This window comes from Carcharhinus amblyrhynchos, chromosome 7 (assembly GCF_965287045.1).
Source record: "Carcharhinus amblyrhynchos chromosome 7, sCarAmb.v2.hapA, whole genome shotgun sequence".
Classification (NCBI taxonomy): Eukaryota; Metazoa; Chordata; class Chondrichthyes; order Carcharhiniformes; family Carcharhinidae; genus Carcharhinus; species Carcharhinus amblyrhynchos.
In genome coordinates, this window is record NC_137330.1 from 74,832,942 (window position 1) to 75,109,009 (window position 276,068).

Genomic DNA, 276,068 nt, shown 5'->3' on the forward strand with positions numbered 1-276,068 from the left:
AATCAATATCATAAATAGATCACCAATTATTATCGTGCTGCTGCTTGTAGGAACTTGTTGCCCACAGTTTAGCTGCTGTGTTCCCTATATTACAACCATGGCAACACTTCAAAAGTGCTGCATAAGTTGTAAGGCACTTTAAGTTGTCCAATGGTCATGACAGGCACTATAAAAATGCAACTCTTTTGTTTTCTATGTAACAACAAATAATTTCTATTAATGTAACAATTTGACCCCACACTTGGTGACAGCTAACTTAGGCTAAATCAATGTAGTAATAGCAATATTGAAAACTAAATTTGGCAGATTTATGTGGGTTAATTTAGGTTGCATCACATTTTTCCCTTTTCTTAATTTATGTATAGCCTCCTAGCCACCATGCTGTCTATGCATCAAAGTGATCAGGGTAACATGTGTCTGTGTTTTCTAATGAACTGTAAATCAATGTCACTATGTTATTAATGCACAATATTAGAAGAGTAATTTAATTTTACCCATTTTCCTTTCTGTTCTGTACTGGAATACCATACTGCTCTCTAGTGGCAGGATGAGATAGCTCAAGTTTGGCACATATATTTCCAGCACAAATAATCTAAAAACCTAAATTTGTAATTCTTAGGAAGTAAATTAAGTACTCAAAGATTTGAACTACAAGGTTGTTTCAAAGGTTACTTAAGTCTTCAAGGAGCAACTTTTATTTTTCAGCAGGTTAACAGTTGAGCTTAATGTTGGCTATTTCACTTCAAGAGTCAGAAATAATGGTTTTACTCATCTCTTTAGATTTTGAACTTTATCTATTCTCAGACATTAATGCAATACTGAAACAGAATTGTTGTATTTTTGGAGATATAGATAAAATATGCCCATGCTTGGTCAAGGACCACAAAACATCCCATGACACTATAGAAAGAGCAAGACATTTTCCCCAGTAATCTGGCCAACAATCCTTCTACAGCAAACATCACCAAAACAAATTAAATTGTTTACTTATCTTCTTGCTGTTTGTGGAAACTAGATTGTGAAAATTGATTGGTGTTTGCCCACATAACGAACAATATCCACTCTTAAAAAGCGCTTTGAGATGAAAAGACAATGTACAAAGGGCTACATAAATGCAGGCTATTTCATTCCTCGATGCACATTGACCCATATACATTATCTATAAATATTGAGGTCAGTGTTTCTATAACACTGACATATTTAACTTTATCTCACCACAACTTATCTACAATTCAGTGGCTTGTAGGACATAAAATCCACAATGAGCCATTACATCCTCCAGCTTAACATGAGCAAAGCTGATGTCCACCAGCTCACGCCACATATTCCATGAATTAACCTCCATTTCCATCCTCCTCCCTAAGTGTTCACTCGGAATGAATACAATATTCTACTTGATTCAGACCTAAGCTTGGTGCCCTACACCAATCCCAAATTGGAAACCAAGATCAGAAAGAAACAATAATTTGCATTTATATAGTCACCTTTAAGAACATCCCAAAGTGCTTCAGTTAATTTTGTAAGGTATTACTACTGGAGTTCACTCACATATACGTTGACAAACATAGCAGTTATTTATCATACAGTAAACTCTCTCAGACAATAATTAAATAAATGGCAAATCAATTTCCAAACTCAAGTCTTAAAGCCACAAAAAGCAGGCAAACCAAGCCATGGTTTAATATTTGATCTTTAAGGCAGCAACTCTGACAATGTAACTCACATAACATCACACTGATTTATCTGCCTAAATTATGTTCTTAATTTCTGAAATAAGACTTAGACCCACAGTTTTCTGATTGAGACAATAAAGCTACGAACTCAAACTGATGTAAGAATAATAACTCTCATTATAACTGTAATAAATAGTCCTTTGGTACTACAGAACTTGAGTATTGCTGAAAAATAAACACTTTTTTGCCAAAGCTTTTTGTCCTGCACTCATGGGGATAATGTGCAAGAATGCCAAATGTAAAGAGAGCAACAATTTATAGCGTATGACTCTCTTCTTCCTTTTCATTTAGTATTCCTGTGAATTATGCTGATGAATGCAACATGAAAAATTTTTGACAAAAAAGATTTATCTTTTTCAGCCATGTAAATATAACTCATGTCAGACAGAAAAAGTTTATAAATTCTTAAAACCACTTAAAGAGCTGAAATGGTCTTGATATGTGTAGGAATGTTAAGTTGGTTTTCAAATGACGGACATCCCTTCTTAATTACAGCTCAGATAACAAAGACACTTGAAGGCTAGTACTCTGGTTAAAGACATTTTCTTTGTTTACATAAGAACATAAGAAAATAAGAAATAGGAGCAGGAGTAGGCCATCTAGCCCCTCGAGCCTGCCCCACCATTCAATAAGATCATGGCTGATCTGTCGTGTCTCAGTTCCACATTCCCGCCCTCTCCCCATAACCCTTAATCCCCTTGCCTATCAAAAACCTATCAACCCGCGTCTTAAATATATTTAGCGAGGCAGCCTCCACCACTTCAATGGGCAGAGAATTCCAGAGATTCACCACCCTTTGAGTGAAGAAGTTCCTCCTCAACTCTGTTCTAAACCACCCACCCCTTTATCTTGAGGCTGTGCCCTCTAGTCCTACTGTCCTTTCTGAGCGGGAAGAGCCTCTCCACCTCTATCCTATCCATCCCATCCATTATCTTATATGTCTCAATGAGATCTCCCCTCATTCTTCTAAACTCTAACCAGTACAAGCCTAGTTTATTCAGCCTCTCCTCATAGTTCAACCCCCGCAACTCTGGTATCAGCCTAGTAAACCTCCTCTGCACTCCCTCCAAGGCCAAAATATCCTTGCGTAAGTGCGGCGACCAAGCCTGCACACAGTACTCCAGCTGCGGCCTCACCAGTGCCCTGTACAGTTGCAGCAAGACCTCCCTACTTTTATATTCAATCCCCCTCGCTATTTCCCAAGCTTGGTTCAACGTATGAGGGAGAGAGATTTGGGGCAGTTCCAATCATTCTGAAATTACACCATTCTTAGTTTTACAATTATACAATTTTCAAAAGCCACTTGCCCACCCTTTGCTCATCCCAGGTATGAGCAATCTTCATTAGTATTGATTATTTACCTTGACCAATAACATTTACCCTCTGAGAGCATGGGACTCAGGCGGAAAAAGAGGAAGAAGAAGAGTAGTCATGGTCCCCCGGCCTCCCCAGTGGCCCCCCAAGATTCATCGACAGGGGCACAAAATGATAGGCAGGAGGGCCAGAATGACTTAGAGGGACAGAAGGGGGCTGGCAAGGTGATAGTGGTAGGGGATGGGAGGGTCCAAGGCATTGACAGGAGGTTCTGTGGGCAGAGGCGTGACTCCAGGATGGTGGTCTGCCTCCCTGGAGCAGGGGTAAAGGATGTAACAGAAAGGGTAGAAGGAATTTTGAAAGGGGAGGGGACCCAGGCAGAGGTAATAGTACACATAGGGGAGGGGGACATAGGAAGGAGGAGTAGGGTAGATGTCTGTAGGCAATTTAGGGAGTTGGGGTCCAAACTAAAGAGCAGGACCTCCAGGGTGGCACTCTCTGGGTTGCTGCCTAGTACCAGCAGGGCAAAGAATGATGAGATCGTGCAGCTGAATGCATGGTTGAGGGATTGGTGTAGGGTAGAGGGCTTTACTTTTGTGGATCACTGGGAGGTATTTATGAGAGAAGGGCAACTGTACAGGAGGGGTGGAGAGAATTTGAATGGGAGGGGAACTAGTGTCTTAGCAGGGAGGTTAGCTGGGGTGTTCAGGAATGGTTTAAACTAATAGGGAGGGGGGGTGGGGATGTGGCTGGGAGAGAGTTGGGCAAAAGGAAAATTATTAGGGAGAAGGAGGTTCCGAGGGACACTCGTGGGTTGAACTGTGTCTGTTTCAATGCAAGGAGTGTGACAGGAAAAACGGATGAGCTTAGGGCCTTGATGTTTGTGAGGAAGTTAGATGTGGTGGCTGTAACGGAGACGTGGTTACGTGAAGGGCAGGACTGGCAGCTGAATGTTCCTGGGTATAAGTGTTTTAGGTGTGACAGAGGAGGGTTGAAGAGAGGTGGAGGGGTGGCACTGTTAGCAAAGGAGAACATCACAGTAGTGCAGAGGGAGGACAATATGGAAGAGATAGGGATTGAGTCACTGTGGGTGGAGTTGAGGAATAAAAAGGGAGAGATTACGATGCTAGGGGTATACTATAGGCCACCCAACAGCCCGAGGTCAGTGGAGGAAGGCATTTGCAGGGGCATTTTGGATAGGTGCAGGAAGAATAGGGTGGTTGTAGTGGGTGACTTTAATCTTCCTGGAGTGGATTGGAGGGGGCCTAGAGCTGGGGGTACGGAGGGAGAGGAGTTTGTAAAATGTGTTTTGGAAGGGTCTCTAGAGCAGTATGTAACTAGCCCGACTAGGGAAGGGGCTATACTGGATTTAGTGTTGGGTAATGAGCCGGGGCAGGTGGTTGACGTTGAGGTAGGCGAACATGTGGCTAACAGCGACCACAAGTCCGTCTACTTTAGGATAAAAATGGAAAGGGATGAGTGCCGGCCAAACGGGGGAGTGCTGAACTGGGGAAAGGCGAGCTATAGCCGGATTAGGAGGGAGCTGCAGGACACTGATTGGGAGGGACTGTTAGCTGGCAAGTCCACGGTTGGCAAGTGGGAGGCTTTTAAAGGCAAAATGAAAATGTTGCAGGAAAGGTATGTTCCGGTTAAGCGGAAGGATGGGAAAGGTAGGATTAGAGAGCCGTGGATTACAGGGGTATCGAAGACTCGGTCAGGAAGAAGAGGGATGCGTATGTTAAGTCGAAACAACTGGGTATGGAGAGTGCGCTGGAGGAATATAGAGAGAGTAGGAGGGAGCTAAAAAGGGGAGTTAGAAGGGCGAAGAGAGGGCATGAAATGGCTTTGGCTGGTAGGATTAAGGAAAATCCAAAGACATTTTATTCCTATATTAGGAGCAAGAGAGTAGTTAGAGGGAAAATTGGTCCTCTTAGGGACAAAAGTGGGGAGTTATGTATTGAGTCGGAGGGAATGGGGGAGCTCCTGAATGAATACTTTGCGTCGGTATTCACAAAGGAGAGGGGTTCAGTGTCGTGCGGTGTCTTGGAGGGAGCTGTGGATCAGTGGCAGGAAATATCTATTACGAGGGAGGAAGTGCTAGGGCTTTTAGGTAGCGTAAGGACGGATAAAGCTCCAGGGCCTGATGGTATTTATCCCAGGCTGCTTAGGGAGGTGAAAGATGAAATTGCTGGGCCTCTGGCGCAAATCTTTGTCTCTTCTTTGGACACAGGTGAGGTCCCAGAAGGCTGGAGGGTAGCAAATGTGGTACCGCTGTTTAAAAAAGGTAGTAGGGATAACCCTGGAAATTATAGACCAGTGAGTTTGACATCGGTGGTAGGGAAATTAATGGAAAAAGTACTTAGGGGTAGGATGTATGAGCATTTGGAGCATTGCGATCTGATTAGGGATACGCAACATGGCTTTGTTAGAGGGAGGTCTTGCCTTACGAATCTGGTAGAATTCTTTGAGGAGGTGACAAAACGGTTGACAATGGGAGAGCCGTTGATGTCATCTATATGGATTTCAGTAAGGCGTTTGACAAAGTCCCTCATGGTAGGCTGGTAGAAAAGGTTGAGGCGCATGGGATACGAGGTCAGGTAGCTAGGTGGATTGAGAACTGGCTGGGCAATAGGAGACAGAGGGTAGTTGTTGAGGGGACCTTTTCGGGCTGGAGGCCAGTGACCAGTGGTGTGCCGCAGGGCTCAGTACTGGGACCTCTCCTCTTTGTAGTATACATAAACGATTTGGAAGAGAGCGTAAGTGGTGTGATCAGCAAGTTTGCGGATGACACCAAGATGGCAGGGTTGGCAGATACTGAAATGGAATGTCAGGTGATACAACAGGATATAGATAGGTTGGTACATTGGGCAGATAGGTGGCAGATGGAATTTAATCCTGACAAATGTGAGGTGATGCATTTTGGAAGGAATAATGCAGAGAGGAGCTACGTGATAAAAGGTAGACCGATTAGGAGTATAGAAATACAGAGGGACCTGGGAGTACAGGTTCACAAGTCTATGAAGGTTGCGACACAAGTAGAGAAGGTTGTGAGGAAAGCTTATGGAATGCTAGCCTTTATAGGAAGGGGTATAGAGTATAAGAGCTGCCGTCTAATGCTTCAGCTGTACAGAACATTGGTTAGACCGCATTTGGAGTACTGCGTCCAGTTCCGGTCACCTTACTACCGGAAGGACGTGGAGACTCTGGAGAAGGTGCAGAGGAGGTTTACCAGGATGTTGCCTGGCATGGAGGGACTGAGTTACAAGGAAAGGTTGGAGAAACTGGGACTTTTCTCCTTGGAAAGATGGAGATTGAGGGGAGACATGATAGAGGTATATAAGATACTGAAGGGAATAGATAGAGTCAATAGTGAGAGGCTGCTCCCTAGACTGGGTACAAATACGAGAGGTCATGATCTAAGGGTGAGGGGGGAGAAGTATAATTTGGATGTGAGAGGAAGGTTCTTCACGCAGAGGGTCGTGGGGGTATGGAACGTGCTACCGAGTAGGGTGGTGGAGGCAGGAATGTTGGACTCGTTTAAGGTTCACTTAGATAGACACATGAGTGAAACGAGGATGGAGGGTTATAGTAGGGGGTATTAAATAAGGTCAGAGCCTCGGGAGACACTGGAAATGCAGACTTATATGTTAACGTTTTTGTTTTTTTATTCCGCAGGTGGAGGTCCACCTTGTTGTCAAACGAGGGGCATGCACACGGTGGGTCGTGCGTGGGCTGCTCTTGGAAGTTCCGGGAGTGGCCTAGTACTTCATGTCAGTGTGTGTGTGCTTGATCCTGGACCGGTAGACGGGGGCTGCAACAGCTCAGTGACTAGCACTGCTAGCTGTGCAGATACATGGATTTGGGCCTGTGTCTGTGGGAGTTTGCGCATTCTCCCCGTGGTTGCGTGGGTTTCCTCCGGGCGCTCCGGTTTCCTCCCACATCCCAAAGATGTGCTCTTAGGCTGATTGGTTTACCAAATTGACACTATTCTCCCCTGAATCTGGCTAAGTTAGGGGTTCCATTCGTAGACGTGCAGGGTAGAATAGGTGTAGGATGATGCGGCGGCGGGGGCTCGTTGGGCCGAAGGGCCTGTTTCCCGTGCTGGGTTGTTCTTTGTTCTTTGTTCTTTGACTACATGAGTTCATAGATTTTGAAAGTCTTTCTCATAGTCACCCGACACTTTTCCCAGACCTCCTTACCTGGTGTAATATATGTCCTATTCGTTTAACTGTCTGAGACCTCTGGCATTCTCCTTGACTAGTGAATATTCTATTCATTAGGGCCGTCTAAAGACACTGACAAGAGTTACTTTTCCCTTCACTCAGTAGCTGCATTGTTCCGAGAAATGTGGTTCTTTTTACTTGACTACATCCCATCATGCCTTAGAGCATTGTGCCATAGTCAAGGTGTATGCTTTTAATACAGAATATAATGTGTTTTCAAAAATATATGTCTAAATTCTCTAACAGTGGTTATTTCTCTATGCAAACAATACTTTGTAAACTATATTCCAGGCACTTTGCGCCTTTTCTATACTCTATTCACTCTGATCTAATCCACCCTGATCTTTTCTATACTCTATTCACTCTGATCTAATCCACCCTGATCTGTTAATCTTTAATCACAAATTATTCTATAATTAAATTACTAGACTCCCTCTTACGTATCCGCCCCTCTTGGTCCTATGCTAGCCCAAGATTAGGCAACTAATTGGTTGTTTTCAAGGAAGTATTGTTGGATTTAGGAGGGTTATTTGGCATCAGGGATAGTCCTTTCTCCACAAGAATTACTATCATTGTTGCTGCACCCTGTGTGGACTTGACTGCTCGTGTACACAGCAGCATTTGAACATTTTCATAATTACAAGATACGCTCAGATAATAATAATGCTAATAATCCCAAATTATTCTAAACTCCCTCTTACTGTATGGTACTGTATTTCGATGAAATTTCTGCTTCAATCCTTTTGGTGTTTTTACTAACGTGTGTGTGAATAATTATTTTAGATGATAAATATAGATGGTTGTTTTGAAATAACAGACAGGATTTTACGGCTTCGCTCAGGTGAGACTGGAAATTCCTGCCCGAGGTCAATGGAGATTTCTGTTGTCGGACCCTCGCCCATGCCAATTCTGTGGCAAGTGAGGTGGTAGAGTTCCAGCCCACATGTGAATTCAATCCACACTTGCAGCTTGCATTTACAAAATTGGCCCTATTCCCTTGGCTTTAACAGGTCTCTTTACTCTCTATAAATAAATTACCAAAGGGGTACAAATATGCAGTTGATTTTTTTAAATTCTGCCCAAGTGGATTAAGTATGTATTTTTTGCGGCAGTTCAAATGTTCATTTCTCATAAATGGTGTCATTTGTAAGTACAAATTCATTCAAGTTTGCCCCACTGAGACAGAAAAAAAAAGTTCTGATGGCAAACTGAGTACCCGGAAATGGTTTGTCTGGAAAATGAAATATTTGCAGTAACAGACTCTATATAATGTTAGTCTTCGTTACAAAGAGACATTTTGGCAGCAATCCTGGAGTCCAGTTTGAGTTTTGGTTGATTTCTTTCTGCTTTTCCAGAAGGTTATGATGGAGTAATTGCAATAACTAGACCTAAACAGCTGGATAAACATCTACAGATGGCTCATGGATTCATACAACAGCATTCTCATGGCAACAACCCAGTATCAAACTTTAACACTGACATTTGCAATGAATCATTAATTTTAGTTGAGAAGCAAACTGGATGACGAAGATCACAAAACAAACATTGAGAATCTCGTAATTTTCCAACATAATTTGTTGATGTTTCTCCCATTGCTCTGTTAATAGTGAGATAAAGACAGAAACATTATAATGCTATAAATAAGGGTCCCTTATACAACCAATACAACAATAACAAAAACAATAGGTCATCACATTGTGGGTTGTTCCCTGGCACAGATGGATGCGTGTCTTTGCTTAAACAAACACTTAGAGAAATAATAAACGTGTAAAGCAACTGACAATAATTATGTAAATGGATTTTAGTTTCTTTCTGTAATAACGTCTCTGTTTTTTTTCCCAGTTCCATTGTTTTTTTCATGTGTTTTATAATATGTGCAATTGAGAGAGAAACTGAGATGTTCAGGGTTAATGCCAAGGAGTGAAAGGGTGGGAGGTCTGTGTAGAATCAATGTCTGGAAAGATACCAGCAGAGGCAGTGGGTGACCTGGAGTAAGGCTAGGGTTTGGGAGAGGAGCTGGAGGACTGGATTTAGGCAGCACTGAGGGAGGTTGGGGGGAGAAAATTAAGAGAGTTTCAATATTCATTTTGTGACCTTCATCATCTATGTTTGCTTCCCAAGTAAAGTGAATGACAGGGGATAAACAAAGGAGAGATGGAGCCTCAAGGTATCTGATGGAGGACGCAGGGACTTGTAGCTTTTGAGGAAAGAGTCAGGCATCACTGTTGGAAAGTGAGGTTTGGCACTACTCGGATGTGAAGCTTGGATTTGACATCACATGGAATAGATAAGGGCCAGAATTCTCTGACCTCACCCACGGCTAGGGTTTTCCAGTCCCATTGCAGTGAATGGAGTTTTGGCTTTGTGGCAAATTCTCCATTCTTGCTGGCAGCAGTGGTGGAGCACACGAGATCAGATAATCCCAACCAGGGTCCTGTCGAGCAAGAGATCAAGTCAGAGGGCCCGATTTTACCAACATGTTGTGCACATCTTCAGGGTGAAAACTTAGTAAAGTCAGGCATGAGGCGAATAGCGTGATCTGCACCTGCCTCTATGCCTGCTCCCCCTTTATCAAGCGGCTAAAATGGCTGCAATTGGCATCACACCTGAAACGGGCACGATGTCAATGTAAATACATTTTCATGTATTTAAAATGACTTAATGGGCTGCACGCCCAAACTTACCTGCATTTCCTCCTTTACCATCGCATTCGCCCATCTAGATTTGGCACGAAACGCACATGACCTACAAAGGTCTGTTTTGGATGCTCCAGCTTCTGAGGAGGTAAATTCAAAACTTCGAGCGGCTGTCAGATTGGTGGTGGGGGGAGAAGTGAGGCGGGTCAGATTGTTCTCTGATGCGAGGGGGGAGGAGGAAGGAGGCAGGTCAGTTGGATCTCTGGTGGTGGGGGAGGAGGAGGGAGGTGGGCCAGATCATTCTCTGGTAGGGGGAAGGAGGGAGGCAGGTCTGATCGCTCTCTGGTGAGAAGGGTAGGAGGAGGAGGCGGGTCAGATGGACTTCTAGTGGGAGGGGGAGGGGGGTCTGCTGCCACTCTGCAGGTGATCGGTGGGGGGGAAGTGGGGCAGGGGCCGCGATCAATCTGGGTAGTGGGGGGGGATGGGTGGAAAAGGGGGACAGTTATGTTGTGGGGTGGAGCAATATCTGTGGGGGCCATCGCTCCTGGGCTGCTTTATGCACCCCGGGACTGATGTGGCAGGGGAGCATTTTTCAAATTTTGTTTCACTGTGCATGCGCAGTTGAAGGCTACGATCGGAGCCGCGATGTTTTGGACAAGATAAGCCCCACCCACAGGCTTCTGCAGCATGATTCAGAATCGCTGCTTTTTTTTCAAGCAGAGTGCATATTGGGGTGCCTGAGAACAGACTTACGTTGGATCTCGATCACTCCTCGATTCAGCACTTAGAATCAAAACAGTGAAATCGGGACCCATGCTGCCCATGCTTGATTTCAATAGAGTCTGGTTCCAGGGTGCAATGGCAGAATCTAGAATACACCATCATAATTAATCTGAATTAGTAAGGGAAACAAAAAAAAAGCAAAACAGAAGATCAAGCAAAGCCAAGTTTCAGGAACTACTTGCCTGTGAGTTAATGATGAGCAGGAATCAGCAGAGAAATGTGCAGCCTGACAGAAAGAGTATATTATGAGCTGCTTAGATGCAAGGAAGCATTGCTGTTCCAGACAGAGGCATCTCAAAGGAGACATCAAGAAGCAAAGTGTACTCACAGCGACCTGACAAAATTCATGAACAAGCAAGCTAAGCTAACTCAAATCCCAGGTTCAACACAAAGCAATGTGGAAAAGATTTATAAGAATCTACAAGCAAGTTAATGGGCTGCATTTTATGTGCCCCCACTGGGCATGTTTTCAGCAGGGAGACACATAGAGTTGGTGTCCACACCTCCCCATCCACCACTTTCCTGCCCATCCCTGAAATCACCCTCACAATACGGTGGGGTGGACAAAGGCCAAAATCAACAGCACTAATGCCATTTTTAAATAAATAATCAAAGGTTAATTTGGCTTGTTAACAAGCCAATTAACCCTGGTACTATGCTGCCTCATTATGAAACAGTAGACGTGGGCAATCAGGTAAGAGCGGGCAAGCCAGTTTTGAAAAATAATTTTCAAAGGCGGGGAGGAGAGGTGGGTTACTACCTCTGGGAAGTGCCCTTTGTGGATCTCGGACAACCCTCCTAAGATAGTACCATTCTATTAAACACAGCATCCCCAGCCCACCCTCCCTAAATTGACCAAACCCTCCCCAGCCAAGATCTCCACCTTGCCTTATTTCGGGATCCATAGCCCTTTGATTTGCAGTCCCGGCAGTGCCCACTAATGTTCTCTTGGCACTGCCAGCCTGATGGAATTGTCAGCTGATTGGATTGGCTGGTAGCTCCTGAAGGAGGGTCTTTCTTTCCAGTGAGGGATTACATCCCACATTGGGGGGGTTGGTTGAGGGAAGCTTTGTTTCCAGGTGGGGGTTGGAGAGGTGGTGGTGATCCATGCACCCTTCCCTTCTGATAATATTCTGCCCCATTATTTAAATTTACAGTTGCCAAGTTAGGAGACATAATATATTTCATGGAGACTGCCCAAACAAATTGGGCAAAAATATGCTTGTGAGCAGAAAAAGGCATATGAAATTCAGCAACATTGAAAATAGGAGCCAAAGTAGGCCATTCGGCCCTTCAAGACTGTTTCCACAATTTATTATGATCATGGCTGATCATCCAACTCAATTGCCTGATCCTGCCTTCCCCCTATTTTCTTTGATCCCCTTCACCTCTAACTCTTTCTTAAAAACATTTGATGTTTTAGCCCCAATTGTGTTCTGTGGTAGCGAATTTCACAGACTTACCAGTCTCTGGGTAAAGAAATTTCTCCTCATCTCAGCCGTAAAAGGTTTACCCTGCATCTTTCGACTATTACCCCTGGTTCTGGGCTCCTCCTCCACCAGGAACACCCTTTCTGCTTCTTCCCTGTCTTGTCATGTTATAATTTTATAGGTTCCAATGAGATCCCCCTCATTCTTCTGACCTACAGCGAATATAGTCCTAACCAACTCAATCTCTCCCCATATGTCAGCCCTGCCATCCCAGGAATCAGTCTGTTAAACATTCTCTGCACTCCCTCATAGCAAGGACATCCTTCCTCAGATATGGAAAGAAAAAGTCCATACAATATTCAACAAACCCTGTATAATTGCAGCAAGACATCACTGTTCCGTACTTGAATCCTCTCGCTATGAAGGCCTTTCTTCACCACCTGCTGCACCTGCATACTTACCTTCAGCGTTTGGTGTACGAGGACACCAGGTCTTGTTGCACATTCCTCTCTCTTAATCTATAACCATTCAGAGAATAATCTGTCTTTTTGTTGTTGTTATCAGAGTGGACAACCTGACATTCAGCTGCAAAATACTGTGTCTGCCATGCTTTTGCCCACTCACTCAGCTTGTCCAAATCATGCTGAAGGATCACTGCACCCTCCTCACAGCTCACCCGACCACACTAATTTATGTCATCTGCAAATCTGGCGATATTACATTTAGTTTCCTCATCTAAATCGTTAATATACATTCTGAATTGCTGGGGTCCTAGCACAGATCCCTGCAGTACCCCACGTCACAGCTTGCCATTCAGAAAATGGCCTGTTTATTCCTACTCTTTGTTGCCTGTCTGCCAACTTGTTTTCTGTCCGTCTCAGCACAAGATTCCCAATCCCATGTGCTTTAATTTTACACGCTAAAATCTTATGTGGTACTTTGTCAAAAGCCTTCTGAAAGTCCAAATAAACCATATTCACTGGATCCCCCTCGTCAAGTCTATTAGTTACATCCCCAAAGAATTCCAGTAGATTTATCAAGAATGACTTTGCTTTTGTAAATCCATGCTGACTCTGTTCAATTCTATCATTGTTTACCAAGTGCTCTGCCTGAAAATTGTTGATAATGGTCTCTAGAATTTTCCCCACTATCAACATCAGGCTGACTAGTCTATAATTCCCTGTTTTCTCTCTATCTCCCTTTTTAAATAGTGGGGTTATATTAATAAAAAATCTGTTAAGTACTAGATGTAGAAAGGAAAATAGTTGACACTAAGTTTGAAGTTAAAATTATCTTAGAGATTTCGTAGACTTGGCTTCAATACGTCCCAACAATGCAGAGCAACAATCAAATAAACTGTTAGAATCTCAAACCATGTGCTCAAACAGTAGAATATGAGTCAGAGAAGGAATGTTCAATGTGGTTTCAAGTCACATTAAGTGTTGTGGCCAGTTCCAATCATTGAGACACAAGGTAAACATGGAAGAGAACAGTCATGAGGCTAACTGGGGGAACACAGAATTGCAGGACCATAGTGTGAGAGCAGAGTGTTGGAAGAAGTTGCAATGATAGGAAAGTGCAAAGCTGTTAAGGGATTTGAACACAAGGACCATAGGAAAATGGGAAATGGGAACAGGTGTGGGCCATTCAGCTTCTGCATTCTGGCACTCTGCCATTCAACGAAATTGAAAGTTTACAGCACAGAAACAGATCAATTGGACCATCGTGTCTGCCCCTAACCAAAAAAAACGAGCTATCCAGCCTCACCCCACTTTTGACCATTTGATCCAAAGCCAAAGCCAAAGCCACAAAGTCTGCAGTCCGGACTGCAATTTTTGAAAATAAAATTCCTCACATGAAAAATGCCACGCCCACGGCACAAACTGTCTGATTTGTCTACTCAGGGAGTTATCAGCACACTTCATCAACCAGCTCTGCAGCACTTGTTCACAGTCAAACCAATAGGAGGTAGCCAAGAAGCCAGCTCCATAATTCAACGAGGGAGCCCTCACAAGAATGTTGGATGTCATGGAAAAGAGAAGGGCAACCATCTGCCCTCAGGCGGGAGAGCCTCCAGGGAGATCACAAACACTACCTGGAAGACGATGACTGTGCTGGTGAATGCCAGAACCATCCTCAGGAAGACAGGGGTGCAATGCCGAGAATAAATGAATGGCCTACATGGGTCTGCCAGGGTAAGTGCTTCTTGTTTTCTCTCAACACTCCCCCTTTCAGTGACCCCCTCCCCACTTGGACCCCGCTTGCAGTCACCTAACAGCGCCCCAACACTCAATCTCCCACAAGCTTCCTCATACCACCAGTACTTCTCACAATTCATTTCTGCTCACGCGCTGCGCCTACACCTACCAGGTATCATCACTATCTCACCCAGCAGGCGGCCTGCTAACATCATCCTCATTTGTTTCCCTGCGGGATTAGCATGCTCACAAACGTCTCGAGTGAGCGAAAACAGTTGCTGGTATGGCAGAGCTGAGGATCCTGACTCCACTTAAGCAGCGAGGCCTAGAGCTTGCAGGTGAAGTGCAGAAGTGTGCCTGTGTGACAGAGAAGTGGGCCTACCGGAGAAAAGTGAGGATCGTCTGCACTTTCATCCAGCTTCCCGAACTTACATGAGTTCCATTGTTACAATCCCAGTTGATATTATAACTGGATTGGAAAATCCCAGAATGGAACGCTGCTCAAAAGACCGCAAATTGTATTTTCTATATCATACATGGAGGAACAGTCATAGGACCACTAATTAGTTTTAACAACAAAGAAAAACATTTATTAAACAAGGAAAATTGGATTATAATACTCTAATCCCCCTTAGCTCAATAAATCCACATATGTTCTAAGATTAACAGGGATGACAAAGTACATTTAAAACTACAATGGAGTCATTAACATACAAAGTCCCTTTTTAGAGCACATAGATTGGCTGTGGGCAAATAAACAGTGCTCTCTGAACCCATGTTAGAGTGGATTTTTCCTCAGAACCCCCTCCCCCCGCAAATAGAAACATAGAAACTAGAAGCAGGAGTAGGTTATTTGGCCCTTTGAACCTGCTCCGCCATTCATTTTGTTCATGGTTGATCATTGAATTCAATATCCTGATTCTCCTGCCCTTCTCTCCAAATCCCTAGATCCTTTTAGTTCCAAGAGCTATATCTAATTTCTTCTTGAAATCTGACGTTTTGGCCTCAACTACTTTCTTTGGGAGTGCATTTCACACATTCACCACCCTCTGGATGAAGAAATTTCTCCTTATCTCAGTTTTGAAAGGTTTAATGCTTATCCTCAAACTATGACCCCTGGTTCTGGACATCCCCAACATTGGGAACATTCTTTCTGAATCTACTGTGTCTAACCCTGTTAGAATTTTATAAGTTTCTATGAGAGTCCCTTTCACTGTTCTAAACTCCAGTGAATATAATCCTAACCGATTTAGTCTCTCCTCATATGACAGACCTACCATTCCAGGAATCAAGCTGGTAAGCCTTCGCTATACTTCCTCTATAGCAAGGGCATCCTTCCTCAGACAAGGATGCTAAAACTGCACACAGTACTCCAGGTGTGGCCTCACCAATGCCCTATACAATTACAGCAAAACTTTACTATCCCTATACTCAAATTCTATGAAGACCAACATACCATTTGCCTTCTTCACTGCCTGCTGTACTTGTGCGCTTACTTTCAGCGAGTGATGCACAAGGACACCAAGGTCTCATTAAGTGTCCACCTCTCAATTTACACCCATTCAAATAATAATCTGTCTTCCAATTATTGCTACCAAAATGGATAACCTCGCATTTATCCACATTAAACTGCATCTGCCATGCACATGCCCACACACTCAGCCTGTCCAAATCACACTGAAACATCTCTGCATCCTCATCACAGCTCACCCTCTCACCCAACTTTGTATCATCTGCAAATTTAGAGATAATGCATTTAGTTCCCTCTTCCAAGTCATCAATATATAATGTGAACAGTTGAGGTCCTAGCACAGATCCCTGCAGAACCCCACTATTCACTGACTGCTAGTCAGGAAAAGACCCATTTATGCTAACCCTTTGCTTCCAATCTGCTAACCAGCTTTCTCGCCATTATCTGCAATCCCATGTGCTTTGACTTTACATAGTAGTCTGTTATGTGAGACCTTGTTGAAAGCCTTTTGAAAGTCTAAATAAACTACATCCATTGGTTCTTCTCGGTCAACTCTACTAGCTACATCCTCAAAGGACTAGTTACAAGAACTGTCATAAAAGAGTTTTCAATCTCCACTCACAAAACACCTTTAAAATGTTCTCTCATAGTAATACTTTCACTTATTGGTTAGCATTCCAAAATCAATTCCGGCCAGTGTGGGTTCCTTCTAGATGCTTCAGTTTCCTCTAACAGTCGAAAGATATGCAGGTTAGATTGATTGGCTTTGCTAAATTGCCCCTTAGTGTGCCACAATGTGTGGATAAGGGGAACTTGCAGAAGTTATTTCCTCTGGTTGGGTTGGATTGGGGTCAGTCTAAAAAATAGAGTCAAATTTTCCAGGATTGAAATTATGAAAAACTTTGTCACAAAAAGGGTGGTAAAAGCTGATGTTAGGTCAATAGTTAATTTCAATACTGATTGATAAGTTTCTGACAACCAGAAGTCTTAAAGGACTTTCATGGGATGTGGTTATCACTGGCTAGGCCAGCATTTATGCCCATCCCTAACTGACTTTGGGAAAGTGGAGGTGAGCTCAGTTGGCCAGATGGCTGGTTAGTGATGCAGACCAACACCAATAGCGTGGGTTCAATTCCTATATTGGCTAAAGGTATTCATAAAGGCCTTGTCTTCTCAATCTTACCCCTCACCTGAAGTGTGGTGACCCTCAGGTTAAATCACCACCGGTCAGCTCTCTCTCAAAAAGGAAAGCAGCCTATTATCTTCTGGGACAGGGGCACCATTTCATTTCATTTCTTTATCCTCATCTTCTTCTTTATCTCTCTCTGCAGCAATTAGATATTTTAAACTTGATTTTTAGCTAATCTAGAATGCTTTAAAATTAAACTATGAGTGGGATGAGAGGACTTCAGTTCAAACTAATCAATGCTAATTCTAAGATTAGTATCAGGTGTCTCTGTACATAGATTGATCAATAAATCAGCCGTATTTTAAAAATATTCATTCACAGAATTTGAGAATCTCTGAGAAGGCCAGCATTTGTCGCTCCTTCCTAATTGCCATTCAGAAAGTGGTGGGTGAATAGATTACAGGAGTCCTTGCAGGCAGTGCTGTTTCCACGTGTTTGCTGCTGTTGTCCTTCCAGATGGTAGAGATCGCATGTTTGGAACGTTCTGTCAAAGGAGCTTTGCTGAGTCGCTGCACAGGATCTTGTAGATGGTACTATGCTGCCACTTTGCATTGGTAGTGGAGAGAGTGAATGATTAAGGTGGTGGATGAGATGCCAAACAAGTAGGCTGCTGTGTTTTGAATTGTGTTGAGCTTTTTGAATGTCATTGGAGCTGCACTCAGCCAGGCAATTTTATATTTTATCATATCTTGACTTGACTTTAGAGATGATAGACAGGCTTTACAAAGTCAGAAGAACATGATAACATCAGAAATAAGATTAGGTATAGACAATCTGGCCCCTCAAGTCTGCCATGCTATTCAATAAATTCATGGCTAATATGATTGTGACCTGAACTCCATTTTCCAGTCTACCCCCAATGCTGTTAACTCTCTTGTTGATCAAAAATTTAACTCATCCTTGAATATAATCAATAACTTAGGCTTCCATGCTCTCCAGGTAGAGAATTCCAAAGATGACTGGTTTTAACTACCAACTAGTGTTTTTGTGATTGGTGTACAAGTATACTCTCTGTAATGCAGCATTCTTAAGTCTTTCTCTATTTAAATCATATTCTGCTTTTCCAATTTTCCAACCGAAGTGGACAACCTCATATTTTCCACATTGTATCCCATTTGCCAATTTTTTTCCCATTCACTTAACCTATGTAAGTCACTTTGTCCTCCTCATAACTCACTTTCCTACCTATATAAAATACTGATTCGTCTTCATCGGGAGTATTGTGCCCTGTTTTGGGCACCAGTTTAGAAAGAGTGCAAAGGCATTAAAGAGGGCGCTGAAAAGACACAAGGGAATGGTTCCAGTGATGAGGAACTTCAGTTATGTAGAAAGATTAGAGAAATTGGAACTTTTTTCCTTAAAGAAGGTTAAGATTTGTCAGAGGCATTCAAAATCACAAGGGGTCTGGGCAGAATAGATAGGGAGAAACTGTTTCTGTTGTGGAAGGATCAAGGACCAGAGGGCACAGGTTTAAGGGAACTGTCAAAAGAAATAATGGAGACATGTGGAAAACTGTTTTCATGCAATGCATGTTTAGGACCTGGAATGCATATTCTGAGATTGTGGTGGAGGCAGCTTTAATTGAATCTTTCAATTGGGAATTGCAGTATTATTTGAAAATGAAAAATTTGCAGGAATACAGGAAAAAGGAGGTTGTGGAATGGCATTTGGTGAATTGTTCCTTCAAGGGGCCAACATGGATATAATGGGCTGAATGACTTCCTTCTGTGCTGTAACCATGTAATGATTTTATCTTTGTGTTAGAAAATTTGGCTCTACGGATTGCAAATAGGTAATGCTTGAGCACTAATCCTGTAGCATCCCACTACTTACAGTGTGTGAGTTTGAAAATGACCCATTTATCTACACTCTCTATTTCCTTCTGGTTATCCAATCATCTATCCATGCCAATTCTACACCAAGATCTCATCTACTGTAGTAACCTCCTCTATGGAACCTTATTGAATGCCGATTGGAAATTCAAATACTCTACACCTAGTGGTTCCCCTTTATTCACACCTGCTTGTATAAACTTTAATTAATTTATCAAACATGATTTTCCTTTCATAAAACCATGTTGACTCTACCTGATTATTCAGGAAACTACTGCTTCCTTAATAGTGGATTCCAGCAATTTTCCAATGACAGATGTTAGGCTAACTGCCCTATATATTCCTACTTTCTTTTTTTAATTCATTCATGGGGCATAAGCATTGTTGGCTGACCAGCATTCATTGCCCATTCCTAGTTGCCCATGAGAAGGTAGCGGTGAGTTGCCTTACATAAGAACACAAGAAATAGGAGCAGGAGTAGGCCATCCAGCCCCTCAAGCCTGCTCCGCCATTCAATAAGATCATGGTTGATCTGATAGTGGATTCAGTTCCACTTACCCGCCTGCTCCTCATAACCCTTAATCCCCTTATTGGTTAAAAATCTATCTGCCTGTGACATAAATACATTTAACGAGGTAGCCTCTACTGCTTCATTGGGCAAAGAATTCCAAAGATTCACTACCGTCCGGGAGAAGAAGTTCCTCCTCAGCTATGTTCTAAATTTACTCCCCTGTATTTTGAGGCTATGTCCCCTAGTTCTTGTTTCCATTGTAAGTGGAAATAACCACGTTGCTTCTACCCTGTCTAGTCCCTTCATTATCTTATATGTCTCTATAAGATCTCCCCTCAACCTTCTAAACTTCAATGAGTACAGGCCCAATCTACTCAATCTCTCCTCATAAACTAACCCCCTCATCTCCAGAATCAACCTGGTGAACCTTCTCTGCACCCCTTCCAAAGCTAATATATCCTTTCTTAAATAAGGGGACTAAATTATACACAGTACTCTAGGTGTGGCCTCACCAGTACCCTGTACAATTGCAGCACGACCTCCCTGCTTTTATACTCCATCCCGCTCGCAATAAAGGTCAACATTCCATTTGCCTTCTTGATTACCTGCTGCACCTGCTGCAAACTGAGTTTTTGTGATTCATGCACAAGAACCCCCAGGTCCCGCTGCACAGTAGTATGTTGTAATTTTTTGCCGTTTAAATAATAGTCCATTTTACTATTTTTCCTTCCAAAGTGGATAACCTTATGCTTATACTCCATCTGCCAGATCCTTGCCCAAAGTGTGAAAAGGACACTTAAAGTCTGCAGAGGGATATAGACAGTTTAAGTGAGTGGGCAAGGGTCTCGTAGATGGAGTGCAATGTTGGTAAATGTGAGGTCATTCATTTTGGTAGGAATAACAGCAAATTGGACTATTACTTAAATAGTAAAAAATTGCAGCATGCTGCTGTGCAGAGGAACTTGGGTGTCCTTGTGCATGAAATGCAAAAAGTTGGTTTGTAGGTGCAGTAAGTAATTAAGAAGGCAAATGGTATTTTGTCCTTCATTGCTAGAGGGATGGAGTTTAAAAACAGGAAGGTTATGCTGCAGCTGTATAAAGTGCTGGTGAGGCCACATCTGGAGTATTTGGTTTTGGTCTCCTTACTTGAGAAAGGATGTACTGGCACTGGAGGGGGTGCAGAGGAGATTCAGTAAGTTGATTTCAGAGTTGAGAGGGTTGGCTTATGAGGAGGGATTGAATAGATTGGGACTATACTCATTGGAATTTAGAAGAATCTTATAGAAACATATAAAATTATGAAGGGGATAGGATGAAACTAGAACTGGGGGCATAGCCTCAAAACAAAGGGGAGCAGATTTAGGAATGAGATGAGGAACCTCTTCACCTAAAGGGTTGTGAATCTGTGGAATTTCCTGCCCAGTGAAGCAGTTGAGGCTGCTTCGTTCAATGTTTTTAAAGCAAAGATAGATAGATTTTTGAACAGTAAAGGAATTAAGGATTGTTGTGAGCGGGTGGGTAAGTGAGCTGAGTCCACGAAAAGATCAGACGTGATCTTATTGAATGGCTAAATTGTCCCTTAGTGTCCCAAGATGTTAAAGTTAAGGGAATTAGTGGGGTAAATATGTGGGAATAGGACCTGGGTGGGATGTTCTGTCAGGGTGGGTTGGTTGATGTGGATCTGATGGGCCAAGTGGCCACTTTCTGCACTGTGGGGATTCTATGATTCAGAAAGCCCACCAACACCTCTACTTTCTAAGAAAACTAAGGAAACTGGGCACGTCAGCTACGACTCTCACCAATTTTTACAGATGCACCATCAAAAGCATTCTTTCTGGTTGTATCACAGTTTGGAATGGCTTCTGCTCTGCCCAAGAAACTACAAAAGTTTGTGAATGAAGCCCAGTCCTTTATGCAAACCAGCCGCCCATCCATTGACTCTATGCTTCCTGCTGCCTCGGAAAAGCAGCCAGCATAATTAAGGACCTCAAGCACCCCGGACCTACTCTCTTCCACTTTCTTCTGTCAGGAAAAAGACACAAAAGTCTGAGGTCACGTACCAAGCCACTCACTCTCTCCTTTCCTTCCCTATGAACAATATGTTTTGTCTGTATAGCGTGCAAGAAACAACACTTTTCACTGTATACCAACACACGTGATAATAATAAATCAAAATCATGCAGGGAATCACCAACAATCAATGATGTTTTCTCCAAAAGAGAATTTTTTAAAAATTTTAAGATTGGAAAATCTGTAAGGAGAGAAAAGAGCTGACATTTCGAGTCTAGATACTCAGGTGCCAGACCTGCTGAGATTTTCCAGCATTTTCTCTTTTGGTTTCAGATTCCAGCACGCACTGTAATTCGCTTTTATATAATGTTTATTCCTCTGATTTGTGAGCATCAGGCTCTACAATGAAAAACTGCCAACTGAAATCTGATGCACCAACATCACTCCCACACCCACACCCATTCCCATACCCACATCCACTCCCATACCCCTACACACACTCCCATGCCCATTCCCACATCTGCCCTTCTCTCCCAGCCTTTCTGAAATTGAAGCGTCCCCAGTTATGCGCATGCGCATCCTCCCTCCTTCCCCCAATTATCCCATGGTGCACTGGAAATTTCAAATAAACAGACTGAGCGCGAGAAGCGGCTGGAGCCGGTGAGAGAGACAAAGCGCGAGGGAGGGAGTAACGGCCCATGGGTAACCTGGGGGAGGGAGGCGGACGGCCCACCCATCAGTTACCCGTAGGGAGGAGCGAGATGGCCCATCGGTTACCGGCGGGCGGGGCGTGGTAACGGCCCATCGGTTATCGGGGGGAGCGGTAACGGCGCTTTGTTTACTAGGGAAGGGGGCGGGTGGGTAATGGCCCATCGTTCACTGAGGAGGGGGTTGATGACCCATTGGTTCCCAGGGAGGAGGTAAAAGCTCATCACTTACTGGGGGAAGGGGGTAATGGTCCATTGGTTGTGGGCAGAGAGGGGGTTAACAGGCGGGTAATGGGGGGAATACCGCTGACAGTCTCAGTACTTCTGGTGGAGTCTAACAACAACATAAATTAATTACAAAGTCGCATTAGTTTTGTTTTGTAACTACCCACTACTTTTTAGTGAGTTTTCTGCATGGGCTTCTGAATCTCTTCCTGCATAGATTTTGGCTTCCCACCGTTCAGAAAAAGACTCAGAGTCTTAGATCTTTGCTGGGTCCCAGCCTCTCCCTTACGTTGAATTTCATGAATCCACCATAATTTTGCCCACTTTGACCCCTCTCAGAACTTCACGGGTAAGCATTTGCAGGGCAGTTGTCCAGAAATGCAAACTTCCTTTGTATAATTGCCCTGTACTGAGAACCATCTAAAAATGTGATTTAAGTCGCAAACTTTGGATAGTTCAGACAGGGTTGCACAAATAGCCACTGCGAAAAGTAAGTAAATGTAAGAATATCTGCTTTAGGCTGGAGAGGAACTCTTAATGGGAGGGGGAGGATAGTCTTATCTATGTTCAGCATGGTAGCAACATGTTAGCACTGCTAACTCAGTGCCAGGGCCCCAGGTTTAATTCAACCTTGATTGACTGTGTGGAGTTTACGCATTAAACCATGTCTGCGTAGGATTCCTCCAGGTACGCTGGTTTCCTCCAACAGTCTAAAGGTGTGTAGGTTAGGTGGATTGGCTATGCTAAATTGTCCCTAGTGCCAGGGGGATTAGCAGGGTAAATATATGGGGTCATGGGGATGAGGCCTGGGTGGGATAATTGTTGGTACAGACTTGATGGGCCGAATAGCTGCCTCCTGCACTGCAGGATTCTATGATTCAATGAAAAGTCTGGAAGAATTAAACATAGGCACGGAAGTATTTTAAGTTATTGGCCATGAGTGTATTTGGATACTGATTGATACTCCGAGTGCTCCCAGTTTTGTTTAGTAATTAATAACATATCTTTCAATAAACCCCACTTTCCTGTCTACCCCTCAAACCACATGACTCCTTTGTAAGTCAAAAATCTACCAATCTCAGCCTTGTATGTAATGGTGCAGCCTCTAACTGTTCTCTAGGCTGGATAATTCCAAAAAATAACGGATGTGAAAGAAACTCCTTGTTTCCATTTTATTTTGCAATCCTGTAAGCCCGTTGGCCCCATCATTCATCAAGACTTCAGGTGCCTTGTTGCTTTCCTGTTTTCAGATTACAAAAGGTAAAAAGAAGCAGAGGTGGAGAGTGCAGTAACAAATCTCAGCAGCATACCGAGTTCAGCAGATTCTGGGTTGCCATTAGAAACTTCAAACATTGACCAACAAACAGCCTTCTAAATTGTTACTAATGCTTTTCTCTTTGCAGTTTTTGAAAGGCATACTTTCTTGGTGAAGTCTTTAGTTTGAAATACAAAATATGGATGGAGCTTGCCCTTTCAAATCTCCTTGCCAGAAGGAAAACAAAAAGAAACAATTAGGTAAGTACAACTGACTACCAGAAGTGTTTACTGTGAAACAAATTTTCTCTCTGGTTCTGGAGACTTTCTGAGTAGAAAAAAATTGACAAAACCATGTAAATCTTCTGTCTTGAAATTGTGTCACTGTGGCTGAGAGTTTCATTCTGCAATTTGAGCACAAAAACCTAAGCCAACAGTCAGTGCTGCATCATTGGTGGTGCCAAGTTTTGGATGGGTTGCTTAAGCAATGTCCCATCTGCCCTCTTGGATGTGGAAGGTCTCTGTTTTAAAGAGAAGCAAGGAGGTTAACCATGCTGTAGTAGCTAATATTCACCCTCAATATCATAAAATATTATCTGATCACATTGCTATTTGTGGGAGCAAATTGGCTATTGCATGGTGATCACACATGAGAACAGCCAGTGGGTGCTAAAGTGAACTGAAGTTGTGAAAGATGTTACATAAATGCAAGATTTTTCTTTTTATAACAGTAATTTTTGAGTTCCAAATTTGAGAAAATCATTCAAGGGATGTGGACTTCACTGGCTAGACTAGCATTTATTGCCTATCCCTAAATGCCTTTGAGAGGAAGTGGTGGTGAGCTGCTTTCTTGAACCATTCCAGTATGGTGCAGGGTACACCAACTGTGCTATTAGGGAGGGAGTTCTCGGATCTTAATGCTTACAGAGAAATGACATATTTCCTGGTCAAGATGGTGAGTGGCTTGGAGAGGAATTTCCCAGGTGGTAGTGCTCCTATGTATCTTTATCCTTCTATATGGTAGTCGTGGGTTTGGAAGGTGCTCTCTAAAGCACCTCGGTGAGTAATTGTATTACATCTTGTAGATGGTACACACTGCTGCTACTGTGTCGGTGGTGGATGGACTGAATTTTTGTGGATTGGATGCCAATCAAGTGGGCTGCTTTGTGCTGGATGCTACGCTCATCCAGGCAAGGAGAGAGTATTCCAGCACACTTGTGAATTATGCCTTGTAAATTGTGGACAGGCTCTGGGGTGTCTGGAGGTGAGTTACTTGCCACAGGATTGTCTTTTGAGGATAGGTTCGAGAGGTTATGTTTGTGTCCACTAGAGTTTAGATGAGTAAGAGGTGACTTGATGTTCACATATGTTTGAATAATGTTATATATTTGAATAATTTTAATATACTTTGATATTCTGCAGGGTGTTAATGGAGTGGATTTGGGATATTTCCTCTTGTGGGAGAATCTAGAACTAGGGATCCTTGTTTAAAAATAAGTGGTTGCTCATATGTTCTTATGTTCTTAGATAAAAATTTATTTTGCTGAGGGTCTTCCTCAAATGGCAGTGGAAGCAGTCTTCGAATATTTTTGAGGCTGAACTAGATAGATTCTTGATTAATAAGTGGTGAAAGGTTACCAGGGATTGGTAAGATTGTGGGGTTGTAGTTACAAACAGATCAGCCATTATTTTGTTGAATGGCAGAGCAGGCTGTAGGAGCCAAATGGCTCACTCCTAATTCACATTTCTATGCATGTTTCCTCTGACCTGTGTTTATATGGCTAGTCCAGTTGAGTTACTGGTCAATGGTAATGGCGTGATGTTGATAGTGGGATATTCAGGGATGGTAATGCCATTGAATGTCAAGGGGCGATGGTTAGAATTTTTCTTGTCAGCCCAAGCCTGGATATTGTCTAGGTCTTGCTGCATTTGGACACTAATTGTTTCTGTATCTGGGAATCAGAAAGGGTGCTGAAAATTATGCAATTATCAATATTCCCAATTTTGAAATTCAGTGGAAGGAGCGCCATCGATGAAGCAGCTGTACATGGTTGGGCCATCACACCACCCTGAAAAATTGCTGCAGTGATGTCATAAGAACATAAGAAATAGGAGCAGGAGTAGGCCATCCAGCCCTTCGAGCCTGCCCCGCCATTCAATAAGATCATGGCTGATCTGTCGCTGCTCAGTTCCACTTTCCCGCCCTCTCCCCATAACCCTTAATCCCCTCTCCTATCAAAAACCCATCAACCCGCGTCTTAAAAATATTTAGCGAGGCAGCCTCCACCACTTCAACGGGCAGAGAATTCCAGAGATTCACCACCCTTTGAGTGAAGAAGTTCCTCCTCAACTCCGTTCTAAACCGCCCCCCTTTTATCTTGAGGCTGTGTCCCCTAGTCCTATTGTCTTTTTTGAGTGGGAAGAGTCTTTCCACCTCTATCCTATCCATCCCATTCATCATCTTATACGTCTCAATGAGATCTCCTCTCATTCTTCTAAACTCTAACGAGTACAAGCCCAGTTTATTCAGCCTCTCCTCATAGCTCAACCCCCTCAACTCCGGTATCAGCCTAGTAAACCTCCTCTGCACTCCCTCCAAGGCCAAAATATCTTTGCGCAGGTGCGGCACCCAAAAATGCACACAGTACTCCAGTTGCGGCCTCACCAATGCCCTATACAGCTGCAGCAAGACCTCCCTACTTTTATATTCAATCCCCTTCGCTATGAAGGCCAGCATCCCATTCGCCTTCCTGACCATCTGCTGCACCTGCAAGCTGGGTTTTTGCGACTCATGCACAAGGACCCCGAGGTCCCTCTGCACCGTCGCCTGCTGCAGTTTTTCGCCTCGTAAGTAATAGTCCTTCCTACCATTTTTCCTACCAAAGTGGACCACCTCACACTTGCCAACATTAAATTCCATTTGCCATTTTCTGGCCCATTCGCCCAGCCTATCTAGATCCTTCTGCAGACTCTCCACACCCTCCGCACAATTTGCCGTTCCCCCAATCTTGGTGTCATCAGCAAATTTCGACACTCTACACTCGGTTCCCTCCTCCAGATCATCTATATAAATGGTAAAAAGCTGAGGTCCCAGCACCGACCCCTGGGGCACTCCACTAGTCACCATCCGCCAATCCGAATAGCACCCGTTGACCCCCACTCTCTGCCTCCTATTTGACAACCAATCCTCTATCCACGCTAACACCCTACCCCCAACTCCATGTCCCTCGACCTTCTGCAATAACCTCTTGTGAGGCACTTTGTCAAACGCTTTCTGAAAATCTAGAAAGACCACATCCACCGGCTCTCCTCTATCCACCGCCCTAGACACATCCTCATAGAACTCCAGTAAATTTGTCAGACACGACTTCCCTTTAATGAAACCGTGCTGCGTCTGCTCTATCAAGCAATTCCCTTCAAGATGCCTTGCAATTTCCTCCTTAATGACAGATTCTAACATTTTACCTACCACAGATGTTAAACTAACCGGCCTATAATTCCCCGCCTTTTGCCTGGCACCCTTCTTAAACAACGGCGTAACATTAGCCGTTTTCCAATCATCCGGCACTTCCCCGGAATCCAGCGACGTTTGGAAAATAACCACCAAGGCATCCACTATCACCTCCGCCATTTCTTTCAGAACCCTCGGATGCATTCCATCCGGTCCTGGGGACTTGTCCACAATCAGCCCCTCCAGTCTGTCGAGCACCGCCTTTCTAGTAACAGTAATGTCATTAAGACCCTCCAGTCCTACCACCTTTCTATGTCCTGGAGCTAAGATGACTGACATCTAACAACTATATTCTTTTGTGCCATGTGTGACTTCATTCAGTGGAGAGTTTTCTCCCTGATTCCCATTGACCCCAGTTTTGCTACAGCTCCTTCATCTCACACTTGGCCAAATGTCTCACAACACCACGTTACTTACCTGATGAAGGAACAGTGCTTTGAAAGCTTGTGCTACCAAATAAACATGTTGTCTTTAACCTGATGGTGTGAGACTTCTTAATGCGCCTACCCTAGTGCAACACCAGCATCTCCACATCTTGGCCAAATGTGACCTTGATGCCAAGGCAGTCACTCTCAGCTCACAAACCTGAGCAAGTTTTAGTTTTTGCCCTAGTGTGGCTTAAGTCTGCTCTTGTGTTTAAACACAGTAAAGAGTCTGACAACACCAGGTTTTAGTCCAACCGATTTATTTGATAATACTCACAAGCTTTCGAGGGGACTGCCTCTCCATTCACCTGACGAAGAGGTAGTCCCCTCGAAAGCTTGTGAGTATTATCAAATAAATCGGTTGGACTAAAACCTGGTGTTGTCAGACTTTTTACTGTGTTTACGCCAGTCCAACGCCGGCATTCCCACATCATGACTACTTGTGTTTAAAAACAGTTGCCTTATTAAGTAGAGAAATGTTTGTGATTATTTGTCATCTAGTGAATTGTTGTTTTCGGTGCAGTTATAGCACTGGCCATTAGTTCCAGAATCTATATCATACTACCGCTGCCACATTGTTTGTTGCAATAAAGTATTTTGTATGCAAGTAAAGGACTCTTGCAATTAAATCTGCCATTTTGGTGGTGTACTAATGCAGAATTAATTTGAGTATAAGGTACACACGGGAAGTACTGTTTTATAATCTAACTCCTAATTATTGGCAGGTTCTTGGAATGAGAATCATACAACTTTGATTCTTCCTGCTTCTCCCTTCATGAAGAAACTAGGCTATGGTACTGGAGTTAATGTTTACCTTATGAAAAGGTTAGTAATTGGAAAGTGTTTGGAAATCCTCTAAATTCAATTGAATGATTTTTTTCTGATTTCAGTCTCAAGCTTGTCCAGTGGAAGTTTATTCTTAGATGTTATGTAACTTACAATTTTACGATAGATTCGTACAACCTGGTTTCTTGTAGAGTCAAACTTGACCTTTGTAGATTTTCTGATCTTAAGAAGGGTTGTTTCTTAATATTTTTATACCCTTTCTTTGAGTTCTGTCACACGCATATGTTACATGAATATTGAATAGATTCCTCCTCTCTCAAGTTCCAAACTTGAGAAATTAGCTATCTTGGTTGTTTACTAGTCAATATTACAAATAGAACAGAATGACCTAAGCTATCTCACAGGTGGTGATACAGATTGGGTGCCCCCCAGTGGGATTTGCAAGCAAACACTGAATGCTATGCAAATAAAAACATTGGTGATAAAATATTTCTTATGTTTCAAAGAATGGCAGCATCTATATGTTATTGTTCAAGCCTTAATTTCTCACTTCATGCGAGTGGTCCATTCTTCAAAGTTTTGGATTTTATGCGTCATGATCCATATAGTACATTTGATATAATCACTACAGGGAAGAATTGTCATGTCAAACAAAACACTATAGATGGGTTGTGGGGGTTAAAATAATTTATGGTGCCTTTCAGTAAAGCTTCCAACGTAAACATTACAAAATAGCACTATTGATAATATCTCAGTGGTGATTTTTTAAAAATATATGCTTAACGCTTTGATCCCAATCTTGGTACAGGATTGCCAACCCATATCAAATAGAGCCCATCCACTTGCCTAGACCCCTTTGTGTATTATCATTCTCTCATTATTTATGTGGCCACATGCTTGTTGTCCTTTGCAAATTTTATCCTTTTCCACTTTGTTTAATGATTAGCTGAAACGAGGAATTCTGACCCTTGCAAAATATTACCAGTTGTTGTACTCTGTTATGGAGCATTGTTTGTTGATCATAATCCATTTTCTATAAATATTGTGAAGAAACAAAATTTGTCCCTGGAAAACTTCCAGTATTGTGGCTGAACTGGAGTAAGATTTGGAACGTAAGATTGTGGTATTTGTGGTCATATTGCTTTCAAAAACTATTTTGTGTTTAGATCCCCTACAGGTAAATCATGTTCTCCATGGGCTGTGAAAAAGATTAATGCTAAGTGTAATGTGAGACAGCAAAGTGTTTATCTGAAGCGACTTCAGGAAGAAGCCAAACGCCTGAAAGATATTGAGCATCCAAACATTGTTGGTAGGTATGTTTATTGTTGAATAATCAGGAAAAGGACATTTTGAGCTTGAGTAAATGGTTTACTCAAACTGAACGTTTATTCACTAGCATTGATATTGTAAAAGGTTTCTTGCAAATATACCCTCATAACTATTACTTAATCTGTGGGATTTTGCTGGCCAATGCATTTGCCAACGTGATGGTAACTGCACATGAAAAATATAATGAATGTGGTACCTTTTCAATGTTCTAACTGCTAAATGAATTCAGACAATAGTCCTTTCTGGTACCTTGTGAATGAACATTTCCATGCCTCATTTTTAAACATCTTTTTATCTGCATTATAGCGAAAGAACTATTACACATAGTGAATTGTAGATATAAACTTTGTAGTTTCATCTTTTATAAATTTTATGACACTTCTAACAGCTTTCATCTCTTTATATTTTCTCTGGAAATTTGTCCACAGGATACAGAGCTTTTGCTAAAACGAATGATGGAACTCCATGTCTGGCTATGGAGTTTGGAGGAGAAAAGTCTCTGAATGATCTGATTGAAGAAAGGAGTGAAAATGGCAAAGGACCTTTTCCTGCCTCTACCATCCTTAAAGTAGCTTTGCATGTGGCTAATGGATTGAAGGTAGTTTTTTTAAATATTCATTCATGTGATATGGGTGTTGGTGGCAAATGCCAGCATTTGTTTTCCCATCCCCAACTGTCCTGGAAATTTTTTAAAAATCTATTTGATTTGATTTATTATTGTCACATGCATTAACATACAGTGAAAAGTATTGTTTCATGCACGCTGTACTGACAAAACATACTGTTCATAGAGAAGGAAAGGAGAGAGTGCAGAGTGTAGTGTCACAGTCATAGCGAGGGTGTAGAGAAAGATCAACTTAATGCAAGGTAAGTTTGTTCAAAAGCAGCAGGGAAGAAGTGGTTCTTGAGTCAGTTGGTACGTGACCTCAGACTTTTGTATCTTTTTCCCGGGTGTGTGGGGTACTTAATTATGCTGGCTGCTTTGCCGAGGCAGCGGGAAGTGTAGACAGATTCAGTGGATGGGAGGCTGGTTTGCGTGATGGATTGGTTACTTTCTTGACCTTTTATAGTTCCTTGTGATCTTGGGCAGAGTAGGAGCATTCCAAGCTGTGATGCAACCAGAAAGAATGCTTTCTGTGGTGCATCTGTATAAGTTAGTGAGACTCATAGCTGACATGCCAAATTTCTTTAGTCTTCTAAGAAAGTAGAGGCTTTGGTAGGCTTTCTTAACTATAATGTTGACATTGAGGGACCTGGACAGGTTATTGGTGATCTAGACATCTAAAAACTTGAAGCTCTCAATCTTCTACTTCATCCCCATTGATGTAGACATAGGAATGTTCTATATGCTTCCTGAAGTCGATGACAATTTTCTTTGTTTTGTTGACACTGAGGGAGAGATTATTGTTTCTGCAGTAGTTCACCAGATTCTCGATCTCATTCCTGTACTCTGTCTCATCATTGTTTGAGATCTGACCCACTATGGTGGTGTTGTCAGCAAACACGAAAATTGAATTGAAGGGGAATTTGGCTACACAGTCGCAGTCATAATCAGTGAGGATAAATTGTCCCTGGAGGCAAAGGATTGGTAGCCAGAAAAGAGACAAGATACAGCACAAGGAACTGACAGGGTAGACAATGGGGCTATTTCCCCGGCTGAGAAATCTATCACGGGGGCACAATCTCCAGAGTAAAGAGTTGAATTTAGGACTGAGATGAGATATTTCTTCACTTGGAGTTGCAAATCTTTGGAATTCTCCACTTCAAACTGTTGTAGATACTATATATATACTGGGTAAGACTAGCACATGCTCAACAGCAAACAGCCATTATTGATCTAACTTTATGTCCACTTCTCCTGATAGATGGGACAATGTAACAACTTGCAACATACTAACAGCTGAGATAAACATTGGTATCACGAAGTCTGAGGACATGGGCTGCAGTTGGGGAAGCAAAGTTAACTGAACATGAGCCATGATTTCATTGAGCCTGTTGCATCATTCAATGAGCCATATGCGCTATGACTTCTATTACTTTTTCTTGTGAAAACATTCAGGCTATTGTGCATTTGCCAGCTCTTTGAAAGAGTTATGACATTAGCTTTTTGGATTTTGCACTCCCCTGACCTACTTCAAGTTTATTTTGCTATTCAATAAGATCATGCAATTTAACTTCATGTACTTGCCTTTCCCCCAATTCCCCCCGCATCCCTTAATTCCTTTGATCCCCTACTTTTACTCCAGAGCGCCGTAGTTTTCTTTCCTATTTGAGTATTTACGTAATTTCCTTTGGAAATTTACTTTTTAGTCTGCTTCCACCATCATTTTGGGCTGTACATTTCAGATTATGCCATTTCTCACTCATAACACCTATTCCTTAAATGTGTGTCTTCTGTTTATTGATCCTCTGCCACCAGCGACATTTTCTCCTCATTTTCTGTATCAAAAAAAACCATGGTTTTGAACACTTCCACTTAAATGAGTGCTTGCAGAACAACCCCAAAATAATTTTTTCATACTTCATACTATTCTGTTAAATCTCTGGGCTGGGATTCGCCCGAAAAAAATTCTAAGTGCTGAATTCATATAAAAACTAGAGTAACTCCCACTATTTTTTTGAGTGGGACTTTCAAAAGGAATCTCCCACACTCTTGAACACTGCAGAGTGCCCTAGCAAGATGCACATTGAAATGCTGGGGCTAGGGCTTATTCCCACTGAAGAGGCTGGCAACATAATGTCAAGTGTGTCACTGCATGTGCCATTCTGTCATAGCGGAGATCAGTGCATACCCAGTAGCCCCTATTGCTGGCCTCCTGATCACTGGGCAGCCCTGCAATGCTGCCTTTCTGACGCACACACACACACACACACACACACACAGCCCACCGCCACTGGTAGCCCTGACTTCCCCCATCAGGCTGATTTTCCCTCCATTTCAATGGCCAGCCAAAATGGCTGACCGCCCTCTCTCTGCCACTGATTCCAAATGCAGAGTGGCAGCGGGCCCGCCATCCTTGGGCAGTGCCATGGGACCAGGATGGCAATGCCCATGGAGCATCCCTTACCTCTGACCTCCTGGGGGGCCTTCATGACCTCCCTTACTCCAGCAGAGTCAGACTGCCAGCTCCCTGTTACTAGGGAGTTGTAAACCCCGCTGGAATGAACCCTCCTGGCGGGGGTTGAGTGGGCAAGGCAGGGTGCATGAGAATGAGGCTAGTGAGCCTGCAGATTTCAGTCGTGGGCCCATTAATGAGATTAAAATTTAGATTTAAATATATAAAGCAACTTCGCACTAATTGATGCTGCCGGAAATCCAGGGCCTGGAGACGCACGGAGGCCGTGGCTTCCAATAGGAAGCCCGTTAAATGGTCTTTGCTTCTCTCCCAGCCTCCTGCGCTGCAAGAATCACCTCTCTAATTTCTGAAGCCTTGACGTGTTTACTAAAATGTGGTTCCCTGAATTGGCCTGACTGCATTAAAATAATTTAATGTCAATTCCTAACTGAAGTCTTATCAGTGCGTTTTAACATAAAGCTGTAGCACATGTTCCTTCTTTTGTGCTCTACCTCTGTAAAGCCAAGGATCCCATATATTGCTTTGGCAGCCTTTTCAACTTGGCTTGCTGCCTTCAGTGGTTGGGTATGTGTTTCTGCCCCCCTTTAAAATTGTATCATTTATATTGCCTCTCCTCATGTTTCCTACTTAAATTAATCACTTCAAACTTCTCAGCATTAAGTTTCATCTAAGAACATAAGAAATAGGAGCAGGAGTAGGCCATCTAGCCCTTCGAGCCTGCCCCGCCATTCAATAAGATCATGGCTGATCTGTTGTGGCTCAGTTCCACATTCCCCCCCCTCTCCCCATAACCCTTAATCCCCTCTCTTATCAAAAACCCATCAACCCGCGTCTTTAAAATATTTAGCGAGGCAGCCTCCACCACTTCAACGGGCAGAGAATTCCAGAGATTCACCACCCTTTGAGTGAAGAAATTCCTCAACTCCGTTCTAAACCGCCCCCCTTTATCTTGAGGCTGTGCCCCCTAGTCCTACTGTCCTTTCTGAGCGGGAGGAGTCTCTCCACCTCTATCCTATCCATCCCATTCATCATCTTATATGTCTCAATGAGATCTCCCCTCATTCTTCTAAACTCTAATGAGTACAAGCCTAGTTTATTCAGCCTCTCCTCATAGCTCAACCCCCTCAACTCCGGTATCAGCCTAGTAAACCTCCTCTGCACTCCCTCCAAGGCCAAAATATCCTTGCGTAAGTGCGGTGACCAAAACTGCACACAGTACTCCAGCTGCGGCCTCACCAATGCCCTGTACAGCTGCAGCAAGACCTCCCTACTTTTATATTCAATCCCCCTCGCTATGATTGCATTTTCAAAATAACAATGGTGTTCCTGTTTAAGTAGGATACAAGTGAAATTGGAGCAGCTAGAACGGAGTGTTCTCAATTTGGGCCTGTTTTTATTGTCCCAGGAACATGTTGTTTAAATATTGGATTTTTTCACTGACAGTTGATTGCATTTTTGCAGAATTGTGACTTTTGAGAACTTAAATATTTATTTACTTTTGAAACTTCCAGTATCTGCACAATGAGAAAAATCTCTTGCATGGAGACATCAAATCTTGCAATATCGTCATTAAAGAAGATTTTGAGACCATTAAGATCTGTGATGTGGGTGTGTCACTGAAATTAGATGAGAACATGCAAGGTATGTTTGTTCTTGCAATTCATCAGGAGTCGTAGGCTATTGGTAAATGTGATATTGAGTAGTGGTAAACTTGAATGTGTTTTGCTATATTGCAAAATGTATATGTTTCCAAAATCTTTCTTAAAATTTATTCAGTTACATCTTTATTTATTCTCAATACAATTGCATATTTTATGAAACCATTGTATGTATGTATATACATTCGCACATATATTTAAACCATTTTAACTGTATGGTACTTGCAGGAGCAGTGCACTGATGTATTCAAACTGTCGTGTTTTTTATAGTGTGAAATTACTTTGTTTCCTTGGTGCATTACCAGTAATGACCAATGCATTATCTGAACAGTTTTTGGATTTGAGGAATTGGAGAAAACTCTCCACTTGTCTGAATTATACCTAGCACAAAGGAAAATGGTTATAGTTGTTGGAGATCAATCACCTCAGTCCCAGGACATTGTTACTGGAGTTCCTAGCTTCCTTAATCCAATCATCTTTAGTTGCTTCATCAATACCCTTTCCTGCAGCAAGAGGTCAGAAGTGGAGCTGGTCATTGAAGAATGTTTAGAACCATTCGAGACTTAGACATTGAAGCAGTCCAGGCTCCTAAGCAACAAGGTCTAGACAATATTCAGGTTTGGAAGTGACAGGTAACACAACACTTGAGCCAGGTAATGACCATCTCAAAACAAAAAGAATCTAACCATCTCCTCATGACATGCAATGGGCTTACCATCACTGAACCCCCCACTATCAAAATCGTGAGGAATGGACGGAGGTGGGGATGTTCAGTTGACCAGAAACAGAATTAGGCCAGTCTGCTGTAGCTACAAGAGCAGGTCAGAGGTTAGCAGTAAATAACTCGCCTCCTGATTCCCCAAAGCTTGTTGACCATCTATGAGGCACAAGTCAGGAATGTAATGGAATATTCTCCATTTGCCTGGATGACTGCACTCCCAACAACATTCAAGAAGCTCAACACTCCAGGACAAAGCAGCCCACTTAATTGGTAGCCCATTCAATACCTTAAACATTCACTCCATCCATCGATATACAGTGGCAGCAGTTTGCTACGTAAGGTACATAACTGATATTCCAAGCCCCACACTATGATTTGAAATTATACAGCTGTTCGTTCACTGTCACTGGGAAGTACTGTGGATGGATCCATCCCACTTAGACTGTGGCAAAGCAGCAGTTCACCACCATCTTCCCAAGGGCAATTAGCAATGGACTGGCTTTGCCAACAACATCTACATCTGTGAATAAATAAAAAAATTCTTAGCACTATTTACAATAAATTTTAAAAATTATTAATGGAAATTAAAAAGAAAAATTAGCTAATATGTTGTGGATTTCATGTTTAACATTAATTGCATTTGTCTGAAATTTTGAAGAATTTTTGAAAAAATTGCTATGTACGCAACCTTTCAATTTATTTTTCTTCGGTCTAAGAATAAAACCCTAGGGATCAATAAAAAAATTGTAGCGATTTGGCATCTTTTGTGAGTGTTAGTTATCAGCAGAATTCCTGTGCAGGATTTGTTTTGAACATGATTTTGCTCCACAGTTACCACTGGTTTCAAAATACATTGACTTGGTAGAAAGGAATGTTCAGACATCTGGTATTGTTTTAATTCTGTGGGTGTTTATTTTATTAGCTGGCCTAAAGACAAATGCATATCCAGTTGACAGTTCATCTAAAAGTGGCTATGTGCTAAAATGTTGTATTTACTCCAGCGTTACCATGAAAACACACTAAAAGAAGAAAAAGAGCACATGGCCTGTCAAAGTTCATTTTGGGGAAGACAATACTACAGTTCACTATTCACCAATTGGATAATTCAACTGTCTCTTAAATCTTTCCCAAGAGCTTTCTGTGCTTTACCCAAGGGTTTGTTCTACATTCTGATCGAGTGAATTATTGCGCCTGTGAAATTTGCATTTTCAAACCAAATGATTTTGATTTGCTTTTTGGTTTCCATGTCACAGATGTAAATTGGAAGTAAATTTGATTCCATCAAGACTAACATTCTTCCCAGTTTGACCTTTGTCTCTTCTTTAATCAGCATTTTTTCCCACCTAGTTCTTTCTTGCATTGCTGTAGCTTTACGTTTAATTAGGACTTTACCGTGTGAATTTTTGTCAAAGAATCCCTGGGAAGTTGCTCAGTTTGTATATTAATGTTCCATTTTTGTTCTGTGGTTTTGTTTCCTTTTGATATCTGTCTCAGGGCTGTTGGCATATCATTGCATGACTTGGATAAAGGATTATATGTAAAACATTAACTATTTCTCTTTCAGATAGAGCCATAGAGGTTTGCATCATGGAAACAGGCTCTTCGACCCAACTTGTTCATGCCACCCTTTCTTTAAACCCCAAAGCTAGTCCCAATTGCCCGCATTTGGCCTATATCCCTTTATACCCATCTAACTGTTTAAATGCTTTTTAAAAGACAAAATTGTACCCACCTCTGGCAGCTTGTTCCAGACACTCACCACCCTCTGTGTGAAAAAATTGCCCCTCTGGACACTTTTGTATCTCTCCCCTCTCAGCTTCAACTAATGCCCTCTAGTTTTAGACTCCCCTACCTTTGGGAAAAGATATTGACTATCTAGTTGATCTGTGCCCCTTATTATTTTATAGACCTCTATAAGATCACCCCTCAGCCTCCTATGTTCCAGAGGGAAAACGTCCCAGTCTATCCAGCCTTTCCTTATAACTCAATCCACCAAGTCCCAGTAGCATCCTAGTAAATCTTTTCTGCACTCCATTCTAGTTTAATAATATCTTTTCTGTAATAGGGTGACCAGAACTACACAGTATTCCAAGTGTGGCCTTACCAGTGTCTTGTACAACTTCAACAAGACATCCCAATTCCTGTATTCAGTGTTCTGACCAATGAAACCAAGCATGCTCAATGCCTTCTTCACCACTCTGTTCACCTGTGACTCCACTTCCAACGAGTTACGAACACGTACCCCTAGATCTCTTTGTTCTGTAACTCTGCCCAATGCCCTACCATTAACTGAGTAAGTCCCGCCCTGGTTCAGTCTACCAAAATGCATCATCGTGCATTTATCTAAATTAAACTCCATCTGCCATTCGTCAACCCACAGGCCTAATTGATCAACATCCCCTTGTAATTGGAGATAACTTTCTTCCCTGTCCACTATGCCATCAATCTTGGTGTCATTTGCAAACTTACTAACCATGCTTCCTATATTTTCATCCAAATCATGAATATAAATGACAAATAACAGTGGACCCAGCACTGAATCCTGAGGCACACTGTTGCTCACAGGCCTCCAGTTTGGAAAAAGCCCTCTACAAACACCCACTGGTTCTGTCATCAGGCCAATTTTGTATCCAGTTAGCTATCTCACTCTGGATCCTGTGAGATTTAACCTTATGCAACAACCTGCCATATGGTACCTTGTCAAAGGCCTTGCTAAACTCCATGTAGACAACATCAACTGCGCTATCCTCATCTACCTTATTGGTTACCCCTTCAAAAAACTCAGTCAAATTTGTGAGGCATGATTTTCCAGTCACAAAGCCATCCCTAATCAGTCCTTGTGTCTCTAAATACTTGTAGATCCTGTCTCAAAATACCTTCCAACAACTTACCCATCACAGATGTGAGGCTCACTGGCCTGTAGTTCACAGGCTTTTCTCTGCAGCCGTCTTTAAACAAAGGCACAACATTTGCCACCCTCCAATCTTCAGGCACCTCACTTGTGATTATTGATTATCCAAATATCTCTGCTAGGGCACCCACAATGTCCAGGGATACACTTCATCAGGTCCTGGGGATTTATCTACCTTGATGCACTTTTAAGACTTTCAGCACCTCCTTCTCTGTAATATGTACACTCCTTAAGACATCACTATTTATTTCCCCAAGTTCCCTAACATCTGTGCTTTTCTCAACAGTAAATACTGATTGAGAAATATTCATTTATGATCTCACCCATCACTTGTATCTAGCTGATCTATGCTCCTTTATTTTATAGACCTCTATAAGATCATCCCTCAATCTTCTACACTCTAGAGAAAAAAGTCCCAGTCTATCCAGCCTGTCCTTATAACTCAAACCATCAAGTCCCAATAGCATCCTAATAAATTTCTTCTCCACTCATTCTAGTTTAATAATGTCCTTTCTAAAATGGGATGACCAGAACTGTACACAGTATTCCAAGTGTGACCGTACCAATGTCCTTTACAACTTCAACAAGACGTCCCAACCACTGTATTCAATGTTCTGACCAATGAAACCAAGCATGCTGAATACCATCTTCACCAGTCTGTCCATCTGTGACTCCACTTGCAAGGAGCTATGAACCTGTGTCCCTAGATCTTTGTTTTGTAACTCTCCACCATTAACTGAGTAAGTCCTGCCCTGGTTTGATCTACCAAAATGCATTACCTCGCATTTATCTAAATTAAACTCCATCTGCCATTTGTCAGTCCACTGGCCCAGTTGATCAAGATCTCGTTGCAATCCGAGATAACCTTTTTCACTAGTCCACTATGCCATCAAACTTGCTGTCATCTCCAAACTTACTAACCATGCCTCCTGCTGGCTGACCTGTACCTTTCCACTGTTTCTTAAATTTCTGATGGTACGATGGTATCCAATTTTAGCTTTGACCTTTTAGGTACTGAGATTGGAATCTTGGGCATTATCTATTTAAATGCTATCCATTTCAACTTAGTCATTTATACAGTAATTGTCAATGTTCTGAGTATATTTTTATTATTCCTTTATAGTAAGTGATCCGACCGTGATATACATTGGGACTGAGCCTTGGAAACCAAAAGAGGCTCTGGAGGAAAATGGTGTAATTACAGACAAATCAGACATTTTTGCCTATGGCCTCACATTGTGGGAAATGATGACCCTTTCTATGCCTCATGTAAATATTTCTGAAGGTAAGCTAACAATTGTGCATTGCAGGTCTGCCTGGTTTTCCAAAGCAATGATTTGATTGTTTTAGCAAAAGGATCTAGGTAAATTAAACATGTCAAGTCTATGGTTTTCCATTTACTGATAAAAGTGAATAGACAGAAAATCAGACTGTGTATATTCTTTCCTGCAATCCATTACAGAATCACCACATCAATATCACATTGCTTCAGTTGTGTGACTATCGCTGTTGTATGTGATCCAGAAAATTGTACATTTAACTCCACTGAAATTGAACATTTAAGCTTTCTGATACTCTAGTGCAATACTGAGCGAATGATGCATTACATCAAGGCTTTGTCTGCCTAAGGTGCATGTTAATGGCACAGTTGTCCTGGCCAATATTCTACCTTCAACTAACCAACAACTGACAAACAAAATCAAACTTTTCGTTTGAGAATGATGATTAATTAAACAGTAGGAGGCGGGGTTCTTCTAACATTCCCATTGACGATGATGGAGTCCAAGTTTGGTGCAAAAAATAGTTGTGATACTGAGCAGATGATCTAAATCTACCTCCTCTTGAGATTTCCAGCATCATGGATGCCAGTCTTAGCCAATTTAATTCACATTATGTAATGAAACAACTGAACATAAGGGCCTTGGGGCTTATCAGCATCCTGGATATAGTACTTGAGACCTGTGCTCCAGAACTAACCACACCCTTACCCAAGTTGTTCTACTACAGCCAAAACACAGGCATCTACTCACAATGTTGAAAATTGCCCAGGTACGTTCTGTCCACAAACAACAGTAGTCATGATGTGGGTATGCCGGCGTTGGACTGGCGTAAACACAGTAAAAAGTCTGACAACACCAGGTTTTATTATCAAATAAATAGGTTGGACTAAAACCTGGTGTTGTCAGACTTTTTACTGCACAAACAACAGGACAGATGCATTCCAGCCAGTTATAATCGCATCAATCTACTCAATTATCAACCAAGTGTGTGTTTTTTCATCAGCCATCGGCAGCATGATGGCACAGTGGGTTAGCATTGCTGCCTCTCAACACCAGGGACCCAGGTTCGATTCTAAGCTTGGGTTACAGTCTGTGTGAAGTTTGCACATTCTACCTGTGTCTGTATGGGTTTCCTTCCACAATTCAAAGATGTGCAGGTTAGGTGGATTGGCTGTGCTAAATTGCCCTTTAGCGTCAGGGACTAGCTAGGGTGAATGTGTAGGGATAGGACTTGAGTGGGATTGTGGTCGGTGCAGACTCGATGGTTTGGTATAGCCTGCTTTTGCACTGTAGGATTCTATGATTCTCAGTGATTAAATGCATTGTTAACTCTATCAAGTGACACTGAGCAAAAGCCTGCTTACTGGTATCCAGTTTGGGTCCCAACTGGAACTTGGGTTCCAGTTCAACCAAATGTGGGCAAAAGAGCTGAATTCAAAAAGTTTAATATTGAGAATGGCTCTGAATACTTTAATTTTTTGAAAAATCACCTTTTACTGTCATTTCAAGATTAATTCAATTTTCTTTATATGGATTTTTTTTTCTATTGCATGAGCTTCTGTATGAATTAGAGGTTTAATCATAGGACATTTTGCTTATCTTTGACTGGTAGCTGAATATTGAAACTATTTGCCACAATCCAATTGGAAGATTCCTGACGTACTCTAAATAAATAGTTTCATTCTTGTATTTATGCTGTAGACTCTCTTGATAGTTTGGATGATGACGAAGACTGTTTTGATGAGGATGCTTATTATGCAGCTTTGGGAACAAGACCAGCACTCAACATGGAAGAACTAGATGATTCCTACAGCAAGGCAATTGAGCTGTTCTTTGTTTGTACAAATGAAGATCCTAAAAAACGTCCCTCTGCCGCACAGATAGTGGAGGAATTGGAGACAATAACCACAAAGAAATGAAGTTCATTGTATAATGTATTGTTCAACCTTTTTGATCTGTTTAATTTTTATGTACATTTTGTACTAAGCTAACCAGCTATTAAATTCTAATGTTTTCTTCAATATATATTTAGTTTGTAAGTGATTTGTAAAATGAGCATTGAGTTACATATCTATAGACTGTGACCTATTCAAGTAGTCCTTTCATTCCACAAATAGGTTCAAGCTGACTGAAGTACTCTATAGCATTTGGGCTTGTTAGCGCGAGTGGGTGAAACGACTACTATGGACTCAGGGTGAAGTCCAATAATGGCACAGCTTTATTTTCTTTTACGTCGACGGAGAAGCGCAGTCAGGACGTACAATCAGACTGTCCCAAAAGCGCTCTAACGATCCCTCGCAGAGGGCTATAGTTACACCTGAACTTTGCTGTACAGGTGTTTGTTTACAGTATTTAACCTTAGCCATCCTGTCTCGATGTTTTCAAGTGTTGGGGAAATTGTTTTAAATGTGTGCTAATCATTTTGTCTGATTGGTTATTAATGGTCTAGAATCTCTGGGGTTTGAACCATAGGTGTGTCATTGATCTCAAAAGAGGTTTGAGGGGCCAGGGATGTTTTCTTAGCCGTGGTAATTTTAGGTGTCTCCATGGGTTGTTTGACTGTTTTAGAAGTGCTGATTTTGATGGGGTGGGGATGCGTTTTTTAATTTAGTTCCTGTAGGTGCCATCCTGTCCAGCTTCCCTTGTGTGCTAGCCCTCATTTGCATTCTAAAAGCATGCTCTTGCCTGCTAGTCTGTGTCTGTTACTTTGTGATTTTTAGTGGAGGCTCTGAGTGTAACTTTAGTCTGCTTCCATTTTGTGTGCCCAATTTCATAAAGTTTGTTGTCCGATAACAGGCTTAGCTAGGATCGTATAGGACGACTTTTGTTGAGATGATGGCCAAATAACACCAAGCACAATATCTTAATATTGATTTTTAACTTTACTATTAAGTGTGTGATAAAACTTGAATAATATAAAGCAGAATCAATCAATCAATATCCTGTGATTTCAAGAGGGTTGGTTTCATTCTTAAGGTTTTTTCATGCAAGTTCAAAAATGAACCTGCATTAAGTTAAACATTACTGAAAGCCTCTTGGAGTTTCACAGTTTGTGAAGTATAAAACGCCAGGCTACAACCATTGCAGAGTGGTCTGGCTTCAACACAAGGTAATTTCTATTTAATATTTAAGGATTGTATGTCAGATCACAGAATCTGCAGGGCTACTACCCTTTAGGCACAATCTATTCTGCTTTCTTGGAGCCTTTAGCCCTCTTAATTACAGCACAAAAACCAGAATATTGCACAAGGGATTTGTTGCCAAAAAACACCCACCATAAATCAAGGTCAGCTTTCATCATCAATACTTGCCCTTGAGTTGTTACATTTAGAAGATAATGTTTGGCAACTTCTGAGCATAGCCACCCCATGTTAAGATCCAGCGATGATCCTGTAACAGTTAAATATTTTTATTTCGCAATGTGAAACTTATTGGCAAGAGGCATCTTTCACATCGTTTAAAAACCAACTGTCTTGCACAGCAAGATCCCATATGCATATTTGGATTTGGAAGATATTTTGGCCTTGGAGGGAGTGCAGAGGAGGTTTACTAGGCTGATACCGGAGTTGAGCTATGAGGAGAGGCTGAATAAACTAGGCTTGTACTCGTTAGAGTTTAGAAGAATGAGGGGAGATCTCATTGAGACGTATAAGATGATGAATGGGATGGATAGGATAGAGGTGGAGAGACTCTTCCCGCTCAAAAAAGACAGTAGGACTAGGGGGCATAGCCTCAAGATAAAAGGGGGGTGGTTTAGAACAGAGTTGAGGAGGAACTTCTTCACTCAAAGAGTGGTGAATCTCTGGAATTCTCTGCCCGTTGAAGTGGTGGAGGCTGCCTCGCTAAATATTTTAAAGACGCGGGTTGATGGGTTTTTGATAAGAGAGGGGATTAAGGGTTATGGGGAGAGGGCGGGAAGGTGGAACTGAGCTGCGACAGATCAGCCATGATCTTATTGAATGGTGGGGCAGGCTCGAAGGGCTAGATGGCCTACTCCTGCTCCTATTTCTTATGTTCTTAAGACTTGCTTCCCAATCCAAAATGGTGTAATTTGCCTATCAGTCACTTTTCATGGCTGTCCAAACCTCACTGACACCCAGAGCTCAACTTGAGCTTGCGCTGGTCATTGCAAGTAATTTGATAAGCCACCTGCACCACATGATCAGCTATGTAGAATTGCTGCAGATAAAGTAGGAATGTAGAATGAAATGTATAGTCAGCCAATTATTCTGACACAATGCATTTGCTCTTATTGGAAAGAGACATCTTTTCTTGTCCTTGGAGTGTGTATTTCAGCTCAACAAGCTTTCATGAGTTTAAAACAAAGGTTACATATTCTTAGATTTCTGCCAAACTAATGTGGTTTCACACACTTAGTCTCATGAACACATACACAAGTATAAGCAGTTAATTCTTTGATTTCTTGTTTCTTGAATGGATTTGTTTTAAAATGATTTTCAACTTCAGTTGAAGGATCTTGTAAAGTGAATTGGTCATGGCAAGATGCAAGATTTCTCAGTCAAATATCTAGAAAATTGGTTTTAAGGTAAACTTTAAAAACTAAATTAGGTTAAGTTATGGTTGATATGGTCTAAGTATTTCGGCTGTTTGACTTCCGGCTAGTTTGAGTCTGGTTGACAACTGACAGATCTGTTGGGTCCTGAACTAATAAGGGTGCAATCCCTGAAAGTTTTGATCAGATGACTGCTGGGTGAACACTTGAGGCTCATCCAATTCAGCTTGGATGGGGGAACACTATCATGATAGAATGGAAAGTTGAGTGTGGCCATTAAATTTTGATCTTTCCTTTTTTCAGTATGAAACACAGGCAGGCACTCTGGAAATTCCATAGACCAGCTGTCTATCCTCAGAGAGCAAGAGGCAGACAACAATTTTCAGCCAGTTTCCTTGTGTTGAAGCCAAACCACTCTAATAGTTGTAGCCTGGCGCTTCATACGTCACAAATTGTGAAACTCCAAGAGGCTTTGAGTGGGTCTATCTATACAGTCACCTTTTCAATATTCAGAACTTTGCATTTGACTTTATCACTGTTGAGACATATTAAAATCTCAATTATAGGAAATGTCTCTTCATGTTCTTGACAGTGATTTATTTTTGATCTTTCACTTTGTAAGCTGGCCTTGCATTTTTAAGTACTTTGTTCTGTTTCATTTTAAATCACAATTTTGTCAATTGAAAAATTACATTTTCAAAAAAGGGGCATAGCCTTGTGAATCAAAACACAATAGGAAATAAAAATTATGTGAATACTTTATTAAAGATTTTATTGTTGGATTGGACAAAAATGTTAATTTTTGATCAAACAAGCAGAAAATCTAACAAGTAATTTTTACTAATACAAACGTTACCTTGAGGATTGTATTGAATTACTGAAGGGCTAAAAGGTCTTAAAATATGCACAATGAGATATGCTCAACGTTCAGAAATTCACCAACAGTAGCATGGTGTTTCAGTCTCTTCAAAACTAAGTTTAAATTGTGAAACTTGCACTTGAGCAGCCTGTACTATAAGCAGTTACTTTAATAGAGAGAAAGGGGAATAACAAAAACCAAGGTCTCTCTGTACATTTCCTGATCAATCCTTTCCATTTAGCATCTTAAAACAGTTCCACAAATTCAGTTGAACATGACATAATTAACATTTAGGAACCCTTAACATTGTAAAACCTCACAAAAATATAATCTAAAAGCACATTGCAAACAGTGCAAAGTATGTCAAAAGACCAATACATGTTCCTAGAATCAAATATTCAGATTTAGTCTACATTATAAAAAGTCAGATTGAGTTGTTTTTCCAATAAACGCCACCTATAAACATAAACTGCTGAGGCAAATAAGAATTTATAAGATAAATGGTTACTGAAAGTCAAATTTTAGTTTTGCAGGTTAACCAATGAAGTTATAAACCAGGAAATTTGGGGTTTGGCAGTATTTCATTGCAAAAAGCTTGCCAGATGGTGTTGGATCAGAGAAGGCAATTTCACTCTTGTTCAGGCAGGTTCCATACATGAATGTATTCCTGAAAGAGATGGAAGTATGTTAAATTCAAGTATGCAAAATTCAAAATACATTTTAAAAACAAGAATATAATATATAAAGAAAGGCATTCATTTGCAACATTGCTTCAAAAAAGTTCATTCTCTAGTTGGTTACCAAGAAAGGACGAACAAGTCGAGTTTCTTTCGAAACAAGACTGACAATCTGACAAAATGATGTAAGGTTTTGATCAAATAGAGGAATTGTTTTCACTTGTAGTGGAGAGTAAAATAAGATGGTTACTAAGAAACAATCGTTTGACCCAGAAAATGGAAATCTCTTCCACAAGTTGTTGAGTGAAGTTAGTAATTACACAAAATGAGATGCAGAAGAATGAGAAGAAGCATTAACACCAATGTTGAGTGGTTGTATACCCTATATATGTGGGCATCATTAGCTACCCTGAGAAAGTGATGCTGTAATGATTTTGAGATAACTTGAACAGCTTGGCAGGTCAATTTAGAGGTCACTTAAACATCAACTACTTAGATGTGGACAGGAGTCACATTTAGTCTTAAGTCAGCTTAGGATGTGAAGTTTTCTTCCCTGAACAATATTATTGGCCTTTACAACAATCTAATGGCTTCATAGTAAATATTTCCTCTAAGTTTTTAAAAATGGAATTCCAATTCTCAAAATAGCATGGTTGGAGCTGGACTCTTCTCTCTGAATTATTTGTCGAGGCCTCTGTAATACTAGGCCTGTAACATGGTACAGATGTAATGGGCACCCAATTGTCAGAACTTATTAATTAATTTGCAAATGTATTTGCTGCATGTACTGAGTTATTGGCATAGTGAACCAATTTATTTCTGCAACTAAAATTGGCAGTGTGTGTTTGGGAAATGTGTTTCTTTCCAGAAAGAACTTAAGTCAGATTGGGAAAATCCAATTGATTTAAAAAATGCTGTAACCGCACTTGGCAGAGAATATTGCGTTGTTTCCTCACAATTCAGACTTCAAATATTAGCAAAGGCTTTCAGCAGTCCTGATCATCACCATTTTATACTGTCACTCCTTGTGCAAATCTACCAATTAAAATCTATTCCCATTTGGTACACTTTAAATGTATCAATTACTGTTTCCCCAGTGAGAGGATTAAGTCAGGTAGTTTGTTGCTGGTTGTCAATGGGTTCCATTTAGAATTGAAGTGGCTCTTGGCCCTGTATGCTTGTTCAGAGGGAACTGTCTAGTCCAGCAACTTCAGTGCAAAAGCAGGCCATTCCGCCTATTGAGTCTGCACCTAGTCTCCAACAGCAACTTAACTAGGCCCACCATCCTATCCCCGTAACCCCATGCATTTACTTCACTAATCCACCTAACCTGAACATCTTTGGACTACGGGAGGAAACTGGAGCATCCAGACAAAGTCCACACAGACACAGAAAATGTGCAAGCTCCTCACAGTCACCCAAGGTCAGAATTGAACACAGTCCCTGCTGCTGTGAACCTTCCCTTATATGGCATCTTTAACACAGTAAAACTCTCCACAACACTTCACAACTATTAGCAGGCAAAATTTGTTAACATATATTATGACAGGTGAATAAAAGCATAGAGGCAGATTTTAAGGAGCGATTTAAAGTAGGAAAGAGACATAGAAGAGTTTGGAGGTAGGGCAGGTGACAGCAGAATTCCAGAGCTTAAGTGCTTCTACCATCAACTATTAGAAAAGTCAGATGTGGCCTCAGCAACTTCATTCATGCTTTTTTGGTTAAGCATTTCCAGTTCTATGCTGGGGTGCGTGTCTCTGGGCAATGAGATTTATAAAGTCTTGTATAATGGCTTGTGTTAAAGTCTGAAAAAAGACTGTTGTACATTAAATCAAGGACAGCAATCTTGACATGACAAAAATGGTGATTGGTCTTCGGATGATCAACTCTCTCAAGACATGCCAACTTCACAAAATGAAAACAATACACAAATGCAGATTCAACGGTAACTGATGTTCATGTTCTTATGCTATGTTATGTTCTTATGTTCATTTAGATATTCAGCATAATTTGTGTTCAGTTTAGTTGACGTTCCTGTAATATACACGATTTGACAGTATGGGGTTAATTTTCCAAAAAGTGAGCTGCCAATAAAGGACTATTCCTATTGGAAAATCATAAAGTTCCTTGCTGGTGGTACATGATTGAAAATTTGGATATTAGTAGTGCTCTTTGCATAGCCTTTCTAAAGCAGATTGGTGACATTTGCAGGATATCATGATTTCAAAACATATATAAATACAAATATTTTAATATTTATACTTATAGTACTATAAACACAGTGATGCTTACCGGACAATGTCAACCATTCTGCTGGCAATTTCTTTTCTTCGCATCAAACTGAAAACCCAGATTCGGCTTATGCCACAGATAGCCTCTTCTGGCTTTGTAGAACATCTCCAGGCACGATGATATTCAAATAGTTCATGATTCTCAGATTTTTGCTGATTGGTAGGCTCAGATAACACCCGAAAGGCCTTTGGAGATACCATCAGAAAATTGAAAGCAAATTGACTCAAAATAACAGTGAATCCCTACAAACAGTATTCTTCTGTCTCAACTATAGAAATTTACAACAGGACTTCCTGTGCCTAAAAAATGTTTACTGTTCAATTCTGGATGGCATGTTAAAAGGTAAATCTCATTCCAATAAGCAGCAAAAGTAGCAAAGTCATGACAACACAAATTTTTTTTTAGAAAAAGATAAATGTATCTACCCAGCCTTGATGGATAATATAATGTGTTGGTAATTATTTGTGTTAATTTCATCGATCAGGTACACAAATTATTTACAGTAGTGGTGACCAGTAGGGACAGAGGACGCAAAGAGAACTTGCCACTTCACTTTTAAAGATTTTCTTGTCCAGGGAGACAAAAAAATTCCATGCTACTTCTGCTTTAATTGGGATGTATGCCATACCGCATTTCCTCTCTCTCCCACTCTATCATTGTTTCACTCCTCATCTAACAGTCGTGTAGCCCACAACCACAGTCACAATATACAGGTGTACTTAGTTTTGGGAGAAGCTTGCCCAGGACTAGTGTATGTGGCACACCCAAATAAAAAAGTGCAGCCTCCTTTGAAAGCAAGCAAATATCAGAGGCAGAAAGAAAGCACAAGGAGAGAAATCCTTTGCAATTCACCCAAAACTCTAACGTTTATGGTATTCTGTCCAACAGTATTTGTAGTAGAACCTTCCAGGCTGATTGGCCCACTTCCTCCAACACTGGCACATAATGGCAGCCGTGTGTATTAACTCCAAGATGCACTGCAGCAATTTACCTAAGCTCCTTAGCACCTTCTGAATCCACAACCACTGCCGTCTAGGAGGACAAGAGCAGCAGATTCATGAGAATATGACCACCTGGAAGTTCCCTTCCAAGCAACTCACCATCTTGACTTGGAAGTTTACTGCTGTTCCTTCACTGTCAGAGGCAAAATCCTGGACCTCAAGAAGGCAGCTTACCACCACCATGTCCAGGGTAAGCAGAGGTGACCAACCCTGGACTATGACCAGGCACGAGGAGTGGGAATGAAAGTTGAGTCTACAATTTGGAGTCAGGGAAGACTCTGAGGATATCTGGGCTGTAACTGTACCCATGAGATATGAATGAATCGTGGAAGTGATTGTGCTGCAGCTATGAGGTTTGAGAGCACAGGAGAACAGTTCAATTTATTTAAATATATATTTGTACCTGAGATTTGGCAATTGCTGGAAAGATCAGCATTTACTCCACTTTTTAGCAGAAAAAGTATTGGAAATTAAGTTATATTGGTATATCAGTGTGGGTTTCCTACAGCTCTAAGCATGTAGCTTGGATAAGCCAAGTAATTTCTCTTTAATCTAACCTTTCTAGAAGCTGGTTTAATTTGTACATCTCTTAATGAAAATACAAATAATAGATTTTACTTCATGGTCCAGTCTCACCAACAGTCTTCTTGACTGTACATCACAGTTGTATATGTACAGATGCATATGTGTACACAAGCTTTACCTGTTTTATATGTTCTGCGATAAGACAGCCAACAATCTTCTTCTCATTAGAAACAAACATGTAGGTTTTGCTTCGTCCTGGGCAGCTTAATGTGGCTTGCTGAAACCCCAACTCATTATCGACCAACTCTCGTACTTCTTCTACCTAATTAAAAAAAATGCTCATCTCAATCCTCATTCTCTTAAATAACAAGGAAGTAAACTTGATCTTACCGTCAGCCCAGTGATCAAACAAAATATTTGGTTTGATCATATTAAGCTTCTCACTCCCAAATTCTCAAACTGCCAACAGTTCCAATGATCATCCTGCAGAATAAAAACATTTGGTCCCTTGAACTACCTCCTGAAACCTTATTTTTCTTCTATCCCCTCCAATACCAAAAGTGATATTGATTTACTTAAATAAAAGAAACCATTCATGCACCTACTTATGTTGGAAACTGGGTGTCCTTATACACTAATCCCTAAAAGAAAGCATGCAGGTACAGCAAGCCATTAAGAAGGTAAATGGTCAGTTGGCCAAGAAGATGAGTATAGGAGCAAGGATGTCTTACTGCAGCTCTACAGAGCCTTGATGAGGTCAAACCTGGAGGATGTGTGCAGTCTTGTTCACCTTACCCATAGGGGGAGTGGACCGAAAGTTCACCAGACTGGCTCCTGGGATGGCAGGATTGTCAATGAGGAGATTAGGTCGACTGGCCCTCACTGGAGTTTAGAGGAATGGGGGGTGGGGGATGTCATTGAAACGTATAAAATTCTGACAACTGGATAGACTAGATGTGGGGATGATGTTCCCTGACTGGGGGGTAGGTTCTAGAACAAGGGATCATAGTCTCAGAGTACACCGTAGGCCATTTAGGGCTGAGATGAGAAGAAACGTCTTCACTCAAGAGAGTGGTAAAGCGGAATTTGCTACCACAAAAGACTTGGATGCCAAATCATTGAATATGTTTAAGAAGCAAACAGGTATAGTTCTAGACTCTAAATGTGTCAAACGGTATGGAGAGCATGGGAGTACTGGGTTGAGATAAAAGATCTGCCATCATACTGAATGGCAGAGCATGCTCAAAGGGCCGAATGACCTACTCTTGCTCCTATTTTCTGTTTCTAAGCTTCCCCCCTCCAAGACTTAACTTTCCCTACCCTTGTGGTGATGTAGGCAGTAATCCACAAAACTGAAGTGTCAGCCAAATTATTGAATTATCCAAAAATCTAAATTAAGTTGTAATATATTAAACTAGGAACTCAGAACTTATGAAATTAAATTATCAGCAAATCTGAACAAAATTACTTGGAATTAATAAGAAATATATTGCGTAGTGTAATTCTATTCCAAGTGGAATCAAGCAATTTTGGTGAAAATTTAATCAATCACCAAAATACTACAGGCTTTAGGAGAAAGTCCATCAATATTGTGCCTTTTTTTTTACCTTTTTAAGAGCATACTTAGGGTCTTCTGGCAGAATCAATATAATCTTTCCATCCAGATATTCTGCCACCACACGCTCTTTCTTCCATCCCTGTCGTATTGAATAAAAAATGTTTTTTATTAAAATTGCAGTTTCAAGATTCAACAATTCAAAAAATGAATATTATAGGTAAGTGAAAAATATGGTCCTTTCTTCATTCTGCTGAAGATTTTTTCACCTTTCCTTGCGGAGAGGAATTCATGTTTATTTATCTGACCAGTCTGAGCCAGCATTCTAATATGTCAGCCAATGGTACTACTTCATGGTTGTTCAGTTAATATTTGACTGTAGGAACAGTACAACTAATCTAATCATATTTTCATCTATAATTAACCATATTACATTGGTTACAACTGCCAGGGAATCCAAAGGCTAAATTTTAAGTTTGCCCACTCATCATCTTGGGGGGTCAGGCAAAGGAGGGAGAAGAGGACCACAGTAACCATAAAATCCAGCCCCAAATTTCAGAAGCTCATCAATAACAGTCAGAAATAATTATGAAGACATTATTTAAATAACTCTAAAAATCAATGCTCCTGTCTTAAAAAGACAGATCAAGTCAGTCACCAGTATAAGGAGATTTGTTGAGAACTATGCATAAAATATTTTACTATTGATAGAAGAAGAGGATGACAAATTTACACTGGTAGTTTCAATTATAAACATGTACACAGGAATTTATAGGATTTAATAACAAAGCGTGTGACTTTAAACAGAGGACTTGAGGCCTGCAAGCCTTGGTCCAATTATTTTAATTGCATTTAACCTAACCAACACTCATTCTTAATTCTTGGGGTCCAACCCACATGAGATCAACTAGTAGAATTTTAAATTTTGGATATAGTTTAGGAAAAAAAAAATCAAAACTTTGATTTTGGACAAAGTTGCATATCAAAAAGATTATACTTAAGAAAAAAATTTCATACCACGTAACGGAGCCCTTCTAGAAATCTTTGGTGATGCTGAATATGTTGTGCTTCATCCTCAGGGTTGGCTGCTGTATAAATCATTCCACAGGACTTGCACATCACAGCTCCAAAATGTTTCTGACCTGCATCCTGCAAAATGGCCATGAGAAAAAAACAATAAGGATACCAAATCTACATGTGGCCATCAGTATTATTAGAACCTCAAAGTTAATTAAAATACTCCTAGCTTTAAAGTTATTTTCTTACAGACTCTTTTTTCTGGATAATTTCCTAAAATTGCTGAAATAATTTCAAGATTCTTAAAAGATTTTGTGCATTTATCCAACATTCACCCCCTGAGGATATTCCAAGCACCCTTCAAAGTATTTCACTGGTAGTAGTGTAATCATTATTTGTTTACAGGCAGAATGGCAGTCAGTCCACAAACATCATGATCACAGAAACAGCATCAAGTTGGAAATATAAAAAAAAAGGAGCAGGAGTAGGCCACTTAGCTCCTCAAGCCTGCCCCACCATTCATTCTGATCATGGCAGATCATCCAACCAGTAACCTGTTCTCTCTTTCCCTTATATCTCTTTGATCCCCTTAGCATCAAGAGCTATATCTAACTCCTTCTTGAAAGCATTCAATATTTTGACTTTAACTGCTTTCTGTGGAAGTCAATTCCACAGGTTCACAATTTTCTGGTTGAAAAAATTTCTCCTCATCCAGTCCTAAATGGTTTACGCCACAGACTGTGACCCCTGGTTCTGGATTCCCCCATCATCAGAAACATCCTTCCCGCATCTACCCCAACTGTCCTGTTAGAATTGTGAAGGCATCTGAGATTCCTCCCTCTTTCTTCTAAACTCCAGCAAATATAATCTTAACTGATTCAATCTCTGCTCATTCATCAGTCCTGACATTCCAGTAATCAGTCTCATAAACCTATGCTGCACTCCCTCTATAGCAAGTGCACCCTTCCTTAGATAGGGAGACCAAAACTGCACACAATATTCCAGGATTGGTCTCACCAAGGCCCTGTTTAATTACAGCAAGACATTCTGTTTCTGTACTTGAATCCTCTCACTACGAAAGCCCAACATAGAAACTCAGGTCTTGCTGTACATTCATCTCTCTCAATCTATAATCATTCAGATAATCTGCCTTCCTGTTTTTTGCTAGTGGATAACCTCATTACTTCTCCACATTATACTGCACCAGCCATGCATTTGCCCACTCATTCCACTTGGCCAAATTCTTAAAACTCTGATCAATTCTCTGACCTACTTCTAATCTTTCTAGATTTGTATTGTTTCTTTCAACTTAATGCCACCCTCGACTTCCTTATTTAGCCACGGATGATGCATCCTTCCCAAACATCCTTTATTTCTCACTCGGATAAATTTTTGCTTGGAGTTACTAAATATCTCCTTAGACCCTAGCATGCAGGCCATCTGGAAATGGGGACTTGTCAGCCTTTAAGTCTAATGGTTTGCCTAGCATCTTTTCACTGGTGACAGTGATAAATTCCTCCTCCCCATCACCTCTTCTTGATGTGAATGAAAATACAGCGATTTACTCAAGATCTTAAGCAGGAGCAGTGTTTATTTTTGTAATTTAAGACTAAGATGAGGAGAAATTTCTTCATTCACAGGATTTTTGGATTCTCTACCTACATGCTCAGTTGTTGAGTGTATTCAAGACGCAGCTGGTTAGATTTTTGGGTACTAAATTAAAGGACATGGAGATAGCACGGAAAGGCGAAATTCAGGTTGACCTTACAACAACATACCTTGTCAAAGGCGTTGCTAAAATCATGTAGACAACACTGACTGCATCTAACTTCTTGGTTACCCCTTCAAAAAACTCAAATTCATGAGGCATGGTTTCATTTTTTCCTGGTTTTGCAAATTGCTATTGGATGATGCATCCCATGTATTATAAATCAAAGCATGTTGAATTTGTAAGCTTAAAAAGAATGTTCTTACATTGGTTTCAACTGGCCTAGATACAAAGCTGACAGATATCAGAAATCAGGTCCGCTGCATCAGAAACTGAGGTCAGATCAACGATTAACACTAAAAAGCTTCCAATCTGAGAAAGTTAAAGCACATATCAAAGAGCTCAAACTGGAGGTCACCTGTGAAATCTGCAAGAATGGATTTCTGTGAATACACTCGTGCAGAATTAATTTTTTTAATCCTAATATATATTTTATTCTTGTAAATTTCACACAATGCAGCACCGTTTTCAGTTACACCGTGACGCAAAAGTCAGATGAGCAAAGTATTTAGGGTTAATCACTAACTTAATAATATGACACTGGAACTGACTGCAGAGGAGGGAAGAAATCATAACTTCTTGCGGGAATGTTAGTTCACTCCCCGCCTCCAAATTTGCTGTTGAGTAGAGGGATGGAATTAAACTCCATTTGAAGTTGCAGATGTACAACTTAAATTATTTGCATCATGTAATAAATTCATTTTATATTTTAAATTTCATAGGAGGCTTTCCATGAAACTTTATTATTTGGACAATGGATAATAATCCTTCAGATTTTAGGATAATGCAGTAGTTTAAAGCAGATAGCAAACAAGGTTTGCTATTCATCTACCAAAGTACAGTTCCGGAATCACTTAAGGGCAACGACAGATACTGAAAAATATGAGTGCTTGTGATTTACCTTCTGATTGATTAATGAAGTTAATTTAAATATGAAGGGACTCAAAATAATTGTTGTTCTAAAGATTAAATCTATACACAAGTACTACTTGCCTACTTAGCATCATGCGTCCCATCATTATGCCACCAAGCAAAATGTCAGATGAAAGGATGGAAATATTTACATCAATTACACCATGGTTCATTATTCTGTTATGCTCAACTAGTACTCACAGACAGCTGAGGTGCAGAACTAATGAGGGACAATATATTGAGCCAACCTTTTACATAGTAAGCATTATGTATATATTTGTCAGAATAATTTTAGGCATAGCCAAAGGGGTTTGACAACACACAACACCTCAAAGAGTTGTTAGAATATTGGTTGAAAGATAGGGCAAGGTTACCCTGAGTTTACGCCATCTTGTCACCTATTCGCTAGTGAAAATCATCATTCAGTTTTCCCTATTTTTAATTACAAAGACCTTTCCTTAATCTTGAGTTCCAAAAATTTCAGAACCAGAACAACAGATATTGAAAAATATGAGCGCTTGTGATTTATCCTCAGATTGATTAATAAAGTAATCTTAATTTAAATATGAAGGGACTCAAAATGATTGTTGTTCTAAAGATTAAAGACAATGGCCCAAATCGTGCCATTTCCAGACAGTCAAAGAACAGGCATATCCTCACAATGCATTATAGGGCCTTTCAAAAATCCCAAAGAAATTATTTTATAAGAATTGCCTGGGAATTTTGAACTTCCTATGGGCAGATCCCTACTCCCACGAGCCACAAATGTTTCCAACCATGAGTAAGAGTTGTAGATTTCAGACTGTTTCAAATTACTTACTTGGATAGTTACTCAGGAATAATCCTGGGCTAACTCTTGGGTAATTATACAACTGACAACTCACATTCAATGGGAGATCTCCCAACTTCCTCTTAGTCCAACCTAACTACACAACTTCACTCTCACCCCTTGACTCAACCTGGCATGACCTCAACCTCAATCCATCCCTTCATCCAACTAACCACAAAGTCCTGACCTGACTCAACCTCACCATCCATCTCCCTCGACAACACTCCATAACCCAACCCAACCTCATTCCTCAGCCTGATGTAACCACCCTACCTAGCCTGTACCCTACCCCTTATCTTCCTACCCCTTTCACTACTTACCTTCTCTCCATAGCTTTTGAAATGGTTTGGGACATTTAAACTCTACCTACCAGAATACAGCAGCTAATGCCATTGAAAGATGGCACGGCTTCTGCACAAATTTCCTCGACTGATGTCTTTGTGGTTTCCTGCACTGAGTGCACTTAGAAGATCCTTGATTGGAAGATCATCCAGAAAAATAAGTGGTCGGTAATTGTGTATTTTTTTGTCTGATCAGGTTGCAACCAAGGGTTCAGAATATTGGGCCAAGATATAATTCACCAGATTTTTCAAAATTATTCTACTCTAAATCAATTGAGGGTGACATAATGTTTTAATTAGATAAAATCTATTTAACTAAACCAGGTAATCCAATCACAAGTACATAATACAAAACAAATTTTCAGTAAATTGGATTAGAATCTGAACAGATAAGAGCTTATACTTTGTCTTTGTTAGAACCTTAATCCAATCACTAATTATGCTATTTTAATTCATTTAAAAAAAAATACTTCTTCACTCTTTACATCAGGTTAATTCAGGCTTACTATAATAAGCTGGTCATTGAATATTTTGTCAAAATCTTTTCTTTTATTCTTCTGTAGAGGTGCAATGCAGGACATCCCAGGGATGGTGGCAAAAGGGTCATTGGATCCAACAGATGTAGTCTCGTCTTTCAACAGCTCATGTCTAAACAATGAAAATAAATTATGATGAGATACTTAACTTCAGAAATAGTTCTTACCTTCATGGTGCAATCAATGTAATCAATAGGGGAAAGTAGGAAAGGCTCTTCTTCACAAATAGTGATCTCTTGTGCTGTCCTCCTCCCCACTGCACTGTCCAATTGTACCTCATGCATGGACTTTATTTTAAATGCTAACTTTTTTTTAATGCTTTCACTTTCCTTCACTAAGCTGCCGCTAATCTACTCCAGTCCCTTGCTATTCTTCCAACTATCACAAAACTTGTTCGTTAACCTAGAATGTGCTCATTCAATCTCATCCAATTTCATCACCAAGGTTGCTCCCAAACACCCAATTTTCCCTCCTTAACTACACGCTCATGACCATCAACTTGCCCCTATTCTCACTTCTCAGTTAAGGTCAAGTGTGGCAACTGTTTGATCCAAGTTGCAAGTCTTCTGGCTTCTTTTCATTCTTGGGTGGATCTCATTACTGGCTTTGGCCGAACATCCCAACAATAACTGGGGTCCCCTTTGACTGATGAATTTTCATGCTTGCTCATTGATTGATCTTCATGCTTGTTTAAGCCTAATGTCAATACAGTGAAGATTCAACATTGAGCTATGGATAGAATCAACGCCCGAGCTTCAACTCATGGGTGTATAACACTGTCAAGGCAAGAGTCAAGATAATGGAAGAAGGCATGTAGATGGACTGCACCTTTTTCATGGAGAATTTTATTTCACAGCGGTGGATTTCCAACCACCAAGTACTTCTGCGTGCAAGATTTCCCCAGTAACAGATATTTCAGATTAATTTCAAAAACAATGCAAGATACTCAAAACTTCTGCAGGCTTAAGGAAAACAGAAATGAGACATTGTTGATGCCAGTTGTAAAGATGCTATTTACTTCATCATCACAACAACATTGTAATGTGACATGCTATCTGTATGATCCCCATATTCCTCTCATGGATGTGCTCATGTTCCTGTCCAGGTACATGATGTGTGGGGGATGTGATGGGGAACATCAGCGAGGTTTGTGACCTGTGCAGGATTTGGACCAGCAAGTGGCAGATCAAAGTAATCTTGAAAGTGGATATGAAGGGAGCCATCCTCCTTCCAGCTTTGCTACTGGAAAAAACTGATGTTACTTGTTCTATACAGGACTGCCCAGAGCTTGTCACCCCCCGAGGCAGTTGATGGCCAACTGCAAATTCATCGTCTGCAAACAGGAAGCGCACCAGACAAAGGTCTGCAAGTGGAGTAGATTTGACAACCTGTGTGTGAGGCAAGCCACTCAAAGGCCTGGCCAAAACAGTGTCATCTATTCATAGACAGGTCCTAGTATATAGAAACATAGAAAATAGAAGGAATAGGCCATTCTGTCCTTCGAGCCTGCTCCGGCATTCATTTTGATCATAGCTGATCATCAAAATCAATATCCTGATCCCACCTTCCCCCATATTCCTTTATCCCTTTAGCCCCAAGAGCTATACCTAATTTCTTCTTAAAATCACACAATGTTTTGGCCTCAACTATTTTCTGGGGTAACGAATTCCGGTACACCACTGAATGTATTTCTCATCACCTCAGTCCTAAAAGGTTTAGCTCTTCAAATTATGACTCCTAGTTCTGGACTCCCCCATCATCGGGAACATTCCTTCTGAATTTATCCTGGCTACTCCTGTTGAATTTTATATATTTCTATGAGATCCCCTCTTACTCTTCTAAACTCCAATGAGTACAATCCCAACTGACTTAGGAACTCTTCACATGACAGGCCTGTCATCCCAGGAATTAGCCTAGTAAGCTTTCACTGCAATCCTCCTATAACAAGGACATCCTTCCTCAGATAAGGACACCAAAATGGCACACAATACTCCAGGTATGGCCTCACCAATGCCCTGTACAATTGCAGTAAACATCTCTATTCATATACTCAAATCCTCTTGCTATGAAGGCCAACATACCATTTGCCTTCTTTATTGCCTGCTGTACCTGCATGCTTACCTTCAGCGACTGATGCACAAGGACACCAAGGTCTCGCTGAGTATCCTCCTCTCTCAATTTACACTCGTTCAACTAATAATCTACCTTCCTATTTTTGCTACCAAAGTGGATAACCACACATTTATCCACATTATACTGAATCGGCCATTCATATGCCCACTCATTCAGCATGTCCAAATCATGCTGCAACATCTCTGCAACCTCCTCACAGCTCACCCTCCCACCTAACAGTGTATCATCTGCAAGTTTGGAGATAATACATTCAGTTCCCTCTTCCAAATCATTAATATATAGTGTGAACAGTTGAGATCCTAGCACAGATCCCTGCAGTACCTGGCTAGTCATTACCTGCCCATCGGACAAATACCCATTTGTCAACATTTTGCTTCCTATCCATCTCAAAACACTATCCACAATCCTATGTGCTTTAACTTTACATAGTATTCTGCTATGTCAGACCTTATCAAAAGATTCCAGAAAGTCTAAATAAACCACAGCCACTAGTTTTCCTTGGCAAAGTCTAAGAAACATCCTCAAAGAATTTCAATAGATTTGTCAAGTTTGATATCCCCTTTGTAAATTGATGTTGACTTCGTCTAATCAAACCACTGCTTTCCAAATGCTGAGCTATCAAAACCTTGCTTATAGAGTCTAGCAACTTCCCCAGCACCGACCTCAGGCTCATTGGTCTACAAGTTCCCCCTTTTTCTTTCTACCATCCTTTTTGAATAGTGGACTTACATTAGCTACCCTCCAATCTGTAGGAACCAGCCTAGAGCCCAAAGCATTTTGGAACATTACCACCAATGAGTCTATTATTTCCAGGATAACTACCTTAAATACTTTGAGATGAAGATTAGCAGGCCTTGGATTTATCCACATTAAATTCCATCAATTTCCCTAAAACCATTTCTCTACAAATATTGATTTCCTTTAGCTCCTCACCAGAACTTGTTTTTCTTAGAACCTCTGATACATTATTCATGTCTTCCTTCATGAAGACAGAAGCAAAGTATAAATTTAGTTTCTCAATCTTCTTTTGTTTCTATTATGATTTCTACCATTTTTGACTGTAAAGGGCCTATAATAGTTTTTGTCAATTTTTTTCTCTTTACATGCCTGTGGAAATTTTTACAGTCAGTTTTTATGTTCCCCGCTAGTTTACTTCCATATTCGATTTTTCCCTTCTTAATCAATCCCTTGTGTCTTTGCTGAATTTTAAATTGCTCCCAATTCTCAGGTCTAAGCTTTTTCTTGACAATTTATATGCTTCTTCTTTGAATCTAATACTGTCTCTAATTTCCTTGCAAGCCATAGTTTGGCCACAGTTCCCTTATCATCCTTGTACCAAATTGGAATAAAAAATTCTACAGTTCACATATTTGTTCCTTAAATGCCTGTCACTACCCTCCCTTTCAGTAATGTTTCCCAGTCCATCATAGGCAATTAATGTCTCATACAATCCTAGTTACCTTTATTGAGATTCAGGACCCCGGCCTCAGAATAAACTACATCAGTATCCATCTTGATAAAGAATTCTATCATATTATAATCACTCATCCTCAAGGGTTCTCTCAACTAGGTTGCCAACTAATTCTCTCATTGCACAGCACCTAATCCAGGATGGCCTGTTCCCTTGTTGGTTCCTCAGCATATTGGTCTAGAGAACCAGATTAAAATCACCCATAATCACAGACGTTCCTTTAACACATGCATCTCTGCTTTCCTGTCTAAATGCCATTCCCAACATTAGCACTATAGTTTGGTGATCTGTAAACCATCCACACAATTTCTTTTTACCCCTTGATGTTTCTTTACTTGACCCATACAGATTTCACATCATCTCAATATTGCATCAGTATCTTCTTTAATCAACAATGCAACTCCACCATCTTTTCCTTTCTGTCTGGCCTCCCTAAACACTAAATAGCCCTCAATGTTTAATTCCCATCCTTGGTCACCTTGGAGCCATGTCTTCATAATGCTAATAATATCATACCCCTTTACATCTATCTACGCAATTAATTTTCATCCATTTTGTTTCAAATGCTCTGAACATGAGCAGCTTTCATTAGGAATGTCTCTCTCTCTAGCTCTCTTTCTGTGTCAGCCAGACTCCTACCACTCTTCCCCTAAATATCCCAGGTCTTACCAATGTGTTCGGGCACATAACTGGGCACCAGGAGTTGGGTCAGGGAAAGTGAGAGGTAGCCAGCAGGTTCTAGAAGAGACGACTCAGCAATACTAAGATCCTGGAGAAGATGCAGCTAGTATACTAAGCCCTCCCCATCCATTTTTCATCCACCAAATCAATCCCCATCTTCATTCCTATCTGCAGCTCCAACTTCCATCCTTCACTTTTATCATTATACTCAATCCCAACCCACTCCCCATTCTTAACCTCACCCTACGCCCAATCCCATCTGCATTCTTACCGCATTCTCCTCCCATCCTGCACCACCAAGTCCAACCCCACCTCAGCCCACCATTCCCCATCCCCATTCCCCTCCTGCAGTTCAATATTGGCTGACAGAAAACTGGCTGGCATGGTGTTATATCAGCATGAACAGCTTTCATCAAGGCCAGTGATATCCCAGATATTAACCCGTGTTTCTCTCTGAAACAGATTCAAGACTGTGTGGCTAATATTCCTAATCCTTGGACTTGAAGCACTCTTACACTGGAATTTCTTCATGTCAGCTTTTGGGGATGAATCTCATCTCAACATTAACAATAAAATTATAGCTCTTCCTCGATACATCTCACTCTGACGCCAAAGTGAGCCCTAACCCTGATCCTAACGTTATCCTAAACATTCACTATGACCCTAACCATTAGCCTGACTCTCACTATGACCCTAATCATAAACCTGACTCTTACTATATACCTAACCATAAGCCCAACTCTAACCCTCAATAAAACCTTAATCATAACCCCTAACTCAAACTCTACCTCTAAAACTAACCCAATCCCCACCATCCCCAATGACCTCAGGCACTAATTCGCCTTCCAACCCCGATCCACTCCAAATGGTGTGAAGTTGATATGTAGGTCTAACAAGTGATTAAGAGGACCAGTAGAATGTTGGCGTTTATTGCAAGAGGAATGGAATATAAAATTAAGGAAGTTTGCTGTAACTGTACAGAGACTAGGTAAGGCCACATCTGGAATATTGTTAGTTTTAGTTGTCTTATTTGAAAAATGATAAACTGCATTAGAAGCAATTGCAAAGGACGTTTGTTCCAGGATGAAGGATTTATCTTGTGAAGGAAGGTCAAACAAGTTTAGGCCACTACCCATTGGGAATTTAGAAGAATGAATGGTGACTTTAAAGAAACATACAAGATCCTGAGGAGACATGATAGTGTGGACACTTGTAGGATGCTTCCTCTTGTGCAGGAGACTAGAACTAAGGGACACAGTTCAAGAGTAAGAAGTGTTTTTTTTAAGATTAAGATGATGAATCTTTTCCTCTCAAGAGGGCTGTTGGTCTGTACAATTCTCTTCTCTAAAAACAGTGGATGCTGAATCGCTGAACTTTGATCTTCCAAATAGCAGAGCAGGCTCGAAGGGTCATTCCTGCTCCTAAATCCAATGCTCCTAGCAAGAACAAGGACGTCCACCACAAGGAACAAATCACCAACTAATAGGTGAGGCAGTGTGAGAAAGCTGCTTTGAACAAAAAAGTTGCAAAAAAAAAGAGGTGGTAATGGAGAAGACCATCTTGCTTCAAAACATTGGAAGCAGTGAAGAGCAAAGTACACATCAACCTCAGGAAACCAAATGCAGCAACATCTTCTATGAGGGAAGAGAGCACCAATTGAGACATGAGCTTCTGGATCACAAGCCCCCTCCACAAAACCCTATGTCATCCCAGAACAACAACCCACCAGCAGGGAACAGGAGTGGTACCTCAGCACACTGGTTTGAACACTGTGCAGGATCGTACTCTTGGGAACATACCCAAGGGTATAGATGAGCATAGATGGACAATCGGTCTGACGAACTCCACACATTAGTCTAAAAAGTGTCTCAATTCTGTGTCAAGGCCACCACATAGAATGTGCTACGACATTGGAGCACCTCACCAAAAGTTAACTTGCTGTATTTGCAGGTGTGTGAACTACCAGATTTTAGCACCTACGGCCAATGGTCATAACAATGGTTCCACAGGTCACGGGGTAAAGATTGCCATTCCTGCGGCCTGTGTATTCTGCTATGGGGAGACAACTGCACCTCCAACAAAGTTAAGGTGCTGGCAAACAGCAGCCTCCAGGTAGCAGTTGTTCTAAAGAACCAGCGACTAGCCAATTTCCAGAAGCTCCTACTACTGCTGGCAAGATCCAGGCTGATCATTCTAGGCAGTGTCTAGAAGGCCTGCAGGCCACATTCATTGCCATGCCTTCAAGATCATCAATACCAAAGCCTGCTCAGTTCAGCAAGGAGGGATGTGCTCACGTTTTTACCTCCAAAAGTTAGAGAAAAAACTCCATGATTAGCCGTCTGAGGGATTTAAATAGCTTGGTTATATCATCACAACTTTACACACTAAAGATCAGAGAACTTTTTTATATCAGGTTGTACAACATGAAGCACAGCATAACTTCTTAGTCCTTCCTATCCCTTATCACAGATTTTAGAAGCCAGCAAGCAGGAGAATGTGGACAAACTGCTAACACTGGACGAGCTGACAAAGCAGTCAGGTCCTTCGAGATAAGTAAAACTGTCAGAGTGATGTTACTGGTTGTACCCTGTGAGACTGGATTTCCCCAGCCCTGCTGGAAAGACATTACTATCTATAAAAAGTTAAAAGAGGGAGAAATGAGAAATTTGTGGTCCATTTCACTGTTTATTTTGAGCTACAAATTCTGTCCCAACTTATTGGCAATTAGATCACTTTGCTCTGGAATCAGTGGGTAGCCCTGATCAGACTGGTGCTAGACCTGGTAGGATGATCACTGGTAACCTTGCACTGGTACTGTCAGACTTTTTACTGTGTTCAACCTTGCACTACTGAGGGATACTACTGAAGGATATGTAGAAAATAGGATAGACATCTAACCCATAAACTTGGATAAGAAGGCAACCTTTAACAAAATATTGCAAGCCTATATGATGGCTGTGCTTTTCAAAACAAGCTCTGGGAAGGAATCTGCAATTGGATCCAAATGCTCTACAAACATCAGTGGAGGTTTCAATCAATGGGTGGGAATTGGAAAACTTCCCAGTCAAACTGGAGTCAGGCAAGGTTGCCCTCCTTCCTGTTTCGCTTATGCTGTTCTGAAATGTTTGCCAAATCTATTAGGAAGGATGTGGGCAGAAGAGAGGTTATGGTCACAGGCAACAGAGGTTTTCAAATCAAAGCCTCCCTATCCATTGATGGCATCACTGTCTTCTGCATAGATTTAGTGTTGCTTCAGACTAATGCATCTGCAATCAATTTGAACAAGTCTTGCGAGCCAAAGCAAATTGTGGCAAGAATTAGAACATGTTCCGTGGGAACATGTGGAACTGGGTTGATTAATTATTTGTTCTGCACAGTCAAGTCAGATTACCTGTAGGTATTGGGGATATAATTTGAAGGAACTAGGACATCTGCCAAAATTGGGATGAATGTATAGTAGGTTTCCAATTCTAGCTGAACGTACACATCAGAAATCACATTATAAAAAGCTGTCAAGTATGGCATGAGAGGGTGAAATCAGAAAAGGCCTATAACACTAAGTGGGAGGGAATGAACTTGTGTCTCTTAAATTCCACAGAGCATGAACAACTCCTCCCCTGTGAGTTGCTCTCAGGGGACGGAAAACCACAGACACCACTGTCTGCCCCGTTGCCACCATTCAACACTAATTAATAACACTAATTAATCACTATACCAGCATCCAGCCAGTCTCTGCCAAACTTAAGCTTTGGCTCTGCAGCTCGAGTGGGCATAGTCACAACTGATTGGAGCTCTAATCACATGTTCTGTAGACCATTAGGATACTTCCTTCGAGTGGCCTCCACTGAGTCAGGCTTTTCTATAGGTGGGGAAATAGGGATGGTCTGGAATGTGACTGGCTGGTAGCCACTGTTGTTGGAAACCGATGTGCTCCTGGAATGTATTTATTTGGCCACCAGGAGATTAAGGCCGATTCTAGGGGACTCTTTGGCCATTCCGTGAGGATTGACAACCGTAGTATATAGTCGAAGTGTAACAGAAGCGGGTTGTATGTTGTGGAAGTGAACCTCCACTCCATTGCAGGTAAAAACCCGATCAACAAGTACAAGGGGCACTCGTTGTTGTATGTGGCACAGGCTGCCCCGTACCCTGCTCCTGTTCTGCAATTGTCTTTTACTTCATCTGCAGAGATCATGTCCACAGTGTTACAACGTACAACTCTTTTTGGGATGGCATAAACCCCTCAGTATGCAAACATCCAAGTATTACTACATGCGGAGGTTCTATTATGTCCTTATTTTGTGAAGGATCCATGTTACTGTGGAATGCTCATTCAGTTGGACTGTTCCAATACACCTGGAAAACTTTGAGCAGAAAAATACCTTTGACCACAAATTCATCAAGCAATGATCGACATGCAACACCTTCCAGTCCTTGCAAGAAAAGGTGACAGAGGATCTTGTCGGATGGCTCCCTGACTGTCAATCACTTGCAGAATACTTCATCGCCAAAGCTTTCAACGAGCACCAAGTAGCTTGGCTGGTGGTGAGAAAGGCCCTCCCCATCAAATTCTTCAAGCACACCTGAAGACTTTGCATCACCACTCTCTACCCCCGGGCAGCTGTGGTGGGATAGCAACTACTACAACTCTCCTCCTGAAATGTGTCTTTGCAAAGACACTGCAGAAAGAAATGCAGTAATTTATGTTGATGTACAGCCTGAGTAAACAGAAACTTACTCTACAGGCTGTTCCCAGAGATGCACAACAAGGCAAACAAATGTCTGGAGGATTGTGAACATGATGAAAGATCCTCTTTGGTCTGCCAGGAACCTGCCACCCTTAAAGTGCTAAGACCTATTCAAGTTAAAGACCAGCACGTTCAAAAGGTCCAAGGCTATGTGCTGAGGGACTAAACACCAGAAAGGTCAATGGGAAAGGGCCTAAGGGTGCTGGCTTCCCACCAAGTACACCAAGGGGATAGAATCAATGTGAAAGCCCTTGATCTGTATGTACTAGAGAATGCTCAACATTAAATATATGTTGCAAATATGACCTGAATTTCTAAGTGAGGTGAGGCACCTCAAAGTGCCACCTTGAGAGAAGGTGTGCTGCATCTACGTAATGTCAATTTGAACTGTTCTATACGTACTTCCATAAATTTCATGCATTAAGCTTTTCTTCAACATAAAAATTATTCCTATACCCAGTGTAATATTTATAACCAAAGTCATTATCCCATCAACCCCCCCAACCTTCAGATTCTCTGAAATTCTGGAATTTGTCACTGCTGTGTGTTCCCTTCTACCAGTTCTTGTTTCAAAATCCTCCAATCAGGTTTCTTTCCTGCAAATCTCTGATGACTATTTTCAATCAAACACTTCAACCCAATGGATTCTTACACTTGTAGGGGGCGATTCTCCCAAAAAAGTTCTAAATGCTGAACTCATGGGAAAACTGGTGTAAATCACCAGTTTTGGTGATTGTTTTTTCAGTGGGAGTTCAGACAAGAATCTCCCACACTCTGTGCACTGCAAAGGGCACAATTCGTGAACATCATTAAAAGCTTTTTGGGGGGCCGGGGGTGGGAAGCTTACTCACACCACAATCTGACTGTTCTGGGCCCCAAATTGTCAGCCTACACTTTACTGGCCAGCTCAATCACTGGCCAGCCCGGCACCCTCTCAGTGCTGCTGCCACCACCCCCCACCTCCCCAGTCCCCAAGTATTCCCGGCAAGCCTCAATCACCACAACCCCCACTCTGCCCAAAGTCCAGGAGCGCCCCGATCTTCAGCTCCCCGTTCCCCAGCAGTGATGATCCCACTTTTTATGGGAGGCAGACACCCCCGGCAGACCATCCCTCCCAATCGCCTGCCTCCCTCCAGTCCCAAATGATTGCAATGGCAGCGGAACTCCCCACCACCCCCCCCCATCGCCCCTAAGCCCTGCCCCCAGTGGGCAGTGCCAAAGTGTCCCCTGGGCATGGGCACTTTGCCCTGTGTGTAGTGCCAGGCGGAACAGGCTGGCACTGCCAGGGTACCCATACCCAGGGGGCTCTACCTCGCTGTTACCTGACCCCGGGGAGCCTCCATTGTCACCTTCACTTCAGCGGGGTCTCCCGCTAGTTCCCTGGTAAGTGGGGAGCTAGTCTGAACCCCGGAATGAAATTGTACTGACGAGGTGGAAGACGCTATCAGACCCGGAGACTTCATAATGACATTTAAATAACATTAAAATGATTTACCTGCTGGTCTCACCAGTTTCCAGCATTTTCCCGACCACGCTCGGAGATGCGTGCGCATCGGGAACCCATGCAGATCCCACAAATCGGCCCACACACAATTCTCCCAGCCTGACGCACTAAAAAAATTAATGCTTTGGGATGGGAGAATTGTCCTCATAGACTTCAATTACACAAGGGCAAAAATAACTAACTTTGTTCCAAATTCACTATGCACTATTTAAAATGGAGTATGAAACATAAAAAGCAAACACTCAAGTATAGAGATACATACAGATGTGGAAAAATAGTAAATTAGCTTTTTTTTTTAAACAAGCTGTAGATACAATTTTATCAGCAATACTAATACTGGACTGTGGCTGGATTTCTGCTAGCCTGCAACTTTCGTAGCACTTCTTGCTTTTATATAGTTAATCATTGTCAACTTGCTTGATTGTAATTATTAATCAACATTAAATAAAAACAGAACATAAACAATTCATAACGTTATTACATGGGAATAAATATGTAGACAATTAGAAGCTTCAGTTCAGTAATATTGCAGCAATAATTTAAACAAATCTTGATATTGTCTTTGAATAGGCACCCACAAAGAAAAACTAGTTTCTGTCTTGAAGGCTGAAATTTTAGGAATGAAAAAAAAAATCCATGCAAACTGAACAGGGCCAATTTTATTTTTGGTATTGTTCATAATCAGCTAATCAGTGCATTGCAATAAGACAATGTCAAACTTCCTGGCTCTTGGAAATCCATGATAGTTAATGTTTGCTTCTAATACCTTGTTAACCTACCATTATTGATCTGTCCATCATTACTGTTAGTGAGCTGTGTGTCTGTATCTCCAGTTGCTCTATGCCAAATAGACATTCATTACCTCGCACTATTTACATTGATTAAATCCAGAAAGAACATTGCCTAAAATTGCACGATAGAATACTAGCTTTTGGTCTGCAGTTCTGAAACTTTAGCAGAGATAATAACCTGCTGAAACAAATGCTTCTCAAAAACACTAGCGTCAGGAATTACGAGAACCATGTATATCTTGGTATATCATACATGAACCTCATGCATATGATAAAAACTCAGTACCGCACACTCATATCTCAAGTTTGTACCTTTTACTGCCAGTACAAGGAGTACTAAAGATGGGATAGATAGCACCAGCTGAGGATGAGCCTAAAAAAGGATAGAAACATGCACATTACATTAATAAAGCAGTGCGTAACTGAAGAAAAATAGCACTATCACAAAGCCAAACATTTTATTTTAATTGTCACTATAATATATATACTAAACATTTGTTTGTATATTTACAACACATTAGCCTGGACTTTTCAACCAGCAATGAAACAAAGGCATAAAATCAAATTACTGTGATGCTGAAATCTGAAATGAACCAAAAGAGAAAATGCTGGAAAATCTCAGCAGGTCGGGTAGCATCTGCAAGGAGACAAAAGGCCTGACATACAAATGTAGAAAAATAGTAAACTAGCTGTTTTTTTTTTAAACAAGCTGTAGATACAATTTTATCAGCAATACTAATCCTGGACTGTGGCTGGATTTCTGCTAGCCTGCAACTTTCGTAGCACTTCTTGCTTTTACATAGTTAATCATCGTCAACTTGCGTTGAGTCCAAATGACCCTTTATCAAAACTGAAAGGCATAGAAAATGGTAGATATTTATACTGCAGGATGAGGGAATGAAAGACGAGTCAGAGCAACAGAAACCAGGGGAAAAGATTACTAATAGCTGTCCACAAGAGAGAATAAAGGGTGTGAGTGGCCAAACGGCAAAAAAGCTGAAATGAAGATGTTGAGGGATGGGAGGGAAGGAAAATGGATGGGACAGGGGTAAGGTTTAGAAAAGGAAAAGCAAAGGGGGAAGAAAAGGTAAAGGAGATAAAGTAAGGGGAAAGACTGGGGAGGAGAAAAATGAAGAAAGAAAATAAAGAAATAAAAGGTTGAGAATAGTAAAAATTAAATAAAATAGAATGAAAACAAAGGGGTTGAGGTGGGGTAGAGCAAATCATGTTGAATTCAATGTTGAGACCGGAAAACTATAAAATGCCTAGCCAGAAGATGAGATGCTATTCCTCCAGTTTGCGTTGCGCTTCACTGAAATATTGCAGCAAGCCAAGGACAGACATGTGGGTATGAGAGCAGGATTGTGTGTTAAAATGAAAAGAAACAGGAAAAGTTTTTTGTTAAGACGTTGAATGGTGTGGAAGATGAAATTGAGGACAAAAAGTGAATGATAGTCTATAACTTCTGGAATTCCATCTTAATCTTTCCATGCACTCATCCTGAATTTTTCCATCAGTTTTCAGCAGGCTAATGACAGTGAATGCTTACAGGTCACAAAAAAAAAGCCCCAAGTACTTTAACTGGTCAATGGGAGAAAAGAAAGTTCCTGAGCAAAAGTTTACTTGTTCTATTTAAGAATAAGATGCCAATCTTTTCCAGCTCTCAAAATAGAGTTAAATGCAGTCTGTAAGATATTTTGTCCATCTAATATTTTTTCAGTGCACTGATATAATCTTTGACATCACCCAACAGCTTTATAAGAATTGTGCAAATCATTCTGCCCATTAACCCTGTTCCTACGAATGAAATATCTTGTTTCTCATCCCATTTTCTTTTCATTCTGCATAATCTTACTGAACTGTTTACTTTCACTATCTCAAGTTCCTATAAATACATATCTTTTCTCTTTACAGATGCTGAACAACTTGCCTTGAGTTTCCAGTAGTTTTACTTATTACTCCAAGAGCTGTATAATGTTTTTTACATTTATTTTGCCTGTTTAGTTTGTAAGTGCAACTATAATGCTGAAATGTTTTCTAAGATTAAAGCTGAAAGCATACCCTCTTACTATATCACTTTTGATTGTGAATCTATCATTTTCAGTTGTACTTTGAATACCCAACATAGTAAGTTAAGAGGGGCAGTTTCATCTATTCCACCTATCTACTTTATCATCACCTTTCTTAAAGGCACTGACTCACGTTATTCTTTGTTATCTCTTTTAAATGGACATTGTTTGAGAAGTTGGGGATTTCTGGGTGTCACAGCTGAGCAGTCATGTTTTCACTCAATAACATGTCTACTTTCCAGGAAGATATCAATAGATCTAAATGAGAAATAGATAAATTGCGGGATTTTCTGGCTGCGCTTGCCTCAAAACTGGAAAATCCCACCAGAGATCAATGGGCCTTTGCATGGACCACTCGCCATCTGCTACAATTCCTGTGGCAAGCAGGATGGGAAAATTCCCCCCATAGACTCTTCAAAATTGAACATCAGTATCTTACCCAATCTAGAATAAGTACATGACTGACCACTAAGTTTTCATTCCATATTGAGCCCTAGTTGCGACTGAATTCATTACCTTCATTGTTGTTATTATTTTCTTCAGACGTGCTGCCATCTTCAGATCCCAAACCAGTTCCATTAAGGCTCTTAAGATGAAAAGCAAAATGAAATATTGATAAAGCAACAGTTTATTTTTAAAGTAAATAAGTTTAAATGCAAATGTGTAAAAAGTCCAAAATAGAGCATTGTCAAATGTGACATCTATGAAAGGAATCAGGATATCTCAAGAATGTGAAAGATGCAATTTTCTTCACTCAAGTATTAATAAGGAATGTATTAGAACTATTAATAAAATTCCTTTCATAGAAACACAAAAGTAAAACTTTCATGGAATCCAGTTTAATCTAGGGACAGACACTGCTAAAATTCTCAATATTAAAGCGCAAGAACAGCACAATGGAAAAATGGCCTTTAATTGAAACAGGCCAGGATAAAAACAGACTAATTATGGCAAATTGTTAATTTTTTTGTGAGAAGTGAAGCAAACTGTCATGAATGCCACCTCTCAGATCAGTTCCACATTCACTTATATTTGACATAGCATTGTCAAAGCATCTTACATGTTCAGAAGACCCTAGATTGTACGAGGAATGCAATTTAAGAAACTCTTCTTCCCAAGGACTATTTACTAAATTTCCGCTAATGACAATGAAAGGCCGTACACTATCAAAAGCCTAACATGACAATAAAACATTCTAGAATGTAGTGTATTTTCCAGAAAAAACTTAACTATTACTGTCAATGCATAGCAGTCTACTTTTAAGTTAAGGTGCCTGAAATGGGCAAACAGTAACATGTTTTTGAGGGGGTACCTGGAAGTGAATAATTATCAATAAAGTTAATTATGTCAGCTTGCCACCCAGTGATAGTATCAAGCATTATGTTTGATGTAAGCATAAGCCAGGTGCACAGTAAATATTCAGCTGCTGCTCCAACAATATATTTTTAACATCTGTCAAACAAAAGCACTGCATCCATATACCTTTATCCTTCACTTTTGTTTACATAGGCCGGAAATCTCTGGCCATTCATGCCAGCGGAATTCTCTGGTCCCACCAACAGTGCACACCCACCCGTGAGTTTCCTGCCAATGTGGGGTAGCCCCAATGGGAAATCCCAATGACAGCTGCGGGACCAAACAATGCCACACACCATCTCTTGCTGTCAAGATATGCAGAACTGAGAGGCATTAGAATCCCACCCATAATATCTTTAACATAATGAAAATGTCAAAAGGCACTTTTTCCTTGCTGTTCAGATATCATGCGCCAGGAGTTTTGGCAACCATGGACTTCTGCTGTTTGACCATGGCTATGCTCAGCAAGAAATTGCAGTGGTTTGCCATTGCTTTCTGGGAGTTCTTGCTGACCAGAAGACCCACCAGCTCTTACTACTTCCATTGACATATAGGCAGAACTTGCAGGTTGATAGTCAACCTGTTTGACCATGTTATGAATGCATTTTCTATGACCATGAAGTTCAGGAGTGGGACTTGAACCACTGCTTCTAACTCAGATTTGGATGCTACTTCTGCGCTACAAGAAACACTTCACAGCAGCATTATAAAACAAAAATGTGACACCATGTCACATAAAGGGCAACACAGTAGCAGTGGTTAGCACTGCTGCCTCACAGCCCTGGGCTCAATTACAGATTTGTGGAGTTTGCATGTTCTCCCAGTGTCTGCATGGGTTTCTTCTGGGTGCTCTGGTTTTCTCCCACACTCCAAAGGTATGCAGATTAGTGAATTGGTCAAACTAGATTGTTCTTTAGTGTCCAGGGAAGTGCAGGTTAGGAGCATTAACCATGGCAAATGCACAGGGTTATGGGAATAGGGCAGAAGGGCAGACTTGGGTGGGATGCTCTTTTGGACAGTTTGTGCAGACTCAATGGGCCGAATGGTCTCCTTTTGCACTTTAGGATCTATAGTCCTAATTGTCCTTGAGAAGGAGGTTGTGAGCTGCCTTCGTGAACTGGTGCAGTCAATATGGTGTAGGTACACCCACAGTGGTGTTAGGAAGGGGGTTCCAGGGCAGAGAAGGAATGACAATATAGTCCAAGTCAAGATAATGTGTGACTTGAAAGGGAACTTGCAGATTACGTTGTGCTTATGCATCTGCAGCCTTTGTCCTTCTAGGTGGCATAGGCTATGGGCTTGGATGGTGCTGTCCAAAAAGCCTTGGTGAGTTGTTGCAGTGCCTTTTGTAAATGGTATACACAGCTGCCACTATGCATCAGGCGTTGTTGGTGGGGTGCCAGGAGAGTGGCTGTTTTGTCCTGGCTTGTGTTGAGCTTTGAGTCATGTTAGAGTTGCACTCAACAATCAAGGAGCTTTACTGCATTGAAATTGTCAAGTTTAGAGGTAGCCAAAACATGGATGAGTGTTTCTGCAGCAGATAAGTCAAGGCAGGACAAAGTCAAGTGATGTTACAGAGAGGGAAACAGGTCGTTTTAACAAAGACACAGATACGTGACTAGAAACTTGTCTTAGGGATTAAGTATGATGCCATGGCTGTACTTAGTCTGGTTCAGCTTCAGATAATTGCCAAGGAGATATGAAGTCTATGGTTAAGCGATAGTTTATAACTTTGACCAAGGACAATGGCGTTCACCTTCCCAATATTTCATTGGAGGATATTTCTGCTTACCTTGTACTGGATAGCAGATAAGCAGAATTATTATTTGGAAACAGTCACCCAACTGACAAAGTAAAATATAGCAAATGCTGAAAAACTGAAATTTTTAACAGTAAATGTTTGAATTTTTTTCAGTTTTGATGAAGAGTCATAAACCTGAAAGGTAAACTTTTTCTGTCTCCACAAATACTGCCAGAACCGCTGAGTATTTCTAGCTTTTCCAGATTTTAATCCAAATTTGTGAATTTAGTATAAAAGCAATCGGTGGTGTGCATTCACTTCACATATAACCCTTCCAGAAGGCAGCTTTCTTGTCAGTCTTGTCTTGATTACAATATTATTCTTATACCTCACCTCAACATTCAAAAGTTCTTGTTTTTCCTTCTCAGGCTCTGGATCGTGAAACTGGTCAAACCACTGTAACATGAAAAACCAACACACGATTGTCAATTATAGGCAAAACCTCAAAGCAATATATGGCTTATATGTAATGTATATAACTTCTGGTGTATTTTTCATAATTCATTTGTCATATTTAAAAAAAAAGTTCAGCATCATAACTTCATCATTCATGCCCCTCACTCTCTTAATGGAAATTCAGATCACATTGGCCATTCAATAAATTAAACAAGCAGCTTGTTTGGCTTTTTATCTGCTTATTATAGTAGCCGAATACACCATACATTTTATTATAGTTGGCTAGGACAACTCGGTACAGGACCATGACAGAAACAGCCTAATGTTACTGGTACAAAATAAGGATTTAACAAGTAAGTTTGTATATGCACCACACAGTTCCCCAAACACCATGATAATGAAAAGATTTTAATCACACTGCTTGAGAAATTAATAATCCAATGCACTTTGAAATCATGCAAATAGATATTTTATGATCCCCAAAGAGGGCAGCATTGAGCACATTATATTAAAATGAAGCACCATTTCTTTGCAAATATGATACTTTGTAGCAAACAATAAGCACAATTACATCTTCATTAGCTTTAAGGTCCTGATAATTAGTTCTTGTTTAGCTTGGGTGCTGACAATTAAAGTAGAAAACAACATGATAAAACAATATAAAGCTAGAACATATGTAACTGAAACACAATTCTTCTGTAAGAAACTTCTTCAATTAATTTAGAATCAATAGTGTTGCTTGCCCTGTTACTAGTAGTACTGCCAATACAAATAAATATATAAAATCAACCAGTAAAATTGGCATTTCTGTTAGAGTAATTCATTCACTTTTGCTCAGGTCTCTAACAAGTTGCAAAGTGCTATTTAAATGTATTGTTTTTACAATAACTGAATTTATATAACATCTTTTAACATAGAAACATCCCAATATGCATCACCGGGAAAAACACAACAGTCCAAAGGTGTGCAGGTTAGGTTGATTGGCCATACTAAATTGCCCCTTAGTGTCCCAAGATGTGTAGGTTAGAGAGATTAGCAGAGTAAATGTGTGGGATTGTGGGGATAGGGCCTGGAAGGGATTGCTGTCAGTGCAGACTCAATGGGCCAAATGGCCTCGCTCTGCAGTAAAGGGTTTTTATGATTCTATGTATCTGCCACTCCAAACCAAATGGTATTCTTTTAGATAATCAGCAGCTTTACTGGGTTTTCTAGACCAGATTATTTGCTGCTAATGTAAACACTATTTATCAGCACAAATGGCAATCTGATATCAAAAATATTTATTTATGACAAATCCTGTGAAACTAAAACACATTTTCAGTTTGAATGGATTTTTCTGCTTCCTTTCTTCCCATTCTACGATTTAAGTTTTCAACCTTCCCTTTCAAGTGTCTGGATCCCAATTATATTCTAGGAGTGGGACACTCAAGTAAAATCGATCCAATCACTTGAAAATTAATCTCATGACTCAAATCAGAAGCTCTTAAAGACTAATTATTGGATATTGGTGTGTCTACAACTTCTCAAACACATAGCAAAGATTCTGGTCCTTGATAAATTTTTACATTCATGGAAAGTGGGTGCTGCTGGCAAGGCCAGCATTTGTTGCCTGTCCCCAAATCAGCCACATTATTGTGGGACTGGAGTAACATGTAGGCCAGACCAGGCAAGGTTTCTTTGCCTAAATGAAATTAGTGAACTAGATGGGTTTTTACAACAATCACTGACAGGTTCATCTATTGGAGACAAAGCAGAGTTAATGTTTTGAGTCATTTGATTCTGTTGCAATCTCTTACAAATCTAACATTCTCCCTTCAGTTCTGACAACGAAAGTAGCAACTTTAAGAATAGAAGTTAGATGGCCTTGTGTGTGAAGGGGAGGGGATGGAGTTTCCATTGAGGCAATGCCTGCACAGGATATTTTTAAAAAGAGGTTTAAAACGAAGTCAACGTTGAGTCCTGAGGGCTACAAAATGCCCAACTGAAGATGAAATACTGCTCCTGCTTGCACCAGGCTTCATGTGAAACCAATAATGTTGGAAAGATGAATGCATCAGTCTGAATTATTGTAAAAGGGGTGCCATTAGGTTTCATTCGAAAGAGTGTTGTAATAGAAGGTTCAATGTTACTTACTAAACTTACTAAGCGTGAAGTAAATTTTTTGTCTAAAATCAATACATTTGGATTAGAGGCACCGTGGCAACTTGGCACTTATCACAGATTGAATAAATAATTTAACTTTGGATAGATCGATAAGATGCAAGGTTTTAAATTGCAGAAAGCCATGAGTTGCACATACGGATGAGGTGTACACAAGATAGAACAAACTTCCAGCTGTCTTCCAATAAATCGGAATCAAAATCTTGCTCCCAAAGTATTTCCAAGGTAAAAAGCGAAGGACAGTGTGGAGAAGCGATTAGAAAATATAATTTGGAAATTAACCCCCAACAAAACAATTTAGTTTTAATATAATATCCATTGGTGATTTGGGAAGCAACAAAGGAAACAAAGTGAATTTTTGTAAGTGGCGAAAGAAGTGTGTGCAGGAATAATAGTAGGAGGGATTATTATTTAAAAGGCGAAAAGCTGCAGCATGCTATGGTGCAGAGGGACCTGGGGGTCCTTCTGCACAAGTCGCAAAAATCCAGTTTGCAGGTGCAGCAGGTGATCAAGAAGGTGAATGGAATGTTGGCCTTTATAGCGAGGGGGATAGAATATAAAAGTAGGGAGGTCTTGCTGCAACTGTACAGGGCACTGGTGAGGCCGCAGCTGGAGTACTGTGTACAGTTTTGGTCGCTGCACTTGCGGAAGGATATATTGGCCTTGGAGGGAGTGCAAAGGAGGTTCACTAGGTTGATACCGGAGATGAGGGGGTTGGACTATGAAGAGAGACTAAATAGACTGGGTCTGTACTCGGAGTTTAGAAGGATGAGGGGGGATCTTATAGAGACGTATAAGAAAATGAAGGGGATGGATAGGGTAGAGGTAGAGAGATTCTTCCCGCTTAGAAAGGATAGCAGGACTAGAGGGCACAGCCTCAAGATAAGCGGGGGGCATTTCAGATCAGAGTTGAGGAGGAACTTCTTCACTCAAAGGGTGGTGAATCTCTGGAATTCTCTGCCCGTTGAAGTGGTGGAGGCTACCTCGATAAATATATTTAAGTCACGGGTAGATAGGTTTTTGATAGACAAGGGAATTAAGGGTTATGGGGAGAAAGCAGGAAAGTGGAACTTATCCACTTCAGATCAGCCATGATCTTATTGAATGGCGGGGCAGGCTCAAAGGGCTAGATGGCCTACTCCTGCTCCTATTTCTTATGTTCTTAATACAGACCATAATTCTGAGAGTCAAAAGAAGCAAAAATATTATCAATATATAAGTTAGCAAAGGTTTGTCACCTCTCGCATGCAAGACTTGAAAAGCAGAATCACTCCATTGAAGGCGAAAATAGATAATTTGTGTTAATACAGTTGCATAGAGATTGTAGCCAAAGATATATCGTGAACTGAGTCCAAATCTTCAGTAACTGTTCTAACAATAGGGTTTGAAGAAAAGTGACTGGTTGAAAAAGAAATGGAGGAGCACAACAATACAGGCAGAGGTGTGGCTTTTAAGGAGACTGCCTCCAATTACGCCCATACTAAACTAGCTGGGTTCAAATGAAGCCAACAGAAATATTATGGATATTGGCAGACCAATAATAAAACTGAAAATTTGACAGTGACAAGCCATCTAAATGCTTGCGTTTTGATAGAAACACTTCATGAATCTGAGTGCTTTCTTATTCCAAATGAAGGAAGAAATTAATGGTCTTCTGTAACACTTGGGGATAAACAATAGAACGCACAAAAATAAGTGAGAAATTTTGGCAAAATCTTTACAAAATGTATATGATCAACTATTGGGATAAATGTGCCAAGTCCTGCTTCAATAGTTCCAAAAGGGTCAAACTGAGCTTAAAAAGATCTGCAAGAGATCGAGTAACTAAAATCCTTAAATATTTAAAGCTGTTTAACGACACCTTGAAAGGAATAGGAAAAAGTGGTAACTCTTGGCAATAGAGCCAATAGGAAAATTTTCACTCTTTTGTAAATTAATTTTAAAACCTGAAACATAACCAAATCGCTCAAGAATACAGAAAGTATGTGGGAGATGAAGCAGGATCAGAAATGTAAAGAAACAGATCATCAGCATATAGGGAGAATTTTCTGCTCAACTTCACCCTCTATAACACTTGCACGTCTCCACAGGTCTGCAGTGAAATTACCAGGGGCTTCGTAGCAATTGCGAAACGTAACAGGGAAGGGGAACAGCCCTGACTGGTCCTCAATGAAGATCAAAAGTTTAGAGTGGATATCATTTGTACATACTCAAGTAGAGAAGTGGAGGAGGATTACATTAATTATCTATTTCATTAATTGTCTATTTCATAAATTATCTATTTCATAAAAGTGAGTCCAAATCCAAACTTTTGAAGAGTGAAGAAAAGGTAATCTCACTCAAAAACCTTTTCTGCATCGATTGTTGTAAGAACCTCAGGAACAGCTGTAGTTGAATGTGTGTAAACAATATTAAAAAGGCTCCTTAAATTAGAGGAGGATTGCCTGCCTTGTACAAAACCTGTCTGGTCAGAAGAGGCAGAAGGACAGGTTCAGGTGGTGGACTAAGGCCTGTATTTTGACATGCACATTTAAAAGGGAAAGAGACCTGTCTGAGCTACAATGCAGAGGATTTTCATCTCTCATAGAACTGAAAAATGGCTCAGAGTGTAGCAGGGAGCATTTTACAGAGAAAGTATTCAGAAAATAGAGACAATAATAATGAAGAAAATTGTAATAAGATTTTTTTTTATATAAAATTCTATCATGCCCTGGTGCTTTATTACTTTGCCTGGATTTAGCTGCCTTTTGTATTTCATCTCGGGGAAAAAGGGTAGGTATTTCTAATGCATTCATAGGTGTTAGAAATGGAACATTATTAAAAAATTGTGAAACAAACAAGGATCTGAAAGGGAGTCTGAGGTATAAAAAGTGGAATTAAAAAAAACTAAATTGATCTTTGATCTCCTGCTGATTGGTGGTGATTTCAGTAATAAGTTGTGAGTGATCAGACCGGCAAAGCTGGTGTGCCAAAGTCTACTAGTTCTTTCTTCATGTATTGGAAAAGCTGACTATACTTACAGTTGATGGATACTCACTGAAATAATTTCCACTGGCAGAATGATTGAGAACAAGAGGATACTGAGTTAAGACGATCAGCAAAAGGCACAAAAAAAACTTTACGGTGAGAGTGGTTAACATCTGGAATGAATCTGAATGTGATGGAAGCAGATTTAATAATGGTTTTCAAAGGAAACTTGGATAGCAACTGAAAAGGAACTGCCGGGCTGCAGGGAAAGGGCAGGGCAATGACAGTAACCGAATTACTCTTGCAGAGAGCCAGTATGGGCGCAATGGACAAATGCCCTCCTTTTGTGCTGCAACCATTCTGTGATTCTAGATTCCAGGGTTTGATGGAGCCCATGAAAGCAAAAAGCTTCAATATTCCTGGATCTATATCTTCAAATTAGAGCCGTACAAAAAAGTAGCCACTAATTATGCCAGAGTACTCATTAAATAACCCGAAAAACACATCTAAGAAGTTAAATATTGATGGGAAGAGAGGAGGTAAAAAGTTACAGAAGATTTCATCAAAGTTCTTTATCTTACTTTTGTTGCCAAATCTTCCTGTTGCAAAGACTTCTCCTTGGTTATCGATATTGGATGTTTGAGTTGTGTCACTTCAATTCTCTGAAGTACCACCTTCACCTCTCTCATTAGCAAATGTTCAATCGTGTTGGCAGGCAGGTGTGCATATTTTTCAGCTTTTCTTCCCACTTCTTGTTTAATTACCACCTTATAAGTGCTCTCTCTAATCCCATTACTCATTCCGCTGTCATTAACTACCTGAAGAGTTTCCTTGACAACTTTCTTCACATCTTTCACGTCACTTTTACTACGCTTATACCGGAAGCTGTGATCTGTTGAAAATGATTTGGATTTGGGGTCTGGCAATTTCTGATTGAGCAACAACTGGGTTTTTTTGCCTGTGGAAAAGAAAGCTGCACCTAATTGGATTCGAGGTTTTTGCTGCACCTTTATTCCATTCACTTTTGAAGTGAAAAGAAGTGTCCTGGTTAAAGATCCATAATATGCGTTTTTGTTCTGAAGAGTCATTGTGTCAGTCGATCTGACTTTTTGTTTTATTTGAGTTTCCTTTGAATTCAATGGAACTTTAGAACTGGAAGCGACTGGCTGCTTTACTTTGGCTTTAATTGGTTTATTCATTTGAGACTTTGCACTTTTCACATCATGTTGTTCATCTACAGTAGCACTCTTAGGAAACTTGCTTGCATAAAACAATTTTCTCTCAAGAGGAGTGAGGTACAGCTGCTCCCCCTTCCTATAGAAGGACGTCGTAGGTACAGAAGGTTTGTGCAGATAGCCCTTTTTGCTGATAGCCTTTTCGGTCAGCCTAGAGACTTTCTTCTGTAAATCACCTTGACTTTGATTAACAGATGAGCTGCCAGGAAGATTTTCTTTATCAGAATTAAAAATGCTTTGTCTTAACATTGTTGAAGTTGTTAAATCAGGGGATGATATTCTTGATGAACAGGCAACAGTATCAAAATCAAGGATTCTTTTCTTTGTTGACGTTCCAGATATTGCTCCATTGATAGGGGTATAATTCTGACTGTTGAAAATAAAATGTTGTGAAGATTAAATCATACTAAAATCAATATTTTATACTGAAGCTTTACTTTAGTGTGAAATCAGTGACTTATGCACATACATAATTCTGAGCACCAATCTGGCACAGTAAAATGGAACTGTAACAATTGAACGAGATTCAATACAAAAAACCTTCACATTGCCATCGCATGTATCCGAGACCATTGCATGTACCCGAGACCAATCACAATTCATTATTACAAACTGTGTACAATTGAAATGCTATAGTCCACTTAACATATGGATGAAAACAAATAGCTTCTTTTTCTAACAATATTGTCTTTTTTTTCCAATTCAACCTATAAATCTCTAGGCTCTCAGAAAACACATTTGGAACACTTCACGGACAGTTATACACCATGTTCGATTAGTTCCCATTAAACTAAAGTAATGGTTTAAAGTTTTTTTTGTCTCTGTTTTGAATGTGCAGTATTAATAGAATAGGTTATGGCTAACCGCGAATGACAATAAGCATTTTCATTCAGCCTGGAGCAGAGATGCCTCAAAAACCAGATAGATTTAGGAATGAGTTAACCTAAATACAATTTCATAAACAGTGAAATGTCACAACTTACCAATCATCTTTTGTAGAACTATGCTTCCTCTTTCTTGGAGTAACTGCAGGCATTTTTCCTCTAAGACAGAAAACAAATTGAACAGAAAAGTAAACACTACGTACATAAACAAAAGTAGGCAGGGAGTACTTAGAATAATGAGGACACATTACTTATTCTAACATGATTTACTGGCAGCAAACATCTTAAATATATCATGTGCACTGCATCCTACCTATTGATAAATCAGTATCACCTGCATAAATTAATAAATCTTGACTGGCAACTTGGGACATCTATGATCTACATGAAAAAAAGTGCTAAGGTAGCAATTAAGTTCATGATCTTAAAATAACCCTGTTACGACAGCATCGTTTTATCTACTGAGTACAGTAGCATGGTGCTAATGTCTTCCCTTGATATTCAATGACTTTATCATCACTGAATCTTCCATTATCAACATGCTTGAGGTTACCGTTGTCCAAATGTTGAACTGGACCAGCCATATGAACACCGTGGCTACAATAGCAGGCCAGAAGCTGGGAAGTCTATGTAACTCACAACCTGACTCTACAAGGCCTATCCTCCATCTACAAAGTACAAATCAGAAATCTGATGGCATACCCTCCACTTGCCTGGTTGAGTGAAGATCCAATAACATTCAAGAAGCTTGACACCATCCAGAACAGAGCAGCCTGCTTGATTAGTACCTCAGCCACCACCAACACTCAATGGCAGCATTGTGCACCATCTACAAAAAAGTACTGCAGCAACTTACCAAGGACTGTCTGACAGAACTTTCCAAACCCATGACCTCCATAACCTGGAGGATAAGGACAGCAGATACATGTGAAAATAACCAAACCCCTCTCCCAACCATATATCATCCTGACTTGGAACTATATCACCATTCATTCACTGCAGCTGGGTCAAAATCCAAGAACTCCCGCCCTAGTAGCACATGAACTGCAGCAGTCCAAAAAGACAGATAACCACTACCTCTTAAGGGCAATTAGGGATAGGCAATGAATGCTGCTTAGCCAGCAATGGCACATCCCATGAAAAAATAAAAACAATGTTACTGGACTAGTCATTCAGAAGACCAGACTATTAATCTGGAAACAGGAATTTAAACCTGTAATGGCTGTTGATGAATTTAAATTCAATTAGAATCTCTACAGTACAGAAAGAGGCCATTCAGCCCATCAAGTATGCACAGACCACAATCCCACCCAGGCCCTACCCCCATATCCCTCCATATTTACTCACTAATCCCTCTCACCTATGCATCCCAGGGCACTAAGAGCAATTTTAGCATGGCCGATCAACCTAACCCGTACATTTTTGGACTATGGGAGGAAACCAGAGCGCCCGGAGGAAACCCACGCAGACACGAGGAGAATGTGCAAACTCCACCCAGACAGTGACCCAAGCTGGGAATCAAACCCAGGTCCCTGGAGCTGTGAAGCAACAGTGCTAACCACTGTGCTACTGTGCCACCCCGATTTTAAAATTAATTTAAAATGTAAAGCAAATCTAAAGCTAATAATGATGACCACAAAACTGTGGATTGCTGTAAAACAAAGCATACCAATAAAAGCAAAATACTGCCGACATTTTAAACAAAACCAGGAATTACTGGCAAAAAACAACTCAGCAGACATGGCAGCATCTTTAAAGAGAAATAGAGTTAACTTAGAGTCCAATTTCTTCTATTATTAAGATTGTTTGATTTGGTGCATTGGCCATGTTAAATTTTCCCTCAGTGTAACCAAGCAGGCAACCAGAGGATTTTCATAGTAAATGTAAATCTACTCGACTAATAAATAATAAATAAAGCGAGTCTCTTCACTGGTTCACGGATGGTCGGTTTGGGTTCCGCCACAGCCAATCAGCTCCTGACCACATCACAGCCTTGGTTTAAACATGGACAAAAGAGCTGAACGCCAGAGGTGAGATGAGAGTGACTGCCCTTAACATCATAGAATCACAGAAACAAATAGTGCAACAGAGGCCCCACGGCCCATCAAGTCTGCACCAATATGTGAGAAACAAAGCAGTATTTGACTGAGTATGGCATTAAGATGTAGCAGCCCTGCAAGAATTATATGAGACAGACCAACAGAAAGTTAGCCAATATACCACAGCATGCTGGGAACTCTCTAATACCGGAGGCATTAGACTCAGAATCAGTCCTACCCCCAATAGCCCTTGCAGCGAACTGGTAAAACAATAGAAGTCAGGAATGCGTAAAACACATTTGCAGATGTGAAAATAACTTAATGAAGCAATAGAGTCAGGAAATCACCCAAACACAGTTAGGAAATAATCAGTAAAATAATCCAGTTTTGGTCTCCTTATTTGAGAAATAATGTGGTGCTTTGGAGGCAGTTCAAAGGAGGTTCACCAGATTAACTTTCTTATTCATTCATGGGATGTGGGCATGAATGAAACAATCACCTTTAGAGGGAGCAAATGCATATTCTGACACCAAAACATGACATACAGGCACCAGGACACTAGCAAACAAAGAATGACCATCGAAACTCATTAACAAAGTTTTGCGGTGGCAAAACTAATCAAGTCAGCTCCCCCCCAACCCCGCTTGGCCAAAAGCACTGGAAAGTTTTGGAAGCCAGAAACGAACAAGACCCACAGTTTGAGCAGGGCAAGGTAAGACCACAACCCCCCCACCCATCCCGAGGCATGGCTGGACATGGCGAAGACCTGAGCAGGTTGCCTTCTACACCGAGAAAGGACTGACTGAGACCAAACGGGGGAGAAAGAGAGAGTGAGAGAGGGAGAGGTAGATCGACAGTAACAGGCTGCAGGAATCAAGCAATCGGAACCAGTGAATCAACAAGGAATCAAGATATGGGAAGTATTCGTATTCTAGTGAAACAGGCAGTTGAGTGTAAGAATTCTTAGAATTAAAGTGTGCTATCCTAACTTAAAATTGTTTGAAATAAAGTTGCATTGGTTGAACTGACTTGTACTCAGTTATTGGCCAGTAACTTGCTGAATCACCTGAGTAAAACTTATTGGACAAGCACGTTGGTTGAATGGAATCTATGGGTCCTAGTGCACCCTTCATACATCAAATGAACAGTAAGAAGTCCAACAGGTTTATTTGGTAGCACAAGCTTTCAGAGCGCTGCTCCTTCATCAGGTGAGGGAAGAGTTGAGTTCACAGACAGGGGACATATAGGCACAGCTCTCTTTTTTTAGGTCTCTTTTAGGGCGGTCTTTCGGGTCAAACCAAGTAAACAAACTTAAATTACATTCAGACAAAGAAAAAGGGGGCAGCTCCCCAAAAGGAGGGGGAATGGCCCGAACAGAAACAATTTACAAGATAATGGTTGGAATGTGAGTCTTAACAGGTAAACAGGTCTTTACAGATACAGACAATGCAAGTGGAGAGAGAGTTAAGCAAAGGTTGAAGAGGTGTAAATTGTTTCAAGCCAGGCCAGTTAGTGCAATTTTGCAAGCCCAGGCATAGCTTGGGAGTTACAGATAATGTGACATGAACCCAAGGTCCTGGTTGAGGCCACTCTCATGGGTGCAGAACTTGGCTCTCAGTTTTTGTTCAGTTATTCTGCACTGCACGGAGTTGAGGAGGAACTTCTTCACTCAAAGGGTGGTGAATCTCTGGAATTCTCTGCCCGTTGAAGTGGTGGAGGCTGCCTCGCTAAATATTTTTAAGACACGGGTTGATGGGTTTTTGATGAGAGAGGGGATTAAGGGTTATGGGGAGAGGGCGGGAATGTGGAACTGCGCCAAGACAGATCAGCCATGATCTTATTGAATGGCGGGGCAGGCTCGAAGGGCTAGTTGGCCTACTCCTGCTCCTATTTCTTTTGTTCTTATGTCGTGAAGGCCGCCTTGGAGAATGCTTAACCAAAGATCAGAAGCTGAATACCCTTGACTGCTGAAGTGTTTCCCGACAAGAAGGGAGCACTCAGGGTAGTGTCCTATGCCATCATATTAGCTGCTTCATCAATGATCTTCTTCCCATCATAAGATCAGATGTGGGGACGTTCACAGATGGTTGCATAATGTTCAGCATCATTTGCAAGAAGGAATGGGCAATAAATGCCAGCCAGCCAGTGATGCCCACATCCCATGAATGAATAAGAAAGTTAATCTGGTGAACCTCCTTTGAACTGCCTCCAAAGCACCACATTATTTCTCAAATAAAGAGACCAAAACTGGACACAATACTCCCAGATGTGGTCTCACCAACACCTTACACAATTGCAACAACACTTTTCTACATTTATACTCCAGTATTTTTGCAATAAAGGCCGATATTCCATTTGCACACATGCATTACTATACCACCCACCTCTCTCTCTTACTGGACACAGTGTGAATACATCAGGCATACTGTGTACAACTTGAATCTATGAAGCATCTTCAGTTTAGAAAAACACGCCTAAGTGCTTCAGAGTGTTATATTAAAGAAGTGACCAAAAAAGATAAGTTCAATAGGGCAGGGAAGGGCACAAAAGGCTGGAAGAATTTCAGAGCACGAGGGACCTGGACGGCTGATGATGGTTAAAGCTATATGAATTATAGCTCATCTAAGACTGATAGCAGGCAAGCAGTATGTCAACCAAAGAGGAGTCAAGAAGTAGATATCATTGGCATTAGCAGATTATATAAATTGAGATCACGATGTAACAAAGGGATAGTGTGCAGATGAAGGAGAGAGGGACTGTCAGGGAGCACAGAGTGGGAAGAGAAGCCATGGTTGGAGATGCTTTGGATCATGTAACCAAACAAGGATAACTGCTTGATTATTAGCACGAATCTGAACAAGAAAAGGGCCCTAAAGAATGGAGTGATCAACCATGTCAATTATCAGCAAAGCCACTATGACTCGAGGTTAAAAACAAATTGCAGGAAATGCTCAGCGAACCAGAAACGACCTTACCCCAGAATATAATCCGTGACTTCGGTTAAGGCCTTTTCAATGCTGCGGCAAGGACGGAAATCTGATCAGAGAGATTCAAAAATGAAATGATGAGAAGGATCGGCAAAGATTCATGAGGCAACATCTTAGTTGGAAAAATCTCTCCCCTAAAGCAACACTTATAAACGCAGCGCGTTGTTGTTGTTGATAGAGTGAGGCTCTTCTCCAGAGAGAGGGCCCCTGCCAACCAACCCGTCAAAGAGTTCATCCACTCACTCACTTCTCCGATACAACCTCAAATAGCTTCATTCTCACCTCCTCTGCTGCGGGAGAGGCGGTTAGACTCCCCCCTTCTGTAACCAGCCGCCGAGCGGCTCCGGCTCCAAATCAGATTCAAACTGTCACCACAGTCGCCCGCCGCCGCCGCGAGCGGACTCACAGCTTCCAAATTCCGCGCGCCTTTCACAAGGACCGCCCCCTCCCCAACATAACTGATAGACCCCGCCCCCAGCCTCGCGGATTGACCCCGCCCCCTGGTCTCCGCTGATAGTCATGATGTGGAGATGCCGGCGTTGGACTGAGGTAAAACACAAAGAAATCCCACAACACCAGTTTCTTTGTGTTTCTCCGCTGATCGACCCGTCCCAGCCTTGCCGATAGTCGCCCCCCACCTCCCGGGCCACACTGATTAGCTCCGCCCCTCAACCTTGCTGATAGACTCCGCTCCCCAGCCTCGCTGATTAACCCCGCCCACTGGCCTCACAAATTAGCCCCGCCCCTCCGCCGCGCTGATCAGCCTCGTCCCTCCCGCCTCACGAAGCCCCGCCCCTAACCTCCTCCCTCTCTGTGGACAATTGGGTGGCTGACCTGTCAATCTGCCGAAAGACTCCGCTCGGATTGGGCCAACATGAAGTCCCCCTCCCTCTGCTGGTCCAAACTGAATGCTGAAGGGAGTGGGGGAATACGAAATGAGGTCAAAGTAGACATTTCCAATTGGAACTGAATCAACTTAGGGTTCCATCTATCCCGAGTTCTCACACCGTTAGTTTTTTTTAAATTGCTGTTGGAAAGGTTTTGAATTGATGTTGGGAGGAGACTGAGGAAGTTAAAGTCCTGGCACCAGAAATGAAAGGTTAACATCGGATGTGCTGTGCGTTCGATCAACTGGACTGTTGACCAAAACAAAAAAAAATCGATTATGAGTACCACGGGCATCGATGCATATTAATAATTGCAAGGAATCGGGCTGACAGGGCTGTGGTTTTGCTACGTTGTTTTATTTCCTCCCTCTTGAATCGTGTGTGCAGATTGTAACCCGGGCTCCCAGAGAGCAGCCTGCAGTGATCACGTGGGCGGCAGCCGGCTCCCTCCGCCATTGAGTTCCCGGTCCGGCCTGAGGCCTGAGCTGCGGCAGGATGGTTTACTACTTCACCAGCAACGGTAAGTAGAGCGGCCCGTACCCGCTGGAGACGGCTGCTGGTTTTGTCTGTGTTTGGCAAGCGGTTCAGGACACCTGTATTGTCACCCACTGGGGAGGGACTCGGTCTGGAGCTCGGCCTAGTCCGCTTCCCAACAACTTCTCTCCTCATTCAGTGGAATTGTGTTTGCTTTTGGACTCAATCTGCTAACGGATTGTTTTCTCGTGGCTTGCGATCCTATGATTATTCTTACTGGTCTTCTCGATGAACACAGTTCATGTGCGGGAAAGCAAAATGCTGGGAAGGTGACATGAAAACCGACATGTAGGGAATACTCAGCAGGTCGGGCGACATCTGTGGAGAAAGTGACAAGAGTTAACATTTCAGTGTCGGTGACTTTTGTCAGAATCAAAACACCTGATAACGACGTTAGCTCAATCCCTCTCAGTGTAACGGATTGGGAATAGCCGTTCCCCACCTTTCCCCCCCCCCCCCCCCAACCTAGAATACTTTTATTTGGAAGTATTCAACAGTAAAATTTATTTATTAGTGTCACAAGTAAGGCTTACATTAATACTTGAATGAAAATCCCCTAGTCGCCGCACTCGGGCGTGAATTTAGGATGGCCGAAGCACGACTTTCAGACTGTGGGAGGAAACTCCCCAGAGGAAACCCATGCAGACAAGGGGAGAACGGGCAAACTTTGCACAGTCACCCAAGCTGGGAATTGAACCCAAGTCCCTGGCATTGTAAAGCTAGCCTCTGTGCTGCCCTCATTTCCCTGTCCCTGATGAATGGTTTTGGAATCCCCTCCCCCTCCAAGGAATATTTTTATTTGAATGTATCCAATGGTAGTAAACTAAACTAAGCTGGCTCTTTTGTTATCCCCTGTAATTTCCATCTGTGTTCAAGCTTTGAATAGCCATTTTGGACCTCTGATTATGGAGTTATTCCCATCAGGCCTTTGCTATCATTTATCAGATTTTTACCATTTATATAGATGATCTGGAGGAGGGAACTGAGTGTAGGGTGTCGAAATTTGCTGATGACACCAAGATTGGGGGGACGGCAAATTGTGCGGAGGGTGTGGAGAGTCTGCAGAAGGATCTAGATAGGCTGGGCGAATGGGCCAGGAAATGGCAAATGGAATTTAATGTTGGCAAGTGTGAGGTGGTCCACTTTGGTAGGAGTAATGGTAGGAAGGACTATTACTTACGTGGCAAAAAACTGCAGCAGGCGACGGTGCAGAGGGACCTCGGGGTCCTTGTGCATGAGTCGCAAAAACCCAGCTTGCAGATGCAGCAGGTGGTCAGGAAGGCGAATGGGATGCTGGCCTTCATAGCGAGGGAGATTGAATATAAAAGTAGGGAGGTCTTGCTGCAGCTGTATAGGGCATTGGTGAGGCCGCAGCTGGAGTACTGTGTGCAGTTTTGAGCGCCGCACCTGCGCAAAGATATTTTGGCCTTGGAGGGAGTGCAGAGGAGGTTTACTAGGCTGATGCCGGAGTTGAGGGGGTTGAGCTATGAGGAGAGGCTGAATAAACTAGGCTTGTACTCGTTAGAGTTTAGAAGAATGAGGGGAGATCTCATTGAGACGTATAAGATGATGAATGGGATGGATAGGATAGAGGTGGAGAGACTCTTCCCGCTCAGAAAAGACAGTAAGACTAGGGGGCACAGCCTCAAGATAAAGGGGGGGTGGTTTAGAACGGAGTTGAGGAGCAACTTCTTCACTCAAAGGGTGGTGAATCTCTGGAATTCTCTGCCCGTTGAAGTGGTGGAGGCTGCCTCGCTAAATATTTTTAAGACGCAGGTTGATGGGTTTTTGATAAGAGAGGGGATTAGGGGTTATGGAGAGAGGGCGGGAAAGTGGAACTGAGCCACGACAGATCAGCTATGATCTTATTGAATGGCGGGGCAGGCTCGAGGGGCTAGATGGCCTACTCCTGCTCCTATTTCTTATGTTCTAAGTCCAGGTGACCCGTTGCAAGTCCAAATGACTCTTTGTCAATGTCAGCTCTTTTCTCTCCTCACAGATGCTGCCAGACCTGCTGAAATTTTCCAGCACTTTCTTGTTTGGTTTCAGATTCCAGCATCTGCAGTAATTTGCTTTTATTTTTGCCATCATGTTTCCTATCTAACTTTTCCCCTTGTGTAGGACGCTTTATATATACACGTGCAAATTCATCAGGAAAAGTAGCAAACATTAAATTCTTATTCACAATTTCACGTGCAAAGTTTTTAAAAAGTTGAATATTTATTCCTCATATGTTTTGTAAGAATTAATGTGTAATGTAACCAGATAATTTGAAAGACTAAAGTGGTATAAGAAGTGTAAACATTTGAGCTTGCTTTGTGGAGATAACACTGGTTGAATTGCACACTGCTTCAGTTTAAATAGTTATATAACTTGTAAAGAATCAAGTTATAAGAAATAAAAACAAAATACTGCAGATACTGAAGATCTGAACAAAGTTACCATTTTGAGTCCTAAATGACTTTCTCTACAGATACTGCCAGTCCTGCTGAGTTTTTCTAGGACTTTGTTTTTATTTTTCAAAAGTGAGGGTATTATGTATTTTCAGGATTAGCTGAATAGTGGGTGCAGGTCAACATAGATATTTGATTGTAATTAACAATGGGAACACAAGGAACATGTGTGTTTGGGATAGAAACGTCTGTGTAAAATAACATCAGGGTGACTTGTGGCCAAAGGGTCAAGAGTAAACAGGTACACGTTTGATACGTTTTTAATCTTGTAATTTTTAAAATAGTTTATTTATGTTTTTCTACAAAGTATGATATTGAAGCCCAGATCCCTTCGACCTCCTGTACTAAAATGAAAAAGGGCTATGTGCTGCATCCTCTCATTTCGTTCTGTATGAATGGCATGCTTTGTCTGTATAGCGCACAAGAAACAATACTTTTCACTGTATACAAATCAAATCAAAAGAGTTGCAAATCTTTAGAATTCTGTATCCCAGAGAGCTGAGTGCCAAGTTATTGCGGTCACAAGAAAGAGGAGCAGTGTAGACCACGTGACCTGTTGAACCTGCTTCGCCATTCAGTGCAATGTTGGCCAATCTTGGGCTTCAGCTCCACTTTTTCACCAGCTGCCCATATCCCTCAATTCTCTGATGGACCCAAATATGTCAACCCTAGCCTTAAATGTATTCAATGATGGAATGTCCACATGTCTCTGGGGTAAAAAATTCCAAAGATTCATAACTCTTTGAGTGAAGCAATTTCTCCTCACCTCAGCTCATTATTTGCAGATATGGCTACATTTCTTCAGGGATTCCACAGCCAGTATCTATCCTATTAACCCCATCAGAATATTATCTTTCAAAGAGATCCCGTCTCATTCTACTAAACTCCAGAGAAATAGGCCAACTTACTGATTTCCATTACTGTATTAATGGAGTTTTGCATTGTCAGATGAAATAGTAAACCATTCAGATAGATGTAAAGGTAACGTGGCACTATTTCAAGGAGTGGGGGTAGGGGTGTTCTCTCCACTGTTTCAGCCAACTTCACCAAAACAGTTCATTGCATGCACTGTGGGGGGGACATTGAGCACAGGGTGAGCGCCTTCAGATAGAGTGAAAATAATTAAACACTCATTAATTTTTTGTCTTGGTCTCTTTATAGTACATTACTAGCACTGTTCTATTAATCAATGAAATGAAATATCCATCTAGTCCCTAATCTATCAGACGAATACTCATGACATAAAGGAAAACAAGAATGGATGAAATAATCAACAGATTATAGGGAGGCGATGGCCGAGTGGTAATAGCACTAAACCATTATTCCAGGAATTTAGCTAATATCCTGGGACCTGGGTTGGAATCCCACCAAAAATATATTTAAAATATCTGGAATTAAAAATCTATTGATGACTGTGAAACCATTGTCAATTGTCAGAAAAATCCATCTGGTTCACGAATGTACTTCAGGAAAGGAAAGCTGCCATCCAGAGCCACAGCAAAGCGGTTGACACTCAAGTGCCCTTGAGCAACTAGGGATGGGCAATAAATGCTGGCTAGCCAGCCAGTGACGCCCATGTCCCATGAATGTGGTGCAGTGGTTAGTATTGCTGCCTCTCAGTGCCAGGGGCTCGGTTTGATTACTAGCTTGGGTCACTGCCTGTGTGGAGTTTGCACGTTTTCCCCATGTCTGTATGGGTTTCGTCCACTTTCCCCCCTCAATCCAAAGTTATGTGGCTTAGGTGGTTTAGCCGTGCTAAATTGCCCATTAGTGTCAGTGGGACTAGCAAGGGTAAATGCATGGGGTTCTGGGGATAGGGCCTGTGTGGGATTGTAGTTGGTGCAGATTCTATGGGTTGAATGGCCTCCTTCTGCCTTATAGGAGTCTGTAATCCATGTGATGAAAGTTCATTCAAACTTTAAACTCTTGATTATAATAAACCTGGAAATGTTGCAATTACAGCCTTGTGTGCATTGATTTTGCTACTTTTATTTGATTTATTATTGTCACATGTATTAGTATACAGCGAAAAGTATTGTTTCTTGCACACTGTACAGACAAAGCATACCGATCATAGAGAAGGAAATGAAAGAGTGTAGTGTTACAGTCATAAGTTGTAGAGAAGGATGAACTTAATGTGATATAGGTCCTTTTCAAAAGTCTGATGGCAGCAGGGAAGAAGCTGTTCTTGAGTCTATTGGTACGTGACCTCAGACTTTTGTATCTTTTCTGTGATGGAAGAGAGAATGTCCGGGTGCGTGGGGTACTTAATTAAGCTGGCTGCTTTGCTGAGGCAGTGGCAAGTGTAGACAGAGTCAATGGAAGGCTGGTTTGCGTGATGGATTGAGCTACGTTCGTAACCTATTGTAGGTTCTTGGGGTTTTGAGCAGAGCAGGAGCCATACCAAGCTGTGACACAACCAAGCAGAATACTTTTCTTGGTGCATGTGTAAAAATTGGTGAGCGTTGTAGCTGACAAGCTAAATTTCTTTAATCTTCTGAGAGAGTAGAGGCGTTGATGGGCTTTCTTAACTAGTGTCAGCATGGAGGGAATAGGACAGGTTGTTGGTGATCTGGACACTTAAAAACTTGAAGCTCTCTCGATCATTTCCACTTCAGCCATTGATGTGGACAGGGGTATGTTCTCCTCTAGTCTTCCTGAAGTTGATGACAATCTCCTTCATTTTGTTGACATGAGATTATTGTTGCAGCACCAGTTCACCAGATTCCCTTTTGTTCCTTTTATTCTGTCTAATTCAATGTTTAATTTTCTGTTACATTTTCTATTTTATTGCAGTGGTTTCTTCACCATATACAATATATATGGGAAAGGATAAATATGAAAGTAAGTGCCTACTTTCTTTCCCCCACTCTCCCACAAATGGTTTATAAATAGTAACTTAATCACTTTCATCTTAAACAAAACTGGATCAGTTATGTATATAATTTTAACAAACTAGATTTGGTACATAAGAGTAGGAATTTGTCAAAATGTAAGAAAATATTTCATCACTGCAAGACTGATCAAGTTTTGGAATAGTTTGCCATGGGAGACAAATAAGGACAAATAGCTTGGCTCGCTATATCAAATTGGGTACATATTTTGAGAAGCAAATCACTTACTTGCTAAATCAGAAAGGTGTACTGCATACCCTACTAATTCACTGATTTGGATTTTCTGTAATTTTTGATGTCTATCCCCAGCTAGCCTATGTTTGCCTACAATTACCTGGTTTATTCCTCAGAATTTGCCATGCCTTCCTTTGGTATCATCAGTAAACTGTTGCTATTACTTTGTTCCTTGAGTCAGTGAAATCTCTATAATTGCCATGTAAAACACTTAGTTGGTGGATGGAGTTACTTTGACATCTTGACCCACTGTTTTTGGATAAAATAATGATTAGCTGCACTGTACTATCCAGAACTAAGGACATTCTTCAGGGAGAGATTTTTTCCTTTACAATTTCAGCTGTTGTTTGGAATAGTCTCTCATTTCTGGTTTCTTTCGTAGGATTAAACAGGGATTCCTTCATTGCTTCATGACCAACAGGGAGGGTGATGAATGACTTGGAATTTAGAAATTCATCTATCAAATAGCAATTAACAACTCAACACTATCTTTTAAACATTAAGTAGTATTTAATGATTTGGATTAAATCATTTAGATGGCTAACAGACTAAATTTAAAATATTCAGCTTATTATTCTCTTTTTAAAAACAGATGAAGACCTAATAAAGTACGGGTGGCCAGAAGATGTTTGGTATGTCACAGTTAATATCGTTCTGTTAGTCCTCTGCACTTTTATCCAAATTACATACAATTAAATGTTCTTTTCAACACTATTTTGGTACTGTTGATCCTTTGTGTTAATAATGTGCAGATAAAATTTGCAGTTCTGAATCTGCATAATACATTATCTGTTTTGCTTATCACATGTATACTTGGAATTGTTATTTTTTAGGTTTCACGTGGATAAGTTGTCTTCCGCTCATGTATACCTTCGACTATACAAGGTATTGTCTGAATTGGATCCCTTTCCTTTAAAGTGGCTTTAATCACTTTTAAAATTAACTGTAGCATGTTAAACAAATTTTGAGGCTGAATTTGTAATAAATTTAAAGTCACGGGTTATGCCCCACAAATAGGATGGTCTGATCACTTGCATATTTATCATGTGTAGGTAACTTGTAGTAAGTGCCATGTGTAAGATATGAATTATATCCTGAATTGTTTCCTGATTCATATTTTAAAAATACATTTTGATATGGTGGGGGGAATGGATTACTGAGAGACAACCAGGAAGCTTCATTTCTACTCTACTGAAGCCATTCACCTCAACCACAGCTTTGGATATTGGGGGAGTGCTACTTGATATTGTAACAGAAAAGTCCATTTGAATTCATGTTCCTGATGACTCATGACAGCTAGGGCATATTGTGGCCTTTGTGCAAAGGTATAATCAGAAAGCACTGCAGGGACTTCCTACATTTTAATAATTATTGACACGCTTTTTACACTCAATCATTTTATCCAAACATTATTTGAGTCGGGAATTGGAAAGGAGAGAAGAACTTAGAAAATTGTTTGGAATTGCGGATTGATTAAATCCTTGGGTCCTGATGGATTTCAGCATCGGGTCAAGTGGCTAGTGAGATGGATGACACTTTGGTTTCAATTTTCCAAAGTTCACTAAGTTTGGGAAAGTTTCCATTAGATTGGAAAATTACTAATGTGACTCCTTGATTCAAAAAGGCAGTGTTGAGCGTGGGAAGAGAAATAAAGCAGGAAACTACAGGCTAGTTAGCTTAACATCTGTCATAGGGAAAATGTTAGAATTTATTTATTAAAGATGTATTAATAGCACTTAGATAATTCAGTGTAATCAGAAATTGTATTGAACCCATTTATTAGAGTTCCTTGAAGGGGTCATGTGCTGTGGATAAAGGGGAACCCGTGCATGTACTTAAATTTTCAGAAGGCATTTGATATGATGTCTTACCAAAAGTTAATGGGGAAAAATAAAAAATTGTGGTGTAGGAGGTAACACGGTAGAATAAATGTAGTCTTTTATTGGTTGGCAGGATGTGACTAATGGTGTGCCAAAGGGGTCTGTACTGGGGCTTGAACTTTTCACAATTTGTAGAAATGATTCGGATGAAGGCCCAATAGTATGGTTGTTACCTTTGTTAATGACAAAGGTATGAAAGCTAAATTGTAAAGAGGGCATAAGGAGGCTAAGTAGGTTAAGTGAGCAGGCAAAGATCTAGCAAATGGACTGTAATGTGGGGAAAATGTGAGATTGTCCATTTTGACAAATTTTTAAAAAAGCATATTATCTGAATGATGAGAGATTGCAGAGCTCTGAGATGCAAAGGGATCTGGGTGTCTTAGTGCATGAGCCTAGTGTGCAAGTGAGACAAGTAATTAGCAAAGCTAATTGAATGTTGATGTTTATCGTGAGGGATTTGAATACAAGAGTAGGGAGACTGCTTCAGTTATACAGGACATTGGTGAGACCACATGTGGAATACTGTGGACAGTACTGGCTTCCTTATTTAAGGAAATGTGAGTGATTTGGAAGCAGTTTAGAGAAGATTTACTAGATTAATACCTGGAGTCAGCAGGTTCTCTTGTGCAGAAAGGCTGGACAGGCTAGGCTTCTATTTGCTGGAATAAGATCCTGGAGAAACTTGATAGGCCAGATGTGGAGAGTAAGTTTCCTTGTGAGAATCTCAAACTAGGGATCAATATTTTAAAAATATGGGGTCACTCATTAAAAACAGATGAGGTTTTTTTTGTTGTGAAACTTTGGAATTCTCTTTCTCAAAAGGTGGTTGAGACAGAGTCTTTGGACATCTTTTAAGGCAGAAGTAGATATACTGCTAGGGGATATCTTGGGGTATAGAGTATATCTATACGCCAAGGGCTGAAATGTTGTCAGGTGGAGGCAAGGTTAATTAGATCGGCCATCATATTGACCATAGGAATTAAGAGCAGAAGTAGGCAAATCAGTACTTCAACCCTGCTCCACCATTCATTCAGATCATGACTGACCTGCCCATAGTCTCAAATCCGCCCCCCCATCTGTTCCCCATATCCCTTTAAGCTGTTTGTTATCAGAAATATATCTATCTCTTTCTTGAAACCATCTAATGATTCAGACTCCACCGTACTATGGGACAGCAAGTTCCACTAATTCACCACTCTGCGAGATGTAGGTCTTAATCTCAGTTTTAAATCCGCCTCTCAACTTATACCTGTGACCTCTTGTTTTAGATTGCCTCACAAGGGGAAACATATTTGGTCTATGTTTACCTTGTCAATTCTTTTTGGTATTTTATATACCTTGATCCCCTCTCATCCTTCTAACCTCTAGCGAGTACAAGTCCAAACTGTTTAATCACTCCTTGTATGTCAACCCTTTCATCCCCTGAACCACCTCCAAAGCCACCGCATCCTGCTTCAAATAAGCAAACCAAAACTGGACTCCAGTACTCCAGATGTGATCTTACCAGCACCCTATACAATTGCAACACTTCTCCAATTTTATACTCTTGCGGTGGAACAGGCATGAGGAGCCAAGTGGCCTACTCCTGTTCCTGACTTGCATGCTTGTATAAGGGAGCAGATATGTATGGAGCCATCTGAATTGATATCTTCAGGTGGAGTGGAATTGGAAGAATAAAAAGACTGGGAAACGGCTACCAGAAAAGTATAAATCTTGTGTGTTCTAAAGATTGTGCATTAATAAAAAAAAGTTGTAAATAATTAATTGCATTGTGCTTTTGAAAGATCAGCAGGTATAACAATACATGAGAGATGCTTCAATTTTGTTTTATTTGATCACAAATTAAATTTACTCCAGTGTGTTGAAGTGTATAAAGTGTGTTAATAGATTTCATTCTTGCGTTCTAGGGGCAGGCAATTGATTGCATCCCCAAGGAAGTACTAATAGACTGTGCACAGCTTGTAAAAGCTAACAGCATTCAAGGTAATGATTATGTGGAGCTGTTCCCAATAGAGAAAGGAGGGGATTGTAGGGTATGATGGGACAGAGTACATAATAGAAATATACTGATGCCAATGATTGTGGGCTCTAGAACAAAACAGCAAAGATACAAGATTACATGCAAGATTTTAGGCAAATATTTACAGATGGTGTGAAATTCACTATCAGCATTGATAAAACCATATGCACCACAGAAGGTGGTGAAGGAACTATCCAATTAGTTCTACTCTCCATAGCCCTATTTTGTTCCTTCTGAAGTACAGAATATATCCAACTTCATTTTGAAAGTTACTGTTGAATCTGTTTCCACCGCCTTTCAAATCGAGCATTCAGGATTGAAAGAACTTTAATTTGGCCATCCTGTTCTTTTGCCAATTATCTTAAAATCTGCCTTTTATGATTGTTCCTCTTGACGTTATGCAATTTCTCCTCTTTGTTTTATCAGCACCTCCATTAGATCTGCCCTGTTTGGGTATTTGATAAGGTGCCACACAAGGTTAGATCACATGGGATTAGGGGTAATTTATTAGCTTGGATAGGTGACTGGCTGATGGACAAAAGACAGAATCGAGATAAATGTCTTTTTTCTTGATGGCAAGAAGTAATTAGTGAGGTGCCACAGGGTTCGGTCCTTGGGCCCTAGCTGTCTACAATCTATATTAATGATTTGGATACAGTGAAAGAAGGCTGTATACCCAGATTTGCAGATGACACAAAAATAGATGGGATAGTAAGTTGCAATGAGGAAATAAGAACCTTACAAATGGCTATAGAAAGGTTAGGAGAGTGGGCCAAAATGTGGCAGTAGGAGTTTAACATGGATAAGTGAAGCCATGTATTTTGGTTGCAAAAATGGAAAGGTGACTTGTTACCTAAATGGGTAGAGACTTCGAGCTGTTCTGGTGCAGAGGAATCGAAGTGTCCTCGTTCATGAGTCACGAAAAGCTATCATGCAGGTACAACAAATAATAAAGTGGATGGAATGTGTGCACGTGTAGCTAAAGGAATAGAATACAAAAGTAAGGAAGTATTGTGGCAACTATACAAGGCATTGGTGAGGCCAGACCTTGATTTCCATATTTGAGGAAAGATGTGGCATTGGAGGCAGTTCAAAGGAGGTTCACTAGATTGATCCCAGAGACGAGGAGTTTGTTATATGAAGAGAGATTGAACAGTTTAGGCCTATACCCTCTGAAATTTAGAATGAGGGGAGATCAAATTGAAGTATTCAAGAGGATAAAAAGTGTGGTAAAGTACATGTGGAGCAGATGCCTCCACTGGTGGGGCATTCTAGGACGAGAAGTCATAGTCTTAGGATAAAGGGTAGCAGATTTCAAAACAGAGTTGAGAAACTACTTCTCCCAGAGGTTGTGAATCTGTGGAATTCGCTACTCCGAAGTGTGGTGGATGCTGGGGCAGTGAGTGAATTTGAGGAGTTAGACAGATTTTTAGTTGGTAATGGGTTGAAGTGTTATGAGGAGAAGTCAGGAAAATGGGAATGAGGAGTATATCAGCCGTGATCGAATGGCAGAGCAGACTAGATGGGCCAAATGGCCTAATTCTGCTCTTATATCTTATGAACTTAACATTCACCAATTCTGGTGGGAACCACTCCAACTTCGCTAGTCTTTCCACAGTAAGGAAGTACTTCATTTTGGTACCTTTCTAATAAGTCTTTTTGTGCTCATCAAGGTCTTGACTTTGTTTTAAAAGTGTGTGGTGTTCAGAATTAGATGATGTACTTTATGAATCATTAGCATAAATTCCATGCTTTTGTGTGTGTACAGCTACTTCTAAAGCCCAGGGCTCTATAACATTAACAATCTGGCTATTTTACTCTGCCACCTTCAATGATTTGTGTGTGTGAACTCCCAGGTCTCTCTAATCCCTAAACTTAATCCTCATTGACTCTCATTCTTCTTGCTGAAATATAACAGTTCACATTTTTCTGCATTCGATTTAATCTGCCATGTTAAGATGTTTGGCCAGAGCCCAGGGCATTGGGAGGACCAATAATGTTTCACTTAAAGTAGATAAAGATTGAGATTCAAGACACGTGCTTTTGAATCAAAGCCACAAGATTCCACAGGTTTTGAACAAACAAAAAGAGAATTTACAATATGTATCTTATACTCTTAACATTCCAGTTAAGTGTGGGGACATGTGAAAACTGGTCAGATATGCCACACTGCAGAGTAAGTGACAGATACAACCAAGACACAGTACGTGGATTTCTGAAGAACCCAATCAGATGTCAGTGAACACCAAATCAAACAATCTTGTTGAAACTTTCTTGCAAGGGATTCCCAGCTTTACATTCAAATATCTCTCCTTGGAATTCTCTCTAAAATTGCTCCCACTCAGATTGCTTTAACATCAGCCCACTTTGCAGCGTTTCGAACTTGCTTCCCAAGATTCCTTCTCCCTGGTTCGTACATTCAAACACTAGCTCACAAACACACTTCCAGATCTATGACCACACCACGCAGAACACCACTACTCCAAAGGGGCACCTTCCCCCAACTCTTTCCATAAAGTCTGCCCTCCCCAACCCTTCCTCTAATTTGTTAACATAGCTGGGACCTGCTCCCATCCTCATTTCTGTGGCACAGACCTGCTTCCTGAAACTGACTGCCTCAGGATGTGTTGCTCGTTAAGCCTTGTTACTAAGTGAGAAACCAGTGTAATGAGCATTGGAGCATCCTGTACTTAAATGTTACAATCTCCACAGATTGTTAATTTAGTCAGGAACACAATGAATTGAATTTGTAACACTGCCCATTTGCCTAGTCTTGTGTCCTGCTGAAGTCTTGTGAAGTTGTGTGTCGTCATGTGCAAGCAAAGAAATTATACCCTTCTGTATCCGCACTGTCAACGAATATATAATGTGAAATACTTGTCAAATGCTTTTTAGACATGTATATACATGTCGGCTGCATCATCTTAATAAACAGGAGGTCTTTAGTTGCAAAAAAAAAATCACATCGAACTTGTAAGAATTGATTAGTGAAGTAGTTAATGGGACAGAAATAATTGAACAGTCTGTCACACAATTCACTTTGATTAAGGCCACATGCTAAAACATTTTCTGCAGTAAAATTTATTAAGGATCATGTGCTATTCTTTTTAACATTTGGTTGTTTATTTCCTCCCTTATTGGTTTGAGACTAGTTTTTGGTTGGTATAAACTATTGAACTTGAGAATGGGACCAGTCACCAGGAAGATTGCTGCTGCTTCAAAATATTAATAAGCATGGTTATGTATCATAATTACATATACTTATAGCAATAACATTTTCTATTTGATAGGATGCAAAATGAACAACATAAATGTTGTGTATACTTCATGGTCTAACCTGAAGAAGACTGGTGACATGGACGTAGGACAAATAGGATTCCATCGACAAAAAGAGGTAAATACAACACTCGCTGCTGAACCAACGGGAGCTAACATTCGTTTTTTTGTTTACTACTGAACTGTTGGTGGAGATTGTCAAGAGAGGCATTGAATGAAAATGTAGTTTTTCCTTTTAAAAGTTCCATCTATAAACTTGAGGTCTTGAATTCTGCATTGAATAATTAAAGTACAATGGGCTTGAAATAAAATAGAGTTTAAAAGGAACAATTTGGTTGGATTGTTACCACCATTCATATGGCGGGATTTTCCCATCCCGCTGCAGTGAAGGGAAATTTGACTGGGTGCCAAATTCTCCAACCTCTCTCCAGTAGGAGTGTGGCATGAATAGTTGGAAAGATCGCATTCTCTGAAGGTTCACTTGCCTAATAATTGCATAGCCCATGAATGGTGACTGTATGGAGCAACTTGGTGTTATCTTCAGAGGAGTTACTAATTTTGGTCATTTGCACTTTTTTAGGTGAAGATGATTACAGTAGAGAAAAAAATAAATGAAATTTTAAACCGGTTGGAGAAAACCAAAGACGAGCGATTCCCAGATTTGGCAGCAGAAAAAGAATCCAGAAACAGAGAAGAACAGAATGAGAGAAAAGCGCAGATTCAAGAGATGAAGCGAAAGGAAAAGGAGGAAATGAAGAAGAGAAAAGAAATTGAAGATCTTAGGTTTGTATGGGCATGATAGAGAGCACGTGCCTTCTCCAATTGCTGCTTATTTTTTTAAACGTTTGATCAATGCCTTTCCCATCCAAAATTGCTTTGAAGAAACAAAAGTTTATTTTTCCTGTGGATAATACTTTTTTTCCTCCAGCACATCCCCACTGTTAGTGCTATTGTCCAGTTAGGTGATTGGATTTATTATTGTCACATATATTGGTACACAGTGAAAAGTATTGTTTCTTATGTGCTATTTGGACAAAGCAAATCGTTCATAGAGAACGTGGGGGGAGAAGTAAAGGAGAAGGTGCAGAAAGATTGGTGGCAGCAGGAAAGAAGTTTTGAGTTGTTCAATCTGTGATCTCAGACTTCTGGATCTTTTTCCCAATGGAAGAAGTCAGAAGAGAGTATGTCTGGGGTGCGCAGGGTGCTTGATTATACTGACTGCTTTTCCGAAGTAGCAGGAAGTGTAGACAATAGTCCAGGGTTCTGAAGGAAATGGCAGAGGTGATAGTGGATGCCTTAGTGATTATTTACCAAAATTCACTGAATTCCGGGCAAGTGCTGGAAGATTGGAAAACGGCTAATGTTACGCCGCTGTTTAAAAAAGGTAGCAGACAAAAGGTAGGGAAATTATAGGCCGGTTAGTTTAATGTCTGTAGTTGGAAAAATGCTTGACTCCGTCATCAAAGAAGAAATAGCGAGGCACCTGGAAAGGAATGGTTTGATAGAGCAAACGCAGCATGGATTTGTTAAGGGGAAGTCGTGTTTGACGAATTTATTGGATTTCTGAGGATGTGACTAGTGCGGTAGACAGGGGAACCGGTGGATGTGGTGTTTCTAGTTTTTCAAAAGGCGTTTGATAAGGTGCCTCTCAAAAGGTTGCTTCAGAAGATTAGGGTGCATGGAGTTGGGGGTAAGGTGTTAGCGTGGATAGAGGATTGGTTGCCTAATAGGAGGCAGAGAGTTGGTATCAATGGGTCCTATTCTGATTGGCGGTTGGTGACTAGTGGAGTGCCGCAGGGATCGGTGCTGGGGCCTCAGCTATTTACCATTTATATAGATGATCTGGAGGAGGGGGCTGAGTGTAGGGTAACGAAATTTGCTGATGACACAAAGATGAGTGGAAAAGCAAATTGTGCGGAGGGTGTGGAAAGTCTGCAGAGAGATCTGGATGGGCTGAGTGAGTGGGTGAGGACCTGGCAGATGGAGTATAATGTTAGCAAGTGTGAGGTTATCCATTTTGGCAGAAATAATAGTAGGAGGGATTACTATTTAAAGTGCGAAAAGCTGCAGCATGCTATGGTGCAGAGGGACCTGGGGTTCCTTGTGCATGAGTTGCAAAAACCCAGTCTGCAGGTGCAGCAGGTGATCAAGAAGGCAAATGGAATGCTGGCCTTTATAGCGAGGGGGATAGAATATAAAAGTAGGGAGGTCTTGCTGCAACTGTACAGGGCACTGGTGAGGTCGCAGCTGGAGTACAGTGTGCAGTTTTGGTCGCCGCACTTGCGCAAGGATATTTTGGCCTTGGAGGGAGTGCAGAGGGGGTTCACTAGGCTGATACCAGAGATGAGGGGGTTGGACTATGAAGAGAGACTAAATAGGCTGGGTCTGTACTTGCTGGAGTTTAGAAGGATGAGGGGGGATCTTAGATGTATAAGATAATGAAAGTGATGGATAGGGTAGAGGTAGAGAGATTCTTCCTGCTCAGAAAGGTTAGCAGGTCTAGAGGCACAGCCTCAAGATAAGGGAGGGGGGTTGCGGTTTAGATCAGAGGAACCTCTTCACTCAAAGGGTGGTGAATCTCTGGAATTCTCTGCCTGTTGAAGTGGTGGAGGCTACCTCGCTAAATATATTTAAGTCACGGGTAGATAGGTTTTTGGTAGACAAGGGAATTAAGGGTTATGGGGAGAAAGCGGGAAAGTGGAACTGAGCCACTTCAGATCAGCCATGATCTTATTGAATGGCGGGGTGGGCTCAAGGGGCTAGATGGCCTACTCCTGCTCCTATTTCTTATGTTCTTATATCGGTGAATGAGAGGCTAGTTTGTGCGATGGATTGGGTACGTCCGCAACCCTTTGTGGTTTCTTGCGGTCATGTTGGAGCAGGAACCGTGCCAGGCTGTAATACATCCAGAAAGGATGCTTTCTATGGTGCATTTGTAAAAATTGGTGAGAGTCGTAGCAGACATCCTGAATTTCCTCACAGTAGAAGGGCTGGTGGGCTTTCTTAACTACAGCATCAGAGGGGTCCAGGACAGGTTGGTGATCTGGATACCTAAAAACATGAAGCTCTCAACTATTTCCATCTCATCTCCTTTGACATAGGTAGGGGTATGCCTTCCACCACGTTTTCAAATTGGACTGCATTCACCTGATTTCATTCTGATCTACCTAATTCTAGCCAGTATTTCACCCACAATGGCTTCTCTTTCATCTCCTGCATTGTTTCGCTACCTCTGATCTCCTAATCCTTGGTGCCCACCCACACACCATTCCCCAATGCAATGTTGGCTTTTCACATGTACACCAATGATACCCAGATCTACCGCATCGCTATTTGTTTCAATTCTTCCACTGTCTCTAAATTATCAGACTGTTTAACTGACATCCAATACTGGATGAGCAGAAATTCCCCCCAGTTAAATATTGGGAAGCTTATTGTATTTGATTCTCCTCCAAAACTTCAGCCCTCCCCCAATAACAGGCTAACTTTGAACTGGACTATTCACAACCTCGGTGCTGACAACATATATTCACCCACCATTAAGATTGTTTATTTCCACTTTTGTAAGGTCGCCCAGTTTTGCCCCTACCTCAGTTCATCCACATGTGTATTTCAACATTCTCTTAGTGAACTTCCCAGTTTCTTCCCTCAGGTCTAAAACCTTTGCCTTGCTCTTGCTAGTGTCCAGTCTTGTCAATCTGAAAGCACTGTTTTGCTGGCCTACATTGGCTCCCTACATGGAGTCACCACTTCCTATCTTTTGTAATCTCCTTCAGCCCATAATCTTTTGAGATCTTTTCCATTTGTCGTCTTGCTTTCAACTGCCATGGCTCTAAACTCTGGAATTTCCTTGCTAAACCTCTTTGCCTTTCTACTTCCCTTTCCTTTCTTCAAGATGATCCTTAAACTACCTCCTTTAGCCAAGATTTTGGCCATCTGTCCTAAAATCTTCTTTCATGGTTCAGTGTCACATTTTGCTTTATGTCCCTGTGAAGCACTTTGGGATGTTTTGCTATATTAAAGGCCCTATATAAATGCAAGTTGTTGTGATTGTGAAGAATCAATTTATTTCATGTATGAAAGAACTTGTAGTGCATACTAAGCTTACCATTCTTGATTTCAGACTAAATGTTATTAACTATGGTTTCTTCTGGGAAAATAATTCAAAACAATATCTTTACTGGGAGAGTAACTAATACTGTTGGGTGAGGTTTAAACTAATGTTGAAGAAAATAATATGGAGAAAAAAAGAAAAGGCTGGGCAAGGCTAAGACAGAAATAAAATACCAAATGGAAGTGAATAAAATTAAGTTAAAAGCAGTAATGACTATAAAGGATACTATGTATTATATACTATACATGTATACAATTATAATTAAGTTGAGGAACAAAAAGTGAAATAGTTGGTTTGCAATACAAATTGAATAATTCTAAATGGTTGGTTGAGAGATTTTATAGACAGCCCAAGAAAGCAGGGCGATAAGAATGGGTAGCTTGAACTATCTGGAGATAAGCTGGAATAAAAGTCATTGTATGTGATCATAGTTGAAAATGCTCTGAGTCATTACATTCATGGTCCAACAGGATAATGTTTTCTGATTACATTCTGGGATATGAAATGGAACACATAACTGAGTTGGAGAAAAGTCGTGGAACTAACCACTTCAGCAGAGGATAAGGTGCTAGACTGTGAAAAAGGCAACATTCTGTAATGTTGGAAGGCATCCAACCAAGTTTAACTTGTTTGTATTAACTCCTTAGGTGCTATTCTGCACTTATGAAGTCTGAAAACATGAGCAGCAATCAGGTAAGGAAATATAATTACAATTGACTACAGTGTCAATCACCATGGCCCAAAAATCCTGTTCCTCTATTGCTTGCTGTTAATTTGGTCAGAAGATGTGTTTCTCCAACATTTTCCTGTCCTCTTTCAGAAGACAGAATTACAGTTCAGTAGACATACACGTCTGATACATGTTCCCAAATGGTTATTCTTCATTTGAATCCAGATTGTTCTAATTGGTGAACTATTCAGCCAATACACACAATCTTGTCCATATCCAACACATGTGAATCCCTGTACTCTTTCCAGCAGGATTACTGAACAGTACAGGAGCTAAGCTGACTTCCAATGCCCAGTATGATTTAAAATTCTGTAAATTACTTGACTATACAAAAAGTTGGCAGACAGTGGTTTTAATGTAATAAATTAAGAGGATTTATTAATTAATACAATACTTAAGTCACACAACATCTTTACTCTCCCGAGCAACCAAGATGCAGGTTACTGCATCCACTTCGTAGCGCAATATGATTGATACACCACTCACAGTTACATCAATAGACCATTGATACACAATAACTACATCCTGAACTACAAAGCATGCAGATGATTTTTAATTTAAATTATTCTTTGTTAAACCTTTAATAATGCAGTTACAAGAAGAATTTAGCAAAGCAATCAAACTCTTTTCCTGTCTTTTGATTAAAATGTACAATTTAATCATCATTTTAAACTTTTTCGTTCCATTTAATCATTCCGAAATGTTCTAACTTGCCATTTCTCTAAGTGTCTAGCTTCATTCAATCAATTGCTGCTATTTGAAAAACTGTTTGCATTAATTTAAGTTGGATGGAAATAAAGATGCAATGATTAAGGATATCTTTGCTTACCAGAAGCCCATGCAAACATTTATGAAGAACAGTACCTAAATTTCATAGTACAAAGAAAAAAAAATGCAAGCCCATATTCTTACAGCCATCACTGAGGCTATTAGTCAAAGACAAAGGACAAAGAAGAACACAGCACGGGAAACAGGCCTTTTGGCCCAATGAGCCCGCGCTGCCATTTTAACATTTTGAGTGCCCTCCTCTACCCATGACCCTTGTCTACGTTTATGGCACTCCACATTGGAAACCAGATTGAGGGGAGACTAATTTAGGGACAATTTGTTACACCAATCAGCCTAAGAGCACATCTTTGGGGTGTGGGAGGAAACCAGAGCACCCGGAGAAAACCCACGCAAGCACAGGGAGAATGCACAAACTCCCACAGACACCGGCCCAAATCCATGTATCTGCATAGTAAACAGTGATAGTCACTGACCTGTCGTGTTGCCCAGCATCTGGTCCAGTTTAAGCGTACACTAACAACGTGAAGCACTAGGCAACTCTTGAAACAACATCCAAGAGCAGCCCTCGCACAACCCACCACATGTATGCCCCTGTTGGACAACAAGGCGGACCGAATCACCTGTAGATACAAGATTACCATCTCAGAATCCCCCTACTGTCAACACCCTGAGGGTTAGCATTGACCAGAAACTGAACTGGACTCGCCATATAAATATTATGACCACAAGAGCAGGTCAAAGCCCAGGAATCCTGCAATGAGCAACCCACCTCCTGACTCCTCCAGATCCCGTCCACCATCTACAAGGCACAAGTCAGGAGCGCGACGGAACACTCCCCACCCGCCTGGACGAGTGCAGCTCCAACAACACTCAAGAAGTTCAACACCATGGGACAGCACAGCGGCCGGCACCGCCGCCCCACAGCGCCAGGGACCCAGGCCCGACTCCTGGCCCGGGCAACCGCCCGCCCGGAGTCCACACACTCCCCGTCCGCGTGAGCCTCCCGCACCTCCATCTCGTTGAGTGAGATCAGCTAACATATCACTGAGAAGGGATACAATCTGCGACATTTTAAATAGCAAACCAGGTGTTATATTTGCTCTCTGACCCATTAGGGTATGTTTATTTAAAGTAAATAAATTGGCAATGCCTGCATCACCAATTTACAGAATGAACCACAAGGTCCAAATGAATTTTTTATTCTGAAGATGACTTTGATCTATTTCCTTTTTGAAGTGCAACTCGATCCTTGATAGAATGGGTGTCAAAATATTATTTCCCTAGGATAAAATTGACAAATGTAGCATCACATCAACAATTTTCAGGGTGAAAGACTGCTGCTGCATTGGTTTATAACCACTTAAAGTGTGACCTTTTGAAGTGTAATGTGTCAGAAATTTGTACGTAACAAGGTCCCACAAAAGCAATATGATAATGGTCAGGTAACGTATTTTAGTCATATGCCCTATTTGTGAACCCAACTCTCCACTCACCTGATGAAGAAGCAGCACTCTGAAAGCTTGTGCTACCAAATAAACCTGTTGGACTTGGTGTTCTGAGACTTCTTATTGTGCCCACCCCAGTCCAATGTTGGCATTGCCGCATCATATTTTAGTGATGTTAATTGAGGGATAAATGTTGACCAAGACACCTGAAAGAACTTCCCTGCTGTTCTTTAAATAACGTTACAGATCTTTGTCAGTCTGAGAGGACAAAGGCAGTTTAGCATCTCACTCAAAAGACAATGTCACTAATACCACATACTGAAGTGTCAGCCTAGATTTTGTGCTTAAGACTCGAATCAAAAACTTCTGCCTTGGAGGTAAACACTACCATTGAGCCACGATTAGTAACTAAAAGTTATATCTACTGAGATGAATGCTTATTTAGGAATGAAAATTATCTAGGTTATCTTTTATAAGCATCCCTTCATCTTGCCTCTGTTTCAACACAGCACCAGTTCTACAACTTTTACATTGATGTGGTGCTGTATTTATTAATTCCAGACCATTTTTGTTTCACTGTGTATTCCCTAGTACACTAGAAGTATCATTTGCTATAGTTTTTGGAAAACTGAGTTGTATTTCTCGATCCCTATCCCTATTGCCACCTCCATTTCTGCCATTTGACTCTGGAACTGTCATCCAGCATGTGTTTGTGGAATGTTATCATTTGTCTAATTCCTTTTTTTCGTCTTTGTTTAGGATTGTGGTTATGACTCTGATGATTTTATGTGAAATCCACCAAATGTTAAGCCATAGACATTTTGAAATGGAGGTGCAGGCCTGCCAAAAAATACTTTCGGCTTTTGACTACAATTTGTTGCTGGACCAGTGGCATTGAGTTACACTATTTCTGTCTTCCCTGTAATCAAACAAGTGGAAAATGACATTTGTAAACTTTTCTCCATTTGATTTGAAATTCGGACCTGAAAATGTAATTTTGATTCTAGCTTCGCATGGATGCTTGTTTGAGAGAATGATTTATTGCTAGATTATCACCGGAATTTTTAAAACGCCTGTTCTAGAGTATTACAATAACGTCTGATACAAAAATATGTAGATTTATTTGGGTATTCTCGATTTTCTAGTTTATGTTGCAACTGGCAAAATTTTAAGCAGTGTGATTTGTTTAAAAATCAAATCAGCAACTCACTCTAAATTATACTGTTACATTTGTATTGAAACCACATGGCATTGGCATAAAACTGCAGTATGAATGCACCGTAAATGTGTATGATTAGAAAGTAATTAAATAGGAATACTTGAAACTAAAGTGTGAATGAGTCCTGTAGCTGAAATATTGGCCCATATTTGCTTTAGAGATGCTGATTGACCTGATGTCTTTCTATCATTTTCCCACATGTTTTCATACAAAATTATAATTTGTCTAATTCCTTGCTTTAGGATTGTGGTTGACTAATATTATGAGATACCCACTGGATATTTCCCCTGGATATGTTTTTTTGAGCTAGGATTTCCAACTGTGTAATACATTTGATCTGTCTCTTTTCCCCTCTAAACTAGATGTGTCACTTGGATCTTGGTGATACTGCCTACACAGGCAGTAAGATGCATTTTGTACATTCTGGTGTAACCTCATGTTAAGACATACTATAAACTTTGTTTTTGAGCTGTTGAACCTTACCCAGAACACATGAAAATAATAAACATCTGAAAAACCCATGTGTGAATTCTTTTATTTAGGTGTGGTTTTTTTTTGCTTTCCTCCACTATTTGCATTCCCAGATGTTTTTTAAAAGCTCACCATTTTTCATGGACTGAGTAAACTATTAGAAAATCTTATTCCAGACTGGGGAAAACAATGCTCTGGATTTTGAGTACTGTAAGATTGTTTGAATTGATTTTCAAATATTCAGTGAGCCTTGATTTGTGGTTCATAGAACATATATTTTTATAAGCTGTACCTTGAAAGCTCAGTGGCCACATTTAATTCATAGTTAAACACAGGATAAGCATTCACAAGAGCTAGATGATTTTTGTCTTTACAGGTTTTGTTCAAATTATTTTGTTTGACCCAGGTTCATGCTGGAACTGTATAAAATGCTAGTTAGGCCACAGTTGGAGTACTGCTTGCAGTTACGGTCACCACATATGAAGGATTTGATTGCACTGGAGAAGGTACAGAGGAGATTTATTAAGATTCTGCCTGGGCTGGAAGGTCTGAGCTGAGAGAAAGTATGGGATAGACTGGGACTGTTTTCCTTGGAGCAGCAAAGTTTGAGGGGGACCTGATAGAAGTTTATAAGATTGAGGAACACACATGGGGTGAACAGAAAGGTACTTTTTCAATTAGTAGAGGAATCTAACTAGGGGGCATAGATGTAAGCAAAGAGGTGCGTTGAGGGAAAAAACTTCACCCAGAGGCTGGTAGGAGTCAGGAATTCACTGCCTGAAAGGGTATTTTGAGTCAAAAACTCAGATTGAAGTAGTATTTAGATATTCACTTGTAATACCATAACCTCCAGGACAATGGACCAAGCACTAGAAAATGGGATTGTTGACTGGCACGGATAGAATGCGCTAAATGGCTTCCTGTGATGTAAACATCTATGAAATGATTGCAGTGCTTTGGGGAAAATAGGGCACTGGCTTGTGCATGGTCACGGTGCAAGATACTTGTATGTGTATCAGAAATCAAAACCAAGGAGTAAGCTTTTGTCATTGGCCAGTGCCATCATTGTGTATTTGTACATTAGCCTGTTCCTTAAAAGACATCTTAAAAGACAAAAGAAAGATGTTTCCAGTTGTGGAGCCTATCCAAAGCTAGAATTCCCTTCCCCAGTGAAAACTTAGAATTTTCCAGCTTTGCCTGTCCTGAAATTGTAAACTTACGCCCAAGTTCAACTGACGTTTCCATAGTACGATTCCCATGGCAGGCGGGACAGTAAAATTGCAGCCTTAGAGTCTGCAATTGTACTAATAAATAAATCACTGAATACAATTTGAATCTCAATTTACCTTCCCTCTCTCTGATCTGACTTTTTATGATTCCTATCTCCCTAAACTTGTCCCTCCATGTAATCTTCCTATCCATATTTCTAGGTACTCGTCAATCTTGCATTTTGTGTTCCTCCCTGGCATAACAGGTCAATTCCAATCACTTGCTCATATTGCTCAAGACACTTGCTCTTCCCAATCCAATTTCCCTCTTTACGTTCTTTGAAATTTTTAAATGCTGTTTTGCCACCACAATAGTTGTTCAGCTGTTGACCAGTTGGCCACTTCGTTTTTGATCTTGTCCCAATAAATGTTTTGCTCGCTGCCTGATTTATCCCCATGTATGACCCTGTTAGTCTCAAGGGGTATAGTCTTGAACAATTTTGGCACACAAGTAGGTTAGCCATCCAAAATCAGATCTGTCTAGATGGCATGAGTTCGGTTTCCGATTTCTCTACCAAAACCACCTTACAGGATCATCAGAGGACAAAGAAAACTGATGTGCCAATGGCCTCCATCTGCACTAGAGATAGTATGAAAACCACACCATCTTTGCTCCACTACAAAATTGTATTCAGTGATTTATTTATAAGTATACCTGCAGACTCTTCAGGCCCTATCTTCTTCACATTTACTCTCAAAGTATTGTCAGGTGCTTGGTTTTACAATGAAACATCTGTTTGCCTATTAAAGTCAAATTGTCCTTCAATATTCTTGAACCCTAACCCCACTGCTTTCTGCAGATTCCCTTCTAAATTCCACGTGCCCCCCCCCCCCCATGCAGTGTAAGCATATATCTATACAATTTTCCTCCTCCTCTCTTGACCCCCATTCTCTGTCAATTACTGTCACTCATTCCCCCATCCAAAATCACTGTTGTTTCTTTCTAGGAGACAAAAAAGCTCAACACAGCTATCTGCAATTTATCACATGCTCCACTATGGCATTCTGTTCCTACCTTTCCAGCAACTCCCATGTTTTGAGTCTGATCAGCTTTGTCCCATCCACAACACTGAAATAACCCCATTCAAAGTTTCAAACGCCCATCCTCTGACTCTGGCTGTCAAGTGCTATTGTTGGCAACTTTTCACATCATGGAAGAACAGTTGTCTCGTTCAGATATTTACTGAGTCAAATTTGGTGAGGTCAGTAAATATTCCTGGTGTTGACTTTTCTTAGACTTCACTAGCAACAAAAACCAGTCAGAGGTCCATTTGTAAGATATAAAGTCTCATTGTCTCTGAGAGGATTTCCTCAGCCACATAAAGTAGGTGATTCAGGTGAATGTCAGGAGTTCCCTGCTATGGACATGATAAGAAAAAATACCTTGATTTGTTTCCACAGTATGATTTATCTCCCTCCATAAAGGTAGTTTTAATTGTTATATTCCTGAAGTCGCGGGGACAGAGAGATCTTCTTCCTCCTAAATCTGTGTGCATGGGGTCTTGCGAGTGAAAGCCCAACAGCTTTGAAGACTTCAGCTGGAATACCATCAAGCTGTAGTTACTTTCCCTCTGTTTGATTGCTTGTTGAATATATCCTATCAATGGGGACTCAGCCATGGAGTCAATGATAGGGAGGGACTAGGGGGCAGCCTGGAATGTTTCAGCTACCATTGTGGATTCACAATTGGAGAGTTGTTGAAAGTGCTTTTTCCAACATTGAGGACATTGTCATCCTTAAGAGGAGAAATACAAACCTGTGAGCAAAGGAAATTTGGCCTATTTGATCTTTGTTTATAGATGGATTCCAAAAAAAAACTTTGCATTACATGATGGTCAGCATATCGTTAGATCTCTTGGACTTTCTCTTCCAGATTTGTTTTAACGTGTCGGCTTTGATCTGTGGGAATACTGCTGCCTTGATTGGAAATTTTGGGTTGCTCTGCCAGGTGAAGAAGACTCCTTGATTTTGATCAAAAGAAAGGATCTGACCATCATTACTTGGATGTTCAGTAACATTACCATTGCTGAATTCCCCCCCACTATCAACATCCTGGGGGTGTTACCACTGATCAGAAATTAAACTGGGTTAATCATATGAAGTGGTAAATGTGGGCTACTTTTAACATTTAAGAAAAACTTGGGACAGGTACATGGATGAGAGGGGTGTGGAGGGATATGGTCCAGGTGCAGGTTAGTGGGACTGGGCAGAAAAATGGTTTGGCACAGCCAAGAAGGGCCAAAAGACTTGTTTCTATGCTGTAATGTTCTATGGTTCTATATAAATACTGTGGTTCCCAGAGCAGGTCAAAGGCTAATGATCCCACGGCAAGTAACTTGCCTCCTGACCCCACAAAGTCTGTTCACCATCTACAAGGCACAAGTCGGGATTGTAATGGAATACTTTCCAATCAGTGCAAGTCCAATGAGTGCAAGTCCAAAAACACTTGAACATCATGCAGGATAAAGGCAAAATACTGCCAATGCTGGAATATGAAACAAAAACAGAAAATGCTGGAAAATCTCAGTATCTTGGAGAGAGAATAGAGCCAATATTTCGAGTCTGACTCTTCACTAGAGCTGATCCACCTAAACTATCCAAGACGAAGCAGCCCACTTGATTGCCATCTCTTCCACATACATCCAATCGTTCCATCATCGATGCACAGCGGAAGCAGTGTGTACCATCTACAAGATGCACTGCAGGAACTCAACCAAAGTTCCTTCAGCAGCACCTTCCAAACACACAACCACTATCATCTAGAAGGATATAAGAACATAAGAACATAAGAAATAGGAGCAGGAGTAGGCCATCTAGCCCTTCGAGCCTGCCCCGCCATTCAATAAGATCATGGCTGATCTGTCGTGGCTCAGTTCCACTTTCCCGCCCTCTCCCCATGACCCTTAATCCCCTCTCTTATCAAGAACCCATCAACCCGCTTCTTAAAAATATTTAGCGAGGCAGCCTCCACCACTTCAACGGGCAGAGAATTCCAGAGATTCACCACCCTTTGAGTGAAGAAGTTCCTCCTCAAGTCCGTTCTAAACCGCCTCCCCTTTATCTTGAGGCTGTGCCCCCTAGTCCAACTGTCTTTTTTGAGCGGGAAGAGTCTCTCCACCTCTATCCTATCCATCCCATTCATCATCTTATACGTCTCAATGAGATCTCCCCTCATTCTTCTAAACTCTAACGAGTACAAGCCTAGTTTATTCAGCCTCTCCTCATAGCTCAATCCCCTCAACTCCGGTATCAGCCTAGTAAACCTCCTCTGCACTCCCTCCAGGGCCAAAATATCCTTGCATATGAGAGTAGATGCCTGGGAACACCATCACCAGGGTCCCCTTCAAGTCACTCAACTTCTTGACCTGGAAATATATCACTGTTCCTTCACTGCTGCTGGGTCAAAATCCTGGAATTTCCTCCCTAACAGCACTGTAGGTGTACCTACATCTCAGGGACTACAGCAGTTTAGAGAAGTAGCTCACCGTCACCTCTGACGGGCAACAACAGGTGGGCAATAAATGCTGGCAGAGCCTACGATGCCCACATCCCATAAATGAATTTAAAAATTGAAGCTTTCTTTGACCGTGAAGGTGGCAAATCTGCAAGGTGTGATTCTCCAACTAGGTGTGAGTGCGACAGCCATTTTTCAAGGCACCTTTTCTAGCTCCTTCCTCATTTTGGATGAGCGGAGAGTATCATGAAGATATTGCTCAGTCACAGATGCTGCTGCCCAAAGACACCACCAAAGATGCCATTGTCCCAACACTGCTGTCCAACAACCTTAATTAATCTATCACCGAGTGCAGATTCTTGACTAGGGATTCCTGGGTTCACAGCCCTATCCCCATCATCAATTATCCATTACCAATGGATTGGCAAATAGAAGCCTGTGTGTGATTTTGTTTAACGTGTAGACCTTGGGATGCTGGCATCTTCCAAATGATCTTGATGAGTTGATGGTCAGATTTAGTTTATGTATCAAACCATGATGAGTGGGACTGTCTTGCTTCTGCAGCCTTCTTTCACCTTTGCAGCCAGTGAAAGCTGACGTATTTGCCAGCTCTGCGGTTGAGAAATCTTTTGCCAGCACTTTGGCACCTCTCCCTGATCTTGATAGCACAGGTGGCTCTACTGGGAGCAGAGAGCTTCCAATAGCATCTCATAAGAGATAGTTGGAGCACGCACTCCTCACCACACATCAAGGTGGAGATCCACAGGAGGCAAATCCAGATATTACTTCATACCAATCTTAAGTGGGAAACACGAACAAAGAAAACTTCAGCAACTTGAGGCTGTTAAATTTTTGTTCAGTACATCCACATCAAGTCTGCAGCTGTATGAGAGACCAAAGCTGAGTACTAAATTTTCACGGAGTTCCTAATGCATGCTGAAATTATCCTATGGTAAGAACAATGTTTGGTCTGGTTTCAGAAAGCCTTGGATAACTATGGGCAGCACTGGAGTTTATAGGGTAGATAATCTTTGGCAGCAGCCTTGACTGCTGTGAGCACGTCATAAAATTGTCGGCCAACTACCCACAATTTTACTTGCAACATTATACACGGTATACCCACAATGTTTGATCTAGGCTAAGTAGTAGGCCAGACATCTAGTTACTGACAAAAGCTCAAAAACAATTACCTGCAGACTTCAAAATGGCATTTAAGAAAAATTGAAACAATTCTTTAAGGCATCAAGCAAGAGAACAAAAATATAGAGCAAATATCAAAAGGTAATCCTTTATTTAGAGTGATAAATAGCTGGACTACATTGTAAAGATGTAGCAAAGCTAAGGCACTAGATTCATTTGGCAAAGTAACTGGATGGTGTACTTGGTTGGCATTCTTAAATAAAGAGATCAAATCTGTTAAAAGGTCTTCATAATCTGATCATGAAGGGGAGGCAATGGTGTAGTGGTATTATCAGTAGACTATTAATCCAGAAACTTAGCAAATGTTCTGGGGACCTGTGTTCAAATCCTGCCATAGCAGATGATGGAATTTAAATTCAATTAAAAATAAATACCTGGAATTAAAATCTACTAATGACCACAAAACCTTTGTCAATTGTCGGAAAAATTCCATCTGGTTCACTTAATGTCCTTTAGGGAGGGAAATCTGCCGTCCTTACCTGGCTTAGCCTATATGTGACTCAGAGCCACAGTAATGTGGTTGACTCTGCACTGCCCTCGAAATGGCCCTACAAGCTACTCATTTCAAGGGTAACTAAGGAAGGGCAATAAATGCTGGCCAGCCAGCAACACCCATATCCTACAAATGAATTTTTTTAAAATCCTCTCTTGTCAATATGATAAAATGGGAGCATAATAATTGACCCAGACATTATAATATTCTACTAATATTCTATTAACAAAGTCGTCACTAGTACTTCTGATTTTTTAAAGATCTTCTTCCATAATTATTTATTACATATATTGTGATATGTGCTGGCATTCTTTAAATGCATTTGCAGAGGTCATGAAGCTTTGTTGCCATTGAAGATAGACTGTGTCATACAGGTTAAGGCGTGTGCAGAGGAACTTGTGTAAGTAGAGCTCCAGGGTGTTCCTGATGTTTTCGCAACACTTTATATTAGCAACCATCTGGAAGGATATAATAACATTAATTGCCAATGGAGATCAAATGCAGTACAAAGACTATTTTGAGTAATTTCAGAAAAGATAGCTTTGCAATATTATCAATGTGACAAAAATTCTCTCAGAGTTGATGACAATGCTAATTAATGTGCTATTGAGAGCATCCAGACTCATTACATGCTTACCTAGGACTGTAACATGGAATTGATTATACAATAGTACATTTACCTGCTTGGCTGTATTAGTCTACAATAGACTCTTGTGGGATTGTTCTTTGTGGATAGCTACCAAAGGGGATTCTTGAATCTTGGTTCTTAGCCTTTGTAGAAATGGTGATGCCTGGCACCATAGTTTCTGAGTACTGTGAACAATATAAAGGCAAATGGAATTTTTTAATGGGAGGGACTTATCTAAAATTCTATTTTCTTGTTAATACAAATCTCGTACTTTTTTTTATTCATTCATGGGCGCCACTGGCTGGCCAGCATTTATTGCCCTTCCCTAATTGCCCTTGGAGGGCAGTTGAGAGCCAACCACATTGCTGTGACTCTGAAGTCACATGCAGGTCAGACCAGGCGAGGACAACAGATTTTTTCCCCTAAAGGACATTACTGAACACCATCCAGATAGAAGTTCATAGTTGAAAGTAGCAAAAATGTATCTCCTCCCCTCTCCCTACCCCTCTGATCTGTGTAGATCCTTCACTCTAAACGAAATGACCACTGCAACAGCTTGGGTGAAAATGTGCATGGCATTTTTTTTTATAATTTGATGTCGTTAAAAAATAGGATTAATGGAAATCGATTTATTTTAATAATAACAGATCACTAAAATAAGGATTTTTTGAAGTAGATAAAAACAGCCATCAGAATCCAATTTATTAAAGTCAGAATTAATAACTTTATAATTTTCAAGTTTAACAAAGTTTTTATTTCCAAACATCATTCATGAAAAAAGCAATGAGATAATTCACTGTTGATTATGACAGTATGCCAGACTTAATTCAAGTGACTAAGTGTACATGACACAAACACAGAAATTGCTGGAAAATTTCAGCCAGTCTGACAGCATCTGTGGAAAGAGAATAGAATCAATGTTTCGAGTCTGGATGACCCTTTGTCAGAGCATACATGATCTTCTTTATTGTTACACATCCTGTCTTGTAGCTGGTGGTGTGAGGATTTTGACATATTGTTTTTGTGTCCTCTTTAAAAGAGAAAGAACCATCATTTGTTGTGCTATAGCCAACTAGGAGATCAACACCTATTTAAAATACAGAAGCATAGACCTGTTTGTAACATACATTAATTCAACGTTAATTCCTGCCACACAAAGCTCTGCATCTGGACCACTAAATTGCTGTCTTTTCTATGGAAAGTATTGAGCCATTACTTGGCTTCCACTCTAAGTAAATAGCTAAACCATGAACTTGCCACATAGTGAATGAGGAGCTGGATTCAATGCCTATCCTACTCCAAACTAAAAATACACAGCAAGACTGTCAACATTGTTGGATCTATTCTGTTTCCATCAATTTCTGGTTTTATTCCAGACTTCCAGAATTGACAGGTTTATAAATTCCTTTTGGGATCTGGGCGTTGCTGACAAGACCAACATATGTTGTTGACCATCCCTAATCGTCCATGAACAGAGCAGTTTGCTAGGCCATTTCAGAGGGCAATTAAGAGCCAGCCACATTGCTGTGGGTCTGAAGTCACGTATAGGGCAGATTAAAGCAAATTACTGCAGATGCTGGAACCTGAAACAAAAGCAGAAATTGCTGGAAAAATCTCAGAAGGTGTGACTGCATCTGTGAAGAAAGAACAAAGCTAATGATTCAAGTCTAGGTGGCCCTTTGTCAGAGCCAGATTTCCTTCCCTAACAGCCATTAGTGAACCAGACAGGGTTTTTATGACAATTGATAGTTTCCATGGCACCATTATTGAGATTAGGTTTCAATTCATTAACTGAATTTAAATTCCACCAGCCATGGGAATTTGAACCTGTTTTCCCAGGACATGGGCCTCTGGATTACTAGTCCAATGACATTACCAATCTGTCACCATTTTCTTTTTCGATTTATTTCCACCTTGCTATCTGTTCAAGGTTAGTGCCTTAACAGTAGATAGCAAAGAATGTAAACAATTCTTTCTGTTAAACTTTCTTTCATCTCAAATCTATCTTCATTATGTAGTAAACCCAACCAAAAGGAAAGACAACCAGGCTAATCCCAGCTCAAATCCAATAATTTGATTGGCAAATTGTTGTGTTGGGAATCAAGATTGGAAATCATATTATAGCACTATACATTCATACAATATGATGCACCATCAATATTAAAATGCTAATAAACAAATATGTATTAAATAACACATTGCCCTATTTGAAATTCTAAAAATCCAAATAATTGCTTCAAGTCTGAATTCACAATCTGCAGTGTCAAGAATGTTACTTCCCATCACTTTTAAAAGGGTACGACAATGGACTTTTTCAAATCATATTTAAATTTTGTTGTTTTCATTGGTTGCTCTGTGCAGATCACAATAGCTCACTGAGTTATTTTACAGGATCTTGTCAAAGCAATCATATCAGCAAGTTTGTACTGCATTCATTATCAGACACAAATAAAAAGCAGCTTGAAGAAGGAACTGATCAAACAGTTATTGAACACAGGTGAAGGGAAACGTGAAACAAAAAATGACACTATTCTCATAACTAAGATTGACTGCATTTTACACTGAACCCTGCACTTTCAACCACTGTGTTCTCTTTCTTCACCTTTCATTGCTTGCCAGAGGTGAATTACATTTTGAACTCCTTTGGTCTTGAATTAAATCCACCGCACAGGCACCTTTCAAAGCAGATGTTGCTTCTGCAAAATAAGATACATTTCTTAATTTTTAACTGGTACCATAAACAAAATATATCATAGCCTGAAATTTTGAGCTTTTGATCACCCGCAAATGGATTCAATGGATACAGAATCCCCTAGAAGGGTTCAAGAGTAGTGCCAGAGTGGGGAACAGCAGCTTCCACCAGGATTTGTCCAGGGCTGGGTCTTCAGCCCACTCCTGTTCCCCATTTATGCCAGTGAAATATCAACACTTACTCAGAAGCTTTTGAGGACATCACCATTTGAATATCCCCCATGAGCTCCAGAATAGTGTCAGGAAAGTCTAATTGATGTCTGGATGAGCCAGAGAAACCAATATCTCAGTGATAAGTTCTGATTTGCTCCCAGAAACTACATTTCAGCTATTACCCAAAAGAAGTACGCACAAGAAATAGGGTGTGAGAATTAAGCTGTTGTCAAAACCAATCAAGGCCAATGCAGAGAATATTCCAGAACTGTGGCACTGTGCTTTACAACGCCAGGGACTTAGGTTCGATCCCCGGTTTGGGTCACTTCTGTGTGGAGTCTGTACATTCTCCCCAAGTCTGCATGGGTTTCCTCCGGCTGCACCAGTTCCCTCCCACAGTCTGAAAGATTGGCCATGCTAAATTCTCCTTCAGCGTATATGAACAGGCACCAGAGTGTGACGACTAGGGGATTTTTGCAGTAACTTCATTGCAGCATTAATGTAAGCCTATTTGTGACACTTATAAATAAACTTTTTAAAAAAGTTCCTGAGTATAATATTCCATTGTAATATGACTTGGACAAAATCCATTGACAACACCACCACTAGAACTTCAGTCAGGCTGAGTCATCGATGGAAAGAAGCAGGGAATAAGCTCCATCTCCAGACATTTTCTTGAGAGACAAGCCGGGAACCATCTGTGATTCAGAAATCTCAAATGGAAAGCTTGGCCATTGAAACAATTGCTATATTCATTGATTGACCACAACATACAATGCTGCTCCTGGCAGAAACACCAGCCAAGGTTCACTATGTATATTGCAGCCAACAATAATGAAGGCAATGGGTAAATTATTATGGATGGAAATAGTTAACATTTGTCACATATACTTAATGGGAAGCAATGTTTTTATAATAAACCATCTTTAACTTTGGTAGACATCTATTAATATATAAATATATTATACATAATGTCTTTGATTTTCTACTATTGTTCATTTGTTGCTCAGTTTTGATGTGGTGCAACTTCAACCTGCTTCAAAGCCGGAATCCTGATTCAAGCTGTCAGGGTAGGTGGAGGGTGGGACAGTGGAGTTGAATGGCGATGATAGACGCCTCCATTAATTTCAATGATTTATTCATATTGGACCAGTCATTCTTTCAAAACAATGTACTTTAGACCATTCACAGAGCAGAGAGATAACAACATTCTTCCAGACCTAGTCAGGTCTGCAGTTTGACTAATTAAAACTGATTCATTGGGCTTATGCTTCTGAATGTTCATAGAATCCCTACAGTACAGAAGGAGACCATTCAGCCCATCGAGTCTGTGCCAAACACAACCCCATCCAGGCCCTATTCTCACAATCCCAAAATTTACTCTGCCAATCCCCCTGACACTAGGCTCAATTCAGCATGGCCAATTAACCCAACCTGCACATCTTTGGACTGTGGGAGGAAACTGGAGCACCCGCAGGAAGCTCACACAGACACAGAGAGAATGTGCAGGCTCCACACAGACAGTGACCTGAGGCTGGAATTGAACCCAAGTCCCCGGCGCTGTAAGGCAGCAGTTCTAACCACTGTATCACCGTGATACTGCAGTGAAAATTGGAAGTTATTGACATTCCAACAACACAGAACCAGTGCTTGGACTTGTGCTTTCTTTACCAATATTCCTGTAGTTGTCCTTGCATTGTGAAAATACTGCTTCCTTTTTAATTCTTGTTACACATCCATTGAATCCTTTATTATTCTGGTTGTCAGTGGAAAAGGAAAACATGTGATTCTTAACAGGAACATGACTGACATCGTCTTTCTTTCTCAGTAACTGAAAGAAAAATCACACAATTTGATTGTCCTTAGATAATTACCCATTTTAAAGCAAAAATCCCATGAAGAAATCTGATCGGTTTTAAATATTTTTAGTTTTATCCCATGCCAGATGGGGGCCTTCAAATATTTTACTTTAAATAGTGAATAACAGATGAACTTACTTGAATCACAGAATCCCAACAGTGCAGATGAGGCCATTTGGCCCATTGGGTCTGCACTGACTGACTCTCTGACAGAGTATCCCTCTACCCCACCCTATCAATGTAACTGCACACATTTCCTATAGCTAATCCATGCTGACCACTGTGCCACCATGTTGCCGTATTAGGAGAAGTTAACAGTGTCAGTAGAATAGTGAGGGATCTAAAACAGCGAACACAAAAGATTGCTGGACCACCCAGGATAATAGATCAATCAAATTAAATCTAGTTCCTTCTAACTCATATTTGATCACAATACATCTAGAAATTTTCCTCATCCTCACCATACAAGATCTACAGCACAAAGATGGAGCCTTTGTGAATAAAGTGACCAATCTAAGGTTGAACACAGGACATGCTCACATTCCTTGCAATGTGACATTGGCAAAGTCCTGAGAGCATGTCCCACATTCTCCCTCATAGAAGGGAATTGTTGGCTGGCAGTCGCAAACCAGTAAGTAGATAAAGCTGGAGTTTAAAATTGCTTTGGAAAAATAGGATTCATCAAGTTCACTCTGTTCAGACTAGTACAAAATTGGCCACTATCATTATCATTGAAGGGCTCAGCCTGACTTGGTGTAAAATTCTAAAATTTGGAAAATATTTTACTCAACATGACTTGTAAGATGCTGGAGATACTTACACGAGAAATTGATTTTTCTTGGAATTTTTCAGCATTTTCCATTTCTTTCACTCGCTGTAAAATATCAGTTGTTCAGTCATTAAGTGAAGAATGTAAGAAAGAATAGAATAAATAAAGACTATTTAGTTCATTAAATCTGTTTCTTTTGCAGAGCAGGGAAGTCCAGGGATCTGACCTCTGTAATATCTCAAGGAAAGATTTTGGTTTCTCTCTGTCTTCAGGTAATTCAGATGGAGCTCTTAATTATTTATCTATTTCAGTGCTTCTCAAATCAATACCTGACGAGTTCTTAGGGATTTTCCAAGTGAGTGAGTGTGACCATCATATATGGAATGCAAATTGAGCTGTCTGGCTGATCTTGGGGAGTGTGCATGCACTGAGGTGTGCTAAGAGCAGCAGGGAGATTATCAGGTTGATCCCACTTAACTGAGGCTGGTGGTGGGCACTGGGTAAGTTCAATGCAGGAGAACTTCTCCAAGTATTTAAGAACATGCTAAATTAACTCAAAGAGCACCAAATATAAATTCGCCCAGATATTACAGTATTATCCAGTACTATCATCTGGGTGATCTTTCTAACCTTTGCATCATACACTTCATGATTTGTTACACATGCTTTTTAGTTTCCTTGGTGCAGAGAGTTCTATGATTTGGTAAGCGCACAAATCATCATGTTTCAATCAAAATTTAGCAAATTCTTTAAAAATCCAAATCCCATTTTAACCTAAAACATTTTCAAGGAGTTAAAACATTAAAGAATACAACTTATATTTTTTTTTGTTTGTTCATCAGACATGGGCATCACTGGCTGGCCAGCATTTATTGTGTGGGTATGCCGGCGTTGGACTGGCGTAAACACAGTAAAAAGTCTGACAACACCAGGTTTTAGTCCAACCGATTTATCTGTGCTTTATATGCTCTGTCTGAGGCCAGAACTCTCCATTCACCTGACGAAGGGACTAACCCGAAAGCTTGTGAGTCTATTATCAAATAAATCGGTTGGACTAAAACCTGGTGTTGTCAGACTTTTTACAGCATTTATTGCCCATTCCTAGTTGTCCTGGAAAAGGTTGTGGTGAGCTGTCTTCTTGAAACACTGCAGACCACCTGCTGTGGGTTAATCCACAAATGCTGTTAGAGAGAGAATTCCAAGATGTGGATGTGGTGCCAATCAAGCGGATTGCTTTGTCCTAGATTGTGTCAAGCTTCTTGAGTGTTATCAAAGCTGCACCCATCCAGGCAAGTGGGAATATTCCATCACAATCCTGACTTGTTCCTTGTAGATGGTGGACAGGCTTCGGGAAGTCAGGAGGCTTATTACTCACCAGAGTATTCCTATTCTCTGACTTGCTCTTGTAGCCACTATTTATGTGGCAAATCCACTTGAGTTTCTGGTTAATGTTAATGCCAAAGATGTTGATAGTGGGAGATTAAGTGATGATAACACCATTGAATTTCAAGGGACGGTGCTTAAATTGTCTCTTATTACAAAGAACAAAGAACAACCCAGCACGGGAAACAGGCCCTTCGGCCCAATGAGCCCGCGCCGCCGCATCCTCCTACACCTACCCTGCCCTGCGTGTCTGCGAGTGGAATCCCCAACTTAGCCAGATTCAGGGGAGAATAGTGTCAATTTGGTAAACCAATCAGCCTAAGAGCACATCTTTGGGGTGTGGGAGGAAACCGGAGCGCCCGGAGGAAACCCACGCAACCACAGGGAGAATGCGCAAACTCCCACAGACACAGGCCCAAATCCATGTATCTGCACAGCTAGCAGTGCTAGTCTCTGAGCTGTTGCGGCACCCGTCTACCGGTCCAGGATCAAGCACACACACCGACACGAAGTACTAGGCCACTCCCAGAACCTCCAAGAGCAGCCCACGCACGACCCACCGTGTGCATGCCCCTCGTTTGACAACAAGGTGACCTCTACCTGCGGAATAAAAAGACAAAAACGTTAACATATAAGTCTGCATTTTCGGTGTCTCCCGAGGCTCTAACCCTATTTAATACCCCCTACTATAACCCTCCATCCTCGTTTCGCTCATGTGTCTATCTAAGTAAACCTTAAACGAGTCCAACATTCCTGCCTCCACCACCCTACTCGGTAGCGCGTTCCATACCCCCACGACCCTCTGCGTGAAGAACCTTCCTCTCACATCCAAATTATACTTCTCCCCCCTCACCCTTAGATCATGACCTCTCGTAATTGTACCCAGTCTAGGGAGCAGCCTCTCACTATTGACTCTATCTATTCCCTTCAGTATCTTATATACCTCTATCATGTCTCCCCTCAATCTCCGTCTTTCCAAGGAGAGAAGTCCCAGTTTCTCCAACCTTTCCTATTGGTGATAGTCATTGCCTGGCACTTTCTGTTCTGCAATTTTCTCCTTGTTAGAGCATGCATCCAACTCAAATCTATGGAGGAGCTCCTGCCACATAATGGTATAACATTCTAACTGTAATGACTGAATAATTGACCTGTAATGTCTAAAATTAGATACAGAAATCAAGGACAAAGAGAATACACTTTTGAGATGGAAGGTTGGGCAGGGCTTATCTTTCAATATAAACTCATTTGAACATATGTTGCCACCATGTCTTCATTAACTGCCAAAATTAACATCATGTAACGCAACAGAGAATATAAAGCTCAATAGTAACATTTGCAGTGGGAAGAAACAGGACATAGTGAGACTTTGACATTACTGTTCATATTTTCCTGGATGGGTGCAGCTAAAACAACACTCAAAAAGCTCACCACCATCCAGGGCAAAGCAGCCCACTTGATTGGTCCCCATCCACCACCTTAATATATTTAAGTCATGGGTAGATAGATTTATGATAGACAAGGGAATTAAGGGTTGTGGGGAGAAAGTGGGAAAGTGGAACTGATCCACTTCAGATCAGCCATGATCTTATTGAATGGCAGGGCAGGCTCAAAGGGCTAGATGGCCTACTCCTGCTCCTATTTCTTATGTTCTTAAACATTCACTCCTGCTAAAGCTGGTGGACAGTGGCAGCAGTGTATACCATCTACAAGGTTCACTGCAGTAACTCACTGAGAGTCCTTCAACAATACATTCCAAACCTGTGATCTCTATCACCGAGAAGGACAAGGCTGCTAGCTGCATGGGAACATTGTCATGTTCAAATTTCCCCCTTGACTTGGAACTGTATTGCTGTTCCTTTACTCTTGTGGGATCAAAATCCTGTAACTCCCTTCCTATCTGTGGGAGTATCTACACCACATTGACTGTGGTAGTTCAAGAAGATAACTCACTCTGATGTTCTCATGGACAATTAGGCATGGACAATAAATGGTGGCCTAGCCAACAAGGCCCCAAAATATAAAATAAACATCCATTTCCAGCACCCCTACATTGTATAAATGCACGTTCCTTAAGGTAAAAGAAGTTCTTTTGAAACGTTTGCCCTAATAATCAAAATGTGAACAGGCATCTATCACAGCAAACAAACCTACCTCATCTTGGTAATGTTTGCATCCTGCTGATTTAGCTGGCTGATGCATGGTATTAGAGGAAATTACATTTGAAGATAGATCAATAAAAGGAAATCACAACACTCAAACACAGCATAAGCTAGTGATAAGCTCCAGCTGATACTGTTAGATGAGATATTTCCCACTGAATACCTTGATTAGGTCCAACTGTATCTTAACATGTATTGATCACCAGACAGTACAAAGAGACTTCTGGATCCTCTGGACCTTCTGAAGACAGCTGGCGGAAGCCAATTTGTAAGTTGACTTTCCCTCATCTATTAAAACCACATAAAACCAAGTCATGACGCTGAATGAAGAGAAAACACAATGCAATTCACTGGTATATTTGATCTGCTCATACCAAATAGCCCTCTCAGGATTATTTTAAAATTACAAACATGCATATCTGCCAGAAATACAAAGTTACAGCGTCACATTGCCATTTCTAAACAGACAGTGTGTGTTTGTAGAAAGGAAGTACAGAGAGAAATTCAAATTTAGAGTTTAACCTATTTCATTTCAACAAGAGCCCTGAGCTTTACCTTTGCAGTTCTTTCCATTAGACGTTCCTGAGCAAACATTGGGATTCCTCCATTGCTGCGATTGGCATATTGGTTCACAAATGGTGTGTAGCTCTTCAGCGCCATCAGATTCATCTGTAACTTGTCAATCGGCTTGTTTATTTTACAGTAAAATCCTCATTTAGTTATTCACATTTATTTCATTTGGCAACATACGTTCTGAAAATTCACTTTATTGGATTGTAGAAATGTGTTTAAAGACATTGGCCTGACAAGTCTGTGGCAGCCACTTCTTGAAATGAGTTCCAGAAATGTGCCTGCCAGCATTGATCTCAATAAAGCTTGTGTGGTCAGGAAGTGGTCTGTTTATTTATACATGAAAAGCAGGTGCTATGCCACCAGGACTGCATTCATGGCACCTGCCCAGAGAATATAACATAATACGGCAATGCTTGCTATGTCCAGAGGAGGTGTTGGGGGTCCTAATCCCACCCTCAGAAAATATTGAGACACCACAGAAATTTTTCAACATATTTTGGCAAAATTAATACTTGAGAAAAATGCGTTCAGTCCTCACTATTATTAGCCAATAGAACGACCACAGCTTTGCATCTCACCAGATATTCTAATTGCAGCCAAATCTCCTGCAACTTTCGGTGACAAACTTGATAAAAGATGATAGCATTTACCTGCTTAGTTCTGTGCTTGCCCATCTGACGGATGGAGAGGGCAGGGAGAGCAGATCTGGCTTTTGAGGGTCTTTGTACTTTTTTCTTCCTTGACTTGGAATAAAATGTTACCTCGGATTCAAACTCACTGTTGCTGTCTTCACTTGTCCTGAAAAATTTAGATACATTGTCATTCAGATGTTAATCCATTTAATGAGGAGAATTGACATGTTTTTCTTCCACTTCAGGTCAGTAGCAAGCCTCCTAAATTGTGCCATCTGGTGATGAAACACTGGCGGTGCAATAAGTTAAGCCCATTTATAAAATTTTATCAGCCTCAAAGGTTGGCATAATTTATGACAAATGCAATTCAACGCTTCTCACTGGCTCAAGGGGATACCAGTGAAATAGTGATGATTAAATATCATGTATACCAATGTACAAAATGTTACTGAGATAAAGCTGAAGGAACAAACTAATGACCATTGGGACTAAAAATCCAAGGGGGCTAGCAATGACTGCCATGACAATATTACCGTGACAATAGTCAGGTTGTTCACCTCTGGAACCTTTCTGTGATGCCTGCCAGCTCTAAATATACAAAACCTGGCACAGGAGGCTAGGTGCAGGAGAAAGCCGACTTCCTAACAAACAGACAGAACTAACCCTTGTTCCTTTATAATGCTGATGTCAAAATGTCATCGCAAAATTACCCCCATCTTAGAAAGTCCAAAGCATGATTGAAAAAAAATCTAAACCTGGAATGATCTGCGCAGTGAATTTCTTTTTGTACATTCATGGGATGTGGGCATCATTTCTTGCCTCTCCCTAACTGCGCTTGTAAAGTGGTGATGAGCTAGGAGATTTTCACAGTAACTTCACTGCAGTGTTAATGTAAGCCTGCTTGTGATACCAATATATAAACTTAAACATAATGAGCCACCTTTCTGAACTGCTGCAATCTAAGTGATGTAGGTACACCCATAGTGCTGTCAGGGAGGGAGTTCCAGGGATTTAACCAAGAGACAGTGAAAGAATGGTGACTTAGCTCCAAATCAGGATGGTCTGTGACTTGGAGATGAACTAGGAGGCGACAATGTTTCCATGTGCCTGTTATTCTTGTTTCTTCATGTGGTAGACATCATGAATTTGGAAGGTGCTGTGGAAGAAGCCTTGATGAGTTTTGAATGAAATTGAAGAGTTCTCAGCAGGTTATAGCTGGGTCTTGACTTAACACGGGACCCTTCTGCTGGACCACTTCAGTCCTGACCGTACCTATTCTGGACATTTACTGGGAGGGCTGCATTCTATATACAGATACATACAACTTATGTAAAAAAAATTATAAATCTTAGTCTTTTTACACTTTTTTTGCAACTTCAGTGTGTATTGAATTCTTACAGTGAACTGAATACTTACTCTGATTCGAGCACTGACTTAGACAAGTTCATCTGGTTTAGCATTGCGTAGCATTGCTTTATTGACTCCAGTGACATCTTGTCTTCTAATTGAAGAAAATTCTTTGCTTGTTGATGTTTTAGCTGATTTGTCAAGTAATTCTATGAGAAATGTAATATGATTATGATAATAGCTGCATGAATCTGTTGAGATATTCATTTGACAATATTAGTCATAGGCTTGAATGTCTAATTTTCAGAATATCTGAAATTTCAGCAGTTTGTTATCTAACTGGGTTTATAAATCCTGAACTAGGTATCTTAGATTAAAAATGTACCCGAGACAATTAAGAAAACAGACATCTAGAATTGAAAGTCCTTAAACTGATTTAATTTTATTTTGAAGCATATCTTCACTCATACACTCTTTTTCCCTTTGGAGGATAGCAGGAGGATCCCCAATCTGATTATTAGCCCATTGAACCACATTATGTACGTTACTTCCATGGCCAACAAGTCCTAGCATTGGACTTGAACATTGGCTTTCTAGTCTAAAGGTGGAGACTTTACTACTGTGACACAAGACCTCTTACGCTGATTACATTGAAGTAAATGGTGGCGTGGTGGCACAGTGGTTAGCATTGCTGCCTCACAGCACTAGGGACAAAGGTTCAATTCTGGCCTCAGGTGACTTTCTGTGTGAAGTTTGCACATTCTCCCCATGTATGCATGGGTTTCGTCCGAGTGCTTCAGTCTCCTCCCACAGTCCAAAGATGTGTGGGGTAGGTGGATTGGCCATGAAAAATTGCCCCTTCGTGTCAGGGGGATTAGCAGGGTAAATATGTGGATTACGGGGATAGGGCCTGGGTGGGATTTTTGTCAATGCAGACTCAATGAGACAAATAACCTCCTTTTGCACTGTAAGGTTCTGTGATTTCTATGAAAACGAAATTAAAATCATCCAAGTCATTTAATTAGACCCGTATTTTATGAAAAAAAATAAAATAACTTGACACATGTAGTATATTTGATCATTACCTTCTAAATTAAGCTAACATCTGTAATTTTGCAAATGAATCAAAATGGTGTCATTTAATTCAAAAGGTACTTCAAAATCAGTTTGGAACAAGTGAAAAGGGCACTTGATAGACTGCATTCCTCCATCAGTGTGTTAACTCAGTGCTATTACAATTATGCACCTTTTCCTTGAGGCCTTTCCTTAACTGGTTGATGTTTTCCTTACTACAAAGTTAAAAAATACATTTTTATTAACAGCATCCATCTCACTGAGGAGGCTTCAGGTCAATCCACATCTAAAATCTTACTCTGAAAACTCTGCTCACATTTTGATAGCCATGACAAAATCTACCACAGCAGCTGAGACAATCCAGAACATTCTAAAAAATAGTCAGATCACCCATAATCCCAAAATTAATGGATCCTTTACAAATTTCCAGATCCTCATCACAAAATAATCAGTTCTTCCTTGGGCCATATCCTATCTGTCTACCAAGTTCCACTGAAAATCATACATTAGTTTTTAGATTATTGTTCACAGACAAAAAGAACGACAGACCAACAAACAGTAATGAAGAGAGTCCAGTTTCTGTCTATCTTCAGGTAATTCGGATATAATTCTTGCCTGGATGGGTGCAGATCCAGCCACGCTCAAGAAGCTTGACACCATTCAAGGCAAAGCAGTTTGATAGGCACCCCTTCCATTCACTCCCTCCACCACTGACAAACAGTGGCAGTAGTGTGTACCATTTATAAGATACACTGCAGAAACTCATCAAGGCTCCTTAGGCAGCACCTTCCAAAACCACGACCATTAACATTTAGATAAACAAGTACAACAGATACCTGGGAACACCCCCACCTGGAAGTTGCCCTCCAAGCCACTCACCATCCTGACATGGAAATATATTGCTGTTCCTTCACTGTCGCTGGGTCAAAATCCAGGAACTCTCTTGCTAACAGCACTTTGGATGTATCTACACTGCATGTGCTGTAGCAGTTCAAGAAGGCAGCTCACCACCACCTTCACAAGGGCAATTAGAATGGACAATAAATGCTGACCTAGTCAATAAAATCCCATAAATTAATTAAAGAAAAAGAAGAACTGTTGATTCAATGTTGTCTAACGTTTTTTATTCGGGATCTACAATTATATATTTTTCTCACTCAAGGCACCGATGAGCAAGTTTCAGAATCATAACGTTTGGCACAATAATAAATTGAAATTTAAGAAACAAGTTGAGGATTTAAGGAGATAATTACTGAGCAAGAGTACAGCAATGCCACAGCAGAAAAACTAAGTTGAAAAAGAGTAAGTAATAAAAATCCAGAGGATGACAGAGGGTGAGTGGCTGAATGAGTGGAAGTGGGTGCGTGTGTATGTGCTGGTGTGTGGTGGTGAGTGAGAAAAACTGAGGTTGGGCATAAGACAGAATCTCGTCATACTTGAGCCAGAATTTAGCCCACCCTAGGAATTTATGCAAACGGAGCAGGTGAAGGGTGGACCATGGAAAGGTCTGTTGACCTCAGGTGGGATTTTATGGTTTCGGGATGAGTGAGGCTGTAAATTCCCACTCTCAGTGTTTTATACTCACCCTGCACACTCATCCAGAATTTCACACTGCCTCTCACCAATAGAAATCTGGGAAGGACATAGTTCTGAGCACCAAACAGCACTTTCCGTCTCCCATCTGACATGCACCCACCTAGCCCACCAGCTGTGAGCAGGTAACAGCACTTGCTCCAAATCTGAGCACTCAGTAGGCTCTCTCACTGTCTCTCTCACACACTCTCCCACACATTCTCTCATCTATGCATGCACACTGTCTTTCTCTTTTGTATGCTGTCTACTCCCTCACGTGGGCATGTTGTCTCGCTCTCTCTCGCACATGTACTCTTGCTCTCTTGCGCACACACTGGCAGAATTCTCTGGCTGTTTACGCCATTGCTCCTGGCAGTAAGCTTGGAGAATTTGGTGCTCAGCCAAATCTTTGTTCATTACCATAGGACCAGAGAATCCCACTGGCGTGAAAGTGTGAAAGTGCAGAGAATTCTGTCCACTCTCTGTTTCGCACACACACATTCCCTCGCTTGCATGCACACTGTCTCTCTCGCACACATTCTCTCTCTCTCACAAACATGCTCTCTCTCACACACACTCTCACACGCACAACCTCTCGCACATGCACTCTCTCTCGCACACACTCTCTCTCACACATACACTCACACACACACTCTCACACACTCTCGCACACACACTCTCGCACACACGCACTCTCGCACGTGCACTCACACACACACTCTCGCACAAGCACACACTCTCGCACACACGCACTCTCGCACGTGCACTCACACACACACTCTCGCACAAGCACACACTCTCGCACACACACTCTCGCACATACACACACTCTCGCACACATGCACACTCTCGCACACACACTCTCTCTCGCACATACACTTTCCCTCTCTCTTTCACACGCCCTCTCTCTCACACACCCTCTCCCTCTTTCTCACACACCCTCTCCCTCTCTCTCTCACACACCCTCTCTCTTTCTCTCTCCAGACAGATTCTCTCTCTTGCACACTTACTGTCTCTCTCATGCAAACACCTTCTCTCTTGTGCAAGCACACACCAGCAGCCATTTCCTCTCTCCCCACATCATTGTCACCCTCCTCCTTAGCATCTGGTTTCTACCCCAGATCAGATACTCAATCACTTTCCCTGTCCAATTCCACTCACTAATGAATGTAAATTTGAGGTCGTCTGAGGTCAAGTATGAGGTCATTGCCTGGAGTCGGGGTTGGGGCCACCGTCTGAGGCTAAGGAAATCACCATCCCCCTGCGCGCGCGCGCACACACACACACACACACACACACACACACACACAGTCTCTGAAACACTCCTGCACACACGCCCTCTCTCACACAAATACCCTGAGTATGCACACATTGTGCCTGTATGGGTTTCCTCTGGGAACTTCAGTTTGCCCCCACAGTCCAAAGATATGAAGGTTAGGTTGATTGGCTATGCTAAATTGCCCTTTCAGTGTCCAAAAATGTATAGGTTAGATGGATAAATGGTGTTAATGCATGGAGTATGGGAATAACGTGAGCATGGGGACTTGGATAAGATGACTCTTCAGAGAGTCGGTGCAGATCGATGGGCTGAATGGTCTCCTGCTCTGTAGAGATTCTATGATTCTATTCAGTTCTGGATGACAATGTTTTAACACAATAAGTTTAGCAGCATTAATTATTAGGACATTGTGTCACTAAATTCTGTTATACATTTAGCAGGAAACAGGATCTGCATTTGCAGTGATCTTACCAACACTGAAATATACCTGTTTAGATTGACAGAGCAGGAGAGCTTTGTTCAGGTGCCTCACTTCTTCATTATCACTGTTTATTTTTACTTTTCCCTTCACCTCATCCAGTTGAGTCAAGTTAGATTCGGAATCTGAAATAAAAACAGAAAGTGCTGGATATACGAAGGATTTTAACAACACTAATCAATTTTCTCTCCATTGCTGGATGTTAGATAACTGAAATACTTTCTGATCAACCATTCATCGATTTTTGTGTGTCCTCCCAATAACCAGAAAGTATTATTTTTTGCTGCTGCTTGCTTTGCTGGGGATTCTAATGACAATAACAAACAGGTACTCATCCCTTTTTTAATTTTTGCAGTTCCAAAATATTTCATTCCTTAGATATCCAGGTGGATGTGTAACCAATGGAAAAGAACAAGTCAAGCCAACTAAAAGCTGTAAGAACACATTTGTTCTAAGAATAGGTCTGTGAAATATTTCAACTCCCTTACACCCAGATAAAGAAATGTTCAGTAGATTCTTGAGTCAGTGACACAGAGAGAGGCTGGCCAGGTTGTTAACTCCCAGGCTAGGTGTTCACTAGCCCAGCAGAAGAATCCCGGAAGCAGTGCTCACCTTTGCTGCCATCCAAAGTGAGAAATGCATTTTGATGTCAAAGGGTATTCAAGATTGACCTGCACCCTCCTGCCCACCACAGATCACAGGATGTGGTTGAAATCAGGCCTCCCATAAGTTCCCATGGGGTCTGAGATCTGTAGTTAATGTCTTCTCTATGGATCTCATCGATTGATGAATGTATTTTGGAGCCACGGCAGTGAGCTTTATAGATGCTTGAGTTACTTGTCCATTTACTTCCTCCTCGGCAACATCTGGAGGTATTTCATCCAGAGGAAGAGAAGATAAGGATTAGTTAGACTGAGGCACGAAATGTGACCTATGGTGTGTAGCATATGATGTGGTAACAACAGGTTGCTTGTACACGCGTCCGTGCTCTTAATGAAGGAAACAGTAAGTAGTCTCACAACATCAGGTTCAAGTCCAACAGGTTTATTTGATAGCATGAGCTTTCAGAGCACTGTTTTTTCAGGTGCACACCCAGTCCATTGCTGGCAACTCCACATCATGAAGGAAACAGAGAAGGTACAGATGCTCAGGACATACCAACCACTGGGACTGGCCCTTCTACCTTTTCTTCCCCAGTATCGTCAGTTTTGTGTCACCCCAGAAACTCCAGTGCTTCATCCTCATTTAATAGAAAAAATATCATGTTGGGAGGACCACCACCTATGGTCAGAGATTCACCCGTATAATGCGTATCTCCAAAACACTACCTCCGAATCTCAGGTGAGATATACTAAACAGACAATCTGCTTTGCAAAGGACAGAAACACAAGTGGGGAGACTCCAGAATCCTCACTCATGTATCTTGATTTATAGTTGTGACTCCCAGAAGCCCAGGACCAGGTCAGTTACACTTGGCTGTGGCATGCTGTGTGGCCTGGCTGATAATAAAAGTAAAGGAAGGGAGAAAACAGGTTATGAATAATCCATTAATTATGCTACAATTTACAATGAAGAAGAAAGACACAGTAGCCACAATTTTACATTGTTCAGGCAGGTGTGCGTGAGAAGTTGTTGAGTGCACTTCCCGACAACATCATGCATTCGGGCAATATTTTGGTCAAGGGGCACGTGCAAATATCAGAAGCGAGCCTGTCAACAAGCAAATGGGCAATTAAGCCCATTAAAGTACCAGTCGAACACAATCTTATCTGGCCCATCTGCTTTTATAGTTGGCGGGTCAGGCGGTGTTTACATTTTAGATTCAACCTCCACCCAGCGTTGGATGAAATGTCAGGGCTGCAATAAAATTTTTAAAGGTGTCTGGGGACTGAGTTTTGTGTTTGGATGTGCTGCCTACACACATTTGCGTAGTTTTTTTCCATGGCAATGTAATGTTTACAGGTCTGCATCTCCCTGACACCATTTCACGGCGGCTGCTCCCCTGAAGGAGCACATTTGAAGAGCCAGTCTGCACCCTCCCTTATCTCAGCGTCCGCCCTCTTCCTACCCTCCCCAGCCATGCGGAGCCTTTCCCAGCACTCGTTACAGGTTGGCTGCATGTTAACATGCCAGCCAGAGTGAAATCACATTCTGGGGCCGAATGTGGAAAAAGAAAAAAAACATGCGTTATATAACCATTAGGCTGCTCAAAACACTTTACAGCCAGTGAAATATTTGTGAAGTACAGGCCTTGTTGTAATGTTAAAAAACTTGACAGCTAATTTGCACAATGTAAACTCCCACAAACGACAATGTGGTGATGACCAGATAATCCATTTTTGTGATAAAGGCACAATGTTGTGGGTGCTGGAATCTGAAACAAAAACAGAAAATGCTGAAAAATTTCAGTAGGTTTGACAGAATCTGTGGAGAGTGAACAGAGCTAATGTTTCAAGTTAGCATGACCCTTGGTCAGAGCTGGTTTTTCTTGATTGAAGGATAATGGCCAGGGCACCGGGGATAACAAGCCAAATCTTCAATATCGTTCCATACGTTCATCCAGTCAGGCAGATGGGTCCTAGATTTAACAGCTATTCCAAAAGACAGCACCCCCGACTGTGCAGCACTCTTTCATAGCACAACAGAAGGATATTAACCTTGATGTTTACACTCAAGTCCTGCAGTCGGACTTAACCCAGAACCTTGTGACTCAAAATGTGAGAATGCAACCAACTGAGTCATGGCTGAGACTCAGAGAATTCTAATTCAGATACTTCAGATGTTTAAATGTAGAAAAATTTCACAGTTTTGAATTGTGTGCATTTTCAAATGAACACCAGATCCCTGCTGAAAAGAAAGACGGCCCACCCATGGAATAATTGCTAACAAAACGCATAGTTATGTGGGAAGGAACTTGCTGTTTGATATCACTTTGCTCATCAATATTCACAGTACAGAAATGCCTGTAGCTAAATTTAGTTCAAAATAAGCCTAAATCTACCATCAAGCACCCTATAGTTTTCATCTTTCTCTCAGTTCTTGCTGTTCATTTTATGAACAGCAGGAATGGAGTGATTTAGGTTGTCATTCACAGGTCAGTGAATAAGCCTAGAGCTTGCAGAAACTGCCAAAAACAATTACACTGACACTGTCAGTATGGAAAAAAAACATTTTGACAAACTTTTGTTTTTGTTAGCCCAGATTCTAACGATGAAAACTGCATCAAAGTCTACCAATGTCCTCTAGAGGGCAATATCATTCTGATAAAAATGGAACTTGCTTCTGCTGATCATTTCTCTGATCAACAACAAATGGTTTTCCCTGTCACTTCTTGATGTAACCATTGATGAAAATGTCATTTTTGGCGGTTAGAACATTCTTGACCAACATTTCAAAGCTTGTGCTGCTACTGATTGTTCTCAATTCCCCAATCTTTCAACTACCATCAGTTATATTTCTTGAATCCAGCTTGATAGTAGCAGTCTCTTAAGCTGAATCATTATGGACTGATCATTAGTTGCCAGCTCTTTATTTCTTACAAAGTATAGAAAAGATTCTTGAAGAACATGATCTAAGAATAAAGTGGAAAGAATCATAATGTTGAATCTTTTAAAGCTGTTATGATCCCATAGAGACTGATGACATTTGAAAAGGCATTTGAACTTCCAGTACATATTTGAAAAGGATGACACTTGATATCATGCTTTCAGAATTTTACTGTAATAAATGACTAAAAACATTATTGACCAAACACTACTTTTCCTTTGTGGGCCACTTATATTTTAAACTATGAAAAGGAATGTCCTCTTTTATACTTATCACCCACTCTCCATGCAATTAGAGTTCTTATTACAACCAGTCCACAGTTTCTACCAGCTTCCAATGAGGTTGTATTTCCCCATTTTGCTAGGCAATAACTCCCAGTGACCACTTTCAGGGACTTTCCTTAGTTTCTTGATTTCCTAAACTGACTAAAAGTAAAGCTCATCACGATCATTACATTTTTTTTATTAGTCACAAGTAATGCTTACATTAACACTGCAATGGAGTTACCGTGAAATCCCCATAGTTGCCACATTCTGGCGCCTGTTCAGGCCAATGCATCTAACCAGTACATCTTTCAGAATGTAGGAGAAAACTGGAGCACCCAGAGGAAATCCACATAGACACAGGGAGAACATGCAAACTCTACACTGACAGTGACCCAAGAGGGGAATTGAATCTGAGTCCCTGGTGTTGTGAAGCAGCAGTGCTAACCACTGTGCTACCTTGCTTCTCTAATCTGTCCTGAACAGAGCACATCTCTTTGAATATTTAGACTGTTATGGGATGCATCTCTTCAACTAGAGTTCATTTGCCTCCCATATCTGGCGAAAGTAGTTTGCAAAGCCATGCAGCCTCTTCTCTCTGCTGACCACACATAACTGCTATCTGGCTGTGGTATTCTTTGATTAATAGGGAAGCCTGTTAACTGATCTCAAAAATGACTTCTCCTGCACTCTTCCCTATGGCAATGAGAAACATATTAGCTTGCATTGAGGTAGAAATGCTCATTATCTATTCTTAGCCCCAACCCTTTTCCATCTTGGAAGTAAATAGATAGTCATTTAATGCATGATACTTTCAACACCTTCCTGAAACTTTGGGAGATTCAGGTCAGAATTCTCCCATGCCTCTGCAAGTGGGTGCATTCTGGAGGAGGAGGGGGTGCAGGGGAGGAGAACTTAGCAGGAGGTCCAAGGATTGGTTTCACATCTGCATGAATTTACAGTGCGATCTTCCGATGTCTGAACCAACATGGTGTGGTAAAGTTAGAAATCATCTGAAGAAGGCCAACAGCTGCCTTTGGAGTTTAAGACCAAGGCCACCAATAAGCCTGAACCCTGGAGCATCACATCAATAGTTGGGGGAAGCATCTTTCAGTTGGATCTTCCAGCTTCAGTGTCTTTGAGGAGATCCATCTTCCAGCTTCAGAATGTTCCTGGAAGTCCATCTTCTTTCTTCAATGGTGGTCAGTGATATGGATCAATATGGAACCTAGGTCTAAAGGCAGGATTTGTCCCAACCTCCCTGCCCTACCACAGAAGAGGATGCAAAATGAATTATGTCAGGGACGGAATATATGGAATGGTTTCCCGTGGCCCTCCGTAGTGAGAAACATTCCCTGTACTCGACCATGCCCCCGGGCCTGAACCCAGATGGGAGAATTAGCCCTCAGAGTCTACCTTTTATGAATTCAGAGACGAATGTATTGTCTCCAATCCTGAATACTTTGCATCATCTTCTCTCTTTGATCCTGAACTGTCCCAGGCCCATGTGAAGCAAACTTCAGAACTGATCACATGACCCCCCTTCATTTTTAACCTTAAATTTAAAGGCACAGTTCTATAATCTAACAAACTTAAAAAACTTAATAATTGTAATAAAATGAGCATTTCTACCTCAACGCAAGCTAATGTGTTTCTCATTGCCATAGGGAAGAGTGCAGAAGAAGTCATTTTTGAGATCAGGTACTCAAGACATGGAAGAATCTCTTTAAAATGTACAAAGTCCAGCCTGCATAAAAAGGCTATTGCTATATGTTAACAGTTTGTATATAAAAAGGAGCTATTTAAATACAACTGAAGTTTAATAGACCAAAAATAAGGCAAGCGAGAACAAATTGAAATAAATAGAAAAGGGGGGGGACAACTTTCCCAAAAAAATTGTAAGTGCTGAATTTGCGTGAAAACTGGATTAAATCCCAGCAATATTTTCAAAATGAATCTCAAAATTATTTTCAAAATGAATCTCCCACACTCTGAGCACTGCAGAGTGCCCTAGCAAGATTCACACTGAAAATCAGTGAGCAAGGCCTTTTCCCACTGCACATGTGCCGATCTGCCAGCGTCGATCTAGCAGAGCAGTATGGGCTCAGAGAATCATCCCTAAGGTTTCTGCTGGTAGTACTCAATAAAAAGATCATCAATCTGAAAAGCTAAACCTGTTCCTCTCTCCATTGATGTTGCCAGACCAGCTGAGTATTTCCAGATTTTTGTGTTTTGATTTCAGATTTTCAACGTTTGTAATATTTCACCTTTGTACATAGAAATTGTGATGAGATATAGAAGTATTTTACAGCCACTTCTATTATTTCTGTACAAGTATTCCTAGTTCTCAACCATGTCTAACACCTGTAGTTCTATTAAATCCAAAAGTAAAGAAATTGCTTAAGTATGACTGCAACTGGAGTGTATTTAATACACTATTGTTCTATAATTTACCAGAATCTGAACTAGTTGATCCATATTTCTGTCCTTTATCTTCTTCTGCAAACAAACTGAAGTCTGAATTGACTGTAGGAGTGCTGTCCCTTCTTTGATTTCTTGTTATCGAATTCGTCAAATTCAGAATTACTTCGTTAAGTTTCCTACAAAAACAAATTAGCAGAGGATTAAATCTTGACTATTAACATATTAGCAGTTCATCATGACAGAGAATTATGGCCTTGTCTCAAAGTTGCAAGTCTGCCAGGAAATATTTATGCATAATTGGAAAATATGTTAATTAGCAATAATATAATATTTATTTAATACTGGAATTAAAAGACATTACTCATCTCTATAACAAGGAAGAATGCAGCTCAAAAAAAATAAAATGAAAGCTGACAATACAATGAACGGGGAGAGTGCAGAGATGGGGAGAATGGAATGACAGGGAGAATAGAGTGATGGGGAGAATGGACAGCAGAGTGACAGGAAGAGTGGAGAGTGGAGTGATGGGGACAGCGGAGTGTGGAGTGGTTGGGCTAGTGGAGTGATCGGGGGTGCCAACAACAGCGAGATTGGAGAACAGAATGATGAGAAGCACGCACAGAAGTGACAGGGAAAACAGCCATCAGAGGGTAGGAGTGAGAAGATGGAAAGGAGGAAAGCAAGTGTTGGTGTGCAGAGTGAACAGGAATCACTGGCATTTGGAAGAGAGGGATAAGGGTTTGTGTGTTTAAGAGAGGGATGTGTGTGCGTGTAAGAGAGAGAAAGGTGATTGGATTACCCCAAATTAACTTGCCCCCCATTCATGCAAGCAGGATTGGTGTGTGCATAAGAGAGAGGTGAGTGGGTGTAGGAGAGAGTGTGGCCTGTGTGTGAGAGAGGGAAACGTGTGTGTAAGAGAGAGAGAGAGAGGTGTGTGTGTGTGTGTGTGTGTGTGTGTGTGTGTGTGTGTGTGTGTGTGTGTGTGTGTGTGTGTGTGTGTGTGTGTGTATATGTGTCGATATTAGAATTCAGCTTTCCAGCAGCGCTCCCCCCATCGATGCCTGAACTGTTTTACATTAGCACAGTGATTAGTTGGGCTTTCTTGGCTGGAGACAGTCTGATTTTGACTTGCACCAATAGTGAGTGTAGGTTCATTGATGGATGTATGTTAATGAGATGGAAGCTGGTGTTCGAGCCCTCATTTCTCAGTTCCCTACATTAATGCACCCAAACAGCATGATGTCATAGTCTACCGCCAGAATTTAACTAACCAGCTTTTCCTCAGGGGTAGACTGAAGATTTCCAGATCAGTGAACTTCTGTAAATTCCTACACCTCTTTGCAATCCCTATATCCTCACCTCCTGCAATGCCACCAAGCTTCAAGGCGTTAAAATTTATTTAAGAACTTTTCACTGTTGAAGCCCAATGTGCAATTGCTGGTTCAAGAGATCTGCCATTCTTTCTTTTCTTGATCCTCAGCTGCTAGGGCCTTCTTTAGCTGAGGAAGCTATGTACATGGTCCAGGGGAGTGTTGAGTTTGGTGCACTTGAGTTTGGGGAAAAACAGTGAGGTCCATTAAAGGCACAGTGATGATCTTACGCTTTTCCTACTCCTGAGAATGAAGCTTCTTAGGTGAAGGAATCATTGGGGCCTAGCTGTCTCATGCCACATGCCATGTTGATTCTTTGCATTCATGGATATCCAGCATTATGGCAAGGGCTGGGGTAAGAAAATCTGCCCTTTGACCTCTACATTTTTGTAGTGAGTTAAAACCAGTTATAAATTCTAGAACTTACAAGGGATTTTCTTCCAGATTGATATAGTCCATAATGCCCTCACAGAATGTTTTTCCAATTGACATATAATCGTTTATATTGAAATGGCGCACAGCAAGTCTGAAGAAACAAGAAACACATGTCAGAAATGGAAATTGCAATGTGAGAGTTTTCCTATAAGTCATATGAGCATGGTGGCAGATTGCGTCGAGATTTTCAACCGCCCCCCTTCGCAGAGCCACGATGTCTCCATGATCCTCTTCCTTCTCCTCTGGGTGAGAGATGTCTAACCATTTGAAATTATGGGCCAGGATATCCTTCCCCAAATCATATAATGACACATAGATCTAGCCCACATAAATAAACCCCCATCCCATATGCAAAAAGTGTGGGTAGCTCCACACAGACAAAAAAAGTGTCCACCCACTGCCTTACACAAGAAAATGAGGTACTCTGACACATAACAATAAGACTCCTGCCATGGAGATCCTATATTTACACAAAACAGCACAAGAAATTAGATCCTGTCCGTATAAACAAAAAAAAATCAAGAGGCCCTGTATTCCAGTTTCTTCCTTACTCTCCATCACTTTTTCAGTCCATCTACTCTGGCCTCTTTACCTCTCCTTTCCTCCTGTAAAATAATGAAAGCGTCAAGATTTTCTGGAGAATTAATCAAAATTGATTACTACCACTTTCTAACCATTCAAAATCTATACAAACAAATGTCAGTCCTGTGGGTCGTGGAGGGGCAAAGGACTGGAGTTAAGTTTCATCTTGCAGCCTGGAACATCACCTCTTTGTCTGCCATTTTGAGATTGGAAACTTTAAAAGTCTAACTGGTTTTTCATTGGACAGGTTCCAAATTAGCAGCCCAAGAATGCAATACTTAAGCACAAAAGGAATCCTTCTCCAGAAAGGATTGATGGAAGAATGTATTAGCCCTGCGAGACTAAAAGTAGCTGGGTATTGAAAAAATGTATTGAAAAGTAGCTGAAATAAACCTCACTTAATTTGAACCTCTATGGCACTTGCAAAGAGAGTAAAAAGTCTGACAACACCAGGTTTTACTGTGTTTTTTTTACTTTTTACTGTGTTTACACCAGTCCAACGCCGGCATACCCACATCATGACTTGCAAAGAGCTCAGGCAAGAAGCCCTGGCCCCACTCCTTTGCCAACTATCTGTTGATTAACTTACTGTGTTAAGTCCTCCAATTCTTCTTCCTGCCCTGGAGGACAGATCTTAGCCTCCAGGGGCTGTATAAACATCCTTCTTCAGCAGACTATTACACTGGCCTACCAATGTGCTCTGGTGCGATACTTCACTTTGTTACTCAAGGGTGAAGTCATCCATCCCCCTGTGCTCTTAGCAGAAGCTCATGTTTGCAAAGTTGTTATCTAGCTTTCTGTCCTGAACTTCCTGTGATCACTGAATTTACCCTCCTGTGTTTTTAAAATTTATATATATATATATAATAATTATATGTACTGTTATATTTAGAAATGTGCGATCCATGCATGGCACTGTGACTATCTTACCGTCCTTTCACTGCTCCGGAGAATGAGGCTTCTAAGGTGAAGGAGTCATTGAGGCCTAGTTGCCTATACATCACCACACGTCCTGTTGATTCTTTGCATTTATGGATATGAAACTTGCAGCTGTTCCAATCATATCTCTCTGGATCCTCAAAACGCCAAATGCAACAAAAAATGTTTAGTCCCCAATATAAAGCAAAAATGAAAAAAAAAATTCAACTTTTCATTGTTAAATAATATTTAATTTAAAAGATGTGTCATGCTTTAGTGAGGGGATTTGGATTAAACCAAATTATAAAGAACATTTGCAAGCTTAATTTGGCCTTAGGTTCTGGAAACTCATAAGTGTTAATTAAACATTATATAGAAAGCTCTGGGCTATTCAAGATTAATGCAATTGTTTGATCAGTTTTAAAAGCTTGATGCTCCCTGTAAGACATTTTTTCAATAAAGGCCACTATTAAATGTTCCAAAAATGCTCTTCAAATCTGCTGCAAACTTATTTTACATCATGGATGTGATCTTGCAAAATATTGATTAACTCTGGCCAAAGATGACAGATCTGCAACTGCTCTTAATTATACAAAACATGCTTCAAGAGCACTGTAGGAAATTTAATTAACCTCACAGTACCTCAAGGTCAGCCTTTGTTCAATATCGAAGGCTGCCAAAATACTTTCCAATTGAGCAATTTGTACCACTTCCCCATGTTTAAAACAATTTTTCTAAGCAGAGTGAGGCAGCTAATCCTGTCCTCATGTACCCTTTATTTACCCAAGCATGTATGGACTTCTTCTGGTCCTAATTCTCTTTCCCAAGGTGACCCTGTCGGTCCCAGAACTACACAGACACTTCCTCCTCTCCACATCTTCTCATGAGCAGACTCCTTCCATTATCTCTGGCTATCCAATCTCTATTTTGATTTGTAGGGCCAAATTTGGTCTCTGAGTGTAAATGGGCAGATAATGGATACTGAGAGAGAAATACCTGGAATAATTGGTGGAGATCTGCCCGAGTTACCTAGTTATTCCCCATTATAAGCTTGGATGAATCATAAGATAAATCGTGACCTACAGGATGCAAGGGAGATCACTCATTGTTTGTCAAAGAGAAGGATTGTTCACTTAGACTTCCCTCCTGCTGAGAATTTGTTGCCTTGTCCTTCTCTCACTGCAATAGTTTCCCTATCTTTGATCCTTCCTTTCCTATCCAATTTCCCCTTTGCCATTCCCTCCTCCTTTCACCTTTTTCCTCCTCTTCCATCATCTCTCTATCCATGCTCCTTTTCTCATCCTTTTCTATTGAACTCTTGTTTTTTAATTATTGCTCATGATACTCCCTGGGTTAGGGCAGATGAGAGATGAGATGGGAATTATGTGTTTGGATCTTCATTGACCAAACAGTAAAAATGTAGGCTTCAAGTGAAATCTAACAGAACATGGAAACAGACAGAACGCTGTGTGAGTATGAAAAGATAAACGCCTTAACAGAGTCTCAGAGGCTCAGATATGGATAAATTGGAGACAAAATAACCAAGTAGCCAAGGCTGTTTTCTTTTTTTGCTTTAGCCAAATTTGGCATTGGAGTGTAAAGGTGCTGATAAGGCTCTGAGAATAGGAAAAAACAAATGAGGTTGGGAATCATGAGACATTGACCTGCCCTGAGTGGGTAGATGGAAAAATGACATCTTTTGTAATTGGTCGTTCAAGTAATATTGGGTTTAATCAGTCTCCATAGGCTTTGCTGTGTAACGGAAGTATAACATGACGTTCCCTGAGCACAGAAATTGTAGAGATGTGCAACATTGACTGATGCAATAGTATACGGGAATTGTGGTTTGGGCCTTCGTTGACCAAACAGTAAAAACTGTTGACTGGGGACATAGAAATGACACCTCTATCTAGACCTTATTGGCAACACAGTTGAGCTTTGATGTTACTGCTCAAGATGTGCCAAGTCTTACTTATACGGATTAAATAGAACCACCATCACCAATAAGGTGTATTATTTCAAATCATTTTGGATTAAGCAGTTAAAGGGCTAATTGACATTGATAACCTGAATTCCAACACCCTTCTTGTAGAGATCAATACAAATCTGAAGTGATTTCTTTTGGCCATCTTTTGCCAGGTGATGGTCTCAAGCAAAAAGAAAATGTTGGAAGTTTGCAGCTGTCAGGCAGCATCTGTTGACCCAGTTGTTGACTAATGTTAGAACAGATTGATGCAAAAAAGGATGTGGGATCCATGATCTACCTAACCAAATGAATAAATAGCTAGTGTAATTTCTAGAGGTGAAAGAATAAAGAACAATACAGCACAGGAACAGACCCCACAGCCCACCAAGGCTGTGCCAATTCCGAATCCATATTTAGACCCATTACTTATTGCCTAAACACGGTTTTTTCCCTTTGTTTCTCTCCCGCCCATGTGTCTAGGAAGATATGCCTTGAACATTGTTAACATGCCTGCTTCCACCACCTCCACTGGTAGTGCGTTCCAAGCACCCATCATCCTCTGTGTGAAAAATTTTTCCCCACACATTTCCCCTAAACTTACTATCTCTCACCTTGAACCTGTGCCCCCTTGTAATTGACCTTTCCATCCTGAGAAAAAGCCTCTGACCATACACCCTATATATGCTTCTCATAATTTTGCAGACCTCTAAATGAGAGAAAGGGGTCATTTAGTTTGGTCTTCTTACACTCCAGTTTCCAAAGCTAGTGCTTACACTCCAGATCCCAAAGCTAGATTCTGAAACAATGGTCTCTTGTGACTAGCTGCAACTCAGTGGAAGGCTGCTGGGAATGATGTCATGAAAGACCTGTTAAAGCAGGATTTTCCCAGTTTTCATGAACCTTAAGAGTTTATCAGGGAGTTTCAGCCGACCACCACAGTCCTGTGCTTCAGAACACACAATCTCAAGAGCATCTGGCCATTTTATAACTCAATTTACAAAGCCTGCTGTTGATCTACGAAACAGGTTTAACAGTACATATACTGGGAGCCATTGTTCACACACACCAGGCTCCTGCCAATAAACATGAAAGGAGGCCAATATAAAAGCGCCTGCAATTAGGTTAAAATACAACAGCAAGAATCCATTCTGAGTTACTCTCTGGGAGATCAGCCATGGAAATATTCTCTCTCTGAGGTAGTCAAGAATTTCAAATGGACGCATGGATCCTGTCTGGCTGCAGCCATACATGAAAGCATTAGGTTTTCGACTGTGGCCATGGAGGTCACCATACAAGAGGATCTGTGGTGAAGTAAAACACAAAATGAAGATATAAGTGTACAATTTAAAATGAAGAAGAAAGCCCATCAACTTAAACAAGTCTGATAGTCAAAACCAAGGCCTGCTAACCAACAAATTTTATGGTTAAAGTCAAAATTTCTCAGTTCCCCCAGCATCCCCCAACCTCTTTTTCTACTGGAGGTGCTGACCCAATGAGTAAAGATCTGAGGATATTAGACCTCCAATACCCTATTCCTGTAGTCACCCTTCTTATTTGAATTTTGACAGTAAGCAAGCTGATGAGGCCTACTGCAATATATTTCTGGGCAACTGGTGACTTCTGCCAGGCGAATTAATTTGCTGTCTGTTCTTACGGATGACAAATAAGCTGGCACAATGATTAGCACTGCTGCCTCACAACACCACGGATGCGGGTTTGATTCCCAGCTTGGGTGATCGTCTGTATGGAGCCTGCACTTTTTCCCCATGTCTGCATGGGTTTCCTCCACGGGCTCCAGTTTCTTTCCACAGTCCAAAGACGTGCTGGTTAGGTGCATTGGCCACGCTAAATTCTTTCTCCGTGTACCTGAACAGGCACCGAAGTGTGGCGACAAGGGAATTTTCCCAGTAACTTCATTGCAATGTTAATTTAAGCCTACTTGTGGCTAATAAATAAACTTTAATTGATGCACTATACGCAGGAATGCCCAGTTACATAGACTAGATGCAGGATTTGGATGAAGGGTAATGCACTGTTAACTTTGTCAGATCATTAGGTTTCCACGCGTTTTTTGGAACTGTGGATTGCATTTGTGGCCACAGAGTCAAATCATGAAAATAATTTAACTCCCTTTAATATCCAATTTACATACAGTTATAGACACAGGGCAGAAACTAAACTTGCACCAGCTCCTGGTAAGAAATTAATGGTGCAATGAAAATGTGAGTCTGGAAGAAATTACCCCCAGGGTCATTCCAAATGGGAGCTGTGGGCCTCATTTATACAAAATCAACAAGAATTGGGCTCCCTAATTCAGCGTATCAGTAAAGGTCTTCGGAATTTTGTCCACTTCGACTGAACCAGCTCATAAGTGGTTCCGGGGTTGGGATGGGGGTGCAGGGACAAGGAATGGTCAAGGTGTTAACAATGATGGTTGGGATGGGGGTGCAGGGACAAGGAATGGTCAAGGTGTTAACAATGATGGTGGAGGGGTAAATGATGTGGCATGGGCTGAACTTGGGCTGACAGGAGCCTATGATGTTTTGATGGCATCAGGAGGAGTATTTTTCTACAGCTAATTCCAAAGAAATTTATAAGTTAGCTAATCTTTTTGTGGGTCATGCCAGCAGTACCTTTAAGGATGACTTGTTTGTCCACTGAAGGCCCAAAACATTTGTGTTGGATGCAAAATATACATTCAGACCTCAATTTGCATATTTGGATATTCAAAGTGCCTGACACCAATTTCTTTTACCATCATGATTCATTCATTCTTCAGCATCATAATCTTGCTGCACACTTTCAGAAATGAGTGCTAAGTTATTTCTGACTTCTTGGAGACAATACATATTCAAGAATACTGTGACTTCCAACATCACTGATAAGGACCAGCAAAGAAATAAAGGGGCACTACAATAAAGATCTATTCTACTTTTGAATTAGAGCAGAGTCAGAGTCATGGAATTTTACAGCGCAGAAAAACATCCTTCAGCCCATTGTGTCTGTGCCAGCCATCAAGCACCTATCTACTCTAATTTCTATTTCCAAGCACATAACCTAATCAAGCATAGTTAGCATGGCTTTATGAAAGGGAAATTGTAGATCATAGAACCCTACAATGCAGAAAGAGGCCCTTCGGCCCATCGAGTCTGCACCAAACGCAATCCCATGCCGGCCCCTACCCCCACATCCCTACATATTATATACACTAATCCCTTTAAACTACGCATCCCTGGATACTAAGGGACAATTTCTTAGCATGGCCAATCAACCTAACCCGCACATCTTTGGACTGTGGGAGGAAACCGGAGCACCCGGAGGAAACCCACGCAGACACGAGGAGAATGTGCAAACTCCACACAGACAGTGACCCAAGCCGGGAATCGAACCCAGGACCCTGGAGCTGTGAAGCAGCAGTGCTAACCACTGTGCTACTGTGCCACCCCTGAGTAATTCAGACACTCTCAAATGTTGATGGAGGAGAACCAATAGATGTGTTGTATTTGCATTTCCAGAAGGCAGTCTACAAGGTTCCTTGCAAAAAGTCATAACAAAGAGCTCATTTTGTTGTAAGTAGTATATTGGCATGGACAGAGAATGGGCCACTGGGCAGGAAACAGCAAGAGAGAATAAAAAGTTATTTTTCAGACTGGTGATCTGTAACCAGTGGGTTTCCATAGGGATCAGTGCTGGGACAACATCTGTTTACAATATATATTAATGACTTGGAGGAAGGAAGTGAGTGTACTGTACCCAAATTTGCAGAGACATAAAAATAGGTGGAAAGGCAAATTGTGGAAAGGATACAAACAGTTTGCAAAGACATATTGATAGGTTAAGTAAATGGGCAAAAAGTTGGCAAGTGAAGTTTAATACGTGAAAATGTGAAGTTGTTCATTTTGGAAGTGAGAATGAAAGAATAGAGTATTATTTAAATGGAGAAAAACTGCAGAAAGCTGCAACACAAAGGGACTTGGGGCATGCTTTTGCACAAGACACAGATAGCTAGCACTCAGGTGCAGCAGGTGCAGCAAAGCTAATGGAATGTTGGCCCTTATTTTAAGGGGTTGGAGTATAGAATAGGGAAATCTTGCTGCAACTGTACAAGGTACTGGTGAGGCCACATCCAGAGCACTGTGAGCACTTTTGGTCCGCTTATTTAAAGAAAGATATTATTTTGTTGGAGGCAGTTTAGTAAAGATTCACTAGGATGATCCCCAGTTTGGAGGGATTGTCTTATCAGGAAAGGTTTAAGATGTTGGGAATCTACTTATTGGAATTTAGAAGAATGAAAGGTGGTCTTGTTGAAACATATATGATTTTTAAGGGGCTTGATAGGGTAAATGCTGAGAGGATGGATCCCCTCCTGGGGGAGTTCCTATTTCTTATGGTTGTATGAATCCTAACCATGTATGCAATAGTGTTTCAGGTGTACATCTAAATGCTCCTTAAATGTTACAAGGGTTCCTGCCTCTTCTGGGTGAAAAATTCCCTCTAAATCTCCTGCTTCTTACCTTAAATCTATATCCTGTAGTTATTGACCTTCTACTAAGGATTAAAGATTTTTGCTATCTATCTACCCTATCCATAATTAATCAAGCAGGCCGCTGGCACGCTGAAGGGAAGATTCATTTACCATGAATCTAAAGTTGCATTGTACATTGTGATAGATAAGAAGAATTTATTTCTCTCAGAGGCAACTCTCTTCCCTAGAGAACAGTAGAGACAGAGAAATTGATTATCTTTAAGGCAGAGATAGATAGATAGATTATTGACTAACAAAGGAGTCAAAGGTAATCTGGGGTAGGCAGAATGTGAAGTTGAGGCCATAATCAAACTTTACTAAATGGCGGGACAGGCTCAAGGGGCCGAAAGGCCTAGACCTAAATCTGTATGTTTGTAAGTATAGTAATTTGAAATATTTTTCAGAGATATAGTAAGTTTTCCTTCCTTTTCGGGGTACAGATTTATGTTTAAAATTTTCAATAGAGCATGTTTTCAGTTTAGGAGAACTGAAAAGTTGTGATGTTTCCCCAAAAAGGAGAGAAGTTGGAAAATAAGGCACCAATGGCGAGGGAGCTACTTTTCCTTCCACTTAATTGCCCAGGGAATGCCACTGTAGAGATAAAAAGGTGGGAGAAGTGGAAAGTCAAATAGTCGGGGAGAGAACACACTAACATATGAGCACTTAAATGTTTTTGAAAACTATTTATACAAACAAAGAAACGCAATACAGCACAGGAACAGGTCCTTTAGCCTGTCAAGCCTGTGAGGAAAGTATGGTCTCTCAGCTCCAACTGTTTTGACTCACATAATGGTTTTTCTGCAGCTCCTCCACCATTTTTTTAGTGTGCCATACTGTAGGGAATAGTTTTCGCTTGGGATGCCGATAGTTTCGATTGAGGTCTCTAGCAGAAAGAGAGCACCTGGAAGGCATAGGACACATGCTGTAAGTAAAAGTTATGTTGTATTGTTACTTAGCTAGACAAGTTCAATTTTACAAATTACTGGTTTAAATTTGATGAGAACTGCAGTACAATAATTAGAAATATTTAAAGACTCTTACAAATTAACAAGGCTTCTGTAGTACTAAGTATGTTATTCTGACTAAATAACGATTGATTATTTCCTTCGTCAGGTGTGTGGAAGGTACCTGACGAAGGAACACCGTTTCCAAAAGCTTGTGGGATTACTATCAAATAAACTGGTTGGACTTAAAACTGGTGTTGTGAGACTTCTTACTGTGTTTACCCCAGTCCAATGCCGGCATCTCTACATCATTACGGTCAATCTGGCAGCGATGCCTTAATGCACTACCAGCAGCAGCCACCATTCTCAATGGCGCTGTCTGCAATTAAGAGCTGCCTCTTGGTTGGAGGTAGCTTGAGGGCAGACATCTTGGGATGAGTTTTTCTGTAAGTATGGGCAGTGTGAAAACTGTCTCTTGTATATGGAACTATTGCCTCAAACTGCCCCTAAATACCATCTCACAATAGAAACAAGGTAACTGAAAGATGCCAGACAGTACACTATATCCCCATCTATAATACTGAAGGACTCAACAGAAAAGTTTTAATTTATTTTAAATGTAATTCTTTAGAATAGGTTGGCATGGTGTCACTGTGGTTAGCATTGCTAGCCCAGGCACTCAGGTTCAATCCCAGCCTTGCTTGTGTGGAGTTTCTCCCTGTGCCTGCTATTGGGTTTCCTCCAATAGATGTGCAGGTGGATTGACAATGGTAAAATTGCCCCTTAGTGTCCCAAGATGTGTTGGTGAGGTGGATTAGCCATGGTAAATGTGTGTGGTTATAGGGATAGTGCAGGGAGAGAGCCTGGGTAAGATGCTCTGTCAGAGAGGTGGTGCAGACTCAATGAGCTGAATTGCCTCCCTCTGTACTGTAAGGATTCTATGATTCTATAAGAATGTTTTACCTATAATTTCCTACTATCACTCCATCTGGATTTAACATGGGAATGATTTTAAAGATGCATCTTTGTCGCAATTCCTGTAGAAAAACAAAATTTGGTAAAGGTTAGAACATAACTGAAAATACACTACAGTAAAATAAGCATGGCATGATGGCACAGTGGTTAGCATTGCTGCCTCATAGCTCCAGGGACCTGGGTTCAATTCCCGGCTTGGGTCACTGTGTGTGTCTAATCTGCACATTCTCGCTGTGGCTGCATGGGTTTCCTCCTTGTGTTATGGTTTCCTCCCACAGTCCAAAGATGTGTGGGTTAGGTGCATTGGCCATGATAAATTGCCCCTTAGTATTTTGGGATGTGTAGGTTAGAGGGCATAGGGGGGTAAATATGTAGGGTTATGGGGATAGGGTCTAGGTGTGATTATTGTTAGTGTAAACTCAATGGGCCAAATGGCCTTCTTCTGCACTGTAGACGTTCTAAGATTATTAGTGGTAAAATGTTAGTCCACAAATAATGTTTTCAAAAAAAAAATCACTTCTTATTGGCTGTGGTGAGTACCTGATTTACTGGAATCGCTTTGTGACTGTATTTCCGGTTCGTGAGGTTTGTGAGAGTGTGGTTTACTTCCGTACCGGAAGTTAGGCAAGGGGATTGTCGGGAAGGGGGAGCGGGGGGTATAAAAAGGAGGTAGCGGCATACAGCGGGCAGTGTCGGGAGCGGGCAGCGGAGTGAGTGGGAGCTGAGTGAGAAGGGTTTTGGCTCGCTCGGCTTAGGCGAGAGCAGGCTTAGAGAAGGTGAGTGGCAGATTTCTACCTTTTGCCACATACGGGAGGTTGGGACATGGCAGGGGCTATGGGGAGGAACATAAGTTGTGTTAGGTGCCGCATGTGGGAGTTCTTGGTGGCGTCACGTCTCCCCAAGGTCCACATCTGTGCTAAATGTTTAGAGTTGCAGCGCTTGAGGGCCCGGGTCAGGCAACTCGAGGGGCGTTTGGAGGATGCGTTTCTGGTCAGGGAAAACGAAGAGATAATGTCTAAGAACCATGAGCAGGAAGAGGTCCCAAGGGCTGAAGAGCAGGAGGGGTGGACGACTCTTAGGCGGAAAAAGAGGAAGAAGAAGAGTAGTCATGGTCCCCCGGCCTCCCCAGTGGCCCTCCAAGATTCATCGACAGGGGCACAAAAGGATAGGCGGGGGGCCAGAATGACTTAGAGGGACAGAAGGGGGCTGGCAAGGTGATAGTGGTAGGGGATGGGAGGGTCCAAGGCATTGATAGGAGGTTCTGTGGGCAGAGGCGTGACTCCAGGATGGTGGTCTGCCTCCCTGGAGCAGGGGTACAGGACGTAACGGAAAGGGTAGAGGGAATTTTGAAAGGGGAGGGGACCCAGGCAGAGGTAATAATACACATAGGGGAGGGGGACATAGGAAGGAGGAGTAGGGTAGAAGTCTGTAGGCAATTTAGGGAGTTGGGGTCCAAACTAAAGAGCAGGACCTCCAGGGTGGCACTCTCTGGGCTGCTGCCTAGTACCAGCAGGGCTAGGAATGACGAGATCATGCAGCTGAATGCATGGCTGAGGGATTGGTGTAGGGTAGAGGGCTTTACTTTTGTAGACCACTGGGAGGTATTTATGAGAGAAGGGCAACTGTACAGGAGGGGTGGGGAGAATTTGAATGGGAGGGGAACTAGTGTCTTAGCAGGGAGGTTAGCTGGTGTGTTCAGGAATGGTTTAAACTAATAGGGAGGGGGGGTGGGGATGTGGCTGGGAGAGAGTTGGGTGAAAGGAAAATTATCAGGGAGAAGGAGGTTCCGAGGGACACTCGTGGGTTGAACTGTGTCTGTTTCAATGCAAGGAGTGTGACAGGAAAAACGGATGAGCTTAGGGCCTTGATGTTTGTGAGGAAGTTAGATGTGGTGGCTGTAACGGAGACGTGGTTACGTGAAGGGCAGGACTGGCAGCTGAATGTTCCTGGGTATAAGTGTTTTAGGTGTGACAGAGGAGGGTTGAAGAGAGGTGGAGGGGTGGCACAGTTAGTAAAGGAGGACATCACAGTAGTGCAGAGGGAGGACAATATGGAAGAGACAGGGATTGAGTCACTGTAGGTGGAGTTGAGGAATAAAAAGGCAGAGATTACGATGCTAGAGGTATACTATAGGCCACCCAACAGCCCAAAGTCAGTGGAGGAAGGCATTTGCAGGGGCATTTTGGATAGGTGCAGGAAGAATAGGGTGGTTGTAGTGGGGGACTTTAATCTTCCTGGAGTGAATTGGAGGGGGCCTAGAGCTGGGGGTACGGAGGGAGAGGAGTTTGTAAAATGTGTTTTGGAAGGGTCCCTAGAGCAGTATGTAACTAGCCCGACTAGGGAAGGGGCTATACTGGATTTAGTGTTGGGTAATGAGCCGGGGCAGGTGGTTGAGGTTGAGGTAGGCGAACATGTGGCTAACAGCGGCCACAAGTCCGTCTACTTTAGGATAAAAATGGAAAGGGATGAGTGCCGGCCAAACGGGAGAGTGCTGAACTGGGGAAAGGCGAGCTATAGCCGGATTAGGAGGGAGCTGAAGGACACTGATTGGGAGGGACTGTTAGCTGGCAAGTCCATGGTTGGCAAGTGAGAGGCTTTTAAGGGCAAACTGAAAATGTTGCAGGAGAGGCATGTTCCGGTTAAGCAGAAGGATGGGAAAGGTAGGATTAGAGAGCCGTGGATTACAGGGGTATCGAAGACTTGGTCAGGAAGAAGAGGGATGCGTATGTTAAGTCGAAACAACTGGGTATGGAGAGTGCGCTGGAGGAATATAGAGAGAGTAGGAGGGAGCTAAAAAGGGGAGTTAGAAGGGCGAAGAGAGGGCATGAAATGGCTTTGGCTGATAGGATTAAGGAAAATCCAAAGGCATTTTATTCCTATATTAGGAGCAAGAGAGTAGTTAGAGGGAAAATTGGTCCTCTTAGGGACAAAAGTGGGGAGTTATGTATTGAGTCGGAGGGAATGGGGGAGCTCCTGAATGAATACTTTGCGTCAGTATTCAGGAAGGAGAGGGGTTCGGTGTCGTGCAGTGTCTTGGAGGGAGCTGTGGATCAGTGGCAGGAAATATCTATTACGAGGGAGGAAGTGCTAGGGCTTTTAGGTAGCGTAAGGACGGATAAAGCTCCGGGGCCTGATGGTATTTATCCCAGGCTGCTTAGGGAGGTGAAAGATGAAATTGCTGGGCCTCTGGCGCAAATCTTTGTCTCTTCTTTGGACACAGGTGAGGTCCCAGAAGACTGGAGGGTAGCAAATGTGGTACCGCAGTTTAAAAAAAGTAGTAGGGATAACCCTGGAAATTATAGACCAGTGAGTTTGACATCGGTGGTAGGGAAATTAATGGAAAAAATACTTAGGGGTAGGATGTATGAGCATTTGGAGCGTTGCGATCTGATTAGGGATACGCAACATGGCTTTGTTAGAGGGAGGTCTTGCCTTACGAATCTGGTAGAATTCTTTGAGGAGGTGACAAAAACGGTTGACGATGGGAGAGCCGTTGATGTCATCTATATGGATTTCAGTAAGGCGTTTGACAAAGTCCCTCATGGTAGGCTGGTAGAAAAAGTTAAGGCGCATGGGATACAAGGACAGGTAGCTAGGTGGATTGAGAACTGGCTGGGCAATAGGAGACAGAGGGTAGTTGTTGAGGGGACCTTTTCAGGCTGGAGGCCAGTGACCAGTGGTGTGCCGCAGGGCTCAGTACTGGGACCTGTCCTCTTTGTAGTATACATAAACGATTTGGAAGAGAGCGTACGTGGTGTGATCAGCAAGTTTGCGGATGACACCAAGATGGCAGGGTTGGCGGATACTGAGGTGGAATGTCAGGTGATACAGCAGGATATAGATAGGTTGGTACACTGGGCAGATAGGTGGCAGATGGAATTTAATCCTGACAAATGCGAGGTGATGCATTTTGGAAGGAATAATGCAGAGAGGAGCTATGTGATAAATGGTAGACCGATTAGGAGTATAGAAATACAGAGGGACCTGGGAGTACAGGTTCACAAGTCTATGAAGGTTGCGACACAAGTGGAGAAGGTTGTGAGGAAAGCTTATGGAGTGCTAGCCTTTATAGGAAGGGGTATAGAGTATAGGAGCTGCCGTCTAATGCTTCAGTTGTACAGAACGTTGGTTAGACCGCATTTGGAGTACTGCGTCCAGTTCTGGTCACCTTACTACCAGAAGGACGTGGAGACTCTGGAGAAGGTGCAGAGGAGGTTTACCAGGATGTTGCCTGGCATGGAGGGACTGAGTTACGAGGAAAGGTTGGAGAAACTGGGACTTTTCTCCTTGGAAAGACGGAGATTGAGGGGAGACATGATAGAGGTATATAAAATACTGAAAGGAATAGATAGAGTCAATAGTGAGAGACTGCTCCCTAGACTGGGTACAATTACGAGAGGTCATGATCTAAGGGTGAGGTGGGAGAAGTATAATTTGGATGTGAGAGGAAGGTTCTTCACGCAGAGGGTCGTGGGGGTATGGAACGTGCTACCGAGTAGGGTGGTGGAGGCAGGAATGTTGGACTCGTTTAAGGTTTACTTAGATAGACACATGAGCGAAACAAGGATGGAGGGTTATAGTAGGGGGTATTAAATAGGGTCAGAGCCTCGGGAGACACCGGAAATGCAGACTTATATGTTAACGTTTTTGTCTTTTTATTCCGCAGGTGGAGGTCCACCTTGTTGTCAAACGAGGGGCATGCACACGGTGGGTCGTGCGTGGGCTGCTCTTGGAGGTTCCGGGAGTGGCCTAGTACTTCGTGTTGGTGTGTGTGCTTGATCCTGGACCAGTAGACGGGCGCCGCAACAGCTCGGTGACTAGCACTGCTAGCTGTGCAGATACATGGATTTGGGCCTGTGTCTGTGGGAGTTTGCGCATTCTCCCTGTGGTTGCGTGGGTTTCCTCCGGGCGCTCCAGTTTCCTCCCACACACCAAAGATGTGCTCTTCGGCTGATTGGTTTACCAAATTGACACTATTCTCCCCTGAATCTGGCTAAGTTGGGGGTTCCACTCGCAGACACGCAGGGTAGAATAGGTGTAGGAGGATGCGGCGGCACGGGCTTGTTGGGCCGAAGGGCCTGTTTCCCATGCTGGGTTGTTCTTTGTTCTTTGTTATTGCTGATATGACCAGAACTTTGCCAAAATGTCTGAGATCCTGCCGCTGGGGTCAGAACCCAAACAGGCATTGTCCCAGTGGTGGCCAATTCTGTGATTGGTGCCAAATCTACCATCCCTGTTGAGGGTGGCAGCCCATCCCAAACAGCTGCTAGCCTAAATCAGGGGACTAGCAAATCAATAATCTACACAGTGCCCAGTACCACTGGCCATACTTGAAGCTGCAGCTGTGAGCAGAGGGTGCCTCAGTGACTGAGGCTACCTTGAACAGGGATAAGTATGAGGGGAAGCTGCAGTCAGATGGGCGAGTCCCAGTGAGCAGGTGCGGATTTGTTGTAAGGAACTGACAACACTACTGAGATGGCCATTGTTGCCAGAGAGCTAATCGATGGGCCCTGGAGTATCCCAAAGAGGAGGAGCCCCATGGAAGCTGGCTATTTCATTGAATGGTCCCAGCGGCAAAATTGGGCTCTGGATGGATAGCTGATCTTCCACCTATCTTGCCATTGGGAAAATGGCATGGCAGTGGGACGACATTGGGTATGCCTCCCTGTTGCTATTTCCATGCCATTTTTTTAATCTTCCCATTTGTCAACCCATTGCCAGAGGACTTGCAAATTTATACCCATGGCTAATGCTCTGCCCATACCTCAGTTACAATTGTCCATCGTGTCAATGAAACCAAATATGCACATTTAAATGCTCGAATAATGCTTTAGCCACTCTTCTGGAAGCCTGCAAATCTCGGTCATCAGAATTTAGATATGACAAGGATGAAGAAGTAATGCAGATAAGTTTAATTTCCAAGTCAGCTACTTCTGGCTAGATTTAGGGTTAAAATCATGCCTGAAGTTTTGTTACAATGAAGTAAATCCCTTTCCAAAGCATGTATAAATGGTGTTCAATGGTTCTGTTAGCAGTTGATTTGATGACAAAGAGGTTTGCAAATCGCTTCAAATTTTGAGCAATCTTGATAACTCCTAAAGCTAACAGGGAGAGAATCGTTAACACAGTTTCTCTCTCCACAGATACTGCCAGCATTGTTACATTTTTCCAGCATTGACTGCTTTTATGAGGGACAGATTCCATGGAATTTGAGCAAAATAGTCTATCTGGCAATTTTTATTTGGTAGACGAAACAAAAAGATGATCTCTTCCATCTCTACGTAGAACTTTCTAAGGAAATTTGATACTCGTGATGGGGAATATTGGATAGAAAGTAAATAGATACTATCAGATGATTAAGAATTGAATTGTATGATAAGAAAATAGTCAGGCACCACAGCAATTTCTTTACTTATGATGCTCAGATTATAACAAGCTGCTTTTTAAAATTGATAAATCAAAGTGAGTAAAAAAACCCAAAAATAATACACTACTAAAGGTCAAACAGAGTGAAATAGAAGATGATAGAGAAACAGTGATTAGGTGCTGCCTAGCTTGTATATATCAGAATGCCGTGGTTGCTGCTAGTTTTTAATCTTCAGCTGAAAATACCCTACTTGCTTTAATTTGTTATTTTTGTGAATTCACACCCAGGTATGTAGAGCATGCAGGAAACACTAAAAATAATAATCAAAGAAAACATTTGAAATGTTTAGTTTTTCATTGTTCTGTTTATGTTTCTACCATTGCCCTTTTTCCTAATTAGCACACTTCACTGCTTTGCACTAATGGCATTTCACTCTCGGGATGGCTGACTAATGGTGCTTCCTGTAATATGCTTCTCACACAGTACAGCTGTCAGCACATATGATGTGTGACCTGTCCGACAACACACTGAGCAGTAGCTGTGTCAGCTTTCAGCCACAGCTGCGGTGAAGTTTGTAAGGTCGACGCAAGTAATTGGTTAGGACTGGCACCAAATCAGCAATGGCTGGCTGGCCTAAAAGCTATGGATTTACAGTCAAAGAATGGCTTTCTAATGTAAGATCATTTTCCCTGCAAGGCCTTAATGCTCAGCTAAATATGTTCCATTTTCATCATTTTCTTCATATTTTCTTACATTAAATTTACTGCCTCAATTGACTTATTATAATTTAATTCTTATTCTTTCCAGCTTTTAATGGCAATGGTTTATATTTGGTGTCTAAAGCCAAACTAGAAATGTTCTGTAAAGCACACAAAATTATTTCAGTTGCTGTTCAAGAACCCTGGACTGCGCAGGAATGTTTCTGAGTCTTGTGTCTTGCAGAAATGAAGTGGCTGAATCGATTGAATGGTTTTATTGGCACAATAAAGGTTGAAAAGGAAGTATTCAAATAAACAAATGCTCTCTGAAAAGCACTGTAGGTGCACATACACCACACGGGCTGCAACAGTTTAAGCAATTTAAGAAGGCAACTCACCATCAGCTTCACAAGAGAAATTAGAGAAGGGCGATAAATGCTGGTCTAGCCAGCAATGCCAACTGGTGTAAAATGGATGCAACAGAAGGAACACAAGAAACCCAAATTTGTTTATACAAATAAGGAGCAAGAGTAAGCCATTCAGCCCCTGAAGCCTGCTCTGCCATTTAGTAAGATCATGGCTGATCTGATTGCAATCTCAAATCTGTATCCAGCCTGCTCCTGATACCCTATCACTCCTTCTCTTACCAAGAATATATCCACCTCTGCCTTAAAAATATTCAAAGACTGTGCTTCTACTGCCTTTTCAGAGAGTTCCAAAGACTCACAACCCTCTGAGTAAAAAAAAATTACCTTATCTCCATTTCAAATGGGCGACTTCTTATTTTTAAACAGTGACCTCTAGTTCTAGATTCTCCCACAAGAGGAAACATCCTCTTCACATCCACCTTTTCACGAACGCTCAGGATCTTATATGTTTCAATTAAGTCACCTCTTACTCTTCTGAATTCCAATAGATACAAGCCCCATCTGTCCAACCTTTCCTCACAAGACAACACACACATTCCAGATAAAATCTGGTAACTTTATCAGAACTGCTTCCAATGCATTTCCATCCTTTCTTATATAAGGCAACCAATACTGTACACTGTACTCCAAATGTGGTGTCACTAGTGCCCTGTACAACTGAAGTGTAATCTCCCTACTCTTGTATTCAATTCCCAGTGCAATAAATGATAACATTCTATTAGTTCTCCTAATTACTTACTGTGCCTGTATATTAGCTTTTTGTGATTCATGAACTAGAACAACCAGATCCCTCTGCACGTCCGAGCTCTGCAATCACTCACCGTTTAGATAATATGCTTCTTTTTTATTCTTTCTGCCAAAATGTACAATTCCACATTTTCCCACATAACACTCCATTTGCCAGATCTTTGTCCACTCTCTTAATCTTTTTGTAGCCTCCTTGTGTCCTCTTCACAACTTACTGTCTATCTTTGTCTCATCAACCCATTTAGCAACCATCCCTTTAATTGCTTCATCTAAGTCAATTATGTGAATTGTAAACAGTTGAGGCCTCAGCATTGATCCCTGTATCACACCACTCATTACATTTTACCAACCTGAAAAAGACCCATTTATGCCTACTCTCTGCTTCCTATTAGCCAGCCAATCTTCTATCCTTGCCAGTGTGTTAACCAATATAACATGAGCTTTCATTTCCATAATAACCTTTCATGTGGCACTTTATCAAATGCCTTCTGGAAATCTAAGTACAGTAAAATCCACCAGTTCCCCTTTATCCACAGCACATGTTACTTCCTCAAAGAATTCCAGTAAATTGGTTAACCATGATCCCCTTTCACAGAAACCAGGTTGATTCTGTCTGATTGTGTTGAACTTATTCAACTGTTCTGCCATAACTTCATTAGGAACAGCTTCTAACATTTTCCCTGTGACAGATGTTAAGTTAACTGGCCTGTGGTTTCTTGTTTTGTCTCCCCTCCCTTTTGAATAATGGAATTACGTTTGCTTTCTTCCAATCTAATAAGTTCTTCCTGAATGAAGGCATGTTTGGAAAATTAAAATAAATGAATCAGCTATCTCAGAAAATGCTGGAAAATCTCAGCAGCTCTGACAACATCTGAGCAGTTCTATTCTTTCCCTACTGATGCTGTCAGACCTGCTGAAATTTTCCAGCATTTTCCATTTTTGTTTCAGATTCCAGCATCTGCAGTATTTTGCTTTTATACTATATTAATCAGCGATCTCACTAGACAACTATTTTATGACCCTAGGAAAGAAGTCCATCAGGACTCAGGCTTTTATCAGCCCACAGCTCCAACAATTTACTAGGTACCACTTAGTGACAGCAATTTTCCTGAGTTCCTCCCTCCCGGCATGGTAGCGCAGTAGTTAGCACTGCTGCCTCACAGAACCAGGGACCTAGGTTTGATTCCTGGCTTGGGTCACTGTCAGTGTGGAGTTTGCAGGTTCTCCCTGTGTCTGCGTGGGTTTCCTCCAAGTGCTCCAGTTTCCTTCCACAGTCTGAAAGATGTGCTGGTTATGGCTTTGGCCATGCTAAATTCTCCCTCAGTGTACCTGAAAGGTGCCAGAGTGTGGCGACTAGGGGATTTTCACAGTAACTGCATTGCACTATTAATGTAACCCTATTTGTAACACTAATAAGTAACTTTAAAAACTCCCTTCCATTTTTATGGCTGTAATGTAGAAGTGAAAATACGACATTTAAGAAACATAGTTATCTTGTTTAATCTCTACCTTTGCTGTAGGCTCCTCAGATATCAGGAAATCCAGAATGCCTTTCATCATCCAGCTGGCTTGAGTTTCCCCAGGGTGCACTCTTGCTGTCAGCACAACACCCAGCTTCGTTTTAGAATCTTCCTTACCTGTTCTTAAAAAAAAGACCCTGTTTTTATCAACAGGTCATTACAGGCAATATTCATTTTGATTGGAAGAATACACAAGCAGGAATAGAACATTTAAACTAGGGATGGCCAGCCAGCGATGCTCATGTCTCATGAAAGAATAAAAAAGAATGAGTTCAATTCATCTATAAGATGCACTGCAGGAACTCACCAAAGCTCCTTAGATTGCACCTTCCAAACCCATGACTGCTACCAGCTAGAAGGACAAGGGCAGCAGACACATGGGATCATCACCACCTGGAATTCCTCTTGACTGCAAAACTGCTGCAGGGAACTTCAAAATTCTGCCCCAGTCGTATAATGATCATGTTCAATCCAATCTGAGAATCAGGTATGACCAAAGCCAGGAATCAGATGCTGGGTCCAATTTTACCATCAAGTTGTGCCAGTTTTCAGGCGCGAAAGCTTGGTGGAGTGGAGTGTGAGGCAGGAAGTGCAATCTGCATCCGCCCCTGCACCTGTTCCCCCTCTACTAAGGGCCGAAAATGCTTGCCATCAGGACATGCCGAAAATGGGCACAACGTCAATTTAAATGCATTTGTACGCATTTAAATTGACATAATGGGCTGCACGCTCAAACTTACTGGCACTTCCCCTTTTACCACTATGTTCGCCTGTCCAGTTTCGGCACAAAACAGACATGCTTGGCAAAGGTCTGTTTCGGACGCTCCAGCTTCTGAAGAGGTAAGCTCCAAGCTTCTGGTGACTCTCTGACTCAAATCAGTGGCACGGGGTGGGGGGGCGGGGAGATGGGTCAGATGGTTCTCTGGGGGGGGAAGGAGGCGTGCCAGATGGCTCTCTGTTGGGGGGAGGGAGGCAGTCAGATGCCTCTCTGGTGGGGGGAAAGAGAGGTGGGTCATTAGCTCTCTGACTCAGATCGGGGGGGCAGGCAGGGAGCAAGCGGCATCCGCTGCCACTCTGCATGTGATCAGTGAGGGGGAAGGGGTTTCCACTGCCTTGCTGCATATGATAGGTGGGGGGAGGGGGTCCGCTGCCACTCTGCGTGTGATTGGTGGGGGGGATGTGTGGGTCTGCTGCCACTCTGCATGTTATCGGTGGGAGTGAAGGGGGGAGGGGCCTGCAATCATTCTGGGTGGCGGGGGGTGTGGTGGGATAAGGGGGTCAGTAATATTGTGGGGGTGGGTTAATGTCTGTGGGGGTCATCATCTGGCTCGGGGGTGATGTGGCAGAGGAGCGTTTCTCTATTTTTTTTTAACTGTGCGTGCGCAGTTGGAGGTGTCAATTGGTGCTGCAATGCTTTGGGCACGATAAACCCCAACCACAGGCTTGTGCAGAATCGCTGCCATTTTCTCAGGCAGAGTGCATATGGGGCACCTGAGAACGGGTCTAAAAGCCAGATTTGAAACACTTCCAGTTTCAAGTCCACCCAGAACTTAGAATCAAAATGGTAAACTATGGCGTGTAGAATAAATAACACAATTTGACTGGGATAGGTTGCTCAGAGCAATCATCACTGAAGGTATCATTCTGAACACTCGTGGTAAGTACATTTCTAAACAAATATAAGAGTAAAACTGAATTTCAGGAGGGGCATATAATGGTGACAAATTGCACCCCCCCAACCCCCTTTCCATTGACTTCAAGAATTTGAAAAAGTACTTAGGTTATTAATGTAGCGTTAATTTGCTCTCCTCATTCAGTGTCTCATGAAAGCTGAATGTCACCTCACTTGACTCTAAGTGGCTAAACCAGCCTGTCCGCATATCCTGCAGACTGAAGTGAGGGATCAACATTGACCAGAAACTGAACTGAACTAGCCCTTTAAAAGTTGTGGTGATAAGATCAGATTAGAGGTGATTTTGTGGTGAGTGACCCACCTCCTAACTTTCCAAAGCATGACCTCCTTCCAGAAGTCATAAGTCAGAACCCTCATCTTGCTTGGATAAGTGCAGCTTCAATAACACTCAAGAAGTTCAACACTGTCTAAGACAAAGTAAGTTGTTTAATTGGCATCCCATGCCTCACCTTAAACATTCACTCCCTCCACCACCAACACAATGTGGCTATAATGTATACCATCTACAAATGAACTGCAGCAATTCACCAAGGCTCCTTCGACAGCACCTTCTAAACTTGTAACCGCTAACCCCTAGAAGGACAAGGACAGCAGCCACATGGAAACACCCCCATCTGCATGTTCCCCTTAAAGTTTCATGTTTTCTTACTTGGAAATATATCACTGTTCCTTCAATGTTACAGAGTCAAAATCCTCTTATACCCTTCTTAACTGCTTCTTAAAGGAGTATCACCTCCACGTGGACCGCAACAGTTCGAATGGCTCATTGTTGCCTTCTCAGAGGCAATAGAGTTGTGCAATAAATGCTGGCCTTACCAGCGTTGCTCACATCTCATGAATTAATTAAAAAGATTATAATCCTGAAAAAGTCATAGTGCTTGTGTCTCCATATTTAACCTTCATTCAGCTTCACTATAGCCTATTAAGGGAATAAATAACCATAACAAATATAATTATGTTCTATGCCAATCACGTTTATTTAAATGCTAATTAACTTCTCAAATCGCTATTCTGGCTTGTGCACTGTCTATAGTTTGAAGTTGATAGCAAGTTTTATAAATGGACTACATGAGTCAGCATATGGCACATAGCACTCACCTGTACAGTCAGTGATTGTCAGTAAAAAGCAGCTATTCCCTGCTCTTGTTTCACACAGAACCTCCTTTTTAAAATATGCCAAATATTTGGAATCATTTATTATTTCATCCAGATGAGCCTTCAGGTCAGTATATCTGTAGGGGTAGCAATGTGCCAGATAGTACGTATCATCCTTATTATGAAATTCCTGAAAAGGCATTTAGAATTTTGTGTAAAAATGTGATCAAGAGCAAATAAAATTCAGTGCTCAACAAACTCGAGATTGATTGTCTCACATTTCATACTATTCAATTAGTGTTCAACTGATGAGGTAATTATTTGGCTAGCAGTGTTTGATGCAATCAGAAGCTACCAGAAGACATGTTAATGTTCTTATCAACAATGTGGTGACTGTTTTGCAGTGGTGTTAATTAACTTGCAATTTTTACATCTTGTTGAGTTAATGGCTTTAGAACTTTGTCACTTTAGACACTGATATTATCTTTGGACTCAGGGCTTTAAATTCCACAAACACTTCTCAGAAAGATGGAGCCAGCAAGCTGCAGGCAGCTTTCTTCTTTTCTGCCTGCACCCTGTCTGAAAGCTTCTGAAACTCAAATGACCAATTGGGATTAATGGATGGCAAGCTGGTCACCTTACATCCTTATCAGGGGAAATTCTACTGCACTTGTTTGATTCCCATTGATGAGAACGCATTGTGAACCATCAATAAAACATTCATTAGTCAAGTAAATAAGCATTCGACAAACACAACATGTGCATTGTTATAAACAAAAACAGAAAACGCTGGAAAATCTCGGCAGGTTTAACAGCATCTGTGGGGGGAGAACACAACCAACGTTTTGAGTCTAGGTGACCCTTCATCAGGATGGTGATCTGAATTGTTATACACTGGTGCGGCACAGTGGCAGCGGTTAACACTGCAGCCTCATAGCCCCAGGGACCTGGGTTCAATTCCCACTGTTTGTCAGGAGTTTGCACATTATCTCTGTGTCTGCATGGGTTTCCTCCCACAGTCCAAAAGATGTGCTGCTCAGATGCATTGGTCATGCTAAATTCTTCCTCAGTGTATCCGAACAGGTGTCAGGGTGTGGCAACTAGGGGATTTTCACAGTAACTTCATTGTAGTGTTAATGTAAGTCTACTTGTGACTAATGAAATACAAATAAATTGACACTGGTACGTTCAGTCCAGAAAGACAAAATTATGCTGGCTCAGATTGGTTAGGGAGAATTGGTTACTATTGCCACTAGAATCAGCCAGAGCATGCATGATGAACATTTCAATCAATTTGTCCTAATAAAGATCCATAAAAGTCATGGTGCCCCAATCTGCATGATAAAAGAGGCATGCTGCCTTTGGCAGGCATTTCAAATGTCCAGCAATTGGTTTCTATAAAAGTTGCACTGAGTACACTGACCTCATTTTGAGATAGTTACTTCTCTATTGACAGAGCTTTCATTCAATCCTACTGATTTTATGTCATTAGTGAACATGGAATTTCCACTTACTATCTGAAATTCTAAGCAGTAGTGTTGCACATAAGGAAAAATGTTGTTGAAGTTTTTCTTATTCCATGGTTTATATGTGATGTGATGCCCTGAACGAAACCAACCAATTTTTTGCTCTCTTGCATCTTTTTCTGAGTAAACAAGAGGTTTCATTCCTAATAGAACAATAAACAGAAATTAAAACTGAATTAAACACAGTGGACATTAGCATTGCTGAAAAAGACAAATGCTGTTCAAAGCTTTTCGTCTTGCACTCATCAGGACAGTTTGCAAGAATACCAGTAGTAAAAGGAACAACAATTTAGACTGCATTAAAAGAGACTGCAGAACTGGTTGGCAAGTGGACTCTGGTTGGTAGAGGCAGAATGATTGAGAATGCACCTGGGAACAATTAATTTCCCATTGTTTATTCAAATTCAAGTCAGACACATTTCAATGATTGGTGTATCGTATCAAACAGCACATCCTTTCAGCTGTTCACTATAGGCAAAGAACAGACCATTCTCAGCCAGCCAGTGCTTGCAAAATTCAAAACAGTTTACAGCATTAAATGTCATTCTGTGATTGGGCACAGAATGTTGAAGTTGCACAAGAGATTGGTAAGGCCACAATGGAATACTGTGTGCAATTCTGGTCACCCTATTATAGAAAGGATATTAATAAACTAGAAAGAGTGCAGAAAAGATTTACTAGGATGCTACCGGGACTTGATGGATTGAGTTATAAGGAGAAGTTGGATAAACTGGAACTTTTTTCTCTGGAGCGTAGAAAGCTGAGGGCTGATCTTATAGAGGTCTATAAAATAATGAGGGGCACAGATCAGCTAGATAGTCAATATCTTTTCCCAAAGATAGGGGAGTCTAAAACTAGAGGGCATAGGTTTAAGGTGAAAGGGGAGAGCTGCAAAAGTGTCCAGAGGGGCAATTTTTTCACACAGAGGGTGGTGGATGTCTGGAACAAGATAGTAGTAGAGGCAGGTAAAATTTTGTCTTTTAAAAACCATTTAGATAGTTACATGGGTACGATGGATATGGAGAGATATGGGCCAAATGCGGGCAATTGGGATTAGCTTAGGGGTTTAAAAAAAGGGTGACATGGACAAGTTGGGCCAAAGGGCCTGCTTCCATGCTGTAAACCTCTATGACTCTTTAATTCTTAATACATTGAGAATTATTGTCCAATCATGGGATCACATCTAATCTTGGACACTGTTTTGAGTTTTGTAAGCGTGGGCTGGTTGAATATGGTTTGTGCCTCTCGCATTGTGAACAAGGAAGAGAAATATGATCCACCGGTCTTTTGGATGTGCAGCCTACATTCTTAGTTTTGCACCTGCACTGGAATTCATATAGCACATTATTCATTTGTGCAATGAACAGAATGTCCTTTTGGCTTGGTGGCAGCATTCTGTTAGTGGTGAATACAACTTGTGTTGCTACTTCATTGTAGCAACATGAAACAGCTAGCTTCACCTTTTGCTCAAAGTTCTGAGGTACCTTGCCCTTCCAGGATAATCTGAGGTTGATCAGAGTCTTTCCAGGGCCAAATGTGATGGCCTTAGGCCCGTTTATGAGTGTGCATAGTATGCAGTGAGAAATGATCTAATCAGGAGAGTTCTTATTGCACAGGATGCCTTTGATGAGTCCTATTTCAGCATCAAGCTTGCATGGTGATCAAATGGCTTGGGCCCAATTTACAGTTTGCCAATAAGGTCAGTCCATTAGGGTACGGAACTGCATGAACCGCTACATGTATGATGATCAGTGAAGGTAGACTTGTGGTAGATCGTGGTAGAGAAAGCCCTGGCAGATTTTTCAACTTACATCAAGAAAAGGGATGTTCATTTGAGTGCTCCATTTCAAAATTGAATTTGAGCACAGGATAGAATCCATTAGGACATGTAAGGGAATTATTACATGCTTGCCTTCACTGGGAGATAGTGTGACACGTTTGCATTTATTGGAAGCAAACCAAGAGAATATGAATACACAAAGCACCTGTTTCAGCTAAGCAAAATGGGACAAATTTTACCATCCCACTCACCACAGGAATCAGAGCAGGCAAGAGGCAGACAATAGAAAGGTCTGTTGAACTCAGGTGGGATTTTCTGGTTTCAGGGTGAGCGAGGCTGGAAAATCCCACGCAATAAGTGGCAGCTATTCACTGGACCATTCCTCAGAGCAATGCCTTGACCTATCAAATTCAAACTGCCTGATTTAAATTTCAAATATTGCTTGGCAGTGAACTGCTATTCACCATCAAATAGTATATTCTCCACAGCAACCCCTTTAGCAATGAGAACAAACTAATCAGCTGTCTCTTCTCATACAGTATAAATTTGTTGTTTTCTCTTATATCTGTATTCTTGAAGATTGTCCTGATCAGTGCAAGCAAAAGGTTTTGACAAAAAGTCTCTATTTTCAGCAATATTCAAGCGATGTCTATTTGTAATTTTGATTGAGCTAAGGAGTAAACTGAAAACGAATTTAAGATTAACAGTCCAGCTGGCAGTGTGATTCACTTACGCATGTTATAAGCTGCATATATTCATATACAAGGCCCTGTCCTTTGTGGTCCAAAGGTGTCTATGCATTGTGCCTTTTTTCAACTAAAGTGAAACTTGAGGGACAGCTATGCCTTGGTTCATTCCCAATGGCATGACCAATCAGAATCAACCTGCCTGGTTTGAATTTAAACTAAAATTTGGCAGTTCATTGTTCTCTGGTATATTCTCAACGGCAACTCCACTACCAACCAGGGTCCACTTTTCAACAAATCAGCCCTCTTCTCATGTAGTATAAATTGTTGTTTCCTTTATTGCTGCTAATTTTGTAAACAGTTCTGATGAGTATAAGATGAAAGCTTTAACAGCATCTCTGTTTTACAGCATTGCTTATGTTCTGTACGATCAAACAACTAATAGTGGACTTTATGTGCAATGTTGTTTGCCTGTGAATGTAGGCGATTGTCTCTTTGTTCATGTTCCCTCTACTTCGCAATTAGCACATCAGCAGCGCTTTCCCTTCCAAGAAAAGCTGCGGCATTCTGGAATCCCACTGCAAAAAAAATCTTCTGGCTCATTAAAATTTCAGTCTCTGTGGAACAACATTCATAGAATGACAACAGCACAGTAGGATGTCATTCGGTCTCTACAGTGCTGGCTTTATTAAAGAGCTACTCAATCATGCCCACTCCACTGCTTTTCTCCATTACTCTGCAATTTTTCTTTTCAAAAATGTAACCAATTTCCACTTGAAAGTTATTGCTGACTCTTTCAGACAGTGTCCCTCAGATCATAACAAGATGCTGCATAAAACATTTCTCACCTCTCTTCTGATTCTTTTGCCAATTACCTTAAATCTGCATCCTCTGGTTACTTGCCCTCCTGCCAGTGGAATCAGTTTATCCCTATCTACTCCATCAAGTCCCCTCCTAACTTGGAATATCTCTATTAGCTCTCCTCTTAGCCATCAATGCTCTGAGGAGAATAATTACACCTTCTTTAGTCTGTCCTCATAACTGAAATCCTTCATCCTGGCATTATTCTAGTAGATCCCCTTTACATCCTCTCCAAGGCTTTGAAATAATGGACTTTTCAGTGCACCATATCAAATTAGAAACCAATAAATTTCATTCTCCTGTTTTTGAACATCTCTTTGTATGATTTTTAAATTAAGACTTTATTGCTCTAAATTTTCCCCAATTTGATTTGCGATTTTAACCTAATTAAACATGTTTAAATTGCCATTCTGATTTCATAACTGGAAATATCTTTTGTCAAATCCTCACAGTTCTGCAAGTCATTATTTTTATATTATATATGTCATTATATATCATTGTTGAATGCCCAGGATAGTTGTTCTCCTGTGTGATATATCATACTGTCTTTTGTAACTCATTAACAGGGCAAAAATCATATTTTATCCTATTTTGATTGAACAGTTACCTTTTTGAATTAAAAATATTCATATATCCTATAGTATGTATATCAATATCAGCTTTCAGGAGATGCACATTATGCTTGAGATGGAGTCCACCAGAGGATGGATTGTACATGGCCCAGAGTTTGATGGGCCAAGTGGTCTCTTCTTCCTTGTGTCTTCCTTATCATTTTTAATGTAACAAGTTCGACAATTCATGGACTATCATACTTCTATCCTTTGCTACTATCTAGCAATGGTCTGTCAGGTTAAAGTTGAATGCAAAATCCAAATAACATTCTGCAATAGAAAATATCACTTACCATAATTATAAAGACTATCTTTTTTCAGAAAGTTGACAATCTTGAATTTGTAGGTGACATCTGGCATTGTATTCTGAATCCGAAAGTAATACCATTGGGTATGTCTGCTAGTGAACATATCTACCGCCAGAATCAAATCATATTCATACTGACCTCTGCAGACAGAGATACATAATTCATTTGTTTGTAAAGTTCACATAGCCAAGTCCAACTAACTCCAGTGTACATGTGGATCACAGCATAATGTTTTCAAATCCTTTTTCAGTATTTATCTCAAATTTAGGACAACTAAAGAAATTAGTTAAAAATAGTTAAAGCGAATAGACAATTGCTTCAAAAGATGTGGGTGCTTTTATTCTCTCTGAGGTTTGAAAGGAATTAGCTGTTGTTCCCTGGCCAACAATGAGTATGTAATTAAAGCTAATTAAAATTGTGAAGTCTTAGAATGCAATTATACAATTCATATTTAATTAGATGTAAGGTGTTTTCAGCTGCTCATTCACATAAAAATACATGACAACTCTAACGCATGTGGACTGATCTTGAAGTATTCTAAAATTAAATGACATGAGGCATCCCCTATGAGGGTCAGTGCCACACTGCCTGGGTGAGGTGCCATGTGGAGTAAAAATGTTCAGGTGGTTAGCTGTATGTGTCTCAAACACCATTCATTACAAGTCAATGTCCTATATCTTTGCTTAAAAATGTGACTAGTTCTTAGTTAACTTATTGTCAAAATAAATCCAATTGCATATGTTCAAAACACTACCTGTGCAAGACTTTGCTTCCATGAGCCTGCATGTATTGCATTTCCACACGCACAGCAGTTTTAGTTATCAAATACCTCCTTCCAAATTTTTCTCTGAGTATCTTTTTATTTGTCAAAATTAGGAAAGCACTAATTAGGATGGTATTTGGGCATCAGAGGTAGTAATAAGTGTACAGAATCCAGCAACAAATTCATGTGCAAATAAATTGGGAGCTAAGTTCAGGCAGTAGTGAGTCTCATTTGGGGGATATATTTCATAAGACCATAAGACATAGGAGCAGAATTAGGCCACTTGGCCCATTGAGTCTGCTCCACCATTCAATCATGGCTGATATTTTTCTCACCTTCATTCTCCTGTCTTTTCCCCATAATCCCTGATCCCCTTTAAAACAAGAACCTATCTATCTCTGTCTTAAAGACACTCAATGACCTGGACACCACAGCCTCCTGTGGCAAAGAGTTCCACCGATTTACCACTCGCTGGCTGAAGAAATTCCTCTTCATCTCTGTTTTAAAGGATTGTCCCTTTAGCCCGAGGTTGTGCCCTCTGGTTCTAGTTTTTCCTACTAATGGAAACATCCTTTCCACATCCACTCTATCCAGGCCTCACAGCATCCTGTAAGTTTCAATAAGATCCCTTATTTTTATTCTATTCTTATATTTTCAAGTTTCTCACAGACATGATCCACTGCCAGATATTTGGAGCTACATTCTGCTGTGTTGTGGGAAGGAACCAGGCTCCATCATGGATTAGTCACCTTCCATTGTGTAGGAATACTGATGGAGAAGCACTGTGATCCAATTAAGGACTGTTATTATTTAAAGAGAAATCGGCACAAAAAAATTAAATGAAACATTCATTACTAATGAAAGGGAGGTCTTGTGGCTCAGTGGGTAGCATCTGCTGCCTCACAGTGCTAGAGACCTGGGTTCGATTCCCAGCTTCGGTCGCTGTCTGTGTAGAGTTTGCACATTTTCTCCATGTCTGTGTGGGTTACCTCCAGGTGCTCTGGTTTCCACCCACAATCTAAAAGCTTGCTAGTTAGATGCATTGGCCATGCTAAATTCTTCCTCAGTGTACCTGAACAGGCACCAGAGTATGGTGGCTAGGGGATTTTCACAGTAACTTCATTTGTGCTAATGTAAGCCTACTTGTGACTAATAAATAAACTTTAACTTTAATTTTGTCCCTGAGCCATAAGCTGCAGTTCGAATCCCACCCAGGACTTGATGACCAAGGAATGTGCATTCATAATGCAATCAAATAGGTTGAGTGTATCAACCTGCAACTCCTTTTGTCATGTCAACGACTGGTGGTAAGAGTGGGAGAGACTCCTGATCAGCCATGCTTGCTATGGTGTGATTCCACTCAAGCTATAAGTTCCTGGTGATAGGCAAGCGAGCTGTTCTGGGAATCACTAGTTATGGAAATAGATGAAACTCTGCCTTAGTCCATCACTAGGTACAGGAAGAGAATTGGGGGACTAACTTAACAATTTAGCTTATAATTAAATATGTCATGCATTCATTGTTACTTCATACTTCCCCACAAAATTATTTGCTTCTGTGGGGACCAGCCATAGCCCTATCTGGAGAATTCTCAAGCCATTAAAGAGAGGTAAAACCTCTCATTTACCATCTCTTGACTGTGAATTCTTGGTGCCTTGTCCTGAATATTTTGCAATAATTCTAAGCTAATTTGATCATTTCTTCCTTTCCCACTATAGATTCTGCCATTGTTCTCAAACTTCAAGTCTCTATTCCCTCATAAAATTTGAAATTAGATTATGCCTCATCTATCAAAGTAATGAGAATTAGTTCTATCTAACTGTTACTTAAATTTGCAGTCTTCCAAGCTGCAAACTATATAGGATCTAAACTGCAGCTTTCTCAACAAATACCTTGATAAATTGAAGCCAGAAAATCTTTCTAAGCTCCATCTACCTCAAGAATGATGTAACCTACTGTGAATTGTCCTCCAACAGACCTTAAGATTAATTATCTTTCATTTACTATTTCTTCTTTGATCTGATGAAGCAAATATGTTTCCTGAATGTTTTTAAAATAATTTAACTCTATCTTCCAAAACAAAATCATTTCCTTGGAATGCCAATACTCAAGTAGTGCATATGTCAAATACCCAGCTCTTGTGTTAAATAAGCCCTCCTGTTTTCATAGCTCCACCGGTTTGTTCTGACTTTATTAAACTACCATGGGACATCTTTCGAACAATCATTTATTTAGATGTTCAGGCAATCTCTAAAGCTGCATCCGAATAACCTTAGCTTTCTATCTGTTAATCCCTTAAGGCAACATGTCCTTAAGCTTTATTTGCTTTATTTGCTTTTGCCCCATTTTCTATAGTTAAATTTTAACTCCAAAATATCTGAAACAGATGAACTATGAACCACGACAGGAACAGAAAAGAGATAAGACTGCATTGTGTTCCCACAATAATGCACAATTGTAGCTGACCTTCTGTTCTGTAATTCTATTAAAATAACTTTCCACAGAACATTGGCTCATAAGGTAAGACTGGTATTATTCTTTTATAAGCCAAAATTCTATGGAAAGTTTTGTGGCAAAACTATTAGGTTTTATATGTAACACAAACTATTTTAATTACACACCCTTCCCATCCTTGCATTGCAAAAAATAAGGCTTGACGGCTGGTGGAGGAACAGATATGCCTGTGTCAAAATATTATGAATTATTTAATGTATTTCTCCATCCAACAAGAATGAATAATTCCAAATATCTGTCAGAGGATTGCATGCATATGGATGTTAATAAAATTGCATATAAAAAAAGACTGATGTTGAGTTTCACTTTAAGTACTGGCACTTTATGTGGCCATTGTTTCCTCATACTGAAGGCTGCTAATGTCACAGAAGAATGGGCCCAATTCTCCCATTGTGACCGGCAACTCTTCTGGCAGCTCGGGTGGGAGATGCGCATGTTGGCTATTTCCCGGGTTCCCCTCGAATTTTTACAACCCGCACACATCTCCCAACCAGAAGAAAGTGGCACTGCAGGAACGTGCAGAAAACCGGCGGGAAGCGAGGTAAGTCATTTGAATACGCTTTAAATGCGGAACTTGCCAGGCCCGATAGCATCTCCCAACCTGCCAGGAGTACTTCATTCTGGCCAGGTTTACACCAGCTCTCCACGTTTGGGCAACTAGTGGGAGACCCCACTGGAGTGAAGGGAAGACAATCAGGGCTCCCCAAGGGGTCAGGTGGCAGGGGGGGGTTCGTGCCCCATGGGCATGGGCCAGCTTGTGCCCCTGGCACTCCCCAAGGGGCAAAGTGCCCATGCCCAGGGAGCACCTTGGCTCTGCTCAGCAGGCATTGGGCAGTACCAAGTGGGTGGGGCTTATTGTGGGCAGGGTCTAGGAGTGATTGGTGGGAATGCAGGGTCGAGGAGTGATTGGTGGTAGGGGAGGGTCCCGCTGCACTCTGCATTGGGATCGGTCTGGGCTGGAGAGATGCCAGTGATTGAAGAGGGCTGGGGAGGGGGGAGATTGGTCTGCTGGGGGGGTGTGTGCCTCCCACGGTGTCTGACCCAGGGGGAGTCAGCAGGGGGAGGGTGTTCTGCTGGGGTGAGGGGGATGGGGGGATCGCCACTGATGGGACAGGGGTGCTCTAGGGTGAGGGGGAGGATCAGAGTTGGCCCAGGAATTGTTGTGGGGGGCTGCGATTGGGCCATGGGGAGGGGACTGGAAGGGCAGCACTGTGGGGTCCCAGACTGGCCAGCGATCGAGCTGTGCGGCAAATGAGAAGACTGACTGATCAGGACCACCGTGCATGCGCAAAGTTCCAGAACTGTCAGACTCCAGAGTGAATAGACTCCCCTCCCCCCTCCCCTGGGTTTTTAATAATATTCACGACTGTGACTTCTGCAATGCACAGAGTGTAGAGATTCATATGCAGATTGAGGGGTATAGGTAAGCCTAGTAGGTAGAGATAAGATCGGCGCAACTTGTGGGCTGAAGGGCCTGTTTGTGCTGTAGTTTTTCTATGATTTCTATGATTCAGGTCTGAAGCTGCACTGAAAAAACAATCGTGATCTAGAACAGTTTTCCCACCAATTCAGCGCTTTTGGGAGAATCGCCTCCAACATTTCCAACATGATTTAAATATTCACTCAAGCCACATAGTTTGATGTCTTGCTGCCAGATAAAATAATTGACACATAGATGCCGCGAAACCATTTAGCAGCTGTGCTCAAATACTAATAAAGGGAACAAAGTTCAGTCTTCTTAGGAGGTTTAGATTAAGTTTTCATTTTATAAAATATATTGTCATAGTCAGTTACCAAAAAATAATTTTACATCTACTCCCAATTTGGATGTATTTTGGTCAAGGCTTAGGCTAAATCAATCATCAGCCATACTACTATATAAATACATTTAATCTGCATTTTCTTTTTGGTCACTTTTTAGGTAAGTGTAATTAGGGTGAGGTTCCTAAATCATGCTGTTTTGTATAAACAAAACAAAGCTTTTATTTCTCCTTCTTAAATGTTTTCATCTGACTTGAAAAGTTCATTTAATTCATTTATCTGTATTGCTCAATTCCAAAGGTTCAAAGACTAATATGCCTTGCTGGCAAATCTGAATGGTTTCTCTATTCTTTTTGGCTGCCCACTACCCCAGAATTCGGTTCACAATGAGGACACGTATAAGCAGCAGAGTTAGAGATTAACACATCAAAGTGTTTTAATTCAAAGTGAAATAAAATCATTTTAGCAGACAGCTCATTCAAAAGTCAGTTATCCGATTAATAAACTTTAGCTGGCTCAGGAAACCACTAAAAGACAAAGCAAGTTTGAAGATCCTTGGGCTTTAACCTGGTGCTGTGAGACTTCTTACTGTGTCCTTGGGAAGATCCTTGGGATCCTTGGGCATCCTTGGGACAGCCCATAAATTCTTCTAATTACCTTCCTGCAATTATAACTACTAACTAGAGTGTAAAAAATATCCACTTATTTTGGGGCTGCACGGTAGAACAGTGGTTAGCACTGCTGCTTCACAGTGCCAGGGACCCGGTTTTGATTCCTGGCTTGGGTCACTGTCTGTTTGGAGTTTGCATGTTCTCCCTGTGTCTGCCTGAGTTTCCTCCAGGTGCTTTGGTTTCCTCCCACATTTGAAAGATGTGCTGGTTAGATGCATTGACCCAAATTAGGCGCCGGACTGTGATGATTTGGGGAATTTCACAGTAACTTCATTGCAATGTCTTCCTTGTGACTAATAAATAAACTTTAAATTTACAGATAACAAGCAAAGAATAAAATAAGCAAACTTCCTAACCTTTGACGTTTAAGATATCCCTATTTGGAATAGTGGCTATTTGGACATCTATACATTTAAGAATCTTGACACATTAAAAGTAAACAGAAGTAGAAATGTGTCTCTAACAATAAGAACTTAAGAACATAAGAAATAGGAGCAGGAGTAGGCCATCTAGCCCTTCAAGCCTGCCCCGCATTCAATAAGATCATTCAATAAGATCATGGCTGATCTAAAGTGGATCAGTTCCACTTTCCCGCTTTCTCCCCATAACACTTAATCCCTTGTCTATCAGAAACCTATCTACCCGTGACTTAAATATATTCAGTGAGGTAGCCTCCACCACTTCAATAAGCAGAGAATGCAAAAGACTCACCACCCTTTGAATGAAGAAGTTCCTCCTCAACTCCGATCTAAGCTGTACCCCCACCCCTCTTATTTTGAGGCTGTGCCCTCTAGTTCTGCTATCCTTTCTAAGCGGGAAGGATCTCTCTACCTCTACCCTATCTATCCCCTTCATAATTTTATATGTCTCTATAAGATCCCCTCTCAGCCTTCTAAACTCCAACGAGTACAGACCCAGTCTATCCAATCTCTCCTCATAGGCTAACCCCCTCATCTCCGGTATCAGCCTAGTGAACCTTCTCCCTGTCTGACTATATGTCTTAGACACCTGCCATTCAAGCAGACTCAAAGAACATTGAAACATGCTTGGTGATAAAACATTTTCTGCCATTACTCAATGCAAGAGATGAATGCACAAAGGGACCTATAGTACCAGATAAGTAAGAAATCTGTACATAACCAGACAGAATCTACAGATTCATTGCTCACTCTATCTCCTGCTAAAAGTGCAGTCAAAAGAATTCTGTTCTGCAAGCCTGCTTCACCAACAATGACTCTTGTGGTTTTTGAAAGGATTGTTTCTGTTAAATTTCTTAGAAATGTTTAAATGGCAAAAAGTCTTAAATGGCAAAGATTCGTGACAGACTGAGATAGGAGGTTTAGTCATTATTGTCCATTAGAAAGTAATTGAAAACCCATTTAACTGTTTGAGACACGGTGGAGTAATCTCCCCTCATGAGAGCTATTCTGAGTCTGAGCAGAGGCACACTAAGAAGTCTCACAGCACCAGGTTAAAGTTCAACAAATTTATTTGATAGTAAATCCACAAGCTTTTGGGGTTTGTCCCTTCATCAGGCAAATGGAGAGTTCCAGTCTCAAACAAAGCATATAAAGACACCCCCCCCCTCCCTCCTCAACTCTCACTCAACTTTTGAGCCAAGCACTTTGGCAGTGCCAACAGTGCATTGCCCTTTTGTACTCTGGCACTAACACACTGGCGTGGCACCTTAGGCCCCTAAGGAGGTCTGAGAAGCTAGGTCCAGTGGCCAATTGCACCTTTGCTGCTGCCAAGTTGCAAAGGACAGGTCCCACAAGGGTCCTGGGGGTAGGGTGGGCTCAAGGTGGGGGCTAAGGATTGACCTTGCCACTGTCTGCCAGGATGGGGGTGTCGTAACTGGACTGTCCTGTCTAGTCCTAGCCGACCTGAAGATCATCCCTGACATGGTGATTTCAGGCAGCCCTGTGATCAATTTCTGCATTCCAGCCTGTCAGTTGTGCAAATTCTTAAGTAGCCGGATAACTTTAACCTCTATGGCCCCTCTCCCTTGGGTACTCCATTCTGCTACGGTGACTTATTTCCCTTCCTCCCTGTCAGAAGCTGCAGGTGAGATCAGACCCCTCTGAAGTCACCTGATAGAGAAGAGATATCAATTTCAACTGGGGGAGGGGTGGGTGGGGTCCGGTGTGCCCAGCTGTGCACTCAGCCTCAATGTATGCCCACAAGCTTTGATTTGAAATTGCTGTGGTTTCCCAGCAAGCTGACATTGTTGAAACCGTCTCCGTTGCACTTGAAGCCTTTGATCTGTAACGAGTTCAACTGCAGGGCCTCATAAAAGATTCAGCTGTCAGATCAAGGGATATCTATCATCTTTCAGCCGCCTGTGTTTATTTTGATTTTCCTTCATGGTTGACTGCACCTCGAGTACTCCAGTGATCCTGACCAATGTAGATAGAGTCTAGTCCTGGTTGACAGTCTGTGATTTCACTCTCTCTTTGAAGTGGTTTGCCCTTACCTCAAGCATGGGTAAGATTTTTCGGCTGCGCTTGCCTCTGGATGGATAATCCCACCTGAGATCAATGGACCTTTGCATGGTCCTGTCCTGCCCACTATGATTCCCGTGGCAGGTGGAACGGAAAAATTCAGTAACAATATCACTTCCATGTGTCAATCCAAGCCCATAACTCATCAATCTTACTTATTACACTCCTCACATTAAAATAAAGACTATCCAGCCTTCCCTTCCTCTCCTGACAATCAACATTTCTGAACTCATTCTGACTTGCTTTCTTTACAATAGCATGATGTGTTGCTATTTTGTTAATGCTCTATTTCTCCTTGCTAAACTAGTTTAAACTCCTGCTAATAGCACCAGCAAACCTACCTGCAAGAATGTTGGCCCTGATGTGATTCAGGTGAAGACCGTCCCGCTTATACAGGTACCACCTTCCCCAGAAATGGTCCCAGTGATCCAGGAATCTAAAACCCTCCCTCCTGCACCAACTCTTGAGCCACCCATTCATCTGCACTATTCTCCTATTCCTATCCTTGACATGCCCCTGTCTACATCCATTGGGATGAAGTAGGAATGGAAAACAGCTTCAAGTTTTTAGGTGTCCAGATCACCAATGTCCAGATCATCATCAGGTGTCCTGGTCCCCCATGCCAACGCTATCAGTAAGAAAGTCCACCAACGCCTCTACTTTCTCAGCAGATTAAGGCTACGACACTCACCAACTTTTACAAATGCACCATAGAAAGCATTCTTTCTAATTGTATCACAGCTTGGTATGGCTCCTGCTTTATCCAAGATTGCAAGAAACTACAAAGGTCATGAACAAAGACCAATCCATCACTCAAACCAGCCTCCCACCCATTGACAACGTCTACACTTGCTGCTGCCTTGGAAAAGCTGCCAGCATAATTAAGGACCCCAGGCATCTCAGACACACTCTCTTCCACCTTCTTCCATTGGGAAGAAGATACAAAAGTCTGAGGACACCTACCAAGTACAGCTTCTTCCCCGCTGCCATCAGACTTTTGAATGGACCTATATCACATGAAGTTGATCTTTCTCTACATCCTAGCTATAACTATAATATTACTTTCTGAACTCTCTCCTTTCCTTCTCTATGAGCGGTATGCTATGTATATGACGCAAGGAACAATGCTTTTCACTGTATACTAATACATGTGACAATAATAAGTCAAACCAAATCAAATCGAGGTTACAACCACTGAGGTCCTGCTTTTTAATCTACTGCCTGGTTCCTGAATTCTTGATGCAATCCTCATTTTTCAGTTTACCTTTATTGTTGACTATGTTATAATTAATTGTCCTTCCTACAGTTTCAAGTTACACTTATAGGGCTTATCCCTTTTCCTTCTCCTTATCCTCAGCTAACCTCTCTGGTGCTGGTGCTATGCTAATCCAGTGGGTCCAATTTTTCAAATGTATTCCAATAAATATACTGTGTAAGAATCAAATTTGAGTGTATTTGTATTTAAATGTAAGTTAAGCCTTCTAACATGATAGTGATCTCAAGGTATCACATTTTATATGTTGAAATATAGACCAAGAAATTATCATTGTTGATATTAGTAGACCAACTCTCAATGTATTTGTACAACATGTATTTGTTAGCAATTTTAGCTGCATTATTAACTCATTTCTAACAGACGTGTGTTAGGATGATTGGTAGAGAAACATCGTAAGAGCATTCTTGTTCTTTATCTTCTAATGTTAGCTAAGGTAATTTTGATGTTATGTTTCCCAACAATTTTGAATAATTGTACAACAACTGAGCTTACTCACACCCTCCAAGCCTGATGTAAGTTTCCAGATTCAAATCTTGACTCAAAAACCAGGCTGGGAGTCCAGTCCTCTGGAATGGAATGTGGAATTGACTCTTTGCTATTCCTCCTTGAGTCGAACACCAGATGTTTACATCTTGAAGGATTGTTCTGAGCTGGTGTATCACTCAACTCCACAGCAGCACTGTCAGTAGCTATTAATGAAAAGAATGTTTTAAATATGCAATAACAAGTATATCGCTGAGAAATCTAAAGATATTGAAAATTGTGCATTAAAACACACATGCATATTGAAGGCTGATATGACTCAACACGTTGATGTAACTTTTTAAAATTATATCCAAGTGATTCCTGAGGCCTGGAATTTTACCTCCGGAAAGTGGGGCAGGCAAAGGACGGAACATGGAAATGTTTGTTAATGACCTCAGGTGGGATTTTATGGTTTCGGGATGAGCAAGGCTGTAAAATCCTGCCCACGAACGTTCTGTGTGCATTCTCATCATTTTATTCAGCAATAAGTGTTTCATATTTGACATTTCATACTTGTGCATTGTTTGGTCTCTGGGGAAGTGAGGAATTGCTATTACGTTATTGCTTACACATCCCAAAATACTTACAGTCATGAGAAATACCCTCAAAGGTTTCACCAAACAGTTAGCAGTTCTTATTTTTTAGACAAATAAATAATTGCCTTGTTTTCAGTGAACATTTAGTCTCTAAACACAAAGGAAGTATATTGGCAATTTTACAAACAGAAAAAAAACAATTTTGGCCATTCCCTTTAGATTGATATTCAATCATCTTTCTACATATCTCTCAGTCACCCACAAACACTCTCTTTACTTCCCAGATGAATATTTCATATTTCTATCAATCTTTATGTGGCATGATTCTTTCTGAACTTCCTTTTTTCACTCGGCCCTGAAACTAATGAGAGGACACATAAATTAAACATTTCTCCTGCAGGCAATGCCTGTTTATGATTGAATTTGGATCTATCCGGTTTCCACCTCATTTGCCCTGCATCAGAAATTCCGATCTATTGGAAAGATGATCTTATCTTTACGGAAGGACAGGATCTTCTGATCTCGTATGCCCTGAGACTGGAATTTTTCACTTGAACTCAACAAACCTTTAAATGGACCATCAGATTGTCTGTCCTGCCCATGACAATTCCTGTGGAATTTTTACCCAATGGGGGCAATTTTACCATTTTGATTTTAAATGCTGAATCTGGGCGCAATTGAGATCTGATTTGGAAATCTGTTCTCAGACACCCCCATACACACTCAGCCTGAAAAAATCGTGAGTCTGAATCACGCTGTGGGTGGGGCTTATCACGCCCCAAACGCTGCTGCTCTGATCAGAGCCTTCAACTGTGCACGCGCAGCAAAAAAAAATTGAAAAACACTCCCCTGACACATCGCTCCTGTCTGCAAAAAGCAGGTAAAGCAGCCCGGGAGTGATGGCCCCCACAAAAAGTGGATAAAGTGCCCCAGGAACAAAAAGCAGGAGTGATGGCCCCCACCGACATTGCCCCACACCCACAACATAACTGTCCCCCTCATCCTCCCGCTATCCAGACCAATTGTGATCTTTTGCCCCCTTCGCCCCCACCCCCCCTCACCGATCGCACGCAGAGTGGCAATGGACCCCCCCCTTTTCTCCCCCCACCAATTGACCACAGAGTGGCAGCGGACCGCACCACCCCCCAACTCCGCCCCCCCCCCACCCCCGCCACTACCAAAGAATGATCTGGCCCTCCTCCCCTTCCCCCCGCCCTCCAACCAGAGAACGATCTGGTCTCCCTCCCCCTCCCACTAGAGAATGATCGGGCCTCCCTTCTCTCCCCCCACCACCAGGTAAGATTGGGCATCCAGCTCATTAAATCAATTTAAATTCATGCAAATTGGCGTCACACCTGTTTCGGGTGCAATTCCAATTGTGGCCATTTTCGGTCCTTGGTAAAGTGGGAATCTGTAAGGATGCAGATGCAGATCGTGCTATTCATCTCACATTCGACTGTACCAAGTTTTTGCACCCAAAAACGGGCACAATGCAATGGTAAAATCGGGCTTTATGTACTTGTGACACTTTGGAAACATGACTGGAGCTATTCCCGAGCTAGCCCAGAGGTTTTTAACCCACCGTATGCTGTCAGACCTAATAAGTAGATTCCAAGTCTGCCTCCAATCTTTTATGGGCCTTCTTAAAAATCACCCAAACAAGGCCAAAAGTATCAGTCCTGGTGTGATCAATGACCTTAACATTGCCCCACGGTCCCCCCTTGACATGAAGACATTTGTTATTTACTTAACTTTTGCCACCTACTTAATTAGGAAGGCAAATGGAAGGTTGACCCTTTATTGTAAGGGGAGCAGAGTAAACAGCGGGGAAGTTTTGCTATAACTGTACAAGACATTGGTGAGACCACACCTGAAGTGCTGTGCACAGTTGTAGTCTCCTTACTGAAGAAAGGATATAATTGATTTGGAAGTATAGCGAAAGTTCATCAGGTTGACCCTTTGGATAAAATGGTTGTCTTATGAGGAAATGCTGAAGACGTTGGGGACTATTGAAGTTAAAAGAGTCAGAGGTAATCTTATTGAAATGTGTATGATTTTAAGAGGATTTAACATTTCTTCTTGTAGGGGAATCTAAAACTACAAGTCAAGGTTCAAAATAGAGGGCCTCCCCACATAGAGATCAGGAGAAATTTCTTCTGTCAGAGGGTTGTTTGTCCTTGGAATTTTCATCCTCAAAAAACAAGGGTGGGTCATTGAATATATTCAAGACTTTTGATTGACAAGGAAGTCAACAGTTATGGGTGACAGGCAGGAAATCTTATTGAATTTTGATAGCCTGAGTGGTCAACTAATGCTACTATTCCTTCTGACCCTATATTCTCATAATCCTACAATCTTTAGCCTGATGAAACAGCATTGTGCTGCTCTGATTTTTGATCAGTAATAGGTTAGGTTGAACATCCCAAGCACGTAACTGTTGCATTTTTGGAAAGGGGTCATGATCCAGACGGAGGCTGAGATTTTCCAGTCCCACCTGTGGGTGATATGTTGCAGGCAAGATGAGAAATTTGGAGAGGCAACCAAATGTTTACTGACTTTGGGCATAAATCATCGGACCCGCCATAACATTCAGTTCAGATCGCAAGAGGATTCTGTTCTTATACTCTTAGATTTTTCAATTGCAGGGAGTGCGTTGGAAGGTAGGTCTGCTGAGGAGCAGTGGAGGATCTTTAAGGAGATCTTTCTTGGTGCTCAGCAGAAATTTATTCCGATGGTCAAAAAGGACAGTAGGAAGAGAGGTAATAAGCTGTGGATAACGAAGGAGGTGAAGGAAAGTGTTAAATTAAAAGCGGAGGAATTTAGAGTAGCTAAGAGCAGTGGGCGAGAAGAGGATTGGGAAAGGTTTAAATGTCAACAAAGATTGACAAAAAAGTTGATAAAGGAGGGTAGAAGAAGCTATGAAGCTGGGCTAGCACTTAATATAAAAAAGGATAGCAAGAGTTTTTATAAATATATAAAAAGGAAGAGGCTGGCTAGGGTGAACGTTGGTCCCTTAGCGGATGAGAAAGGGGACCTAGTGGTAGGGGATGGGGATATGGCTAAGGTCTTGAATAACTTTTTTGTTTCTGTCTTCACGGAGGAGGACGTGAATAATTTGCCGGGTGTTAGCGATGGAAAGGTGGTAGGACTGGAGGGTCTTAATGACATTACTGTTACTAGAGAGGTGGTGCGCGACAGACTGGAGGGGCTGATTGTGGACAAGTCCCCAGGACTGGATGGAATGCATCCGAGGGTTCTGAAAGAAATGGCGGAGGTGATAGTGGATGCCTTGGTGGTTATTTTCCAGACGTCGCTGGATTCCGGGGAAGTGCCGGAGGATTGGAAAACGGCTAATGTTACGCCATTGTTTAAGAAGGGTGCCAGGCAAAAGGCGGGGAATTACAGGCCGGTTAGTTTAACGTCTGTGGTAGGTAAAATGTTAGAATCCATCATTAAGGAGGAAATTGCGAGGCATCTTGAAGGGAATTGCTTGATAGAGCAGACGCAACACGGTTTCATTAAAGGGAAGTCGTGTCTGACAAATTTACTGGAGTTCTATGAGGATGTGTCTAGGGCGGTGGATAGAGGAGAGCCGGTGGATGTGGTCTTTCTGGATTTTCAGAAGGCGTTTGATAAGGTACCTCACAAGAGGTTACTGCAGAAGGTCAGAGGACATGGAGTTGGGGGTAGGGTGTTAGCGTGGATAGAGGATTGGTTGTCAAATAGGAGGCAGAGAGTGGGGGTCAATGGGTGCTATTCGGATTGGCGGTTGGTGACTAGTGGAGTGCCCCAGGGGTCGGTGCTGGGGCCTCAGCTATTTACCATTTATATAGATGATCTGGAGGAGGGAACCGAGTGTAGGGTGTCGAAATTTGCTGATGACACCAAGATTGGGGGAAAGGCAAATTGTGCGGAGGGTGTGGAGAGTCTGCAGAAGGATCTAGATAGGCTGGGCGAATGGGCCAGGAAATGGCAAATGGAATTTAATGTTGGCAAGTGTGAGGTGGTCCACTTTGGTAGGAAGAATGGTAGGAAGGACTATTACTTACGTGGCGAAAAACTGCAGCAGGCGACGGTGCAGAGGGACCTCGGGGTCCTTGTGCATGAGTCGCAAAAACCCAGCCTGCAGGTGCAGCAGGTGGTCAGGAAGGCGAATGGGATGCTGGCCTTCATAGCGAGGGGGATTGAATATAAAAGTAGGGAGGTCTTGCTGCAGCTGTATAGGGCATTGGTGAGGCCGCAGCTGGAGTACTGTGTGCAGTTTTGGGCGCCGCACCTGCGCAAGGATATTTTGGCCTTGGAGGGAGTGCAGAGGAGGTTTACTAGGCTGATACCGGAGTTGAGGGGGTTGAGCTATGAGGAGAGGCTGAATAAACTAGGCTTGTAGTCGTTAGAGTTTAGAAGAATGAGGGGAGATCTCATTGAGACGTATAAGATGATGAATGGGATGGATAGGATAGAGGTGGAAAGACTCTTCCCACTCAAAAAAGACAGTAGGACTAGGGGGCACAGCCTCAAGATAAAGGGGGGGCAGTTCAGAACGGAGTTGAGGAGGAACTTCTTCACTCAAAGGGTGGTGAATCTCTGGAATTCTCTGCCCGTTGAAGTGGTGGAGGCTGCCTCGCTAAATATTTTTAAGAAGCGGGTTGATGGGTTTTTGATAAGAGAGGGGATTAAGGGTTATGGGGAGAGGGCGGGAAAGTGGAACTGAGCCACGACAGATCAGCCATGATCTTATTGAATGGCGGGGCAGGCTCGAAGGGCCAGATGGCCTACTCCTGCTCCTATTTCTTATGTTCTTATGTTCTTATGTTCTAAATGTTAGGCATTATGGACAGACCCGTAAAGATAATATATTTAGAATGAAAGCTACCTTCCCAAACACTAAAATCTTATACAGAGCAGAATAGATTAAAAGGACATTATAGTTGAAAATTTCCCATCCAGCCTGCCACGGGAATTGTAATGGGTGAGACAGAAATTTCGACGGATCATTTAAGAGTCTGTTGAGCTCGAGTGGGCATTTCCAGACTTGGGACACGTGCAGCTGAAAAATTCCGCCCCATTTTACATGCATAGTGGATAATGGGGAACCTGTTGATGTGGTGTATCTGGATTTCCAGAAGGCACTTGACAATGCATCAAAGGCTGATAGATAAGATAAAGGTGCATGGTGTTACAGGTAATGTATTAGCATGGATAAAGGATTTGTTAAGCATTAGTTAAGAAAACAAAGAGTGTGGATAAATGGGTGTTTCTCTGGTTGGGGATCACTGACTAGTGGTATGTTTCAGGGATCAGTGTTGAGACTGCAATTGTTTACGATTTACATAGATGATTTGGAGTTGGGACCAAAGCGTAGATGACACTAAGATGAGTGGCAGAGCAAAGTGTGCAAAGGGATATAGATAGCCTAAGTGACTGGGGAAGAGTCTAGCAGATGGAGTACAATGTTGGTAAATGTGAGGTCATCCAGTTTAGTTGGAATAACAACAAAATGGACTATTATTTAAATGGTGAAAAACTACAGCATGCTGCTGTGCAGAGGGACCTGGGTGTCCTTCTGCAGGAATCACAACAAGTTGCTTTGCAGGTACAGCAGGTAATTAAGAAGGCAAATGGAATTTTATCCTTCATTGCCAGAGGGATGGAGTTTAAAAATAGTGAGGTTATGTTGCAGCTGTATAAGGTGCTGGTGAGGCCACACCTGGAGTACTGTGTACAGTTTTGGTCACCTTACTTGAGAAAGGATATACTGGCACTGGAGGGAGTGCGGAGGAGAATCACTAGGTTGATTCTGGAGTTGAGAGGGTTGATTTATGAGGACAGACTTGGTAGACTGAGGCTATATTCATTAGAATTCAGAAGAATGAGCGGAAATCTTATACAAAGATGTAAGATTATGAAGGGAATAGATAAGATAGCAGCAGGGAAGTTGTTTCCACTGGCAGGTGAAACCAGAACTAGGGGACATGGCCTCAAAATAAGGAAGAGCAGATTTAGGACTGAGTTAAGGAGGAACTTCTTCACCCAAAGTGTTGTGAATCTGTGGAATTCTCTGCCCAATGAAGCAATTGAGGCTACCTCATTGAATGTTTTTAAGGTAAGGATAGATAAGTTTCTGAACAGTAAAGGAATTAAGGGTTATGGTGAGTAGGCGGGTAAGCGGGGCTGAGTCCACGAAAAGATCAGCCATGATCTTATTGGTTGGCAGAGCAGGCTCGAGGGCCAGATGACCTACTCCTGCTCCTAGTTCTTATGTTCTTATGTGTCTTGGCATGGTCTCTGTTCGTGCAAATGTATAAACAAGAGATTACCATTAATACTGGAACAATGCTCAGAAATGTCAAAGACACATCATCAGTTCTTCTGATTGTTACACTGATTAGAATGAAAAGGTTACCATTAGTATTTTGGAACATAGCCATTCAGTTCCAACAATTTTTCCATCATTCTATTCATTCATAATTTATTTGTGCCTTAACAATCTTATTCAGCTTGACTCGATAGTTCTTGATTCTCTTACCTTTCAAAAATCCATTCCAGTTTTGAAAATTTTAATTTATCCATAATCTGCTGCCTTTTATTTTTATCCTGTCAAATATTTATCATTATAAAGACCTTGATTAGTACACTTAAAATACACTGGCAAATTTGCACTTCAGTTTTATCCCAAAGACCAAAGAGAAAATATTTCTAACACTAGGAAATTACACAGTCACCTTGTTCAATCCTGTGCCAAAGTTCTTCACTTTCAGGACAGTTTATGATGTGACTTGGAGTTGAACATAATGGACCATATCCTACCGGCCAAAAAGGACCATGTCTGTGTTGAAATATACAATCAGGATAATGTGTAAGTGCACGCCAATGGAAACTAATTCAATGGAAACTATTCCTCATAGGATTCTGTGCAAATTATAAAATGCAATATCAGAGATTCCTCAAAATGAAATTTTATTTAATATTTTAAAAAAAGTCATGCTGTTGAAAGTTTGTCAACTAACATCCCAAAATGATCTTTGACACTGCTTTCCAAACTGTCCCTCATCCACAGCTAACCCTTTTAACACATGCATGTGACTAAAATGACCCAATGTGAACCGGTCTTTTCAATGAATACCCAACAATCACGTCAGAATCTTTTATCATTGCCACTCTTACCAAAGGCACCCATCCATTTTGTACTTGCTTCTGGTTCCCTGCAAAAAAACATTTATTTCCTTCCAGGGCTGATTCAGCAATCTGAGTTGAAAAGTGACTGATCTCACCTCATCAGGTGTAGGAACATAATTTGAATATCTTTCTTATGGAAATAATTGGTGGGGTGACCAGGATATCTAAAGGGGAGTGGAAGTTGAAGACTTTTTTATTGCCTGAAGCAAAATAAGAAAATGAGTGGAAAGTGGCAAGGGAAACATGTTATAAACAGTCTCCTCGGATTAAGACTGCCTGCACATTCTCTTAGAACAGCCATGTGAGATAAGAGCAACCATCTTGTAGGTTCATGAGGTGCATCAGGTAGGGGTTGAAAGATGAGCCGTGACATGGACAGTATGGAAAGAAAGTAAATTGTTCAAGCTTCAGGAGAAATGCGAAGGCAAGGGCTGAGCAGAAAATAAATGCCACCAAACTCTGCTTTTAACTGGGTGCATTACTGATGGGGAGGCATTGATTTTTTTTTTATGCCTCACTGTGAGCTTTGTGCCAATATCTAAAATGATGATTTCTAATGTAATACCAAATCTCTACTTGTTGTGGCTGCAAATCAACCAGTACTTCAAACTAATTACAGATGACTTTGCCATTCATTATATAGGACTTAAGCAAAAATACTGGAGTGGGAACTGGTGATCAGACAAATGCTAATGATCATTTTTTTTCTGGATTGAAAGGGGAAGGCTGCCCATACAGACACAGTGAGTATTCCTGCTAACCTGAGAAGACACAAACAAAATCAAGAGGCAGCTACGAAAAGACAATGAACATTTTTTTCTCTACGTCTACTTGTTCTGTCTCTGGGTGTGAAAGTAACAGCAGCCTAGAGTTATTTTGCTATTCTAGTCACTTGGAATGAGAGGAAATTCTCAAGCAGTGGGCAAGGCATTGGCCAAGAATTTCTGCAGTGGTGCGTTCAGCTGTGGAAGTGTGGTGGGACAGGCTTTCAACCCGCCTGACTGACCTCGTGCTGATCCTTTCCTCATGAAAATTTCATGAGTTTTTTTGGGCAGATATCCAATGATATTCCTGACTACACTTGGATGCCATGATGTGGAGATACTGGCGTTGAACTGGGGTAAGAACAGTAAGAAGTCTCACAACACCAGGTTAAAGTCCGACAGGTTTATTTGGTAGCACAAGCTTTCAGAGCACTGTCCCTTCATCTCAACTCCCAGTCACTTGGATGCTCATTGCAAAATGGGGACAAGAGCAGAATTAAGAAGACAATGTTGTAGTCGACAGACACATGTAAACGCTTAAAGGAATGGGCGTGTTCAAAGGTATTTATTTTAAAATCCTGCTTCCAGTAAAGTGATAACATTTATCAATGTTGACTTGTCAATGTTGGGCAGAATTTTCCCAGACTGATGGAGGAACTGGGGGCTACATGGCAAAACCTACTTTTTGTTTTTATCTGTCAAATCTTTTAACATTTTAAAGACCTTGATTAGTACACTTAAATTGATGTTGGGTAGGGGTCCTGAATCTCTCTTTTAGTTTCCCCCGGGCTGAGATTGAAAGCTAGCAGGGATCCTGCTTGGATCTGTCAAGTAAGTAATTATGAAGTGGTTGAAGTTGCTGAGAAACAAATTATGAAACTGGTTTAGCCCTGGTTTGAGTCCAAGCCAGGGGACCAATTTCCCAAGCTGTCAGGAACTTGCCAGAATCACCAAGCAAGTGCACTGTGGGAAGGGCTCTTTTATTGAAACTGACAAGCTGGAAAAGCTTTGATCAGTTATACAGAAGAGTTCTGGCCAAGGTGATTGAGAGAGCACTGTTCAAAACACTTCTTCTAAGTTGACAGGTGATTACTGCACTTCCTTGCTGCCAGCCTGAGGGAAACTTGTGCAGATCCCCCTTCCACCTCTGTCGAGGATCAAAAGCAGAAGCCACACCATTGCCGACAGTACATGAACAGCAGAAGCGACACCAGCTGTCTTCTCCACAGCTGTATGCTCCTCCACAAGGAAAGATGATGCACACCCAGGCCCGGCTGGAAGGAGTGAACCCCTCCCCTGCCCACTTTCCCCATCTAAATCAGAGTCTGCAGGCAGACGATGAGCTGTCTCATTGTGACTGAGCCCCAGGCTGTCGGGTTTTTATGGCAGGTCATTGCTGACATTTTCAGCCTCTTGACAGAAAACCTCCTTCCCAGTGGAGAATGTGAGCCTGCATTGTGAACGGCAGACAATGTGGCTGTCACTGAAAGTCTCTTTTCCATTCCTGCGGTTGCTGATCCCCAAAAGTCCAAGTGCTTTTGGAGTTTTGACAAATGCCACGGGCTCATTAATTAGAAATCCTTCCTTTGACAAAGTGGAAGGATTTCTAAATAACTGTCCACCTTTAACCACTGCTCTGATTTACCAATTGTCACCCCACTTCTGAACAGCCAACCAGTTGGGAGGTGGGGTGGACTCGGCAGAATCACCTGTCCACTTTTAACAGAGTGGATGGGTGATTCTGCCTAGTCCACCCCACCCCCCAACTGATTGGCTGTCCAGAAGTGAGATGACAATTGGTAAATCAGACCAGTGGTTAAAGGTGGACAGTTCAGAGTTGGGTTTGAGATCTGAAAATGGTCCCACCATTCCAGCAGGGACCAAGGTGAGAAGATTTCACCCTTTGTACCAATCACAGCAGGAGTCTATGGCCAGAATTCTCCAGTTTCACACACTCCACTATCACTGCCAGTGAGAACAGAGAATTTGGAAAACGCCATTCATTGCAACGGGACTGGAGAATCCCAGCTGTGTACGAGGTCAGAGAGATCCTGTCTATATCTTGGAAAACAAAATTCAGCTTAAAACTTAAAGCTTAAATATAACTTGAGATATTGCGTCTCACCTAGCAACATTGAATAATTGTTGAATGCTGGTGAAAAGAACAGCCAATATCATTGGTGATGACGATAACAAATACCTTGTTTTGACATTATTGTTATTGGTGCCTTAGTTAATTGAGCTCACCTATATCAGTGTTAGCACATATAGTAATGGCAGAAAGCTGGAACCAGCACAAAGGTAGACGAGTTCAGACGTAAGGGTTTCCTGCTCAATTTTCCAGGCCCACCTACCCAAATCATGGCAGGCAGTCCTTGTGCATGACCCAAAGATTCCAAAAGGGCATAATCGAAAATACAAGCCAACAAATTCATACAACTAATGTTTTCATGATTTCTTTAAATCATAGAAAACTGTTTTCAGCTTTGTTTAAAAGAAGTATGATTGTTAGGTATTTTAAATAAAGTTAAAGTCTTTCAAGGTTCCAAAAATACCTGGATATTTAAAATATTTAATAAAAAATAGTCTGGAGAATTATGATAAACTTAGATTTGCTATCAATGAAAGGGTCTATCTTAACAAAATCAAGAAAGTGTCACCTGTTCAACTTAACTCCATTGATGTCATTTTCATCTTCCTTTAATCCATTGTTTCCTTGTCTTGAAATCATTTCTAAAAATCCTTCTTTGGAATACTTCCTGAGATTGAAGAAAGCAAAAGAGAGCATCTCTCTTACATTCATTTATTCATTCATCATAAGCAATTGGTAAATGCAAGCCAGATACACACAAACCAATCAAGATGATTGACGGGATTGACAGCTGACATGTACAATTGCGACTAGTTTCTAAGAATGAGAAAAAAGTATCCATGTGAGGTATAAAACCTCTTGAGAGTCAGTGGAACTTCACATCATACCCTATGAGGAAGGTCTACCAAATTAAGTGCTGAATGGGTATTTAGATGACCAACTGCAAGGCTTCCATGAAATTAAGGATCCCTGGAGTGCAAATCCACACCTCACAATCCCCCTTCACCGAAAATGCTAGCCAATCAGATCCAAGCAGTTGATCAGGTGCAGCAGGTGGTCAGGAAGGCAAATGGGATGCTGGCCTTCATAGCGAGGGGGATTGAATATAAAAGTAGGGAGGTCTTGCTGCAGCTGTATAGGGCATTGGTGAGGCCGCAGCTGGAGTACTGTGTGCAGTTTTGGGCGCCGCACCTGCGCAAGGATATTTTGGCCCTGGAGGGAGTGCAGAGGAGGTTTACTAGGCTGATACCGGAGTTGAGGGGATTGAGCTATGAGGAGAGGCTGAATAAACTAGGCTTGTACTCGTTAGAGTTTAGAAGAATGAGGGGAGATCTCATTGAGACGTATAAGATGATGAATGGGATGGATAGGATAGAGGTGGAAAGACTCTTCCCGCTCAAAAAAGACAGTAGGACTAGGGGGCACAGCCTCAAGATAAAGGGGAGGTGGTTTAGAACGGAGTTGAGGAGGAACTTCTTCACTCAAAGGGCGGTGAATCTCTGGAATTCTCTGCCCGTTGAAGTGGTGGAGGCTGCCTCGCTAAATATTTTTAAGAAGCGGGTTGATGGGTTCTTGATAAGAGAGGGGATTAAGGGTTATGGGGAGAGGGCGGGAAAGTGGAACTGAGCCACAACAGATCAGCCATGATCTTATTGAATGGCGGGGCAGGCTCGAAGGGCTAGATGGCCTACTCCTGCTCCTATTTCTTATGTTCTTATCATTGCAGGCAGAGATAGTGGAAGCAACAGCAGCAGCCAGCAATCCACCTAGGCCTATGATCGCCATGGGATCCTGTGTGACAGCAGGATGGATATTGGTGAGTGTGGGGAGCAGGAAAAGGCAGGGAGGGGCATCTGCAGTAAGTGCAAGGAACGGTTCTCAGTGGGATCCCCACTCCTGGTGTTGGGACACTTAATCAAGCACTGAGTGCCTTTGATTGAGACCTCACCCATATGCTCACATATACCACCTCTTCCATCGCCCACTCCCACCCCCCAGACCTTAACCCTGGGAGCTCATGGGGGTGAAGTTACCAAAAAAATTCTAAGTGCCAAATGTGTGTGAAAATGGGAAAGAATCACACTGTTTCTTTGGCCAAGTAAAAAATCTGTGAAAAAAAATACGTAATCCATTTCCTGCCTGGAGGGGAAGGGACTGGACCTAAGCTAACTGAAAGCTGGCAGATTGCAGTGGAGGGCACCATTGCACATGCTCAGATCTCTGTGTTCTGTGAACTGTGAGTCACTGCCTATCACAACTATAGCTGACTTCTGAGGCCAACCGCCTCCCAATTACTAATGGCTTCCATGGCTGACCGCCCCCTAGTTACACTGGCCTCTGTAGCTGATCACCCCTCCCCTCCTGCTATTGTGGGGCTCTGTGACTGATTCCCCACCCCTGCCTGGACTGATCACCCCACTCCCCACATGGGCTGTCCGTTCCCCCATGGTTCTCCCCCCTCACAGTGGGTAGTGTCAGGATGTCAGGCTGGCACTGCCCAAGAGGCACCCCTATTTTCCCTGACATCCAGGGGTGGGGGCATCAATGGCCTCTGGTCCTACCAGCGAGGCCACCACATGTAGTCACTGTGGATGGGGTCAGGCATGAACCTTGCCAGTGAGACTGGAGAGACAAGTAGCCCGGATGATATTTAAATTCTAATTTGCCTTAAATTTAAATATTGCAAAGAGCTTCATACCCTTTTCGAGTGCTAGGCTCATCTTGCTGGATATCTAGTGTTGGTAAGGTTGGGGCAGGGCAAAATGGTAAGATCATGGCCCATAAGTAACTCCATCAGAGTTTGTTTTTCAGGCTTCCTGCCTGCTGCCTGCCTCACCTGCCACTGGTTAAATACCCACAATGACAGGACGAAGCCCTTAATTAAGAATCTCAATTGGTGGCATGGCAGGAAGGGTGAAAGAGAGTCTTCCCATCCCAGATTTATGTGGGACAGAGACCTCAAGGTGATGGGGTTCCCACCCACCACCTTCCCACCCAATTAAATGTCCCCCTACAAAGTTACCTCTGCAGAATATATTGATTTCTCATCATTCAGTTAGTCTTGATATGAAATCTTTATGTCACTCCTGTGAACATCTGAGAGGAGTGTGCGACAAATGTGGAATTTTGATATTACAGATTTTAAGGACAACTGTTTTAAAGATACATTTCTGCTTTCAAACCAATAAATTGAGGTTAAAAAGTTTTTTCTGGAAACAGAGGTCTGCGCAGCAACCTGGCACCTTTCTGTGTTTATTCAAACATTGCCAGGCTTTAATCTCTCGAGCTGGTTATAAAGAATTATTATGATGCAAAGATTCCTTCAGTGGTCACTAAAATCACTAAAAGATCTGAAAATTCTTTGGCTTCTAAGATAACAGGAGACTTGGAGGGACTTCAAAGGATCTCAACATAATTAATTTCCCTGCTTGTTTAAAACAATTGATTTATTGAAAATTAACAGAACAGCCATTTTTATGTTTTTGAGCTGTATAAAGGAGGCTGCAAGAAGCAAGTTTGTGTGGCATCATGCACAGAAGCCAGAAGACTTCAGGAAATCAGTTCAAGCCCATAACTCTCATTTGAACTAACTGTGAATAACATGTGAGAGCTCTGTTTCTTTGTCACCGGGAATTAGAGTATGGCACCTGGGAAATCATTCCTAATCTGCTGAGAAAAATACAAGGTATTTTCAAGCGTTGGTCGCTGCTTTTCCTGTAAGGAGAGGAGACTAAACTCTCTTCCAGCCATCACTTTGCCCATCAGGTTCACCTACAAAGGAAAACTTCATCTCTTTGACTTCACAACCTGTCCCAGCTACTAAACCAAATTCAAGCTTCCACTCCTTCACTCCAGGAAGAAAGAATTTGAACAATGGGCTCAGAATGATATCTCAGAGACAGATTTGAAAATCTCATCTTTAAGTACCTTTATTCCTTTAGCTGCATTTTAATCTTTATCTGTATGTCAATTAATACCTTTGTCACTTTTGCTTAAGTAGCTTTCAGTCGTAGTTTTGTAATTCTAAGGCTTTGCCACTGGTTATTTTTGAAATTGGACCACTCAAGTTAAAAGGGGGCTACATACAGACACACACAAGTCCCTAGCTCACCCATCATATTGAGAAAACAAGTATTACATAAAATCACGTTCACTCATTTGTGGAACTATATTCTATGTGGTAATCAGATTTCTAATTGTTCTCAAGTATTGACAACAGAAAGTGATAGCTTAGGTAGCAACTTAATTACAAGCATGTAAGTGGAATAGATGATGGTGACCAATTGTACAATCATGGTGTTTGACCTGGTATTGCAATTCTACTCAATAATGAAAATTAAAGAGAATTATATGATCTATTCCCAAAATACTTTTGGTGCATTTTATTAATTACTACGTTGTAGGATTAAAGCCTCAGATTAAAGATGTCATTAAATCATACCTGAATTTCTTGACCTGTTTCTGGTCCAGGAGTGGGAAGTCCCTATCTCTCATCAGCCCTTTAATAGTTGAATCCTTTGTTTTTGGGCCAAGCTCAGTATTGTTTTCCAAGATCTGGACTCCTGCTGCAATTAGAATGAAAATGTCATGTACTGAGCAGCAAAATTGAACTCTTAAATACACAAATGCTGACGGGGTTCAATTCTCAAACTTATCTAGTCTCTTTACTACCTTGAGACCTGTAAACCTACAACCCTCTGAGAACTCTGCGTTCCTCTAATGCTGACTTCTCATGTATCCTTCATGTATCCCCATTAGCAACTGTATCTTCAACCCTCTGGACCTTAATCTCAAGAATTCGCTCCCTAAACCTCTCTGTGACTCTTGGAAGTTACTAACTTGCCTTGTAGTTAACTCAATGTCTTTCTGCCGAGGAAGCCAATTTACTTCTTACTTTGCAATGCCAGTGCAGCAGTGCCACTTCAGTGGATTATTCTGCTTTGCCAGATGAACTTTCCAGGCAAACAGTGCAAAGAGAAAAGAAGTGGAAAGAATTGCTGGATCCAAATGGCAGCATTCTGTAGGTGAAGGCTCTAGTTTGAAATAAGAACACATCCACAATGTCATACGCTAACTCCCTCCACTCCGGACACTTAGTGGCAACAGTGTGTACCATTGACAAGATGCACTGCAGCACTTCATCAAAGCTCCTTTAGCAGCACCTTTCAAATCTGCAACTGCTCTGACTTGGAAGGACAAGGGCAGCAGGAACATAGGAACACCACACTTGCGAGTTCCCCTCTGAGCCGCGATGCCATCCTGACTTGGAACCACATTGCCATTTTTAAACATTATTGGGTCAAAATCTTGGAACACCCTCTCTAACAACACTCTCAGTGTACCCATTGTCTTGGAGTAGTCTAAGAAGACAGCTCACCATGACCTCCAGGGAAATCAAGTAATTGGTAATAAATGTTGACCATGTCAGCAATGCTCACACTCATAGATGAACAAGGAAAATGCATATTCTATATAGGGATCACCAATGACAGATGCAGAGTTCAGCATAAGGGTGGAATCAAATACAGACACATCTGCCTTAATTGCATGCTGTTACTCAACACTGCAGGATCACTTTTGATAATACTGTAATTGTGAAGGGAAATTAGGAAGGATACAGAAAGTAAAGCTAGATCCAGTGAGGCTGGCATTAACATGTGGCCCAGAACGTGGGGCCTGGCCACATTATGCAGCAAAATGAGTAGAGAAACAGCAGAAATCCCGGACCTAAATGTGGGCTGAATAAAAGATGATTCTTAAAAAGTTCTTGTCACATCTTACATTTTTGCTTCATTTTATTTTGTGCCTCTCAAAAAGGCAAATCTCTGATTAATAGTCTCACAATGTTGACGTTTCCTACTTGTGTGTCAGTCAGTACTGTAATTAACTAAATAAGATAAGCAAAATCAGAGACACATAATGTGAAGTAAATCCAAATACCTGGAAATGCATTCAAGTCAGATTGCTGAAGACTGGAATGAAATATCTCTTCCACTGAGGCCTCCAGGCCTCTTATTTTAAAGCAGTGTTTCAAAGCATTTCTCCTAGCAGAAAAGTTGCATCCCCAAATTCTGTGGGAGGCTGGTAGACTGAGATTTGTGACTGTTCTAATTGGTGATTCATTGCCAGAGAGAAAACTGAAGGGAAGTGTCTGTAATAAATCCCCAGTGGACTGATTCTCACACTGCTCATTTTCCTGCCCTGCAAATTTCACATTGCACCTTTGTGTTCCCTCTGAAGCTGATGTTTCCAATCTTTCCAGGATGCTGCGCTCCAGTTCTGCTTCCACCTGATTCCTCAAGGATTCTTGCCATGTCCCATCTATGCACAAACACAATTTGAACAAACCTAACTCAATTCTTTCAGAAAAATATCCAGAAAGCAATATATATGAAATTAGATCAGTCACACTTTAATGTCTAATCATTGAATAGATTATCGTTTAGCGCTGGAAAATAAAATTGTAAGCTTCAAGTATATCTTTTATTTATAACAGTAGAAGCTACTATAATCTTTTAAAACATTCGTTACGTTTGTAATGTTCACACACTTTTGGTAATATTTAACAATTTTGCTTGGGTATAAGATAATGAAACTTTTTAAAATATCAGAACAATAAACACTAAGTAAGGCAGCAAAACTAAGGACTTTAGTTAAAAATTTTGAAAGTTTTTGAATTCCAGCACCACTGAAATTTCAGATCATGGAATGAACAGATATGCTAGGTTCCTTCTGAGACCCTTAATACATTTATCTGGACACCTTTGCAGCGCCATTTTTTTAGCAGCATACTTGGACCTGGTGAAGTATCTTGGAAGATGGCTAGCAAACAGCAGAATATATAACCTCCACCCCAAACACACATCTTCAAATCAGAAACTTAGACTGTAGTACAGGAGTTTTCTGAATTGAAATCCATCCCAGAAATCTGGGAAGTGTTTTTGCTCCAGAAGCGAACTTTGCTAAACTTAGTAAAGTAAGCTCTTTGTATCCTCCTCTCAACTTACTACCTGCCTACCTTTGCGTCATCAACAAATATGGCTACAGTACAATTGCTCCATTAATCCAAAACATTTACATTGATTACAAATAGTTAAGCCCTGGCACTAACCCCAGTGACATTTCAGTGGTTACAATTTGCCCTCTTCAAAATTACCAGCGTTTGACAAGGTACCTCACAAGAGGTTATTACAGAAGGTCAGGGGGCATGGAGTTGGGGGTAGGGTGTTAGCGTGGATAGAGGATTGGTTGTCAAATAGGAGGCAGAGAGTGGGGGTCAATGGGTGCTATTTGGATTGGCGGTTGGTGACTAGTGGAGTGCCTCAGGTTTCGGTGCTGGGGCCTCAGCTATTTACCATTTATATAGATGATCTGGAGGAGGGAACCGAGTGTATGGCGTCGAAATTTGCTGATGACACCAAGATTGGAGGAACGGCAAATTGTGCGGAGGGTGTGGAGAGTCTGCAGAAGGATCTAGATAGGCTAGGCAAATGGGCCAGGAACTGGCAAATGGAATTTAATGTTGGCAAGTGCGAGGTGGTCCACTTTGGTAGGAATAATGGTAGGAAGGATTATTACTTACATGGCGAAAAACTGCAGCAGGCGACGGTGCAGAGGGACCTCGGGGTCCTTGTGCATGAGTCGCAAAACCCAGCTTGCAGGTGCAGCAGGTGGTCAGGAAGGCGAATGGGATGCTGGCCTTCATAGCGAGGGGGATTGAATATAAAAGTAGGGAGGTCCTGCTGCGGCTATATAGGGCATTGGTGAGGCCGCAGCTGGAGTACTGTGTGCAGTTTTGGGCACCGTACTTACGCAAGGATATTTTGGCCTTGGAGGGAGTGCAGAGGAGGTTTACTAGGCTGATGCCGGAGTTGAGGGGGTTGAACTATGAGGAAAGGCTGAATAAACTAGGCTTGTAGTCGTTAGAGTTTAGAAGAATGAGGGGAGATCTCATTGAGACGTATAAGATGATGAATGGGATGGATAGGATAGAGGTGGAAAGACTCTTCCCGCTCAGAAAGGACAGTAGGACTGGGGGCACAGCCTCAAGATAAAGGGGGGGCGGTTTAGAACGGAGTTGAGGAAGAACTTCTTCACTCAAAGGGTGGTGAATCTCTGGAATTCTCTGCCCGTTGAAGTGGTGGAGGCTACCTCGCTAAATATTTTTAAGACGCGGGTTGATGGGTTTCTGATAAGAGAGGGGATTAAGGGTTATGGGGAGAGGGCGGGAATGTGGAACTGAGCCACGACAGATCAGCCATGATCTTATTGAATGGCGGGGCAGGCTCGAAGGGCCAGATGGCCTACTCCTGCTCCTATTTCTTATGTTCTTATGTACCCAACTCTTGTTTCCTGTTATTAGCCAATTCTCAAACCATGAGCTCTTACCTTATACAGTTAGTTTTTATGTCAGGCCTTACCAAATGCCATTTGGAAATCCAAATAAACAATATCCTCTGGTTTCTCTTTATCCACCCTACTTATCATTTCCTCAAAAAACAAATAAATAAAAACAGTTTGCTTTTTTTTAATCATTCGTGGGATATGGGCATCGCTGGCTGGCCAGCATTTATTGCCTATCCTAGTTGCCTGATGGCAGTTGAGAGTCAGCCACATTGCTGTGACTCTGGAGTCACATGTAGGGCAGATCAGGTAAGGATGGCAGATTTCCTTCCCTAAAAGGGGCATTAGTGAGCCAGATGGGTTTCTCCAACAATTGACACTGGTCATGGTCATTGGTCGATTCTTAATTCCAGATATATTTTAATGAATTCAAATTCTACTGTCTGCCATGGCAGGATTTGAACCCGGGTCCCCAGAACATTGGCTGAGTTTCTGGACTAATAATCTAGTGATAATACCACTAGGCCATTGCCTCCCCATAAGTAGCCCTCTCTGAGGTAGAAGACATGTGGGAATTGGGCCAGCTGAGTGGCTGCCCTAATCCCCACCTCTTCTACCCAAGTTCCCACAACTAAATTTAACATGCTTTTTTTCCTTGTACAGGTTTTCTAATTAATAAATAACTTTAATGTTTTGAATGAAGTTTGTGAATGTGCACCATTACGAGATTATTCTTGCAATGTTACTTAATGAGTGATTTTACAGTGGCTAGGAACAGGTTAATGGCTGTCTGCTATGGATGGACAAAGTTGAACAGCAATGGGAGAGCTGAGATGTGAAGTGAATTATTTCTTAATGTGAATTCCTTGTTTATTCAGTTTAGACATTTAAAACACAATTATTTCCAAGTAGATTATTACAGAAGAAGACAAACAGGTAACTTTCATTGAACTAATTATGCATTCACATCAATATTTACAAAGTTTGTCTAGCTGCTGCAGCCTGCAACTCAGGCAATACATGTGGCAAAATAAATATTTTCACCAACTATGCAGCCAGGCCTGTTTGCCCCTGGGAATCTTCATTGCCAGGAAGAAATGGGAAATTGTGTGGCAGAAACGTAAATACGTTCTCATAATCAGCATTAATAAGACAAAGAAAGGTAATAATGTGATGTGTGTACAGTTATCAAAACTCAAATGTGTAATAATGTATTTTGGCAAGGAATTGTGTTTAACTGTGAATTAAACTCAGCAACCACAATTAAATTTAACATGCCTTGTTTCCTTAATGTGCAACTTCTATTCTAATTAAGAATGACATATTAGCCCTTTGTTTTATTACTTTGGATGATTTTTTTTTAAGTTGCTTCAAAGATTTATTACATTTGATGCCTTCATTCATAAATTCAGGTCAATTTGTTGTATGTAGCCAAGAGATACTCAACCCTGGAGCTGACAAGTAATATCTGCCAATGATTTTTCACTGCTGTTTCTTATTAGGCTTGATAGTGTGAGCATGTTTGCAATCCTGTCCTGTTGCATTTGACTCTCTGGAGAGGAGAGCCATAGCTGCAGAGAGACGGGGAATTGGGGTATGGATCTGCTAGAAATCAGAGCAGCAAAATAAATCCGATAGGAAGGAAATTTGGCAGTGGGGCTGCAACTGCGAGCATGCAGAAGAGGCCAGAGGGAAAAGTTCCATGAGCAAGGCCAAGCTAAAGTCGTTTTTATGGAGAGGGGGTGATAACATTTACAGCGGGACTAAATGAGAAAAAAAATTGAAAGAAACATTACGTAATCACGATTCAGTATGGCACAGAACTGCCTAAATGTGATTTCCAGATTATAGAAACTATATAAAAAAACGGGGAGGTGCTGGATGATTGGAAGGTGGCTCATATTGTTCCGTTGTTTAAAAAAGGTTCCAAAAGAAATCCGGGAAATTGCAGGCCAGTAAGTTTGACATTGGTGGTGGGCAAGTTATTGGAAGGTGTGATAAGGGATAGGATCTACAAATATTTGGACAGACAGGGACTTATTAGGAACAGTCAACATGGTTTTGTGTGGGGTAGGTCATGTTTGACCCATCTATTAGAGTTTTTTGAGGAGGTTACCAGGAAAATGGATGAAGGGAAGGCCGTGGATGTTGTCTACCTGGATTTTAGCAAGGCCTTTGACAAGGTCCCTCATGGGAGGTTAGTTAGGAAGGTTCAGTCACTGGGTATAGATGGGGAAGTAGTGAATTGGATTAGACACCGGCTCAATGGAAGAAGCCAGAGAGTGGTTGTGGAGGATTGCTTCTTTGAGTGGAGGCCTGTGACGAGTGGTGTGCCACAGGCATTGGTGTTGGGTTCATTGTTGTTTGTCATCTATATCAAGGATCTGGATGATAATGTGGTAAATTGGATCAGCAAATTTGCTGATGATACAAATATTGGAGGTATAGTGGACAGTGAGGAAGGTTTTCAAAGCTTGCAGAGGGATTTGGACCAACTAGAAAAGTGGGCTGAAAAATGGCAGATGGAATTTAATGCAGACAAGCGTGAGGTATTGCACTTTGGAAGGACAAACCAAAGTGGAACGTACAGGGTAAATGGTAGATCTCTGAAGAGTGCAGTTGAACAGAGGGATCTGGAAATACAGGTACAGAATTCCCTAACAGTGATGTCATATAGGGTCATAAAGAGTGCTTTTGGTACATTGACCTTTATAAATCAGAGTATCGAGTATAAAAGTTGGAGTGTTATGGTAAGGTTGTATAAGGCATTGGTGAGGCTGAATTTAGAATATTGTATACAGTTTTGGTCACCTAATTACAGGAAGAATGTAAAAACAGTTGAAAGAGTGCAGAGAAGGTTCACGAGGATGTTGCCGGAACTTGAGAAGCTGAGTTACAGAGAGCAATTGAATAGGTTAGGACATTATTCCTTGGAGCATAGAAGAATGAGGGGAGATTTGATAGAGGTGTTTAAGATTTTGATGGGTATAGATAGAATGAATGCAAGCAGGCTTTTTCCACTGAGGCTAGGGGAGAAAAAAACCAGAGGGCATGGGTTAAAGATGAAAGGAAAAAAGTTGAAAGGGAATATTAGGGGAGGTTTCTTTACGCAGAGAGTGGTGGGAGTGTGGAATGAGCTGCCGGATAAAGTGGTAAATGCAGGGTAACTTTTAACATTTAAGAAAAACTTGAACAGGTTCATGGATGAGAGGGGTGTGGAGGGATATGGTCCCAGCGCAGGTCAGTGGGACTAGGCAAAAAATGGTTTGGCACAGACAAGAAGAGCCAAAAGGCCTGTTTCTGAGCTGTAATTTTCTATGGTTCTAAAGCACACATTATCCTGTAATCTGAGTCTAGCAAATAGAATTCAGCCTACTCAGCCTTAAAGAGCTCGTACTTGAATAGTATCAGCATAAAACATTGATTATGTGCTTCAACATCTGCAAGGCAGTGAAGGCACATGATTCATTACAGTTGGATGGTACACCTCGCTCCCTGCATGAAGCCACCCCCAATGCAATGTTCCTGACACAGAAAGAGTAGTGGAAGGGGATGGAGGCATGGAAGGCAGTAATGGGCCTGGCAGCAAACTTGTCATCCCTTCAGAAAACTGCCACTAATTGAAGTCTTAACAACCTTATCTGGGTACCTGCCATGAGCTGCTAAGATAGCTGTTGCCACCACAGGCCGATCTCTGGAACAGCGCTTAGAGATGGGACAATATTGAGAAGTCGACCAAACAGGTAGGGGGTGATTTTGAGCACGCACTCTCCATCTGTGGAAACAGTTGTGCGTGCTCAAGATCTGGAAAGTGTGATTCATGCGGCGAGTTTCCGAGTTCCAATTTCCTGGCCCTGTCACCAGTAGAGTGGTCTGAAGTATGCTGTGGGGCCACAGAAAGCTCATTTTATTACCTTAGTATGTCAATAACGAGCACTCTCTTGGGACCTCCCACCTCACCGGATAATCAGCGGGCACCGGTGTAATGTCACGTTGGCGCCATTTACATTTGGTCTATATAAGTGTGAACTGGCACCTTCGCCTCTGAGCGGCATTTTGGAGGTGAGCACTCAAGCTGCCAGCACTGCTGAGGGGGCACCAGAGAAAACTCGGGGGACACAGACAGATTCAACGTGGGGCCGGGGGTGGGGATCCCAGAGTCAGCATTTAGGTGAAAGGGGTCAGCAGGTGTCACTTGCAGGCCTCACTTCCTTTCATTTCAGTGTACACCTTGTTTTAAAGAGGTTATGAACACTGGCGTGCAGGCAGCCTTCCATCCTGTCCATGTCACAGCTGAGGGAGTGCCCTTCCTTCGTGGGGGCTGGCAAGAGTTTTAAGGGCTTGTAAGAGACCCAGGACTGGGGGCAACTGTCACTTACCCAGTTGGACTACCCAAACTGGGGTGTAAGAGTGGGGGATACAGGAATGTGTCACCTCTTATGTGACCTGAAGGGCCTCGCACTCGGGGGAGGATGACTGCAGTGTCATTGGAACATACACTCAATCAGTGTGAAGACGCTGCCAGTCAAAATTAATTGTCAGGGGAGCTAAAGTATAATGGTAAGATTCCAATAGGTAACAGAAGGCTGCTCTGCTCTCCATGTCTAATGACCTGGGAGAAAGGGGGCGTCGCCTAGGAATGCAATGGACACACTCATTGCTGGCCTCATGATTCAGCTGTACCTCATCTACCACAAGAGACAGAAACTTGGCTAACCGAGCACCCTGGCCTCCCCTTACCAGTGGCCAATAAATGCTGTGCAGCCAAACAGCACAACCATAGAGGCCACTTTTAACCCTTTGCAAGCTTATGTCCCAGGCATTGAGCTGACACTCCCAGTAAGGCTGAAACAGATAACACTGATGTGATGAACCCTTATACAAGATGTGATGATGATGTCGTACCCCCCTCGTGGTCATGACGTGGTGCACTGGTGAGATCCCCCAAGGGGATACAAACACTGGTCACATGCAGCCACTCATCTGCTGTCTAATGTGGTGCCAGGTTCCTCTGGGGGGAGCTTGGGGGCTGGGGGAAGGCGGGTATTTAGTGCCACTGAGACACTGCAGGTCCAAATGAAGCATCACACTAAAGTTGACAGGGATCAATGTGGAAATGAGATGAGGAGAAATTTCTCCATCCAGAGAGTGGTGAATGTGTGGAAGTAGTTGAAGCTAAAACATTGTCTGATTTCAAGAAGAAATTAGATATCACTTTTGGGGCTAAAGGGATCAAGGGATATAGGGGGAAGGGGGTGTCAGGATATTGAATTTGATGATCAGCCATGGTCATAATGAATGGTGGGGCAGGCTCAATGGGCCGAATGGCCTACTGCTTCTAGATTCTAACTTTCTATCACTGGAACTGCCTTCCTAATAACTTTATAGCTGTAACTACACCACAAGGACTTCAGAGATTCGAGAATAAAGCTCAGCACCACCTCTACTACAGCACTAAGCTGTACCTAATTTGGCACTTAAGAACCTGAATTTCCTGCCATTGCTAATATTATCAAAGAAAACAAATTGAACTAAAATAAGTCCTGTAATGCCAAGTCAAAGTACAAATGAACCATTCATTTGTGTTCAGCACTGTCCTGAAAATCCTTAGCCCAACAAAACAAGTTCAAAGAGGGCATGGAAAATTAATGACGCATTCATTCAAACTACTTCAATTGCGCAATTAAGTTTGTTATATTGGCAGAGATTTTGCAATAGCAAGGCAACTAATCGTTTCTGCTATTAGTCAGACTGGTCCTTAGACATTTTGTTTTTAAAATTTTCTTTGCATGGTGAGTTGCTGAATGTGCAGCCTGACAACGTCACAGCGAGGGAGATGGTGGGGGGTATTTGATGGAACCTGTCAGAGAGGGAAATGTGGCAGAGCTGTCACAGGGACCTAAAAATCCCCTGTCAATGCGTTGAGAGGTAGAAATTAAGTCAGTGAGCTTTCAGCGGCAGGTCAGCGCTCATGCTGTCCAGTGGCCTCTTCCTTTTCCCATATTTGCATCTGACGAATACTGCTTGGCCAGGGTTCTCCCAGCCCGCTGCACTGCTCGAGTAGCTTAGCAAGCTGGGAGATATCAGTGTCTGGCCAACCATGAGACACCCAGGCTCTTTTTCTCCGCGTAATCAGGCCTGCGCTGGAAATCGGCACGGGGATGATTGCGATATGGAAATTTCAATTTCTATATGTTTAGCCAGCCCGGAATGGTGACGGTATTCCCTGGGCCCACTCGTGTTTTCCCCGTGCCGGCAGAGATTCCCACCAGTGGGGTTTATAACTGCTCACCGCAACAGGGAGCAGGCATGCTCACCCCGCAAGTGTTCCGTTATCTCCTTTGAGAGATACCTCAGATAATTTCATTGACAATGTGTATATGTGTGATCCTGTATGTTCAGCCATGTCCCACAGACTGGCAAGTATAAAACTCGATGCTAACATGAATATTTAATAAAGACTAAACACAAACACACATTGTTTCTTCCACAACAAAGGGAATGTTCTTGACTCCTCTACAGTCATCAATGTATGCCAACCATGAGGCTTGCCAGTATAATTAACTCTCTGGCACAGCTAGTCCCAACAAATGACACACACAGGAATGAAGTGAATAAAGTGAAAACAATATAACATAGGGTATTTAAATGTGACAAATGGAACTTTTAAAAATACCTGTGCCATTTTTCTACTCTCATAAAGTCTTACATTCTTTTATGGCTACTACTCCTTGGTGCAACCCTATTATCAGCAGTGCTGTCCCCATTACCTTTGGTGACAGTGGTGGGCACCCTCTGGAGCTCTGAGGCCCACAGGGCTCCAGCCTACGAGGGGCCTCTTGCATTGGTGCAGGGGCATTTTCCACAGCCCTGCCTACTGGAGGCAAGGGGGTCAAAGGCAGAAAGGATGAGCAGAGGCCACTCACCCTGTGGGTGTGCTATGAGGAAGCCTCTGGGACGGCAGGCATGTACTCCTTCTCCCCCTCTCTCCGTGAAGGCACTGCTCTGCCTCCCTGAAGATAAGGGGCACCCAGAGGAAGGTCTGGGAGCCTTGTCCTCCTCTCACCTAGCCACTGTTATATGGACTCAAGGATAGAGCGACAGGATGCAGGTCAGAGCGCATATGGGTTGTATGTTGGACTTGGCTCTCCATGGAGGTCATGAACCTCTTCATGCATCCACATGTCTGAAACATGATAGAACTCCTGGCTTGCACGGATCGCTCCATCTATGCAAATCCTGAGCTTTAACAGTATCTCTGCCAACTTCTGCTGCATCTCCAACAATCTTCTTGTGGCCATGACCAGAGGCCTATCATCAGTTGGACCTCAGCAGGGGCTTGATTCCCTAGCAATCCTCGAAGAGTCAGAGACTTTGCTATCACAGTACCCCTCAGTTGCTGGGATATGTGTGCAAAGACAGTCAAGAGGAAGAAGCTGGGGAGTTCCAGTGGATAAATGCCCATGTCAGCCTTTTACATTTTAATTACAATTGTGTGTGCACCAGCTCCCAACATGCACATGGAAGTATTGCCCACTCCTCGTTCCGCTAATGTCACTCATGTTCCTCTTTCTAACTTCTTCCCAGGGACTTGGGACCTGAGTGAGCAGGTCATGAAACAGGGTATCTCTTTAAACATTGAGATTGATAGATTGCAAAATGAATTGGATAAGGATTGAGAAGTAAGTTTGAAACAGTGAGTGAATTCAATGTCGAATCAAGGAACAGAAAGAAAAAGACAAATAAATTAGAATTAGAACGAAGAACTAAGAGTGAGAGAGAAAAAAATGGACAAAGGGCAAAGTTTAAAAATTGTAAAATGTAAAATGATACATTTAAAAAAATCTATTTAAACTATTAAAACCTGAAGGAATGAGACTCCACAAATAGTCAATTTTCAGGGCTAATGTTTTGCCCTTTTCCCTTTCACCTTCATATCCATCCTTCTTTTTACCCTTCTACCTCTCTTCATTGCACTCATTCCTCCACATTTCAGCCTTCGCTTTACTGTGTCCATTCCTCAACTTAGCTCTTATTTGAGTGGTTTTGTTAACTGAATAGTAAATTTTGCATGGGAAACTCTAGTCTAAGTGCAAATTCCTGCTCCCAGTACAGACAAACTGGAAGCACTTATATTAGTGGTCAGATCTGGATTTGTGCAGCATAAGGCTGCAATTGAAACTCCGGAGGGCAGCCTTGCAGTAGAATATTTGACTCCCTTAGGATTTCCAGGATATTAGTCATCTAGTGACTGCTCCATTACTTCATCCTAATATTGTGCTCAAAATGAAGACCAGAATAGCAAAACTATGTGAGAGAAAATGCCAATGAAAAGGTAGCAGCAGCGCCAGCAACAATGACTAGTTCATCAGGTGCGAAATCTAGATGCCTTCCAATAAAAGTCACAGCTCCAACATTTCATAATGGTTCAAACCTCACCTGCCAAATAACTGTGCCCAAATTTCCTTATCCCAAAGTTTCCTGCTTAGTTAATTGAGTACAATTTATTACCTTCTTTTGCTGGGGCTCTGCTTTAACCTATAAAAATATCACTCAATGCAACGATTTATTGCTGGCAGCTTGAATTGATGATGTGGATGTGTTGTCAGACTTTTTACCCACCTTGAATTGACACAGTACTTGATGCTTGTGGTTTTAATACCTAACCTACCAATGGCTTGTGGAAGAATTAAGTTTTCAGAGTGGCTGCAATGCTTCAGTGACAATCTGTAAGAACTCTGGGGTGCTGGTCTTCCTTGAGCTGTACAATGAGAGAGGACAATGTGAGTCAACTATGCCTGCGGCTTCAGTGGCTGATGAATTCTGCTTCTTTTTGGCATCAACTTTGATCACATGTGTACCAAGCATTTTTAGGGAGAGGGTGGAGGTTTGCCATTGGTTCCAGAAACTATACCTTTGCCCCTCCATAAACCTTCTTTGTAGTAGATTTTGCAATCCCTAGTCTAGGCTTGCCCAATTCATGGCCCACAGGCTGCATTGTGACCCTTGAAGTCTGTAAACGCGGCACACCAAACTTGTTCTGTAAATGTGGCACACCAAACGTGTTCTGTAAATGTGTCACATCAAACTTGTTCTGTAAATGTGGTGCACCAAACTTGTTCTGTAACTGTGGCACACCAAGCCTGTTTGATACGCAGCTGATTGAAATTTGAAAATTGCTGTAAAGCTGCCCATCCAGTGACAGCTGGATCCTATCAGTAGCAAACACAGAGAGAAACCAACCTGTGATTGGATCAGCAGCAAAGAGTGAGAGGGTAAGTTTGAATGTGGTGGGGATGGAACTTTTGGGTGGGGGGAGAGAGGGTTTGTGTGGGGGAGAGAGGGTTTTGATGGGGGAGAGAGGATTTGCGTGGGGGAGATTGGGTTTGGATGGGGGAGAGAGGATTTGCATGGGGGAGAGAGGGTTTGGGTAGAGTAGAGAGGGTTTGGGTGGGGTAGAGAGGGTTTGGGTGGAGTAGAGAGGATTTGGGTGGAGAGAGAGGGTTTGGGTAGAGTAGACAGGGTTTGGGTGGGGTAGAGAGGGTTTGGGTGGGGTAGAAAGGGTTTGGGTGGAGTAGAGAGGATTTGGGTGGAGAGAGAGGATTTGGGTGGGGTAGAGAGGGTTTGGATGGAGTAGAGAGGGTTTGGGTGGGGTAGAGAGGGTTTGGGTGGGGGAGAGAGGATTTGCATGGGGGAGAGAGGATTTGCATGGGGGAGAGAGGGTTTGGGTAGAGTAGAGAGGGTTTGGGTGGGGTAGAGAGGGTTTGGGCGGAGTAGAGAGGATTTGGGTGGAGAGAGAGGGTTTGGGTGGGGTAGAGAGGGTTTGGATGGAGTAGAGAGGATTTGGGTGGAGAGAGAGGGTTTGGGTGGGGTAGAGAGGGTTTGGATGGAGTAGAGAGGATTTGGGTGGAGAGAGAGGGTTTGGGTGGGGGAGAGAGGATTTCAGCTGGGAGAGCGGGTTTTGGGTGGGGAGAGAGAGTTTGGGTGGGAACGAGAGGATCTGGGTGGGAACGAGAGGGTTTGGGTGGGGGAGAGAGGGTTTGGGTGGGAGGGCGGCCATGTGGACAGCACAGTGGCACAGTCGTTAGCACTGCTGCCTCACAGTGCCTGAGACCTTGGTTGGATTCCTGGCCCTAGTCACTGTCTGTGTGGAGTTTGCACGTTTCCCCGTGTCTGTGTGGGTTTCCTTCGGGTGCTCTGGTTTCCTCTCACAGTCCAATGGTGTGCAGGTTAGGCAGATTGGCCATGCTAAATTGCCCCTTAGTGTCGGGGGACTAGCTAGGATAAATGCATGTGGTTATGGGGATTGAGCCTGGGTTGGATTGTGGTCGGTGCAGATTCGATGGGCCGAATGGCCTTCATTTGCACAATAGGAATCTATGATTCTATGAGAGGGCTTGGGCAGGGAGGGAGCGAGTGTGTGTGGGGGGGCGGGGGTGAGGAGAGAGGGTTGGGGGGGTAGAAAAGGTTGGAGGAAAGTGGTTGAGCGTGAGGAAAAGAGTGTGTGAAGGAGTGAGGAAGAGACAGTGAGGGGGAGAAGGACAGAGAGAGAGAGGAAGGGGAGAGGGAGAAAGAGTGAGGGAAGGGGAAGAGGTACAGAGTGGGAGAGGGAAAGTGAGGGAGAGGGAAATAAAGCAATGGTGAAGAGGAGAGAGAAGATGAGGGGAAGAGGGAGAGAGAGAGAAAGCATGAGGGGAAAAGGGAGATAGTGTGGGGAAAGAAAGGAGGGGAGTGAGTGTGTGAGTGGAGAGTATAAGGGCTAGAATGAGGGGAGGCAGAGGAACGTAGAGGGAGTGTGGGATGGGAGGAGAAAGAGGAGTGAGAGAAAACGTGACGGGGAAAGAAAATGTGAGAGTGTGTGTGCCTGAAGAGTGTCGTCATAAATCCGGCTCACTTCTAATCTTAGGGTTCTCATTTCCCCCTCACTCCAACACATTGACATTCACTCTTACCCACTCTCATAGAGAGTGAGGGAGAGTGAGTGAGCAATCTGATACTGGGAGGGAGCCAAACACACACACACTCTCAGCCTCTAATTCTCATCCCTATTCATGACTCATTGTTTTTTGCTTAGCAAGTTGTTTTTTCTCCATAAGCCAGTGTTTTTTTAAATTCATGTTTAACATTTTGCCAAACTTTCTGAAACTTGTTCATTTGTCCCTTGAGTGAGAAAAATGTTGAAATGTGTCTCCCATGTGAAAAGGTTGGACAAGTCTGATCTAACCATGGAATTTTGTTTTCCTTTATCGGATGCAGGTGTCGCTGGCTGGCCAGCATTTATTGTCCATCCCTAGATGTTCTTGGAGGGCATTTGAAAGTCAACCAAATTGCTTTGGCCCTGGAGGCACGCCAGTCAGACCAGATGAGGATGGCAAATTTCTTCCCCTAAAGGGCATTAGTGAACCAGATGGGTTTTTCCGACAATCGGCAATGGTTTCATGGTCATCAAAAAACTTTTAATTCCAGATTTTTATTCAACTCAAATTTCATCACCTGCTGTGGTGGGATTCATACCTAATTCCTAGATCACTTGTCCAGTGACAATATGACTACACCACTGCCGCCCCTTTTCTCAATCTGAACATTATCTCAGTATGCTGGGGGCATACATAAAGGGCAACATGGTGGCACAGTGATTAGCACTGCTGCCTCACAGTGCCAGGGATCCAGGTTCAATTCCAGCCTCGGGTCACTGTATGGAGTTTGAACATTCTCCCCATGTCTGCGTGGGTTTCCTGGGTGCTCCGGTTTCTTCCCACACTCCAAAGATGTGCAGATTAGGCGGATTGGCCATGCTAAATTGACCCTAGTGTCAGGGGGATTAGCAGCGTAAATGTGTGGGGTTACGGGAATAGGCCTGGGTGGGATTGTGATTGACTCGATGGGCCGAAAGGTCTCCTTCTGTACTGTAGGGATTCTATGCTGCAGCTACTTCCTCATTGCTATTCACAGATACATAATAGAATGTGCATTCCTCCCTTCTCCTTGTTTGCTGTGCTGTGTGAGAGATAAAACCCACATTTTAGTCAATGGACTGAAGCCAGAAAGGCTGTTTGTAAAACAGCAGGCTTTGTTACTCCCAGTGACTTTCAGTAACCCACAGTTAATTACTGAATGACATACTAAGAGCAATTTCTAGCCCTGTGTCCCTTGATACATAATAACAAAAATTAGTGGTATTAATAGGGATCCATTGGGCAGTCCCTAAAATTTTGAGCCTTTGAAAAGCAGTTTAGTATCTCTGGAGGCAGATCTGATTAGGTGTTTGAGTTAGGCAGGCCTCATCTGGAGCTCATTGTTGCTGTTGTTGCTCGGACTGGACAACAGGTGGCGGAGTTTCCTCAAACAGTATGGAGATTGTCAACATTTCCCTTGGTGAAGATATTCTGAGGAAAGGATAAGGGGGGAACACAGTGAAGCTTCAGCTAGAAGCTCATTCATGCAGATTTCAGATATCATTATTCATGGAGATGCAATTTTGAGGCTGAAGGTATTTACAACCATAAGAAGTATAAACAGCTCAAATCACAATTGCTAAAATATTCTGCTGAAGGTATGAATGTAATTTGTGGGGTTTTTTTGTCATTATTGTCAATCAATGGCTATAACTTTTTTGATAATGCGCTTAGGTCAATATAGTTTTATTGCTGGTTTTGTCTCTCATAATGATTAATAAAAGAAAACAGAAACTTCTTAACTGAATAAGAGTGTCCTGCTAATCCCCATCTCTCCCCCTTTCAAATGTTAATCAGTGGGAATGTGTGCAGGCAGCTATGTAATATAAAGCATTCCATATATGTCACTATCTATCTAAGAATGGGGTTTCTGACCCTATGCAGGATCATCTGTCCAAAGTCAGTGAACTTTTGACTGGCCCACTATAACTCCGATGGCAGATCCCACCACGGCAGGATTGTAAAATCCAAGCCTCTAGCCATGTTAAGTGTGTACAGGGATCATAGGCACACCGTGCCTATTTGAGTTTCCAACATGCAATGTGCCCTAGCAAAATTCCCCACCACCAATACAAAGTCAGCACATTATCCCGATTATGGCACCATTGTTAGTCAGTGCAAGTAAATGTAGGGGTGTATCGAAATATATGGGATGGATATTTCTGACTCTGCTGGGATCACCTAGTCTCGCTGAAGGTCAATGGACATTCCCTGTGGCATGTCCCACCATGCTGGGGCCTGAACATCTGGGCTATAATATGCCATTGTTCGCCTGTGTAAAGTTTGTAACCATGTAATCATAACCTGCCTAAATCTTGGAGACATCTAAAAGGTTAAAACTTAATGGAACTTTTCAAATTGGACTCAAGCTAACCGATGACTGTAGACTTGCATAAAACTTCTCATAAGGAATAGTATAGTGTGTCACAGGCAGCTGTGAAAATACGCTTCTGGAACTGTTTGTGGAACTGACATTGCCTTGCATCCCCAAGTCTTGTATGATAATGAAAGTTTCAGGACAGTGTGATTCAAAACATTTCATTCTCCAGCTACAAGACAAAATGTTCAGAATAATTAACAATGCTGCTTTGCAAGAAGCTGTTAATGATTTAATTTAAACTGCAGTAAGGCCCGTAACATTAATAATGTTTCAGTCTCTTCCACCTAGTAACAGAAAAATGTCACAAACTAGGATAAAGTTTTACTTTAGAAATTCAAAATATGCATTTTACAAGAAATTTAATGGCAACCTAATAAAGGAACATAAGCTTTTTGATAGGACTTGAAAGAACTTAAGGCACTAAACAGTGCTGTAACTTTGTGCCAAATATGAGAACAGCGGAAATTCCATTAGCCATGGTTGCCAGCATTTTCACTGTGCAGGATTTAATCTGTGAGACACAGATCCCGACACTGGAAACAGAACTGTGCATCACTTCTGCTTTTGTGTCGGGAACTGACGCACACAGAATTTAATTATCATCTTAAAGTGTGGACGGTGGCCAGATGGAGCACTTGTGGTCATGTGGCTGGAGAGGGCAGGAAATGCTTGAATCTAATGTCAGGTGACTGCAGTGCATCTCAGGGAGCTAGAAGGGAACTCCCAGGCCAAGCATGCAGGGTCTGTGGGCAGATAGCAGGTCACCTGGGAGCCAAAATGTACAAATTGCAAAGGATATTGTTTGGAAGCCAAGCATTCATCTTTCTCTACAGCTCTAAATCTTCTGCCCTCATGATCAGTCCCTTAAATGTTTGTATATGATCTCCTGGGAAGCCCCATCACTTCCACCCTGTTTCTGCAGTCCATTCATTTGATGAAGCTCCCAGCCTCCCCATCTTCCCCACTCCACCACCCCTCATCACTCTTCCCCCTTCTGAGAAATATCTTAAGATGAGACAAATAGTGGCCTCATGTTTTAACAATATCGTTCCCAGGCCATCCAGCAAAGGGGAAGTTGCTCTTCCCCAATGATAACAATATGCAAAACAAGTTAAAATCAAGCTGCCTCTGGAATCCCTGGCATGACTCTCCATGACCTTCATATCGTGGAAATGTGCAGCAATATTTATGGCTCCGGAACAGCTTCTTCCCTGCTGCCATAAGACTTTTGATTGGAATTACCTTATGTTAACTTGATCTTCTTTACACCCTAGCTCTGACTGTAACCCTACATTCTGCACTTTCCCCTTTCCCTCTCAATGAACAATATGCTAGTGCACAAGAAACAATACTTTTCTCTGTATACTAATACATGTGACAATAATAAATCAAATCTAATCAAATGGTCTCTTCTTCAGAATCCTCAACATCATCCTCTCTGGGGTTGGAGTGTAATTCCTCCATTTCCTCGCAAGACAATACTTCTCCTTGCTGGAATGCCATGTTGTTCGATGCTCAGCTGACCATGATAATCTGGGATCCCGCTCTGTGTAATGTATTATAACGTGATCGGTCAAACTGATTAGGCAGTAGAAGTGTGAGCTGCGGTGTAGCGCTCCTCTGCAGGGCTGTGTGGATGATGCACTGGCATCATGAGTCATGACCTGAAGGAAATAGCCTTTGTCATCCAGAATCCAACAGTCCAGGTGGATAAGGACATCAGAAAGCTCTATGAGCTGGGAGTGGTATAAGGTAGAAGAGTCATGAGAGGCCCCTGGAAATCGGGCATGGATCTGTGTAATTTGCTATGTGTTGTGACTGATCAGCTGAATGTCAAGGGAGTACAATCCCTTCTGATTGATATATGCAGTTGGTTATTAGAATCATAGAATCCCTATAGTACAGAAGGAGGCCATTCAGCCCACTGAGTCTGCACCAACCACAATCCCATCCCTATTCTCAGGGAATGTAGTCAATTGTCTCCTGCGCTTGTGGAAACTGAGTGATGGCCCCGAAACCCAGTGTGATACAGCCTGCAATCTAATGTAATTTTTGGCCCTTCAGAACAGGTCATTGATACTTTATACGTCGCTGTATGTCAACCTGGAACATGCCACACATATTCCCTATGTATATCTGGAAAGAGTGGAATTGCCTCCCAGAGAGTTTGGAGGTAATTGGTGCATGTCTAGGAAATGGGCTGATATGTTAAAGCTTATCAGTAATGAAGGCTGATCTTCCTTCCTTCTGACTCTGGCCTCAGGTGACTGTCTGTGTGGAGTCTGCATGTTCTCCCCATGTCTGCATGGGTTTCCTCTGGTTACTCCAGTTTCCTCCAACAGGCTAAATTGCCCCTTAAGCGTCCCAAGATGTGTAGGTTAGGTGGAATAGCCATCGTAAAAACACGGGGTTATAGTAATAGGACAGTAGGGTATGGCTGTGGATCCCGGTAAGATGCTCTTTTGGAGATTGGCTGCTAACTTGATGGGCCAAATGGCTTCTTTCTTCACTATAGAGATTCTATGGATCTATCAAGCTTTTAACTTCCCTCTCTGAATGTGGACTTTTCCCATTTGGTACAGTTGCCTCTCTTAGGTACCCAGGATAAAACATCACGTTCAGGATGACCGTGTCCTATAGGCCAAACAATTGCTTCATTAAAACTAATTTCTCTTCCCCTGTTTAACCAGCAAACATGCTGGTTCCCTACTCTTGCTCCTGTTCTTGCCCTGATGCCTTGATCTCAACAATGTCCCACCCTCTGCTTCTCTTCTGCAGCTACTGACAGTTCAGTCCATGAGAATTTTCCTGTTTCCCCTTCCCCTTTGCAAAAGAATTCAACAAGAACAACCACTCTACTCTGATCCAAATAGACCACCTTGCCAGCTTTAATCAGTCATAGATTAGTGGCATGAGTTTCCCATTCACCCCGACTTAATCTTAAAGGCAGGACTTAATTTGGAAAAATTGTAATTTAATGAATGGGATGAGAACGTATGGAAAATAATTTCCTGCCATGGATGCCATGAGTCCTGATACACTACTGAAATACTGCCAACATAATTCCTTAAAGTCAATCTGCCATCAGTAAACCAGGATTTTGGCTCCCGTCTGATTAAATCCTTTTGCCTGCCACATTTCCCATTCCTGGTGGCCCCATTAAATAATACCCAATATTTCAGAAGTTGTATTTTTCACCTGAAGGATTGCAGGCGAGCTAAAATAAGTTGTATTTTCATTTCTAAAACCGCCCAGAAAGAATTCAATGTTATTTAAAGAGTCACATCATCATTCATACATGAAAACAGATAACCTTGGGTTTTTTTTCTCACTGGCAAAGTCCCATTTATTACCTTTTTATCAGAATCGCTGTCAAGACATAGTTACACTTGTACCCTACGGCAAGACCAGAGGTTGATTTCTTTCAACAACAACCCACAAGGTCATCAAGTTTTAGAACTGGAATAGATTTGTTAAATCTTGGACGATCATCAGGAGCTTTTCAATGTTGCAAAGCCCTTCACAGGTTAAGTATCAATGTGTTTGTATGCAGAAAGTATTCTTTGTAGATATCTTTAATCTTTAGTTTGATATTTGCTCTTTGAATGTTTTCTGAACATGCTGGTTTTCTAGCTGGTTGGTTTCATCCTACAGAGACACCTGGCAGCTGTTTGGTGGCTCTGTACTGCTGAGATTGGGGCAACGGGGGTTCTGCTCTGAGCAGCTGGAGAGCTGGGAATGTGGTAGTGATTAGATGCTGGAATGCAGCCTTGTGAAATGATTGGGGTGTAGTCTCAGAAGAAGAGATCATCTGGGAGGTGAGAAGTTCTTGAGGCAGTCTGAGTTGGAGGGTAGACCTTCAGAAGTGAGGAACTGAAATCCCTAGTGAGGGAGACAGAGTTTGAAAAATGTTGTGACTCATTGCGGTCACTTTTGCCTGAGTAGGTTGCTGAAAAATTCATGGGAGCTTTCTTGGGTGTGTCTGTTATTTAAAGTGCTCTTTGTGGTGTGTTCAATCACAGTTTGCCTGTCAATTCACATTTACCTCATATTAATTCAGGATGTTAGAACATAAGATAAATATTTTTGATTGTTTGCCAGGCTGACTTTCAGTTAGAATTTCTTCTGTCTGTTTAAAAACACAGAATTTTGTAGCTTTATTCTCTGAGTTAGTAACTGGGATTTCATATTTTGTTTACTTTAAATAAAAACTCACTAAACCTTAACAAGGCCATAACCAAATTTGAGGGCCTTGACTAGGATCGTAACATAAACTAGAGTCTGGTCTACGATCATAACTGTAGAAGTGCAGGGTTCCCAATGGTTGGTTACCAAAGACTTGTTATCAAACAATACTTTATTCAACAGCCGAGTAGCTACTCTGTGCTTGTATTCTACCCATGCTCTAGGGAGGACTCTCATCATGTGACCCTTTAGTAGCCACATCACTGCATCATCAATAAAACAAAACAAAAAACAAAGAACAGTACAGCACAGGAACAGGCCCTTCAGCCCTCCAAGCCTGCGCCGCTCATGCGCCCAACTTGACCATTTGTTTGTATCCCTCTATTCCCAGTCTGTTCATGTGGCTATCTAGATAAGTCTGTGTTGAACATTGCCTCCCTCACCTTGAACTTGTGACCCCTTGTGTTCGTCACCTCCGACCTGGGGAAGATCTTCCCACTGTTCACCCTATCTATGCCCTTCATAATTTTATACACCTCTATTAGGCCATCCCTCATCCTCCGTCTTTCCAGGGAGAACAACCCCAATTTGCCCAATCTGTCCTCATAGCTAAAACCCTCCATACCAGGCAACATCCTGGTAAACCTTTTCTGTACCCTTTCCAAAGCCTCCATGTCCTTCTGGTAGTGTAGCGACCAGAACTGGATGCACTATTCCAAATGTGGCTGAACCAATCATGTGGCCATTCAGCCTATAATAACAAGATCTCATTGTTCAGAATTATGCACTATGCATTTTAGTTCTAATGCCTTATAAATATTTAAATATGATCATGGTTGCAATAGCATCTTTCTCCACTCTCATTTGACGGGATTTTCCAATTCCCCTGCTCCATGGTGTGTTTTGTGGCAGTGGAAGCAGCCCCATCTCCCAAAGGCTGGCAGCTGGATCTTCCATTCTCACTGCTGTCAGTGGGGTTTCCCATTGTTGACACTCTCCCCAGCCCGGAGAACCCAAGGTGGGAGTCACCAGGACTGGAAGATCCTGCCGGTAAGAATGGCTGGAAAGTCCCACCCATTGGTGCTGTCATCCATTGGATTGAGCTTTCCCATCCCGCCCACCACAGGAATTGTAGCAGGTAGGGGTGGACCACGCAAAGGTCTGTTGACCTTGGGCAGGAATTTCCAGCCTTGGGGTGTGAGCGCGACCAGAAAATCTTGCCCAATATGTAAGGATATTAATTTATTTAAATTGATTAAAATTGCTCTTACCTGCATCTCTATTTTCTCAATTCAGCCTTTATAAATATTTCATATTAATAATGAGAACAGATCCTAATTCCTAATCTTTTGTGAAGTAGATTTTGATTCAAATTGACTCAGACCTCAATACCAAGAGATTCACAAATGAGATTCTTCTGCTCGAGACCTGCAATCTCTTGAAGTAAACCCCCAGGCCATTTATACTGTTTCTTTGGTTTTAATAAAGTCTAATTAAATCAATTATGTCCACCTTCTTTCTTTAGCAAAACCTTCAAGATGCTTGTATATCATAAAAATCTCCATGCTTAAATATTCTGAGTCATGCAGTTAAGTGCACTTTTACCTCCAATTCCTAATGCTTTTGCTCTTCATCACCAAGACTTAGTTCACCCTTGTTCAGTGTTTTCCATACTCTACTATCCATCTGTTTTTCCTGTTACGGTGTGGTGATCTGCCTTTATCAAATTCAAATAAAAAAATAGTTTGGTCCATCGTATATAGGTGCACAAGACTGTTTTTTGCGCAAACGAAACTTGGTTCTATTGTCTCCTGGGACAGCACGGTAGAACAGTGATTGGCACTGCTGCTACTCAGCGCCAGTGACCTGGGTTCGATTCCCAGCTTGGGTCACTGTCTGCACATTCCTCCTGTGTCTGCGTAGGTTTCCTCCGGGTGCTCTGGTTTCCACCACAGTCCGAAAGACTTGCTGGTTAGGTGCATTGGCCATGCTAAATCCTCCCTTAGTGTACCCGAACAGGCAGCAGAGTGTGGTGACTGGGGGATTTTCACAGCAAATTCATTGCAGTGTTAATGTAACACCAATAAATAAACTTTGAACCAAATTTACATGTTTCTTGTATGAACTCTTGCCTCTTTTACTGTATGCTATCCAACCACCAGAGGGCCTTACACTTTATTAATGTACCATGCTGACAATAGCACACAAACTGATGTAGATGCAATTAGGCTCCATAAATATCCTGAGCAATGAATTCAGACCAGCTCTTGAATATTGAAGAGCAGTATACCAGTAGACAGTTCATGATTGAAGCCAAAAAGCTTTTCAGTGTTTGCTGAAAATTGCATGTCTAAACTTGTTATTTAGCTCTATGAAGAATTCATCCCTGAGCTATAATTACCATCATTACCTCCCACTCCACATTACCATGGCTATGCCCAGTGGTATTGTAAGTCAGCTTTAAAAAAAGATTGTTTCATGTAGTATTTGCAAAATGATCAATTACATTCCTACAATTAGTCTAAAAAACATTTGAAGAGATGGCACAGATCTCTGACAGGCCCCCGAGACAAGAAATTCTGCTTATGCACTGTTCTTCACAGCACTGCGTGTGAGTTGCCCTGGGCCTGTAAGCTCAGTCTGGAGTGATTTTTTTTACATTCACATGTGGGCATCGATTGCAAAGTTACTCTTGAGAAGGTGAAGGTGGTGTTTCTTCTTGAACAGTTCCAGTCCATATAGTGAAGGTGCTCCCATTATGCTGTTAGGTAGGAGCTTTTTGGAATGGCCATTATTTTTAAAGATTTTTGCAAGCAAGCCCCATTCAATTTGCCCTTCCTGCAGATGTAATTCAATCTGCTCCTTCCTCCTGCTGCTGTGACTGCTACTTCATGCCTGAGTGAAATTGCCAGAAATTCAAGACAATTGCAACATGTTGCCTAATACATCTCTGCATCTTATCAGAAAGAGTAACTGCGGATCACTTTAAGTACATTGAAAATGGATGCTGCCTGACTGGCCATGCCCATGGTTTGTGAGTAGGGTCAGGAAACAATGTTTGGAACATACAAAAATCCTGAGGGGTCTTGACAGGGTGGATGTAGAGAGGGTGCTTCATAGAATCATAGAATCCCTACAGTGCAGAAAAGGCCATTCAACCCATTGAGCCTTCATCAACTCTCCAATTGAGTATTTTACCCAGGCTCTCTCCCCTGCCCTATTCCCTTAACCCAACGCATTTACCATGGATAATCCCCCTAACCTGTACATCTTTCAAGTGTGGGGGAAACCCGAGCACCCAGAGGAAACCTACACAGATACGGGGAAAACATGCAAACTCCAGAGAGACAATTTCTCAAAGACAGAATTGAACCAGCACCCTGGAGCTGTGAGACAGCAGTGCTAACCACTGTGCCACTGTGGGAGAATCTAGAACTAGGTTCAGAAAGAAGGGGTTGCCCATTCAATATTGAAGTTTTGTTTATGTTCTTGTCTGACAAAATTGAGTCAGTATTTAAAAAGGTACTTTTGTCCTCTTTGAAAGTTAAGGCAGTTTCTCGGGACCCATTTGATTTTACAAGTATTTCTAAAAATATAGGGTGGGATTTTCTGGCTCTTCCTGCACTGAGGGTTTTCCAGTCCCATTGAAGTTGGCCCTCCCAATGTGGTATCTCAGTGGTGGGATTGGCGAACCATACAAATTGCCATTGATTTTGGTGGGACTGGAAGATCCCACTGGTGGCCAACGGTGAACCTTCGCTGCCACAGAAAAACCCATTGCAGGAAAACCCACCGCGTGTGTGGGCGCTGGAAATTCCTGGCCATAGCTTTTTTAATTAGTCACAATATCATCATGCTGCTACAGCTATCATTTTTTTCTCATTTTGCCTGACATACATATGGATCCAATTAGCCTTTGCAGAACACTTCGTTTGACAACACTTCAATAAAGCTGCTGAAATTTGTCCTCCAGCTTTTTTGATAAAGAGCAGAGCTAGTTGCTAGAATGTAAAGAAAAATATTCCATTGGAACAGCTGACTGCATATTACTGTTGCAACCGGAGAAATATACTGAGATACTGCACAGGCTCAAACCAAATAATCTAAATTCAGTTTATAGTTTGACGATTCCGGAGAAAAGTAAAGGCCAATTCAAAACTCGTGGTCTTCAAATAAAATCTTAAATGAATGCATGAAAAGATACAATAGGCCAAGAATCTGATGATTTTAATGATAGAAGTTATTGATATACGTTGCATAGAAGGAGGCTGTTTGGCCCATTGTAATGATCCCAAAGGAGTACAAAGATAGCATGGTGGCACAGTAGTTAGCACTGCTGCTTCACAGCTCCAGGGACCTGGGTTCGATTCCCGGCTTGGGTCACTGTCTGTATGGAGTTTGCATATTCTTCTTGTATCTGCGTGGGTTTCCTCCAGCTTCTCCGGTTTCCCCCCACAGTCCAAAGATGTGCGGGTTACATTGATTGGCCATGCTAGTAAAATTGCCCTTTATTATCCTAAGATGCATGGGTTAGTGGGTAAAATATGTAGGGATATGGGAGTAAAACTTGGGTAGGACTGTGGTTGGTGCAGACTCGATGGACTGAATGGCCTTTTTCCGTACTGTAGGGATTCTATGATTCTATGGTTGGGATGTCTACCAGGAGAATACCATCCAGAAGTGGAGGAGAGTGTAAGACCAATTCAGCATCTACTGAGAAGAATTCCCACTGCCTTCAAGCCAAGCCTAAAAAAACAAGAATGAAGAGCTAGCAAAGAAGGCAGTAACCAAAAACGTAACAAGACTCCTCCAGACTGGATTAGGGGCATGGTATGGGTGAAACAACCTTGAAAGTTGCAAGTATACATAGACCCAGAGGATCTAAATAAAGCGCAGAAGAGATGCCACTACACCATGCCAACTAATGAAGGAATTTTGCCACAGCTTGCTAAAGCATAGATCTTTACTATCCTTGATGTGAAGGATGGTCAATGGCAGGTGAAGCTGGATAAAAGCATCAGCTATGTAACTACATTTTGGATGCTGTTTGAGAGATACAAATTGTTGCACGTGCTGTTTGGCATTTCTACACCTCTCAAAGAGCATCAATCCAGACAACATGAGATATGATGTGGAGATGCCAGTATTGGACTGGAGAGGGCACAGTAAGAAGTCTCACAACAACAGGTTAAAGTTTAACAGTTTAATTTGGAATCATGAGCTTTCAGAACGCTTCCCCAAAAAGAAGGAGCAGCACTTCCTTCGGTGCTGCTCATTCTTGCGTGACTCACCTGATGAAGGAGCAGCACTGTGAAAGCTCATGATTCCAAATAAACCTGTTGGATTTTAACCTGGTGTTGTCAGACTTCTTACTGTGACAACATGAGATAGTCATTGATCTTCCTGGAGTGGAAGTCATAGTGGATGATCTAAGAACAAAGAACAAAGAAAATTACAGCACAGGAACAGGCCCTTCGACCCTCCAAGCCTGCAATGACAATGCTGCCGGACTGAACTAAAACCTCCTATCCTTCTGGGGACCATATTCCTCCATTCCCATCCTATTCACGTATTTGTCAAGGCGCTCTTAAAAGTCACTATTGCATCTGCTTCCACTACCTCCTCCGGCAGCGAGTTCCAGGCACCCACCATCCTCTGTGTAGAAAATCTCTATTAGTTTATGGATGTGGAGATACAATGGAAAAAGCCATAGCTGACCATGATCAGAATTTAATACAAAGCCAGGGAGAGCTCACCAGATGAATTTGAAGCTGAACAAGAACAAATTGAAACTGAAAATGCCTGAAGTCAAGTAGGTAGGTCATGTGTTGATGACAAAAGGTCTTCGCCCAGATCCTGGCAAATGAGAGCTGTTGAGGGGTGAGCAATAGATGTGAAAGCTGTGCAACAAATTGTTGAATATCGAGCAAAATCTTTTCCTAATTTGTCAGCAGAGTGTGAACCATTACGGAAGATCACTGCCAAGGAGATGCAATGTTATTGGCAACAGAACAAAAAACAGCATTTACTAAAATCAAACAACTAGTGACAACAACATCAGTGTAGGAGGACTATGATATCAAGAGAAAGTCATCTTGCAATGTGATGCCAGTAAAATGGGTCTGGGAGGAACTCTGAATGCAACAAAGACAACTGGTCACATTACATCCAGGACATGAACGCAGATGGAACAATACTATATTCAGATTGAGAAAGACTGCTTGGCTACTGTTTTTGCCTTTGAACCTTCTCATCAGTACCTCCTTGGGAGAGACAAAGTAACAGTGAAGTCCGATCACAAGCCCCTTCAGAGCATTTTTCACAAACCACCACTCTCAGCTCCAAAGCGACTGCAAGAACGTTATTTCACTGAAGATATTATCTGGATGTGACATACACACAAGGATAACAGATACATTGCCGATGCACTGTCAAGTGCAGCACTCCCCATGAAGAATGTTGACGAGGTTACAACAGAATGCTAAGTCTTCCAACATAAAGCAGTAATTTAACATGATCTGGAAGTCATCAATCCAGCAGACCCACTGGCTGGAATTTAACCGCGTCACCCGAGCGAGGTCGTAAAGCACTGACAACTGAATCTGACAGACAAGCAATCTGACTTGCTCAAATCAAGCGTATTACCCAATAAGATGCAACTTCGCAAGCGCAACCAGAAATAATTATGAAAGGACGGCCTGAGACCATGAAGGACACACCTATGGTCACATATTGGGCATACCAAGATGAGTTGACAGCTGAAGGTGACATCTTGGTCAAAGGAAATAGAGTCATCATCCCAAATGAGGTGAGAGGAGAGACACTGAAGTGCATCTATGCAAGCCATCAAGGAATTGAATCGACTCTGAGAAAGAGTCATACAGGACCATGCATGCATGTGTCTTTTGTTAGCAAGGAAAAGGGAGATATTTGTAACTTTTGATTGTGATGCAAAAGGAGTTTTGAAATGTAGCCCATCTATATGACACCTCTGGCTTTCCATAATCATGTGACTCTGCAATGGGATTGCCTCTGGAGGTGGATATATTAAGATCAGTTCAATAAAGATTCTCACAGAAACAGACTGTTAGAACATAGAACATAGAACATAGAACATTACAGCGCAGAACAGGCCCTTCGGCCCACGATGTTGCGCCGACCAGTTACAAAAACAATGACCCACTAGCCTATACCAATCCCTTTTCGTCCATAAACCTATCCAGAGATCTCTTAAACGCCCCCAAACTAGACGCATCTACAACTGCAGCAGGCAGGGCATTCCAATCCCTCACCACCCGCTGGGTAAAGAACCTACCCCTGACATCCGTCCTGTAGCTACCCCCCCTTAATTTAAAGTCATGCCCCCTCGTGCTAGCTTTCTCCATCCGAGGAAAAAGGCTATCACTATCCACCCTATCTAAACCCCTAATCATCTTATATGTTTCAATAAGATCCCCTCTTAGCCGCCTTCTTCCCAACGAAAACAACCCTAGATCCCTCAGTCTCTCCTCATAGGACCTCCCCACCATACCAGGCAACATCCTAGTAAACCTCCTCTGCACCCTCTCCAACGCCTCCACATCCTTCTTGTAATGCGGGGACCAGAACTGCACACAGTACTCCAAGTGCGGCCGCACTAGAGTAGTGTACATGTTGTCATTTGAAATGAAACACTTAGCACAGACTCTTCACAGCACAGACAAAGTGAACACTGGGCACTATAGTAGCGCAATCGTGAAATTTTTCGGGTTTTTCTCCTGTCCCTCTTATGCTGCTGTGGAAAACAAAGGCCACATATGCTTTATATTGGGAGAATGAAAGGTTTGGAGATTAATCATTTAGCCACCAAGTTAGCTCAAGACAGCATTTTATCATGGATAAAACAGAGAGATTTGGCACTCTAATAAAGATAAAAAGATAAAAATGTCAGAGTGAAGGATTAAGAGAAGGAATCAACAACTGATGAAGAAAAACAATTAAAATAATAAAGAAAAAGGAATTAATCCTGTTTGATAAAATCGATGAGAATTCTCATTTTTGCATCATGACATGTCAAGAAAGCATTAATCTTCAGAAAATACAGTAAAAAAGCAGAAATGTATTTTTGCAATTATGTGAAAATTGCAAAGACAGAAGGAACTCTAAAAGGTGGCATCCAGAAGAGAAAGTATCATTATTTTGACCACTTGATCAGAGATGAAAATCTAGATCTCCTCTAGAGAGCAGAATGGAGGGCAGCAGAAGAAGGGTTCACCCAGGCGTCGTTAGATTACGGATGTCTCAAGAGCGGTTGCAGACAAGCTACAACGTACATGTGAGGAATGCGCAAAACAATCAAACCTGACAGATCTCCCGATAGGAGGAGATACAAGCAGCAGAGAAAATAAGCAGGCAACAACAACTCATACCCAAAAGAAAAACAAACTTAATCTTCATGAAAAAGTTGAACAGTTTGGGACTGTACCCATTGAGGTTTAGAAGAACGAGAGGCGATCTTATTGAGACATGTAGGCGGGGGAGCTACAGCCTCGCCTGCTTCGTCGTGCGCAAGGGTTCAACAATGGAAAACTCCATTGACCTCAGGCGGGAATTTTTGGTCACGTCCAAGCGAGACCATAAAATCCTGCTCATAAGATCCCAAGAGGTTTGATAGGATGGACATGGGAAAGATGTTTCCAGTAGTACGGGAGACTAGAATTTGGGGACACTGTTTAAGAATATTTTTAAGATGGGGATGAGGAATTATTTTTCTCTCCAAGGCACGTTAATTTGTGCATCCTGTTCTCTAGAAAGTGGTGGAGGCTGGGTCATTGAATTTATTCAGGCTTGATCAGACAGACTCTTGATAGTTGAGGGTTATGGGGGCAATGGCAAATTGGAGTTGAGACTACAAGCAGGTCAGTCATGATCTTTTTGAATGGTGGAACAGACTCAAAGGGCTGAATGGCCTTCTCCCGCTCCTCGTTCCTCTGTTCCAATGTTCCTCATACACAAACCCAGTACAAAGATCTTTTCTTCATCCCAGTAATTGAGAAAAATACTAAGATAAAAGCAAAATATTGCAGATTCTGAAACAAAAGCAGAAAATGCTGGAAAATCTCAGCAGGTCCGACAGCTTCTTTGAAGAGAAATCGAGCCAATATTCTGAGTCTGGATAACCCTTTGTCAGAGCTATACTAATACCAGTTTCAAATCACTTCTTTTTTTTCTGCAATTCACATCTGGTGTATGTTTTTTTTTGCTGCTCTCCTATCCTGCAGTCTACCTCAACACTTTTTCTCACAGTTTTCCACATATGGTGAGGTTAGCATAATCACATACCACACGGTGAGGGATTAAAGACTCTGCACTCCTTGGGATTACCTTGGACAGATTCCCAAAAGCTTTGTTTGATGTTAAAGAGCCAAGACTCCAGTTATACTTTAAATTGCTGAAGTGTAAGAAACAAAAATGACAATCGGGCAGGAGATGCCTGAAGCCTCAAACAGCTTTCTTGGGGAGAGGAACAGAAGAGAGGCACAGGGCATAAAACTCAGATCAGCAGTGCCACTGGGGGTGCCACTACTCAAGTCATTTAGCCTCATGGGATGTGCATTGTGCCACCACCTATCTCTGGCATGGCATGCGTGACGCACCATCTTGAGGAAGGGGTGCACGCAGTTGTCCTCTACCAGCATCCAAAGCTGCTGAATCGCTGTTATCATGACTTCACAAAGGTCTACCTTTGGTGACATGATGCTTTTTCACTAAATTTGTATCATGCAGGTCCATGCAACAAATTTGCACCTTACTCATCAAAGTCAAAACATCCACCTTCAAGGTGCGTCCTGCACTAACATTTATTTAAAGGAACATGCATCTAACCTGCAGGTAACTTAATTTTGAAGAGCTTCTGTTATTAAAAGTGCCCAAAGGTACTCAGGATTGCATTTGGTGAATTTCTGGATTTGGCAGGAAGGCAGAGAATTTGGTGATATGTCCATATAAACAGGCATGCGGGTAGCAATGGCAGTGTCTCTTGGTCTGCAACACGATAGGGAGCATAGACTGGGCACACAGGGTAAACTCTGCCCCATGCTTCTTGTCAGCTTGGGGCCAGAATCCTAGCTGCTCCTTGACATGGCCTGTTCATCATTGATGAACAGGCCACTATTCTATGTGTAAAAAATCTGCCTAGTACATCTCCTTTAAATCTTGTCCCTCACACTTTAAACCTCTGCCCCCTAGTAATTGACTCTTCCACCCTGGGAAAAAGCTTCTGACTATCCACTCTGTCCATGCCTGTCATAATCTTGTAAACTTCTATCAGGTCTCTCCTCAACCTCCGTCGCTTCAGTAAGGACAAACCAACTTTCTCCAACCTCTCTGCATAGCTAACACCTCCATACCAGGCAACATCCTGGTAAACCTTTTCTGTACCCCCTTCAAACCCCCCATATCCTTCTGGTAGTGTGGTGACCAGAATTGAACATTATATTCCAATGCGGCATAGCCAAGGTTCTATAAAGCTACAATGTGACTTGCCAGTTTTTAAACTCAATATCCTGGCTGATGAAGGCATGCATGCTGTATGCCTTCTTGACTACCTTCTCCACCTGCATTGCCACTTTCAGTGACCTGTGTACTTGCACACCCAGATCTCTTTGCCTATCAATACTCTTAAAAATTTACTCTATATTTCCTATCTGTATTAGAACTTCCAAAATGCCTTTCCTCACATTTGTCTGGAATAAATTCCATCTGCCATCTCTCTGCCCAAGTCTTCAACTGATCTATACCCTGCGGTATGCTCTGATGGTCCTCATCGCTATCTGCAAATCCACCAACCTTTGTGTCGTCTGCAAACTTATGAATCAATCCAGTTACATTTTCCTCCAAATCATTTATCTATATTACAAATAGCAAAGGTCCCAACACTGATCCCTGAGGAACATCACTTGTCACAGCCCTCCATTCAGAAACGTACCCTTCTGCTGCCCTCTGTCTTCTTTGACCAAGTCAGTTTTGTATCCACCTTGCCAGCTCACCTTTGATCCCACGCAACTTCACCTTCTGTACCAGTGTGCTATGAGGGACCTTGTCAAAGGCCTTACTGAAGTCCATGTAGACAACATCCACTGCCCTACCCTCATCAATCATCTTCGTCACTTCCTCGAAAACCTCTATCAAGTTCGTGACACACGACCTCCCCTTCACAAAACCATGTTGCCTCTCACTAATACATCCACTTATTTCCAAGTGGGAATAACTCCTGTCTCGCAGAATCCTCTCCAATAATTTCCCTACCACTGATGTAAGGCTCACCAGCCTGTAATTACATTAACGCTTCAATTAAGTTACTGTGAAATTTTCCTAGTCACCACACTCCGGTGCCTGTTCAGGTCAATGCACCTAACCAGCATGCCTTTCAGATTATGGGGGGAATCCGGGGCACTGAAGGAAACCCATTCGGACCCGGGGAGAATGTGCAAACTCCACACAGACGTGATCTGAGGCTGAAATCGAAGCTGCGTCCCTGGTGCTGTGAGGCAGCAGTGCTAACAGCTGTGCCACTGTACTGCCAGGGGCACATCAACAACTTGCTGACCATGCCAGGATAGGGGTCAGCTGGCTGTTGAGGAGGGATGTAGAGCAGGAGCAGACCATCATGCTCAATGTTCTCAGTGATGCTGGTTGTTACAGGCTTTGCTGCAGCTGGCTCTATGATGAAGAGAGCCATCTCCTCTGCCAGGTTCCGAGAATGGATCCTTGTCTTGACCCGGCCCTGGTTTGATCTTACCATTATATGTCACATTGCACTGCAAAAGAGAGGGCAAAATGTCAATGATGGTGTAACACTGTGTTTGGGTGATATGACTGCTATGACTGAACAGCTGGAGATATGTGGAGGCAGGAGTGGAGCTGGTAGTATTTGTAGGTGTGTGAATGTGAGGTAGGTTAACTGGGTGTTTGGTAATTCCTAAGTGCCAGGCAGTGCAGCTGAATGAGAGACGAGGATCATTGGGCAGTCTGACAGGCTGTTAATGTGATGGGTGGGAGGTGTCATGTGAAGATGTATTCGCTGACCTTGATCATCCATATGAGGGGCTTAGTCTTCTTCTGGCACTATGCCAACTCGTCAGGATCAGACACCATCAACTGACTTCCTTGGTCATTTGATACTAATCCATTCTGTGGACGTTCCTTCAGGGCCTCTTGTCCCCATCCCCTTCTGCAGAACTATGGTGTTTCTTCTTTGTCCATCTCTACCACTATCTGCATCCATGACCTAAGAGCCCTCTCTCTGCCCTGGTGTTCCATCTTCCTTACTCACTGCAGTAGGTGTAATGGCCAATCCGTCTACCCTGCACATCTTTGGACTGTGGAAGGCAATGGGAAGAAATCCGCGCGGACATGGAGACAACAAGCAAACTCCATGCAGTCACCCAAGGCCAGAATTGAACCTGGGTCCATGTCGCTATGGGCAGCAGTGCTAACCACTGTGCCAGCGTGCTACCTGGGTTGATGCCTGCGGAACAGAGTTTGCAGCAGGCACTGAAGAAATGCCTGGTCTTCCTAATATTTAATTAATTAGAGAAAATTTCACCCAGTATTGAATGTCAGATAAGCAGTCTGATAAGCTTAAACGATAATGGGAGGGATGGGGTATTGGAGGGGGAGGATGGGGTGCATGGGATAGCAAGAAGGGCAGTGGTGAGCTCGAACGGTGTGACATCAATGTGGAACGTGACATTCCATTTTTGCTATCCCACTCAACTGGACAACAGAGAAGCTGTGGACAATCATGTCAAAGGTTGGAGACAGGTAGAGAGAGAAAGATGAGGAGGTAAAGTAGGATGATGAGGAGGACAGGAAAAGGCAGGGTAGATAAAAATAAACTATTCCACTTGTTGGAGTTTCGAGAACTATGGGGTATTGTCTAAAAATGAGGGCCAGACTGTTCAGGAAAGAAATTAGGAAACTCTACACACAAAGGGTGGGAGAAATTTGGAATGCTCCTTCGCAAATAGCAGTTGATGCTGGATCAGTCATTATCTTTAAATCTGAGAGAGATAAATTTTTGTTAAGCAAAAATATTAAGGAAAGAAGCACAGGCAAGTATATGGAGTTAGGCCACAGATCAGCCATAATCTCATTAAATGGCAGAACAGGCTGTAACAGGCTGAATGGCCTAATTCTGATCCTATGTTCCTTGTTGAGCTTGCTCACAATTATACAAAATTCATTGTGAAAATCATCTCACTTTAAAGCCTTTTCCAAGGATTTCTATTAATTCTGCATTGAAGAGTAGCTGGTACATTCAGGTATTGATTTGATCTAGCTGTAGATTTCATCATGGCGTTTCTCAATTTGTTATTAAAGAAAACTAGATCTTTCTCAGCTGGAACCAAGAAAATGAAGCACTTGTAAAAAACAAAATCCCCCTGGAAAGCAGCGTCAATATATATAGTTTTAAAATAGAAATGGGCCCGCAAGTGATGAAGCACAGCTGTGAAAACATTTCTTTATTTCCAGATATATCCAGTTGTACATAAAGTTAGTGCCTGACACTTGAAAAAAACTAGGAATAATAGCAAAGGAACTCTACAGTACTATAGCTGGTAACTAATCAAAATTTAATCAAACAGAGTGAGGTTATGTTATAGTCCAGACTCTGACAACACCTTTATTTTACATTCATAGCAGGACAATTTCCATAAGCACATCTGTTCTCTTATCAACTGCAATCTGAGCCTTTCTACATCTTTCACAAGACAAATAAATTCAGTATCGTTGACCCAACTGTTCCAGAGAAGGTAATCCACACTCATGAAAATTTGACATTTGTAGCAGATCTAGCTGCAATCTTTCAAAGGATTGGGAATGAATGGGAGGGCCCCTGTGTGCAGCCCAGGATGTTGGTGCCTGGCTATAGCAAGATCTTTGTCTGATCCGGAATATAGTCATCAGAGAATCATAGAAACCTGTCAGTACAGAAGGAGGCCATTCAGCCCTTCGAATCTGTACCGACAATAATCCCACCCTAGGCCCTATCCCCACAACCCCACACATTTACCCCACTAATCCCTCTAATTTACACATTCCAGGACATTAAGGGCAATTTAGCATGAACAACAATCTACCCCGCGCATCTTTGGATTATGGGAGGAAACCAGAGTACCCGGAGGGAACCCCTGTAGACACAGGGAGAACATGCAAACTCCACACAGCCATTAACCAAAGCCGGGAATCAAACCCAGGCCTCTGGAGCTGTGAGGCAGCAGTGCTAACCACTGTGCCACTATTCTGCCCCAAATCGTCCATGATGTGAACTTCCAAAACATAAATTTCATCAGCACTAACGTCCCTCCTGACAATCAATCTGGATTAAGAATGATCCTACACTATAAATCAACTAAGGGACATTGTTGAAGCCTTTGAGACTCCTGGCCTGGAAATATCTAGAAATTGTATCTTGGACTTTTCTTTAATAGTTATCTTATAAAGGAGTCTTTTGGGTCTCATTCACTCTCCTCTTTGCATGCTTGTCAATATCTACACAGTTTTCACCATTTTCCATTGTCTAATCTGTGAAACATTCCTCTGTGAAATACCTTGGGAAACTATTCTACATTAAAGGTGTTATGTAAATATAATCAATCATTACTCACAATTTGTTCTTTGCACTATTGACCGGTACTCATTTTCATAAACAGAGATGGGACCTGTATATGTATGACACAATATATATCTAATTTCCGGGTTCTGCTCCCCTGAAAAAAACTGTGTAAGATGTTAGGGTGGCAAATCAGAAACCCGAAGGTATATTCTAAAGCCAGACTAGATTCCAACAATTGTGAAGGAAGGATATTTTCTCAGGGGTGATTCCACTGACAAATTAGGGATCTTTTTCATTAAAACAAGTTTTATTCATGACACAGCTTAAATATATCTCTAACAAATAAAACAGTTTAACTTTTAACTGGTGAGCAATCTTTAAACATTAAATCAAGCAAACTCTTAATTTCTAACTTATTATTATTCAGTTCCCATTAGGCAATTTTTTCTTATAGACTTAAACCCCTCTTTAAAAATAGTTAGGCAAACTGGGCATATTTGCTTTGACTTGGGTTAACAGCTTTAGAGCTTTCAGGGAGCTCTTTTCAGGGAGAGAGACAGAGCCTCCAGGCCTCAGCCTTTAACCAGGTGCAGTCAGCAATTGCCCTTCTTAAAAATGAAAAAGAAACTGCTTTTCTGCTACTATCTAGCTCCTCCCATTTCAATATCACATTACACTATCCCTGTATACCTTACCTTATTACTTTAATCAATAAACACCTCATTAAATCATCTGCTAAATAAACACCTGCATGGCTAAAATGAATATTTATCCTGTTTTCTCAGCATCTGCTGCCAGACAAACTGACTCTCCGCAGAAAAACATCTTTAAGCAGTCTCCCCTTAAACATAAAATATATCAAAATAACACAGTATCGTTATAAAGATTATTGGACCATCAATAAGATTAGTGGCTGTGATTCAAACTTTAATGAGAACGCAATTCTCACAGCAAGAATGAAAGAAGAAAGTGTCTTCAAAGATACATAAAATATTGTTTTCTTCCCTGACTTTGCTACAAACAGCAATATAGAGAATTATGAACCATTCCTCTTAATTGCAAAGGAGATCAACAACATTATTTACAAAGATGACGCCAAACATTTTGGTACCACAGTCAGGACTTCATTGCCTACTTTAATTACACCTGTGCCTGATTCATGAGAATGTGATCCAATAATTCTAAATTAAAATCATATGTCTGCTAGTCTTCATTTGCTGCAGCAGTCTATTTTTCAGATGTTTCATCCTCATGTTTCACTTACGTAACACATCTCCCAGTGCTGGGTCCACGTCAATACTCCTTAGATCTGTTCGGACTCTATGTAATGTGTACATAGCATAAAACAAATATTGCAATCATTTGCAGTTCAGTGGCCAAATCCAGCCTGCTGTGATTTAAATAGTGCAGAACATCTTGAGCATGCCCAAATGATATTCACAGCTTCACAGTAAAAACTCAATGGTCAGGATTTGGGAGGTCTCAATGGTGACTGCAACTATTTATCTTCAATTCAAGAATTGCAAGATTCCCGTAACTTAGCAAAGCACATCAATAATTCACCCCTAAACAGAGTGATGTTATAAAATAAAATTTCGAATCTCACATAAAAATCATAAAATAATACAGCAATGAAGGAGGTCATTGAGGCCATCATTCATAAGTGGGCTCTACAAAAGAGTATCCAGTCAATCCCACATCCTTATGCTTTCCCAGAAAAAAGTAACTTTTTTCCTTTTCAAGTGTCTATCAAATTCCCTTTGCAGGGTACCTGTAAATTTATTTCCACCACCCTTTCAACAATATATTCCAGATTAAGGGAACACAATGGTATAGTGGTATTTCCACAGTCCAGAAACTCAGCTAATGCTCCGGGGACCCGAGTTTGAATGTTGGAATTTGAATTCAATAAAAAAATCTGAAATAAAGATTCTACTGATGACCATAAAACCATTGTTGATAGTCAGAAAAAAACTATCTGGTTCACTAAAGTCCTTTAGGGAAGGAAATCTGTGTTCCTTACCTGGTCTGGCCTACGTGTGAGTCCAGAGCCATGGCAATGTGGTTGACGTTCAACTGCCCTCCACAGGCAATTAGGGATGGGCAATAAATGCTGACCAGCCAGCGACGCCCACAATGAATTTAAAAAATCATAACTTGCTGAATAAAAACACTTAATTGTTCATCTTGTTCTTTTGCCAATTACCTTAAATTTGCTACCAAGTGTGATTAGTGCCAGTAGAAATGTTTCTTCTTATTTATTCAATCAAATCCATTCATGATTTTGAATCTCTCTATCAAATTTCCTCTTCATCTTCTTTGTTCTGTGAAGAATGATGCCAGCTTCTTCAATCTACTGCTTCAATTAGAATGGTGAGAAGATTGTTATGTTTTTCAGGCAAAATGAAAAGGGTCATGTTTGTTTTCTCTGGAGCAGAGAAGGCCAAGGGGAGATCTGATAGAGGTATTCAAAATTATGAGAGGCATATGAGAGGTAAGAATCTTTTCTCCATGCTGGAGGTGTCTAAGATCAGGGAGCATAAAATTAAGGTAAGGAGTAAGAGAGGATCTGAGGAAAGATATTCTCATGCAGTGGCTGGTGGAAATATGGAACACACTGCCTGAGAAGGTAATGGAAACAAGCAGTCTTGTAACATTTAAGAAGCATTTGGATGAGCACTTAAATCACCAAGGTACAGTAGACTATGATCTAAGTGCTGGTGAATGTGACTAGTATAAATTGGTATTTGATGGGTTGGCACAGACGTGGCGGGCCAAAGGGCTTGTTTCTGGGCTGTATGATTCTATGACTTGGTGTGGGGAATTAACTCTAGAGGGGGGCCTAGGCAGCTGAAGGCAGAGCTATCAAAAGTGGAGCTGTTCTCATTGGAAACCTGTAAGAGGCCGAACTAGAGGAGTGCAATATCTCAGAGGGTTTTGGGGCTGTACGAGTTACAGAAATAGGAAGAAGCACAACCATGGAGGAGTTTGAAAACAAGAATTGTAATTTTTAAAATCAAGATGTTCCCAATATGATGAGGAACCAATGTAGCTCAGTGAGCAGAGGGGGATAGAGGAACAGAATCATTGTGAGTTAAGACATGGAAAGCAGAGTTTTGGATCACCTGAAGTTTACAGAGGACAGAATGTGGGAGATGAGCTTTGGAATGTACTGAATCTATACACAGTAAGGACATAGATGAGGGTTTCAACAGATGAGCTGAGGCAGCAGCAAAATTGGATTACAGAGGTGGAAATAAGTGACCTTAATGATAGCAATTAATGAATATGAGGTCAGATTTTGGGATCAAATGTTACACAAAGTTAAGAGATTCATTTGTTCTCAGACTGGGGTGGAGGCAATAGCTGTGGGATGGAGTTTGGAGTAGGGAATGAAAACAATGCCTTCCATAAAGCTAAGAATCCCATATTATCTTTTTAAAATCATTCTTAATTTGTTTTACCACCCCAAGGACTCATGTACATACATCCCTGAAGGGGCCCCTCTGTTCTTGCACCTTCTTTCAAATATTATAATTTGGTTTATATAGCTTCACCTCATTCTTCGTACCAAAATCTTCACACTTCTCTGCTTTGAATTTCATCTGCCATGTGTCTACCTATTTCACCAATTTATATCACTCTGAAGTCTGCTACGTTTTGGATTTCCGTGTCATTCTGCAAACTTTGAAATTATGCCTTGCGTACCCAAATCCATGATATTAATATGTATCAGAAAAAGCGTGGTCCCTTTACTGACCCCTGAGCCACTACTACAGGTTTTATTCCTGTCAGAGAGGTAACATTCTTTGCTACTCTTTGCTTTCTACCTTTTAGTCAATTTCCTATCCATGCAACCACTTCTGCCTTAATTCCATGGGTTTCAATTTTGTTAACAAGTCAATTATTTGGCACTTTATCAAATACATTTCGAAAGCCCATGTATACAACATCAGCAGTTTATCCTCATCCATCCTCTCTGCTGCTCCAGCAAAGAATTTCATCAAGTTAGTAAAATATGATTTTCTTTTAACAAAACCAAAATGGTTTTCATTGAGTAATCCACCTTTATCCGAGTATCAGAGAATCTTTCCTCAGTATCAACATTTGGCTGATTGGCTTTAATGGCCAGATTCATTTCTTTCTCCCAGTTTGAAATTGCGAGTAACATTTGCAAATCCCTAGTAATCGATTGCCATTGCCATATCTAGAAAGAATTGGAATGTTGTGACCAGAGCCTCTGCAGATGTTACAGCCACAATCTTCCAATTCTATCTTCCTTCAGTAACTTAGGATATGTCCCATTCAGACTGGGTAGCTTTTCTATTTTATGTGCTGTCAACCTTTTATATATATCCTGTTTATTTTTATTTATCCTATCCAATTTCAAACCATATGCTCTTCTTTATCATGATGTTGGTGATAAAAAACTCAACTAGCATAGCAACCTTTTTCTTTACCTCCAAAAGAAGACTTCCTTTTTGGTCCCAGAATGACCCCATCCTTCCTTTCACCATCTTTTAACTATTGATATATTTAGAAAAGGATTTTGGGTTCCCTTTTCTGTTACCCATTAGGCAATTCTCAGATATACTTTTCATAGAATCATAGAGTCCCTACAGTACAAAAAGAGGCTGTTCAGCCCATTGAATCTGCACCAGCTCTCCGCTAGAGCATCCCAACCAGATTCTATCCCCATAACCCAATATATTTAATCCACTAATCCCCCTAACCTAGACGTCTTGGGACACTATGGGGCAATTTAGCATGGCAAATCAACCTACCCTGCACATCTTTGGACTGTGAGAAGAAACCAGAACACCTGAAGGAAACCCATGTATACATGGGAAAAACATGCAAATTCCAAACAGAGAGCCACCTAAGGCTGGATTTGAACCCAGGTCCCTGGCACTGTGAGGCAACAGTGCTAACCACTGTGCCATCGTGCCACCCTTTTTGAACATCTTATTTCCTTTTACAGTTTCCCCTGTTCTTATTATGTTCAGTTTGGTTCTCTACTGAGTTATGAACCTGATATTTATCGTAAACATCCTTTTGCCTTTCATCTTAATGTTTTCATTCTTAGCCATCCAGTTATAACCGCTCTTCCTTTTTACCCATTTTGGGAACGTCTCCATTCTGAAATGTTTCCACCTGTAGTTTCTATTCTTTGTAGGTCTCCCATTGCTCATTTTTTTTTTACCCTCTGCCAGTCGTCAACTCACTGAAAATAGCCTCCCGCAGAAAATATTCTCACATTTGATTTTTCTTTGTCCTTTTCCATAGCTATTCTAAACCAAACAATGTGATCATAGTTTAACAAATACTCTCCCATATTCCCCTTAATTTCAATATTTAACACTGCTTTCTTCCTGTCAGCTGGAAGCATATATACTCATCATGAAAGCTCCTTTGTACACATTTGAAGTATATTTCACTCTCTTAGTCCCTTACAATATTAACTCTTCCCTGTTTAATTTTCATTTCTCCACTTTTAGTCTTCCAGGGAGCTATAGATTTGATACCCTTCCTTGGTGGGAATGAGAGCTGCCAAACTTACATCTTCTCAATTCATTGCTGGACTTGGAACAAGTGGAAGCAGACCTCTATTTAGATTGGTGAAATTTTGTGCTCTGCTTGCACAAAGTCCACCAGACGCAAGTAGCAGTCAAAAAAGGTTACACATTCTTCAGTTACTAGAAATGTTAAGATAATGGAAATCTGATTCCACTACCACACTTAGGAAGCCACATGTAATTGAATCTGAGGGTCAGAGCCTTTATTACAAGTAAGTCTACGTGAAGGTCACAGTGAAGGCCTATTGTGCACATGAAGTTCTCAAGCACACAATGTCAAAAGAGAAGATTACTAAATAAGATATACTAATCTGTTTAGAGTGTGCATCTAACCAAAGCTGCCAGATCATGATGACGATTATGATGGAACTGTTCAGTTTCTTCATGAAGAGAACTTTATTTCAGATTTTAGATCAGTGAATTTAATATAAATTCTTCTGTGGATTCTGTTCATATCTTTGCTGATTTAGACTGGCTGGTGAGCTGAATGCAGGGAACCAAGTATAAGCTTAGAAGTGGCAATTCCTGCCCATGCACACAGCTGTCCGTTAAAGGGAACACAAAGCACCTTTGGTCATAACTCTTTTACTGGCCCAACCATACACAATTGACAGTCAAGTCCACAATCAAACTCATTACTCTCAACACATCACCAGAGAATCGATCACATATTGGGACAAATTTTCATCTCACTACACATGATATTCAGGAGAAATGGATCACCCATTCTTTATAGAATGTATCCAATTTTTATTCCATTCATTTCAATAGAATGAAAACTGTATGGATTCAACCCTCGATCCCAATATGCTTGTGCCATTTACTTTGTGTGATCTGCCTTTTTCATGAACCAAAATATTGTCCAACTACCAGGCACCTTAAGCTAACAAAGACAATGGCAGCACAGGTTACTCAGGGCAGCCCCCTAAGTCAGAACCAGATTCTATATAAAAGGATTGGAAGCAAAATTGCAATTTTTTTTTGCAAGTCTGTATGTCTGGTTCTATGTGATGATGTGACCTAATTCTGAAAAATGTCCTGTGGGATTTTTGGCTCTTAATACCATAATTGGCTTTTGTCATTTGGTAGTTTGAACATTATTAATGAGCGTTAATGAGTCTAGACCCCTAATGATTATTTTAATCATGTGCTGCAGGGCTCAGTTGTTCATATGCTGAATAATTGGAAAGTAACTGAAGAAAATTCTTTTTGCAATATTGGAGAAGTTTTTTGTGGCTCTCTCTGAGGGAAGCAGCAATTCTGCTGGATTGTATATTCACTTCTTTTGTGCAGTCTAAGACATAAATTATCAGTCTGGAAGTAAATAAATAAATGTAGAGGGAATAAATTTCAATATGAATACTATTTCCCTGCAAGTTATTCAGCTGTTAAACAATACTGAAATTCCTGTTGGCCTGTTTGAAAATGAAAAATTATATTTTAATAATTTCACTAAAACACCAGCAAAACAGCAGGGAGGCATAACATGGTCAGAAACCCAATTTGTAGCGATAGGCGTAGCACAGGTTAGAGATGGATTGTCCTCTCATGCGTGTAAGTCCTTTTGAATAAGCTCAGTGGCCCATGCACACAAATAAATTAGAAATAAATGGAAGTCTTGGACAGAACTATTTGACATAATGGGCCAAGTTACCAAAGCAAATGCAACAAATTGGGTCAAGAGCCAATGAGATCTGTATCCACAGAAAGAATGTTTTGTAGGAAGTGGGGGAAAGATGAGTCTTCAGTCACCCAAAGTAGGGTGAGCATTAACTATGGCTATTCTTGTCACTCCTTTGCTTTCTGTAAGAATGCAGAAGGTCCAAAGGGACTGAAAGAACTTTGAATGATATCCAAGTCCCATCCTCCACAAAATGCAAAACAAACAGAAGATACACCAACATGTATTTCAGATTTATTTTGGCCCTTTTTAAGCAGGATGGTTTGGTAAATATAGCACTTCATAGAGATAGTCATTAACTAGGTTGTATTGAGAAACAGAGCTATTGTGGCCTGTGGCAACCCCAAACAATTGCAAATATAACAAAGAGCCTTTTTCTCTTCCTCTGTAATTGCCATGTTGAATACAGAAATTATATTCATGAGAACGTTTTTATTCAGGGAAACATAGACTGGTACTTCAATGCAGTACTGAGGGAGTGATGTATTGTCTGAGGTGCTGTCAGTTGAATGAGACAATGGGCTGGATCCTCTGACCTCACCCACAGACAAGATTCTCCTGTCCTACTGCATTGATGGAGATTTGGCTGAGTGCCAAATTCTCCATTCTTGCTGGCAGTGGCAATGGAGCGTATAGTCTAGCTGTCTGACCTTCAGGTGGGTGATGAAGTTCCCACTGCATGGTTCAAAGAATCATTCAAATTGGGGTCGGTGGATTCCTGAGGACTTTAGGGGGTTGACAAAATAATGTTAAAATTCTTACTGACTTGGTCCCAGAGTTAAAGGATGGAACTCTCCCAAACACCTGCCCACAGGAACAATGGCTGTTGGAAGGGATGGTGGGGAGGGCAATTTTGTGAGAAGCTCAAAAATTAACTTCATTTCGGTGTGAAATTACCGCAGGATCTTCCGATGCTGCCTGCCATGGCAGATTGGGAATTCTGCTCGAGGCTGGTGTGAAAGGTATTTACATCCTGTTAATTGAATGTAGACCAATTAACATTTATGCAGCATGGTAGCACAGTGGTTAGCACTGCTGCTTCATAGCTCCAGGGTCCTGAGTTCGATTCCCGGCTTGGGTCACTGCCTGTGTGGAGTTTGCACATTCTCCTCGTGTCTGCGTGGGTTTCCTCTGGGTACTCCGGTTTCCTCCCTCAGTCCAAAGATGTGCGGGTTAGGTTGATTGGCCATGCTAAGAAATTGCCCCTTAGTGTCTAGGGATGCGTAGGTTAGAGGGATTAGTGGGTATAATATGTAGGGATATGGGGATAGGCCCGGGGTGGGATTGTGTTCAGTGCAGACTCAATGGGCTAAAGGGCCTCTTTCTGCACTGTAGGGTTCTATGATTCCATGATCAAAGTTCAACCAGAATTTTCCACTTTGCCCAATTCTCCAAAATGCCAGCAGAAAAACACAGTTGCATAGAACTTGTTTGGACAATATAGTGTGCTAAAGAAGGCCTGCCTCAGGAGTTTGGGACTGAGGCCACCAGCGACATTGGACCCTGGAGTGCCCCAGCAGTGGGTGGGAGGAGCAATTTTCGGGTGGATCTTCCAGATTCTGTGTCATGGATATGATCTATCTACCAGCCTCAGAGTGTTCCTGGAGATCCGCCTTCCAGCCTCAGAGTGTTCCTCGAGATTCATCTTCCAGCCACAGAGTGTTCCTGGAGATCCATCTTCCAGCCTCAGCGTTTCCTGGAGATCTGTCTCCAGCCGCCAAGTGTTCCTGGACATCTATCTTCCAGCTTCAGAGTGTTCCTGGAGATCCATTTTTCAGCCTCAGAGTATTCTTGGAGGTCCATTTCTTTTTTCGGTGAAGGGTCAGTGATGTGACTTTTAAATAAGACACCCGGATATGATGTGGACTGGCGTTGGACTGGAGTAAGCACAGTAAGAAGTTTCACAACACCAGGTTAAAGTCCAAGAGGTTTATTTGGTAGCACAAGCCACAAGCTTTCAGAACGCTGATCCTTCATCAGATGAGCAGGAATTCTATTCATAAACAGGGCATATAAAGACACAAACTCATTTTCAAAATAATGTTTGGAGAAACTTGATGTCTGTGTCAATACGCGCAATCTTCTTGGAGATCCTCTCCACTTGGAGCCGGCAGTTTGTGGTGCCGATGGTAGCCGTGATGTGGAGATGCCGGCGTTGGACTGGGGTAAACACAGTAAGAAGTCTCACAACACCAGGTTAAAGTCCAATAGGTTTATTTGGTCGCACAAGCCACAAGTCCCAGTGGCTGGACCAGATTCTGCTCCATGGATCTTGGCAGAGTTGCCTGAACATTAGTCTATAATGAGATTGGGGCAGAGGGATGGGATGGTCACTGTAGCCAGCAGATGATATGGAGTCAAAATAATACACTCTGATTTTGCCAAGAAACAATTTTTAAAGTTATTAATTATTTTTCTTTGTTCATTTATGGGACATGGACATTGCTGGCTAGCCAGCATTTCTTAACGATCGATTGGGGGGTGCGGGGGGGTGTGCGGCATGGTGGCACTGTGGTCAACACTGCTGCCTCAGAGCCCCAGGGACCTGAGTTTGATTCCCGGCCTTGGGTGATTGTCAGTGAGGAGTCTGCATGTTCCCCTTGTGTCTGCATGAGTTTCTTCCGGGTGCTCTGGTTTCCTCCCACATCCAAAAGATGCACTGGTTAAGTGCATTGGCCATGCTAAATTCTCCCTCAATGCACCTGAACAGGCGCCGGAGTGTGGTGACAGGGGATTTTCACAGTAACTTCATTGCATTGTCAATGTAAGCCTACTTGTGATACTAATAAATTAAGAAAAAGGCAGAAGGAAAGGGAAGAAAGAGGCTTCCAAAAGAGAGAGTGAGATTTTCAGGTAAGAGAGATTTCCAGAGGGAAAAATTTGAGAAGGAATTACAAAATGACAGCATTCCTTGTTAGCACTCAAATTTGAAGACAGTGAAGCCTTCTTCATATCCTTTGAGAGAAAATTACAGATCAATTGTAGCGACCTGAGGAGATTTGACCTTTCATCATAGAGCCAATTAACAGAAGCCCATAAGGTATATTGCATGTAGGCTGCAGAGAGCTTGTCACAAGTTAAAAAATGCTATTCTGAGTGCTTATGAGTTAGTGCTTACAGCACACTGCCAGAGATTTAGGAACCGAGAAAGCACACACAAATTTGAGAGAATTAAATTTATAGAATTCCTACAGTGCAGAAGAGGCCATTTGGACCAACTCTGTCAGTTTGTCCCGGAAGGAATGGTCTCTGTGGAATGCTGACAGAAGGAGTAAAGTCCATCTCCTATGCCATGACCTTCACCCCTTGCCTCTCTGCCAGAACAAGGATAGAGTACTCCTTGTTCTCACATTTCACTCCACCAGCCTCTGCATGCAAAACATAATCCTCTGCCATTTTGGCCAACTCTAGTTTGATGCCGCCACCAGACATATCTTCCCTTCATTCCCTGTGTCAGCATTCTACAGAGACTGTTCCCCCCGAGATAACCTAATTCACTCCTCCACTATACCCAACACTTCATGGTACTTCCCATGCAATTGCAGAAGATGTAATACCTGTCCCTTTACCTCTTCTATGCTCACCATCCAAGGTCCAAAACATTCATTCCAGGTTAAGCAGCATTTCACTTACACCCCTTTCAACTTGGTATATTGCACTCGCTGCTCCCATTGTGATCTCTATATCGAAAGGATCAAATGTAGACTGGGTGATCACTTTGCTAAGCACTTTCAGTCTGTGCACAGTCGGGTCCCTGACTTTCCAGTTGCTTGCCATTTTAACATACGATCCAGCTCCCATGCCCACATGTTTGTCCTTGGCTTGCTGCAATGTTCCAGTGAACCCAGCATCTCTACTTCCGGCCAGGCACATTACAGCCTTCCGGTCTCAACATTGAATTCAACAACTTCAGATGATTTGCTTTAGGCCACCTCGACCTCTTTGTTTTCATCCTATTTTATTTAATTTTTCTATGTTCTCTACTTTTTATTTCTTTATTATCTTTCTTCATTTTTCTTTCTCCACAACTCTTTCTCCCTACTTCACCCAGCACCCCCCGCCCCCCAACATTTCATCTGTCACAGCTTACCCTCTCATTTTAGTTTCTCTGCCATTTGGCCATTCACACCCTTTATTCTGTATGTGGACTGCCATTAGCAATCTTTTCCCCTCGTTTCTGTGGCCATGACTCATCTTTCATTCTCTCAGCCTGCAGTATAAATATCTCCCACTTTCTATGCCTTTTAGCTTTGACAAAGAGTCATCTGGACTCGAAATGTCAGCTCTTTTCTCTCCTTACATATGCTGCCAGGCCTGCTGAGATTGTCGAGCATTTTCTCTTTTGGCTTCAGATTCCAGCATCCGCAGTAATTTGCTTTTGTCCAGTGATCCAAAAAGTCATACAAGCTAGGGAGAGATGGAATGGATGTAGATGGAGTAGAAATGGGCTTGAGAGGACAGGAGAGCAGAGAAGAGAAAGCAGATGTATCTCCAATTCCTAAAAGAAGGAACCTGGGTGGTGAACCAGCAGGATCCCATCCTGTGCATGTTTAGAATGGAAAACCTGGACACATAAAAGAGAATTGTTCGTGCTCCGAAGACCAACAGGGGGCTCTGTGGCCGAATCAGTGGGTGAAGCCAGGTGAATTATATGACCAAATGTTACCAAAACCAATTTCAATAGCTGTCTGGACTTTTTTTCTCTAAAGGGAAAATGACCCTTAGCTTTTCCAGAACACTAATAAAGGAGATCAGTATTTTCAGGGAAACTGGTTGCTGGCAAACTTTGCTTGTGGGGGTGGGTGGGTGGAGATTTTCCACTCAAGAGTGGAGAGTATGCCAAAGTTCTGGTTAACAGACTGACTGGAGTCTGTCTCCTTCGGTTAAAAAATACTTGAAGGGTAAATTGGTCGCTGGTGTGATGGCTGGGGTCATTCCAAGCCAATCCCTTACCAGTGCAGGGATCGGACTATTGCTGGGCAAAGACATCAAGATGCTGGATCCAGAGGAGTCCAGATTTGTCCATGGAGACTGAGGAATGTGAGAGGAATCAATAAACATCTGCTCAGCTACAGAGAAGAATTCCCTCAAATCCAACAGGGATGTGAGAGCCAGGGAAGATTAAGAAGGCACAAGGGAAGCCAATGGAATTTAAAGGGGACAGGATAGAGCCTGTATATTTAAAGGGTCAGGATAAAGCCTGTAGGATTTAAAAAGGCCAAATTAGAGTCCCAGGGAAGCAAAACTGCTGGAATTAAAGCAACTGAATTTGAAGGAAATGCACGAGAGGGGTGTTTGGCAGAAACCTCCCTACAGGATTTAAATAGCAACTAAGGAAGCTAAGCAGAGAGTGAAAGAGATCAAGACTGAAATCTGAGGCTAACGAAAGATTCAATTTCCCTGCCATTTCAGCCTCATCTCTTATTCTGATTCTGAAGAAAAGTTGCTTGATCTGAATCTATTTCTCTCCACAGATGCTGGCTTTTTCCACCATTGGTTTTCTTTATTTTAGATTTCCAGCATCTGCAGCATTCTGCTTTTGTCTTTGCAAACAGATACGGAGAGAAATGGATTTTGCACTTGAAGTCGAATACTGCAATGCACGCCCAAACCTGTCAGCCTGGGGTTCACTGCCACTTGATCCTCGGGCATCAAATGAAACCCAACAAGCAACAGATGCCAACTAGGCAACTGATTGGTTGGAACCCAGAAAAACTTGTTCGGTACCAATACAGGCTCAACAGTCAGGGAATTCCCAAAATGGTGGGTAGGGAAGATCAAGAGTAAATAAAGGCTGGCACTAACCTGCAGTATTGCTGTGGGGCACAATTCTGCTTCTCCTGGTTCCATATTAATGTAAAAGATGTGTGGCACCTAAAGATACTGGCAGAGCCGGCTCCTCAGGGATCAGGATGCCCTTTTTAAAGGATGCCCCAGTGTCCAAGCAATCATACAGAACCCCGCTCCTACTCGCCAGCAAAGACAAACCCATTCCCACCCCTCCACCCAACTCGCTGGCATCACCCCGCTCCCACCCTATCACTATTAGCAGCAGTCCTTCCTTTAGGTCCTTCCTTCATGCCCTCTGTCATGCACACCCCTCTTCAGCCACCCTCCCCCCCTGCCCCCACCATATTCCACCATTTGGGCACCTCTCTTCCAATCCCTCATGCCTCTCTCCTTCAGCCCCCACTTTATCCCCTCAACATGTCCCCCCTCTTGTCCCTCCCTCAGGCCCTCCTTTATACTCCTCTTTAGTCCCTCCCAAAGCCTTCCTTTTGGCCCTCCTCATGTTCCCCCTTTATGCCCTACCCTTTGGGGGTGCTAGATTGGCATACAAGGTTGTCAAGGGGAATTTCAGAACAATGCCAACCATGTCCGTGAGCACCTGGGACCTCCAATGGCCTAAGAGCTCCCCCCCGCACCCCCCCCACCCCACATTGTCATCACATATCACATCTGGTCTCCATTTGTGGAGAACAGCAGGGAATTCCTGCTGGCTGTGGTGGTATGGTGGCACAGTGCTTAGCACTGCTGCCTCACAGCGCCAGGGATCTGGGTTTGATTCTGGCCTTGGGTGACTGTGTATGGAGTTTGTACATTCTCCCCATATCTGCTGGGTGCTGCAGTTTCCTCCTACAGTCTAAAGATGTGCTGGTTAAGTTGATTGGTTGTGCTAAAGTCGCCCCTTAGTATCCCAAAATGTATAGGTTAGGGAGATCAATGGGAGCAAATGCGTAGAGTTATAGGGATAGGGCAGGGGTGGGCCTAAATAAGATGCTCTGTTGGAGAGTCAGTGCAGGCTTGATGGGTTGAATGGCCTCTTTCTCCACTGTAGGAATTGGATGATTCATATTGCATATTGGTGGGTGGGTGAATTCTGGGTGAATTGGCTTCAAAGACAAAATCTGGTTCACATCCTTGCTGATCTTAAAATGAACTCTCTCTGCTGCACATTCCTTGCAAACATCTTCAGCCGTAAGGCTACTTGCACCTGTGTGCAGAGAGCTGGAGAATCACCCCCAAAGATCAATTATTTTTACCCCAAAAAATGCATAATAGTGACCAATCCATTGATGCTGCCCACCTTTCCCACTGCTTTGGAAAAGCAGCCAGCATAATCAAGGATCCCACACACCCCAGACATTCTCTCTTCCACCTTCTTCTGATACAAAAATCTGGAAATATGTATTAACAGATTCAAGAACAGCTTCTCCCCTGCAGTCATCAGATTTCTAAATAGTTCTTTCATATATTAAGTTGATTTTGTCTACACCCTAGCTATGACTGTAACACTACATTTTGCATCCTCCCCTGCGCCCCTATGTACTTTATGAATTGTATGCTTTGCCTGTATAGTGTGCAAGAAACAATACTTTTCCCAGTACATGTGACAATAATAAATCAAACCAAATCATCTCCTACATCACTGGAAATGGCTCTCCCTATAATATTTCTACATTACTTTTGAGTAATGTAGAGTGACATTAATAGTTACATTAATAGACAATGATGTAATTGATGATGTAAGCATGACATCAGGATCAGATGACCAAGACATTCCAAGAGGGCAAGACACAGAACATTCTGTATCCAGAGAATAATATACTTATCATAGACTCTGTGTCCAGATACTGAGAGGTTGTTTCCCCTTGTTGGAGAGTCTAGGACCAGAAGGCATAATCTCAGCGTAAGGGATTGCCTATTTATTACAGAAATGAGGGGAATTTCTTCTCTCAGAGAGCAGTGAATTTGTGGAATTCATTACTGCAGAGGCTGGGTCATTAAGTATGTTCAAGGCTGAGGTAGACATTTTTAATCAGTAAGGAAATCAAGGACTACGGGAATAAGACGGGAAAGAGGAGTTGAGGATTATCATATCAGATCAGTCATGATCTCACTGAATGGCAGAGCAGACTTGATGGGCCAAATGGCCTTCTCTAGCTCTTATGTCTTATGGTCTTGGAATAAATACTTAGCATAGAAACAGAACACTCTTGTGTCGAGGGAATAATGTACTTACCATGAGGACTTGGATGGAAACAGTGTAGTTAAACTGTTTTAAGAAAATACTGACTATCTCCACATCTCTCTTAGGGTAAGAGAAACGTCATCAAGCCAGAAGACAATACATGTGAAGGGCAATAAGCCAAAGCATGGTGGCAGTACAACCAGTACTGGTTAGGAATGAGTGACCATAATATGGTGGAATTCTTCGTCAAGGTGGATAGTGATGTAGTTGATTCTGAGACCAGGGTCCTGAATCTCAGTAAAGGTAACCATGATGATGTAAGGCATGAATTGGTCATGATAGACTGAGAAAAATTACTGAAACGTATGTCAGTGGACAGGAAATGGCAAGCATTTAAAGAACGAATAGGTAAACACCAGAAATTGTTTATTCCTGTTTGGCACAAATGAGGTAAGGGAATTGTGGATAAACCATAGTTGACAAAGGAAATTAGAGATAGTGTCAGATTCAAGGAAGAAGCATACAAATTGGCAAGAAAAAGCAATAGGCCTGAGGATTGGGAGCAGTTTAAAATTCAGCCAGGGAGGACCAAGTGATTGATTAAGAAGGGAAAAATAGAGTATGAAAGTAAACTAGTGGGGTACATAAAAACTGACTGTTAAAGTTTCTATAAATATGTAGGGAAAAGATTGACAAAAACGATTGTAGGCCGCTTACAGTCAGAAACAGGAGAATTCATAACGGGGAATAAAGAAATGGCTGAGGAATTAAATCGGTACTTTGCTTCAGTCTTCACAGAGGAAGACATGAAGAATGTGCCAGAAGTACTGAGAGAAACATGTTTTAGTGAGGAGCTGAAGGAATTCAGAATTAGTAGAGAAATGGTTTTGGAGAAATTGATGGGATTGATGGTGGGTAAATCTCCAAGTCCTGATAATCTTCATCCCAGAGTACTTAAGGAAGTGGTCCTAGAAATAGTGGATCCAATGATGGTTATTTTCCAAAATTCTTTGGACTCTGGAATAGTTCCTACAGATTGGAGCTAGTGTAAGCCTGCTATTCAAAAAGGGAGGGTGAGAGAAAACAGGGAACTATGACCAATGAACCTAATGTCGGTACTGGAGAAGCTGCTAGAGTCTATTATCAAGGATCTTATAACTCAGCATATGGAAGGCAGTGCTATAATCAAAGTCAGCGTGGATTTACAAATGGGAAATCATGTTTGACAAATCTACTTGAAGTTTTTGTGGACATAACTAGTACAGTTGACTGGGAAAAACCAGTGGATGTGGTTTATTTAGGCTTTCAGAAGGTTTTCGACAATGTGTCACACAACAGATTATTATGTAAAGTTAAAGCACATGGGATTGCAGGTAATGTCTTGAGATACATAGAAAGCTGGTTAGCAGATAGGAAGCAAAGAGTTGGCGTAAATGGGTCTTTTTCTGATTGGCAGTCAGTGACGAGTGGCATTCCACAAGGATCTGTGCTATGACCCCTATTGTTCACATTATATATTAATGATTCGGAAGAGGGAACTGAACGTATTATCTTCAGATTTGCTGATGATACAAAGTTGGGTGAGATGGTGAGCTATGAAGAGGATGCAGAAATACTTCAGCATGATTTAGACAGGCTGAATGTGTGGGCATGTGCATGGCAGATGCAGTATAATGTGGATAAATATGAGATTATCCACTTTGGCAGCAGTAACAGGAAGACAGATTATAGGTTATTACTTGAATGGCTGTAAATTGAGAGGGAGATACTTAACGGTACCTTGGAGACCTTGTGCATCACTCGCTGAAAGTAAGTGCACAGGTAAAACACGCATTAAAGAAGGCAGGTGGTATGTTGGCCTTAATTGCAAGAGGATTTGAGTACAGGCATTGGGATGTTTTACTGCAATTGTATAGGGCATTGGTGAGGCCACACCTGAAGTACCATGTGCAGTTTTAGTGTCAAAGAACAAAGAACAAAGAACAACACAGCACGGGAAACAGGCCCTTCGGCCCAACGAGCCCGCGCCGCCGTCCCACTGTCTCAGTGACCTATTCATGATTTTAGTCTACACCTAACGTGCGAGGATCAGGGAGGTCCAATTTAGGGACAATTTAGTACCCAATCAATCAGCCTAAAAGCACATCTTTGGGGGATGTGGGAGGAAACCGGAGCACCCGGAGGAAACCCACGCAACCACGGGGAGAACGTGCAAACTCCCACAGACACAGGCCCAAATCCATGTGTCCGCACAGCAACAGAGATAGTCTCTGAGCTGTCATGTTGCCCTCGAGATGGTCCAGTTTAAGCACACTAACGACATGAAGCAATAGGCAACTCCCGAAGCAACGTCCAAGAGCAGCCCACTACAACCTGCCGCATGCATGCCCCTTGCTGGACTTAAATGCCTGTGGAGACAAAAAAATTCATTATTAAACAGGCAAAGACTAACATCCCTGAGGCAAAACGTATTCCCAAGCCTACAATGCTTAGTAAGGCCTACTATATCCCCCTATATGTAGCCCGCTCATATGGCTGTCTAAGTGACTCTTAAACAACCCTAGCGTGCCTGCTTCCACCACCTTACTCGGCAGTGCATTCCACACCCCCACTACCCTTTGCGTGAAAAACTGCCCTCTAATATTTGTCTTATACCTAGCCCCCCTCACCCTAAGCCCGTGACCCCTCGTTCTATCCATTTCTAATAGCGGAAAAAGCTTACCACCATTTACTCTATCTATCCCCTTCATAATCTTATAAACCTCTATTAGATCCCCCCTCAGCCGACGTCTCTCAAGGGAAAACAGCCCAAGTTCATTCAATCTTTCCTCGTAAGACAGCCCTTCCATACCAGGCAACATCCTGGTAAATCTCCTCTGCACTCTCTCCAGGATCTCTACATCCTTCCGGTAGTACGGCGACCAGAACTGGACGCAGTACTCCAAGTGAGGCCTAACCAACGTTCTATACAACTGCAACATCAGACTCCTACTCTTATATTCTATACCTCCTCCTATGAAGGCTAACATACCATACGCTTTCCTCATCACATTCTGCACCTGCACCGACACCTTCAGGGACTTGTGCACTTGCACCCCCAGGTCTCTCTGCGTATCTATACTCCGGATAGTTCTACCTTTTATCGTATAACTCCCCTCCACATTATCTGAGGAAGGATATCCTTGCTATAAAGAGCCTACGGTGAAGATTTACCAGGCTAATTCCTGAAATGGCAGTCTGTCATTTGAGAAAAGACAAAGTCAGTTAGGATTATATTCAGTGGAGTTTAGAAGAGTGAGAGGGGATCTCTTAGAAACTTATAAAATTCTAACAGAGTTATACAGGGTAGATTCAGAAAGAATGTTCGCAATGGTGGGGTAGTCCAGAACTAGTGTCATAGTTTGAGATTCAGGGGTAAACCTTTTAGAATGAGGTGAGGAGAAAGTTCTTCACTCAGAGGACGGTGAATGTGTGGAATTCACTACCACAGAATGTAGTTGAGGCCAAAACATTGTCTGATTTCAAGAAGAAATTGGATATAGTTTTTGTGGCTAAAGGGATCAAGGGATATGGGAGGAAAGGGGATCAGAATGTTGAATTTGATGATCAGCCATGATCAAAATGAATGGTGGAGCAGGTTCGAAGGGCCAAATGGCCTACTCCTGCTTCTAGTTTCTATGTTAGCTGGAAGGGTTAAAGTCAACGTAATCCTATCCTTAAGTCAGACATTTCACATTCCAGGGCATATTCCTCATTGCCTTTCTGCCAGTGTAGAGGTTGGTGGAAGCAAGAATCTTGATAGGCCTGTGATTTGCGCTCCTGATCCTACTGGAGTATCAGGACTCAAGCTGAAATAATCTATTTAAAATAAATCCATGCAGAATTTCTCCTCCATTCACTTTAATCTCTGTGGAGCCAGCATTGTTGGCTCTATCAGGCCTCACTCCACCAGAGTGATGGCGCAAACTTTGCCCCCAGATTCTCTGTGCACTGAGCCCTACAACATCTGGAGAGAGACCCCATCTGTACAACTAGAGAGTTACACTTTGGGTTTCTCGCCCCAGCCAGCACAGAGTGCAAAATTCTGCCCCATCTTCTTAAGGGCAATTAATGGTGGACAATAAGTACTGGCCTTGCCACACATGCCCACATCCCACGAGCAAATAAAAAATAGAGCAATGGGAACAAGTGGAAATAAATTAAGAAAATCTCAAAAAGGAATTAAAGGAAAGTTTAAAAAATCTTTAAACAGATGGTTATGCTCTGGAATTCCCAATGTTTAAGCAGAGTCAATAAATACTTTCTAAAGGGCTCAGATAATTGCTTGATCAGAATAATTTTAAAAGGACCGGTTAGAGCATGGAAGAATAGGTTTAGACTAGGCGGCTCTTACGCAAAAATCCCTAGTGAAGACCCCAAGTGCTGTAATATTACATAAGCCTATGGAAAAGAGGAACAAGTGCTAAAGGATGATTGTAATAATACAAGATTAAACAATGCAGCAGAAATCAGGATATTGCAATGGCCTCACTCCACAGGTTTCATTTCCCTTCTGGTTGACTTCTGTAGATCTGATTATGTCCATTCTTGATCAGAAACCATAAGTCCCTAAGACATAGACTGCTCGGCCCATTGAGTCTGCTCTGCCATTCAATCATGGCTGATATTTTTCTCATCCCCATCCTCCTGCCTTTTCCACATAACCCCTGATCCCCTTATTCATCAAGAACCCATCTACCTCTGTCTTAAAGATGCTCAATGACCTGGCCTCCACAGCCTTCTGCAGCAAAGAGTTTCACAGATTCACCACTTTCTGGATGAAGAAATTCCTCCTCATCTCTTCAAAGGATCGCCCTTTAGCCTGAGGTTGTGTCCTCTGGTTCTTGTTTTTCCTACAAGTGGAAGCTTATACGTCCACTTTATCTAGGCCTCGCAGTATCATAAACATATGACATTCAATGGTTATCTTTAATGACCCCCATGCAATGTAGAGAAAGGAAATTGATATTAGAAAATACTTTTCAGAGTATTTATAGTCCATAAATGTGCATTGTATCAAGATAGCTTTCATTACTTGGTGCACCAAATGAAATGGGACACAAATTCATCGGGGTAGTTTTGGTTAATAATTTATGGACCCCAGAATCACAGTTTGTTACAGAGATGAGGACAGCAGACTGACAGAATATAAATATAATTCCTTAATTCATCTCCTGAGGTAAAATTGACATTCATCTTCACCATTACAACTTAACCCCATTGCTGCCACATGTACCTCAGTATCAATAGTATCTTCAAATTATATCTTGAAGCAACTTGCAGCGTGAAACTAAGATGGCCAAATAAACAACAGATTTAAGGGGACAATTGAACCTTTCCAGATGTAAACATGAGAAATTGACTCCAATGAAAACAAGATAGATTAAAGTATAAAAAGAACATCTATTCAAAAAAATTATTTGATACCCTTTATTTTCTGGAATTCTGTGGAACTTGTGACAGTTTATTTGATGTAATGGATGATTCTAGCTCTGTTGCTTGCCGGAAGAATTTGCAATTACGAAGCACCTTATCATATTCTCTGGAAATCCCTGCAGCACTCACACAACAAATTACTTTGACACAAAGTAGCTGCTGTTCTGAAGGACACCATGCTAGTCATTTTGTAAACAGCATACTGCCACATGAAAGATTATGAATCAATTAATCTATTTTAGATGACAGTGGTTAGAAAAAGAATGTTTTACCCAGGCAAATTCGTTCTTTTTCTTCAAATAATTCAAACTTGCTGTGGTTGTTTTTTAACATCTACTTTCCATCATAAATTGAGTATAGCGTCACATCCAAATCTTCCTTCAGCAATGCAGTGCTCCCTTAGATCTCCACTGACGGAGAGTGGACGTCTTTGTGCTCAAGGCATGGTATGTGCGAGTCAGAGGGGAGAGTGCTACCAATTAAGCTGACATGTAGATAAAGTCGAGTCATTTAAGCTGAATGTTATCCCAGCCAAAGGCCTAAGCAGAATTCAGATGGTGCACATCCATAAATTCAGCATTGAAGTTGATTTTGTTATTTTCAAGATCAACAGAATTGCACGATGTGGGAGAGGACAAGCTATGAGTCACAGCTCCCTTTTGGAGTTTTGCGTGTTTTCCAAGCAGAAGCCATGGATGAACAGTGATATGCACTGCTTGCTAAAGTTTAGGTTTGAGGCGACACTGACCTTTACAAGAAAGCCAGATATGATCCAAGGAGATCCGTCAAAGATGCTGGAAGATAGTACTGGACCAACCTAGAGTCTCAGGCTAGCCACACAGACCCCACTGACTATGACAAGGTCTGCAAGACACAACAGGCTACAAGATGAAGGCATGTAAAATCGCCAGCTCCAACGCACACCTCCCTGATGAGCTCAATGCATTCTATGCCCCTTTTGAGCAAGATGTCATCAAGAGTAAGCCTTCTACCCTGGAAAGCTTAGATGAGCCTGTATCTGAGGTCATCATTGCAGATGTCAGAGCAACTTTCTTAAAGGTCAACCCACGGAAAACAACTAGCCTAGATGGGGTACCTGGACGAGCACTCAGATACTGTGTGGATCATCTGAGGGGTATTCGCAGACATCTTCAACCTCTCTTTACAACAATCTGAGGTCCCTATCTGCTTCAAGAAGATGACCATCTTCCTGGTTCCAAAGAAATGCCAGGCAGCGTGCCTTCATGTCTATCGCCCAGTGGCTCTGATATCCATCATTATGAAGTGCTTTGAAAGGTTAGTCATGGCACTAATCAATTCCTGCCTCCCAAATCGCCTGGATCCACTATAGTTCACATACCGCCGCAACAGGTCCACAGCAGCAGCTATCTCCCTGGCCATGCACTAAACCCTGCAACACCTAGATAACTAAGACACCTATGTCACACTCCTATTTATCGACTACAGCTCAGCCTTCAACACTATTCCTAGAAAACACATCTCCAAACTCCGTGGCCTGGGGCTCAGCTCCTCCCTCTGCAACTGGATCCTGAAGTTCCTAACCCATAGATTGCAATCAGTAAGGATAGGCAACAACACCTCCTCCATGATCATCCTCAAGACCGGTGCCCCACTGTGTCCTCAGCCCCCGACTATACTCCTTATACACATATGACTGTGTGGCCAAATTCCGCTCCAGCTAGATTTTCAAGTTTGTTGACAACACCACCATAGCGGGTTGGATCTCAGACAATGACAAGACAGAGTATAGGAATGAAATAGAGAATCAGGTGAACGGGTGGGGCGATAATAATATCTCCTTCAATGTCAACAAAACAAAGGAGATTGTCATCGACTTTCATAGAGAACATGCCCTTGTGTACATCAATGGGATGAAGTAGCAAGGGCCGAGAACGTCAAGTTTTTAGGTGTCCAGATCATCAACAGCCTCTCCTCGTCCTCCCATGCCAATACTATAGTTAAAAAAGCCCATCAACATCACTATTTTCTCAGACGGCTAAGGAAATTTGGCACGTTAGCTATGACTCTCACCAACCTTTGCAGATGCACCACAGAAAGCATTCTTTCTGGTTGTATCATAACTTGGTGTGGCTCCTGCTCTGCCCAAGACCGCAAGAAACTACAAGGGGTCGTGAATGTAGCCCAATCCATCATGCAAACCAACTTCCCATCCATTGACTCTGTCTACACTTCCCACTGCTTTAGCAAAGCAGTCAGCATAATTAAGGACCTTACGCACCCCGGACATTCTCTCTTCCACCTTCTTCTGTCAGGAAAAAGATACAATAGACTACGATCATGTACCAACCGACTCAAGAACGCCTACTTCCCTGCTGCCATCAGACTTTTGAATGGACCTACCTTGCATTAAGTTGATCTTTTCTACATCTTAGCTTTGACTGTAACACTATATTCTGCATTCTCTCCTTTCCTTCTCTATGAACAGTATACTTTGTCTGTATAGCATGCAAGATTTTTTCAAAACTTTCTGGTGATGCAAAAGAGTACATGCGTCCTTGACTTTGTTTCTTTGGGAACAGGGTACAAACATAATGAAATTATAGTAAAACCTTTACAAATACTAGTTAGGCTTCAGATGGAACATTGTGTTTAGTTTGTCCACCTGAGGAAGGATGTCAAGGCCTTGAAAATGATGCAGAAGAGACTTCTTAGAATGGAATCAGGGATGAGGGGTTTCAGTAACCTGGAGAAATTGTAGAAAGCAGGGTTGGTCTCCTTAGAGCAAAGGAGATTACAGGAGATTTGATAGAGGTGTTCAAAATCTTGAATGGTTTTGGTAGAGTAATTAGGGAAATATGTTCAAGTGGCAGAAGGATCAGTAACTAAAGGACACAAATTTAAGCTGATTGAGGAAACTTTTATTTTACGCAGCGAGTTGTTCTGATCTGGAATGCACTGCCTAAAAGCAGAATCTTTTGAATATTTTTAAGGCAGAAATGGATAGTTTCTTGGTAAGCAAGGGAGTAGATGGGATGCAGGTCTGAGTTGCTGTCAGATCAATCGTGATCCTATTAAAGGTCCTATTAAGCTACCAGAAGGATGTGGAGACCCTGGAGAGAGTGCAGAGGAGGTTTACCAGGATGCTGCCTGGTATGGAAGGTCTTAGCTATGAGGAGAGATTGGGCAAATTGGGGCTGTTCTCCCTGGAAAGACGAAGAATGGAGGGAGATCTAATAGAGGTGTATGAGATTATGAAGGGTATAGATAGAGTGAACAGTGGGAAGCTTTTTCCCAGGTTGGATACAAAAATCATGAGGGGCCACAGGCTTAGGGTGAGAGGGGCGAGGTATAATTCAGATGTTAGAGGGAGGTTTTTCACACAGGGGGTTGTGGGAGCCTGGAATGCACTGCCAAGTAGGGTGGTGGAGGCAGGCACGCTAGAGTTGTTTAAGGCTTACCTAGATAGACACGTGAACAGACTAGAGATGGAGGGATACAAAAGATTGTTCTAAATCAGGGTCAAGAGCCTCAGGACGTTCCTGGGAATCAATAAATTCCTATGGGCTGTCCAACATATTTTATGGCTCACCTGTCTTATGTTTGAGCTTCTGGAGATCTTCTGTGAATGTCTGTATAAGCTGTGTATGTTTATTGATGTCTTTTTTTTACATTCACAGGTGATTCGGTCCGCCTTGTTGGCCAACAAGGGGCAGACATGTAGTGGGTCATGCAAGGGCTGATCTTGGATGTTGCTTCGAGAGTTGCCTAGTGCTTCACGTCATTAGTGTACACTTAAACTGGACCAGCTGATGGGCAACACAACAGCTCAGTGACTATCACTGTTTGCTGTGAAGATACATGGACCTGGGTCGGATCTCTGACTTGGGTCGGTGCCTGTGGGAGTTTGCACATTTTTCCTGTGCTTGCGTGGGTTTTCTCTGGGTGCTCTGGTTTCCTCCCACACCCCAAAAATGTGCTTTTAGGCTGATTGGTGTTAACAAATTGCCCCTAAATTAGACCTCCCTTAATCTGGCGCACATATAATTCTCTAAATTTGCCTTTATTGTGGCGTCCAAGAGGCATAGACAAAAGTCATAGGTAGAAGAAGGATTGGAATGAAGCACTCACTGAGTGTTAAAATGGGCGGCGTGGGCTTGCAGGGCTGAAGGGCCCGTTTCATGTGCTGTGTTGTTCTTTGTTCTTTGTAAATGGTGGAGCAGGGTGGAGGGGTTGAATGGCCTGTTCTTATGTTCCTACATTGTAAAAATAGTGGAAGTAGTTGAATAGTACCATTCAAACGGGAATAGGATAAATATGCAAAGGGAAAAAATATTACAAAGCTATGAGGAAAAAGCAAAGGAGTGGAATTAACCGGGGTGTTCAACTGCAGAGGCATAGTGGGCTGAATGTTCTCCCTATCCTGTATTATTCTATGTTGCTACATACTTTGGGGGGGGGATAAAAGAACAAGAAAATATTACTGAGAATTATGACAGCAAAAGATTTCCGGTGTTCAAAGAGGAATGGAAGAGCGATGAACATTGGAGAGGATAAGTGAGGGGAATTTCTAGGAGGATGGTGATATTCACAATTTCAACACCTCAGCAATTTCAATAGGGAACAACCAGCTGTACTGCTAGCTCTGACCAATTTCTCAATGTTAGCCTTATTTAAACAATTTGAATGGGATTCTCATCTGTATGGGAGCCCTCATGTTGGGGAAAGAGTCTACAATCACTGCTGCTGGCCTTGGGCATATATAACTGTTAAGCTTGGACACCTACCATGGGCACCGAAACAATTTGATTTTAATTTCATGAATTCAGGCAGGGTATAATCACCTCACGCTGGGACTGATTATACCTCTTTCCGCGAAATGTATGAATGTTAAATCCTCTCATCACATCAGACTAATGGTGGTGCCAGGATGGGTAACAATGTTCTCACCATCCAACATTATTAATGGTAACTGCATCACTGATATCTTATTTCTATCACACGTTTCTGGAATGCACCCATTAATTTTGTTTGTGTGCGTACATATTTTCCCTCGCACTTTATGGAGAGTTTTGCAACCAGTCATTGGGAGCCAGCAACATGGCTTTCTATCAAGCTTCATGTGTGATGGTACTTCAGAGGAAACCCAGACCATGTCCAGAGACACACAGGAGACTGAGTAAATAATCACAAAATTCACAAGTGCCTTGAGAAGAAAGATCAGAGATGTAACTTGCAGACCCTTGCTCTACACCCACCACTGGACTTCATGGACTGGATAAAATTACATTAGCCACTTCCAAATCGAAACAAAACATTTGGAACTGAGGAGGGTACATAAACAACTGAGTATGTGTTTTGATTTTTGAAAATCCTTGAGGAGTTTGCCAAATGGCACATCAGTGCTGTAACCTTTGCCAACAGTGGCCTTTCCATGAGCCAGTTCAGTTGGCATAAACATCCGATCATATTATAAATGTATTAAATGCAGATTTCAGACATAAATTTTAAAGTAAAAAAAACAGAGGATCAAAATTTGAAAACAGAACAGAAAATGCTGAAAATAACCAGGTCAGGCAACATCTGTGGAGAAAAGAAGCATGGTTAATTTTTCAGGAATGATTATCTTTTGACTGTTCTGACAAAAGTCATCAACCTTGAGGTTGCTGCTCTCTTCACAGATGCTGCCGAGTCTGCTGAGTGTTTCCAGCATTTTTGGCTTTTAATGCAGATTAATTTGTTTATATTGGAAGAATTTTGTGCATAAAATTACAATAGAAAACAATTCGACCTATTTTGTTCACTGTATTTATGCAGAAACATATACTTATACAATGTAAAGTAGTGATTATCACATGTGTAATATTAAGGCACTTTCCTCTGTGCATTAACACTTGCAAAGCAGACATGATAGGATTTAATGAGCACTTCATCTTTATGTTATGCATTTGTGGAATATAGTCTCACATTAATACTGATGCAAAACTAATCTAGGGATCCAGGTTGATGATTTGGTTTCTTGCTGAAGGATAATTAAAGATAAGTTTGGTGATGCCTCTGCTACAGAGGGCAGAGTTCCCTTCACCTCCTTCTAAAACGCTGATGATCTAACAATGACAGAAAGTTTAACGTTTATTTATTAATGTCACAAGTAGGCTCACATTAACACTGCAATGCAGTTACTGTGAAAATCCCCGAGTCGTCACACTCTGGTGTCTGTTCGGGTACACTGAGGGAGAATTTAGGATGGCCAATGCACCTAACCAGCACGTCTTTCAGACTATGGGACGAAACTGGAAGACCCAGGAAAACCCACGCAGACTTGGGGAGAATGTGCAGATTCTGCACAGACATTGACCCAACCCAGGAAACCTGGGACCCTGGCGTTGTTATGTAGCAATGCTAACCACTGTGCCACAGTGAAGGAGAGGAAGCAGTATGTTTCTATATGGCATTTTTCCTTCCATTGTACATGACCCAAGATCAATCACTCTGTCATTACCCTGGCTGAGTATAACTCAGCACAAATCATTGTACCATGTGTGGTGCTCTGCGCTACATGAATGTTGCTTAAATATTAGCCAGGAAGGAGCAACATTAGCAAAATACATTGTATGCAGCAAATTCATATGAGATGGGTATCTCTGCCTGTGCTTGATGATCTTCTGCATCTATCTGTCATGTATGAGCTTGATGTAGAACCCTCATTACTTCAGGTTGAAAAGGCCATTGACTCCCCAGCAGCAAGGAAAACACCCGGAAAAGGTAAAATACTAGTTGAGCTATTCAAGTGTAGAAAGTCCCACCTGCTTTAGTACCTCCATGACTTCTTCTTTCTTCTCTGCTGAACAAAAGGCTCAGTCCCACAGAATATGCATGGTACAAGCATTGTTGCGCTATACAAGAATACAAAGGTGATGAAGACGATTGCAGTAACAGCCAGGGCATCTCACTCCTCAGCATCACTGGGAAGTCCTGTTTTGGACTTAGTATTGTGTAATGAGATGGCACTAATTAATGATCTTGTAGTAAAGCATATTCTAGGGAGGAGAATTCATTGCATGCTTGAATTTCAAATTCAGTTGGAGGGCAATAAACTTGGAACTCTACACTAGTATTCTTGTGTTAAACCAAGGTAACTACATAGGCGTGAGGACAGATTTGGCCTAATGGACTAACAGGAAGACTGAAAGGTAGAACAGTTAATGGACTGTGGTGGATATTGCTGATGACACGAAGATGAGTGGAAAAGCAAATTGCACGGAGGGTGTGGAAAGTCTGCAGAGGGATCTGGATAGGCTGAGTGAGTGGGCGAGGACCTGGCAGATGGAGTATAATGTTAGCAAGTGTGAGGTTATCCACTTTGGCAGAAATAATAGTAGGAGGGATTACTATTTAAAGGGCGAAAAGCTGCAGCATGCTACAGTGCAGAGGGACCTGGGGGTCCTTGTGCATGAGTTGCAAAAACCCAGTCTGCAGGTGCAGCAGGTGATCAAGAAGGCAAATGGGATGCTGGCCTTTATAGCGAGGGGGATTGAATATAAAAGCAGGGAGGTCTTGCTGCAACTGTACAGGGTACTGGTGAGGCCACAGCTGGAGCACTGTGTGCAGTTTTGGTCGCCGCACTTGCGCAAGGATATTTTGCTCTTGGAGGGAGTGCAGAGGAAGTTCACTAGGCTGATACCGGAGTTGAGGGGGTTGGACTATGAAGAGTGACTAAATAGACTGGGTCCATACTCGCTGGAGTTTAGAAGGATGAGGGGGGATCTTATAGAGATGTATAAGATAATGAAAGGGATGGATAGAGTAGAGGTAGAGCGATTCTTCCCGCTTAGAAAGGATAGCAGGACTAGAGGGCACAGCCTTAAGATAAGGGGGGGGGGGGGCAGTTTAGATCGGAGTTGAGGAGGAACGTCTTCACTCAAAGGGTGGTGAATCTCTGGAATTCTCTGCCTGTTGAAGTGGTGGAGGCTACCTCGATAAATATATTTAAGTCACGGGCAGATAGGTTTTTGACAGACAAGGGAATTAAGGGTTATGAGGAGAAAGCAGGAAAGTGGAACTGATCCACTTCAGATCAGCCATGATCTTATTGAACGGCGGGGCAGGCTCGAAGGGCTAGATGGCCTACTCCTGCTCCTATTTCTTATGTTCTTATGTTCTTATATTTAAGGAAATATTCAATTCTTCCCAACTAACATATATTCCAGAGAGGAAGAAAGATTCTACGGGACCACTACGGGATTCTACAGGAATGCATCCATGGCTAAGCGAAGAGGTTAAAGATACTAACATAGAGGCAAAAACTAAGACATACCATGTTGCTAAGGTAAATGGCAGACTGGAGGATTAGGAGATATTTAAAGACTAACAAAGGGTTACTAAAAAGAAATAAAAAGAGCAAGGGTAAATTATAAAACAAATCTAGTGCAAAATATAAAAACAGATAGCAAAAGATTTTATAAGTATATAAAAAGGAAGAGAGCAACTAAAGTTTACATTGGTTCTTTATCTGTACAGATTTTATTAATTGAATGTAAATTCCACCAGCTTTCATAGTGGGATTTGAACCCATGTCCCCCAAGCAATGGAGAGTGAGATGGTGACTTATTCACCACAAATGTTACAGCCTCTGATCTTCTCTGGTATTTATATGGGAATTTTGGTTAAGTTTCTGGTTAATGGTAATGCTGGAATGTTCATGGTGAGTTTCAGTGGTGGTGTTACCTTTGCATGTTAAAGAGAAATGGTTAGGTTCTCTCTCGCTGAAGACAGCCAACATTTGGTTCTTGTGTGGAATGTATTTTCAGCCCTATGCTGAATATTGTCTTGTGGCATGTGGCACAGATTGCTTCAGTATCTGAAGAGTTGCAAATGGTGCTGAACACTGTGGAATCATCAGCAAATATCCCCACTTTAATATTGTGGATGAACGGCCATTGATGAAGCAGCTGAAGATGATTGGGCCCCTACACTATGAGGATCTCCTGCACTAATGTCATGGAGCTGCGATGATTGACCTCCAACAGCCATCTTCCTTTTGCCAGATATGACTGCAACAAGTAGTGAACTTCCCCCTGATTCTCAATAAACTTCAGTTTGTTCGGGCTTCTTGATGCCACATGGTCAAATACTGCCTTAATGTCAGATATCTCCACCCTCACCTCATTTCCTTGCTATCCGCTCATCTGGTTTAGTGTTAAATCTTATTTGATAATCATTTACAAGAAGTGTTATGGGACATTTTACTATGTTAACTGTTTTATATAAATGCACGTTGTTTTTGTTGTTGATGACTGTGTTAGTTCAAATTACTGAGAAGCAAGAAAATATTCCAGTATTGGAGGCAAGTCATAGAAGAGTCACAAGGCTGTTCAGCAACTTGGATCAATTTCCCAGGAGTACTGATGTTGAGACCTTTTTGAATATTAAGTTGTGCAGAGCACAACAATCTGCACTAATGGAGGACAGGCATGTAAATTGATTTTGTCAGAGAGAGTCAAATGATTGTACAATCTAGACACACCTGTAATAACCAAATAGGAACAATAGACTTGCTCGACAAAAAATGGTCATGGTCCATCTGAATCACCTTTTACTATTCTACTAGCTGTGTGTTACAACAAAAATAGAACTTAATCATTTCTTTTCCCTGGGAAGAGAATGAACATCAACTCTATTTCTTATAAAGTTCTATTACACTATGTCACACTGCTGTACATCTCAAACTGAGTAACCAGCAGCAGAAGGTTGTGTTTCTGAATAGAATGAATCATTTGAAGTCAGGCATACTGGTTTGGATTTTCTCAAACACTGCTGAAGGAAAGTGTTTTATCACAGCAGCTGATATAAGAAACATTGGGCTAAAATGAAGAATCGACCTGTTTGTATACGGCCTTCATGGATAAACGTTTGTGTCAAATGATGGATAGAAGAATGTTCTGTTCATTTTGTTACTATGAATTTAAGATTAACTTTGATGAACAATTATCCTTGCCTCATTCTTTACTTTAAGTGGCATGGACTTGTTGTTTTGTGCATATTTATTTATTTTGGATGTTTGATAAGGAAACTCATCAACATGTTTAGATCCCCAAATTAGAGCACTGTAGGTAGTAGGAAGTAGGGATTTAGAGTTTCTGTTTGCCCACTGAGGTGCACACATTTTGCTTCCTTAAAACAATTGTGTGATTAGTATATGTTGATTGTTAACCCGCCTTTCCATGGAGAGTTGCATTTAAGATGGGAAACATGTCCAAGTTAAACCCAAATGTCAAATTGGAGCCATCTTCCTGATGTTCTGACATTTCAGGCAAACTTAACTCTGTACCCACATCTAAATCCATGTTCCATGGTCAAATTCCTCACAGTTATAGGACAGATTGTGACCTTTTATATTGCCATATTTTCTCATGTTCTAAAACATCTGGGCTGACAAAATCCACTCTGCAGCGCACGCACTGCTGTGGCTGAGAAGGAACCATCACCATCTTCTCAAAGGGAATTAGGAATGGACTAAAAATGTTGGCCTGCCAGAGATGCTGACATCCCATAAGTGAATCAAAGACCCCTTTTTTGGTGTGCATTTTGGAAGCAGAGGAATAGGAAATTGGGATGATAACCATCACCATTGGTTTGCACCAACACCCCCCACTCATTTCCACAATAATTTCCAGTGGAATTCAGATAGACTCTCCTTCCACATCTTCCTTGCTCATTGATGTTACTTCCAGTCACATCTTTCCACAGTGGCTAGTGGTAATTACTCCTGCACTGGGGAAGCTATGAAGACCACAGTAATGTTTGTCAATGGAATATGGTCCAGTGAGAGAATATCCAAAGAGGAAATTGGAAGCCTTTGCATCTTTGGTTACTTTAACCTGGTCTGTTCCAAATCCTACTTGTTCTGCAGGGTAGATATTTCAGTCACACCTGGTGCTGGTTTAGGCTGCCACCCATGATACTTAAATGATGCTATCTCCGCAATTTGGGATGGGGTTAAGGAATAACCAGATAGATGAGTGGAAATTCCAGAATACTAATGGTGAAACAACACTGCTTTGACAAAAGGATATCTGGACTTGAAACATCAGCTATTTTCTCTCCTTACACACGCTGCCAGATCTGCTGAGATTTTCCAGCATTTTCTCTTTCAATACAACAACACAACTAGAATGTCTGGGCTCAGATTTTGGAAGAGAGGCCCCTCTTTATTGTAACATTCATGTATTTGACAATTCACACAGAGAATGCAGCAGCTAGATATGTTGGTGAAAAATAAGGACGGAAGGCTGTGAAATGGACCAATGGAAATTAAGATCATCTCAATAAAGCAGCTTGTGATGTACAGCCGCAGCAACCTGGGATTCAATTCTGTTCAAGTCATAACAGACATGCGCCTGCATCAGACCGAAGATTATTTTTCCTAATATAACTTGGTGAAGTTGCACAAAAGTCTATGCATCTGTTTGAATCTCCAAATAGTCATACTAAATGTGAGCTGTGGAAAACTTAAAGATAGTAAGTGTATTTATTTTATCAGATTAATCAGGACTCATCCAGCAGATAAATTAACACAGTCATTGAATAATTTTTAAATTTACTTGTGAGAATCAGAAACATAATGCCAGGAGTTTTTGTCATAAGGATTAAAAAAATTATTCATAGAATCCCTACAGTACAGAAGAATATTTGGCCCATTGAGTTTATACCAACCACAATCCCTTCCAGGTCCTATTCCCATATCCCACACATTTACACTGGTAATCCCCCTGACAATTTAGCATGGCCAATCCACCTGACCCGCACATTTTTGGACTGTGGGAGGAAACCAGAGTACCCAGAAGAAATCGATGCAGACTCAGGGAGAACATGTAAACTCCACATAGTCACCCGGGGCTGGAGTTGAACCTGGGTCCCTGGCACTGTGAAGCAGCAGTGCTAACCACTGTGCCATCATGCCACCCCTCAAAGGGTATTCTAAAGGAATGGTTCTTGTAATCAGCATAAAACAGCCAATTTTAATGCTTGTTAAGATTTTGACTTTAAACCGTGGAGTGCAGTTAAAATCGTTGAGGTAACTAACCCAATGGAAACACGCCACTATTCCTACTGTGCATGACTTTATTCTGCTCTCCTGAGCATTGGCGTCAAGCACACATTCCCAAAACCCTGCAGTGCAGTTCTTTGATACAAAATAGGCTCCATTGATGCAACCAGGATTTTAGCTTATTCCTAAGAGGGGAGCCATGGTGCCCCCTCTGCTTCTGACACCTCTCCACCTTGAACACAAGAACTCTGCTAGGTGCCCCAAACCCTGATCATGCTGTCTACATTTGTTGAAGAACAGCCTCCTCCCATTATAATCTTCCATCACTTGCCAGCCATTCTAGAAGGGATGTGGGCCAGCAATCTTTTAACAAGGCCGAGGAGTAATCTTGGACCTCGCTTCTGCAGCATCGATAATTTTCTGACTTCCCTCACCACTAACTTGTCCTAAACGCACCTGGATCAGGCCTGAATTCATGCAAGAGTAACCTATGACAATATTATCTGCCAACCACTACCTTCACCCATTGTGACATTCTCTTGTCAGCAATGTTACTGAAGGTATCAATGGCCAATTTCAATTTAAGGACGAATTGAACATTGTGTGTGTGTTAAGTGTTTGCTGCTGCAGTTAGTAACAGAAATCGCTCGGTTATTCTTGGTAACTGAATTTTCTCTTCAACCATAAGGTTGAAGCTTATGGGCATGTGATAGGACCAGTGGAATGGGCAGAATGGCGGGTTGGCGCTGCAGGCCATACGTCTGATTCCCAGCAGTTAGTGAGCAATTCAGATCATTAATGAGCCATTTAAAACCAATTATCCCCAAATCCACTGGGATTTAATGGTGGCTCAGGGATGACATGAGGTTGGCATGGGTCTCATGTGCCTCCAGAAAGTTGCCCAGCAAACTCTGCCAGATTTCCTAGCAGTGAGTTGTCCCTCATTCGCAGTGCCTCCCAGAGGAAGGCATTGCTGGGTACCCATAGGTTCTCCACCCGGGGAATGGGAAACCTGTCACCCAATGAATAAATTCAGCCTTATGATTTGCACTTCTGGCACTGAAAGGATGAGACTGGAGTGCAGCAAACTAGTGCATCTGAAAGTCACAATTGGCTAACTTCCCCGGATTTCATAATGTAGGCCTCATCAGTTATGCAGAGTGAGCCTCCTCCTAGTCCAAATTGGCCCTGTCAGTGACAGCTTGCTGCAAGTAGCTGTAGGAAGCAGCATTTAAACTGCAGATGCTCTTTAAGGAAACTCATCTGTTCCTGCTTGGGACAAAACCAGGGCACAGAACAACCATATTTCTAATTGGTGCTTTTGCAGCTGTCACTGTGAAAAGTTCAGTCATGTAGCTCTGAGACCCAAGCATAATATTTCCAGGAGAGCTCCAGCTGGCTTGTTTATTGGGGACAGCAGAACCAAATGCAAAATCTTACAATACATCAAATTAAAAGAACAATGAATCCACAGCACAGAAACAAAAGCCAGTCTATGCCTGTGCTTATACTCCATATAAGTCTGAAGAGGAACATGTAGATGTGGGGTACTTGGATTACCAAAGGCATTTGATAAGGTACCAAATCTGAGGACACTGCACAAAATAAGAGCCCGTGTTGTTGGTGTAACATATTAGCACAGATTGAGGATCGATTAGCTAACAAGAAACAATGAATGGAAAGGTGAATTAATAGATTTAGTAAAAGATAGATCTAACACCCTGCATTAGAGTAAAAAGTACTCGCTAGTCAAATGCTCTACATCAAGGACCTAAGATCAGCAGAGCTCAGCAGCAAGCTTGTCTGCTTGTTACAACAGACAGTCTCTAGCTAACAGCTGAGCTTCTGGGTGATGGGCTTAATCATACAAGATTGGAAATTAAACAATGTTCTGTGTACTGGCTAGCTGTATAAGCAGTCTATATCTGTGCCTTGGTGGAGAGAGCTGTATTGAAATGCACACACAGCAAAAGCTGTATTGGAGCTGAGAGCTGTATTAGAGGCTCCAGAGATGTCTCTGGGGTAGTTCCCTCCCTGCCTGAATCATGAATAAAAAATTCTAACCCGTCCCTGGATCCTCTGCGGTTAGTTGGAAGAGGTCCACGACAACATAGTATATGGGTAAGTGGGTTACTTGTGGCTTGGCAAGATGTAATGAATGGAGCACCACAGGGATTTGTGCTGAAGCCTCAACTATTAACAATCTATCAATGACTGGAAGAAGGGACCGTGAATATAGTTGTTAAATTTGCTGATGAAACAAAGAGAGCTTGGAGATTAAATTATGAAGAAAAAACTAAGGATTGGCAAAGGCATATAAATAGGTTAAGTAAGTGGGCAAAAGAATTGACAGGTGGGATTGAACTTTTATGTTGTTGGGCAAATGCGATCAGCAGAACCAGAAGCAATTCCACGCTGGCTGGCCAATGAACTAGTCAGTGTGAAACATGGCCTGAGAGAGGCTCAGCACTGCCTCGGGGTGGGGGGAAGATCAAGGAAGAGGGAGGAAGCTGAGGCAAGTGAGGCTGCAGGCAGGCAGTTTACAACAAGCTCCCTGAAAGCTAATAACTGCCATGGAGCTGCCTCAGGGAACTGCAGCATTGTTCAAAGGATATTTGCACACAAACGATCTTCACTGCAATTCCAAACAACTGGCAGAAACACGTCTAACTCCAGTGCTACTGACTGGATGAACATTTTTGGATTCCATTCCCTGGGTGCTGCCTAACCATGTTGTGAAGTTGGCTGGATGTTGGACAGGCCAGTCCATGGCATCAGGCAACAGCCAGGGAGTGGAAGGTATAGCAGGAAAGATCATGGATCAAGGGAGACTTTAGGGCAGGTGTCAATGTTGAGAGAATGAGCGATTATGGGTTGGGGCATATTTGAGCAGTGGGGTGGAGACACCAGAGGGGCCAGAAGCATTGACAGGATGAAAAGAGCATTCAGTGGCACAGAGATATGTTGGTGGTCAGAGCGCTCACCTGGGGGTGGTGGTGGTGGTGGGGTGGGGTGGGGCGGTGGGGGACGGTGGTGAGGGGTGGATGGTAGTTTGGTCGCATGCAGGGATCCAGTTGCGGGATTGGAGACAGGAGGAGCAGGGGAGGCTGGGGGAAGCACTCCTGCACTTTTTGGTCCACAGCTTGTGTTGGAATTACACTTAGGGCCCAATTTTACCATTTTCATTCCAAGTGCTGAATCTGGGTGCTATTCAGATTCGACATTGGAAATCTGCTCTCAGGCGTCCCCATACATATTCAGCCTGAAAAAAAAATCACGAGTCTGAATCGCACGGTAGCCAGGGCTTAGCACAGCGAAATGATCAGAGCTCTGAACTGCAGATGCACAGTTAGAAAAAAGTTTGGAAAAGCGTGCCCATGTCAGATCGCTCCCGGGCTGCAGAAAGCAGAGAAAGCAGCCTGGGAGCAAAAAGGGGGAGCAATGGCCTCCACAGACATCACGCCACCCCACAACATAACTGTGTCCCCTATTCACCCAACTGCCCCACTACCCAGACCCATCATGAACCCCTGCCCCCTTCCTTCCCACTGATTGCTCACATGGTGTTAGCGGTCCCTCCCTACCCCCCCACTAGAGATACAACTGGCCCCCCCCACCCCCACCAGAGTTACATCTTACTCACCTCCCTCCTACCCCCCCTCCAAACCAGAGAATGATCTGGTCTCACTCTCCCCACCCCCCTCGCAGAGATTGATCTGGCCTCATTCCCCCCAACATCCGCCCCCCCACCTCCCCAGAGGTACATCTGACCTGCCTCCTCCTCCCTCCCCCGCCCTTACCAGAGAATGATCTGACCCGCCTTCCTCCCCGCCCCCACCACCAATCTGAGTCAGAGAGCTGTTGGAAGCTCTGAACTCGCCTCATCAATAGCTGGAGCGCCCGAAACAGATTTTTATTCAGCATGTCCATTTTGGCACGATTCTGGATTGGCGAACGTGGTGGTAAATGGGGAAATGCTGATGAAGTTGAGCGGGCAGTTCATTAATTCAATTTAAATGCATGCAAATGAATGCAGTTTCGGGCGTGAATCAGATCGCAGACATTCCTGGGCATCGGTAAAGTGGCCATCTGCACAGAAACAGGCGCGGATCGCGTTAATGACCTCACACCTGAATTTACCATGTTTTTGAACCCGAAAATGGGTGGTAAAATCAGGCCCTAAATTGCTGGTTTCCCAAGGCCTGAGAAACCCTGATAGCAGTGTTAAACCTGAAAAACAGGTAAATTCTACTCAGTTATTATAACATCTTGGACTTATTGTATAAGACACAAGACACCAATCACTCATAAAAGATTGGGTAAACACAATGCAGGTTAATTTACTAAGACTGGGCACATGACAACAGTTAGACATAGGTATAACACTTATAGACATCAAAGCTGTGTGTGTGAGCTGGTGCTCTACTCAAAGCTAAAGGATCTCATGCCATATTTCCCCTCTAGTAATGTCATGCTGATATCGTTTAAAGGCATATTTAAACAAATTCTGATGCAGCCTCATTAAAATATGTAAATTAGGAGCCCACCTCTAGAGGTTGGTTAAGTACAAACTTACTTATTAGTCACAAGCAGGCATAAGTTAACACTGCAATGAAGTTACTGTGAAATCCCCCTAGTCACCACACTTCAGCGCCTGTTCAGGTCAATGCACCCTGACCAGTTACCCCCAGTGCACCACCATAAAAACTAAAAGCTAGAGGTGGGATTTTTAAAATTAATTTGTGGGATGTGGGCTTCAGTGGTTAGGCCAGCATTTATTGCCCTTCCCTAATTGCCATTCAGAAGGTGGTGGTGAGTTGTCTTCTTGAACCACTGCAGTACCTGAGGTGGAGCTACACCCACAGTACCGTTAGGGAGGGAATTTTGATCCAATGACAGAGAAGAAATGGCGATATATTTCTGAAACTGAGATGCTGACGTTTGACTGGGGTGGGCACAGTTGGAAGTCTCACAACACCATGTTAAAATCCAACAGGTTTATTTGGAATCATGAGCTTTAACCTAGTGTTGTGCAATATATTTCTGGTGGTGTTGTGCAATATATTTCTGATGGTGTTGTGCAATATATTTCCGATGGTGTTGTGCAATATATTTCCGATGGTGTTGTGCAATATATTTCCGATGGTGTTGTGCAATATATTTCTGATGGTGTTGTGCAATATATTTCTGAATCTGGAAGATGAGTGACTTTTGGACAGTTGTGTCAAGTTTTCCATTCTTTAATTTTTAAACATATTCTCAAACTCATTCCAAAAAATTAAAATTCTCCCTAATGTCCTTTTTGTAATGTGGAGACCAGAAGGGCACACAATACCCTAAGTGGTCTACTGATGTTCCCCATATATTTAGCATTATCCCCCTGCTTTTGAATTCTATTCCTCTAGAAATGAATCTCAAGATGGCCCCAGTGTAAAAAGACCAGTGATTTTATTATCCCTTGTTTCACATATTTACCCTTGACTCTGCTCTCCTACAGATTAACTTGCATACAGGGTTATCTTAAGGTGAAGGTCTTCTGACTGTTATCTGGAAAGTTCTCAAAGTGATCGGGAAATCCAGATGCTGGTGACTTCGGTACCTCCCAATATCACGATTTGGAAAATGTAGATTCACATCTCACATCTGCAAACCTATCTTTAATTTATAACCATACAGGGAGGCTGAGGTTAGCTTACTTCTTCAAAGCTACTTTCATTTGGCTTTGATATTTTCCCTGGGTTTTGCTGAATTGCAAGCTAAAATAACAGCTGCGTAGCTCTTTCATCAGTTTTTATTTATTTTTGTTGAATTAAACATGTTACCTTTCTGTGAACTCAGGTGGGCAAACAAAAATCATGAAACCAAGTTTAATTCCACAGAGCTTTTTATTGGCTCTTGAAGCCAAACTAAGGACGATTGGATTGGCAAAACATCAATACAATCAGTACAACTTAGTCCGAGAGTAACATTTATTTGCAGCTTGGAACCTTAAACAAGAGCAACTTCTTCATGAGAGTTTTTTCACTTTTTGAGTGAAATGTATAAGGAACATTCCCAGTGCTAATATGTTGTGATCCCTGGTTGATAAATAACATAGAATTGTGGAATCCCTGCAGTGCAAAAGAAAACCATACAGCCCAGCGAGTATGCATTGATTCTCTGACAGAACATCTTATCTATGCCTGCTTCCCTGCTCTATCCCTGTAATGCCATGAAGCCCTGGGGGAGGGGCTGTCGATCGCAACTTTCCCAGACTATTTTTTATGGCGTAATCAGCCTCTCACCTGGAAATTGCACGAGGCTGATTACCATATGGAAATTTACATTGCCATGTCATTAGTGAGCCCAGAACAATATTTCCTGGGCTCATTAATGTTTGCCACATCACTGGGGGAGGCTGTCATCAGCGGGGATTATAGCAGGCCCCCAGTAACAGGGACCAGACATGTTGGCCTCGCTGGTGGGGGCAGAGGCTATTAAGGTGCCTCAAGGAGCTCAGGTGCAGGAGAGGTGTTCCTATGACGAGTCTAGCCTGACACTGCCAACCTGGCTCCCTGGTAGTGCCAACCTGGCACCCTAGCATTATCCACCAGGAACCAGGAAGTACCAAGGAGGCAGGGCCTTCTGGGGGCAGGGTCAGACCTTGTCAGGCCAATTGATGGTGGTTGGGGGAGAACCACACCCCACACTGCATCGGTGAGGGTGGGAGAGGTGGGCGGTCAGGGCTGGCGAAGGAGGGTGGTCAAGTTGATCGTCGGGAAGGGTGATCAGGGGTGGACATCAGGAGGCCGGCAATCAGGGGCCAGTGTGCATGCGCTGATCTCCCTACTAGGAAACTGGCGCATGCGCAGTGACCCATTCAGCACACTTTTGAGTTTTAAACTGATGTAATTTCCTACTGGCATGATGCAGGTGGAAGAACTGATGGAACACTGGTGGACAGCTGTTTAAATGAACATTTATAGAACGCAAATAGCATTCATGTTGCCAGCTAGCAGGATGACCAACCCATCATTGGGAGAACTGCAATGTGATTTTACACGAACACATTTCCAAATTTTTCTAGATTCTCTGCTCCTGTCCACCACCAAACCAGCAGCAAACAGGATGGGAGAATTCCACCCCTTGTTTCTAACTGGAGTATCTGGGGACAAACAGTCAGGGAGAGTATATTAAAAGCAAAGGACTGAAAAAATGACCAGTTATCAGGAAAGCGAGGCTGCTGGAAGGAAAAAACATTAGTCGATCTCGAGTCAACTTCATTCATTTGTACCAGCTGTGGAAGAGACTGACACCCGTGAATCAGCTTCAACTGATACAGAAGTGATGTACACATTCAACGTAGTCCATTATCTTCCAACACGGATGGAAGTTCAAGGACGTGGGCAATGGACATCACTTGGAAGAAAGGAATTATTTACCTACTTTCAATTCCAGTAACAAGTATTTCCATTTCTAATATAGCAGGTGTCAAGTGCAAAATTAATCATCCCTCACTTTGCTCAAGTACGTGCCTTAATCACCTACACACAAGAGCATCCTAACTACACCACTATGACACTCCTGTTCTTTCAAACCAATCCTTATACTTGCCTCATCCAATGCTAATTTGCATTTTGATGCTAATCTCAATAGATTGCGCAAGAAGAAACAAATCATTGCTCTTTTATAGAAGTCAAATTAGGGTCAAAATCCTCTAGCTCAGAAACTCCTTGATGCTGCACCTGTTTTGCCCACCTAAAGTAAGCAGCTCAGCATCAAATATTGTGAAATTCTGGAAACGCATTGCTTACCACGTTGGTAAAGACAACAGTGCAGCCATTCAGGACTCATGCCTAAACGGGGATTAGGCTTCTACATTTGTAAATCTGAGGCATTATTCCTTTTTCAGGATCCCTTTTGATGCCCCAAACAAAGCAAGTGTCAGGCTCGTTGCGTTCATGATAGACAAGTTTACATGTGACCTAATGGGACTACTGGAGGCCACCATTAAAAAGTTAGGTTATTTGAAAAAATGTACTTATTCATAACGTGGAGTACAGGACAGCACTCCTGCAATGGGCAAAAACCCTGATCGGTAATTTTTTTTTATTTTAAAAGAAGTCGGAGACCCGATATTGAGTGTGAACCTGTTCCCATCAGTGTTCAGCCTCTGCATGCAGTTCACAATTCAGCTCAGCACTTTCCTATGTTACCCTTCCATGATTGAAATACGTCCCATTTGTGTCACCCACAGTGTGTGAGCAGGTAAAACATGACCTGTGCAGCGCTAAACAGTGTCGATTAGTCAGGGCATTGTTACCAGCGATACCGCCTCATGTGTGTACGGCCCATCTTTTCATAGCTGCGCAGATGGAGTTTAACATGGATAAGTGTGAGGTCATGTATTTTGGTCAAAAAAATGGGAAGGTGACTTATTAATTAAATAGGGGGAGAATTCGAGGTATGCCGATGCAGAGGGATCTGGGTGTCTTCATTCATGAGTCACAGAAAACTAGCATGCAGATACAACAGATAATAAAAGAAGTGAATGGAATGTTGGCATTTATAGCTAAAGGGATAGAATATAAAGATAAGGAAGTATTGTTGCAACTATACAATGTATTGGTGAGCCTGCACCTAGAGTATTATGCACAGTTTTGGTCCCCTTATTTGAGGAAAGACATAGTGGCATAAGAGGCAATTCAGTGGAGGTTCACAAAATTGATTCCAAAGATGAGGGGTTTGTTGTATGAAGAGAGATTGAACAGTTTAGGCCTATATCCTCTGGAATTTAGAAGAATGAGGGGAGATCAAATTGAGGTATATAAGATGATGAAAGGTGTGGATAAAGTAAACATGGAGCAGATGCTTCCTCTTGTGGGGCACTCTAGGTCGAGAGGTCATAGTCCTAGGATAAGGGGTAGCAAATTTTAAACAGAGTTGAGGAAAAACTACTTCTCCCACAGGGTTGTGAATCTGTGGAATTCGCTAACCAAAAGTGTGGTGGATGCTGGGACAGTAAGTAAATTTAAGGAGGAGATAGCCAAATTTTTAATTGATAATGGGTTGAAGAGTTATGGGGAGAAGGCAGAAAAATGGGGATGAGGAGCATATCAGCCATGATTGAATGGTGGAGCAGACTCAGTGGGCCAAATAACCTAATTCTGCTCCTATATCTTATGAACTTGTGAAACATTTGTGCGATGACAGTAGGTATGCAGTGCACCCTGTTCCTCTTCTGGGCTAACTTACTAATATTTCTTTGTAGACAATTTCTAACTGTTTACAAATTAATGACCTTTTATACATTTTGGTCCCTACATTCAGTCTTTTGACCCAAACAACACTGTATATATTTTTTGGTGTTCCTTGTCTTCTTTCTGCTCCCAGGGGGCCATCAGGTCTTTCTCCCTGATTGGCAATTTGCCAGCTGTCTTGTTGATAAAACTGGCTCCATACACTCCTCTTTTCTAAGTATTTAAAGAGAAACATCTGCTGCTGTTCTGAAAAGGAACAGGGCCTGCTGGTTAATGGATCTGCGATACAACACAGAACCAGAGTATCATATTGAACATTCCACAATGCCTGCAGCCTGTTGCTTCTTCTAATTTAAAAACTTTTGCAAATTTACTTTGTCTGGAAATATAAGCTTTCAACACTAATTAATCTCAAAATAAAAAAATACAAGCAATCCTAAGTATGATCCATAGCCTGTACTGAGCTAGCTGATGTCAATGAAAGCACAGGTAGTGGTACCAGAATTGTCCTCCATATCTTTGCACTGTGAAGGGCAAAATGCAGCCTGGTTTGATTATGAGGATTAGCCACATCTGGAAAGTGTACTTGTGTGGCTTGTAGATGAGAACAGGATCAGGCTGTGCTTTTAATGCTTTTATAACTGAACAGCGCACCAGCATTAATTTCTTAACACAAAAGAAATGGCATTTACCAGAGAGGGGTTTTGGATAGTGGCTGCTTCTGGTGGAACCATTCCCCGGCATGAGTGGGACTTCCAGTGGATGAAAAGGGAAATTTTCAGATTAATGTTCTGATACCCTAAACACAGTGATTGGTACCCTAAACCTAACTTTCTTGTGCTGAAAAAAATGGTACTGTCACCAAGACTAAACTTCCTCTCCTGCAGGGTCTGGAAGATACTCTAGTTTTCACTCCAGAGCTCATGTGTTTTAAGATGTGATTTGCCTACGGTAGGCTTCATGTTTATTTAAAGATTCCATCCACTGTGAATTAATTTGTGCCACTGTGTCAAGGCTGGAATGGTTGCAAATCTTCAAGTGTCGGTGTTGGCGTGTCTGCAGCCTGCCTTGGGGCTAGCAGATAGAAGACATGCATGATGCACCAAATCAGCAGGTAGAGGAACTGGACTATCACATGTGAGTGCGAAAGATGATGGTACAGATTTGTGAAATGCCAGTTTCAAAGTGAGACTTTTTTTTCAAGTGGCATGGAGCAGGTGTGTGATCAGAGGAAACGGCGTTTCCATTTGTTAGTTGGAATTGCTTGTTAGTGCTCACCAGTGCTCAGGAGCATTATTTCTGGTTGTATCAGAGCTTGGTATGGCTCTTGTTCTTTCCAAGACCACAAGGAACTACAAAAAGTCGTGTATGTAGCCCAATCCATCACTCAAACCAGCCTCCCATCCACTGACTCTATCTACATTTCCCACTGCCTCGGAAAAACAGCCAGCATAATTAAGAACTTCACGCACCCCAGATATTCTCTCTTCCACTTTCTTCCATCAGGAAAAAGATACAAAAATCTGAGGACACGTGCCAACTGACTCAAGAACAACATCTTCCCTGCTGCCATCAGACTTTTGAATGGACCTACTTCACATTAAGTTGATCTTTCTCTACACCCTAGCTATGACTGTAACACTGCACTCTCTCCTTTCCTTCGCTATGAACAGTATGCTTTGTTTATATAATGTGCAAGAAACAATACCTTTCACTGTATACTAATACATGTGACAATAATAAATCAAATCAAATCAGAGGAGAGATGTAGTGTTCAACAACTTTCAAAGGATCTTTTGATATTTCCCCTCATCTGCCTTCACATAAGTCACATTATAGGACAGATGTGATTTAATGCAGTGCTATGGAATGGTGCTGAGATTTGGCAAGGGCAGGTCACTGTGAATGAGGTGAATAGGAAAGTACTTGAAATGTTAGAATAGGAGATAAACCGTGTGGTTTTAATGACCAGTAAAATCAATGTCGGGCAGTTAAAAAAAAGATACAAAATATTGGGCATATAGTAAGGGATCTGTTGAACCAGAGAGATCATTTAAGACCATATTTGGTCTTGGTTAGACCACATCTGAGGTATGTGTAATTGTATACAGTCAAAATGTGTACTGTCTCCTGCTAAATTATTGCAGGGGATATGCAGAAGAGCATGGATGATCCTACCACATAAGGGAATATTATATAAGGAATAATTGACTACCTTATGTCTTTTATCTCTTGAAAAAGGAAGATAGGATAGTAGTGCTCAACTGTATAATACCAATTTTTAGATTGGTATGTAATTCTGTAAGGCATCAGAAAAAACTTGAAGTTGAATTTAATGTTTGCATCTGATGTTTGACTTTGAACTGGCAGTATGCCAAGCCCACAATTTTTACATCAAACATGTTGTCTAATATTTTGCCATTTGACAAAATCGTCTTTCAAAAAGTCCAAGAAAACGAGGCATCATTTTCAGAGGAGATTTGAAGTTAACTCAAACCAGCCTCATAGAAGTGCAGGGTTTGTTGTGCTTCAGATTTTTTTTTATAAAGAGCCTTGCCAAAACACTGATTGCCCTAATCACTTCTCAGAGAGGGAATTAAGATTTCTGAGGGCCAGTTGGGTCTATCCTGCTTTTCATTTACCTGTGTTCTTCAAGTTGAAAGTAAGCTTTCAATGCGGGGGGAGCCTTGTTTTCCATTATAGGAAATTCTAGAATAACTGAAGAATGTGGTGACATTCCAGTCTAACCAATGGATTGCAGTTGCTTGCTCCTGGGAAATATATAAAGGCAATGGAAATGGAAACTGCAGGCCATACTTTCAATCATAAATAAACTTATAACTCGTGTGGAACAGCAAATCTGCCTAACCTGATAGTTTCATACTCTGGATGCTTATTGAATAGTAAACATTAGTGCTAAAAACAGAAAGCATACCGCACTCCAAATCTATACTGTTTCAAAGTCAGCTAGGCCCTTGGAAATTTTTAAGGGAGAACTAAACTGTTGTTTCAACCTGGATAGGAAGAGTTTCTCCAGTCCCACTATTTCACACGAAGCACCACTAGTGTATTTTTCTTAATGAATTCATGGGATGTGGATATTTTTGGTTGGGCCAGCATTTGTTGCCCACTTCTGAGGGAATTTAAGAGTCAGCCAGATTGCAGTGGATCCAAAGTCACACGTAGGCCAGACCAGATAAGGACGGTATATTTTCTTCCCGAAAGGACATTAGTAAACCAGACGGGTTTTTCCGACAATTGACAATGGTTTCAATTATTGAATTAAAATTTCACCCTCTGCCATGATGGGATTTGAACCCAGGTCCCCAGGACATTACCCTGGGTCTCTGGATTTCTACTCCATCAATGATACCACTATACCACCACCTCCCCAAAATGTTTAATCCACTCACTGAAATGGCCAACTGTTTACCTTCATTACTGTTAGATCTACTGTAGACTTCTTTCAATAAATTCAGAATGCTTGATTGATTGAATGTAAACTAAAACTTCTTTTAAAAAAAAGTTGCAAGAACTGGTTAACACACAATTTGTAATCTGGAAGTGTAACTATCTATTCCTTTTCCAGCCCCTTTATCCTGATTTTTATCATTATTTTAGATGAGCAAAATAGCTTACCAGCTTATTGAGTTAGGTGCTGCATTGGCAAGACGATTCACCAACTAGTATTGGCTTTTCCTGCTTGTCCTTTCAATGTTCCGAATGGTTCAAGCAACCTCTGACCTAACCAAACTCAGCCTGAACCTTTTAACCCACACCACTTAACCCGAAAGCTGGCAAGATCCAAAATGTGACACAAACTCTTTCTATTCTTTATTCATTCAAAGGATGTGGGGATCACTAGACCAGCATTTATTGCCCCTCCCTAGTTGTCTTTGAGAAGGTAGTCGTGAGCTGCCTTCTTGAATCACTGCAGTCCTTGTGGTGTATATATACCCACATTGCTGTTAGGGAGGGAGTTCCAGGATTTTAAACCGGCGATAGTGAAAGAATGGTGATATATTTCCAATTCAGGATAGTGAGTGACTTGGACGGAAACCTCCAGATAATGGTGTTGCCAGGTATCTGCTGCCTTTGTCCTTCTACTGAACATGGGTTGGAAGGTGCTGCCTGAGGAACCTTGCTGAATTCCTGCAATGCATCTTGTAGATGATAAATGTTGCTGCCACTTTTCGTCAGTGGTGAAGAGAATGAATGTTTGTGGAAGGGGTACTAATCAAGTCTGGATAGTGTTGAGCTTCTTGAGTGTTATTGAAGTTGCACTGATCCAGGCAAATGGACAACATTTCATCACAATGCTGACTTATGCGTTATTGGTGATGGACAAATTTTGGGGGATCAAGAGGTGAGTTACTTGCCAAAGAATTCCTAGCTCTTGATCTGCTCTTGTAGCTGCAGTATTCATATGGTTCATCAATTCAGTTTATGATCAATGGTAATGGGATTCAGCAATGGTAATACCGTAGAATGTTAAGGGGTCATGGTTAGATTCTCTCATGATTAGAGATATGGCCTGGCACTTCTGCACCAGGTTCTGAGTTGTTTTGGTCCCAAGGTCACCAGTTTTGAGACTCTGGGCTGGATTCTCCAGCCTCCTTCTTAGCTGTGATTCTTGGTCCCACTGCAGTGAACGCAGATTTGGCTGACTGCCAATTTCTCCATTCTCATTAGCAGCAGTGATGGATTGTGAATGGCTGGAGAATTCTGGCCTCTGTACCTTTATATGCGCAAATGAATGGTTCAAGAGATAGAGGTTGGATGTGGCTGAGCTTCCAAGACACACTGAGAAAATTCCACAGAGGTTTCCATTTGGCACACTTTTCAAAGACAACATGTTTAGTTCTGTATCTTTTGCTTTTTATTTAAGAATTGTATGTCACATCATTATCCAGAAACTGAAAAGTGATGGAATCAGTTAATCAAATGCAAGATAGCTGGACTTAGCATTGACTTACCTGAGAGTTCCCACAACTGTGCCAATCAATGTTATGCTAAAAATTGATGATTTTATGACTCCTAAACTTTTTAAAGTTCTCTCCTGTAATTGTTTTTCACCTGTCTGCATGGAGCTGCACCTATCACATACTTGGGTGGTTACCGAAAAGATAACGGCATCTTCTGAATTCTGCTGCGTTATTTCTTATTATTTATCCTCTCTATTTTTCATATTATCAGTAAATTTGGAGATTTTGGTTAAACATTGTCAAAGTGTACAACATATACTACAAATAGTAAAAGTTGACTATAAAATATTGATAGGTTAACAAGAGTTGCTTTTGAAAAATGTCAGTAAGTGGATATATTTCACATATTTATGTGCGTGCGCGCATATCACCCACAAGTTTTCAAACTGGTTTGCACTTGAATGATGCACAGTGAGGAGGAGAAATCAGCACTGAAACGGTTTGGTTTGGTAGTGATAGTTTGGAAATTGGGCGCTTAATGTAAAAGTAGGCATATTAAAGTGAAAAAATGTGGAACCAGCTGG

At 41.8% G+C, this 276,068-nt stretch overlaps 5 protein-coding genes across 12 annotated transcripts; 2 read left to right on the forward strand and 3 right to left on the reverse strand.

Annotated features, from left to right (window-relative positions):
- The first annotated feature begins 21,932 nt into the window (after positions 1–21,932).
- On the forward strand, positions 21,933–41,237 carry pbk (PDZ binding kinase). Of its 2 annotated transcripts, none has more exons than XM_080193330.1 (8): positions 21,933–21,990; positions 23,666–23,777; positions 28,178–28,277; positions 29,405–29,547; positions 29,996–30,165; positions 34,156–34,285; positions 39,058–39,219; positions 40,916–41,237. In XM_080193330.1, exons 2-8 carry the CDS (start codon positions 23,717–23,719, stop codon positions 41,131–41,133), a joined length of 984 nt encoding a protein of 327 aa, XP_080049456.1. In that variant the 5' UTR covers positions 21,933–21,990; positions 23,666–23,716; the 3' UTR covers positions 41,134–41,237. The 2 variants fall into 2 exon arrangements, with proteins under 2 accessions (XP_080049456.1, XP_080049457.1); XM_080193331.1 differs by having other exon boundaries at positions 21,954–22,018.
- Positions 41,238–44,509: 3,272 nt separating this feature from the next.
- Positions 44,510–86,267, reverse strand: esco2 (establishment of sister chromatid cohesion N-acetyltransferase 2). 3 transcript variants are annotated; one of them, XM_080192616.1, is made up of 13 exons: positions 86,096–86,267; positions 85,250–85,310; positions 80,335–80,394; positions 78,698–79,721; positions 72,927–72,989; positions 69,953–70,022; positions 67,680–67,740; positions 56,010–56,151; positions 51,654–51,785; positions 50,689–50,778; positions 49,260–49,403; positions 47,556–47,740; positions 44,510–45,253 (listed from the first exon to the last, which is right to left on the reverse strand). In XM_080192616.1, the coding sequence occupies exons 3-13, from the start codon at positions 80,385–80,387 to the stop codon at positions 45,121–45,123; spliced, it is 2,097 nt and encodes a 698-aa protein (XP_080048742.1). In that variant the 5' UTR covers positions 80,388–80,394; positions 85,250–85,310; positions 86,096–86,267; the 3' UTR covers positions 44,510–45,120. The 3 variants fall into 3 exon arrangements, with proteins under 3 accessions (XP_080048742.1, XP_080048743.1, XP_080048741.1); XM_080192617.1 differs by lacking the exons at positions 85,250–85,310; positions 86,096–86,267 and adding an exon at positions 85,544–85,579; XM_080192615.1 differs by lacking the exon at positions 86,096–86,267 and having other exon boundaries at positions 85,250–85,458.
- A 155-nt stretch (positions 86,268–86,422) lies between these two features.
- On the forward strand, positions 86,423–108,257 carry ccdc25 (coiled-coil domain containing 25). Its single transcript, XM_080192618.1, has 9 exons — positions 86,423–86,668; positions 91,932–91,979; positions 92,856–92,895; positions 93,097–93,148; positions 96,051–96,126; positions 99,454–99,557; positions 100,020–100,222; positions 104,201–104,246; positions 107,277–108,257. The coding sequence occupies exons 1-9, from the start codon at positions 86,644–86,646 to the stop codon at positions 107,307–107,309; spliced, it is 627 nt and encodes a 208-aa protein (XP_080048744.1). The 5' UTR covers positions 86,423–86,643; the 3' UTR covers positions 107,310–108,257.
- A 5,965-nt stretch (positions 108,258–114,222) lies between these two features.
- LOC145345066 (uncharacterized) lies at positions 114,223–125,392 on the reverse strand. 5 transcript variants are annotated; one of them, XM_080192625.1, is made up of 5 exons: positions 124,880–125,392; positions 124,488–124,612; positions 120,834–120,887; positions 119,826–119,985; positions 114,223–116,337 (listed from the first exon to the last, which is right to left on the reverse strand). In XM_080192625.1, the coding sequence occupies exons 3-5, from the start codon at positions 120,873–120,875 to the stop codon at positions 116,165–116,167; spliced, it is 375 nt and encodes a 124-aa protein (XP_080048751.1). In that variant the 5' UTR covers positions 120,876–120,887; positions 124,488–124,612; positions 124,880–125,392; the 3' UTR covers positions 114,223–116,164. The 5 variants fall into 5 exon arrangements, with proteins under 5 accessions (XP_080048751.1, XP_080048750.1, XP_080048748.1 ...); XM_080192624.1 differs by lacking the exon at positions 124,488–124,612 and having other exon boundaries at positions 114,223–115,435; XM_080192622.1 differs by lacking the exon at positions 124,488–124,612 and having other exon boundaries at positions 114,223–116,280.
- Positions 125,393–125,575: 183 nt separating this feature from the next.
- LOC145345065 (cytosolic carboxypeptidase 2-like) lies at positions 125,576–194,429 on the reverse strand. Its single transcript, XM_080192620.1, has 18 exons — positions 194,067–194,429; positions 192,568–192,691; positions 188,695–188,793; positions 184,817–184,920; positions 177,530–177,722; positions 167,533–167,687; positions 163,290–163,444; positions 161,779–161,965; positions 158,977–159,104; positions 149,216–149,289; positions 148,095–148,230; positions 143,941–144,084; positions 140,830–140,975; positions 139,310–139,408; positions 137,543–137,688; positions 131,289–131,404; positions 126,946–127,085; positions 125,576–126,685 (listed from the first exon to the last, which is right to left on the reverse strand). Exons 2-18 carry the CDS (start codon positions 192,618–192,620, stop codon positions 126,640–126,642), a joined length of 2,121 nt encoding a protein of 706 aa, XP_080048746.1. The 5' UTR covers positions 192,621–192,691; positions 194,067–194,429; the 3' UTR covers positions 125,576–126,639.
- Between the last annotated feature and the right edge of the window lie 81,639 nt (positions 194,430–276,068).

Excerpts from the sequence above, each read along its gene's own strand:
- pbk (XM_080193330.1), top strand. The coding sequence starts at position 23,717 with ATGGATGGAGCTTGCCCTTTCAAATCTCCTTGCCAGAAGGAAAACAAA. Across the intron at positions 23,778-28,177 it reads AAACAAAAAGAAACAATTAG|GTTCTTGGAATGAGAATCAT; the intron begins GTAAGTACAACT and ends AATTATTGGCAG. Across the intron at positions 29,548-29,995 it reads TGAGCATCCAAACATTGTTG|GATACAGAGCTTTTGCTAAA; the intron begins GTAGGTATGTTT and ends ATTTGTCCACAG.
- LOC145345066 (XM_080192621.1), bottom strand. The coding sequence starts at position 124,993 with ATGAATCTGATGGCGCTGAAGAGCTACACACCATTTGTGAACCAATAT. Across the intron at positions 120,888-124,879 it reads TAATGGAAAGAACTGCAAAG|CGAGTGAAAGAAATGGAAAA; the intron begins GTAAAGCTCAGG and ends GATATTTTACAG. Across the intron at positions 119,986-120,833 it reads AAGAAAAATCAATTTCTCGT|TTACTGAGAAAGAAAGACGA; the intron begins GTAAGTATCTCC and ends TTTTTCTTTCAG.
- esco2 (XM_080192616.1), bottom strand. The coding sequence starts at position 80,387 with ATGCCTGCAGTTACTCCAAGAAAGAGGAAGCATAGTTCTACAAAAGAT. Across the intron at positions 72,990-78,697 it reads AGGAAGATTTGGCAACAAAA|TGGTTTGACCAGTTTCACGA; the intron begins GTAAGATAAAGA and ends TTCATGTTACAG. Across the intron at positions 45,254-47,555 it reads AGAATGGTTGACATTGTCCG|GAATACATTCATGTATGGAA; the intron begins GTAAGCATCACT and ends CATCTCTTTCAG.
- LOC145345065 (XM_080192620.1), bottom strand. The coding sequence starts at position 192,620 with ATGAGAGATAGGGACTTCCCACTCCTGGACCAGAAACAGGTCAAGAAA. Across the intron at positions 184,921-188,694 it reads AATGGAGTTAAGTTGAACAG|ACATGGTCCTTTTTGGCCGG; the intron begins GTGACACTTTCT and ends ATTTCAACACAG. Across the intron at positions 149,290-158,976 it reads CTGAGGAGCCTACAGCAAAG|GAATTGCGACAAAGATGCAT; the intron begins GTAGAGATTAAA and ends GTTTTTCTACAG.
- ccdc25 (XM_080192618.1), top strand. The coding sequence starts at position 86,644 with ATGGTTTACTACTTCACCAGCAACG. Across the intron at positions 91,980-92,855 it reads GGGAAAGGATAAATATGAAA|ATGAAGACCTAATAAAGTAC; the intron begins GTAAGTGCCTAC and ends TTTTAAAAACAG. Across the intron at positions 99,558-100,019 it reads GATTCCATCGACAAAAAGAG|GTGAAGATGATTACAGTAGA; the intron begins GTAAATACAACA and ends GCACTTTTTTAG.